The sequence below is a fragment of the Hippocampus zosterae genome, chromosome 13 (assembly GCF_025434085.1).
Source record: "Hippocampus zosterae strain Florida chromosome 13, ASM2543408v3, whole genome shotgun sequence".
Taxonomy (NCBI): Eukaryota; Metazoa; Chordata; class Actinopteri; order Syngnathiformes; family Syngnathidae; genus Hippocampus; species Hippocampus zosterae.
Genome location: NC_067463.1, coordinates 15,344,417 through 15,588,209, shown reverse-complemented (window position 1 = coordinate 15,588,209; position 243,793 = coordinate 15,344,417). Strand labels below are relative to the sequence as shown.

The following is a 243,793-nucleotide window of genomic DNA, read 5'->3' as shown; positions in this document are numbered from 1 at the left end:
GCAAGCCGTCACAGTTGGTGAGAGACAATGTGACCTGTGGGAGACAATTGCTTGGATTTATTTCTCCAACTCAGATTTAAAACACCATTCCTTTGATTTTTGGCAATTTTCTAGATGGTAAAAAGCTCCTGCTTTTATGGATTAAATGGACCTGTTAAACTTCTGTTCTGTGTCCAATATTACGACTAAATTTCTCATTTATTTGTTTTTTCAGAGAAAATCCCAATGAGACCGATAAGATAAGATAAGATATCTTTTTCGTCCCACAATGGGGAAATTAACACTTTCTCTTCCTTTGTGTGTACCACAGACAATGATTTTTTTCTGATTTTGTCTTTTGAAAATTGTTTTGCATTCATGCATCAATTTGCTCGACTTAGTGAATCTAAAGGCCCACATCCTAGCAGTGACACTGAGGATACTCAGTTGTGAGTGTCACAATATTCACCCGTGGCAATTGTCATGGGACACCAGGATGATGAGTTCACATGCATCTCAATTGTTCAAGTTGCTGTTTATTTTTGTGTTTGTTTCAGGAGCTTCCTTGTCATCGTTGTATTGTGATGCAATTTGTTGGATAGATTTACTGCAGTAGTTTGTTGTTATAATTCCCAATGGTTAATGAATCTCTGCAGCACAAAGATAAGATAAGATATCCTTTATTTGTCCCACACTGGGGAAATTTACAGCCTCCAGCAGAATGTGGGTAGAAAGAAGAAAGAAGAAAAAACAAACACCGTTCAACTAAGTGCAATATAAATACAAAATGGAAAAATCGCAGTGCTATTTACATTTGTCTTTCACATCATTTAATTATTATTATTATTATTATTGTCATTTTTATTCAGAAGCCTGACAGCAGTCGGTAGGAAAGACCAGACCTGTGTAAAATATACGCTTTATTCATAGAACACCGAGGTGTTCCGCAGGCCCAAAATAATGTTTACACCCAACATACACCACAAGCAATATAAAACATCTCACACAACAAATAACTTTTCAACGCTCGTCCACCACAGACTGAGAAAGGGCCAGTCATCATTCAGCAATTGAGATGTTGATATTTGGGGGGGTTTTGAGCTCCCTTAAACGCACACCTTTTTTTCACTCTGCGAGGGTATTTGTTTTAGGAAGACGATTTTTCGGGAATAAGAACTCTTTGGGTGTGGTCGATGAGGGAAACACCTAAAACACGGACGATAAAAGTGTCCTTGAGGGCTGGAGATGGTGACCCCCTGATTTACAATTTACCAGAGAAGCCTTTCGGTTCACTGAGTGATCCCCTTTTTGTTCCAGTGCCATCTCGGGAATATACAAATCGACTTGCTCTCACCTGGCACTTTCTGCCCCTTGGCTGATTGTCTGGTGAGGTGGTTGGCGCTGCACAAGTGCGCGAGTTATTTAACTCGGGTGCGCGTGAACAAGATCTGTTGTTGACGCCTCCTCCTCGTCTTCCTTCTCCCGTGAGGCTCAGACAGCAGGTAAACGCCCCCCTGACAAGAACAATTAAGAAATACTCGGCAGGAGCAGCTTTCTAATCTCCGATCTCTGATAATACTCTCCCCTGGCCGGGGTTTAGCTCTTCTGCCTGATTTCTTTTGAACGCTTTCCATCATTCGCACTTTCGCGGCCCCGTGCGAGCGTCCTGGATTTTTATTTATTCATTTTTACAGGATGGGTTAAGCATTCATTAGTTTTAGCCTAGTTTTCATCTGCACTTTGGACGATTGTGGCTCTTTAACGGACCCGCACGATGCATAATGATGATGATCTTTTGGGCACGGAATCGAGCGCTCGTGCACTCGTGATGGATTAGCCGCGACTCCCCACAGAGCACCTGCTTAATCTCCGAAGACTCCAGAATTTGTTAGTCGCTTTTGACTCGCTGGAATGGAGAGCGTGCTGAGGCCCAGGGTGTGCTACCTGATCAAAACCGAACGCGGTTATGGGTTCCACTTGCACGGCGAGAAGAATAAAGGTGGACAATTTATCCGAAAAGTGGAACCCGGTTCGTCGGCTGACCAAGCCGGACTGAAACCTGGGGACCGATTGGTGGAGGTGAATGGCGAGAATGTAGAAAACGACAACCATCACCAGGTGAGTTCCATCTCGGCGTACTGCGGCGCGGCCGCTTTGTTCCAACTCGCAGGTGGAGTTGGCTTTTGCGTGGTAAAGAGCGGCATCACCTCCGTGAGATGCAAACAATAAATCCGTACCTGTTGGACAACTTTTGTTTCGCCTGAGGAGGAGGAGGAGGGCACTTAAATGGGATAGTGCGAGCCTTGTGTAGCGTCAAGGGGATCACTTCGTGTCATGTTGAAAACATGTTATTTACAAAAACAGTTTGGAGACACAGAATATGTAGCCTAATGAATGGATGTAGTATAAAACATAAACCCCATCAACAGGTATTCGATTATTGAAATGGCGTTGTCGTTGTGTATGTTTATGCATAAACAGCTGCGATTGGATGACAACCAGTTCAGGGTGTCCCCTCTACACCCTGAACTGGTTGCCACTTCTGCTCCAGCCCGAAGTTAGTTGTGACAGGGTCCAGAACGCCCGTGACCCTTGTGAGGAGAACTAGATTAGAAAATGGGTGGATGGCATAACACAGCTTTTGAGACATTAGAATCTCGATGATGCGAATAAATCCTTCGTCCTTGATTTCGATTGGTCTTTACAAGAGCCATTCAGGAGATGGGGCGATCTATCTAATCTATTTAAACAATTTATTTACTGTACGCTACAGTCCACCCCTGCTATTCATATGATTGACGGCCATTAAAATGCACTATGGGGGGGAAAAAATCACAATTAAACCTTCAGAATTCTAAAAAACATTCAATACGTGAAAGTACAGAAATGTATTTGAAAAAATATTGGGAAAAATTGGAAGGACAAAAAAAACTGCATATGCTGAGAAACCTTAGATGACAAACAATGGCACCGGGTCCATGGAATCAACGGGATCGTGTTTTGTTGGAATGTCTTATTTTGTGGATATGATCAATGACAACACTGATCATCACAGATTTCTGCATGAACATGCAAAATATCTGAAAATATGAGCCAGCCTATCCCATCTGTGGAAAGTTTAATTTAGGAGTCTTCAACCCTGAAAATCAGATAATTAGCAAGGTCTGCAGAAGTCGACATTCCTGAACTTTTCAATCAGGTGTGTTACAGCAGGGAGAGATAGGAATAGATTTGAAGAATACTGGTCTCATTTATATCAAAACTCCTAATGGCATCCAAATCCACTTTTTAATTGCTTGAAAAAGAACATGATCCAGAAATCCTTCTATGCCTAATTTCATCTTCTCTCAATATTTTTAGTTATAGCATTGTTACGAAAAATTGGTAGATTGTTGACACAGATTTGAACATCATTTTAATTTGATCATGCTTTTTTTTTGGTCATTCCTAAAGTTCTCGAAAGACTAAAATTACATTCATCATCTGAGTTACGTTCATGTTCGAAAAGGAGTTGCGAGGTTTTTTTTTTTGCTTGCCTCCATCACATACTGTAGTTTTTACTCATTTGCTTATTCACTTGGTAGTTAAATAGTTTAGACCTGATCAATGTGCAAAGTACGTCTGTTGTGATGCCTTTCACTTTATTGCACAGTTGTCTGCACACAACTTGTGTAACAAATCCTTTTAAAACGTTTTGAGTTGTGCTTGTCAGAAACGGCATATAAAAGAACGACCCACATCTCCTGTGTACAGGTGGTGGAGCGAATCCGCGAGGTACCTCATCGCACCCGATTACTAGTAGTGGACAGAAACACAGACGACTACCTTCGCAGCTGCGGTGTGGCTTGCACAGAGGATTTGGCCATCGAGATGGGAACCCTCTCCCCGCGTCTCTCACCGCGAGACACACCGTCAACTTCGCCTTTACCCCGGGTGAATTCACCCAAGTCCCCTCAACCTGACCACACACTTCTTGCTGCAAACCCGCCAACTTTTTCGATCTCACAAGGCAAAGTTAAGCGGTCCTCTGTGACTGACATAGAGGTAAGCATTTTAAAAAATGGTCTCAATGGGAATAGAACAGTAAAAGTGCACAATGATATCTTTAGGGAGCAGGCATAGCGGTTAATTGGTAAGTGCCTCTCATTGGAGCGTTCTGCCGAGACTTTCTCTTTTCAACGTGAAGCATGTGAGGTTCATTTAAGACTCAAAATCACAGATGTCAAACTCAAGGAGGGGCCTGGTCCAACCAAGAAGCCACATCGTTTTATGTGCAATGTCCAGATTTTGACAGAGCAAATTAAAAAATAGACTGTTAAATCCTGTGCCTTCCAAGCTACAGTGTTAAGAACCAGTGTGTCGTTGATTACCCTTCTCTTGAACCGGACGTCTGCTCACTGAGACAGGAAATAATCTGGATTTAATCTCTGGTGCGTCGTCTGTATTCAGACTAAAAGTAGCGCCAGAACGTCTGGTAGCTTTTCTCTAAAGATGATAATGACCATCAACAAGGAGACAACACTTGAGTAGAGAGGGAAAACACATTCTTTGTTACGCAAAGCAACTTTTATTCGTGCCTTGTAACACTGTGTGCCTCAAAAGCTCTTGAGTGAGTGTAATATTTGTTTCCAATGCAGTGTTCTCTGAGGTGTGGTCATTTCAATTTCTTTGGACTGTTTTTACTGTCTGGCGGCATTCTCTTTTTGCATACTGAGTGTTAACACCATACACATTTTTTCCCCACACCTCATTACTGTATTGAACTCAAGCAAGTTTCCAACAAAAACAATCGGTCAAATCGTTTCTGAAGAGTTACTTATCTTCAACGTTTTTTGGGTCACCCCCCCCCCCCCCCCCCCGCAGAGAGCAACAAAGGTTAAAATGGAATAATGCCTTATCATTTATCACGTAACTGTTATATCTTGGTCAGATTAAGAATGATGTTTCAGGGGTAATTTTAGGGGCCAATGACAACTCCTGGATTATTTCTGTATTGAATTTAGTAGTCTTTAAATGCAGTTGTCCAGTATATTATACTGTATAAAGTATACTATATTTACTGCTCTCACATTGGTTATGATATCCGATGGTGGCTTTTTAACTTTGTGAAAAATTGACTATACGGATGACTACGGATAGGGTCTGTAGTTTTGTACTAGTACTCTGACTCGTGAAACTGCTCCGATAGTACGATACAGCTACTATTTCACCAGCCTGACATATACTTTTGCGTAGGAGCCATGTCAGTGCTGTTGAGGCACTTGAAGGTAAACACAAATGACAGCACTTTTTAGCTGACTGCAAATGACGCTTTGTAAAATGGATATTGTAATCAGTTCCGGTGATTGCCATGCGAGTTGCGGTGGCAAGCCATCGGGCAAATGAGTTTCTGAAGCCCACGCTGCTAGCCGCAATCCCACCAAGAAGTTGTAGAGGAAGAGGCCAGGCCAGGCATATCGGCCACAGAGTAGCAAGCACCAGCCGTGCGTGACCTCAGTCCCATTGTCAAGTGGAGATGCGCAAGTGTGCCATGGATTTCGCTACACCGGGGCTAGCGTGGGCTACAGCCCTGCTCAGAAATCTGGGTGGGCCCAGTTCAGTCGTTTAAGAATTGCATTTCATATACAATATATCCATAAATTATTTTCTCATATATTTGTATGTAACAGTTTGGAGGGGTTTAGAATTGCATTACATCTGCAGCATTTCAAATATGCAGAATATAAGTAGGTAAGAAACCCAAATTGCCGATACAGCTGAATGCGGTGCCGCACAGTTGAAGTTCCCGTAGGCGGCACGCACAGATCTTCTTGTGACGTCTTGATTTTAGTTGACTTCAGAACACTCTGTCAGAGCTCTATGTTTAGACTCCAAACAAAGTGGAGCTCGATCGTCAGTAGAATGGCTCAAATCAAACTGTCACTGTGTTTTGCAGAAGACAGGCTAAATAGTGGTGACCCTTTGGCTGGTGGTTACAATTCTCTTTCATAATCTTGGTTAAAATGACTGAGGTATAAACACATAGTAGACCACACACACCTATGACAATATTTATTACAGAATCATACAGTCAAGCAGCTTTTATTTGGAATCTATGTGCGTAAAACGTTTTCTGTGTCTGGTGGACTTTGAACCAAATTGTTGTAGTATTCGCGGACGACACACTGAATAAAAATAAAAATCTGTTACCGTATAGTATTTTCAACACTGCAGACAGGCCAATTCCCGTCCGGTAGGATTTCTCTTCTTTATGGTGTCGCTTAATGCTTGACATTTATCAAACACATCAACACAGACAAAATGTCATTGTTGCGTGAGGTTAGCAGACACCCAAATAAAGGCCCTTGTCGCCACAGTCTTGGCACTCATTGACCTGGCCAACACATCGTTATCCAAATCATGTGTTGAAACTAGAGCAAATCAATAAAGCGCATCTCTACTCAACATCCTCCAGCAGTACTTTACCTTTATTTTGCCATTTGACTTTTATTCGTTCCACTTTTTCAGTTGAAGATGAAAGTCAGAGTTTATCTTCTCCTAAATGATCTTTCTTTTCATGACTTTATGATCTTTTGCAAGTGTCGTGGTATCATCATGATAGTTATTTCGCTTTTAATGAGACCATAGAGTAGGATAACACAAGACGGTAAAACGGTATTACATACCATTCATGAGGCGTATGAGAAAAGATCCAGGAACCGGTGAGACTTAACTTTTTTACTTTAAACTTTTTTTTAACTTTTGTGGTTATTGTACAGCATGTATCTTAGCTGGGTTGACAAAAATAGCAATCAGCTATTTATGTGATTGACATCTGTAAATCATGTCACAATGGCATCCAGAAGTGTCACCAGACCGATTCAATATGTTATACTTTCCTTGGCCAGAGCATCAAAATTGTGTCTGTCAGTGTGTATGGATTATAATATAAACGACCAACTCAACCGGTACCTCCTCAGGGTTATGCAAAAAGTATTTAATGGTTACATACGAAAATGTGCGTGAGTACATGTGTTTAATGTTGATGGATCAGGAAGGCCTTGACAGTTGTCACAAAGCCTGCATGTTGGCTTATACCGACCATACTGTCGTGGTTCTCATAGCACCATAGCTAACGTTAGTGCATCTAATCTCAGGACCCCCCCCCCCCCCCGCCCCAAAAAAAATTCACGACCCATTATGAATAACTGCTCCATTAGATCAACATTACCTACATAGACAACAGATTATGCAAGATGAGCCACAGCATTCTGACCACCTACACATTACAGTGTAAACAAAATCCTGTAACACACCTGTGTCAAATATTTTTTAAATTTAAATTGATCGATAAGACCTTACTTTTGTGAAGGTTTTGTGTTGGATGTTATCTTTTGGCTGGTCAGTGCACAATAACAGTTTGGCCACACTATCTCATTCAATAAAATGAGAACGCTTTTGACCGCTCTATTTCCTGAAGTTCTGCATTTGGTTGACAACCAGTCCAGGGTGTGCCATCAGTAACCCTAATGAGGACAAGCGCGATAAAAAATGGATGGATTTACAGAAACCATGATTGAAATGAGCTTTTTCATTGACAACATTGGTGATATATCCCTCATTTGTTTTACCCAGCTACAGATGAAGGCCTCTCCAGAGCTGTCGACTGAGCTCCTTCCCCGCCTGTGTCATCTGATCAAGGGGGAAATGAGCTACGGCTTCAATCTGCACAGCAATAAGGCAAAGGGTGGACAATTTGTACGCTCGGTGGACCCACATTCACCCGCAGAGAGAGCTGATGTCCGCCCGGGAGATCGACTGGTGGAGGTGCACGCACGCACACACAGACGCATCCACAGGATCTTCTACAGCTCTGCTATTTCCTTTCCAAATTGACCTACATGTCAAGTATGGACTCAGGGAAATCAGACGCACCGCTTTCCTGATTAATCAAGTCTGTGCCCTGAGTTGCTAATTTGCTTTGCGGCTGGATTGAAGAAGATTAGCTGGAATTGTGTTTTAGACTAGAAGTGAGAGCGATAGTGGGTGAAAGGCTGGACATTTTACATTGGATAAGATTAAAAGGAATGGAGGAGAGCAAGACTGTTGTTTTTAAATGTATCTGGTAAACCGGCGGAAGTTACACACCTTTATTAGTGGCATGTGGAGGAAATTGTGTCCCGCAAATCAATCCGCCTCTGCTGAAAATGACAAATTTAAATCGGTTTATGTTCAGTAAGAAGAGACGACCCCCCCCCCCCCCCCGTCATGTTGTGTCATGGCTACTTCTCCTAATTTCTGCTCCTTCTCATTAGCATCACTTTATCCTACTTCCCGCTGTCCTCACGGTTTCCTTTTCCATGTCTTGTTTCTCAGGTAAACGGAATGAACATTGAGCATCTGAGACACTCTGAGGTGGTGGCGTTCATTAAAGCGGAAGAGCAAGAAGTGCGCCTCCTGGTCGTCGACCAGGAGACAGACGAGCTTTTCCACCGATTGGGGATCACACCATCAGCATGCCATGTATATTTTCAACTTTTGGTGACTAAAGTACTGACACTTTTTGTACGCTACTCAGGTAGACGTATAAATGCTTGTGTTTAAAAAAGGACTGGTAAAAGTAGATGTACTGATTCAGGGAAGAAACAAGCCTACTTTGGAAAAGCCAGGAATTCTTTTTGTACACTGAAGAACATAATAGCTCTTTCAATGAACTTGGAAAAAAAAATCATGGAAATCATTTTCATATAGTTAAATGGGTCTAACCTCATTTCCTTGGGGTCAGTGAACTTAACGTATTTACTTATATAGGTAAAATTCACATGTACAGACAATCAGAGTCTTCAATTAACTTTCTATGTAGGTTTGTGGAATGAGGAAGGAAAATACTCCAGAGTGCTCATATAGCACACAGGCACAGGGAAAACATGCAAGCTCCACACAGGAAGGCCACAGCCCAGATTTGAACCCACAACCATCATGCTGTGAGGCGGCTGTGCATCACTTATATATATAATAAACTTTATTTAATCATGTAATAACAGTCCATGAAAACACAACACAAGTGTGTTGCAACAGCGACAGCGGCCCTCCAGGACCTGAGTTTGACACCCCTGCTGTAGATAAATAAGATAAAAAAGATTATTTGTCCAATCCAATTCCCAGAGACACACCTGATGATCTCTTCTAATCGAAAATGTGTGGAATTACTGCATGAGGCATTTTGCCAGCATTTTTACATTCGGGCATTCCGTTATTTGCAGGTCTACAAGGATGAATCAGCTATGGAACCTGTGTCGTCTGCTCCTTCTCCCACCTCCACTGAAACGCCAATCATACATGTCACACTGACAGACGCTCCCATCACAAATATGTCCCCCAAACAGAGGACCAATGGGAGTTGTGCATCCCATTCCTCAACCAGCTCTACCACTCAATCAGAGCTCAGTAGCTCTGACATGAGTTTCCAGGTAAGAAAAATGTGGGCAGTTGCACATGAGCGTTGATGTACACAATAACGTGTGTGTGTGTGTGTGTGTGTGTGTGTGTGTGTGTGTGTGTGTGTGTGTGTGTGTGTGTGTGTGTGTGTGAGGTCCCCGATGAGGATGACAGAAGGGTTTTAGATCCTTTCATGGACAGCGGCCTGCGTTTGAGTCCTACAGCGGCTGAGGCAAAACAAAAGGTTCTTAGTAGACGCAACAAAAAGAGGGCGCCCCCTATGGACTGGAACAAGAAACAAGAGATCTTCAGCAACTTCTAATGTCACAGAAGAGGAAGCATGCAAAATACAAGCCGGATTTGTGACTAAAATGCTACTCATACAGCATAGTACTGTACTTGCTCGTGCACAAAGAAGGACAAAGTAATTCAAGCAAGTACCTGACACTAACATATTGTGACATTGAGTGATATTCTGGACCAAAAGATACTTTGAGGAATAGTTTCAGATTTTTTTTTTTCTGCCTGGCTCTAATTTTAAGATTCAATAAGATTCTTCTAGAGTTGCTTTTGGAAGGGTTACTACAGTCCACCCTCAGATATCAGATTGAGGCGAAGGGATAATGGTGGCCACACGATGAGTTGTTCTCTCTTTTAACGATTAGATTGACATAATTTAAACGCATGTTTTACAGCGTGGAATCGGATGTCTTGCATGAAAATGATTTTACTGCAGAAGTCAAAGTTCTTTTTATGCCAAGGCAGGTAATGTTAAATTCATTATATCACAGAGATTATATTGACACCATCAGGCACCCTAAATGGTAACCAATGATCTCACTCTCCATTCTTCCATGCCAAAACATCTCTCCATGACCTCATAGCCCATGTTGCAGCCATGTTGGCTATTTACCAACAATTGTCTTGTGTCAATTGTGTTTCTATGTCCACTGCACACGTTTGATCATTGTGAGCATTGGATTGAGGTGGCTGAAATACAGCTATAAGTCATCGCAGGATTCCACATCAAGTTCTTGGAATGTTCGAGACACCAAAAAGGTGTCGTATATTGTTCCAGCTTGCCGCTCATCAATGGATTTTCTTAATACACCATTAACAGAACGAACCAGTCGGAAATGTTCAGTTTTCATTCCCTATGTAAGGCCTTGGGGACTATTTTGTGACTTTCATCAGCAGAAACATCCTTTTCCCTCATTATACAGGGTGTCGCTTTACCATTTCAAAAAATGATTAACAATGCAATTGATTAGATATTTTATTCAGATTTGTTCTATTGTTTTCAGCGTTTATTAAAGGTTTTTTTTACCTCTTTTAATACACTTCTACATGAGCACCATAAGTTGCACAAAGCACATCAAGACGGTACTCGATTTGTTGCCATGTTCGCTGGAGCATAGCCTCATCAATTGTGGCAATTGCATCAGTCATCCTTCGCTTTAGGTCAGTAATATCCCTTATCTTTGTTCGATACACGATATCTTTAACATAGCCCCATAGAAAGAAGTCCAGGGGAGTGATATCTGGTGTATGTGGCGGCCAAGGAATTGGTCCATCCCTTCCAATCCACCGGTCTGGAAATGTTTGATCGAGGAACCCACGAACATGCAGACCCCAATGTGGTGGTGCACTATGTTGCTGAAAAATGATGGTTGGTTGAAGGTTGAACAAATCTGAATAAAACATCTAATCAATTGCATTTGTAATACATTTTTGAAATGGTAAAGAGACTTTATGGACAACCTGTCCATTAAAAACACACCTCAAATGTGGAACAACATCCTCAATATTAAATATATTCATAACATTCGTACAGAAAACTCAGAAAGTTGAGAAATATCATTTTAATGTTAAGAACCAAGACTTTATTTTTTACCTGCAGCCCAAAAACAGACAAGGCTCTGGGATCAACCATTTAGCGTGCACTAATTTATTTCAAAACTCCCACTTTGGTTCAGCTTTTCGATTTAAGCACATAAGTGATTTTAAACTCAGAAGCACAATTCCCATCTCCCATCAGGTGAGACAGCCGACTGAAGTCAACACAACAAAAACTATCAGTCTTTCTATCAAACATCATGCTCTTTATTATGGACTCAATGTTTAGAAAATAATTTTAAAAAACATCCTCTTGACATCTCACGCCCTTCCTCATTTCTTCCCATTTTTTGGCACTGGTTTGTAAAATGTTCGAAATAAGACACTAACATAATTTTGTACAGGAGTTAAAGTAATTTGATTGTGTTAATAAGAGCTGACTGGAGTTTGGATTGTCTTATATTTCAATATAAACATTTGAATCTCAGTGGTCACAGTTGTGGTCAAACAGACTGCTATGTGACTGCTAGTGGCAAGCGCCTGCAAAATGTCAATTTAAAAAAATCGCTTACCATGATGAAATTCACCACCCCTCACTCTCTGCGATTGTGTTTTTCGTTACTATTGCTTTTCGGGTGGTTTCCAAGCTTTTCATTCATAAATAAACTGCTGTAGTGTGTAACGCCCAGTTGTATTGAATCACCGTAAAATACATACCAAGCATTCACGGAGTGAAAACACAGGCAGGGCGCATGCTCACAGAATAGGCCGGCAAGCTACTCACCCCTACAATGAAAGTACACTTTCACGCATCATACGAACACCCTCAATTATTTAAATCATGCTTCAAAGGCAAACAACGTCTCATGCAGGATCTCTCCAATCAGCGCGCATACATTCACACTCAGACAAGCAATATGGCAAGGTTAGTCATTGTAAAAGTGCGGATTAGTCGCAGTTTCACAAAGTTGATTTTATTTGCCATTTAGTATTGGAATAGTTTTTTTTTTTTTTTTTTGCAAGTTAAAGACACTAAGTTCACAGTGCAGAATGACAGAACACTGACATTAGGATAAACACATATGGGTACGGTAAAAAAAAAAGTCTGTACAAAAAAGGTAAAACAATATAAGTGCAAAAACAACTCATCAGGAACTGAAAAGGAGCATTTGTGTTACTATGTAATTTCTTAACAAGACATCAGTAGCAGCAAAACCAAAATAAAAAAAAAATGGACCAGATGTAAAACATCATAGATATTTGCTTAAACTATCAATATGGCAGCAAATGGATCTCGATACAAACATAGAACTGAACAACACACGCACACACGCAGTTATACACACACACACAAAGTCACAGTTAACAGGTGCCAAGGACATTGCGGTGGGAGTCAAGTTTAAGCTCAGTACCATGTCAAAAACAAAGCACAATTTAATTGGCGGACACAAAACGGCGAAGGGTTTACAAACTCCACATGCACGCACATAGATTTCTATACACACAATTAACCCTCATCAACACAACCAAGGGTGTGATTCTTTTGCGATGATTTCCTCCACCTTTGGTGCGAAAACAGATGCATTAGCCCTAATCCTCCCTTCATGGAGGAGTGGCAATTGTGAAGCCAAAAAGAGACACAGTAGAGGCTATTCTCTCTCTTCAGATCAGGTAGAAAATGTTACCCCCCCCCCCCCCCAAAACATCTCAAATGGAAAGTTGTGTGAAGCAGCACTGTGGTCAAAATGAAGGTAAGAAAACATTGATGGCGGATCGTGAGGTTATTCTACAGCTATGTAGAATTTGGACACAACAGATGAAGTCACTCTTATTGAATCCTATTACCCCGCAAAGTATGATGTCACCCTGAAAGCGAACATAATTAAGACACCTGTCTGTCACTAACTGCATGCAAGTTGTAAAAAGTCCAAAGTATAGTGCCACCCGCAGTCAAATCCAAGTACTGCATATGCAGCATAATGTGCAAGTGATTTTGTGTCTAGAAATGTCAGTCGGTCTCATCTGTCTGTTGGTCTGTTGGCTACTCTTGCAATTAAGAATCCTGATTTAAAAAAGAAAAAAAAATCGCACTGTTCCTGCCCTCCCAGCCCGGTAACAGACGTTGCCCTGTGGCTTAGATTCCCTCCCTGCCTTGTTAATGAAGTCCCTCCCTCTCGTTCCCTGAACGTTCTCAATGCCGGTCCGGTCTCTGTCCCTGCCACACTCAATTTCGCCATGTTTCCATGCTTCCGACGCATCTTTCGGTCCCTCGCTCTGTCCCTACCTGTTAGTTTTTCTGTGTCGGGTCCCTGCCTATTTAATCTAGAGGTGTGTCCCCCTGTCCCTCCCGCCCACCCATCGTCTATGGACAAACACATAAGGGCATGGGGGCCGTCCTTCAGGGGGAGCGGCCATAAGCGTCCCTCTCCCTCCCCCCAGATCAGGGCAGTGCAATACACAGATGGATGAGTTTCCCATTCACCCTCCTCCTGGTGGCTCACCTGCACAGACAAGGCAGAGTACACAACAAAATAGTTTTTTTGGGGCGATGTCTTTTTTTTGCAGGGGGTGGGGGTCCAACATGAATAACAACGTGGATAGAGAGATGACTACATTTATGAATAAACTGTTGAATTGCAACCTCCGCTTTTCAGCGATTACCGAGCAGCGTGCCTTGAGAAAGAATCACGTACTTGAAAGGCGCTTATAAATAAAATTCATTATTATATTATTATTATTTGTAAATTTCCCCAGTGTGGGACAAATAAAGGATATCTTATCTTATTAATTGGTCTGAAATCTTTTTACTTTCTACACAGAAAACATCTTTGTTCATCTCTCCTTTGCCAGCGTTGTATGGTGACAGGCAGAACAATTCCACCAGATGGCATTGAATATGTACATATACTTTTTAACTTTTATCTTTATACGCTTTATCTTTATTATTTTTGCGTCATGATAGTTTAGCAACTAGCATGGCTCCTTTTTCTCGTTTCCTCGTTTTGTGATAACGCTACTGGTTAGAAGTCTGTTTTATTCGCTATCATGCCAACGATGATTAGCGACATGTGACGTGTGCTGTGTTGACACCGAACGCTGAGTGAACTTGTGGCAAGATGGCAATCACCAAGCTTGCCCCGATTTGAAGAGCAGAAAGCAGGGAGGTTGGGCAACTGTGTAAAGTGGACGCACGAGATTGTATTTGTATTTTTTGTAACAAAATACTGTTAATTTCAGTGTATTGATTTATGTAACGTATCCTGGCCAGTACTTGGTGGCCCGACACAGCGCCGTACTGGTGATAATGTTGGACGCTGAATTTCTTTTAAATATCCGAAACAATCGGCATTACGGACTTGGAATTCAGCAATTTCCAGAACAATATACGGACAATTTGTAACATTTGGCAGCTCCGCAGCAGACATTTCATATTTTGTGTAGACATCAAGAAGAGTCACCTCTTGGATGGGTGTAAAGGCTTTATACACCATAGCAGGCTGCCAGTCGCTCCTTCAGCAGAGGGGGAAACTGTTCAGAGAACTGTTGCCAGTTCTCCTCTCCAACCTGCTCCTTAAAACCATGCAGGATCTGTTTGGGGGATTGGAAACAAAGTGAGGAAACGATGATTCAAAAATAAAAAAATACTCTTCCCGCTAGCAAGGTCTTCTCGGGTGGCCGCAATGCTTTTACAACTGAAATTGTAATATTTGTTCCATAAAATTGGATTTGTTCATTCCCAACAGTCCATTTACTTCATTTTCCACTTTGTAGGGTTTCTCTTGGCTGGACCTCTTTCAGAATGTTTTGTGGATGTTAGATGTATTTATCAGATTTCAGTTTCTACATATGTGGTGCCATGTCAATCTAATCTAGCCTAGGGCCTTCCAGACTCAATAGTGCTCTGACTGGCTGGTCAAGTTGTTGCAGCCAACTTCAACCAACAAAACACAACTGTTGTCATTGTCACACATTAATACATTTAATAACTGCAATCTCTGGTGAGTACGATGTATACTAGTTAAATGTTATGGTTTGGTCAGACGGCTTGCAGACCGTTGTTTTTTTGGGGGGTAGGGTGGGGGGGGGGTTGATTATGCTTTATATAAATGATTCACTTTGAAAACTGTGGGTGTGGATTGCGTGTCTCTTAATTTGACATTTCTAACACCTCAGTGCTTTGACCGCATCCCGGACATTCTTCTCACTTGCGCGAAGATTGACCACCAAGGAGGTTCCACAGGATAGATCAAATTGAGGATTCACTGTTGTGTACTTTGCGGAAGTTTTTTTAGTTCCTCGACAGTGGCGTAAAATAGGGCGTGTGCCAGTTGTACAATACCACTCCCTCACCTTATAGAACATATCTCTCAGATCATCTTTGGGGTTCACCCAAGAGGCGACTGCATCGCAGAAGAAGATGAAGTCCTGAAAAATCAATAACATTGTAAAGTTTTCAAGGAAAAACACAATGGATCCCGTGGACAGAATGTCAAGTCTCACCTGCACCACACCGCCTGGGTTCACGCCAATCATCATGCAAATTCCACGGAACGCAGAGTCTTTCTCTTCATTATCTCGAATGTTGCGAAGTGATGTACACCTGTCGCACAAAAATCATTTTCAACCAAAAGTTGATCTAACAGGGCTAGAACAACATGGGTGTCTATTCAAAGACTCTCATGCTCATTCGGATGTGAACATGTGCTGGTGTGATGAGATCACATAGATGCAAGGTGGAAAGAACAGCCAACCGATCCTCGAGTATTTCCTGATCGTGAGAGACAGTTGACAAAATGTGGTCTTGCATGTGCTGGTAAGTGAACTTACAGGATTGTGAACAGAATGGAAACAAAGAAGAGGCACGGGGCCCCAAGTGATGTTGTGAGCCCACAAAAGACGCCGTTGCTGACATCACGTGTAACGCATGCCAAATGAAGCAAGGCTTCAAAAAATTTCAAGCAGATTCTCACCATGGTCGAATAAACTGCGGCAGCATGGGTGCAACTTCCTGGGGACAGACATAGCCCAGTCGTCCGATGGTGATTGCTGGAAGAAAGTCAAATGAAGACAGTGTCACATTTCGAGGCTAACGACATATTCAGGTGGGGATACGGGCTTGCCAAATATTCCTTCTGAAAGTTACACATTATCTCAAAGTTGATTTTATTTACGTACCGTATATCCTATAAAGTCTTTATGTTATGTAGTCAAAACACCTTATAGTAATCATGTTTAAACCTCCTGGCTTTGATGATAAGTGTAAAAGTGTACATTTATGCCTCTGGAGCATGTGTTGAACTGCTCAACTGTGATTATGCCACTATCACAGATTTAAGATGGATTTTTTTTTCTAATATGGATTTGCTTTTTTGTGAGTGCTTATTGGAATGACAAGAGAAGATCCTGAGCCTAAGACTGATGGCTTTCCTTTCCTTTTTTGGGAGATTTCATCAAGGCAAGTAAGGTTTAATATGTTATAGATGTGATGAAATATCATTCACCACATCTTTTTCAGTGGCTTCTGACATTTTGCTCAGGGATCAATAAAGTATTTTTGAATTGTAATCTGTAAAATATTTCTTCAAATGCCCATTGCTACTTTCAAGAGCCAAACCTAAGAATGATCTTTTTTTGGGGGTGGGGGGTTGCAATTGTTCGTTCAATACTAAATACCAGTGTTTTCCAGGAGGGTCTTGGGAGTGTTTGGTCGATTAATGATGTCAGCCAACTGGCTCAGAACCATCGGAATGTACGGCTGCATCTCTACACCCATCTGCATGCATATCTCTCCGATGGCCCAGGTGGCATTGTTGCAGACGGAGATAAATTCTGGGTTCAGGTTGGTTCCGAGAATTGGCATGAATTCAGCTGAAGAAACAGAGAAATACAAAATGAAAATGATTGGGCAAGACACACAGAAATGTGAATGAGGTGCTTCACGTTTGTCATCTACGAAGTGAATTACCAATGCATGGTTTGACATGAGGGAAGCAAGCCTTGGTCAAGTCCCCCAGTAGAGCAAATGAACTCTGTCTTACTTCAGGCATTGTATCCTGGGACAACACAGTGAGGAAGAAATGGAGAAATGTAAACACACGGGGAAAAAAATGCAAGTAGTGAACTTGCCCCAAAAATACATTTGATTTTTTTGCGACCTATTTTTTTTTATAGGGTCTGAAAGTTTTCTTGGGTGGTGGCCCTGCCAGATCCTGTACCACCCCAGATTTAAAACAATATTTAGAAGAATTAATGAATATGCTGTATACTGTATGTCGGACTACCCATGAATGAAATCGTGAAGCATGTAGTCTCAGGAGCCAAAAGGCATGCAAATAAGGGGGATCAAGGGAGTCGCTTAGAAAAACTAAAAAACAATAGCCACACTCTCCGTATGTAGACAATGTGATTTGAAAAAAATTACAGAACAAAATACAATGTTTCATATCGCCCTTTCATAAGAACTACAGCTGTAACAAAGCGCACAATTATTTTTTGGTCTACCCGTGGATGAAGTAGCGAATCATGTCATCTTAGTGGCCAAAATGCACACAAGTACATAGCGTCAATGGGCAATCAAGGCAGCCGCTTAAAAAATGACTACACTCAACTACCCAATATGTAGATATTGTAGTAGAAAATAATATTCAAACAAATCCATAGTTATATATTTAGACAGTAAAGCATGTAGACTTGGTGACCAAAATACGTAGTGCACAATGTGTTAATGCAGGGGTCCCCAACCTTTTTGTGTCAGGGGCCAGTTGAGATAAGAACATGCTGTTCGCGGACCGGCAACCACTTTTTTTTTTCATTGCTTTTAAATTGCCAGTTTTATAGCAATGATACTGACAACAAGGGTAATTATAAAGTAATGAAAACTTTTCTTAACTTTTTTCCCCATTCCTTTCAAACTGTTTTATTCAATCCTATAAAAAAAGGCATTGCACACCTGCATGCACTGGAAGAGCAGAGTCATAATGTTGCTCCGAGCCACAAGAGTGTCCACATGTCCACCCAATCCCTCAGCCAGGCCACTCAGAAGATCTAAAGCCACGATCATGAAGTCCTTGTCAGGCGCCTCATACTGATCTGGCTGCTGACTATACATCTAAGAAACGTGCACACCAAGGGGACAAAATCCACGACCGTTAGGAAACTCACAAAATAATAGACATTTTATTTCAAATGTCATGTATTTTTCTTTGTGTGGCTCACCATGGCTTGTGCCAGGGTCTTCTGAACAAGCGTGACACAACGCTGGTAGACGGGCTCACAATAGGGGAGGAAGCCACTCTGCAAAGCCGTGGCAACAGATGACAGACATTCAAGCAGGGGGAAGAGATCTTTATCTTCATCCTTCAGCTCATTCCACTTTGAGATTAAGGGAGGCATCAGCTTTTGGATGTACTCCTAAACACAAACAAACAAATAAACGTTTTAGTAGTTGATGTAGTTCATTATCATTTAGCTTCATCATCACTGGCACAAATTATTCATTCATTCATTCATCGTCCTAACCGCTTGATCCTCACTAGGGTCGCGGGGGGTGCTGGAGCCTATCCCAGCTGTCTCCGGGCAGTAGGCGGGGGACACCCTGAATCGGTTGCCAGCCAATCGCAGGGCACACAGAGACGAACAACCATTCGCACTCACACTCACACCTAGGGACAATTTAGAGTGTTCAATCAGCCTGCCACGCATGTTTTTGGAATGTGGGAGGAAACCGGAGCACCCGGAGAAAACCCACGCAGGCCCGGGGAGAACATGCAAACTCCACACAGGGAGGCCGGAGCTGGAATCGAACCCGGTACCTCTGCACTGTGAAGCCGACGTGCTAACCACTGGACTACCGGGCCGCCCTTGGCCCAAATTAATGAAGGCTAATACAAGAGGTGCATCGAATGTCACACAATGTTCCGTTTGGATTGATTCGACAGTTAGTGAAGTATTCATTAAACAATATAGAGAATATAATACAGTAGTGCATGATAAGTCTGTGGTCATTACTAAAAGGGTTTGTTCGTCAAAATCATCTTTCTTGAAATGAAGGTAGGAACAATCACTTTTTAAAACAATTGCTCATTGTCAAACCCTCGCTTGTGAAGCCAGTTGAGTTTGCTGCCACCATCTTGACCATCACCAAATTGAGAATTATTAGGCAGATAATAAAATGCAGCTCTTGCACTTACTGTGCAAATGGTCATAATGTGGCTGGTCAGTAAATGTGAGGGCTTGGTGTCTTACAGGCTGGTTCAGATGGTGTCCCACAGAGTCTGCCAGGGTTCCTATGGCGTCATAAAGGATGAGTAGGTTTTTGTGCTGGTACTTCCCAAAAGCAAACACCAGTGTGTCCAAGATGAAACTGAGGTAAGGCACTAGCTCTGTGCACGCCTCCTCCTCCAGGGTAGCAAACGCGCTTTAGAAAAGATGCGGAAGGGCCAAGGAATCAGGAGCAGCACATGAGGATGTGAAGAGGTCATCTAGGCCGGTCGTTTACCTGCAGGCCGCCTCTTGCACTCGCTTATTGCCATCCAGGATGCGTTTGAGGAGCTCAGTCATCAGAGGTTTGAGGTGAGCGTCGGGAGGCTGGCTAACAACCCAGTGTGCATATCGACTGAGGGTCCAGCACGCGATGGAACGAACCAGGGCCTTCTTGTCACACAGACACTGGATGAGATGGGGGATGAGTTCGGGCAAATAAGGTACCATACCCTGCATACATCCTGCAGAAAGAAAACATGATTATAGGTCTCAAATTAAACACTTCAATCGCTATGGCCCCAAACCTGAACTTTTTAAAAAACACAGAACAAGAAAATGCAGCGCAATTTTACTACACAAACACAAGAAGCGTTTCAACACGAACCATGATCTTCACCGCTTCAAGAGGTGAGGTTTAATCCAGAAACTAATCATAAAGGAAGAAATTAAATGGGATGAATAATTGAGGTCAGCACATCTACTTTACACAAAACAGGTTGAGGGTTGTGTTTGAGTGGGTTTCCTCCCACATTCCAAAAATGGATAACTGTGTGTCAATTTGTGTGACTGCCCAGTAATTGACAAGAAACCAGTCTATGGTGTACCAAAGTCAGCTGGGATAGCCTTCAGGTGACCCAAAATTCTAATGAGGAAAAGCTGTATAGAAAATTGATGGGTGGGTGAATAACTGAGTTGGTCACCAGCACTGTTTTAAGCACAACTAACTGGTCACTGATATTAGACATGAGGGTCTTGCTCGTTTCACTATAAGGTGTCCGTAGTCTGGTAAATCGAATTTCATTGTAGTACATTCTCAAGAAGCTAAACTGTTTCTTACAGTAGTAAGAAGAAACCCTCACTTTCTAGCATTCCAATTCCACACTGAGAGTGTGACATATGAAGAGCTACATCCCACAGAACACGCTCAAGCAGCTAGTCTAAAGCAGAGCTCACCTTCAGCAATGGCTCCAAGGACGAGGATGCCAGACTCTTTGATGACCCAGTCGGGATGGAAGAGCAGACCTTTTAGGAGAGGCAGGAGATGAGGAAGCAGCTCCTCTCGGAACACATTGGCCAGAACATCCAGGGCCGCAGCAGAACATTTCCCTTGAAAAGAAAATCGGACGGAAAGCATATAAAGTTTTGAGATAAACAAGTTATAAACCTATTGAAGATGCCAAAAAGTTTAAAAGCACTGGATGTAAAAAACAGGAAACGGTCTGTTTCATAATTTGATTTGAAACTATGTAATACTTTACTTACGGAGGTTCCAATCAGACAGCGTATCATCGTCATCGTCCTCATCATCATCAATGTCTTCCCCCTCCTCTCCCTCCCCTCCTTCATGCTGCAGAGTGACAGTGCGGGACTTGTGGAAACGAGGCTTGATGTCTTGTTCACTGTCTGGAATTGCCTCATCTTCCTCCACATCACCCTGGAGTGCAGGGAAAATGGCAGATGAACAAGGAGAGAAGTGATGGAGGGCAAAGACAAAACGAACAGGCAGCTGAAGGTAGCTGCATGCCGGGCTCGCAGTAATGGCCTTGCCTTTAGAAGAATAATATCGATTTCAGAGTATTTCATCCCATTCACTAAGATCGGGATGAGCCTGAAAAGAGAAAATAGACAGACAAACTTTATTTATGTATTTTTTTACATTTTGTTTTGCATGTCAGCCATATTTGACTGCTTTGTAATGACATTAATCCATTCCACTGAGCAGCTGGCATGTGCACACTTACTGAACCAAGTGGCCAGACAGGGCCTCTTTACAGATAGGCTGTTCAGCCAGAGTCAACCAGAATTCGCACGCCTCCAAAGCCACATTCTCATCTGGGTCTTGAGTACGCTGCAGCATGTACTGGTGAGAACAGCCAGAGAACGTTGGTGATGACGAGGAGAATTGCAAGGCTCGCTAATTCATTTATGGTGGTATTGACTCAAGTCCTCACCTGGATGATGCTGTGCATGTGCGGGATGAGGCGGTCAATGCGGACTTCCAGCAGCATGACAAGAGCCCTGCACACGTTCTTCCGGACTTCGCTGTCTTCATCACCTGCCAGCGCAAACAGACTCTGGACAAGAGAGAGGCAAGGAGAAAGAGGCCATGAATGTTTAGAAATGTAAGAAAAGAAATAGCAAGAAAGACAGAAAGAAAAAGGAAAAAGAAACAGAGACAAAAAATGGGGTGGAAAAAAAATTCAAAGAAAAAGACAAAATGAGACAAAGACAGAAAGAAGAAAAAGAAAGAAAAATCACAGCTGAGGTTTCATACAACTTCCAAAGGCTATGCACATTTTCATGTTGACATTTTATCACACAAGAACATAATAGAATGTTGAAATCTTCAAGCATAGAACAGAATTCACAGAGTAAAGGGGAGTGAAACAGCAGTACACCCACTGCAATTATTTAGTGAAAGCTCCTCTTTGAATCACAGTCCCATTTTGCTTTTTGCTGCAGATGCTGCAGTGAAATAAAGCACATTCACACAATCACACCCACCGAACAGCTGTGTGAACTGATGCAATCAGAGTAGCAGAAAACAAGAATAGATATTTCCATTCCTTCCCTCCCATAGCCCTCATTTGATTAATAAAAAGATTTATTTCAATATGCACAACAGTGGCCAATTATGAATGAACATTTCAGTAACTATGGTAACGGTATATGTCAAAGGTAGTAGCTAAATAATAAACACAATTGTTAGAAACAAGGTAGAAATGAGAAAATGTATAAATATGACCTCTTGGGTATTACAATCTCTCGCTGAATTACACTTTTGCGCCATACACAGTGGTGCCTACAGAAACAAGTTCAATTTGTTCCGTGATCGTGCTCGTAACTCAAAACACACGTTATCTTCAAATCATCTTACCCCGTTGAAATGAATGGAAATGCCAATCTGTCAGTTCCAGTCTCCCATTCCCAAAACAAAAAGGTTTGATATTTGTTAAGGAAATATAGTACTTCATAACACTGTACTTCATAAAAACAGAGTAATAATAACTGAATAGAATGTAAAGAAGCCATTTTTGTATAGGGATTTATTTCTGCAATCCAATTCATTGTGCAGCTCCTTCTAATATCCCGGCCTTGGCCACCTAGGGGCAGTAGAATACCGTACTGTGATGTAATACAGACACCAATGGTGGATAAAGAATATATGAATTCCACCTACAAAGCTTCAACAATTTGCCTTCTCCGTTCCCAAACGTTTATTGAAAGTTAAAAGAAAAGGTGATGTAACACAGGGCCAAACATGACCCCGTCACAGCATTTTTGGAACGTCTTGCAGCCATAAAATTCCATATTCATGCTTATTTGCTAAAAAAATAAAATAAAAATAGTAGTAGTTTTAACAAGATATAGCTTGTCTTTGTATTGCATTAAATTAAATATAGGTTGCACTTGAAAAATACTCCATATATTAAAAAATATATACAACACTAATAAAAACAAACAAAAAAAGCATTTCCAAAAATATACCGGTAACAATTAAAAAATAACAAACCTGCTCTAAAAGTAAAGAAAATCATCAGGATTTAAAAATCAAAAAGCCAAAACGAAATAACTAACTACAATGAAAAATCCAAAACGATCACAACCCTGGTTCACCAGAAGCTTAAGGAAAAGAAATCGGCCATATGATGGCCTGTGTCTCAGAAAACTCCGAAGTCGGCGATAACTCCAACCGCAAGGCAGCCACTGTCACAGGAGAGGAGCGGAAGTGATTTGTGCACCCACTGTCATTGTCGTTTCACCACCATACCATTTACCTTCTCACAGCCTTCAAACCATTCATGATAGTTTACCGTTAAGAAATTTTTGGCCGGTATCTTAGCCCAGCCTGCAGAAACTTTAAAGGATGGTCTTTGCTACAGTGAATCAGAAAGCTCTTGTCACAATTAACATGGGTATTTATAACATTGTGGTGCTGAATGACACCAAAGTGTAAATAGCACAGTAAAAAAAATAAAAAATCTTCAGCTCAAGGCCTAATTTTATTGCATTACACAGTGACTTACCCCACACAGGAGAAAGCCATGCTCAATTAGATCTTCCCCTTGATTACCAACCATTGCAGAATCAGGTACTCCACCCATCCATTATCTTCCATTTATACAGGGTCCAGTTACAGGGACATCAACCTAAAAAGAGAAGCCCGGACTTCCTTCACCCCACTCCCCAGCCACATCATCCAGCTCTTGAGGAGAGACCCCCAAGATGTTCCCAGGTCCCCTAAGAGACACAGTCTCTCCAGCCTCCTTCCAAAGGTCCCGTGCCCGAACGGCGTACAGAAGGTAAATAGATGCCTGGGCCACCTCATCTGTCTCCTTGCAATATGGAGGATTTGCAGCTCTACACTACAATGATGCCCTTGACATTTTCCAATGCTTTTTAATTCACTCCCCGTAATCTTTTCTTGTCCTCGCTTTGCTTTGGCTTATCAGTCTTTAAAAGGGCAGAGATTAAATTGATTCTAAAATAGACATTATTGTAGCATTTACATGATCGATTCAGATGGGGATGTTGGAAAAAAAGACAGCATAGAAAGTACTTACCTCAATAAATGTGTCGATATTATCCATCAGAGCCTGAGCTCGACTAATGATGAACTGGTTTACACATGCTATGGCGTGGGACCTGGGTGGAAGAAAAGCATGTGGATTTTGTTTAAAAAGTTCCAATTCAATCTTTTTCCAACACCTTACAGGCGTGGTAAATTACATATTGATAGATATACATGAATATTTGAAAAGATTATTTTACTCAAAAACATTAAACCGATGTTTACATGAATTATACAATGTAATTAGCAAATTGGTAATTGCACTTGTTTATGCTCTTAATTGAACAACCAAACCATTTAACAAATTGCTGTGGGAAAAGCAATGTTAAAAATGTTAAAACACCTTAAGCCCTGACACAGCAACATTCTATTTTCATGCATTTTCATAAATATCAAGCACCGGTGGAACCTTTGTTGAAATATAATCCCGACTGACCTGATCTTGGGGCTGCAGTGTTTGAAGAACTGCAGAAATTTGGGAATCATGATGTTGAGTGGTCTGTTCAGTGCATCACTGTCCAACAACTCAGAAGAGTCTTCGCAGATCTTTTGCAAGGCTCCAAAAGAACCCTGAAAGAACCCACACGACTGGAATTATTACTTACTGTAACAAAAGCTGTATTCTTTGTTTGAGTGTGATGCCATGCCTGTCTGACCTCACAGGTGTTGTAGTCCTCCGAATTCAGTAAATTGCAAAGCTGTGGTAACAGTTCTGGCCATGTTTGCAGCTCCCCTTTGGAGGCTATAGTTGTGATCAGGATACCTTAACGAAAATAATACACATGAATAAAACATGCATACAATATCAAACAGAAACACAAAAACAAGAAAAAGAAAAAGTGACATGATTACAACCACATTAACTGGAGTACACCATCCACCACAGACAAAACAGTCTGCCACACAGTGGCTACGGCATAAATATTAGACTAGCTTTAATCTGTCCAATCTCTCACAGCACCCACCAATTGTAGCTCTGATGAGTGGTGAAGGGTCTCCAATGTTGTTGAGACATTCTCGTTTGATGAAGTCAGCCACATTGGGAGGGAAGTTCTGGTAGTGAGCCTTAACGTTGTTCTTCAGTATCAGGCCACTGAGCGATCGAGTGGGCTCATCTAGAGAAATACGGCAACAAAGAGATTACATTACAATATAACGTACAACTGCAATACTATGAGTGGCAAGCAAGTTGAAATGATTTTTTTTGGAGTGAATATGAAAATACTCACCCTCCGACTTGAGGCTTGTGAGGACAAAAATTAGATAGTTGTTGAAATCTGGAAACTGGTTAAGTTGCTCCAGTTTCTGTGGGCTGTGTTAAGGAGTTTAACCAGCTAAACGCATGTTACAAAAGCTCACACACCCTCACATACCTAAAATGGTTGGATGACTCTTTAACAGTGGTGTTAAAATACAAACTAGCTGCTTCTTCTTTCCAAGCACACCGACAGGCATAGGTAAGGATACTTCTTGTACTGCTCTTTGCGTTGCTGTGTCTGGAGACTGGGAGTCCTTGAGAAGTTGAAGCACTTGTTGGAGACTTTGCTCATCTGGTTGCCACTCCATCCTGCAGCACAAAAAATACTGTCTTTGTAAAGCAGACACAATCTGTGTTTCCCTAACTAGCCTAATTGTCAGCTAAATCGGACAGTAAGTAGCACGCTTAGGCTTTTCTTGTTGTAAAACTGCAATTATAACGCCCATCCATCCAATGTACACACCCCTTAGTGTTGCGGGTGTGTTGGAGCCTAACGCACCTGAGAGACGGTAACGTATACACCCTGGACTGGAGGCCAGCCAATCGCAAAGTACATAAAGACATACAAAGAACCTTTCACATCTAACGGTAATTTAGAGTCTTCTGTTACCCTAACCAACTAACTTTAACGGGTCACATTAATATGATGATTCCACAGGATACCAACATTGCGAAAGTCCCATTGTGACGCAACGAGCATCGCCATGTTAGGTTACATTTATTAGCCGTTTTGATTTTATCTGTTGGTGTGATTAAACGGCCGTTATTTGGCAAATAACTGTTTTAAGGAGCCTACAGTTACAAAATTATGATCGGACTAATCGTATAACATGAGGCCCAGACTACACGGGCACAAATGTCTGGCTATGTAGCTAAGTGCCGTTTTAATCGTTCATACGTAAACTGCAGCATAGAATACGATCGCAGACAGTCTTGGGTTAACTACCACTGCAGCGCCTATACAATAGCTGGTGTTTGGGCTGAAATCGCTCCTGCAAAGACCGCACAACTGAAGCATATGAATATTCATAACAGAAGCGTCGCGAATCAAAACCTCCGGCAGCTAGTAAGTAGCACGGCTAGCTAGCATCTGCTTGAATGTGCCGCGAAAATGTTACCTGATCGCTCCGATGTATCAAACGTACGCTTCTGTGGGCAATCTTATGGCTACACTAAGGCAACTAACATTAACGTAATACAACCAGGCTCTGTTTAATCGAAGCGATCTTCAGATCTCCGTAGATTTTTGTGAGTGCAATGCCGCTAGGTGGTATGTGACAGAGATTGCATGCCTTGCAATCAAGCCGGTGATCACCATGAACTCACTCGGCTTCCGTACTGGGCGGCCCGTCATCTATAGTCTATGTGATTTGACAGGACTGTCAACCAACTGATTTTCTTACATTCCCTTACATCTCTAACAATGATACATTTTTGGGGTTTCACCACTCAACCGGCAAGCATAACTGTCATATTGATGAAAAACAAGTTTGACTCAACTGAGCACGAATGAAACTATAGTAATTCCTTATTTGATAATTCTGTAAGAGGCACAGTTCTGAATCAAGAATTCACAGAGGTAGGGATTTTCCAGAGCAAGGTACTGTACACTGCACGTCAAGCAAGAAGAAGAAGAAGAGGAAGACAGTTTCTTACTAATGACACACGACTTTATTGAACATACACACAAAATTAGTCTAGCCCACCTATGCACGAAAAATCATGTACTCACACAATTAATGACTTGGATGTAAAATAGCCCGCGGCCCGAGTGGGGAAAAGTAGCTCAAATCATGGATAGATTTTTGAAAATTCAAAAGGTAGAACACTGCAGATGCTGAGATGGGACAGTGTTTAGCACAAGGAGCTGATTTCACTCTTGGTGCAGCCCCACTTGCAACAGGCATTGGACAGTCCCACCACAACATCCCGTCCTTTTCTATCTTCACTTCGGAGAGCCTCCAAGACCTCTCCCAAGATTGGCGAGCGAGCCAAGCGGCTGAATCCAGCGGCGACAGATGCTACATCAAATGTCGGGTCCTTCCATACGTTGGATTGTGCAGGATCCTGCTCACTGGCCATTTGAGGGAAATGATTTGGATTCCATTGGTCAAAAGCCTCATTTCCAATAAGAGCTGATATGAAGAGAAATTACAATTTATTTTAGAATGAATAATTTTATAGACGACTTACTTCACTTTACAGGCAGTCTTACCTGCATCTCCAATGCTTCTCCTCCAGCGAGAGCCACCACAGGTAAAAATGACAGCACGTATAAATTCTCTACCGCACAGTTTCATTCCATAGAAAGAGGTATGGGCTTCACTCGGCCGTACCTTGCCTACCAGTGCCACCAAGAAACACAATGTCAGGAGTGCTGCCTTCCACATGTTCCTCAAAAATCTGCTGTCGTTGTCTCACTGTCCAGAAAAGGTCTCGACAAACCCAAATGAGGTACCTATTTGCTGACTGTTTCATTTTGGACATCTTATATAGGCCTCGGTTTCTCAGAGAAGCACCTTTGGTCTTTATCACATCCAAAGATAAGAGCTGAGACCTTTTGGGGAAACAATGCACATCCAGTAACAGAAAAGTTCTGGGAATATAGCAAATGATGCCACAGGTGACGTCAACAGAGTGCTCTGCAATCTAATCACCTGTGACCTTTTATTTGGCCTTTCTGCCCTCACTATAGTTTTTGTGCTTTGTGTGACACACAACAATATCTCATTCATGGCATCTTCTCAACAAGAAATTGAATAGAGATCACTTTCTCATCAGTTTAGGTTGCTCAACATCTCTGGTAACTCTTGTTTGGTCTGTCTGTTATGCACAGACATGAATGCTCATACACACATTCAACACTGTTGCATGGTCTAAAGAATTACAATCCTACCCTGAAACTTTAAAGTATAGTAAACAATATGATACAAACTGACTTTTAATTCATTATATACAAATATTTGGGAGTGCATTGCTGCCCATGAAGTGTGAAATTATGCAACATAGTAATGTTTTTATTCGCTGCCCATTTCCGAAAATTCGTCTACTAGCAAGCAGCTCTGAATTTTGTCAAATTGTAATCAATTTGCGTTTGGCAGTGTGTCCACTGCATGCGCCAAATGCATGCATCTGACAAGAGTAATTCCATGGCTAAGTCATATAGTGTTGATGAGTGAAATGCTTTCATTGTCTCTCGTGCTCTGAGCTGTTCATATTCACACTTTTAGAGCAAGTCGACAATATCTCTTAGCCTTGGGCCTGGTCACCATGGTAACAAAAGCCATTCTAATGTTGGCTTACCTCACAATGATGGCTGAGTGAGCAGTGGCTCATTTAAGAAAACCAAATAATTTCAACTGGGGTATTAAAAATGGATTCTAAGTGTGCTATTATTCTCGTCCTATGTTGATCTTGATGAACGCATGTTGGAGAACTTTTATTTGTGGAAACTGTTTTAAATTTTGGGCAAAATGAGCAAGAGGCTACACCACAGGATGCAAATCACTCGGATGGTTGGATGGGTGGATTGATGGATGATATCTAACGTCTGTGGTCATGAAGTCCTTTGTACGTCTCATACTGGACTGGCAACGAGTATCACAGGACCTGCGAGGTGTCTCGGTGGGACATCTAGGTTGATAACTTTGTGTGTCAGCGATTTGTATTTTACATTCAAAATGAGTCAGCACTTGCTTAGACTGCTGAACTCTCTGCCGTTTGTGTTCTAAGCAAACAGGTGGGTGTATGATGGGTGGGTGATGATGTAGTCAACACAAAGTTGCATTTTACCCTGGATCACCTCAATGGTGTAGGGACTGACAGGAGGATCGTTTGGATTTTAGCTCTGCATTCAGGACCATCATCCCTGACCTCCGTTCCTCCGAGCTCCTCCAGCTCAACATCTCTCTTGCCATCCTCAGGAGGATTTACAGCTTCCTAACAAGCAAGGACACAGCGAGTGAGGCTGGGGAAAACTATTTCATCCACATGCACCATCATTACCGGGGCTCCCAAAGTAAGTGTCCTTTCTCTGCTGCTCTTTTCTCTTTTCGCCAATGGCTGTGCCTCAACGTGCAGCTGTCAAATTCCTGAAGTTTTCAGACAGCAGCACAGCCATCGACGTCATCAACAATGGCAACGAGTCTGCATAGTAGCGCTTCAGTGTGGCCAACACCATCTGGAGGCGAACACGCTCAAGCCTGTAGAGGTGATCTTGGACTTTAGGAAACATTCTTTGCCACAGATGCCCCCATGCTGTCCAACTGCCCCGTGTCAACCATTGAGACTTTAAGTTCCTAGGAATGACAGTCTCTCAGTACCTGAAGTGGAAGGCCAACTCTATCCTCAAAAAGGACCAAACGAAGACATACTTCCTGTAGCTGTCGAGGAAGCATGGTCTGAAACAATTCAATAGATAGACTGACTAGATAGATAGTCATAAAAAATAATTGGATGGTTTTAGATTGGCCAAGTCAAACATTGAAAACAACATTACAAAACAAACCTGCAAAGGGTGAGTATTGCCAATGTATCAGGGATTTGATGCAGCTATTGCAAGCTAAGAATAAGGAGGTTTTATCAAGATTCCGTTTCAGTACTTTTGTTTACTTAGAAATCGAATTGTTTTGTTATAAAATAATGCTGAAATCTCGACGCCAACATGCGAGTCTTCACAGAAACTCCCAAGTAGTCATGAGACGCTTGGCCCCGGTGAGAGTGACAGGCAGTGGCGATTGTCCATTAAGAGACGAGTATTGTTCGTGACGTATAGACCACATCCCAAGTGGTCCAATCAGCATATAGTAGGGAGCGGGGCTTAGGTAAGAGGCTAGCAACAGTTGCCCCGGTGAAAGCAAGGCGCCATAGTCACGGTAGTCCTGGCGACAAGAACCAAGCAACGGGAGTCAACAACAACCCGAATGTAAGGGGAAAACTTAGCACTAAAAAGGATAATACCGGGGGAAAACAGAGGTGAACTCCTCAAAATGAGCTTGTATTATTATTTCGTGCTCCCTAAAGTTGCATGGCTGTTTTGTTTGTGTATTCGTTTGTGTTTGCTGAAAGTGCTCGAGCATGTCGGTGATGAAATTGGTTGTAGCTTTTTTACGTGCGCAGGCGGTTGTTATGGCGATGTCAGATCTCTGATCGGAACACAAGATGGCGGGTGCGTTTTAACGCTTGTGACTACCCTACTTTCACCCCGACTATTGTATTCACTTTTCGTGGAGTGTCACGTTTAACTTCGAACACAATTGGCTCCTAGTCGTCTTCGTGTCCTGGTCGAAGAATTACAGGCACGCTGGCGTTGTTTCTAGCCAACAGCTTCGGCAGCTCAAGCGCACATGAAGCTTACTATCTGACACGAGCTGCTAGCTGGGCAAGCTATTACTCTCGCTAACTCAACATACCTTCAAGCAAGCAGAGCTATGTTAAAATCCCACACATATTATCCACTTTTTGAATCACTTCCCCGCTCCAAACGTGCGTATTTGGGAGATGTGTCTTAGATACTCCTTCAAACCACTTAGGAAAAGTTTTTGTTGCGACACTTTCACTCCCGTGACTACGTGTTGGCTGATCATCTACGCGTCGTGTTTACCGTGTGGGTGCACACCGGAGTGCTTGATAAGTTGTGTTGGTGTAAAGTCCTGAATGGTTGGGTCCACTAATTGTGCATGTGAATCTAGTCTTAGCTACAGAGGTGACAATGTTACAATATATATTAATTTCAAAAACTGGATTTAGTAGTAAGTAAATGTTACAGTTTGCATCAATAGCCATTGCTAACATTATCACAATTGAAAATGAATTGTTGCCTGTTGGTTGCTTGATTTTTATACATTTGCGGTGGACTGTAGCTCTAAAAGTTCAATAATATTGCTCGGCGTTAGAGATAAAACCTTACTTCCTCTTCTGCCGCACGCACGGGCGCGCACACGCGCGCGCGCGCAGACTATGGGAATAACACAAGAGGGATATGACGTCAAAGACATGTTTATAGGCTATTCGCTATTGAGATCCGTGTCTCTCTCAATCAACAGAAGTAGCGCCTGAAAGCATTGGTTGCCATGGCAACTTCTGGATACTCGGAAGACCTCCAGCCTCAGCAGACCAACACGGTAACCATAGCAACGCCGGCTTCCACCACACCCTCTTCCACCAAGACAGGAGCACACTTCCTGACCGGACTACCACTCACCTCTGGGAGCATTGCATCAGCCAACCAATCAGTCAAAAGTGGACAGGATGCACTTTCTTCCCAAGCCCCACCTGCCCAGACTCAGAACCAGAAGGCAGCTGTTCTAGCAGCTCCCACACAGCACTACATAAGCCCTGAAATCCAGCACACAGTGGCCCAGAAGAATGGTCAGAGCACCTCACCCCAGTACATCATAGTGACGGTTACAGGTAAGCGACATGTGTCAAACTATCGAATACTTAACACACATATTCATTGTGTAGCTTGCACAATCATTATGAGTACTCTTTAGGGCTTAGTTGTTGACCAGGATGCAGTTTTAAAGAAATATATTGGTCTACACCAGCTCTTTCAAACAGAGCTATTTTTGGTGGCCGAGGCTATCCGTTTCATATGCACACATTTGAGAAAAAAACCCCGCTTTGCTTAAATTAACTTATTGTTCTTATAAATTAATGATACAATATTCATCTTTGGAAAAACACTGATCCTGTCAATGATTAAATCGCTCCATGTACAGCACTTTGTATGCAGCGATGGCTGTTTGAAAGTGCTGTATAAATACTGTTGACTTGACTTGACTTGATTCTCACAATAAAACTCAACAATCATTTAACAAGGTCAGAAACGGGGAAATGTCACTATATTTCTATAAATCTCGTTCAGTGTTCTCTTCCTCAACTTTCCGAGAACATCACAATGTCTCATCATCGGTTAGCTAATTTTAGATCAGACTTGCAGGCTACTCATGTGGTGCTCGGGGGGTGACCTGGAGACCATTGCTCTTTACAAAGTGCTTAGGACCAAAATTTGTGGCAAGTTATGTCGCAAAAACAATTCACTAGAATAATAATGAAAGATAACTCTTTTATTGTGGGTAAAATACAGCTCTCATCTCCTATGTAGATCCTGCTCTGTTTGTTCTAAAGATGATGTGACGTTATTTTAAACAGCGTTTAGTGTCACCAAGGTTTCAGCCAATTTTAATAATACCAGCAGTTACTTTTAAATTCCTAGCAAATCAGTCAGTGCTGTAAATAAAGATAATGCGATACGATAAATGCAAGCACAGAAATGCAGTAATCACCAAAAGCAAAAGGGTTAACTAATTATTTTCCTGCCATTATCTAACCATTTTAATTTGTGGTCATGGTGTTTCATCAGCTCTGTGTTTAGTCATAATTACCATCGTCTGCACACTCAGTAATATTGTGCGTGTGTGTGCGTGTGTGTGTGCGTGTGTGTGTGTGTGGAGGAGCAGACCACAATAATGTGATGCATGTGGTTGCTAGGTTACATTGTACTCAATGTGAGGGGTGGAATGCAGCTTCTTTTTGAGTTTGCTGTGGAGTTGGTGTGATCATAATGTAGATGTAGCTCATGAAATAGTGGCCGTTCCCAATTACTAACAAGGAAATGTGCAACCATGGCAACATAAGTTGGCTGTTAATGTTGCAAATAAGTGTTTTTCTGGCTATGAGTTGTGAATTAATGTAAACTATTCCCCTTTCAGTGAAAAATATGTTTTATATACAGTAATGGTAAATGTCATACAAAATATGTGGCATTTTGAAAATCTGCTCTTAACCAGAAGAGAATGAAAGAGGCGTTAGGAAAGTCTTTTTCTGGATGTTTATTTTCGGTCTGTGTCTTTGTGGATATTTTTGCCTGCTAGTGTCAAGTAACATAGTATACTCTCATCCACAAAGGCACACGTTAGGGCAGGTGGGGGGTTGGGGGTTGTGTGCGAAGGCCTATTCAATCATCTTGATAACCGCTAGAACTTATTCGAGCCAGTATCTATCATTTGTGGGAGAATGAATCATTTTCACCACAATGCTTCCATCAATCTGTTTGCATTTGTGATGGAAGGCTGGTTTACATTTGGCTGTAGTATAAACATACGTAGCCTGTCTTCAAAAGACTCAATGAAACAAGGGAGTGGTAAGGAGTACATTTTGGAATGTCTTATCTGACGGTAAGGTGAGTACGTGTGTTGTGAAAATTTTTGTCGTTGGACAATAATCAAGCGTGGACGTCAAGGTGGCCCCTTCCCAGTCCCTCCTAGCATTTCATAGTTCATGATCTGCCTACAGCTGTTCTTTCATTTCAGATGTATTGACAAGTTAGAAGCAGGAGAACGTCTATCACATCGATCAGCCACTCAATGAGAAGAGTAGTAGCAGAGAGAGAGGGAGAGGGAGAGTCCATTTGGGTGGTACAATCACTGCCCTCACAGGAAAGATATAAAGGTTTGTTCCACAAGTCACAAGATGCAGCTCAGCTCAGCGAGGCGTCTCGGCGGGACATCTAGATCGCAACATTGACAACTTTGTTTATCAGTGATTTGTATTTTACATTCAAAATGAGTCGGCGGTTGCTTTGTCAACTTGGAGAAGTACAAACGTCACGTTGCAGTAAGCCAAATTGAGAAATCCATTTGTCAAAAAGGAAGTGCCTAAGCCTTCCCTGCGCATGTTGTCCATCATCTTGTTGCCAACATCCCTCGTATGTCTCATTTTCCTCTCGCATTTGATATGCATGTTTACAAGATGGAGGGATTTCTCTCCATCTGGGGAGATTAGCTGTCCGAGGCTGTCGTCCCCTCCACAAGATTTAAAGCAGAGACGAGTGCATTTGTGCCACTTTCTCCCCCGCTGAACCAAAAACACACACATGGGATGTTCTACAGTGGCTTTCAGTACAATTTGCAAGACGCATGTCGTGAGTTGTACTCTATTTGATTTTGTTTTTAACATTGTATTTGTTTTTTAACTGCTTGTTGTAAGGTGTCCTTGAGTTCTTAGAAAGGTGCCCACAAATAAAATGTTTTATTATTATTATTATGATTTATTTTTTTTTGCTGCTGCTCAAGTCTCTTTCTCATTCTACTTGTTTGGTGCCCCAGAGGGTTCTGCTCACTCCAATGACAGTCTGTCAGAATCAAGCTCACCAGCCCCAGGTGTGCCTACTCAGGTGGTCCAGCCAGTGCAGACCACCACTCAGGTAAGACATCGTCCTCTACGAGAAGAGGTTAACGATCGCCACGCTAGTTTCAAGCTGACGTCGTGACTGTTTTCACCAGCAGAGGTCAGTGTTGCAGACGGTGCTGCAGGCCGGCAAGAGGATTCAGTCAGGACACATCAACAACCTGCAATCGGCACACATCAACCAAGAGGTAAAGACAAACATCGAACAAGAATTATTCCATCGCCATTATAATTATCTTATGTAGCGAACCATTGACAATAGAACCACCAAAGTTGAACATCTGTTCTTTAATGCTGGTTGCTATATTCAAAACAGTTTTCCTTAGGAATGCATCTAAATTATCTTCATTTCTTCCAGGCTTATTTGTCACAGTACTTTGGGGGTTGCACTGTATATTTATTTTGCTGGACCTTACTCAAAAAGGTGTTGCAGTGTTGCTAGTAACTAAAATGAAAGGAAAGTAACCATACTTGGTTTTAAGTCTCTTGCTAATGGAGATAGATAAACAAGAACTGAGTGATAAGCAGGAGATGGACAAGCAAACGTCCAACTGCTAGGCCCTAAGGTGTCTTGAAATGTTTTTGAACACCACTCCACCCCCAGTAGAGAAGGTCAGGATGTGTGTTAGTAACCGGCCTGTTACTGTTGTTTCGACAGTTTCCTGTTCATGCCATGTGAAAGCAATTGCAGAGCTTTGGGACGTTTGATAATACATAATCGAGGAGACAGATTGTAATAATTAAGTGCCGCCTCTATTTAAAAAAAAGAATTTGGCTTTCTAATAAAGTATAAAATGGAAATAAACATTTCCACTTTGTTATTAGCAGCGGGTCACCTCTCTGAGTGGTTGTTCACCTACATGCTACATACAAAACTATACATCATTGCTATCACATAATTACAATAACTACCGAATCAACCCCAGCCGGTTTACCTGCTGTAATAGGTATTGAAAAAAATCAATAAAATAACCTGATTGTTTCAAGGTGAGTGTATTCAACAAATATTTTTTGAAACCTTTTTGTCCATCCATATTGTGATTTGTTGCTCTACTTTATGAAGATATTTCACGTCACACTTCATGAATTTGTCTCATGCTGGAAATCCAGCAAGTCCCCAGAAACAGTGTAATGCAGGGGTGCCCAAACATTTTGGATCGAAGATCTACTTTTCGATCAACTAACCTCCCGGGATCTACTCTTACCGGCGCGCGCATGCGCACACACACACGCACGTTGTTGTTTTTTTCTCCTCGACAATCCTCGGATCTACTTGCGACCTGTCTTAGATCTACCGGTAGATCAGGATCGACCTAATGGGCACCCCTGGTGTAATGCATCATCAGCTGAGTAGCTTTTCTATTGACAATTCATTGTTCACTGCTTTTTCAGGTGCAGTGTGGGAAACATTGAATGCATTACAGTATATACATCATTACACATACAAACAGCACTCCACACTGACACACTCACAATATTGTGTAGGGCACTAGAGTGCAGGGGAGAGGCACTGATCCCAGTGTCCTAATTGATGCCGAGTTTTTGTTGTTGTGAAATTAGCAGGTCAGGTCAACATTAGCAGGTCAGGTCACTTCTCCCCTTCCCTTGTTTTCTTTCAAGGTGGAGCAGGTGTACTCCAGCCAGGTGCAGTACGTGGAAAGTGGAGGCGCCGACAATGCTTTGAACACATCAGCTATGTGAGAGACAAGGATGTTTCCATGTTTGCATGTTTCATCTTTCAGAGCCTTCCAGTAACAAATCTTTGCGTCTCCATCCAGCCGGCCGAGCAGCTACTCTTTCTCCGACTCACCCCTCTACTCTCAAACCCCTCCCGCCTCCTCCTCCTCCAACTTCTACGAGGCCACATCTAGCTCGGAGTCCGACATCAGCGGCTCCGTCACCTCGCAGCCTCTCTCCTCGTCTGTGGGAACAGCAGCTGCAACGAGCGGGGGCACCTCCGCGAGTGGGGCCGGTTATGTCATTCAGGGGGCTTATTTGTTAGGAGGGGGGGCGGGAACAACAGGAGGAGGAGGAGGTCAGAGCTACTCCAGCCCAAATTCGCGTGCCCCTCCGGCCACTGTAAGTACTCCAGCTTAATGTGATTTAGCTGTCAGATAATTCATCCTCTCCTCCCCACAATTCAGCACACAACACCCCACATTTCTTAGATTGCATTTTCAATACATTTGTCATGTTCTCCGAATGTGGTGTTGCGTGTGGAGCTCTGAGAAAAAAACGAAATGAATTAATTTGATTTGAAAATTATCCCATAATATGAAAAAATGTGATTGCTTTCTGGATGCGCTGGATGTCCGTGGCTATGGTGGAACGTGACCGTGGTAGCTGTGCTCTTCAGGTGCAGTGGCTATGTGACAACTACGAAGGTGCAGAGGGGGTGAGTTTGCCTCGCTGCACCCTGTATTACCACTACCTGCTACACTGCCAGGAGCAAAAGCTGGAACCCGTCAATGCCGCCTCCTTTGGCAAACTCATCAGGTCTGTCTTCATGGGCCTTCGCACTCGAAGGCTTGGGACCCGGTATGTGCACAATGCTGAAGGTTGTAATCGTCTTGCACACCACCCCGTCGTAAGCCTTGACACGCATGTTTCAGGGGGAACTCAAAGTACCACTACTATGGACTCAGGATCAAATCTGGCTCCCCTCTGCTTAGACTGATGGATGAACAGCAGCACATGGCAATGCGGCAGCAGCCATTTTCACAGAAAAGCAGGTATCCTTGTAGGCTATTATATAAAGAGGCACGCCAGTAACCGACTGACCCGTGTCACTGTTCTGACCTGGGTGTGTTCTCTCCAAAAGGATAAAGGCAGTTCAGAAAACAGAGGGGATCACCAATGGGACATCAGGGGGGGCATCACAGCAGCAGGCAGGAGTGGTTTGTGATATTTCGGCGCAGGTGCAGCACTATCAGCAGTTCCTGGGTGAGGAACTGCCACATAGAGTTGAATGTGTATGAGGGATGTCCCGATCACGCTTTGTCATCCAAATCCGATTTGGAGTCATTGGTTTGAAGTATTTGCCGATACCGAGTCCTGATTCGATACTTTTAGGCAACGTATTGAGGACAAAAAAAAAAGTGTGTATCAGCGATTATTAATTTATATAATATGATATTATTTTGGCTATTCCACCAAATCAGTGCCAATAGCATCAAAATAAACTCAGTGTTCTATTTTATTTATTTATTATTTTGTTGTTCAGAAAATGAATAAAACCGATCTGTTTCGGCCGATACTGCATCAGTTGAAAATACGCGATTGGCCCTGATTTCCAATCGCATGATTGATTAGGACATCCCTAATGTGTTCAATGGTGTTTTGCATATTATTGTATGTCCACCCGCACCCCGAAATAAAATTTTAAGTGAAAGAGAATATACTGTACAGTGGTGACGACAGTGTCTCCTCCATCTTGTGTAGAAGCATCACGTCCGTTGCCTGAGTTTGTTGACATGAATGTGCAAGCGCGCAACCTGCCTGATGGGATCCTGCCTGAACACCTCAAGGCCTTTCAGACACTCTACAGGGAACACTGTGAGGTAGGCAATTGACAAGCCAACATATCTTGTTTTTGTCTTTGTCACTTAATATCAAACATGATCTTTCAGGCTTTATTTGAAATGTATCTATTTTGATATTGCTGTACATCCGTAGAAACAGAAGAAGGAAGGCGAGTGTGAATGCCCTCATATATATATATATATATATATATATATATATATATATATATATATATATGAGGGCATTCACACTCTCCTTCATATACACACTGTGTGTGTATATATATATATATATATATATATATGTATATATATATATATATATATATATATATATACGCACACACACATACACTTGAATGCGCCAAATGACTCCTCTCGCCTTCCTCGTGTAGCGTTCCATTGTGAGCAGATGTGTTCAATAAAGATTTTTTTTTAAAGAGCGTGGTTACGGTTTTCGAACAGCCTTCTGGAGCAGATTATGGTCGAAAACCGAGTTATGACTGTATATAATTACTGACCTGTTTTTCTTTTCTTTTTTTAATCTTGAACTCAAAACATACATTAAAACATGTAATTGTAAACTAACAAACTTTCTCCAAAAACAAAGTAAAACTGGCGGATTTAATGAAAACTCCTAGATTCTTCTGTAGTTCCGAAATACAGGGCATGATGTTAAACTCTTCGCAACTCCTGCGCTTTCTTGGCTCAGGTTGCCATCTTGCTATATGTTGGCATAGGAACTGCAAGCATGTTAGCATTTCATCAGTGCTCATTTAAAGTAATACCTGAATACAAGATATGCTGTGAAATAAAATCCTCACGACTCACCTAGGTCGCTCTCTCCTACTACCTGTATATGTTAGCGTGACATGTTAGTAATTTGGCAATTCTCGTAGCCTATCTCAACATGTCTAACTTGTCCAAGGATCACAAGGCTCACATTCTACAGTTCACTTCAGTTTTCAGTTGAAATGTTTTCTTCACTTCAGTTTTTAACAAATGCAGATTTGACAGCGCGATCTGCTGACCTCTTCTATCCTTTTTTTTCCCATTCCTTGCCAACAGGCCGTTCTGGATGTGATGGTGAACCTCCAGTTCACTCTTGTGGAGACACTTTGGAAGTCCTTCTGGAGGTTCAGCCAAGGCAGTGACCCCGAAACACTCAACCTGTGAGTATCAAAAGCTAAACACCTTGACCCGCCACTACCCCCACTACCCCCACTACAACAATCGCAAACTTTTGCCCTTCCAGCCACCACGAGTCGGAGAAACGTCTGCCAAAATCGTGCCTTGTGCTGCTGTGTAAGTTTGAGCCCGTACTACACTGGACGAGAGCGTGTGACAACCTGCTCTATCAGACGCTGGTGGAAATCCTCATCCCCGATGTGCTCCGACCCATCCCCAGTAAGGATGCGGGGGATGAAAAAGGCGCACAAAGTAAGTCCGACCTGGTGAATTTTAACACCTTTGTTTGCGCTGCAGGTGCCTTAACTCAGGCCATCCGTAATTTTGCGAAGAGTCTGGAGAGCTGGCTGTCCGGCGCCATGATGAACATCCCAGAAGAGATGGTCCGCATTAAGGTTTGTGTGCAATTACATACTTTCCGCTGGTAGCCAAAGTACTTGCACTCTGTACTTAAATAGTCTCACTTTTATTAGCTTACATAATGCTCGCACTGAGCACAAGAAAATAAATGAGGTTGTCACATGTAATTATTAAAGAAACAACGTAAAATCCTGTGAATAATGCACCTGTGTATATATTTTGAAAAAACACCCACAAAAAGCTGTTTTCTTCTCTTGTGTTTAAGACGGTCCCCGTTTTGCTGGCATCTTGTACTATGAGAGTAAATAATGTGAGTGAAGAACAAATTTGAAACATACCAATAAAGTGTGAATGCTTTTAAATTTAGGTTAAAAACGATTCTCCCTTACTATGCCTATGATTTAAGTCTTTCAAAGCAGTTTTAAAATAATGTTTTTGAAAATGTTGTTCCTGCACTATATGCTGCTTTTATCATTTTACCATTAAAAAAAAAACAACTCTTTATATTGGTAAGCGTCTAAACCAGGCATGTCCAAAGTCCGGCCCGCGGGCCAAATCCGGCCCGCGGTCGAATTTCATCCGGCCCTCGGCCCCCGTCATAAAATCAGTGCCGTCTGTCCCGCAGGTCGGGCGCAATGGAACACGTGTTGCATTGACTGAGGTCTCGTAGACTGGTGAGTGATGTTTCATAGAGTACTGCTTCCCTCTAGTGGCTAAATGAGTAATAGCATTCACTAAATGAGTAATAGCATTTAGACACTAGAGGGCATCACTCACGAGTTAACAAGACATCACTCCGTGTTTATATTGACTGATGTCATATTTCAAATTCCTGTTTCAAATGAACCAAAAGAAATTCTTAAAATTGTTGAAATTAAAATAAAAATGGAAATGTGAAACAGACTGGCTTACTAAAATTTGTTGAACAATATTGTTGTTCAATGTTAAGAATGTCAGCCAAGGTCGGCCCCCCGACATTTTACCACATAAAATCTGGCCCCCTTGGCAAAAAGTTTGGACACCCCTGGTCTAAACAATGTGAAGATTTTCATTTCTTATTACCCCCTGCATAATAACCCCTCTCAATTTTTATTTTTGGCGGGGTGGCAAAAAATGAGTATTATTCATAGGATTTTATAGTAAGTTGCATTGCCCTGACTAATATGCTGTCAAAACAATGTGTTTCCATAATTTTGCCAGTACTGTGAATTTCACACAACCAACTCTTTGAATGATTCTCGAAGCTGACAAAAGTATTACATTAAATAAGGTCACGGTTGGTCAATATTTTGCTCTCTTATCATCATTGCTCTCGATTCATGTTGCTCCATGTCTTATTCCTCAATTAAGATCTCAACCGAAGTTGATTTTCTATTCTTTTTCAATTGTATGTGACGTCATCATCGAAGCAAGTTGAAAAAAGTCGGGAGTAAAATTGAGAGCAGTTGCTTACAGATGTCTGAAAATGTACCATTTTGTGTTGCGCATCCCGCGTCGCTCCCTTAGGTGGTGTGCGTGGGCTCTTTCTCCCAAACGCTGCGTCGCTATACCAGCTTGAACCACCTGGCACAGGCAGCCCGCGCCGTCCTCCAGAATTCTGCTCAGATCAACCAGATGCTCTCTGACCTCAACCGTGTGGATTTCACCAACGTTCAGGTCCGCTGGGCGGCAAGCCGCTCGGAAGAACACAAGCTAGGCGTCACGGAACCTAATGGGCCTGTCTCCCTCTACCTCGCCCCTCACAGGAACAAGCATCATGGGTGTGTCAGTGTGAGGACCGCATCGTCCAGCGGCTTGAGCAAGACTTTAAAATGACCCTGCAGCAGCAGAACTCCTTGGAGCAGTGGGCCTCCTGGCTGGATGGCGTGGTCTCTCAAGTGCTCAAACCTTACGAGGCCAACCCCGTTGCTCTGCCCAAGGCCGCCAAGGTCTTTCTGCTCAACTGGTCCTTCTACAGGTGAGAGGTTGCTGGCCGGACACTATTTGTCTTGCAGTGTGTTAAAAGTCTAAACACGTCGTGGCACCCACTAGTTCGATGGTCATTCGAGACCTGACCCTGCGCAGCGCAGCCAGCTTCGGATCCTTTCACCTCATCCGCTTGCTGTACGACGAGTACATGTACTACCTGATCGAGCACAGAGTGGCTCAGGCCAAAGGAGAGACTCCAGTTGCCGTCATGGGAGAAGTGAGTGTCTGAAAATGGGGAAATAACGTTCAACACTCACAAAAAGTTGGGGATATTCTGCTTTCAAGGTTTGCTCAAACTTGTCTGATTTGTAGCATTCCTCTTCTGTATTGTAGTTTGCCAGCACAGTCAAGAGCCGATCCACTCCGGACCTAGAAAAAGGTAACATCAGCACACTTGGTGCCGCTGGCCATAACGTCTTCTTTTGGCAGTCCTCTTGACGCCTCGCCATCTCTTCTCCATCAGATGATGAAGATGAGGACGAAGATGAGGAGAGCGAGGAGGAGAGCGCAGATCTGGTCTTGCAGTCCAGCTCTCTGAGCATGTTGGAAGACAAGGAGCTGTTGGAGCCGCCCGCCAAGCAGCCCAGGACCGATTTAAGCCTGCACACTCTGACAGAGACACACAACACACCGTCTTAGAGGAAAACACACACACGCACACACACACACATGCCCACACTTTGCTTTGACGCCATCAATTCATCCCATCCCTGACCCACTGTCGTGTGCACTGCTCTGAAAAGCTCAGATACTTTGGTGTTGAGTGTGTTTGTCCAGTGTGAGCATTTATAAGAAAACGGGAGTGCCAATTATGCCAATGATGTAGTCGTTGCTCTCTGTGTTGGCATTTTGTTTCTATTTTGTCATGTATTCATGGATGATCCCCGTGCCTTCCCGGAACAGTCAGTGTCCAGCCCTGCACAAACGCCACATATTTACCTGATAGACTACACACTCAAGACATTTCCACAAGTCTCCCTTGCCCTGCCTTAAGCGCTAACCAGATGATGTGGAAAAATTGTCCTTGTGATGTCTAAAATCACTTGCATTGCCTTTTAAGCAATGTCTATGCAGGGTTTTTTTGTTTTTGTTTTTCCGATCAAGATGATTGGATTGTGTGAGGTCACTAATGGCAACTGGTTATGGATGCCATATTTGATTTACTTTCTGTACGTCCTTTTCCATTAGGCCAACTGAAACTGATACGCTGTGCCTTTGAGAGATCGCTAGCCTAACGGAGCTTGTATTCTATATCTTGTGTATTGTTGCATTTATATGGGGGTTCCGTAGCCTTGTTTTCATCACCTTTGGTAGCTATTAAAAATTATGTGATGGGGCTCCCGACTTTGCCGTTTGTAGTCTCTCCTTTGCCTATCCTTCCCTATTCATGTTCTTCACCAGATCACATACCGAGTATTCACTTGTTCATGCAAACAAAGACAAACCGTCACCCATGATGAAAGGCAACTTGAATAAGATTAATGCATAAACACATGCCACCTTATACCCATGGTTACCAGTGTATTAACTTGACGAACCGGTTTAATCTGTACAGTGTTTTGTAGTGTTAAAAGTTTATTTTTCATCCTCTTGTGTCATATATTCAAATTGTATAGTGTTTGACCATAAAATGCCTTAGGATACATGTGGTATGCCTACAAAGTACAAAGCCAATTTTCATGTAATAATAGACCAGGCCTGGAGATGTGCAGAACTTTAAAACTAACCCTTTACAAAGAGCACATTGTACAAGCTAGCTCAATCAGGATTGGTTATTTTATCAGGATTTCATGATCAATTACTTTCAGAGATCGCTTTGTAAAACATTTGGCGCGTTTGTTGTGCAGGCAGAAAGCCACAGCAAAAAAAAGAAGTTAAAAATGAGAGTTGTTATTGTTCATGTACTGTAATGTGGATTCTACCTTTAAAGCTCATGCTGCTGTACCTTTCAACAAGAGGTCCTCTTGATAACCCTCTTTATGAACATTGTACAATCTGTGATCTTTGTAGCTTTATTGTCATTGACTACAAGGTTGTGATTGTGTTCTCAAATGTGTGCATATTTTGTTTACAGCAAGAGACTGCCAACCAGTGTGCTGTGAAACACTAGTGCACCAAAAGAGATTAGCAGACTTGATGCGGGAAGTTCCCTTATTTCACCAAATTTGTCTGAAATTTATTACAAATATCTCATCAATCTTTTATCTATGCCAGTGAGAGAAGCGGAGAACTTAAATACTCTTCCATTAGATGGTAGAAGGACTAAGTTATGGCTTTCTGCATGTATGATTTAGCTTGGTGTTTATCAGGCCCAGACTTCACATTGATTAAGTCAATTCGAGAGTAAATTGAGACAAGATCATTTTCAGTATTCTTGTTGTTCGGTGGCGTGCCATTTTTCCAATGTAAAATGGGTGCCTTGGCTTAATAAAGTTTGGAAACCCCTCATTTCTCCATTCCAAGACACATTTTGTTACTTGTGTGAACATTACAAAAACTGAGGGAAAAAACCCCACCAAATATTAATCGACGCATATCCACAACAAAAAATGTTTTAATAGTTCATTTTAACAAAATCATCATCGCTTGTGAGGAACATACATATTAATCAGTTAAACATGTATGGGACTTGAAAACACCCAACAGCCATTAAACCAGGCATGTCTAGCTGCGGGCCTGGAGGGCCATTTTCCTGCCTGTTTTCCAGCTCTTCCGACTGCAACACACCTGATTCAGATGATCAACTCATCAGCCAGCTCTGAAGCAGCATTAGAACGATACTGATGATTTGATTCAGGTGTGTTACTCCTTGGAAGCTGGAAAACTGGCAGGACAGCGGCCCTTGAGGACCGACTTTGGACATCCCTGCGTTAAACAATTTGTATTTTTTTTTTATAAACCTCACCCAAGGATAAGGAGTTACATAAGATTGCTTTGTTCCATGTTGTGAGGAAAAATGGCAGCCTCGTAAGTCTACAGAATGGGGCCAGGCTGGTTTCAGCCACAGAAAGGAACAAGTTATTCACAAGCAGCAATAATCAGTCCCATTGTAGACACAGATGCAATTTGACATACATCCAGTACTCTCTCCCGCAGACACAAACACTTCAGGTATTCTTTTATACTGTGTAAGAAAAGAACTCAACGCAAAAAGTTGTCAGAATCTTAATCCAGTCCAGCGCTTGCTTTTTGTTAAAAATTAAACATTGTAAATACAAATGTGTAATTGGAAAAAAATATGTACAGGTATGACAGCAAGTACAGTTTTTTTATGTGTACATGTTATCACAGTGCAGTTCAGCCCCAATGCCGTTCTCCTTTTGATTTGTACCCATTGCGTTGTAACATCACAGAACAATCCAAGTGCATCTGTCGCTATCAGCCAACACCTGAAGAGATGATCCTACATGGGAGGTGAGTAACCATTAAGTCAACAATTCCTAAGCCTTTTTAATCAAACTCAAAGCACTTTTCCACCCTCAAAATCAAGAGTTTGAAGCTGCTTTGAGAATCCGTGCAATGATTGGACAAGATGAATGTATCTAAATAAGTCTGTCTTAAACAAAACTGGCTTAAAAAGAAAAAAAAAAACAATGCTATACAAAATACAAAACAGATACAAGCCTCAGGCAAACGTAATACTGTAATGAAGTGTACTGTAAACCTGCAGGTCAAACTGACCTTTGTGTAGTCCTTCGTTGGTCATTCGATTGATGTAGCGCGAGCTGCTCTCAGGAATGAGCCACTTCATCAGCGTGTTCACACACGACTTCCTGTAAGAACTCCATACACGCCCGCTAACACGAAAGACAAGTTGCATACTGTACATTACTGCATGGATATGTTCTTGTTAGAGGTGCAAAATTAATTCGATCATCAATGATTACTGTTTTACTAACCCACAATTAAATTGATAAATGTTACAGGATTACACTGATCAAAACAAAAACAAAAAAAAACTTGCAAAAGAAGAATATATATAACCTGAGATGGTTAGGAGTGCCAATTAAATTATGGCAATACAGCATTTTTTTTCACAATAGACCAGGAAACAAGTTCAAAATGAACACAAAGCACGGACACGTTACAAGGATGACGTAACCTAGTCAAAAATGTCCATTAGCGTAGCTTACAGGGTATGTCATTATTTTTGACACTTAATCGGCTGAAACCTTTTTCGAGGAATCAGATGCCATTGATATTTGCTATTGTAATGTTCATACACGCTGCCTAAAAGAATTAAGGAAAAGTCGTGTGTTTAAAACTGTCCAAATCCTGAAAATTTCAGTCTTTTAACAGCAAATCTGCTCACATTTTGGTTTATTAATTCAACTCAACCTATTATTTAATACAAAACTTTGGATTAATTTACAAATGTTTTATTTTGTCATACCTAAATTTTAATTCAGCAGTTTTAGGAGAAATAGCACTCCGTTAAAGCAACAAAGGTCACCGGACTCAATGTAAATACTCAGCGGGCCTGACACGGCCCGCGGGCCATACTTTGCTAAACACCGACTTCAACCTAACCTAACACCACCGACTCTGCAAAATGATGTGAGGCAAACGCACAGTAGATCATGTATCGCATAGGGTGTTTGCTTACCTGGTCTGACCCTTGACCTCTGTCAGGTCACCGACGCCCACAGTGGAACACACACCCGTGTTCAGGTCCCAACTGACCTGCAGGTTTGAATGGTACGTGTTGGGCCTGGCGAGAGGAAAAGCGCACGCTTCAAGAAGGAATTCAAACTCTTTCCTGAAGAAGTCACAGAAGACGACAAGCACCTGCAATGCTCTGAGGGGGAGAAGGCCAATAACAGCAGACCGATGCTAATCATCACAGTGTTGGTCTCCGGACACACCTGACACACACATTGAAAAACCCTTTAGAAGGCACACGTTTCAATTCCAATCTACGCTGCAAATCATCACGTGTTTGCTTACCTCCAATATGACCACATCATAGTCGCTGAAAGAGCAAAACTGCGGCGCCCAGGCAGCGTCTTTCCTGATCACCTCATTAATTAGATACTCAAAGTCCAGCGTCAGCTGCTCGACACAAACGCTCTGGACAAAACGCACGCGTGCACACAAATTAGTCCCAAGCCTTTTGCGGTGACTGATTTGAAAACATGGTGAATTTTCACACACCTTTACTAACTTTGAAATGATTTTTGCAATGTTTATGAAACGTGACCAGATAACCCGGGAGTGACGTCACATGTGTTCAATCTCTGGACAACACAGCACAATGAATCATGACAACGCCTTCAGAATGCTTCTAACGTTGATCCAGAAAGGACACGGTCGTATAGTTTCAAACCAACACGAGCAAATAACCACTTCTGGCTCGTTAGAAAACCCACAGATTTGGGATTTTTATCTCCGCCCCATTACCTGCCCCATCTCAAACTGTATTCATGTTTGGTATATTCCTGGGTGTCGGGTCACTTCACACAACGGTTTTGTAAAAAGTTCCTTTTTATGGCAACCTATGCTAATGTGACTATCATGGGTTATTGTTCCTATACAGAATGACATTTTTGTGTGGTTAATTTTTTTCTGTCTTCTCTTTGTTGTCAAATGTATATTGCCCATTAGTATAGCCAAGATGTATGCACCCCCAGTCTGTCACTGACCTGTCCATCGTGTGGCTCGCTGATCAGCTGCAGGCTCCGCCCTTTAAGATCGGTGACCGTGAACGGCAGCTGTACTTTATCATCTTCGTAACCTTGACGCAAAAATAACAATGAGCAAATCTCAAAGGCAAAAAGTTGAAGGTGTCCAGCTTCACAAGACAACTAAAAACATTTTCTTGTAGACTCTAGTGTGCACTTACTATCAGCAAGTAACTTAAAAAGTCACTTGAAAAGTGCCAAACTAGATTTAAAAAAAATAATGTCTCTTAATCAAATGCACAGACAATTATTTATGGGATATGCTGGATTAGTTCCGGGACGACAAGCGAAACTGTGCTTCGCTTGAGCCACACACCTAGTCTGTCACAGCGCAAGCTTAGCTTATGGCTAGATGACGACATGCTAGCATCATGCATTGCGGCGCGAAGTGAAGTGCATGTTCCTTCCAGCAACATTTAAAGAGCCTTGCATGGGCTCTTCTGATGCAGATGTTGAAAAATATTCGCTGCTGTGACTGATTTATCGTTAATGGCAGTGTATGTAGGATTAGAACATAGTTTTGTCCATGCGAGATATAAGCAGAGCAGGTTTTCTCTTTGAATTTGCTTGCATACGAGTGTTCGTATTGTCTCAAATGAAGGTGGCCAAAACATGCCTAATTCAAAGTAAACCGCACAAATATACTAACCACGAAACGGTGCTGGAACTGCACAAACAGAAAATTATGTGGCCTTTTCAACAACTGTGCGGCTACTAGCGTGACATGACGACGACGACATTGTGACAATTGTAATTTCGTAATATTGCCATTACAGCTACATCCCTAGTCATTACACGTCTTCTCATTTTGCCAAAAATATAGCGAGTCTTTGTCCCTTTATTGCACTGAAAGTAAATCAAAACGGGATCTTGATGCCAAGGTTCGTACTCAAGCATCTACTCATGTGCTCCATTGTTCGATGATACATTTACAGTATGAGGTTATAAAAACCAGGCCCCGCTCGGGGGAAACCACAATGAACACACAATGTAGCCCACCATTAAAATAAGATTGAAAATTTAAGGGATACAAGAACTGCCCGTCCAAAAATCTGCCTTTGTAAGAATAATTCAATTTGACTTTGATTGAGACATTAATTCAACAATAATCTCATTACTTTGGGGTAGGTTTTCAGAAATGTCAAAGCGTACTGGACAAAATGAAAAGCCCTTTGAATGGCAATGAAAAATTAAACAGGCAGAACGTTCGACAAAACAACGCTGTTGCATTGGATCTAATTCAACTAATTTTGCGGGTGTGCGTATACTGTAAGTTGCTCAGTCACCTGTATCGCCTCCTGTATTCTGCTCCAGTAAGCCCGGACGGAAACAATAGTGCAGACATGAGTAGTTGACATATCCAGGCTCACTGGGGTCAACCTCCTGCGATGCAGATGGAGTAGGAGGGGATGAAGGCAATGATGAAGAGGACGCAGGAGACATTTGTTCTGATGACTGCATTAAACTCTGGCAGGACGTCAACATTTGTGGCGAACAAGTCCGTGTTTCTTTCTGCATCGCCTTTGGACAATCCTGCTCCTCCTGCTGAGCGTTAACCAACAACGGCTCCGAGGGTTTCTGTGATCCCTCTCTTTCACTTCCGCCGCCTCCACTTTGTGCCCGTCGGAAGAGGTCGGCTGCAAATTTTCTAGCTCGCATCGCTGCTTGCGATTGGCTCGAAGAAGGAGGTGTGGGGGTTAACCTGCTCTGTGTTGGCTCCTCATCAGGAGATCCCTCAGACAATGAGGAAGATGAAGTGGTGGGAGAGGACGGTGGGGATGCCTGACGTGACAAAGCCGCTCTCTTTGTGTAAAGAATTTGGGACGACGGACCAGCCTTGCCTGAAACAAACAAATAAAGCCGATTAATTAACTGCAATTGAAAATGTCCTTTAAAAGGGGCGTAGCACCTCAACAACATACTGAGCATAATTTTCAAATATTGGCTATCGTGACAGTCTAAGGTGAGTGATTTATGCTGAGGGCAGCCCAAATGCGAGCTGAGCATTTCTGGTGGCGCGTTTCCATATACAGTAAGTCAATGCAGTTTGCATGATCAGGCGCAGTTGCTTCCGGGCGGTGCATATGAAGCAAAAATTTGCCTTTTTCGCCCATTTTGCCAAGGTTGGCTAAAGTGAACTTGGAACGGCATTGCATCAATGAGAATGTACTTAATTTGTCACGTGCAAGCAGAGAAAAATCAAGACATACAGCCAAATAAAGTTTAAATAAACAAAAAATATAGGCTTGCACATCATTGTGAAATTAAACCAATGTGGGACAATATCATTGCGGTTTGTGCTAACTGTCAGCCACTCATGAAAGCTAGTTGCTGAATTTCGCAGTTTTCAGCTGCGTTGGAGTACGGCAGACTTGTGTAGCATAACAGACTGATTTGAGCAATCTTGTCTTTTGAAAGTCTTTTTACTGATAGTCCATTAATGGACATGGGAGGAACATGCCATAATGTGATGAACAGAGTTAGTTGAGATTTATCTGCAAATTTAAATTACCTTGGCAGAGAGAGATGCCACAGGCCACCAGAGAATAGCTCGTATTTAACAGGATGACCTGGTCCTTTTTCAGCTGGAAAGCAGGCTGAAAAGTGGGAAAGGGGTACACCACCTGATACTTGCTGTTGAGGACATAGCCGTGCTCCAGACACTGACCGCTTCCTGCAGAGACCCACATGACAATTACAGGAGACAAGCTAAGGAAGTGAGGTCAACAGAGGGTTGTGTTTTCGTGTGTGTGTGTGTGTGTGTGTGTGTGTGTGTGTGTGTGTGTTTGCTGTTTACCATTGCGTATAGATGTGGTGGAGGGAAGTGTGCCGCACTCGGCGCAAGGCTGAGGTGGAGGCATCGAAACAATTGTGATGCAGATGTCTCGGTAGTTCTCGGCGCTCATCAAGTTCATCAGGAGAGAGCTGAAAGGTTGCGGAACGCAGACAAACATTCAAACGGGGCTAATCACGTGATTTTCAACTGATCCAGTATAAGGTGAAAAGGATCCGTTTTATTCATTTTCTAAACATTAAGATCAAAAAGCTTACAAAATAATCCAAATGTGCAATTATCTTGCCAAACACAACATAATAGCTTAAGTGTTCGATCACACAATGTTATGTTTCTGTGTTTTTATTTTTCATAGCGGGTGTAGTTAGTGAACTGAACAGAGCTGTAGGCATTTATGCATGCATGCACACACACGCATATATATGTATACATTTATCTATATTCATATAGTATACACACACTGTATGTAACATGAGAATTGATGTACAGTAATCCCTTGTTTATCACGGTTAATGGGGACCAAAACCACCCGCGATAAACGAAAATACGCGAAGTAGCGTCCAATTAACATAAACAGGTAAAAAAAATGTTTTAAGTCCGCAAACGGTCCGCGAGAAGCTGCAAAACAACAGCGAGTCACATAGAGCAACATATACAGTACTGTACTCCATGTATGTTAAAAAAATAATAAATGTTTGAAAAAATCTGCGATGCACAACCCTCGATAAACGAACCGCAAAGTAGCGAGGGATCACTGTATCTCTCTCTCTCTCTCTCTATCCACTTTTTTAATGCATTGCCTAAGTATCACATCAGTACTTGCGTGATCTGGACATCTCTATGGCTACTGAATGACACAAATAAAATCTTACTTAAAACCAAAGATGACAATTTTAGAATGGTCATTTGGCCATTCGCACACAGTGAGGTAAAGGTCATTGTAGATTTCTTCGCCTGCAAATAGGCGCACATATTGGACCTAGAATGAAAACATATCCAATAGACAAAAAGATGTGAGATGATTCACTTAATTCTCCTGCGACAGAATCATGATGAATTGAATTGTACACAACCATGTACATTTCTTGAGGCTACAATTAGCTTTGTTTGAATTATCTTTCTCAGAGCAATGTTAGGTAGGACTCATTACCGGTTTGCCTGTTTATCAAAAGTCAAGCTGAAGCTGCCTGTCATCGGCAATGAACTCTTTCCGTTTTTAAAGGGACTTTGAAGCAGCGCATAATATGTGTGGCTACTTGCAGAATTGATTAAGCAACCCACCTCTTTGAAATGAATTGCCCCCAATTAACTTTTCCTCCTTCTCTGTGAGTATTTTCAAACGGAGGTGGGATGGAGAAAAATTTGACGAAAAAAACCCTGTTATAATTAGACGGATTCCTTTAGAGTTTTTAATTTAACCAAATATTTCAAAAAGAGGACATTTTAAAGCTGTAATTTTAATACTGTGACACCACGATATTTTAGCTCACATTTATCATACCGGCAGAATCTGTTATCGGCCCATGCCTCATCATGTATATACAGTTCTGTCTTTCATATTTGCATTGACATCTAGGCCCAACATAACATGAAATAAAAGACTAACATAAAGTTGAATAATGCTTTATTTTTACCTGTTTGAGTCGACTGTGGAGATTAAACTCCCACCAATAGAGATGGTAAGTATAGAAATAGAACTCATCATCCTCTCCCCAGTCCCTGGTGTAGGACAGAACGTAGCGGCCACACTTCGTGAAGCCAAGAAAGATATGCCTGGAACCAAACAGGCAATGATTGCATCATCGCAACACCGACTTGTGTGAATCAACACTAGTTTGCTTACGTTAAATGTTAGTTTCATTCCTAACACTTACCCTGCTCTCAGGTATTCCTCACTGACAATGTTCTTTAACGGGACACACACTCGAGGAGGGAGCTTCCTGAAAAGATGCTGAGAGAACTGCCCTGAAAGCTGCAGAATGGAACAATTATAACTAAAAGACTTGTCCGCTAGCTTCTTCATTGATTGGGAAAAGGGTGACACGATGCAAAGCAATACGTGACGGTTTATGAAAACCCTTGGTTGTTGTGGTATATTTACACACTATTGGGCTTTGAGCTGTCATCATAAGCAGCTAAAGCTCAAAAGATTTTTGTCGCTATATACTTGTTACATGAGTAATGACAAAGCCGCATCTAATGTATCCATCCATCCATCCATCATCTACCGCTTATCCGGGGCCGGGTCGCGGGGGCAACAGCTTTAGCAGGGAAGCCCAGACTTCCCTCTCCCTAGCTACTTCTTCCAGCTCTCCCCGGGGGATTCCGAGGCGTTCCCAAGCCAGCTGGGTGACGTAGTCTCTCCAGCGTGTCCTGGGTCTTCCTCGGGGTCTCCTCCCGGTGGGACATGCCCGGAACACCTCACCAGGGAGGCGCTCAGGAGGCATCCGAATCAGATGCCCAAGCCACCTCATCTGGCTCCTCTCGATGTGGAGGAGAAGCGGCTCGACTCTGAGCCCCTCCCGGATGACCGAGCTCCTCACCTTATCTCTAAGGGAGAGCCCGGACACCCTGCGGAGAAAACTCATTTCGGCCGCTTGTATCCGGGATCTCGTTCTTTCGGTCACGACCCATAGCTCGTGGCCATAGATGAGGGTTGGGACGTAGATCGACCGGTAAATTGAGAGCTTCGCCCTTTGGCTCAGCTCCTTCTTCACCACGACAGACCGATACAACGTCCGCATCACAGCAGACGCTGCACCGATCCGCCTGTCGATCTCTCGCTCCCTCCTGCCCTCACTCGTGAACAAGACCCCAAGATACTTAAACTCCTCCACTTGGGGTAATATCTCCTCCCCGACCCGGAGGGGGCAATCAACCCTTTTCCGACTGAGGACCATGGTTTCAGATTTGGAGGTGCTGATTTTCATCCCAACCGCTTCACACTCGGCTGCGAAACGCTCCAGTGAGAGTTGTAGAGCCCCGTTTGAAGGAGCCAACAGCACCACATCATCTGCAAAAAGCAGGGATGTAATACTGAGGCCCCCAAAACAGACTCCCTCAACGCTTCGGCTGCGCCTAGAAATTCTGTCCATAAAGGTTATGAACAGAATCGGCGACAAAGGGCAGCCTTGGCGGAGTCCTACCCCCACTGGAAACGGTTCCGACTTACTGCCGGCAATGCGAACCAAACTCTGACATCGGTGGTATAGTGACCGAACAGCCCGTATCAGGGGGTTCGGTACGCCATACCCACGAAGCACCCCCCACAGAACTCCCCGAGGGACACGGTCAAACGCCTTCTCCAAGTCCACAAAACACATGTAGACTGGTTGGGCGAATTCCCACATACCCTCAAGGACCCTGCTAAGGGTGTAGAGCTGGTCCACTGTTCCACGGCCGGGACGAAAACCACACTGCTCCTCCTCAATCTGAGGCTCGACTTCCTGACGGACCCTCCTCTCCAGCACCCCTGAATAGACCTTACCAGGGAGGCTGAGGAGTGTGATCCCTCTGTAGTTGGAACACACCCTCCGGTCCCCCTTTTTAAAAAGAGGGACTACCACCCCGGTCTGCCAATCCAGAGGCACTCTCCCTGTTGACCACGCAATGTTGTAGAGGCGTGTCAACCAGGACAGCCCCACAACATCCAGAGCCTTGAGGAACTCCGGGCGGATCTCATCCACCCCTGGGGCCTTGCCACCGAGGAGCTTTTTAACCACATCGGTGACTTCAACCACAGAGATAGGAGAGCCCACCTCAGAGTCCCCAGGCTCTGCTTCCTCAAAGGAAGGCGTGTTGGTGGAGTTGAGGAGGTCTTCGAAGTACTCTGCCCACCGCTTCACAACGTCCCGAGTCGAAGTCAGCAGCGCCCCATCCCCACTGTACACAGTGTTAGTGGTGCACTGCTTCCCCCTCCTGAGACGTCGGATGGTGGACCAGAATTTCCTCGAAGCCGTCCGGAAGTCGGCTTCCATGGCCTCACCGAACTCTTCCCACGCTCGGGTTTTTGCCTCGGCGACCACCGAAGCCGCGGTCCGCTTGGCCAGTCGATACCCGTCAGCTGCCTCTGGGGTCCCACAGCCCATAAAGGTTCGATAGGACTCCTTCTTCAGCTTGACGGCATCCCTTACTGCTGGTGTCCACCAGCGAGTACGAGGATTGCCGCCACGACAGGCACCAACCACCTTACGGCCACAACTCAGATTGGCCGCCTCAACAATAGAGGCACGGAACATGGTCCACTCGGACTCAATGTCCCCCGTCTCCCCCGGAACATGGGAAAAGCTCTGTCGGAGGTGGGAGTTGAAACTCCTTCTGACAGGGGATTCCGCCAGACGCTCCCAACAAACCCTCACTATACGTTTGGGTCTGCCAGGACGGACCGGCATCTTCCCCCACCATCGGAGCCTACTCACCACCAGGTGGTGATCAGTTGACAGCTCCGCCCCTCTCTTCACCCGAGTGTCCAGAACATGCGGCCGCAAATCCGATGATACAACTACAAAGTCGATCATCGAACTGCGGCCTAGGGTGTCCTGGTGCCAAGTGCACATATGGACACCCTTATGTTTGAACAAGGTGTTCGTTATGGACAATCCGTGGCGAGCACAGAAGTCCAATAACAAAACACCACTCGGGTTTTGATCGGGGGGGCCGTTCCTCCCAATCACGCCCCTCCAGGTATCACTGTCATTGCCCACGTGAGCATTGAAGTCCCCCAGCAGAACAATGGAGTCCCCAGCAGGAGTACTCTCCAGTACACCCTCCAAGGACTCCAAAAAGGGTCGGTATGCTGAGCTGCTGTTTGGTGCATATGCACAAACAACAGTCAGGACCCGTCCACCCACCCGAAGGCGGAGGGAGGCAACCCTCTCGTCTACCGGTGTGAACCCCAATGTACAGGCACTGAGCCGGGGGGCAATGAGTATGCCCACACCTGCTCTGCGCCTCTCACAATGAGCAACTCCAGAGTGGAAGAGAGTCCAACCCCTCTCGAGAGAACTGGTACCAGAACCCAGGCTGTGTGTGGAGGCAAGTCCGACTATATCCAGTCGGAAATTCTCTGCCTCACACACCAGCTCGGGCTCCTTCCCTGCCAGAGAGGTGACATTCCATGTCCCAAGAGCTAGCTTCTGCAGCCGAGGATCGGACCGCCAGGGTCCCCGCCTTTGGCTGCCGCCCAGCTCACATTGCACCCGACCCCTTTGGCCCCTCTCATGGGTGGTGAGCCCATGGGAAGGGGGACCCACGTTGCCTCTTCGGGCTGTGCCCGGCCGGGCCCCATGGGTGTAAGCCCGGCCACCAGGCGCCTGCCAACGAGCCCCACCTCCAGGGCATCTAATGTAATTTAATTCAAATGTTAAATTACAAACTTTTAAGTCAGTGACGTGCAGTGAGGTTCATGACTGGTGAGGCACTGACTCATTGCATATAATAATATGAACCCAAAAAGGAAGATGGACACTGCCACATGTTGGCAGCAGCAAGATACTTGGACTCCACCGTGCACTTGAGTAGCGTTTCTGGCAGATCAGAAAGACTAAATATGTCACACACATTAAATATATGATACATACTGCTGAACGTGAGCATTTGCAGTACATGTGTGTCTGGCGATATAAAAACAACCAGGTATGTTTTTTGTATGAGGGCGCACGCCAACTGCTTGCGTAAGCATTTAAAGTGTACGCAGTCTCTGCAGGCACTGAAAATGACCTGCCTGGGTCCCGTTAGCCCATGTAGAAAATATGAAACTTGAGATATTTCATTAATTTTAATGATTGAATCATTGACACTGAATTGAAAACGAAAATCGATCAAAACACGACCCAGAAATCTAAAACATAATATAAATTGATGTAATCATTGTTGTTTTCTTTGTTTTGTTTATTTACTCTTCCCATGTAGGGGAGTAGACTGAGAGGCTCTTGCTCCCGTGCTTGCCTGGACAGCACGTCATGTTAAGGTATATGCTATCTAGCAAAGGAGTCCCAAGTATTTGTAAACGTATTGACCAACAAAACCACAATCTAAGCGCGACAGCGAAGTGTAACCCACAAGCGATGGTAATACCATTGCAGCAGGTATGAAAAAGGTGCTGCAGCTTTCACGATTCCCTTCCGTTAATTCGCGTGTGTTAGCCAAAGAGCTAGGTCGCAGCTACAACTTGGCCTCGGACACTCATGAAAACAAGGAGGCTCACGTCATATTACTCCAAAACCATTGTTGCCATACACACAGGAAGGCGCATAGTAAATAACAAGCATACCTTCCCCCGCATGAGAAGTTTTACGACATGGTCTTTGTGTCTTCTTTGGGGTTTGCGTTTGATGTCCTTTTCGGATTTCGAGCTGGGCGCCATCTCTGACTCAACTGTTGTTCGTGTCGCGCTCCGGACGCCGCTGATTGGCCCGCTGATGCAGGAATAGACCGACAAGGCCAATTTTTCGCCAACCCGAGCATGAGTCGAATCTCATTTTTTAATTCGTAACATCCTCGATCGTCTGTTTAATTGCCACGTTGCATCCTTCCAACGGATCTCTCTATTATGCCCTGATAGAGTCGCGTATAACAAAGAAGCGAGAAAGAACTGTCCGACATGAGACGTTCGGTTATCAATGACGTCATTTACTGGAGTCGTCTATTAAATATGACGTTGGTGATCGCTGTGCGTCACAAATGAATCGCTGAACTGGGGAGTGTCACAAGGCAGTCACGTATACTTTTATGGCGTTTTGTCTTGTTTGTGCATTTTCGTCTCTTCTATCCCTTCACATTTCTAGTTTACAGTGACTACAAAGAGCTGGCAAATTAATCACTCTAAACTTTTATCCCAAACAAGGAAAGCACTTATCAGATATGCGGCCCAGAGGTCCATGAGCACTCTGGATGAACTGCAGTGATCCACAGCTGAGATGGGGAATATGTTCAAAGGACAATTGTAAGTGGCACACTGCACAAATCTGGCCTTTGTGGAAGAGTGGCAAAATCGAATTCATTTCTCAAAGACAACAATAAAAAGTAGTTTGCAAAGCCAACTACTTTGGGACACACACGAAGGTGTGCTGCTCCATCAGATGAGACCGAAATTGAACTTTTCGGACCAAATGCAAAAAGTCATGCTTGGAATAAAAATAACACTGCACATCACCTTGAAAACAGCATCTCCACTGGCAAACATGGGGTTCACAGCATCATCGTCTGGTGCTGCTTTTGCTCCTCAGGAAAGCAAGATCTTTAAAGCTGAAGGAAAAATTCATGGAAACAAATACAGGGCCATTTCTGAAGAAAACCCATTGGGGTCTGAAAAAGACCAGAGACTGGGATGGGAAAAAACGGGTCCCAATACTTTTTAATAATTAAGGGTTGTAATGTAATGATTAAAAATCCAAGGGTGTAAATACTTTGGAAAGGGCACTCACTGTACAAGAGTTCAACAAATGATTGACAGAATACTGGTTATCTTCAAACCTAATCATTTCCATAAACTGTGACCTTTCACCGTCTTTTGAGTCTTCTTGTCTGACCGGCCTGGGTGTAACAAATAGGTAAAAGAAAACAAACCAAAAAAAAGGGGTCCGTTAACACAACATTGATCACATTCACCTTAGAACTACTCATGTCGTCTGTAATGAGCATTAGAATAGTGTGTTCTCTATTGTGGGTGAACTTACACCAAACGTTTCAAAAAGAGCATTGGATTTTTTGGCACACCTATCATTAGCTACACCCACAACTATGTGGTTCTTGATGAAAACAAAAGTGGACACCCCGTAATCGAAATAGAGTTTAATACAGTATCGCAATTTTATTTACTCATTCCATCAAACCTGGAGATGTTGTAGATTTGAATCTTTTATTTTTAAGTATTTAAAAACAAGCTGTAAAAAAAATAACAAAATACAATGAGAGCCTATTGGAACGGAACCCCCCCAAATCATCCTTCAATTAAGTTGTAGAAGTAACCAGAGGGAAGACGCATCCACACATGAACGCACAATCAGCCAACATATGAGCTAATGCCATTTTACAGCAAAACTGCACACATTCTCCTGTTGAGTAGCATACAGACACGCACAATCCCCTTCGGAAAAAATACAGTGAAGGAAATGAGAAAAAATTGCAGCGTAGATTACAACTGCAATGTCAGCAAGCATCTTTTAAATGTGGTTTAAAAAGTACCAGAAGAGATTTGTTTTGAGTCAAAACAGAATTTCAAAAAACAAACAAATGCATGAACCTGAACATGATTAATGTAGAGCTTCTGCAGTGAAGATACTCTTAATTTATGGTCCATAATGTTGAGAACAAAGACTTATTACAAGGTGTAGGTGAAGTAAGGAACAAACAAATTCTTTTCAAGGTAGTTAATTAGTGCGTTGTTCCAATGCTTGAGCAAAACATTTTCCCTTATTACATGGGGCGGGGGCAACTCGGTCAGCTATCAAGTTTAAAAATAAGATTTTGAAATAAGAGTAGATGGTGCAATCATGGTCTTGAATGGTTGAAGCCAAAAACTGAAATCTATCAGCAGAAGTCCCAAGAGCCAACAAAACCCATCCAGCCACACAAAACGGCATTACTGCGCCTGGAAAGAGAAGTCAAACACATGCAATTTTGTGTGAGATGGAAGTACCAGAGGAGAGCTGTAACAAGCAGCATTTTAAGGAATCACTCAAATATTTTTCCAGTTTAAACTTTTCCCCCCATTATTGAAGCATTCCTAGGAGTGGCAGAGGTAGGGTACCTGCTGTCCCTGCTGTGGCGGAGCCGCTTGCCCCGGGGCCTGCCCTCCCTGCCCATAATAGGCAGCTTGCTGTCTGTAATACTCCGCCCAGGCCGCACTGTAATCTGGTTGGCCTCCAGGTGCTGCTCCCCCAGCTGGTGCTGCCGGAGTTCCTGGAGTAGACACTGGCCCTCCAGCAGGCTGGACTGAAAAATTAATAGCACATGGCACATTCTTACAAATTTCCACTGTCATTAAGATATCCTTTTTGTTCCAGACGCGAGTTGAAGAGACTCACTAACTCTAGGTACCAGAGATTCCTGATACACACGTACCCATGCCCATCTTCTTGTAGTACTCCTCCCAAGCCTTCGTGTAGTCTGGCTGACCCCCAGCAGTCTGTGCTGTTTGGTTCTGGTCTCCCGCTGCTCCAGGATCTGCTGGGGTTTGTGCTGGCATACTGCCCCCTGGCTGCTGACCGTAGTACTGTGCATAGTAGGCTGCCCATGCTGCATTCGGGTCTGCTGCTGCCTTATCTGATGGTAGGAGCAATTGAACAAATAATTTCTGCACGTGGTAAAGCATATTATCACACTTTTGTTTTTGTAACCAGACCAACTCCAGACCAGTTTCACATGAAGAAATATTTTGATGGACGGTCATGAAAACAAAAACTGATTTAAAATACAACTCAGCATTATGTGGAACTTAAATGTAATTAGTCTGAGCCTTTTGCGCCTTAATCTTCAATGAGCCTTAGCAATGCTGCGAGTCATCAAATCTGATGATCTCAGTGTATTCGTATTTGTTGATGTTAGTGACCATCAGTTATTGTTCCAGTCATTCATTAACTACCCCTTTTCCATTTTTTTTGGTCTTTAAGGCCCTTCCGTCTCATTATTTGACCCGAAATGCTACATTTACATTTAAATACATTTAATTTACATTACATTTTTACAAAATACACATTTTGTAATTTTTGCTATATTGTGAGCTTCTGAACCCCCACCTCTACTGATTACAAGGATTTGACACGTAGATGCATCAGCTTTTCAAACAAAAATTTCTTTCGGAATCTGATGGGCCAGACACTTACACATGGTACAGATCACTCAGCATTAGACTATTGGTTTGTTGTTGTTTGAATTGTTTTTGTTCCATGTATAGCACTTTGTGTACAGCAGTGGTTGTTTCAAAACGCTCTATAAATACAACTCTCTTGAGTACTCACTGGGGTCTTGTGGGCCTGGAGTCTGCCATTGCTGGTAGTTGTTCCCCCAACTCTGAGCACAGTACTGTGGACCACCTGGTGCACCACCACTGTAAAGACAGGGATGATAACGTCAATGATTTTTGTTCATTATATAGCCCAGGACTAAAAGTTAAGACAATTCCAACATTCAGGGGTTTACATACTGTGGTGCACCACCAGGCGGCCCAGCATTGTAAGGGTTGGGGTTATATGGGTTCATGGAACCACCGGGGCCTCCCGGACCTGGACCACCACCCACAGGACACAACGGGGCCTGAATAAACAAGACGCGTTTCCGTTATCAGTACATCCTTCAATGAGAGTCCATCCAGTCAGTGGAAAACTTTAATGTACCTCAATCTTTTCTTCTATAAGTTGCTTTGCATAGTCTATCTGTTGCGGGGAACCTCTGATTGAGAACATTTTGAAATTTGGGTCCCCATCTGGTAAGGGTTGACGTAACATCTCTACAAATGCACCAGTCTGTTGGTTAATGGCTTTGACATTTTCCCCTCCTCTGCCAATTACAAGTCCACATTTGTGAGCAGGAACAGAGAAGGTCATCTCTCCCCCTGGTGGTCCCCAGTTCCCCTGGCCTCGACCACGTCCCCGTCCTCCAGGAGGCATCCCTGCACCAGGGGGGCCCTGGGGAACAAAAACTCAGAAGTCAAACTATCAAGCAGATAGAAAGACAAATAGACAGGCATATGTACTGATGAACTGATATTTATGTCATAATATTGGTGCATTTTCATGCGTGTCAGCACAGACATACTATATCAGCACCAATAAAGGCATCATTACCAAAAAAAAAAAAAAAAGATTAAAAAAAAGTTACTTCAGCTGAGTGGATACTTACACCCTGACCCCCGTCATCTCTGGTACGGATACTCTGTAGCAGGTCTGTGATGATGGAGGCAGCATGTTGACACTGGTCAGGGGGACCCGTAATGTGAGCAATTTTTTCAGGAGTGGTGCCATCATCTGAAAGGTCAGTGTATGTTTAGCACATTTAGAAAGTGCTGGACGTGTAGTTAAAGAGCCAACGATTGGCCCCAATTGCTGATCATGTGATCTAGAAAACCTCACCTTCAAGTACAAAGCCTGGCAAAAACTGTCACGAAAATGTGCAATACGCAGTTCCAAAAGCACTCACCTGGTTTAAATTGTATTTTCACTCCAGCATCACTCTGGATTTTCTTAATCATCTCGCCACTCCTTCCAATTACGACTCCCACTGCATGGCGAGGGACAGCTATCTGTAAGATCCCAAAAATGAATCACATGGTTGTATTCAAGCACATTTCAAGATCAATTTTAGCCTTTTGTGCTTCAGCTACTATGCAGCAGTAAAATAATCAGACACATACACTGTAGACTTACTGAAAAAGAAATATGGCAGTGAGAGAAAGACTATGTACATATGAGGGCGGTGAGGAACAGGTGCTTTGCATATAACTGGCTAAAATTATTTGCAAGTAGCGATTACCGGTAGTTTCATTTTTCAAGAACTTTCTCTAAATTTCAAGCCACACTTACATCAATGCCACTACCTCCCATTCTTGAGCCATATTCATTCCTGTCCCCAAAACCAGTGTGATCCCGATCTCGTAGAATCTCATTGACCATCTCTTTAGCTTGCTGCAAAACGACACACAACCAAATGATTGAAATGCAAAACACTCAAAACTGAAAGCATTTTTCTATCATAACAGGACTTTCAAGCACCTGCACTTTGAATGGGTCTCCAATGATGCGCAGTGGTTTATCTACGTTCGGCGGCTGGGATCCATCTTGAATAAGGATCATTTTAACTCCAGCTCGTTCCTTCAAAATTACAAAAGAGTGTTACAAATAAGATCTATTCAGGGGTGCTGGAGAGGAGGGTCCATCAGGAAGTCGAGCCTCAGATTGAGGAGGAGCAGTGTGGTTTTCGTCCCGGCCGTGGAACTGTGGACCAGCTCTACACCCTTAGCAGGGTCCTCGAGGGTACGTGGGAACTTGCCCAACTAGTCTACATGTGTTTTGTGGACTTGGAGAAGGCATTTGACTGTGTCCCTCGCGGAGTTCTGTGGAGGGTGCTTCGGGAGTATGGTGTACCGAGCCCCCTGAAACGGGCTGTTCGGTCCCTATACTGCCGATGTCAGAGTTTGGTTTGCATTGCCGGCAATAAGTCGGAATCGTTTCCTGTGAGGGTTGGACTCTGCCAACGCTGCCCTTTGTCGCCGATTCTGTTCATAACCTTTATGGACAGAATTTCTAGGCACAGTCGAAACGTTGAGGGGGTCCGTTTTGGTGGCCTCAGTATTGCATCTCTGCTTTTTGCAGATGATGTGGTACTGTTGGCTCCTTCAAGCAGGGCTCTCCAACTCTCACTGGAGCGTTTCGCAGCCGAGTGTGAAGCGGTTGGGATGAAGATCAGCACCTCCAAATCTGAAACCATGGTCCTCAGTCGGAAAAGGGTGGACTGCCCTCTCTGGGTCGGGGAGGAGTTCAAGTATCTTGGGGTCTTGTTCACGAGTGAGGGCAGAAGGGAGCGAGAGATCGACAGACGGATCGGTGCAGCGTCTGCTGTGATGCAGCCATTGTATCGGTCTGTCGTGGTAAAGAAGGAGCTGAGCGAAAGGGCGAAGCTCTCAATTTACCCGTCGACCTACGTCCCAACCCTCATCTATGGTCACAAGCTATAGGTCGTGACCGAAAGAACGAGATCCCGGATACAAGCGGCCGAAATGAGTTTTCTCCGCAGGGTGTCCGGGCTCTCTCTGAGAGATAAGGTGAGAAGCTCAGTCATCCGGGAGGGGCTCAGAGTAGAGCCGCTTTTCCTCCACATCGATAGGAGCTAGATGAGGTGGCTCGGGCATCTGATTCGGATGCCTCCAGGACGCTTCCCTAGTGAGGTGTTCTGGGCATGTCCCGCTGGCAGGAGACCCCGCAGACGACCCAGGACATGCTGGAGAGACTATGTTACCCAGCTGGCCTGGGAACGCCTCGGGATCCGCCAGGAAGAGCTCTAAGAAGTGGCTGGGGAGAGGGAAGTCTGGTCTTCCCAACCTAAAGTTGCTGTCCCCGCGACCCGACCTCGGATAAGCGGTGGAAAATGGATGGATGGATGTTACAAATGTACAGCTGAATAAATGAGTGTCATGCATCCATCTGTTTTCTTCCGCTTATCAGGGTCAGATTAAGTGGGGGCTGCAGCAGCTTTATTAGCGAAATCAAGATTCCCTCTCCCCAGCCACTTCGCCAAGCCTTTCTGGGGGAATTCCAAAACGTTCCCAAGCCAGCTAAGAAACAGTCTCTCCCGCATGTCCTGCGGTCAGTAGTCCCCAACCACTTGAACACCTCTTGGTTTAGCATTACGGTAGGTTGTTCACAGTCTTTATATTTGTTGTATGATGCTTTACATTGCTACATTTCATTTCAAACTTTGGGGATTGACTTCCCCATGAAATAGCGTAAAAGGAACATTCGTGAGAAGAACAGTGTGGGAGGGAGAATAGGTGATGTACTTGAGTACCAATAATTGTTTTTACCTAAATGTTTCAGTTATGGAGGGTTCTAGAGAAGTAATTAGTTTTCTTTTTATTTACACACACATATACAGTGTGTGTGTGTGTGTATATATATATATATATATATATATATATATTACACATTTTCAGCATGACGTCTCTGATCCACTGGTGAAAGGACACTTTCACTTTGATCCTCTACAACTGCTTCAGACAACAAAGTGTATGCAGAAAAGTGGTGAAGATTGCACGACTGTCTGTGTCCTATGTGTTATTTTTGTTATTTCGACTTCAAAATGGTGCCGCGAGAGTGGCTGGCTTTCCAGCAGCTCCTACATTTTGTTGTTCTACTTCTTCCTTTCATAACTTTGCTGCTGTGAATTGGGAATTTCTCCATTGCGAGACGAATAAAAGTTTTCTTATCTTAAAAATATCAGATACCCATGATGTAGCTAATAAGAGACCCATGTGGATACTGAGCAAGCTCAGCGACATATATATATATATATATAAAGAAAAGTATGAAATTGATCAATTTGACACATCTTGGCTCGATGCCAGTGATATGTAAATAATGTTGGACCTTGGAGGCTCCATTTCATGTTCATAATCAAGTGAATTTTCACACTCGTCACACTTTTTGAAATGAGATTAGTGCTTTCTGATCCATTTTACAAACCTGTAGCTGCTTAATGGTCTCTCCTCCTTTGCCTATAATAAGGCCAGCCTTGCCTGCAGGGATGACCATCTCCTGCATGGAACCTGTCTGCCCATTGGGTGAATCATGTCCCCTTGATATGATTTCATCTATGAGCGCCTTTGCTCTCCTGAAAAAGGGTACACACGTAAAAAGTTAAGTACTTTTGGAAAGGTTTCATGCACAGACAAAATGACTCGTTTTCTCATTCTGCTATATCCACTTTTGAAAGTTTGAGCACGCATTACCCTTATCTGTTCATCATATTTATTTTATCTTTTGATATTTTCACAAGTTTTGGGACCATAGCAGCTGCCACCTTCACCAAATGCCTCGCCACCCCTGCTGTTGGCAATGAATTCATCAATACTAAATTCAAAAATGTATTTTATTACTGATAGTGTCGCTGTCGTGTATATCAACGTTTTAATCACCAGTTTAGAATTCATTCCCACTCAGACCACCAGCAAATGAAAATGGTAGCATCCTACCACACCACCAATTAAGGAAATACTCAAAGGCATTTTACCGCGCTCTTCTAGGTTGGCCACAGACAGGTAAGGTATAATGTACTTGTTGGTCTTCTATGCTTAATACTGTATGCTCAAATGGTCTGTCAATTGTGACAAACATGCAGTATGTGAAATGTAGTCAACAGTATTTTGGGGTACTGTATCGTGTTTTTAATGAGGCGCCGTGCCAGGAGTAACTTTATTAATCTAGTTTACATTGAGGCTTGCTCCCTGACTATAGGAAACAATATTTTGAATTATATAATATTATATAAGATCTTTATGAATATATTTGATAAATGACCGTGTGAAAAGCCTGTGGCAAAATGTACACTGTCATATGTTTCTAATTAAATCAGAATTATCATTTTTGATCATCATCCAGCCCTATAACACACTCCTTGGTTTCTCCTTCCCCTTTCTTTCCTTGGGACGTGGCAAAGATAACTAAACATTGTCAAACATGCTTGACAATACTTTAGCTGATACTCAGTGAACAGCACACGGGAAAATGCAGTACATAAGTAAAGAGACATAGTGCTCCATCTAGTGATCACATTAGTAACCGGTTTATTTAAACTTGTTCATCGGCACCAGAAATCTTAACCGTGGAAAGCCTCATGAAGAGATTGAACTATCAACCGGTAATTAACATTCTCTCTACTTCTTTCACCAAATCCGATCACTATTCTGATTAAACAGCACGAATGTGAACTGGCCATAGCTTAAACTGTAAAGGTTGTTTCGAATGGCTCGACAGTGGAAGGGAGCGAAAAAAAAAAGTTAAAATATGAAGTCGAGCTTACTTTATGGCATCAGGTGAACCTGTCAAAGAAACACTTCTTTCCGAAAGACCAGCACTGTCTGAAATAAATACAGAAATGTGGCAAGAAAAAAACTTTTTTTGTGAAAAGTTGTGAACATGCTCATTGTGATGCTCACCGTGTGCAATCTGGACCTTGCAGCCAGAATCCCGTTGTATTTTGTTTATGTGTTCACCCCCTCTGCCGATAACTAAAGGAAAATGGACAATTTGTGATTTAGATTTTAACATTCATAGGACAGCATAGCTCTAATTTCTTTTTTATGACTGCACTTACTGAGACCAACCATGCTATCAGGTACTCTGCACTCCTCTGTTACCGTCATTGTGGCGGGCCTGGCACTGTAAGCAGTGACATAGGAAATTATATTGGCTACATAACACATTACATAACTACCCTATGGAAGAAATAATAAAATTATAAAACAAATAAGCTCATACCTCTGTTGAGCCAGGGCAGCTAGTTGGGCTCCAATGGCTGCAAGAGAAGGAGAAAAGTTTGAGTGGCTGGAAAGTGAGCGGATCCAGCAGTTGAATCATTGTGCATTGCCAACGTACACAATGAAGAATCTCTTTCATTCTGTGATGCTACCTTCTTGGCATCTGGTTCATCTAAATAAAAGGAAATGGTAAGCCTATAACAATTATAGCAGTTTCAGACAACAACCCCCCCCCCCCGCCGTCAAAAAAAGAACAGTTTGAATTGACTGTCAACCTGCTTCTTCGAGTGATCGTTTCTGTGCAGCGAATGGAAAACCCTCAGCTCCTCCGTTGTTGCTCGCCATGTGACCGCTCTCACCACTGATTTTAGCTGCAATCTAGAAAGATGGAAAGACACACTTGAAAATTCAAGAGAGAACATGTGGTTTGTAGAGTATAAAAAAAATCTACAATTTGCATGAAGATAAGTGCAAGAATGTATACTACCTTCTCACAATTGGGGCTTTATGTTTGTTTGTTTTTTTAAAGAGAAAAGGAAAGTTTTAGAGCTGACTGGAATTTATTCCATTCAATTATATTGCTGTACCAAGTCATTTGGGAAATTGGAGGCGAGGGCATTAAATCGATCAGAACAAAAATGTTGAGGTTGTGTATCAGTTCATGTCCAATAGCAGAAAACAAAACATCTTTGAACAAACCTGATGAAGCCTATTTGCATTCCACAATACAATATTTAACAGAATAAATGTGAGGGCGGTCTGGTTGCTCAATGGTTAGCTGACGCTTGTTTGTCTGTTTGTGTGCCCTCCGATTGAATGGCACCCAGTCAAGGGCGTACACCTTGCCTCTCAATGCAAGTCAGCTGAGACAAACTCTAGCATACCTGTGACACTAATGAGGATAAGCAGATGACATAGCGGATGGATGTATGGATAGACTACTATCTTCTCAGACAACCAGAACGGCTCACTTGCAACTCATTCAATGTAATGAGAAAACATGACAACAAATTAAAATACTCACTGCCTCATTTTGGGAAATATTCGGCTGCACTTCTAGAACTACCTGTTTTCTGGATGTTAGAAATTACCGGGATCATTATTTGACCTCATCAAGACTTGGCTTTGGGAGTCTTTTTTTTCTTCCAATTTATTGTAGACACAAATGTGTGACTGAATTTCCTTTCATTTACATTTTGATTTCTTTTCAGTTGGTCCTTCACTTCTCTAGGTTTTGAGACTGTGAACCTGACAAACATCAAGTGCAATATAGTAAATATTGCAGTATGGTATTATTTGGAATTCTACTGTGCAAAAGAAGTTAATATACATTGTGACACTGCATTCGCATGCAGCAATCGCACAAGCGTGGCGTTTACCTTCGCTTCATTCAGTGGCTTTAACGGAATACATTATATATATATACATACACACACATACACACACACACAGTATATATAACCAGATGGAACGGAAAATCTATAAAATGACTAGGATTCTGCAGTTCACGACCAATCTACTAAAAATACGACAGTCAAAATTGTAATTTGGATTCAGTTTCGGTCACAATACAATCGGCGCCTTATAGCGGAGTTCACTTGCCGGTAGCATATCGCTACTACCTAGCTAGTCAACTGAAGCTAACAACGGGGTTAATCGAGCGATCGGCTACGACCGAAGCTAAATGGCTCGACAGTGGCATCCTGCAGCGTGCGATTATTACGCTTTACCTGTCTGGCTCTTTCCATTGCGTCCGCAAAAGCATCTTTTTTCGCTCCGGCGCCGACGCCGTTAGTCGGCAAAGAGCCGAAGTCGGACATGGTGATCACACTAAGGAGGAACGACACACGGGGGGCAGGCCGTGTGGCTTTGGCCGGGTCGGGCTGCGCTGAAGCGGGTAGGCCAAAGCTTGTGTTGAGCGACGCAAAAACGCCAATGTGAGGGAGATCGCTTACCACGCCGGCAAAGTTCCCTGCTTAAAATAACCAATCAATGTACGCTAGCCTCTGCCCTCCCCGGTCCGGCCTTTCTCAGCCTTTTTCCTCTCTTTGGAGATCTGATGTCAACGCGTCAAAACTGCGTCACCTCCTGGTCTGGAGTGGAACCAACAGACGCCTGCGCGAGACGCCGTCATCCATGGCAGAAAAAAAGACAAAATATTTAAGGCACAGCACCCAAACAAGTCACAAGTCGTACGATTACCGAAATATGATACCTTCACTTTTCATGAATTCTACATGTCACTAGACATTTCTGGCATAGCTTAACAAAGACTCACCTGAAACGGAAGAGGATTAGGGCCTGTGAAGAAAAAAAAGGTTGGCAAGATTCTCACTTTTATCTATGAATTCTCATTTGTCAGAATTCTGACTTCAGCAAGTAATGTTTATTCTAACAATGTCATAATTTAAAAAAATATATGACTTTTTAAATCTATTTGTGCTTTTCCACAATGGACTTTTTATGACATAATGTCGTTTTTCACAAGAATAACTTGGCCTATCAATCACATTTACTGGGTTGGACTTCTTAGTGCCCCGAGGCCCTTTTGATGTTAAGCGGATCGGAAGATGGATGGATGTATAAACTTCTGAGCGTGACCAAAATCTTGAGCATTTGATCGCATCGAGGCTGGACTGTTAAGTGAATTTAAATTTTAAAGGCACCACCTCATCCAAAACACTCTGCTGCTGCAATCCTCTCTCAGGCACAGATAAACCCTTTTTATCCCCAACTATCCAAGCGATTTGCAACCTCTCTGAGAAACTCTGATATTGACGTCTCCTGCGGCCATTCTGTCTCGTGTCCCGAAGGGTTCTTCACGCTTGAATCGATGATGCAAGAGCGGCTGCTCACGTCTGTGTAAAGAATCAGCCAATCTCTTAACTGGCTCCGCCTTATGTGATTTGATTGACAGACTAAGTCATTGAACTGAAAAAAAAACGGCCATTGTGGCAAATCACATTAAAACGTTTTATTTTGTAAAACTTTGGAAAATAAGTAACGTATTATTTTAAAAGTACGTTGTAATAATATTATTATAATTTGATTTATAGGAATAGTAAGAACATATTTCCTAATGAGGTTATCATATCTTAAATGTTAATAGCCATTTGTCTGTTATTTATCAAAATGGTATTTATTTCAAAATATCCATTCACCCATTATCTGAGCAGTTTATCTTCACAGTATGCGGGGCACACCCTGAACTAGTGCCAGCAAATCGTAGGGCACACATAGGCAAACAAAAATTCATACATTTTAAATAATGTCCACTTTTGTGTGTTTCTGTGACTCTTCCAGCCTTTGTATTTCTGTTGCAACGTGCTGATAACACCTTGTGACACTCAAAGCTCAGTGTCCACTTCCCTCTGAGCACATCCTGTTTGAAGCCTCACAATTGCAAGGTACTTTTGACCAATTATTTGGTGTTGTCTTGGTCTCCTTGTGCCAAAATGTAGACAGCATGATGCAGGGGACTGTTTAAATACCCATTCCAATTGAACCAAGAAATAATGTATATTGAGCCATTCTTGGATTAAACACCTGTTGGGAATTTGCCGATCCGCTCCTTGTCAGACCACACAAAGTTGTGCAAAAAAGTAATGAAAACATTGCAGTTGGACATTCAAGTTTAGAGGTCAAATGAAACCCACTTGTAAAATTGTGGTCAGTTGAGTGATTTGTAAAAGCCGACATTTCTATGTTGCATCGTAGACAATGCATGCTAGTGTACAAACCAAAAATGAAGTCCAAGGAATTGTCTGTAGACCTCAGAGATATGATCTATGTGTACCAGTATAATACATATACAGTATTGCAATATATGGGATAGATTGCATTTGGTTGTTTTTTGTTGAAAGCCTCGAGATGTTTTCATGGAAATCTTTATTGTAATTATGATTTCACCTATGTGTTAGCGCAGGTTAGTGATAGACTATGCAGATTTGCTCAGATTGCCACCGACGGTGGAACACAACTTCATGATAAAGCAAAGGACCCTTTATATATAACATCAACCCAACGGGCCAACACCCGATATACATCATGACATTTGATATCAGGTAATTCAAAAGACAAATATTTAAATTTGCATTTATTATAAATATAACAATTGAAACATAAATATAGGTACAGAAGGTATTCGTTGGAAAAATAAAAAAATCACGCTCCATCATCACACCAACAGAGTTTGAAAATCTTTGTATTTTAAAAATGAGAGGAGGTAATGTAAAGGCCATAATATAATTTACACTATAGTGTTTTTAAAAGCTGACTCAATGTCTTCTACTTGCAAATCAAGAGAGCCTGTGAGACATCGTCTCCAGATGTGACCAGTGCAAGTGTGAGGTTTTTACAGAGTTTTGGTTGTAATACCACAACTCAACATGATCTTACTCTACATTTACTCTTTGAATGTTCATTGTTGTGCAGATAACCATTGTTCAATGAACTGTTTTGTGCTCCGTCATTCTGCTTAAGACATTTCAGTCCACAAACTAAAACACTTAGGTGAACCTTCGGACAGTGGAACAATGCTCTTGAAAGTCGTCTATCTTCTCTACATTACCCCTGTCAGGAGAAAAAAAACAAAGGCTGAGAAAACCCTCTTGCGTTTGGAGACACACAACCCCTTTGAGGTGCACGTGCTGGTTCTCAGGTCAGTTCATGCAAGTCGTCACGTGTAAATATGAATGCAGATACTATGCCTAAGTGCATGCAGTGTAATGGAACTCACACATCTTCTATGTTCTTGTGAGGTCATCCAACGGCAGGGGAGTGAGTAATATCACTTTTAGTATTTGTCCATTAAGGCTTGCAGTCACGGGACTGTGAATCTATGCACCACCAAAGTCCACTTCTTCGTGCAGGTTTAACAGATCTGAACACATCTTGCAGAGCGAAGTCACATCAAACCAGCCGCACATTTTTAAACCTTCCCTTTCGCTCCCCGCCTACCCTCCACGTCCACTCCCAGAGCTATCCTCGTGTACTCGTATGCAACGTACGACACGCTGACAGCGGGGATGACTTTCAGCAAATTGGGGGAAATTCCTCGATACAGGCCGCCCACACCCTCTTGGGTTAAGATGGTGTGAATCAGGGTGGTCATTGATGGCTTAGTGGATCCTTTCATTGAGACTAAAGGAGAGAGAGAAATCTCAATGAACAACCTCACCTCCTACTCCAAAATATGTTTTGGGCTCCATTGGAGCAGCATGTATCTAACACAGTGGTTCTTAACCTGGGTTCGATCGAACGCTAGGGGTCCAGCGAATCGTCTCAGGGGGTTCGACAGAGCCTCTACCATGGAGGTTAAGACACACCCGATTCAAGTTGCCAATTAGTTATGACACGCCCGCTTGTCCATCACTGGCTGCAGATGATCACATTTACATGGCTTGTCCAATCAGTGCTGTGGGAAGTTTCGTTCTCTCAGTAGTCACTGCGTGACTGTCGTGATAGTAAATCATATGATTTAAAAACCCTATAGTTATGCCATTTAATTTTATTTACTTTTTTCTGTTTGTAATAAATGTGTTTTTTTAATGTCTTGAATCTGTATATATATATATTTATATATATATATATATATATTTTACTAATGAAGGGTTCGGTGAACATGCATATGAACTGGTTGGGTTCGGAACCTCTAGCAAGGTGAAGAACCACTGATCTAACATATGACTTAACGGTCAATGTTGAGCATTTGAAAATGATGCGAACTGTCATTTGCATCGACTATTTAAGAAACCCATAAAAATTACTTCATCTGCATATCATTTGGAACACGGTGTACATATATACTGAATTGTGGCTGAAATGCATTTAACAACAACATTCCAAGTATTCCATGGAAGATATGATATTTGCTGTACTGCGTTCGCCTAACCTTGAGCTTGCATTCGGGTGCGGATCAGTGCAAGAGGGTAGCTTGCCAACTGCCCACAGGTGCTGGAGATTGCACCACAGCCAACCAGGACCATGACCCCTGGGTCCGCAACTCCTCTGTTCCTACTTAGCCATGCGAACTTCAGTGTCTGGGGATTGGATACCAAGTTATAAGAAATAAACCACATGTACCGAGAGTGTCCCGTAGATAGATGCTACCATGATGTCCACCTGACCTCGTAGACTGCCAGGTCAATCCCGGCGTAAGGCACAATACTCATCATGTTAGGCACATAACCCTTGTAGAAGGCTGCAATGCCTTCTTTCTGCAGGATCTGCTTGGCACAGTCAGACATTCCTAAGAATTGGCCTGTTTTTCTAAGCGTGAGTCGGGTTTTCAGCACCTGCCGAGGAAAAAGAAAGCGATGGACACAAAGAAAGGGAACGCACAGAAAATTACTGTATGTACTGTCAATTACTGTCTTGAGGATGTCTGTTATGACTTGAACTCACCTCCAATGGGTAGATGGCTGTCTGAGCAGTCGCCCCTGCCAACGAGCCAGCGAGAAATCTCTCGTGAACCCTCAGATTTTTTGTATCTTTTCTGCCATACATTATATGCTTGATCTAGAAACAAGGTCGTTCACCAAAACAAACACAAGGAACACAATCGATTCAATTCATTTATACAAAGTATGGAGTGTAGCTCTCTGGCTAAAGATGAAATGAACAAGAGTCAATCATTTAAAACCACGACACTCAGGAGAGCATGGACCTCGGTAAAAATTTGAACAAAAGAACATACAGCTCTAAAACAAGGTTTGGGGGAAAAATGACACTGGAAATGCTTTACTAGTAAAACATATCATAGCATACGGTGCAGTGAGCATGACAAAATGATGGGAATTAAATCTGGGGAGATTACCCAAATGTCAGAAAAGAGAAAATTAATTTATTTGATGATTAGAGAATTTACTTAAAATGTTGGTGGATACATGCACCGTCTCACCACAATATTACATGGAGAGGAGTCATATACTTTTGATGTATTACTTTGAGCAAACTGACAAACTGAAGCGTACAAAATGGTTCTTGTACCTTTGTGCTAAAAATGTTGAGAGAAACCGAATACAAACAGGGAAAGGATGCAAGTGTTATTCACCTTTTCATAAGCTGTAAATTTGATTGCAGTCTCTGGGGCAATTTTAAGAACGTTGATTCCATTGCCTCTCCAAAAGGACTGCACTCCTCCCTCTTTCATCATGTACTGAAAACCACCCAGCACATTCCCACTAAACAGAGAGGAACCATGAACCTGCCAAAGCATGTAATGAAGATGTTTCCATGTGTGACACTTACTGACAATAAACAGTAAATAAGAGTGGCCCTTTAATACGCGACCGACTGACCTGCCGGAAGACTTTGAGACGATCTAAGGGAGCCGTCCCGCTCCGTGATATGGATCCAGCCAAGGCTCCCGCCATCAGTTGCCGCCACACATAGCCAGACTTTTTTTCCTCTTCTGAAAATTCATCTGGAACTGTCATCTGCTCACCTAAATCCAGCATCTGAGAAAGGCAGGGATTACATTTTGATTTTTTTTTTTGTTTCCAAAAAAATGCCAATAACATTTCCATTGTTATTTTCAGGGGCAAGGAATGTGCGTTGCCTTGGATGCTTTCAAATACATCAAGCCTAACTGATTTCTCAAAGTCATTGAGCTCTTTATATTATATTTCCAATGTGTGTAGCCTTGCCATTGAACGTTTCCAGTAACGCGCCACTTCCTCCATGTTTGTGATTGGGTTAAACAGGAAGTAGTCCCGCCACTCATTCCAGTCAATGGTCATGGTCCCATCCTTGTCTATACTGGTTGACGCACACATAACACATAAACAAGGTTTGAGTAAAGAGGAGATAAGTGGAAATGGAATCGAAAACATCACAGTGCTTTACCAGAACAGTGCCAACATGAAAATATACGGGTACAGTACTAAACCAACAGAGCAGGAAAAATAGTCAGTTTTAAGACACAAAAGTAAGTAAGACGTTCATCATATATGTAAATAAAATCCTTGAAAACCTTTGAAAGTTGGAAGACACCGTGAAATAGGCTGGTAAAAAAAAACAAACAAAAGCAATGCATTTACGTTACAGCTAAAAACAAGGTCAAACATAACGTTGTGCGGTCAAGAGTGTACTTATATGAAAGCAGTGGAGACCATGTTCATGATTTTGCAATCATGACACATCGGTTACAGACCTTTGCAAAATCCTGGTAGCAGCCCTGAGACTGATGTCTAAGCCAACAGCATGGAGAGATTGCTGGATCTCCGTTGCATCAATCTCACCTTGATGTCGCCACCCAGATATATAAAGTAACAGAAGTGGCATATGTGAATTTTAAAGCAAAGGAGCCTGTTATGATGATTAAAATGTGTTCAGCGGGCTGCCACAGACCGTCATTGTTCTTGTCCAGGCTGCGAAACATGACTTTGAGCTGCTGTTCATGGGTGCGAAGGTACTGAGTAAATTCTTCAAAGTCAAGCACTCCATCCTCATTGGCGTCGCCTGCTTTTACAATCTAAAAACACAGATAGGTGGGTCTGAAAATGGGTCAATAAAGTACTGTCACTGGGAGCGTTCGGTGGTACTTTCTGGAACCTTTTAAGTTGCACATCCCCAAGGTTATACAACAAAGGTCTTGGGCACCCATGTAACCCCACAAGGACCAGATGAGTAGCCCACTGGCCACTTCGGAAAACAGCTCAACCAAGAATGAGACATTGTGATTCATCTGTGATTGTGTGTGATTTGAAAAAAAACATGTCTCAACACTGGCAGAGTTTTTTTTTTGTTTTAGAAATAAAGTGTTTCCTAGTTCATGTGTGAAATTAATAACATGTTCAATATTTTCACATAAATTAATATCATGAATGATTAACAATAACATAATAAGAACATTACTGAAGTTAATTTGAGTGGAGTCATTATTTCAGAAGTGTGTATCAAACTGGTAGGCCTTCACAATAATCAGTAGCCAAGAAGCAGCTCTCAGTTTCAAAAAGGTTGGTGACCCCAGTTGCACCACGTCGAATCAGAAAAAAAAAATCTCCCAAAATGTGCCACAAGTAACAATAAAAGTTGTGGTTTTAGTTACAGGTAGTCTAAAATTTTTCATCAGATTGGCAGATGCGCCGAATGGTGACAAGCAGTGCGGTCTACCAAATTTACTCACAATCACACTAAACTAACTTGCCCCAGCACGAAAATTAAGTTGTGCCTGTTTTTACACTACTTTGTGCCCCAATTGTCAGGTGTGTCGGGCACGGCAGCTCCATGTACTGGAACCCCAAGTGAGGCGCAACGCGGTCCCAAACACACTATAGTAAACTTGTCCCAACACCAAAATGAAGACACATTTCATTTTTATACCACACGCACAAACGCCTGGCTACCTAAATAAGGCCAATTATTGTGAAGACCATTTTTGACTTGAATTCTCCTTTAAACACTCACTCATGGTGAAAAGAAAAATTCAAACACACGTTTTAAAATCCCGAGTTTATTGAAATGATTATTTTTGCGGTCAAGGGCAGTGGAGCGCTGGCAGCCACTGGTGGTTTGTCACCATGGTAGTTTGCCATTCTCATCTTACAAAGTCTTGCTCCACGCAACCAAAATAGACATCATGTTGCACACAAATGCACACACTGTGGAAGTGACAGCCAACTAACTAAATGACCCACATGCTTTGACCAAAACTAAGATGGAAGAAAACAGAGACAATGTGTACACAATATTAAGGTGAGCTGCTTATGTTGTTACGATTAAAAATCGTATGGAGTGAATTCAGGAAAAACAAAAATATATACCGGGTACTGTATATTTAAAAGGAATGTTTATTTTCACATGAGAGGGACTTTAAACATTTAAATACCTGAAGACTGAAATCATTTTAGGTGAGCGCAACTGCTGCAGAGCAAAAGAACAGCACACTCATTTATTAAGTTGGAAAACAAAATGATGAAAGCTCCATTAATTAAATCACTAGCTGGTTTTCCCCTTCATACTTCATTGCCACTGCATGATATGGTAGTGCAGGTGAGTGGAGGTCTTACCCTCTCCAGCGAAGCTCTGGATAGCCCTCGACCCGTTAGCCCTTTACGAAGTTCATGTATGTCAATGTATCCATCTTTGTTGATATCCAGCTGATCAAACAGCTTCTCCCAAAATTTCTCCCTCTCCTGGTCTGGGCCAGAGGACGTTCTGTCCTGGCAGTGGGCCCATAGGTGCCAAGTCCTTGCAGGGGCCATGGTGGTGCCCAGTCAGCTGGGGTAGAATGCATTGGATCAATTGAATCACTGAAGCCTGACTTCCAACAATACACACTATACATCTTTTAAGATTCAGTTATACAAACTCAGGACAAAAATTGTAAAATACATGCATAATTTTGGTACCGGTACAATGACTTGTCACCGGGCTGGCACAGTACCTACAAAGTTTCTGCTTTAAACCCCTGCACAGGCAGGAGAAGGTTATATTTTTGAAAGTCATGAGCAAGTCTCAAATCCGAACCAAGTTTCAAGCAAGTCCCAAGTTACAGTCTGGCAAGTCAAGTCCCCCTTAAATTTCAAGCAAGTCTTCACTTGGGTTAGGCAAGTCATACGTAGTCATAGTCAAGACATAATTTTGCAGTCACTACACAAGATAACCTGTTTTACTTTAAACTGTACACTATACTGGATTGATCATAACAGTATGATAGTCACAGGCCTACAGATGAAAATGCTAAATGGACTAAACAGATTGAGAATACTGGCATGCCTTTTAAATCTATGCATTTATGATCAAATGTAATTGATTCTCACTAAAAGTATCAATTTGCTTTTTTTCCCCGTACCTTTGAATAAGGTTTTTAAAATATTTAAATTGAGTTCACAGTATGGTCTTTTAGTAATTTTACAAATCAACTTTAGTTTCTTTACTTGTAAATGTTCTACGTGCTTTAAAAGTGTTCTGTTTATGTGTTTAAGGGTGTCAATGTATGTTCTTTTTTTTCTTTCCCTTTTTCTTAATGTTGATAGCCATTGTGTTTTTAAATGATTTTAGGTTGAATGTCTTTACCTGTGTGAAGCACACTGAGTTAGTTGCCTTGTTTATGAAATCCATCCATCCATTATCCGGACCAAATGTGCTGTATAAATAAAGGTGCCTTGCCTTGCCCTGACAAACCTGTAGCCACCCTGACATTTGTTTGTGAACCTGAAGTCCTGGGTTCAAATCTCAAAGGGGTGACTTACATAGTGCTGGGATTGCCTTGCAACCGGTTCAGGGTGTACCCCGCCTACTGCCCCAAGACAGCTGGGATAGGCTCCAGCACGCCTGTGACCCTTGTGAGGATAAGTGGATTAGCAAATGAAGATGTGATATGGAGCTAATATGGAATGTAACATGATTAATCATCACAGATAGAGAATGCCAGTTGAATATACAGTACACGTAGAGTATTTCCACTGACCTTGGTTGACTGCTTATTGGATTAAAATGTATTTTTGCTATTTAGACAACACAACTGACATTTCGAGTAAAATAAAACCAAGGAGCTTATAACTGCAATTCTACCATATAGGTCTTTAACGGGGATTTAACCAAATTAAAATAATATAATACAGGCTCTATGTGTGTACAGTACCCTCTTTTATTGAAGCAACTCACTCGTTCGCCGTTTACCTCCCGACTTCCATGACACGATACAGAGGATCAGGACTCCAAATTGAAAGCGATCGATCACGCAAAATTTCTGCGGACATGGTGGTCCGAAGGAGGTGTTTGTTGCCCAAGGACGCGTTGTTAGCCAAAACGAACCTCTTCAAGTGTCGCGTCAAATTGCTTGCGAGCGCCTCCTCCTCGGGACCAGGAAGCGAGACCAGCACCAGCTCGGGTGTCGCCCTCCGACGTTAAGAGAGTCCGAAAAAGCGGTCCTTGGTGTTCCTGAAAAGCCTGCAGTATTAAGTCGGCTTTTGTCATTACGATGAAATTGAGTCATTCACATATGTGATTCCTGACGGTTGAGTCTGCTTTCCTGATTTTGAAAGCCTCGTCCTGGAGGGGCGTGGCTATTATTCCTAACCTTTTTTTTTGCTTTTAACAAAACCCTTTTTGTCATTCCATGAAAAAGTAAAACATAACACAACTGATAATTATAATGTTATTCGATTCTTTAATTTGAAATGTTAATTTTCTCTCTCTCTCTATATATATATATATATATATATATAGAGAGAGAGAGAGAGAGAGAGAGAGAGAGAGAGAGAGAGAGAGAGAGAGAGAGAGAGAGAGAGAGAGAGAGAGAGAGAGAGTGTGTATGTGTGTGCGTGCGTGCGCACGCGCTTTTGAATAAATCAGTCAATCAGTCAAGCAATCTATCAAGCTTAGTTTATATAGATACCTATGCTGATGAATGTTATGTACAGTATCACTGTCTAATTCTCACCTATTGAAAAAAATAATTAAAACATATGGTCATTAACTCAGCCATGTTCCTACAGAGCTTGAAGGCACCACAATTAAACACAGGCTGTTAACCAGGTGTGTGTTTATACCCACTTATAAATAACGTTTAAAAAATATCCCAAACAGTTGTGAAAACTCTAAGTAATCAAGCAGGAGAGTGTATGGAACAAATGGACATGGGTTGGAAAGATAGGCATAATGGAGGAAGGAAGTGAGGAGAGTGGTTCGGAAGGGACTGCCATTTGTGAAGAAAGCTGCATGGAGAAGGGGCGAACATGCTGATTAAATGTAACCCTTTCATGCACCCTGTCAGCTGATAACATGATAAGCTGTCTGCTTTAGTAACCGCTGTCCCTAAAAGGGCTAAAGGGGGACAAGACTTGAGAAGGGTGGGACGTGTAGAAAAAGGAAATAAAAAAGCAATAGTACTTGGTGATGGGCGGTTAATGTTCAAAAAGGTTCTTAACTGTCGAAAAGAGTTTCTTGGTGAAGCTGTTGTGAAAGCGCTATATAAATCAGGATGGATTGTATTGTATTGTCAGAAAACAAATGTTGGACAGGTTAGTAAAGGGTCATTTATGGTGTTCCTTCTGAAGAAGATTTTGAGCAACTTCGTTAGTTTATGGAACATGAAAATGCGGAGGAAAGGGTAAAATGTGGAGAGTTTGTATTGAGTTTGAAGACAATGTATTGCCTTGGTCAGTTAATATTGGATATTTATGCTACATAGGCTACGGGGTATGCCGTCATCGCCCCAGATGTTATAGATGACAAAAATATGGTAATGTAAGATGCATATTGTAGGTTGTGGCAGACATGCGGGAGGTGTGGAGATGAGCATGAATCTGGGATATGCGAGAGTGATAAACCAAAATGCTCAAATTGTGGTTTACGGTGATATTCTTTTTAGCCACATGCAGGAACTGTCATATGCTCAGGGTCTTGTGAGCAGGCGCGTTGACAGAAAATGTGGACTCGTTGGGAAACGTAGAAATAATTTGTTTACATTGCTCTATGTTGTCTCAAGACAAAGACTGCAATTTTTCATCTTTCCTCAGATAAAGTTGTATGGTTTTATTCTGCATAACTGCACAACCAGTATCCACTCCTTTTGTTTGAATTTCCATATTTTCTGTAAATCTCATGGCCGCGTCATCGACTACAGTATATTAGTCATGTGTGACTTTTCGACGATCGATTGGTCAGCCTAGAATAACAGGAAACGTAATATTACAAGAAGGAGTTAGCATAACTAGCCGGAAGAGACAGTACGGATTGCACATTAAAAAGACAGGGCATTATATTAATCGTTAGCACAGGTCGTTGCTCATGCAATACGATGCTGTCATGTTGCCTGGGTCGTTGAAGTTGGAGGTTTCTCCTTCCTCCAGGATTACGATGTCGGAGCGACCTGCCAGTGACGCTTGAGCTTCTAGCAGCCGCTGCCGTTCTTAATTTGCTGTGTTTGGACACGTAGCTCGGGGTAAATTATCGGATCAACAAGCGAGATTAAAGTAACGTAGTTTACATTTTTTGGCCTATATTTTACTTTTCATCCGCATTTCACAACAACATAATTTCTTGCTGAGCAGTGCTGAAGTGCTTTATCCCATTGTTCCAAGTTACTTAATGATTACGCTTTAATATTAAAGGAAATGTAAGTTCGTAAAGCACACCTTTGTGGACAAATTGCTTCTTTAACGTCTACAATAATTGCCACATCTCTGAGGGGTCAAAGTGCCATCTTATATTGATCTGAAGAACACCATAAACATTGCTCCTCCATGTACTTTAGTAATGATTTCGATGCTTTGACATGCTTCTACCACGTTGCGTATTATCTTTGAGATCAAACAGTTGAATATTTCAAAGCTTGGCAGAGAATTCAACCCCTTAACATCTGCAATAGAGCAATACATACATTTACTGAAATGATCAAGAAAAATGTAAGATCTAATTTGTGATTAACCTAATGGATTGAAACATTCATAAATAGTACAGTATTGTGAAGAGGTGTGTTCTGCCCACCGAGTGTCAATTTATGACTGAAATGCCATATATAGCAATGCATTATCGTCACAGATGAATATTGATCACATACCAGCAATATTCCTGGTGTCTAAAAGGTTTAGCTCCAATGAGTACGCGCGCTGTACGGGATGAAAATTGGTGTGACATATTCGTGTGTCATATGGTGGCAGCAACCCAACATTGCTGGTTTTACAGGATTCTAAAACGTAGTCACAGTAGCAATTCAGGAATGGGAGTGACACCATTACCACCATCTTAATCTTTTTCATTTCATTAAACTGCACAGGATTATGATGCATGGTGCAGTGGCGTCATCGGACCCTTACCAGGGCGCAGGGGAAAGGGGCGAAATGGTGCACACCATATCCAAGGAGACGCTGGGGTCTCCAGACGCTTCTGAACTGGGAAGCCCAAGATCGACACTGAACTTTGATCTCCTCAACATGGTTGTCTCCTATAAGAGAATGGCGCTTTTTCTGGAACCAGTTACAGATGCTATGGAGCTGGTCCGCTTCCTGCTCGGGTGTGTGTTTGGAACACAGACTTTTCAGGAATGCTGGTTGACCTTCAGTTTGTTCTGATTTGGAAACGACTATTGCCATAACAAGTAGTAGTTTGTATGTTTGGGGATCAAGCTGTTGCCTTCATAAAATGTTTATTAACTGTGCAGTGATTGAGTTAACATTTTAACATTTAGAACTATCAGGCATAAAGATTGTTTTTAGGTTAGGGCAAAGGGAGAGTTACTGAAAGCAAGTTGACTTCATTCAGTGCACATTTAACATTCATTTGAAAAAAGGTGTTGGTGGTGTAGTGCAGTCTTAGAATAAGATTTCATCATCATTCAAATGTAGCTGTTTCACTCTACCTGTGAGCCAGTTAAAGATAAATCTATATAGCTCTTGTTTACAATGGCAGAGAGACATCTTGTGAAGAGTATGATTTCTATTTTTCAGGTGGAGGTTGCCCCTGTGCTCGCTGGTTGTTTGTATATTCCTCAATGTCTTCTTCTGCACTATTAATGAGGGTAAGTTAAGACCTCATCTGTCGGTAGTGACTGCTACTAATTGGCCTTTTCTTCCCCTCTGTCAGTGGGTTGGTTGTCAGTGTGTTTGATGGCAGTCACAGTACCTGCTGCCCTGGGCTACCTGCAGGACAGGTGCTGGGGCAGAGCCTCAGAAGCGGAACTCCAAAAGAGGCATTACCATACTGTACACCGCAGAGATTTGCAGATGGTGCACCTCAGTAAACAGGAGGCTATGCTGGAAGTCAAAGACCTGTAAGAAATGCTGCATTTTCTGTTTCACTGATTGATTATTTTTAATGTGACTGTAAAAAGCTAGAGACAACCTTTCATTCTGAAAGTCGGCGGGGTGGGACCCTGAACTGCTTGCCGGCCAATTGCAGGGCTCACATAGACAAACAACCATTCGCGCTCACAATCACACCCAGGGACAATTTCGAGTGTTCAATTAACCTTCCGTGTATGTTTTGGGAATGTGGGAGGGAACCGGAGTAAACATACGCAGGCACGGGGAGAACATGCAAACTCACACAAGTAGGCTGGAGCCAGAATCAAACCTTGAGTCGGACATGCTGACCATTAAACCACTGTGCTACCCGCCCCTTTAAATAAAAAATGTAAATATAAATGTATTAATTAATACAAACGTTACTTTTCATTCGCTTCAGCCGAACACAGAATTGTGACCTATACACTGACTGTGATAATTTGTGCCGAGTATTAGATTTTGTTTGACAGTAACGTTCAGCTGAGACCAGCAATTAACAGCTTGAAGCCACTTTTTAAGAATATTTACTCATTATATCTCCCAAACTGTCACTTGTTGTGGAGTGAGTTGAGTCACCTGCCACCATTCAAGTGTTTGCATCTTGAATTTGTGCTTGTAAGTGGAAGTTAAAAACAAAAACAAAAAACAAGCAATCAATGCCTCGTATCTTGGAAAACTTGTAAATTGTGATACTCATATGTCAGGACAAGTCACTCAAAAATCTGTTTTTTATCATATGGCCCTATTAAAATGTGCATAAGGAAACAGTTCATGACATGCTTATGTGGAAGAGGAATCTCAATTTCTCATCATGGACTCATCTTTTCTGTTTCCAGGTTGAAGCACCTGGATGACATGCTGTCTTCGGCCTGTCAATCAGCAGAAACACTTTACAAGGTCCTGTACTGGGACAATCACACCACATCATCAAGGTAAAGTGTACCAGTTAATTGAAGGTATATACTGTAATCTTAAAAGGAGGCGTGTTGTGAGTTAAATACTACTGGAAAATATGTGAAGCCCTTGTGAGTAGGGAGCTGGTTGAAAATACGGTTTTATCACTCAGCATTTACATGTGATCGTCTATCTCTAGGTTTTATGTAGGATTGTTTACAGTGGTGTGTCTTCTCTACCTCGCTCCTGTGGGCTGGGTAATTGCTGGTTTAAACAGCGCCGTCTTCCTTTGGAATAGAGACTTCCACAGAGGTGAGCTCCACCTAACAAACGGCTTGATGAGATCATGTATTTAATATATTACCAAACTGACATTGTTTATGTTGTTACTTTGCATCCAGCTTTGTTGGACCTGAAGAAGCTGTTCCATTTTGGCCAGGCCTCGAGTTCAGAGGCAACGTATGAACAACTGGAGCACAGCAATGCAGTGGACAGGACGCCCACACCAACCAGTCTGGAGGTAAGAGATCAGATGGAGACAACGCAGCCAAGTAGTTGTGATGTGGGGCGTAGTATAAGGCGTTGTTGGCACATCAGGGAGACTTTATGCACTTTTTTGTTTTTCTTCAATGTAAAACCATTAGTACCATAGTATTGTTTTGTCAATTTTATACAGTATTTAGCATATTGTTCTTTATTTAAATGCACTCCTAAAACAAATAAATAATTGACAAAACAAAGGATATTTCTTTGCAGGACATATCACCAGGCAGTATAGAGGAAGCAGAAGAAGCTGAGCCTGATGATGAATTTAAAGATGCAATTGAGGTATGACAATTATGCCGATGTATATTGTACATTTCCGGTACCTTTTTAAATACCAGTCTCAGAAAATGTGCACCGAATTTAAAGTCTTTGGTGGAATGACACATATGGCATGTATTCCTGTTCAAAATTAATATCAGGATCGGTTGATGAATGATTAAATAGTTTGAATTTGGATGATTTTCTTTTGGTACTGTATTGACTGGGGGGTATATTGTCGTTGTGTTAATACCTAGACATTTACGCTCACGCTATTAATATTAAAATGTAAAATGGTATCAGCCAAACGATGTGAACTTGTCACGCTCATGCTGCATGTAAAGCTCAAGCCACCCAACCACATTCCTCCTTTCAATTTTGAGGTTGATGGGACAACTAAAGCCAGCCAAAAACAAACGATTGACAGGGAGGGAGAGACACGCACACAAATGCAGGTTGCACGATGTGGCGATGTTGCAGTTTCCAGCCAATCACAATGCACGTGAAACATCCATTTCCAGATTTTAAGCGGGCCAGACACAATGGCAAGCTGCATACCGTCAAGCCATGGAAATACTGTATATAAAGCACATGTATATTGAGTTGTACAACAATACATATTGCGTACTCATATTTATGATTTTAAATGTAGCTGTGGATGCGAAAGTGCAGCTTGTGGTCAAAATGTACATGAGCAGGGTGCACCTCGCCGATCATTTCAAGGGAGTGAGGAAGCCACGTCTTTCGATAAACATCCCCATTTTTGTCTTTAATGTCATTCTTTTTTTTTTTTATTATTATTGCTGACTTATGAATGTTCATGACCATCAGTGAGTTTTAATTTTAAGCACTTTCCGCATCCTTTTCAGGCACTATCTGTTGCATTTTCAATTATTTTCCTCAAATTCAAATTACTCAATTTAAATTGTGAAAATAATTTAAACTGTCTGCTGGCCCTGGTCTTGTTTTCTTTGTTAAGCTATCGGCTCGTTTTAAGGGCACTCCTTTGTGAGAGGCCGTACCTTCTGGTACCTCGTAAAGTTAAAATAATCTGCTTATATACAAGTACCGGTATATATATATATATATTTTTTAAACACAACATTATCACAAAAACAGTATTACTCATTATGTTATTCCTATTTATCTCATGCCTTCCTCTGGAATCAGGAAAGTTCCATTTCCCTGCAGGTGAGTGTTGCCTCATGTGTACTGAGACCTTTCTGATCTCTTTGTCACAAAGTTGTGTGAACTGTCCAAGTTCTGTACTGTACCGTATTTACAATCCTGTGGCAGGGATCTCTAGTAGTAGCATGGGTGCTTGTCTGTAAACTTGTACTGTATTTTACTGCATCCCACAAAGGAAACCCCTTTGGTGTTAGTGGTAAGTGGTCATTTTCCGGTACCTTTCGTTCATGCAGCTAACAGTGACATTGTTTCTATTAAGGGGCTTGGTTTCACGCTGTCTCTGTGAGGGGGCTGTATTTGAGCTGAGCATCTTCTTTGTGATAGTGTATCTCCTTCACACTGTGAGCCTCTGCCTTGCATTCGGGATAGCAGGTCCTTGTGTGTAGCAGATTATTTTGCTGTGCATGCGCATGTATTTTGTTATTGTATGTACAGTATCGTGACCCATCACTGTCTTTGTTGTGTAGTCAATTATTTTATTTGCTCAAAACAATGAATGGACCATCTACTATAGAATCACTGGTAGACCTCCAATTTGTTGTTATTTCCACACAATTTCATGTAGTCATGGAAATTAAAATATTACATTCCAGTGTCAAACTCTTGCCATTCAAAGTTTGATTCAAAGTACTGCACATTGGTAACAATTTAAGTTTTTGAATGGTCATAGCAGTGTATGTGATATTTACTTCATCTGGCGTCACTGCACCCAGGCTGATCGTTCAAACTCAAGCTTTTTTGTGTCTTGTCTTTTGAAGCAGATTTTCCTAAAAAATACGGCTAGTATTCCAAATTACAAAAACATCCTTGTGGATGTTTGAAGTTGGAGGGACCATTGTATCGTAGAACTTTGTCATGCATTTATCACACTCATAGTTACATCATGTAACGGTGACCGTTGTGGGTCGACTCTTGTCTCCCCCTGCTCCCTTTGCAGGAGGATGATGATGGTCCACTTGGAGCCCCTGAGTTTGACACGCTCTCTGAAAATGGCCTCCTGAGTCGTAATGAACCCATACGCAGCAAAGTGTCCAAGCTGACCGAGAAACTGCGCAAACGCTACCCCACCACCGGTGCAGGTCAGAGTGTTGTGACAAAGTGACAAACGCGAGTTTTAAAGTAGCTGCAATAATAATGCTCAGAATAGGTGTCCGTTTTCCTCTCTCCAAAGGCAACTGTGCTAGCTGCAATGCTGTCTTCTCAGTCCTGAAGAAAAGGGTGAGACCTAAGGAGAAGTGATGTGCAAACTGTGCACGTTGTATTTCATTCAATACTCGTCTCAACACAGCCGCCTCTCTTCCTGTTGTAGAAGAACTGCAGCAACTGTGGCAACAGCTTTTGTTCGCGATGCTGCTCATTCAAAGTGCTCAGGTCTTGCATGGGGGCCACTGGTAAGGCAAGAAAAGACAAATTCAGTCAATCCTCGGGAGGTTGAAAATTTAACAGGAAGTCCAGAAAACAAAACAGTTCTTGGTTTTAAATGGCTTGAAGATGCAACTTTATTGTGATATTATTTCACACTGAGTGGCTTTTAGTTCATACAGCTTCAAGTGGAATATACAGTAAGTAGCTTTTTCAACACTCAGCGCGCACTCCTCGGGTTACTGTGCAAAATATTGATGCAAGAGTCTACCTCTGTCAGCTGTCTGCAGCATATATGGAGTGATCATGTGTATTGCATCAGTGGTAGAGTTTTTCAGCTAATCCTGTGTCATTTTCAGTGGACATCAGGTAGCAGTACAAGGCAAAATGGCAGCCCCCTGAGATGGACCAAAAAAACGGGCGGATTTTGCTGCTTAATTCATATTCCAAAAATGTAAAACTGTGATATTCAGAATACCGTGATTAGATTAATCAGGGCGCATAGAACATATTTTCACGAAAAGTTTTGACTCCCCTTTAGAGCCAACATACATAACAAAACCGTGATTTTTGGCGTAGCATTACACCTCCAGCGAGTGTTTGTGATTTCGCCGTTTTGCCCGGGCCCTTGATGGCAACTCTAACTACCGGTACAATGTGGCCTGGGATGAAAAGGTTTGAGTGGCGTCATGCATAACCGTCAAGCTTTTCGTAAGATTTTACTTATATTTGTTGCCAATGTTGACCATAAAGCCAAAAATGTATGTTTAGGGAGTTATTTTGATGTTTCACAGTATTTAATGTTTACAGGGAGCATATTATCATGTTGATCATCTCTCCTTTTTTTCCCCCAGCTCCGGAGGCCCAGAGAGAGACTGTGTTTGTTTGCGCTGCCTGTAATTCCTCACTCATCAAGTTACAGTGACCCGACATTTGGCCGTGTGGCCCGGTTGGATGTGTATCACTGTTTACTACTCGGCGCCTCACACCGAGAAGCAACTAAACTCTCAAGACATGCCACCTCAGGCACAGGCATCTTTGAAAATCCTTCTTGGCTTTTCTGTTATGCCCACCCTTATGTCACTGGATGTTAGGTTTACGGACCCTTGTTGGTCCCTTTGCTGATCAGAGGGAATGAAGGTCATTCATGGAAACACAGGATGACTGGTGCTTTCAGGCATTACTCACAAGATCAATGGTCTTAAATTTTGACTGACCATCAACATGATCAAATTTGAACTCTGGAGGATTTCCGTTAAAAAAAGCTAACAAAAAAAAATGTTATGAGTGACGTTCTTGGTAACACACTGGGTTAAAAGAGCGATATGGACCAGGATGCTTTCTCGGGCCGTTTGAGCTTCATGGGCTAACATTGTATTTTACTCCTAACTGGATCAAAATTTCGCCAACTGGAGTCACCAGATTGGACAGGGCATCTGGGTCAAATCATCATCATCTGCCCCGCACTCTGAAAAGCAGGACTTGAAAGTGGCTGCAGTGGCATTCTAACTCGAGACTGACCCTAGATGCAACGGTATTTTTTATTTTTACACAGGCACTGATGATTGTAATTGTTGGCTTTGCTTTTATTGTACCGGTAATCATACAAAGGTTTTAATGTAATCCCTTCTTCTAGAGCTAATATATTTAATTTAAAACGCCTGAAAATGCAAGTTATGATGGATTTTTGTCATGTATATATTGCTCCATCTTTTATGGGTGAAATATTCCGTTGTCGAAATAAACTGTCAAATCCCAAACTGTATGTTGATGATAATGCGCCTGGATAATGGCAGCATGGAAGCGTCCACCAAGCATGGAAGTGTCCACCAAACCCCAAAACACAAGGAATCCTCCCCACTGAATACATCAAAATGACTGTGGAACTCAGGAACGTGTATACATTTATTCCACTTCTTCGATATAAAATGAGTTTTATATAGGAAACAATGGTGAGGCAACTTGAATTGCAAACATGTAATATATTCTACTACTCTTAACCTCTGATGTACTTTTAACACATGAACAAACAGCAGTGAACATTATTCAAAAACAACTTGGCTCTACAGTATATGTTTGTGGTTAAGAATGAATACCAAAAAAAAGTTGCAACAGTTTACATAGATAAGGAGTCACACAATATGTAAAAATATACTTCATTTTCCAAACCGCTTTATCCTCACTCGTGCCGTGGGGGGTGCCGGAGTCTATATCCCAGCTATCTTCGGGCAGTAGGCGGGGGACACCCTGAACTGGTTGCCGGCCAATCGCAAGGCACACAGAAACAAACAACCATTTGTGCTCACAGTCACAGTTAGGGACAATTAGGGAGTGTTCAATCAGCCTGCCATGCATGATTTTGGAATGTGGGAGGAAACCAGAGGAACCGGAGAAAACACACGCAAGCATGGGAAGAATATGCAAACTCCACACCGTAAGGCCGAGCTGGAATTTAACTGGTAGCTTGCACTGCGAAGTCGACATGCTAACCACTCGACTACCGGGCTGCCCTAAAAGTATACATGGACAACAAAATTTCAAACCTTCGGCTGTCCATCTCCAATACCACTCCTCAGTCGGGTCATGCGCGTGCTGGAGCCTGCCCCAGCTAACTATGGGCGAGTGCCTGCTCACCCTGGACTGGACGCCAAACAACAATCAATCAGAACATTGAGGAGCAGCTAGCGGCGTAGAAACGGAAGAGGATGAGCAAATGATGCTGTTGAGGGTGTCCGGACACCCAAATGTCCTTCGTGTTCCAATTTACAAATTTTGCCAGTTTCAAATAAGAAATTGAAAGATTTTGCAGTGCCATTACAACATCATTGCAAAATTCAACATCTACGTAGTTCATATTTAAGGAACAGTGAAACTGTTGTGTGTGAATATTATGGAATCTTTACATTTTCCGGTTAGCGAGAGCCAAGTTAGGGCACTTTTTAATATTCATGTTAACGCGTGCTTAATAAACTAACTTAAATTTGAGTAAGTGTAAGAAAAAAAATCACTGTAGCAGAACATCTAAAATGACAAAGGTGTTCTGAAAGTGGCCAACATTTGGACACCTCAATGACTTACCGTACATTCATCAAAATTATTAATCACAGATTTAAAATACAATAAGAAAACTAATTTACTTGAACAGAAATGAAATGTTGTGATTGTTTGCACGAGCAAACTTGTCCATGACTTTTCTGTTGAAATCAACCAGTTCCTGGATAAATTGGTTTTCATTGGAAAGCATACAAAGAGCATTCCATCGCTCTTTTCCTAGCGTGTTTTTTGCAAATGTGTGTATCCTTTCCATTGCTGAATGGTTCCTGTCAGGCTCAGGGGACGCCATGGGAGTTGCGAGGAAGATGTTTAACAGAATGCATGTTTCGGACAAGATGTCTTGTAGGCCACTTTCACTAATAGTCTGAAGGAGAGAAAGCGCAGATTTGCCCGCGTACAGCTGATTGTGTTGGTAGAGAATATTGAGTTCACTTTGTAACTTTTCCTTGTTCTTAAGCGCCGAAGGCCACAGCTTGATAGCACAGCTGAGTTGGGCCACCGGGAATGAAGCAGCGAATTTGGGGAAAAGTGAGCAGTCCACGAGCTGCGCTGCAATGAGGTAGTCACTGTTGGAGAACCGTTCCTCCACTTGCGCAATCATGTTGTCACAAGCCTCCTTCATAACTTCAGCCGTGTTGGTTTTCCTGCGCTTGGGTTCGCCATCGCCAGCGTGGTCGGCGATCACGTGTGCCCTCTCTCTCACCTCCTTCACGTTGGCGATGAAGTTCTCCACAGCGCATCTCACAATCGAGCCATCAATCTCACGGTTCTGCAGGATGTTCTGTAGCACGTCCACTTCCGGCATGACTTCCGCGAAGAAATGCAGCAGCTGGAGAAACCTGGGGTCTCTCAAATGCATGGATAGGCCGTATGCCTCGCCGACAGTCACACTGTCCCATCCCGGCTGAGTGCGAATGCAATCCAAACACTCCAGTATGGCATCCTGGCTATCCCATACAGCGTTAATTGTTCTGCTTTGAAAGTTCCACCGTGGTCGCTGGATGTCGTTGTACGACACCTTCATCAGGGCAGCTGCTCTTGTGGGCGGCGTGAAGAAGGTTGCAAAGCCAGACAAATCAGCAAAAAACACCTTCAGCTCACGGATTCGAGATGCGCACGCCTGCTGCAGGGTAACATTTAACTGGTGGGAGTAGCAATGCACAAACACTGCGTTTGGGTACTTTAAACGCATCAGGGTTTGCACGCTGCCTTCGCCATCACTCAGCATGGCAGCTCCATCATAGGTTTGCACGATAAGTTTCTCAGCCAGATGCAAGGGCTCGAGAACTTGTTGGATGGCGTCGGAAAGGCCAAAGGCAGTTTTATCCGTGACTTCGATTAACTCAAGGAATCTCTCGATAAGAGTGTTGTTCACCACATATCTCAACACGATGGCCATTTGAGAATTGCACGAGACATGAGTAATTTCATGGACCTGCAGACCAACAAACTGAGTCTGTTGCAATTGTTTGTCCACTTCCTCCCTGTAGACCTCATACATGCAGTCCAGTAGCTCGTCCTGAATGGTGCTTAAAGACAAATGAAAGAAAGGCTGCGCGTTATAGTGTCTTTTGAGCCTGGTGTCTCCCTCACACATGGTCTCAAATATGCAGCTAAAGAGAGCCGCGTTTAGTGTTCCGTCGTGACCGTGCAAATCCACTTCACACTTGCCACAAAGTTTAACGCAGGTAACCAGTCTGTCCAGAACATAGCGATTCTCCCCGGTTAGTCTGTTGTGTTCCTCGGTGGCAAGCCGATCGGCGTCACCGATGGGCGTCTGCACTGCGGGCAGCCCAAGTAAACCCAACTTCATGGCACATCTCAGGTGTGACGAGGAGCTCTCGTGCTTGGCCGTTCTTTCGGACAGATGTTTAATGTCTTTGAAGCCGATCGATGCCCATACGGAGTCCAAACCACCAAAAAGAAGACAGGGGAAACAAAAGAGTGCGCTTTTGGTCGTGCTCGCGGTTAGCCATTTCTTTTTTTCGAACCAGTCTTTTTTGAAGGTGCGGGTCACCATATCTCCATGTTGAAGCAGTACAAAGTCTTCTGGTCTGTGCGGCCCTAAGCGTTTTATTTCCAACTGTTCTTCCAACTGCAATTTACTAAAATGCACGCACAGCAAAAAGTCGACGTGATTCATGATAAAACTTAAACGCTATTTGATCTCGATAGCTGATGTATCAATGTTTTCTTCCTCCTGTTTCTTCTGTGTAATCGTCTTCTTCTTTTACTTCAACTCGTTCTCGTTGACTTTTTTTCTGGCAGACTGCAAAACGTTTTGATCAGGTGCTGCCTCCTATTGGTCGTACGGTGTTATCGCTGTTCCTGTTTGCCCTCCACGATGTATTGTTAATGAATACTGTATTGCACGTTTTGCTTTCAAGAGGAAGTTAATTATTTCCGAGATTTCGAGGTTTCGGTTTTCCGAGTTCTTCGTCCAAGCAAGACAACTCCAGCTGACTATTGTGTGTCCTTGGCAACACAGGGCCACCCTGCACACCTGCCCCTGACAAGGAGATCATCTCGGAACGCAGTCAGACGACAAAAAGAAAAGAAAAAAAACGGAACCACAAGGAATGAAGAAATTCATACTCACCGATTTAGCAATTCAATCACTATGTGTTAAATTATTTAATATACTGTAGTATTTAACTTAAATAATATATACATGTCGGAGACTTTTCCACAATAGATAGGCTGTTTGACATTTTTAGTAGGATTTTTTTCTCCTTTTGTTGGTATTTATTTAGTAATTAGTTTTTAAAATTAGGATTTCATTGCTTCAATCTGCAAACACATTTTTGCCATATGGCCACTGTTTATTTAGTTATGCCTTTTAACGTCAAACAAGAAGCTTACAATACTGTCAGCTTCTTGTTTCTGACTAGACTGTCGGGGGCAAGTGCAATATAATGGAACAAATCTTAGATTGTATGTTGTAAATGTAGGTCACTGCTTCTTATAACACTGTGGCCATAGTACACAGGCCTGTTCAGTTCCCAGTCATGGGCTATTAATTCTGATCCTTCATCCTCCATAGCGCTCTTACCTGAGTATGGGTGAGTTGGAGCATATCCTAGCTGACCTTGACCGAGAAGCAGGATGCACCCTGAATTTGACAGCCAGTTTCAGGACACATAAAAAAACAAAACATTCGCATTCATGCCTATAAAGAGTGCATTATTATCATTATTATTATTATTATTATTATTATTATTATTATTGTTGTTGTTGTTGTTGTTGTTGCCTTAATACCCAACACATTGATTGACCATCTTAAAATATTAAAATATGCCACTTTACCATTGATAACAGAGCAAAATGTGAACATCTGTAGATGACTGACGTCACTGGGATTTAGTTAACATCCAGATAAATAAAAGCATATAGCGCTGCTGACTAGCCCCTCCCCCATCATTTAATCTGTCCCGTGTCAGTCGTCGGCACACGCGGGTCTCGAACAGCAACATGGCGACTGAGGTAAGACTGGCACGATGTGCTCCTTATCCTGCTTTTTAATGCTCAGCGTAGCCACTGCCAGCAACATTTGCGGATAAAATAACGTCTGCGTATGATCTCGTTGACTGGACACGGTTGGAACCAACAAGCCTACGCGGTGTTTGTGGAATCAGGACACGCGAGGGCATTCTCCTTTTAACTTGGCTAGTTTCGCCCAAATATCATTGTTTTCTACTCTTACCAACCTTGTCAAACAGGAAGGCTAACTCGCCTGTTCTGAATGCAAGCGGATATTGCACGTCGTTTTAATAAACGCAAACCTCGCCTAAATGTTAAGCGGGGTGCTTTTATGCATTGAGCGTCCACATAATCCGATGACAGCGTCCCAAGAGTGGACGCATCCAAACATAACAGTTTCAGCACCACGGACAGAGGCCACATTTTTTCTTTCGAGGTTAGATGCTATCGACCAATCTCACGGCACACGAGTGTAGTAGATGTACTTGCAATTTTATTGGCAGATATTACATTTTTGTTTCAATTCAGATTTTTTTTTTCAAATCAAGATTCGCAACAATATTCACTTATGTGCAGGAACACCTACAAATATGACAGAAAATCAAAAGTGATTACTCTTAATAATGCAAGGGCAAGAACACTAAAGCGAGTGTAAGAGTCCAGCCCCTGGAGAGCAGTCTGGTGGGCTTCTGAGACATCAGATGGGAGGAGGGCAGCCAGGTCGGCAAGCACAGGGGGCTTTACCAGGACGTTCAGGTGGGTGGCCAAGATGCCGGACCTTACATGGTGATGCAAGGCCCAGGTATGAGCGTCAGATGTCACTCCCAGGATTTGCGCTGTTAGAGAGATGGAGGACAGGCACGGCACCCAGTCGTGACGGTCACAGCGAGCACCACCAGAGCAGGGACAGGGAGGAGAGAAACCTTTAAGAGAAAAGTTACAATCACATTCTTAACTGATTTAATGTGCATGTAGCGTTTCTGCCAGATTTATTGGTGCAACCTTAAGGCACACACCGTGACAGAAAATCACATGGAAACTTGGCGGAGAAATCAATGTATTCAAGTTTGGCGCGCTTCACAAATGGAAACGTAACATGGCTGCCGGCGGTGTCGCTTCTTGCTGCGGCGAGTAAGTGGCATAGTTAATCCATTCATATGTATATCCGTGGGATAAGAGCACTAAAAACAGCTTTGGCTTTCCCATTTGTGTAGTCGGAAAATCGAACATTTCAATCAGAAAACGAAATATAAATAATTCAGCCTTATCTTCTGCCATATTGCGAAAGAGAGAGCATTCAATTGTTCTGCCTGTCACTATGTCGCTGGCATACATCGAGGAACAAATATAGAATATTAGTTGTGAATAAATCTTTTTCGGGCCTATTAAGTGAAATTGTGTCATTTCCCATGGCACACCTGATAATCTCCCATAATACACCATTTGGGAATCACTGATATAGAACATTAAGGCACAAACTACAATGAAAAAAATATTTTGTGAAACCCCACATTTTGCATGACCTCACTGGCTTCACAATATGCCATAACATGCCTTGAGCTTTTGTTCCTAGTAGAGAGAGAGACAGAGAGAGAGAAAGAGAGAGAGAGAGACTGGAAGTGCCAGCAAAGGATAATGTATCCAACGCTGGGCTTCTCTCCAGCACCTTGCGGAGCCCAAATGGATAATCATGCACTGTCTGCCTCTCCTATAACATCCTACACGTTAGAAGACCAAAACAACAGCTACTATTTGCATACAGTTCTCCTGAACTGGTGAAATAAGAGAGAAGTAGAGGCGTCCTTCCCATGGGAACTGTTTAAAAGATCACGTCGAAGAACACGACATCATAATGATCGCTCAAGAGCAAGTATCATATGGTACACACATACACATAGTGTAGAAATATATGTGTACAATCTGTTCTAGTGAGTGTGCACTGCAGTATGAAAGACATCATTGGTGTACGGTGGTGTATTATAAAATGGTTGTGATATCTAAATGTCACTTTTGTGTCAAACATCATAAATTAGTCTACTTCAATTACATGTGTGATTTCTTTTTATTTGAATCCATGGTGGTTGTATCTGAAAGCATGTTCTCCACGTACCTGCGTGTGGGTTTTCTCTGGGTACTCCAGTTTCCTCTCACATTCCAAAAGCATGCGTGGCAAGTTGATGGAACACTCTAAATTGTCCCGAGTTGTGATTGTGAGCACGAACGGCTGTTCGTCTATGAGTGCCCTGCGATTGGCTGGCAACCAGTTCAGCATGTCCCCCGGCGACTGGCCGAAGACAGCTCGGATAGGCTCCAGCACGCCCGCGATCCTTGTGAGGATAAGTGGATTAGAAAATGGATGGATGGTTAGTGAGTAAATGTACTTGCAACTCACTCGCCCGGTTATAACATTGTAGCAAAGGTTTTGCATCTTATAAGCTGAGTTGTTGATTCCCAGTATAAAACAGAATTAACCCTCACCACGGGCACATGTGATTTCTCTTCCTTAGTTCCACAATTTACAGGAGTTGAGGCACAGTGCATCCCTGGCCAACAAAGTCTTCATCCAGAGAGACTACAGTGAGGGAACCACCTGTAAGTTCCAGACCAAGTTCCCTTCTGAGCTTGAGAGCAGGGTGAGAGCATGTGATACCTTTGTGTGCACCTTACATGTTATGTTGTCCATTGACTTCTGCGCTGCACAATATTTTGCATTCAGCAAAATTCATTGATTCTATTCATTGATCTGTTCATGTGGGCAGATTGAACGAACTCTCTTTGAGGACACCGTGAAAACCCTCAATAACTACTACACAGAAGCAGAAAAGATCGGAGGCCAGTCTTACCTGGAAGGCTGTCTGGCCTGCGCCACAGCATATCTTATCTTCCTCTGCATGGAGACACGCTATGAAAAGGTGAAAAAAGGTTTATGAACATTTCATCTGTGGCCCCCCCCGAAAAAAAACAATTTTCTCCGCTGCAGGTGTTGAAGAAGATTGCCAAGTACATTCAGGAGCAGAATGAAAAGATCTATGCTCCCAGGGGTCTGCTCATTACTGATCCCATCGAGAGGGGAATGCGAGTTGTATCCTTACTCACTGTTTGTCCATGTACCTGTATTTAAGAACTGGAACGATTGCGACTTAATATAAGCGTACCCTTGTGACACGCTCTCAGTCCCTAACGGCCTTCCCCAGATAGAGATTTCCATCTATGAAGACAGGGGCTCCAGCGGCTGCAGCTCAGGGAGCAGCTCTGTGTCCAGCAGCACAGCTCGATGACTGGTTACATCTGGCAAAGCAATGTCCCTCTGATCACTCATCACCATCGAGAAGAACCTTTGGACATTTGAACCGTTCCTACCTGTTTCCATGGCTTCACTTTGCTAACACAAAGAGCCCACAAGATGTTACCTAAGAAAGACGTGTTTCTCCTCAGCTGCGTTTACATTATCGGTAGTTGTAATGCATTTCGAACATGCATAATGTGCACTTTAGTCATTCGTTGAAATGAATTACTGGTTATTTTTGATGTGATTGGACTTTGTTTTCTTTCTGTATTTTTTAATTTTAGTTATGTGTTATCTCACACGTGAGGGGCCTGAAGCAAGTAGATGTATTCAAACCACAAAACTTGTGAGAAATTAAACTGGAAGTAGACCGACATTCAAAATAACTAACCAGGCACAATCACACCGGCTTTTAAATATTTTATACGTGGCTTTGACATGAAAGTGTGAGTATACTGTACATATCACCCAACCTTTCCTAGATCTCGATGCTATAGATCAAAACCAAGTCCAGACAATATCAAGACACTGTATCACGTTGTCTCGTAGCAGATGAATGACATTCAACCATGTATATAATGTAGCAAGTCTTCCATTTTCAACATACAAAAATTCACAGGTGTTTAAAATAAAACCTGTTTCTCTGATTAAGATCAATTCTTCCCAAATGTTATTTATGCAAGGAACGTAGTAGCAAAGATGAGCATGCGAGACAAAGTAGTACCTACTCAAATAGTCTTCCTGTCATATGTTGAATTACACATACAGTTTGCAAAATAGTGACCTGACTAAACCTCCAAAGACAAATATTTGCCAAAAAGGGGCTCATTCGTGCGAATGTCTCAATTATGTCGATGACATTTTTGTTCAGACTCAAACGTTGGTGCAGCTTAATTGTTTGATACACATGGCAATGAAGTGATAATGACAGCTGTCAAATAAATACAATTTAATCACAAATACATTGACTTGCCTTTATTTTTCTCTGTCCAACATTTTTTGCAGATTTTATGAACAGCAAGTAAAAATGTATTGTCAATGAACTTTTTGTTGTTTTTTTTTACACAAATGCCACCACAGGAGTGAATACAGTGGATGGAGCATATAATTAACAGGGGAGTTAAAATAGAACCAAATTTACGTGACCTTTGGGGGACATGAGTCTTCCCTTCATGTAGCTCGTTAATAATAGTAAAACTGCGACACACCCAGTTCCCATTGATGCACAAAACATACACCAGGACATGACTCAAGAGAACATGCAAAGGTGGAAAAAGGATCTTGTATAATTGCCGCCTTCAAGTCTAAAGGCTTCTCAGGCCTATTAAGGAATGAACAGGAATAAAACCATCTGAAATTTGGAGGCCAGGCGGCCCGGTAGTCCAGTGGTTAGCACGTCGGCTTCACAGTGCAGAGGTACCGGGTTCGATTCCAGCTCCGGCCTCCCTGTGTGGAGTTTGCATGTTCTCCCCGGGCCTGCGTGGGTTTTCTCCGGGTGCTCCGGTTTCCTCCCACGTTCCAAAAACATGCATGGCAGGCTGATTGGACGCTCTAAATTGTCCCGAGGTGTGAGTGTGAGCGTGGATGGTTGTTCGTCTCTGTGTGCCCTGCGATTGGCTGGCAACCGATTCAGGGTGTCCCCCGCCTACTGCCCGAAGACAGCTGGGATAGGCTCCAGCACCCCCTGCGACCCTAGTGAGGATCAAGCGGCTCGGAAGATGAATGAATGAATGAATTTGGAGGCCTTCAACCGTGAGCTGGAAGTGGCGTGGATACTGAAAAAAGAAGCCAGTGCTGAGATGGAGGGCAGCAAGAACACATAGGAGGACAAAAACATCAAGAAAGACCGACACAGGGGCATGTGATCATGAAATGACTCACTTGTATTCTTTGGCGTTCGACTCAGCATGACTTAGATTTGTTTCTAACTTTATTACCGATTCGTCTTATTGTTTATTCTGTATGTTAAATCGCTCCATGTACAGCACTTTGTATGCAGCGATGGCTGTTTGAAAGTGCTCTATAAATACTGTTGACTTGACTTGACTTGTGAAGTAAGACTGTAATACTCTACTCATGATAAATGAACATTTTAAACATTTCGTAGTGCAATAACATAAAAAATAGAAGACTACTCATCGTAGAGAATAAAAACATGGCTTGGCAAGGCAAGGCGGATCGTATGAAAAACATCCTCAGATGCCTGTAAAAACATGAAAAAAAGAAAATTAAGAAAGAAATTACTTGAAATTGAATAACTTAACTGGAAAAAAAGGCCTACCTCTACAGCGGCCATTCTTCACAGTAAAGCCTTGACCACACTGGGGAAAAAAAGTAGATAGTACAATATTTACATTTGAAAGAAAGTGAATTGAAAAGGATAACGTCTACCTCTGTGTCATTGGCAAGCGTAGACAATTCTGCGTCCCTGGGATATGCTACTTGCACCGCAGATTTCATCTCGGCAGGCTGAAGGACACGTGTGATGAAGCTACCATCAGGCCAAGAGACCTCCAACACCGACACATCATCGTTTCCTAAAAATCATCACCACAATATCACACGCAACAATATTTTGCAATTATTATTAATACTGGAAAGTAGAATTTAAAAGCATTGAGCACTTTTGTGAGAACTGCCAAGCTATTCACTAACTCTTTGTTGGTGTGCACCAAGACCCTTTTTTGCATTTATTTATAACTGTAATTTTACAGGGTATTTTGTGTCTATTTAGTAAATTACAAGGGACATATGGCATTTAGGTGTATTTTGACACAGTGAGGCGAACACTCAAACTCCCAGTGCATTCAGAAGTTTTCGCCATGTCAAACCAAAGACACCATTTTTTTTTTTTAAGCACTGGGATAAATCGTGATTCAAAGGCTGGCTGAGCTTAAATATATTATTTCTCTTCACTTATTTGCAACTATTGCACTAAAAAGTCAAATGACAAGGTATTTGTGTATTGTTTTCAATTTAAAACACTTAAGATTTTTAAAGCTCGATCACTGCAATTGGCTGGCAACCGGTTCAGGGTGTTCCCCGCCTACCGCCCGAAGACGGCTGGGGTGGGCTCCAGCACGCCCCCGCGACCTTTGTGAGGATAAAGCGGATCGGAAAATGGATGGATGGATGAGCTCTATCAATGAGATTCACTTAACTTCATCTTATTAGCTGTTTTAACTATTCTCGGCTCCAGCACACCCACTACCGCAGTGAAGATACCATACAGAGAACGGATGGATGGATTTTATTTGTATTGCTATGTTGGAAATAGTATTAATTTCTTCTGTTATCGTTGTGTTATATTTTCAGATGTTTTATACTTTATGAATCCAATGGCTTATTTGTTCTGTTATTGGTGTCTTATAATTTAACCTTTTCAGGGGTGGCGGTTACTACAGTTGACAGCTTATCATGCTATCAGGTTACACGGTGCATGAAAGGGTTAACACTTCAGTAATACCATGAGAAAACATTGATTTCATTTCAACTCGTCTTAGTTAAGGTTCTTCAGACTCTTTTCTCCTAGCTTTAAAAGTCTGAATGCCTTCATGGCTCAACAAACAACATATTAATGGCCCATGTTGAATTGGCTTCATTTCAAGTCATTACAGCACTCTTACCTAAACCAAAATGAGCAACGGGTTCCATTTCACACAGGTACCCGGATCCTCCGTCAATGATGCGTGTATGAGCTCCACTCTTCTTGGTGAAGACTGTTACCTTAGCACCTCGTGCATACGAGCCAAACTGTGTACGAGGGATGACTCGAAGCCATTTATTTGTCGAGCCCTGAGAACCGCGGTGACAGGTTAGGATAAAAACGGACCGGGTGAGTCGATCATAAACAAACACCCGCACACCTGCGTGACTTTGAAGACAGAGATTGGTTGCGCTGAACTCTCTCCGTGTGCCAGCAGAAGGTCCAACTGACCGTCTCCATCGAGATCAGTCACGGTGCCGCCTGGTGAAAAAAGGCAACGAAATCTACAAAACAAGCTTACCGTGTGTGTGAGATGAACAGTTGCGACACCGAAAAACTATGGGGAAAATACAGAATGCGGCCTAGTAATTGTCACGTCCCGTGTTGGCCAGCAGGGGGCAGGCCCTGTTGTCATCCTACACACCTGTCACCCATTAGGGACTAATTACACTGGCTTTATTTGTGCGCTCTGGCAGTTGACTTACTGCCGGAGAATTCCACGCCGTGCCAAAATTTCTCTCGCCCTATTTCTACTTGCATTTGATTCGTTGCCTCTTAGCCTTGTGGCTGTTATTACGCGTCGTTGTTCCTCTTGCGAATGAAATTTATCTTCATTGTCTAATCTGACCCTCCTTGCTATCTTTTTCCGCAAGCGTTTTCTGTTGTCCTTTTATTTAATCCCTGGTCCCTATTTTGACCAGCGCTTTTTGTTATTCTCCCTGTCGGGTTATTTTGTGTTCATATTTAAGACTCCTTTTGTTCTTTGACAAACATCTTTCTGTGTCTGCTATTTCGGGGATCCTCTACCTTATTTTGTTGTGCACGGAGCGATCATTCTATCGCTTCGGGCACAACGTGACAGTAATATTTTTTTTTAGACCTGTTCCTCTGCCTTGAGGCTCTGCAGCATCTCCCACATGAAGTTCTTGGATTAAAGGGTCAGCATTCGCTCTTCTTGACACCCTACAAACACACACACACAGTCAAAAGTAGAGCCAGAATAATCCTGTTATGGCAATGACTCGTATTGTTACCTCTAAACCACATAAAATATTGATAACGTTGCTGATAATGTGACAATTTTTACTTTTTAACAGGATGTCTCTTTCCCCGGTTTTGCATTAGTTTCATGTTGTATTATAGCTGTGAGATGACAACCATGTGTATCCCATTATTGGTATACACACAGCAAAACCGTTCCATTTTGTGTAGTGCTTATTGCTCACATTTACATTAACTATCGACAATAATGAGCAGGGGTCACCAACGTTTTTGAAACATCATTTGTGACACTGCATGTCAAGAAAAGAAACGAAAATAATTGCACAGGTCAAAGTGGACTAGCACGGATACCCGTGGACAGCAAAGATATCGTAGCAACCAATGGCTCCACCACCCACCTTGTTAAGTATTATGAGAGAAATGTGTATTTTTTCAAATAAAACGACAAAAAAAAGTTTTGAACTCGAGTTCCCTATTCTTCAGTTTCATACTGCATAAATTATGTTTTTAATATGTCAAATAGGGCAGCATTGTGATATTATTGATAGCCATAACAATTTAAAATAAAGACTTACCTTATGTATTAAATTAGTAAATGTTGGATACCTCTTTTAAATTGAACATTTGGACTCACCCGAAGAGCCTGTTGGGGGCATTGCCTCTGTAGGCAATATTGTTGAAAAATACTTCAAGTGTCCCATCATTATCAAAGTCAGCTGCTATAACTGTGCGAATCGGAGAGGGGGAGGCAAATACTGCAGTTGCGATATTCTGCAAGGAGGATATTTGTCAAATTCAGTGCTTTTTTAAACTTCACGGTTCACTCCACTGTCCAATACTCCTTACTTACCCTGAAATTTGAGTTGCTGCCCTGCAGGTAGAGCCTGTGTGGGCCATTCCAGTTACCGTAGACAATGTCTGTCTTCCCATCACCATTGAAATCAGCCAATGCTACTCCTCTACCATGTTGGTTTCTGTCCTCCACACCTTGATGGGTCAACACAGAGTCAAGCTATAATTCACATTTTTGCAAAGAGAACATTGGACTTGAACCTTGGAGGTGCCATTCTTCCATCAATCAATATTTTTGCTCTCATTTGGGTTGTGGGTGAGCTGGTGTCTATCCCAGCTGATTTTTTTAAGACCCTGGATGGGTCAAGAGCCAATCGCAGGGCACATTTAGACAAACAGACATTCACACTCACATTCCCCACACGTACAATTTGGAATTTTCAATAAACTAACGTGCATGTTTTTGTAATGTGGGAGAATGATGGACTATCAGCAGAAAACCCAGCGAGAATGGGAGAACATGTCATTTTCCCACGGCTTAACCATATTAACCACTGAAGTGTAGTTATGAAAATGAAATGAAGTTGCACCCAAAGTCAACCTCGTTTTCAGTCGTGATCACCTGCTTGCCTGGCAATGTCAATGAAAGTCCCATCTCCATTGTTCTTGAACAGGAAGTTGGGTCCTCCTTCATTGTCACAGAAAACATCAGACTTTGAATCGCTGAGGATGGGTCCGACCACAACCCCGCGTCCACCTGCATCAAAATGACACTGTGAATCAAAAGTCCCTCGAAAGTTCAAAACATCACGCATTCATTTTCAGACCTGTGAGCTTATTGACTCCAGCTGTGACAGCGACATCAGACAGGGCGATAACGCCATTTGCTACATCACTGGCAGCCACGTCCATCTCTAAGAGTGCGTGCGGTCCGACGTTGCCGCTGGCGTAGTTTGCCACGTAGACTGAGTAGCGACCCGTTCCCTTAAGGAACACATGTAAGAAGCAGGCATGGTTTGAAAAGAAGATCAGGAGGAAACGTGCGAGGTGGAGTGCCACTAACCTTTCTGTCGACGCACGCCACAGAACGCCCAGCCATGCGGCTGGCAACACCACGGCGCACATTGAGCGCGTCACTGAGCAGATCCTCAAAGCGACCATTACGAAATTTGAAGAGCTTGTCAAAGTAAGTGGCGTGTCCTGCAATAATTGTCAATTATCATTTTATTTTCTGCATGCGAAATATATATCTATTCCTCCATCCATCCATTTTCCGATCTACTTATCCTCACAAGGGTCATGGGGGTGCTGAAGCCTATCCCAGCCGTCTTCGTGCAGTCGGCGGGGGACACCCTGAACCGGTTGCCAGCCAATCGCAGGGCACACACAGATGAACAACCATCCACGCTCATACTCACACCTAGGGACAATTCAGAGTGTTCAATCAGCCTGCCACGCATGTTCTTGGAATGTGGGAGGAAACCGGAACACCCGGAGAAAACCCACGCAGGCCCGGGGAGAACATGCAAACTCCACACAGGGAGGCCGGAGTTAGAATTGAACCCGGTACCTCTGCAGTGTGAGGTTGACCACTAACCACTGGATCACCGGGTTGCCATACTGTATATATATTCATGAAGAATAATATTTTACAGCTATTTTACATACAGTATAATATACACACATGTAACTATTTTCTTGTACCTCATTTAAGGGTCTGACCTTTGACCTGGCCCATCTGTCCGTTTTAAAAATATGGCCCTTAAGCACAAACGTTTGTCCACTGCTCTAAATTTTCCGTCGGTGTGAATGGTTGTGGATGTGCCATGCAATTGACTGGTCAGTTGTAATTGGCTCTAGCTCACTTACAACCCTTATGAGGATGAGGGACAATAGAAAATGGATTGATGAGCGATTAATAATTACATGTACCCGAGTAGGCATTATTTGTGTTGAGGAAGTAGATTTCCTCCCGTCCATCTCCATCCACATCACAGGCCGTGACCCCAATAGCGTTCCCAGCAACATCCCTCAGAGCATAATAAGGTGAGGTACTGTCATCGACAGCAATGTTTACCAGTTTATTCTGAGTATGGTCGTATTTCAACACCAGGTTCGGCCCATTGTATCTGAAGGTAGAATGAAAATTGTGAACAATCCAGATACAGACAAACTGCCATTATTCACATGGCAGCCTTTCAGCTTCAAACCCCTTTCACTCACCCAGCCACTACTACTTCGAGGTCGCCATCACCATCCACATCTGTAACTGCCATCCCATAGTTGAGCTGTGTTGGATTGTGCAGCCTGTCAGTCGGAAGGATGGTCTGTGTAACTTCCTGGAACATTGGTTTCTGAGAGAGGGATTGCTCCCACAGTACGATCAGAAGGACCAACAATCCCGTAGCCCGCATTTCTGTATTCTGGTGATGCAAAGAGAAAGTATGAATGATCATTGTCAGAATTGGGGATTTTACCCTATTTTGCCGGTTTGTCCACCGTCCGCGACCTTGGTACCCTTCTGTCATCGTCCCTTCGTCCTTTCTCAAAAATAACCATCCTTCATACCCGTTGACATCTTTACTTAAGGCTCACATCAACCTCTGAATGAAGGATCGCCCAAGAATGGTGGATTTTAAGGTATTTTCTTCTGAACAGAGGCACTCACTACAAAGTTTGAGAGAAACGCGTCATCCATAACATACAACACACATGACATGTCTTGCAACATTACACAATGCTAAAGTTTGAAAAATACAATACAATACAATACATGCTGATTTATATAGCGCTTTCACAACAACGGCAAATCTGTGCTGAACTCTCGCATTCAAACATTGACGTTTTCATCGCATGCACGCCTGCCCGCCTCTGCCATAGTGAGATCAAATTCGATCACAATTATCAAATTAGATAAGCGTATAAATGAAGAATCTTCATTTATTTCCAAAGGAGCCTCGTGCAGTCAATAAAATAAAAACAAAAAACGTAACAAACATTCTTACTGTCCCACCTGTCAGATCTACCCGTGAGTGGAGATAAAACAGATTCTGTTCAGATTTTCACCAGCGATGATGCATGAGCGAAGGATTACACAATTGTACTATGTGAGTTTATGAAAGAGTGGAACAGTTAGCCAATCAAATTGCAGGACATTGCTGCCGAGCATAAATAAGATAAATAATGCCAATTGTCAGGAATGAATAGTTTATTGTACACCGCGTTAATGAAATACAGTAAAATACAGCTTTTATTAAAACGTGCTTACAAGAACAAAAAAGGTTTGAGACAGTATCGTCTCCAAAACAACCCTGCGTTTCATAACGGCTTGCGGGAACACTACTTCCCACCATCCTTTGCGTTCTGAAGACTGGCTACGTCAGTCCTGCGACAAAATCTGACGCGAATAAAAACACTGGTAGGTTTTATGTGACACCTTTCAACCTCCTCCATTGATTGAATGTAAAGGACAGAACAGCATGTCATTGATGGAAATGTGACGTGTAGAACCGAAAGTTTATGGAATGAGATTTCACTCGTGTTCTCTTCATTGCAACCTCGATAGATGGATAATTAGCTTGCAGTGTTTAGCTAGTTGTACTTAGCCCACAGTGATTATGGTGGACATGGCCTGGGTTTTTTACAGGACTAATTAATCGGTATTGTATTTTAATTATGGTACTGTTACCAAATTGTGTCGCTGTGTTCTAGACAGACTGACAACACGACAATGGAAAAGGAGCAACCAAAGAACGACAATGCTTCAGACACACCTGCGACGTCTCAGTCCAAAAAGCCAAGCCAGGCTCTTTATGTGCCAAAGAAACGAGTAAACGCATCGAAAGAGAAACCTCACATCGAGGGAGAGGTAAAACCAAGACCGAGGCCTCGCTACACAGACAAGGCTCGCAAGAACGTCAAAAATAAGAGCAACAAGGCAGTTGGAGGAGTAGATGAGAAGGAGACTGTTGGAGTGCACGGAGCGGAGATGCAGACTGGTCATGGCCACACAAATTCTACTGTTGAGGTTGAGCTGCTGCAGGGGCCAGAGGAGACGACCAATGGACAACTTGAATCGGCTGATGTTAGCAATGCATCATTTCATGACGAAAAGGAACAAGAAGACAGTTGGGACACCTTATTTAACGATGATGGAGATTGTCTCAATCAGCGATTGCTTGAAGAGGTTGGTAGGGCTTTAACTAAAATGAAAACAATTAAAACAAATTGTTGTAAAGTTCCTATAAAATGTTGATGGAGGACGGTCAACTGTGGTGCAGTGAACCCCCCCCCTGTTCATGGGAAGGACATGTTCAAGACTCGGCTGTAATAAGTGAAAAGAGACCATCCATCCATCCATCCATCCATCCATCCATCAACTTTCTAATCAGATTCTCTTCACGAGGGTCGCGGGCGTGCTGGAGCCTATCCCAGCTGTCTTGGGGCATTAGTTGGAGTACAGTATACCCTGATCTGGTTGCCAGTCAGTCACAGGGCACACATAAACGAACACAACCATTCCCGCTCACACCTTGAAACAATTTTGAGTGTTCCATTAACCTGCCACACATTTATTGGAATGTGGGAGGAAACCGGAGAACCCGGAGAAACCCCACGCAGGCACGGGGAGAATATGCAAACTCCATACAGGAAGGCCCGAGCCAGAATTGAGCGCTGCACCTCTGCACTGTGAGGCTGAGGTGCTAACCAGTTGGCCACGTGCCGTCCTTGGGGCATGCGCTAGAAGGAAACAAATACACTATTGGCATTTTCAAATCTTTATAGATACCTTTTTTGGTTTATCAAGTTTGACAGGTGTTTTGCTTTCCCCTTGGCTCAGTAGCCAGTAAAATCACTGCAACCCCGAATGAGATGTGCAAGGATCTCAGGATTAGAAACTCACTATTTGTGTAACCGGGTAAATGGTCTCCTCTAGCAACATCTCATATTCTTGACAAATATTTAAATACGGTATTTTAGAAGCATATAGACCGAACGAACACTTATGTTTTTATTTGAATAGTTCAGGATTGCAAAGGAAATTGAAGTAGCTGTCATCATCACCTTTTAATTCCTCTTCCTTATCCTCTTTTCTCCAGCTGTCTTTGAGTGACGGTGGAAAGAAGACGTCAATCCAGGACGCCAGATTTGATTACTACAACATGCAGCAGTTTGATGATGACGACATGGACCAGAGTGAGGATGACCTCTCTCACATGATCGAGATCTATGATATTCCCCCCGAGTTTAAAACAGAGGATCTTCTCAAGTTATTTCAGGGATACCAGTATGTAAATTTCACATCATAGCCGCTGTTGTGAAAGCGCGATATAAATCAGCATGTATTGTATTGTATTGTATCATTTACACTCTCTGTCCTCACAACATTAGCTTTACCTGCATGATGTAATCCAGTGCAAGTGGTGGATCAAAAAGAGAAAGCACTGTCTGTGAGGTCTAAATTTAAGAAAATGGATCAATGTCAGAGCTTTTACGACTCTCACTGAGTAACCAACATCATAATCGAAACATTTCTCACTGCTGCTGCATCAGTTCTGTAAGCTTGTATCATGATAATAATGTAAATATGTGCAAAACTCTTGTGACAGTGTGATTAAAAACTGAGCATTACTTTAGTCATCGGTGTCGAGTAAATCTCAAATTAACAGCAAAAAAAATGCTGCAGAATGATGCTGTTTTTTCCTGACTCGCTAAATGCTGGCCAACAGTGCTTTGGATCAGACATTGACTTTGTGTATGAGTTTTCTTTTACAATACAATACAATACAATACATGCTGATTTTATATAGTGCTTTCACAACTTTTGTTGTTGTTGTTTTTTTTTTTGGTTTGTTTATGCTGACTTTTCCCCCCCACACACCTTACCATGACTTTTCAGACAGAGAGGCTTTGATATCAAGTGGATTGATGACGCACACGCTCTCGGTCTCTTTTCAAGCCCAACTATTGGTAAGTAAAGCACTAGTAACTCAGAAGTAACCGCATTGGTAAGTAAAGCACTAGTAACTCAGAAGTAACCGCTTGCGGAGGAGCCATATCACACTGCCCTACTGAGCGCATTGTTTAAAAAAAAAAGGTGATTATTTAAGCTTTATATTCACCAGTTTATTTGACTTTTTCATAGTTGTGTTGACCTTTTATTAAACATCAACTTTTGTATGTGAAAATAAAAGTCCTTAACTTTGACTAGCATGTTCTCTCCTTGCCTGCGTGGGTTTTGTCGAGGTACTCCGGTTTCCTCCCACATTCCAAAAACATGCTTGGCAGGTTGATTGGATGCTCTAAATTGTCCTGAGGTGTGAGACGGTTGCTTGCCCTGCGATCGGCTAGAAACCAGTTCAGGGTGCACCCTGCTTGCTGCCTGAAGACAGCTGGGATAAGCTCCAGCACGCACGCGACCCTCGTGAGGATAAAGCGCTTCAGATGATGAATGGATGGATGAACTTTGAATAGTAAAACAATTCATTCATTCATCTTCCGAGCCGCTTGATCCTCACTAGGGTCGCGGGGGGTGCTGGAGCCTATCCCAGCCGTCTTCGGGCAGTAGGCGGGGGACACCCTGAATCGGTTGCCAGCCAATCGCAGGGCATGAATAGTAAAACAAAGAAATCAATATCGATCAGTATGACATATTTTCTGTATAGCATGTTCGAGTAATGTTAAGGCCGCACTTATATTTTCTTCTGAGCATGGTTTTGAATTTGAAATGGTGTTGATTACAGTTAAACAACAGGAAACATGGATATGGACTGGTTGATCTCGGCTGAACAACCAAGTGAAATTTGATTATATCATTGATCAACTTTATGCAACTGGAGTGAACCTCTTAAAGTTCCTCACTGGTTCGGTCATTTTGTATTGGCTTTAAATACTTGCAAAGGCCGTCTCTTAATTTATATGTGACACACATTCATATATGAACTGTGAAATACTGCATCTTGTTGCCTTAAATATTGTTACGTTTTTGTTAATTTTTTGGGGGGGAGTGAAATGTAAGTTTTTAAAAAAAATTGCATTCATTTGTTATTTTATTTATTTAGCTCGTGAGGCATTAAGATCCAAACATCCACTGATGAAGGTGCGACCACTCTCCAAATCCACTTCAGAGACGAAGGCCACCGCTCGTAGCTTCTCTGGTAAATTGACAGTACTCTTTGAGTTGTATCAGATTTCTTCTGTCATGGAAGACACGTTTTGTTTTTTCCCCTCCCATCTTTAGAGTCCCCCCTGATTGCTAAGGAGAGACCTCAGACCAGTGCAGCCCTGGCTCGCAGGCTTGTGATCGGCGCCCTTGGTGTGAAAAGCAACGTAACAAAGGAGCAGCGGGAGGCAGAGAAGAGGAAGCTCCAGGAGGCCCGAGGTAGATAAAAAGCTCAGTTCATATTTGCAGGTCGGCATTTTCACACATTGGATGATTTTTCGGGCCAGGGAACGTAGTCCATGTTATTCACGGAAACCTACACTTATTCGCTGTTTTTGTTTTCACGGTTCCTCACCTGCCATAGTCAGGTTTTCATCAAGCAACAATTCTCACAAGCATATATTTTCTTTCTGATCTGTGGGAATATCATACATAAAACTGCAGAACGCAGAGTGTTTGTATGTCTACAATGAAAAAACAAAAACTCATCCATAACTGATTGCTTAAGAATCCACGAATTAGCAGTGGAACACGCTACTGCTGTAGGTAGCCCACCAGAGGGTGACAATTTTCTTAACGTCTGTCCAGGCAAAAAAAAAAAAAGAGAAAAAGACCAACTCAGTGTTTGCATCATGCATAAACATGCGTTTACCACAAGTGGGCGCTCTTCTGCCACTCAGCAAATCAAGTGCAGGGTTGCGTTGCAGGTTGGGGCAAAATGAAGTTGCTCTCTGTCCACTGTTGTGTGGCTCAAAGCAAGTCTATAATCAGGGCAGCAGCCTTTCCCTTTACAGCGGGAACTTTAAGTATATAGGCACAATAAACCACAAGTGGCTGTCCACTGAACTACCAGCCAGGAAAGCAAAAAAAAAGCTCCTTTGTCCTTAGTATGGTTGTCCTGCTGTGCTCTTTAGGAGCCAATCCAGAAGTCCATCAAGTCCTGAACATTTTGTCCCCAGCCTTGCTGCCACGTGTCCTTGTGTCCACAGTCATACAGCGTGTATGGTCTTGCTCAAATCTGCGTGCGGCACAAGCAGCCATACAGATTTGGCTTCCCATATCATGCCAGCGTGAAAGGTTTCTCGCTATGGATAAGTCTAATTGTCCCTGTGATTTTATCCCCCAGAACAAAAGCGCCTGGCAGCCAAACAGAGGGAAGATGCTTGGGAGGGAAAGTGATTGGGGAGACAGCTTCTCCGCATTGATTCGCTTGACTCCTTTCAGGCCACGCCTGGAGACTTGAAGTCCCAAGATTATCCAAGTGTGCAGTGTTACATCACTCAAGTTTGAAGACTCATCATGTTTTTTTCTTTTTTTATACATATATGCAGGGGCAGATGCTAGCCTGAGGTTACCTTACCTCAACATTTGCCTGTACTCTTGATTTTTCAAAGGCCCATTAATTCACCGAAAGCTATTGGAAACAATGTGTCTCAAGCATCCACTGATGATTTTCTGTAAAATGAAATCTTTTGCCACATGCACGTACAATTTAGATGATCGGACATAATGTTATAATCATATCTTGACAGGCCGGACTATTGTAGTACAATTGTAAAGAAACAATTTTAAAAAGTGAAAGTTTTAATGTTTTTTTAACTTAAGTTGCAATGAATGTATTTCAAAATATGTCAGATTTCTTGTGTGATAAGATGGTCGTCATCACTGTCAAATACAGTGGATGCGTGTCATTGTCCATTCGTGTAAATAATGTACTCTGTATTTTCTCTAAGCTCGTCTGCCCTGTGGTTTGAATGCTGCATAGTATATTTTTAGTTTAAAATGAGAGAGTAATGGTAGTCATGTCATGTATATAATCTCTTGTATGAGGAACCTCCCATTGACTCCTGTGAGTCACTTGAGGTGAACGTTTTCTGACAGACTTGTGGAAATATACTGAAGGGAAGAAGACCATGACTGATCTTTATTTCCTGAAAAATTGATCTGTGATTTAGTATCCGTTGAGCAAGGTTGAGTCTGGGCTGGTGTTTTGTTCATGAAAATTAACCAATCTGAAGTTTAAGGTGTTTCATGAGGAAGTTAAAAATAAAATTAAAGACCTTCACCTACAAGGATCGGCAACCCGAGGCCAAGGCCAAGGACTTGACTCCGAGGTCAAGGCCAAGGCCAAGCACTTGAGAAATTTTCCGAGGCCAAGGCTAAGGACCAAGGACTTGCCTCCAAGGCCAGGGACCAAGGACTGATTTTGAAGCTCTGGCCTAGCCGAGAACATGTATAAAACAATGCTATCATACCACTTGGCAGGTCTTCATGATTTGCAACACCCCTCCATCATAACCTCTTGCACTCCCTAACGCTTGAATGAATTGTTTTTATTCAAAGAGTAGAACAGTCAGGGTACCTGTCATTTATACTGAGAAAAACAAAAAAGCATATGATATACATTTATGAAATAATGTTTTAGTGCAGTAGTTTCTTAATGTGAAGTAAATCAACACTCAACAGGCATGACATTGCACGGAAGACAAGTTGAGAAATGACTTTGCATAGAAGTCAATCACTGAGTGCAGAAAAAGCGGTAATCTCTGCAGTGATTATTTTACAGTTTACCGGCAGTGAGTCCCAGGGACTCGCTGATCAGAAAAGTATGAGTCCCATTATGCATTGAGAGTGTCCCAAATTTCGAATTCTGAAATGGTCTACTTATTCAATTGCATATGATAATAACACAAACAACAACATATACATACAATTATAAACAAATGTTGCAAAAATTTAAATAATTCAGGAGCAGGCCTGAGGATTTCGGCTCTTTGAAGTGAACAATGAGTCGTTTTTAGACGAAAAAAAAAACGACCATGTAGAGTAAGGTGTTTTTAGCCCAAAAAAAAGGACCGTGTATAGTAAGGCGTTTTAGACGAAAAAAAACACCATGTAAAGGAAGCTGTTTTTCGACGAAAAAAAACGGCCATGTATAGTAAGGCGTTTTTCGACGAAAAAAACGACCATGAATAGAAAGGCGTTTTAACAAAAAAAACGACCATGAATAGTAAAGCGTTTTTCGACGAAAAAAAAAACATGTATAGTAAGGCGTTTTAACCCGAAAAAAACGACCATGTATACAAAGGCGTTTTTAGCCGGAAAAAAACGACCATGTTTAGTAAGGCGTTTTTTGCCGAAAAAAACGACCATAGTAGTAAGGCGGTTTAACCCAAAAAACCAACCATGTATAGTAAGGCGTTTTTCGACGAAAAAAACGACCATGTGTAGTAAGGCGTTTTTCGATGAAAAAAACGACCATGTATACAAAGGCGTTTTTAGACTAAAAAAACGACTATGTGTAGTAAGGTGTTTTGCGACGAAAAAAACGACCATGAATAGAAAGGTGTTTTGAGCCGAAAAAAAAGACCATGAAAAGTAAGGCGTTTTAACAAAAAAAAGCGCCTTGCGATACGTGGTCCTTTTTTTTTGGCTAAAAACGCCTTACTATACATGGTCGTTTTTTGGGGGGCTAAAAATGCCTTACTATATATACATGGTCGTTTTTTTCGGCCAAAAACGCTTTACTAGACATGGTCGTTTTTGTTTTCCGGCCAAAAACGCCTTACTATACATGGTCGTTTTTTGGGGGGCTAAAAATGCCTAATTATACATGGTCGGGTTTTTTTCGGCCAAAAATGCCTTACTATAAATGGTCGTTTTGGACGCTTAAAATTCCTTACTACACATGGTCGTTTTTTGGGGACTAAAAATTCCTTACTATACATGGTCATTTTTTTTTTGGCGAAAAATGCCTTACTAGAAATGGTCGTTTTTGACCCTAAAAATTCCTTACTATACATGGTCATTTTTTTGGGGCTAAAAACACCTTACTATACATGGTCTTTTTTTTTCGGCTAAAAACGCCTTACACATGGTCGTTTTTTTTCGGCTAAAAACGCCTTACTATACATGGTCGTTTTTTTCGGCTAAAAACATCTTAGTATACATGGTCATTTTTTGGGGCTAAAAACACCTTACTCATTGCGTCCGAGGACAACCACAGAAGCTTTTCAAATAACACATCAACTCTTAAGCTGCATTCAGCAAAATAGAAGGATGAGCTGCTTATGTGATGCTTGTTTTCAGTAAAAAAAACCCACCTTCAAATAAAATTATTTTAGCTTTGCTAACATCTGTGTTACAAAATACAATCAGTAGTTGGTCAATTAAAACGTTAGTGCTTTAACCTCTTGTTGAAACATGTTGAACATGTTGAACATGTTGAAATGCACCTTCAGATAACATTTACTTGTTTGATATATTCTGCTCTCGCAGAGGGAATGTCATGCTGAAGATGCCACATTGCTCAAGGAACTTTGTGCACTGGATGCTGTTTCACATAAACTCAACACTTGCACGTTCAATTTGGGTTTTCTCAGGACTCTGTTGTTCCCAAAGCGAAAGACAAAAACATTTTATGGAAGCTAAGTACAGTCTGCTGAATCGGCAAAAGAAGTAAATAGAAGATTTGATGCATGGCACCCTGCTACTTATTTCAGCTGATATAACTGTTTTGAAAGTCGTGGCCTGACTTGAGGAAAAATAAATTATAATGCCCACATTCAAGTTACATGAACTGTTTTGAGTCCAGCATGTCAATGATGATGGTTTTGTGGAAGGACTCATTTTTCTGGAATGAGATTTGTTCAGTTGGTTTAGGTAAACACACACACGCACACACACAAACACACACACACACACACAGACACACACACACACACACACTCACACACACATTCACACACGCGTGCAAAGGCTGCACAATACAGTCTAACTCTAATGATGCCAATGTTCAGTTATGATATGATAGTCTTGCCTATAAAAATTACACACCATACTGTATAAAGTCGGGTAAAACCTAATCTGAAATTGAAGATTCCTGTCATATCTGTCATTATTCTAATCTTAGTACCGGTAATTGTAAATTGTATGGAAATGTATTACTCATATGCCATTCATCAACATTTCTTGTCTCCGGTGGTTCATTCTCTTTTTACTTGCTCGGTGGATTTAAAGCAAATATATACCAATTCTGAAATTGTCCCAAAAATAAAGAGCTGTGTATCTCTGTAGCCCTCCCTGAGCTCACTCCTGCAGCTGAATCATCATCGTATGTGACCCAAAAGCTGATTCTTTGCAAACAGCCCTATAAAGCATCACTCAGGAAATGTCCAGCATGCCAGTTTAGTTCTTAGTATATTCTATACAATACTAACTTTGATCACATGATTTATTTACCTTATTTTCTCTCAAATTATTACTGTATATGTTTTATGTTCAATAACCAAACAAACCAAACATGAGACACGGACCAAAAGGAAACAAACAAAATAGTTTCTTTCAAATGAAAATCCTTGTGATGCGTTTGCAGTCATGCTAACCTCCACTCAGTTGCAGTGACCAGTGGCTTGTTAAAACCCGACATGGTCTGAGCTAACACTGAGACAATTAAGAATAACAGCCACTGATGTTTTCGGGAACAGATAACTCGTAGTGAGAGTGTTTACTGTGCGGAAAGCCTCAAGGTTACCATATGTTAAAAAAAATGTGTAAGATGTAAAGATGTAAATTTGCCAACGTGATTTTACAATGTCTTTTTAACTGCCAAAGGCAAGATGGTGCATGAGTAGACAACCGTCGGCAAGTGCTCTTCAAGAGCCTTGCTTTTTTTGTGGTTTTTGTGTTTTGTTTTGTCACATTGTGTTTGTTGTTACGTCGTGTGGACCTGCTGTGGATTGTTTTCAGCATTTTTTGGCCATGACATTGTTAAAAGGAGAAGAATCTGTTCTTGGTGGTTGCGCCTTCTCGGCAGCACGAGTGTACGAGCCAGAAAAAGCAAAAAAAAAAGATTTTGATTTTGATTGGGAGCTGGGCGCTTGTGTTTCACTTGTATTCTTTGGCGCTCGACTCAGCATGACTTAGATTTGTTCTTGATTTTACTGCTTGGTGCTTTCTACCGCCTTTATTACCGATTCGTCTTACTGTTTATTGTGAATGTTAAATCGCTCCATGTACAGCACTTTGTATGCAGCGATGGCTGTTTGAAAGTGCTCTATAAATACTGTTGACTTGACTTGACTTGTTTTTCGCACCTGAAATGGGCAGCATTTTTCACAGCCCCGCTTTGTTCAGCAGGAATGTTGGTGCTGTTGGACAGTCTGCGGCTGGAATGATGGATGGCTGGTGGAGCCGTCGATGAGAAAAAAGGAGCGTCAGCGCAGAGCACCGATGCACGTGTGGAACTGGGTGTCGCGACTCGGAATCGAAGCGGATTTACATGGGATATATTATGTGAGCCAATTTTTTTCTCAATGGACGCTACATCTTCTTGTTTGCTTTCAAACTTAGCTTGTAGCAGACATGTGCACATTTATTGTATTTTCAGCATGGCATCTTTGACTCGCTGATGAAAGGACACTTTGATTCGCTCCTCTTTTATCGATAACGGCTTCAAACAACAAAGTGTATGCGGAAAAGTGGTTAAGACTGCACGACTGTCTGTGTCTTATATGTTGTGTTGTATTATTTGTCATTTTATGTTAACTGTTCTCTTGATGGCGGCGCGGGCACCCGCAGCGGCTCCTCTCTCTCCTGGGGAAAGAAATTTCATCTGTGCTGTATGTTGCACATGTAGCACATTTAACAATAAAGTTGACATGAAAATGAACGTTGGTGGAGTTTGCCTTGTAACTTCGATACACCTTGAAGATCCAATTTAAAGGAAATATTTGACTGAGCAGATTCAGCTCGATCCTAACATTAATCTTTAATCTTTATTGTGCAAAATCTACAGGAAAAATAACCATTCCTTAAATAAGCATGTTTGTCATGGTGATGTTTATTCTTGCTCTACCATTTAAGTAATATTTAAGGCGTACTACTGTGGTGCCTCCAGGTCTCATCTGGTGTTACCACTGTTGAACAGGTGAAGAACAAACAGGTAAATGATCTCTCATAATAAAATTAACAATACAAAACACAGCCACGCATGGACAATGCCAACTCAAAAGTACAATAAAATCTGCATAAATTAGAGCCCTAACATTGTTCCAGAGAGGTAATATAAAACTGTACATGACAATACATGTGCAATACATTACAATATTTATTCAAATAAGGCAAAATAGCACCATGGAATGAAAAAAAAATGTTCTCATTCAAAACCCAAAAGCACACCGTTGCAACAGTAAAAACAAAAACAAAAACAAAAAAACGCATTTGCGATTGGAAAGTGAATGCCATCAGTTAATGTGGTGCCTTAATGTCCTTCTGTACTCTTGTGATAATTTCGACTTTGGAATTTAATCATTTCAAATATTTCGAAAAAGTGAAATAATCAACATTTTGGATGATGTGCGCTTTTCTTTTTTTTCTTCGACCTGGCAACATTTCTCCTTTAATCATCTTGACTTGAACTGCCTCTGGTAGACAGTCACCAGGTTCCAAAAATTCATGATTCCCTCCGCAACTTGCCCTCACCCTCTCATCTCTTCTTGTCGCTCAACCTCTCTGTCTTGTGTTGAGGTGTACTGAGGAATTGAATGGTTCTGTCCCTGTACCGGAGTGAGCATCCATTCACAGGAAGTTGTTGGTGATCTGACGCTCGTGGTCAAACAAGTCCTCGACATCAGCGCTGTAAGCATCACCTGATGAAACACACAAAGCGGATTACGCGGCGGGAAATGGAGCGAAAAATGCATGATTTCTTCAGGTGTCTCATCTCATTCCTGCCCATCCCCCCAATGTGTTATCCCTTCTCTTTTCATCCAATCATCTTTCAGTGTTCCCTCCTGTCATATAGGACTCAAGACAGTCCGGATGATATTCTCCCATCTCAAATCTTCAATTCTTGAATCCTATCTGAGCTCATCCCTTCCCATCCCGTATGTCTCATTTCACTTTACCATCCAATATAATCATCTAATCTCAATCCCGTCTCATCCTGACTCTAATTTCATCCTCAAAGTCATTTCATTTCATTCCCAATCTCATCTCATTTGATCCTTAATCTCATCCCTTCTTTTTTTATCATGCCTCATCCTCAAACTAGTATTTGCTCATCTCATCCCACTTTAATCCAGATGTTGCTTCATTTGATATTACCCTCCACTACATAGTCTTATCTGAATCTCATTTTTATTTCACTTTATCCTCAATCGTATTTCATTTCAGCATCATCAATCTGTTCTCATTTGATCCCCAATGTCATCCCATTCTGAATCTCATCTCTCATATCATGTCATCCTTAATATCATCCAATTCTCAATCTCATTTCATCCCATTTGATCTCCTACCTGCACTGTATCTCCCATTCCATTTTTTAAATCTCATTTCACCTCATCAGCCATCTCATCCCACACCCTTGCCCCCTCCAATCCAATCTGGTCCCACCCGAGGGCTCTCATCTCATGTCTTTAAACTCTACCTGCATGGCATCCGAACATGTAAACTCGCGCTCCATCGTATTTACACCGACAGCGGATCACATTGTTCTTGAAATCAGATTCAGCCATATCCAAAGAAGGGTTGACCTCCACCTGTAAAAGGAGGGACACGTGTTTGATCACACGGATGGATTTCACACATTTACATTCATACAAACATGGAACCCGAATAAATGTAATGCTTATTTTTCAAAGATCTACAGCCAAATTCCCATGAATATGCATCCAGGAATATTTGTAGACGTACGGCGGGCGTGCCCCTTAATCTCAACCGTTTGCCAATGGCTTGATTGCACTCTATTTAGTATAATTATATTCCTAGTCCAGCCCTATAAGGCTGACGCAGATTCCCCCCTCCTCCCTGCAGCAGTGGGGCCCTAAATTTACTTTTCTGTTGAGACTAAACCCAAAGATCTTTCTAATCATGTAACAAAACAAACAAGAACTTGTGACAGTTAGGAAACAGGCGACTTTCCGTGTGGGCGATTGAGGAGCCGCAGAATTATTCTTCTCTCTTTTTCTAAATAGCCCAAATTGGGGGTTGAAGAGATGAATGTCATCACTTTCCGGTGTTATCTCTGTGCAGGATACAAAAACAGCCGAGGGATGCGGATGACAAGTTTTGGTTAAGATTGAAGTTGCAGCCTGTCATTAGACTGTAGCCACGCTTGGTTGCCACGACTTGATTTCTTTTCCACTCCGTCTGTGCTTCCCACTGCTATATGAGCAAATGCACGCTGTAAATTAATATTCCCCATGCACACATCAAACAGATAATTTGACCACACACTGTCATATTATAAAAACGTGACTTTAAATGTACTGAAGTTGATGGATATATAACCCACATACATAAACTACTGCAACTATTCATAAGTATCATTCTTTTGATTTGGTTTACAGACAAAATTAGCCATCTAATGTTTTGAGCACACTTTTTTTATAGTTCTATAAAGTTTGTAAAAAGTCAAAAGGGATGATTTAAGATGTCGGTAGGGGTTGTCACTGCATGTGTCGACTGCAGAGACCGGTGGTTAATTACAATAAGGGGCAATCAAGTTGGGTCAACGTGACTCATTGCTACAAAAAAAAAAAAGGCGCTAAAAATGTCTGCTATTCTTGGTAAAGGCCACACCCAGCTGGTGGAAGAAACCTGACTAAGCATCTGCGATCGCCCTCCCTTCAGTTCTTACTCCTTATGAAATCGGTGGACAGTTGCCGAGTCACGTAGCCACAAATCTCAACTTTTACGTCCGCACTTGGTTTGATGTCCGGTCCTGGACTCGTTGCCTCATGTGTGCTTTGCGGAAGAGCGCATTGCACGTCTGACGAAAGCATCTCTGATCATGCAAACACTGAGAAACCATGAGCATCATCTATGTGGTGCCACTTAGCTTGCAGTCCAAAATAGAACAAATGACAGAGCGGGAGAACAGATGAGTAGGTCAGCACAGTCGATTGGATGTTTAGGGAACTGACAAGACCAACCGACTTCAACATGAAAAAAAATAAAATACTGTGAAGTGCTGAGAGGTTGTCTGCTGGCCAAGAAGCTCCACTCTCTCACTAATAGCAGGTCTGCTTTCTATATAAAGCCACATTAAATGCACTCGCCTTAAATGCACACACACCCTGAAACAACATGCACATGGCGTACCTGAATGGCTGAATGCTTAGCCAAGAGCCACTTTGCTACAATTATAGTTGGTTATCGCTTTTATCCCACACGGGCTTGCAGATTTTTAACTTTTGCCTTTTCCCTTTCTTCAGCACACTTACCGGTACATGCAATTTGGCATTCAGTTTGCGCGTATTTGCCAGATGGCTGAAAGCTAACCCATCTATTTTCTATACCGTTTATACTGTTCAAGTTTGCTTGGAAGCTGCCTTGTGTCCCAGATACGTTGATGACCATTCCAGGAAAGGACAAACGCATGTACTGTAGACAGACAATGAATTACTCACTCACAATGACACATCGAGTCTTTACATAACCGAAGACAGTGAGCTCCCAATGGGTAATGGGTTACACGTTCCAGATCCACCTGCACTATAGAAAATCTACCATATCAATAGTCCATTCATTTAAAAAAATACATTATTTTATTATTATGGTTTTATTTAGTTGCATCACAGTTCTAATTATTTTTTAAAATTTTGTTTTGACGTTTGTTTTAGTTTTGATATTAGCTTTAGTTTATTTTTGACACAAATGGAGAATTTGTGGAATGCAAGATTAAAAAAAATGTCACTAAGTGTTATAATAATATGTAGGCTACAATTCCCAAACACCTGTTTGTCCTTCTTTCTTCTGTTCGACCATATAGTAATACTTAAGTCAATAAATTCAAAATAAATCCTGCAAGCTCATTTCTGAAATGAATTCACAAAGATAAAAACAAAGGACATTTTCACTTAAATTATCGTTATCCATCCATCCAAACTTTTTCTGATCCGCTTCGTCCTCACAAGGTGCGCGGGGTGTGGTGCCTATCCCAACCGTCTTGGGGCAGCAGGCGAGGGACACCCTGAACTGGTTGTCAGCCACTCTCAGGGCTCACATAGACAAATAACCATTCACACTCACAATCACACCTAGGGACAATTTAGAGCAGGGGTGTAAAACTCATTTTTGTCGCGGGACATTTTGGAGTTACATCTTCCCTCGGAGGGCCGTTAAGACCGTGAAACTTAACTTAATCATCACATCGTAATATTACTTGGCCACAAAAAAAAAAATGATGGCTCACTAGAATTGAAATCAGTTCAATCATTGCTCAAGTGAGTATAAACAGGGTAACACAATTATTGCAAAATGTCACCTTTATTTATTACGTATGACAATTTGAGATTTTGGTCTAGATTTAAGCAACGATCATGGAAGTTGATACAGATAATTTGCTTTTGCGGGCCACGTAAAATGACGTGGTGGGCCAGATCTGGCCCCCGGGCCTTAACTTTGACATATGTGTGTGATTTAGTGTTACTTTAACCGGCCATGCATGTTTCTGGAATGTGGGAGGAAATCCGAGTACCCGGAGAAAACCCACATAAACACCGGAAGAACATGCAAACTCCACACAGGAAGGCCGCAGCTGGAATCGAACCCTGTGAGGCCAACGCGCTAACTGGTCGGCCAAAATTTTGGTTAGTTTTAGTTAATTTTATAAAAATAAACATTTGTTTCAGTTATTTATTTTAAAAGCACTCATTTTTATTTTATTTTGTGAAAGAACTTTTTTTTTTCAATATTATCTTGAGTTTCATTAGTTTTCATTGACTCATCATCACCTTGCTTTGCACGCCCCCTTTTAACACGTTTTAAATTTAGACACACTTTAAATTTCCATTTTAAACTAAACATTTAAACTAAAAATACATATTGTTGTGTCTGTGTACAAAGTACATGCATGTGTCTTTTAGAGGCAGGGTTTGGTCATCTTGCATGTGACATCAACGGGCATGAGTGTCTAGTTGTGAGCTGTGGCCAACAGCATCTCCTGCGTGAGTGTGCTCATTGTGTTTGGGTTTATTATTCTCCTGGCGTTCAATAAATAACAACGAAAGAAAATTAAATGGAATTTGAGAGCATGTAGTGAGACTTTCCTGGAATTTTTTTTTTCATTTCATAGAAATAGCATCCTCACCTGGAAGACATATTCACCAGGTCGCACGTCTGTGATGTCGATCCACTGGCAGTCAATGTCATGGCGGTAAGTATCCCAGCAGCCAATTGAGATGCCTTGTTGTCCCATGTTGTAGCAGGAATAGCGCTTCTGGAGACCTGAGAGCCAAAAGGGTTTAATGAAGATTTATAGTGTGGGGCGTGCCTCCGCAGGCAAAGTGGTTGGATAGTTTTGATGTGAAGAATTTTGAAAGGATGGACCAAGTGTATTTTTCTTTGAAATTTGAATTGGAAATTGATTGTCTGACCATCGGGGCAGTAGGTGTCCTCCAAGCAGAAACTGGCTTTGTGACCCTCAGCCACTCTGGTTCCATTGAGGGTCAGCAAATCGTAGTGTGTAAACACCTCGATGCTGTGGTAGTGCCTGAAAAATGGGAGAGGGCGATCGTTTCAGTCATGAAGAGAGCTACAATCACAGGGATCCTGACAGTAATTCACTTGAATTTTCTTTGATTGACTTTCTTGATTTATTCAGAAATCAGAATCAGATGATTTTGATTTATTCAGAATGGATGAATGGTCAGCATTTTTTTCTGCATGAAAAATGCACCGCTCCAGAACTGTAGTCAATGTTTTTTTCTCAAAGATTATGGACAAAAGTGAGGCATCTCTTTTGTCATCTGTTTTTGACATCTAATTGCCTCTTTGTGTTTCATCAGCTTTGATGGCCTGCTTCTCAATCGCCTGCGCCTGGGAAATTTCTATTCTGACCTTTCATTATAATCAGCGTAAAGGTACGCAATTCGCTTCTTTGTTATGCTTTTGTCTGAAGCAAAAACATCATTTCTAAACAGGAATTTCAAATTTTAAACAGAGTAAGGAGAAATCCTGTTGTGCAGTTACAAAGGCGTCTCACAGTGGGTTGTTTATCTGTTTGGTGTCACTCTGTCTCTCGTTATAGAACCATTCCCGCAAGAGGCACAGGCAAAAATGGGAAACCAAACCAATGTGCTGGCTGCTTGGGGAGGTAGTGATTGAGGCTAGAACAAACCCTCAGCTCTGCCTCTTTTGTTTTAGGACATGAAACCTCAGCAGCTGAGTAAAGAAATCAAGTTGCTCTGAGGTCAATGTTAGTGCTGATATCAACGATCAGGAAACGTGCGTCTTTAGACCTTTTTGGGGTACATTGCATTTTCACAGGGGCGGCATCCTCAAAGGTTCTGATTTCGTAGAGTCGATGCTTGACTTTTACAATTTGGGCGCATATCCATGCAGTCCGATGGCCTCTGAGTTATGCCAATGTTGTTCGGAAGGATGGAAATTGACTCCTATTTGAGATAATGAAAGTGAGCGTACCTGTGACACTGATGCCAAATCCAGTTCTCCCTGGAGGCTCGAGGTTGGAAATCAGCGCGGCCATTGTTCAAGATACGGGAGGAAAACCTCAGCAGTCGGCGATGTCCGTAAGGCCAGTTCATCCTGGCAGCAGACGAGGAGAGGCAGTTCTCCTCGTTGGCACAGCTGAGCAGGTGAAGAGGCCTGTCCTCCAGGTAAGATGACTCCTGGAGCAGCTGGGCATCCACGACCAGGTCAGGAGCACCTGTGAGGGTACACACAAAGAGGGGAGTTCCAAGTCTTTGCACAACAAGTATTCAAAAACAAACCAAAGCGTCAGTTTTTCGCTCACTCTCCACGCAGGTGACTCCAGCGGCTCTGCCCTCGCCACCTCTGGGACAGTAGACGTGTGCGTTCTTGCGACACTGCTGGATGGACAGCTCAGAGCCCACACAGTGACTTCCACTGAGAAGCACATCGCGTGCATCACTGGAGCCCGCCCAGTACCAAGTCTCCTGGACGCACATGGAAGGGGAACGTTTTTGCCCTGCTCAGTGCTTAAAACCGGATGAAAGGAGGCTCTCCCCCTTTTTGCTTTCAGACCTCAAAAGACCTCTTTTTCATTGAATCTATCAGTAAATAGGATCACACTCTTTTTTTATATTCGTCTTTTAAATGCCTCAGCACAACCACTATGCCTTTTCCATGCCCGGCCCTATTTTCATCTTGTTTTCCCTGAGAATTTCTGCCGATTTCTCTTTGCCTTACTTTCCATCTTTTATTTTCAGAGTGCCTGAAGTGGACCTTCGAGAAGCCTATAATTACCTCAGGCCTGGGTAATAACACAGCGCAGACACACAAACAGCAGCCCGGAGGGAAGGCAAATGAGGCAGTAAAAAGGATCAACGCCAATTCAAGGAGTGACGCGAAGGGCAGAAGACAAGAGGACGCGTATTGATCCCGCCAATTACCTGGTGAGCTCTGGAGGCGAAACCCAAGCCAAGCTGTCGGCACACCACCATGGCCTCGTTGATGCCCCAGTTCTCGCTGCAGACCGAGCCCCAGCGCTTCACTCCTCCGACTTCTATCAACACCTCCACGCGACCCTCGGATTTGTCTCTGCCTCCAGCAAGCCTCACCTGAAGGCAAAGAGTGTGTTTTGTATCATTGAACACCGCCACAGATTGGTGTGTGGACCTCATGGACGTGTGTGTGTGTGTGTGTGTGTGTGTCTCACTGTGGTCTGCGTGCCGGTGTTGGGGACGTTGCAACGGACCGCCACGTCCTGCTTGTGTTTGATGGTGTACAGGGGGACATCTTTGGATGGACATTCTGTTAGGGACGTCTCTCTGCCTGTGCACTGGACACTGTTCATGTGGATGGGACCGGAACCTAGAATGGCAAAATTACGGGAATGGTCAGCAGTGGAAATCTTTTCATGAAAAAAAATAAAAAAGCAGCAAGTTATGGAAATTTCCACTGGGAATGTGAATAATTTACTACAGTGCCTGATTTCTGCTTTCAACAAATGATTCAAAAAGTGCACTGTTATTTTCCAAAACACGATTAATCAATTTAGATTAAGGGTAGGCAAACTACGGCACGTGGGCCAAATCCGGCCCGTTGGTCTTTTTAATCCGGCCCCCCGAAGGTTGGTACACAATTAAGGTTTGATGTCAACGACTGCATTCATTTCATTTGGACTTGCAATGACATTTCAACGCCAGGTGGCACAGTTACTTGAAGTTGCGGAGCATAGGGAGGAAGGGGAAGACGATACAGAAGCCCGCAGTAGCGCCAAGTCAAGCAAATCCCGATCGATACGACGGAATAATGTACCCTTAAAGTCTGGAAAACGTGCCAAAAAATGTAAAATACTGCTTTTTAAATAAAGAAATCCAATTAATATTATGTCGAATTTAGTTCACCCTTTTGATCCGGCCCTCCATAATATTTTCTGGTTCTCATGTGGCCCTATGCCAAAAATAATTGCCCACCCCTGATTTAGATCATTCTGAAAATGACAACATTTAGTCAGAGCTGCAAACAGTTAAAATGTTTTTTTTTACATTAAAACAATTAATTGACTCGGTCGGAGCGGCAAAAGATAACAGCGCTCATGTATGCGACGGAGTGTCAATGTAAGATCCATCCAGAGCGGAATCAAGTCAAATACATCCTCGCTGTACAGATGCGTTTTGCGATTCACGCTCAGTCGTCTGAAATGCCTCATGCAACGGTCATGTGAAAGAGAGAGAAAATTGCCGTCCGAGTTACTGCACACTTCCAGCCAAAAATCTTTGAACTTGCTGAAGTCTGCGAAGGTATATGAGGCCAAAGTTTTATTAAGCGCTATATTTTGTTCCCCTCAAATAGCCACTGATGTCACCCAGCCTTGAGTCTCAAAGTGCACCACCCACGAGCCCTCCCAGAACTCCGGCGGGGCCCAGAGTACTCTCCTGTGTTTGTGCAAAATGGCGAAATAGGCCTGAACTTTGTCAAGAAACAGTTCAACCCACAACACTCACTGCAACAGCACCTACTTTAACAACCCTGAAAGGTTTCCATGAATTACTTCATTTGGGGCAAGTGGAGTGACGGAAACGCAGCCGCCCTTGAGGATCACGCTGCTGGATGTTGTCATTTGGGCAGAAAGATAATGGCGGGAAATTAACTTAATTGCAGCAGAAGTACGGCGCCCTCAAAAAAAATGGACGGCAACTTGTCAAAGTGACGTTTGGAAAACATTTGACATTGCTTTTGTGAGACAACTGCATGGGAGTGTTTCCAGGGCCGCGCATGTGCCATCAAACAACGGGCAACCATCAGCTTCTCAGATGCAAGCAGCAATGCAGCTGCAATACTTTTGTAGTCCTTTGTAGTTTTTTGGAATTGGGCATCGAGCCATTTCAGAAGCACACATTTAGCTGTTTAGTCTGACCCCCTCATGGGGAATTTAGTCAGATGTCATACAAGAAATAATGAATTGTAATTAGTCAAAAAACAACATGTTTTCTCTTGAAATTAATAAATGAAAATAATCTGCGCCGACTGTCACTCCCTAACCACAATCACTTGTAAGTCATGGGCAAATACGCCGTCAACAGCAGCTCGCTTATCAAAGGGCCATCTGCAAAAAACGTAAGCGAGGGTGTGTCGAGTTTTCTTGGTTTTAGAAAGAAAGTCTCACAGAACACGGACGAGCAGTGCGGCATCAAAGCAGGAATATTCTTGAATCTCGGCTTTGCTATGTTCACAGTCCCAAAACATGCTTGCTGGGTTTCGTCAAGCCTTTAATTTGCCCATTTAGGTATGAATGTGAGTGAGAATCGTGATCGTAGTCAACTAGGAACAGACCTCGGTTTGGTTGTAATATCGATGTAGAGAGTACAAGACCAAGTGCTATGTCCTTTTGTAAGAAGTCGCTTCCACACAAAAGTGTTCCGCGGCGTATATGTGCATTTATGCACGTTCGTCTCGTCTCACCCTCTCCCAGCTGAGCATTCGTCAGGGCCTCCTTGGCCGTTCCGAAGCCGAGCTCTCTGCAGACAACGTTTGCGTCGGTGATGTCCCACAGGTGGTCTGCCACGGTGCCCCACTTGCCCTCTTTCAGAACCTCAACGCGACCCTCCCCAAGGCGGGGCCCCGCCTTCAGGCGCACGTTGCTCTGGTAGGAAAAAGAGAATAAGTCAACATTTGCTCTTTTCAAGCGTGCTTTTTATTTTCGAATGTTGAGTTTTCCATTTCCGTGTTCATTCTTCAGCGCACTTATTTTTTTTTTGACAGTATGTTTGTTTGCACTTTCTCTCTAAAACCTCTTTGAGGTTTTACCCAAAGCTCAACTCAAAACAAAAAAAGATATTTTTACTTAACAGGGGAGTACTTGAGCTAGGATGTTATAATTTTCAAATGCAAACCGTAGATGACCGAGATTAGGAACTGCATCGCATCGAGAGGTTTAATACTTTGACACTTTGCCAATTGCCAATGCAATTAATCAAGTGATTCAAAAATATCAATAGAAAACTGTTGTACGGCATTGGCTCGCGAGAGATGTTTTTGCGGGTGTACCTTATATAGCCTATATAGTTCCATCAATCCTTGTAATTATGAGTTTTGAAGCCCGAACTGACCGACACGGTGTGTGTTGTATGTCTTCGGCCGTTGCGCACAAACTGCGGTCCAGGGACACAGCGGACGACAGCGTGCATGCCCCCTGCGCATGGAGCGCCGCTCCTGCGGAGGGAAACCTGGGCCTGGCACTGGGACAAGGAGACCTCCATTCCCTGACACTGCACCCTCTCCACCCAGTAGGCCTTCTTGGTGATTTGAGTCTTCAATCTGACAAGGGATTGTTTGATGTAAAATGCCGGCATGTGTGAATGCTCTGTTTCTTTAACAACTGAGTTTACCTGGATGATGGATCCGCTAGTTTGGAGTCCCACAGTTTCCTGAAAGACAACAAGTGCGAGTAAATGCATTGGAATAAAACTTTAGAAACGTACTCCAAAGTGAGCAACAACAACTACTACTGCTACTCAATTTGTTATTGTCTCCTAGAATAGTCTGCTAAGTATAGACAGAATAGAACACACACACACACACACACACACACACAAGGTCTGAGCTCCTCGCTCCATTTCACGCTCCTACTCTCAATCGCCCTTGTTTCATTCGATACAAACACACTTTCGGATTCATCTGCATTTGTGGATAAACTAAAATATTTTTTCCCTCTAAATGTTTCCTGTCAAGCATTTTTGGTTTGGTCATACATGGTACTTATGTCTAGCGGGACGTCTGGGACATCTGTGTGGGATATAAAAATGTGTGCCTTACTAAGAGGCTACCATCAATCTTGAAGTCAGGAAAAAAAAAGGTACTGTACATCATGAGCCACTACTTGTACACGAGCACACACTAACCATTTTTTCTTACATTCATCTATTTTTTAGCTGATATTTTGGAGGGCTAGGCCCAACGTGTGTGCACGCCGACACGCTCGGCCAGCTAAAACTGTCAAGTGTTAAAAAAGAGAAGACTGTCTGAAGATATATAAAGTTTCACGAGCCAGCGAGGGCCTGGAAAATGTCATTTTGTCACACACACTCACACCAAAGCCGACCACTTCCATCAACCAGTGTAACCACAAAGCAGGTGCAGCCTCACGGACACCCTTTGTGAATTCAGTGAGTCAGAACACCCAGGACTGTCACAAGTGTATACTTCAGAGGGCCAGTTGGTTCCCTGCGCCACCAGACCAGTGATCCAAATGTAAATATTGGGTAAACTAAAGTAGGAGATGCTCGTGACTGTTACTAAATCAGATGCAGACAAACTCTTTTGATGCTACACTCATATGGCTCTGACACCTTGAGACCTCTACGGTAAAGAAGCCACCGTGAAAAAGATGGGATGTTTCAGCAATGCCCTATCGCGCAATCGAGCATATGCAACCATGGGGGGGAAGTGGGGATTGCGTTTTTACTCTCATGACTTGAATGGTGATAATACACTCCTGTAGCCAGGTCCCCACCAAACGGGACACCGCTTAGCCCATGTACCATACATCTACAAGTCCTTTATGTTCATGCCATACTGTATTATTCCTTATGCTCACTACCATTGTTACCTGCTGCTTACGAACACTACTTTTTGTGGCGTCAGCCCATCCGGGCTCTTGAAGACCTTTCGTAACCTGACGATTAAGCAATAATTGGGACAGTAAGGGGGTGTTAGTTCACAGGGTTGGTTGGGAGGAGGAGATGAGAGTCACCGGTATAATTGCCTGCTGTGCTTGGCAGTGTCTGCTGTGCGGTCGATTCGAGCAGTAGCATGTTGGTTCACACGCACCAGACGTGGAAATAAGCACGTACATATCAACTTTCCCTCTGTCGCCGCCTCTTTAAAAAAGCCTTTAAAGCTCAAACCCAGCGTCATGACTGCATGCCTGGAAACAAGAGGCCGGTGATGTAAGACTCTCTCAGAACTTTTAATAGGATATGCCCGAATTCAAGAAAAAATCACTCTATTTTGGCTTCAAGTCGAGATCTATACCGTCTTTGTCAGGTAGGAGATGTGAAGGAAAGCAAAGGAACGACACCATCAGCAGTTTCGTGTCTCTTAGTTCGTATCTTGCAGAAGGCTGGCTGCAGTATTCCTTTATGCAACCCTGACCACACGATTCCAAAAGGAATATTGGAAAGAGCAGCTCGGTGTCAAAAGAGAAGAAATGACCTGTTATTATGTTGTGCTAGCATGACGATGCCAGAAAGGAACAATTGGCTGTGTCAAGCGCCGGCAGGTCTGACTGACCCCAATGCACGAGAGACGGAGAAAACTCACAAATGTATTCTTTATCGGGCCATTGCAACAGATTGTTATACTTTGCAATAAATCACAAAAAAGGGGAAGACAAGATGAGAGAGAGGAGTCAAAAGGATCATGGCTGTGATGAAAGGACGTGTGGAATTGACCGGCATCCCATTTATGTAAGCGTTGCGAGATTGGGGGCGGAGCAAATTAAGAAAAAAAAACAACAACAACAACAACGACGGGATTTGGCCAGCCAGGTTGATCATTTATTTTCTGGATAATAAAGTGGCTCTTAGATTGTAATTAAAGCTCTTAAATGGACATGGAATGAAAGTCTCACACGAGACAAAGTAATGATGTCCACTGACACACTCTTGTTTGAAAGTGCCATGAAAGGTTACAGTCATGAGTTCTTCTTTTCCTTTCGGCTTTTAGCGAATCAATCTCCTCCATCTAACCCCGTTTTGTGCATCCTCCTCTCTCAAGAGTGTCCAAAGTCAAATATACTTTGTAATACGTCTGCTATCCAGTGAGTCACAAGCCCTCAAACATTCAAACTGTCAAAGGGATCATTGTCACAGGGTCGGCGAAGCACATCAAAGTTTAAAGCCTCAAACAAATATTGATCTCAAATAACTTGACCAGAAGCCATCACAAGACTCATTTGTGTTCTTTGGTCCAAAACAAAGTTAGCTTTGCAAGAAGGTCTTACTCAAGCTATTTCCTCCCGGGCAACCCGACAGCCTGCAACAACACGCATGCTGGTGAATGCCGCGTTCGCCTCAAAGTATCTCGAGGGGTATTCGCAAGCTCGGTCCCCGGCCAGAACGAGACAACTAACAATCGAACAGAAAGCTTGTCTACTGTATTTACTTTTCACCGTGTGGATTCGAGAGGATGGAAGGCGGCAAGACAATGAACCATTGCAACCATTGCATTGGCAACGTGCAACCAGTGGTGTGACAGCAAGGCCAGCCACGACTCCTCTGCTGGTCGAAATACTATCAGAAGTACTGTGCTACGTTTATTTTACACCCAACATTCCGATGTTATGTTTCTCTGGTATGTCTGACGTATTTCATTTCAATCTTTTCTCCTTTTGTCACATTCAGATCAATATTGATCCTGAACTGATTCCAATGATGTGCGGTCACATTTGGCTTTTTTTTTGTCCGGTGATAGTGGTGCTATTAATATTCAGTTGATGTTGATCTGTATTACGAGAAGGCATGAGACCATTTCGAAAAGCGCAGAGAACACTTTGGGAAACATTGTCATGTTTATGATGGCTCAGCTGTTGAAGCCGTTCTTTGAGATCCATCCCTGTTTTTTTTTTTCCCCCTGCCGCTTACGATGGCGTTAATTAAAGCATGAGATGTTCATTGGTAGTTGTTGCAATTGGTGTTAGACGAGACTCCAGCGTGTGTCCGATTGGCAAGCTGTTGAACAGGGCAAGGACAAGGGGTAATTATTGGCGACAAATGGCACAGTGCAGACCAGCGGTCAGTCTAGTTGTGCTGCTCGCCAGGCTCGAAAAAGACCTCTGTGGGCAGCCACACAGAGGGTTGTTTGCATGCGCACGTTGGCACGTTTATTTGTGTGCATAGATGGATTTGGTTTGTGTAAAGTGTTATAAGATGCTTTTCTCTGGAGAGGTGAAGGCAACGCATTTGTATTTGTGTGTTGGGGTTTGCGTGAGGGAGGCTAAAAGGGCTCCGCTTAGAAAAGTTGCATTCACGGGGACTAAGTTCACTTATGGACCAGACGGTGTTTGCAAATAAGAGCTTTTTGAATTTTTTAGAGTTCGCTCATTAATTTTAAGAGCTATATTTTTCTTGGAGGCCATTACAAGATTTCTTTTTTACTTTCAAATAATAAACATCATTACACGCATCTTTATAATAGATTTGCATTGGTGCAGCACAGTTTAAAGCATACTCTCCTTCTGCTTACGTGGGTTTTCTCTGGGTAGCGTGGCGTCGTGCCATGTTTCACAAGCATGCACGTGAAAATGATAAATGGTCCATAATTATAAATCTGAGTGTATACAGTATCATTGTTTGCTCGTCTGTGCCCTTCAATATGACAGCTAGTTTAGTGTCTACCTGTCAGCTGAGATAAGCTGCAGCTCACTTGTGACCCTAATGACAAGCGCTACACAAAATGGATTGAATATAACATTCAATTTTGTTTGAATTTTCCTCGTTTTCAAATGACCTTTCTTTCCTGATTAAATTACTCATACTTGATTTTGAGAAATCACATGGCCTCGTGGTCGACATTTTGACTTAAATATAAGTCCAATATCGTACAGTGTCTGCATTACAGTTACAGCTCCTCTTGAGGGCAGGTCGCAGTTTTCGCGCTTAACAAGTTACGAGTTTCTTGATTAAATGAGTTCATAAACATATTGTAAGATACGCTTCATGAGAATGACTTTTTTTTTTTAATTCTGGGTCAGACATTAATAACATACTCCCTTGGACTCTTATCAAGGCACGCATTGAGGCCCAGTCAGTCAATGGGCCAGACAGTCTGGTGGACAGTTGGCTTTGGCTCATGCCGCAGTGAACGAGTCATGCCAAGTGTGGTCGTGCTAACGGTAGCAGTTGTGGTTATCATCCCGGAGAAGGATGGAACGGGCGATTCAGGCATGGGAGCAACAAGTCCGCAAAAGGAAGTGTCTACGACCACACTTTTCCATCCTTTTCATAGCCTGTGTCCGTGCACTTGCCTGCTTTCTCGCACACGCACACACACACACACACACACACACACACGCGCACACACACTGAGTCACTCACCTGTAGGCGTTTTGATCAAACGTCTCGGCAGAAGGGAATCCCAACATGCCGCAGACGACACGGCTGCTGCTGAGGTCCCAGCCTTGACTGCACACATGACGCCATTTCCCAGCGTGCTTCACTTCCAGCACTCCCTCAGTCACCAGACCACCGCGGCTGCCGGATAGCACGGGCCGTAGACGGGCTTCGGTCAGCTGAATGCTGTAAGCACTCTGGAAACATGAAAAGTATGAGTTAGGCTTGATTTTGTATGTATCATTATTATTTATCATGATTTTTTTTGTTTTTGTAATTCGAAAGGGCTTTTGTCTTGGAGATTATTACGCGTCCTATTAATAATTAAATACAAAAGATGACCATGTTATTTGAGGTCTGAATGATTTCACACTTGTCTAATTATCGAGGCTAATTGGCCACAGTTGCATGCGTTTATCAGAACACACATGAACTTGAAGTGGATTACTCTGGTGTGCTCTCGGAGTTGCTTGATTCTAAACTGTCTGGGATAGTTGTAATGGTTCTCATGGGTAGAATTATTAATGTGTCCTAAAAACAGAAGCGTACCTTCAACTTAGAGAGGCTAAGACTGCACCCTAAACGATCAATCATTTTTAAGAGAAGATGTGGATAGATGAGGTGGCTTGGGCATCTGATTCGGATGCCTCCTGAGCGCCTCCCCGGTGAGGTGTTCCGGTCATGTACCACCGGGAGGAGGCCCCGAGGAAGACCCAGGACACGCTGGAGAGACTATGTCACCCAGCTTGCCTGGGAACGACTCGGGATCCCCCGGGGAGAGCTGGAAGAAGTAGCTAGGGAGAGGGAAGTCTGGGCTTCCCTGCTAAAGCTGTTGCCCCCGCGACCCGGCCCCGGATAAGCGGTAGATGATGGATGGATGGATGGATGGATGTGGATATGCGGAAAGTACATTTTTACCTGGATGTACTGTGTGTCCGTCTCCAGTCCCACATCTGGATTAACAGGCTCTGGTTCGATATGGTTCCCACTGTATGGCTGATTCCTCTCGGCCTGGGGCGGGGAATTAGTCTGCCTATTTGACTGTCTCTCGGACTGGCGCCTCGATGCGGGTGGTTCTCTTCTTGGTGTCTCCTCCCGCCTTTGGGTGGTGCTGGCTGCCGGCTGCGATGATACCTGCTGCCCCTGTTGATGTGTTGGCCCTCTATACCTTCGTGGGATCTGTATCTCGTGGCCGTTCTCCTGCGGTGAGATCCTATTGCGACGTGAAGATGGCGGGTTACGGTGGAGGGCGATCTCATGGCCTCGACTCTGAGAAGATGAGACCGACGATGGAGCTGGCTGCTGCGGGGTTCTCGTTCTCGGTTGTCTCTGCTCTTGTCTGGATGAGGAAGCGCCCTCCCTTCCTGGGGCACCTTGGATTCTTTCTGGGCTACAAATGATGCCCAGGTCTTCAGCATGGGTGCAGTCATGGACTCCCCAACCGTTGGAGCCGCATTCTGCAATGGAGCTCTCATGGCCTCTGCAGTTCACATTGTCCAACCAGATCTGACCTGGACGACAGAGTGTGGGGAGAACGTTACTGACAAACTCTTCAGGAAATATATCTCGATACGGGGCGGGACATACCTCGTCCCTGACCAAACTTGCTACTGTGCGCCCAGGTAAGACTGCGCTGAAAGCCTAGCTGTTTGCACACCACATTAGCCAGGTTCAGATCCACCTGGTCGTCACACACTGTGCCCCACGCGCCATTGTAGAACACCTCCAGACGGCCTTCGTAGGCATTGCGTTGGCCTGTACCTGCAAGCCGGACCTTCACCTCTTGTGCAGGCAGCTCGGAGGGATAGAGAAGAAGAAGCAGGAAGGTCGTGGATAAGGAGCTGAGGAACAGCATCCTGAGGGAGGGAGTGGTGGTTATGAAAGAGAAGCGGTTTTACATGAGGTGACGACTTGGGGAATGTGAAGGAGCGACTTCACAATAAACAGACACCATAAAATTCCTTTAAATCATGCAAAGCCCTATCGACATTCCTTCCTTTGACACAACATATAATTAGAAATTACTCCTCTTTCCCTTATGTGGCACTCAAGAGAATTTATAGGTGGTTTTATTTGGAATGTTTATTGATTCTCAAAGTGATCTGAAGACAGTGATGAGGTTTAAAATGGTTCCAAAACATTTTTAACCAATTAGAGTAAGAGGGCTAACAGAGCTAAAAGTAGCCTCTCCATCCAGCCAAAGAAAATGTTGGCTTTCCACAAACCCCAAAAGTTTGGCTGCATGCATTCCACCCGCAGACACAAAAGCAAACAAACACCATCGTGAAAATGTTGTCAACATCAGGTATGTATCTTTAGGAGACATTTGATTAAGAAACATTTAGGACTCATCCTGAAAGCTTTTTCCTCTTAAAGAGGAAGAGGAATAGTGAGGGAAGTTCAGCTTCAAATATATTTGTGGATTACCTGCACTATCATTACATTTGCTTGCGGAAAAGCATAAATCAACACGTTTGTCTGTAGCTTGCCAAGAATTGAAACGAGCATTAAGCCTTTGCTGCTGCAACACGAAAAGTGAACTATAAAGAAAAAGGTATTCAAGAGCAAATACGATGAAAAGGAACCGATCTGAAACCAAAAACTCGATTCAAGAGAGATTGATGAATATGAACTCACCTATCTGTTGTTCTCAACTTGGAGTGACTGGGAGGAAAGGAGTGAGGGAGCAAAGGATGGAAAAAAAGCACCGACTTTTGCTCCTTCTGTCTCACTCTATTCTCCACATTTCCCTCCCTCTTGCTTTTTTTGTCACTCCCTCAGAGGGGACTTTTTTTTTATCGCTCCCTCCCATTTTCCTCATTATTCTCACAATTCCAACTGATTGCATTTGTAAAGTCTGACAGAGAAAACTAAAAATATAAAATACGCTATATATGGTATGCATATGTAGATAGATATATCGTTTCTTTCAGGTTATATGTCCCTTATAGTGCTTCATAAAGCTTATTCGATGTATTCTTTGTGCATGTTACTGCATTTGGCCGCAGGATGTAGGCTACAAGGGCCCTCCTTCCCTTTCGTGGTCTGAGTACACGTGAGCGCGTTAACTTACACAAGTCCGTGTTTTTCAACATTTCACATGCACTCTTATATGCGCTGCTGTCAAGTCCTCAGTCATATTTAGTCACTCAAGTGAACATTTCAATGCTACTAAACTCTCCCCGAGTATGCATTTATCCCACACAATCATAAAACATCTACAAGGTACACGCCAACAGTCACTGTCAACAGAGGCATGCGTACATCGGGGGTCTTGGCAAGTCATACAATGGCAGTGGTGGTGGAGGGAGTTGTTGTGATCAGGAGCTGGGTGAGATGTGCTCACCACAGCTGATCCCCTCCTTCCTCGTTGTGGCACCACTAACTAACAACAACAACTAAGCCCTACAAATATAATTCGTCAGCTGGTAAGCCCCGAGAGAACAATTTCACCCCGTCTTGTGTAAAATTGCGATTCTTCATGTCACACAATAAACTCTAAGACGGGTCAGGGTAGGCACCAGGTTGGTGACCCCTGCTCAAAGAAATGCAGTGCACTAGTGTTTCTAATTATTTGTATACAGGGCACGTTAGACACGTGTATGTGTAGTGCAGTTGCAGATCATCATCACTTCAACAAACACAATGACAAAACAGAATGTCTCTGGCAGTGTGAACGAAAACATCATACAGCATCATCTTTGTAATAGCAGAATAATATTAAATATCAGATGTACCAAATGAAATGTCATGTTTTTTTGCCAAATCCCCCGGTAAAATATGCAAATCAAATGCACAGTACAATATTTTGCAATTCGAATACATCTTTTGACAGTTCGCTATTCAATGAACCCGCAATCGTGATACCGATGAGGACCGAAAGAGGAAAATTAGGCTCAAGCGCGCCCTCTAGCGTAGTAAATAACTCGCACTGAAACTGTTTCAAATTGTATTTACCTGTAATGCGATGGCAGATTAATTAAAACAGCCAGATAAAATCCACTAGACGTGTACAATTTCACATACAGCTGAAACACATAATATCAACCAGAAAACAAAAAAACAATGCCTTGAAAACACGCAGACACGTCAGTTCGTATGTTTTTTTAAAACCATGATTTGTTAGCAATAACACATCGATAACATTTTAGGGTTAGGGTTAGGGTGTGAGGAACAAGTAATAGTTAGTCCCGATTACTAAAACTGATCATGATGCAGACAAAAGAAACTGATTTCACAACTGCACTCATCCTGTTTTCATTTTCCAAACTGTCCAATTAACAGCCAGGCACCAATCATTTAAGGGGTCGCTAAAAATAATGGTGCAGCATTTCACAAAAGTGAGTGCACACTTAACGTTTGACATGACATCCTTTCATTGGACAACATTGAAGAAATGACCCTTTGAGAAAATGAAGTCAGTGCACAGCTGGCATTATAGTGTAAATGTATTGTTCCCTTTAAAATAACTAAATACAGACATTAAAAGCTCATCTCATTGCAAAAGTGAGAACATGACAATGCCCAAATTTGAGCCCATGTAGTCATTTCCTCTCCCTGGTATGTGGCTCATTTGTGTTGCAAGGTCTTAGGTGTGAATGGGGAGCACTTGGGTTAACTTGCTGTATATACTTGCTGAATTTCAATCTTGCGCCTCTTGATAAAGAACTCATCAAACAACCCAAAAATTGTCGCTGAACATAGGCCGAGGCAGTAAGAGTCAAGACCACCACAGAGAGGCTAAACAGGACAGGTTTTACAAAGAATAGGCCTCACCATGAACAACCACAGGTGTTGAGTGCAAGGAGCAACGTTACTGGAGTCTAGGGCAGGATTGCGCAATTCCGGTCCTGGTGTGTTGGACCATAAGACATAAAAAACACACAGAACACCGGTCCTCAAGGACCAGAGTACCTCACCTCTGGTCTAGGGTAAATGGAAAGGCTTACGGGTTAAAACTGACACATTACACAGTTATCCTTGATTTCACGATGGGTGAATACTCTCACAAAGCTTAAGGCGGTCCAACAAATACGAGTGACTTTTTTATTGGCAGGGTAGTGTACATCTGCCCGTCTCCAGCAATCAGTTAAGTGGTTGCTAACACTGCAAATGGGAAATAAACCCATTACATATACAGTACTGTACTGTCATCCTCGACTCTCTTAAACGAGGCAAAGCAAACATGTTTTGTTCAGTACCCCGAGAGTGTGGAGATTGTCGGGTACAATTTACGTTGAGTCATGCATTTCTCTCTTTCGATGAACAGCGAGTTGGATTTACACATAATGTCCTTCTCGAGTGCCATGCGGGTGTCCTCCAGGTTGGACAGCGAGCTGCGGGCATCTCTCAGCTGCTGCTGCAGAGATGCCAGAGTGGCATCAATCTCCCTCACCTCCCCTTCCAAGCTGTACTCAGGCAGGAAACCGGATGTGAGAGAAAGCAAAATTGTCTGTGCATGTGTGTGAGTGAGTGTGTGTGTTTGTACCTGATTTGAGGTTCGTCCCTGCAGAGCTCCATGTTGGGTCTGTGATATCGGCGGTACAGCCTGGACTCAGCCACTCTCTGCGGGGCGTCTTTGTCATCGATGGCCTTCTGCAGAGCCACTATATTCCTCTCCTGAGCGCCAATCTGCTCCAGGGTCTGCACACGCCCCCCCCCCCCCCCCCCCCCACACACACACACACAAGAACAAGTGATGGGCCATGTGTTTGCCACCTGGGCCTTCAGTTGGAGAAGGATTCACTTGACTTAATCCATGCCTTCATATTATCACATCACAACTCTAGACGCGGCCCGGTAGTCCAGTGGTTAGCACGTCGGCTTCAGAGTGCAGAGGTACCGGGTTCGATTCTGGCTCCGGCCTCCCTGTGTGGAGTTTGCATGTTCTCCCCGGGCCTGCGTGGGTTTTCTCCGGGTGCTCCGGTTTCCTCCCACATTCCAAAAATATGCGTGGCAGGCTGATTGAACACTCTAAATTGTCCCTAGGTGTGAGTGTGAGCGTGGATGGTTGTTCGTCTCTGTGTGCCCTGCGATTGGCTGGCAACCGATTCAGGGTGTCCCCCGCCTACTACCCGGAGAGAGCTGGGATAGGCTCCAGCACCCCCCGCGACCCTAGTGAGGATCAAGCGGTTAGGAAGATGAATGAATGAACTCTAGACACTATACAAAACTGGAGTCGAAAAGTATGCAACTGTGGCACGCACATCTGGAGCGCCTCAGAATCAATATAAACCTAAGAACGTGACAAAAATAGAGCACATGGAAAGAAACGACATCACAATCACCAGAGATGCTGATTATGAAATGTATTTGAGTGTTCAGATTGTTAAACACGTGTTTTGCTCATTCAAATTGGCTGTAACAACTAATGGTCTAACCAACCGGAGGTGAAATGCTGACGTCACCGATAACCAGCGAGCAAGCCCCTCTGAGTTGTGTGATTTGTGAAAGAAGGAGTCCCATGACAATTTGTAGGTCAAAATACATCTCAAAATGCATGGAATAAACATTAGAATTGGAAGTGTAAATGGAGGTTAGTGCTTCTGATATAGTTTAGACCAGCAAAGAAGTCCTTAATGGCCCAGGCTGCCCACTACAGCCAAAACGTCTCAGTGTGTTCTTGTTTCTCAATGTGTGTTTTCATGTGTGTTGACCTGCTTGAACTGCATCTCGAGCTGAATCTTGGCATCCATCTGTTCCGCACAACGCTGGAGGAAGGCTTGGTCCACGTTGGAGCATTGGACTCTTAGGTCCTTCGTGGTGTCCAGGAGCACCTGCTGCACCAGCTCACTGATGCGCAACACATGTACACAAAAGTTAGCACACCCGTGATGTCAGTTTGTTGTGGTCCAAACCGTCTGATTAAAACAATGCTCCAGCCTGAGATCCTTCGAGGCCTTTTCCTCCCGGAAGGCCCTGTGAAGGTTGTCTTGTGTGAACTTAATCCACGAAGGGACATCAGACATCCTGTAAGACCAAAGGAGCATTTGCGGCTGTGTTCACTTCTGGTCAGTGGTTAACTCTATGCACTGTATTACTCACTGCTCCAGCATAGCGGCTGTAATAGGGTAGTGCTGTGTGTCTGTACTCTTGTCGGTGAATCTTCCACATTGGAGGTCCAAGGCATAGGCTTCATACTTATCTGACCAGTCAAACTCCAACGCCTGCTTGGTATCTCTGTTCAATCTGATAAGACAAGGACGAGAGAATCAAAGTCCATCCATCCATTCTCCGATCTGCTTTATCCTCACAAGGGTTGCGGGGGGGTGCTGGAGCCTATCTCAACTGTCTTCAGGCAGTAGGCGGGGCATACCCTGAAACGGTTGCCAGCCAATCAAAGGGCACACATAGACAAACGACCATTCGCCCTCACAGTCTAAGCTAGGGACAATTTCGAGTGTTCATGGCATGCATGTTTTTGGAATGTAGGAGGAAAGCGGAGTAAGCGGAAAATCCACGCAGACACTGGAGGAACAGAATGAAAGTTATTTCAGAATTTTTAAAAGAAGCTCAACAAAGATATTTGAAATATATGTTCATCAAGGGCGGCCCGGTAGTCCAGTGGTTAGCACGTCGGCTTCACAGTGCAGAGGTACCGGGTTCGATTCCGGCTCCGGCCTCCCTGTGTGGAGTTTGCATGTTCTCCCCGGGCCTGCGTGGGTTTTCTCCGGGTGCTCCGGTTTCCTCCCACATTCCAAAAATATGCGTGGCAGGCTGATTGAACACTCTAAATTGTCCCTAGGTGTGAGTGTGAGCGTGGATGGTTGTTCGTCTATGTGTGCCCTGCGATTGGCTGGCAACCGATTCAGGGTGTCCCCCGCCTACTGCCCGGAGACGGCTGGGATGGGCTCCAGCACCCCCCGCGACCCTAGTGAGGATCAAGCGGTACGGAAGATGAATGAATGAATGAATGTTCATCAAGTCTAGTGGGAACCACCAAATGCCCACGCCACTTTGTTTGGTACATTACATTTCATACAAAGTAGTGAATTTACACATCCACGTTGGATTGCTCTTGTCCACATTAAGGGACTGGTCACCAAACCATTGTCATGGCAGATTTTAAAAAAATATATTAAAAAAATGATGTGTGCTTTGCTGAGCATCACGACTGGAAAGCTATTTGATGTGGCGAACAGCGTTTGCCCAGCACTGCCCGCTAGCTACAGAGCGCTCATTGCTCAACTGCTGGGGATGGTAGTCAGTGATTTGATCGCATGGTTGGTCCAAGTGCGATATTCCTTTTTTTTTCCCAAACAGCCAATTATGATGGGGGGCTTAGCCCCACAGTATTGAATCATTTGCAAAATAAATGATCAAACATTTAAACTAGGCAGAAAATGTCTGATCATTCTTATAGTTTAGTATCAGACCAGGTGATTTCTTTAAGGTGTGTCCCTCTAGAACAGGCGTGTCCAAAGTCCGGCCCGCGGGCCAAATCCGGCCCGCGGTCGAATTTCATCCGGCCCTCGGCCCCTGTCATAAAATCAGTGCCGTCTGGCCCGCAGTTTGGGCGCAATGGAACACGTGTTGCATTGACTGAGGTCTCGTAGACTGATGAGTGATGTTTCATAGAGTACTGCTTCCCTCTAGTGGCTAAATGAGTAATAGCATTCACTAAATGAGTAATAGCATTTAGACACTAGAGGGCATCACTCACGAGTTAACAAGACATCACTCCGTGTTTATATTGACTGATATGTCATATTTCAAATGATCCTTGCAGTTGTGGATATGTGTATTGCTTGTTCATTTCCCTATTGTTCGAGTCAAAGGTTTTGTGACTATTGAAAAGTCACGGTGATACATTTTATGTTTCAAATCAATCAATTTGCACTCAGGAGACTTCTGTTTAAGAAAAAGTCAAGTGAATAAGCAGTTGCATGTGATATACCTGTTTCAAATGAACCAAAAGAAATTCTTAAGATTGTTGAAATTAAAATAAAAATGGAAATGTGAAACAGACTGGCTTACTAAAATTTGTTGAACAATATTGTTGTTCAATGTAAAGAATGTCAGCCAAGGTCGGCCCCCCGACATTTTACCACATAAAATCTGGCCCCCTTGGCAAAAAGTTTGGACACCCCTGCTCTAGAAGCTCGAGAGAGTACAAACTTTACAGCCTTTAGAAAGTTGGTGGTGATAAAACATTTTCCCTATTAGATTACTGTACAGTAATAGTGAACAGAACGTGATACTCACTTGATCTGAGTAGCAACTTGGTCTATGGTTCTCCTGAGAAGGGCTTGGACATTCCTAATCAAGTCGACTTCCTATTTGAACGCACAAACGTGACACATAAACCATTTGTGCTACCATGTCAGAATCAGGGTTGACAGATGTTACTCAAACTATATTCACATTAGGACTGATTCTTTAACCAATCAGATTTCAATTTGCCACAGAGTGTCAGCGAGCTAGTTCACAATATCAGCATTTGCCTGTCCTCTGATTGGTTGATCAGACCAAGCCAAGGTTGACAAGGAAAAGACATTTATAGCGAGCTGCACACATAGTTACGATTAATAATAAGCCTTTCTTGTGAGTATGATGCATCACATTTTCTCCATCGATCATGATTTGAGTCGCCAGTCGTCACGAGGGTCGCGGGTGTGCTGGAGCCTATCTCTGCTGAGAACTTGTAATCTCAACACAGTACGGCTGCAGGTCAAAATCGAATCCAAGAACTCTGCACGTCGGTGAGGCGGACGTGCTAAAACCAGTTGCCCACCGTGCCACCCCATCATTCAATCCATTTTCCAATCCGCTTATCCTTAACCACATTTATACATTTAAAAACACATTCAAACTTATTTAAAGACACGGTAAATGTATTTTAGCACATCCGCAAAATAATATGAGAATAAAATGCATCGAGTATGGCGTACATAGATTGAATTGCCTGTAAAAGGGTGACGCGTGACATCTGCGAGTCTGCGTGTGAGGGTCTCGGCGTGAGCTGTGGCTGACAGCAGTCCTTGTATGCGTGTGCTCATTGTGTTTGTGTGTTTTACTGTTCTCCTCACCTTCAATAGAATACACGGCAATAAAAGTAGTGCACATTTTTTTTCTCGGACACGTAAAGTATATGCCCTGGCTCAATATTTTGGGAAAGATTGTTCTGAGTGCATCGTGCTAACCTTGAGTAGTTCCTCTTCCACACAGTCCCGGACCAGGTCTGGTCCCAGTCGTCGGCTCCTGCATGTCAGGTTGTCGACGGCAATGGCGAACGGCGTCTCGGTGGCATCCAGCGCCCTCTCCAGCCTCATCTTGAGCGCCTGTAGCGCCGTCGTGTCGGACAGCAGCCGGCCGATGTGCTCCTGCAGCTCCGACTTCCAGCGGTGGATGTCCTGCAACCTCTCTCCCAGCAAGCGGGTCCCGTCCGTCTGAGTCCTCACAGTGGTGGCCTCGGTGTCCTTGCGCAAGACCCTGGACTCTTCCTGGACGGTCTGGGCCGTAAAGTGGTCGGCGCCGGCCTGCTGGAGGAGGCTGCGGTATCCGGAGAACCACTCGGCCGGGGTGTATTTAGCGGAGCGGAAGCCCGCGGTAGTTAAGACCGAGGGCGGCTCTAAAGGGGCCCCTTGCTCCTGCCGGAGCCCCTGAGCCACCGCTCCGCCATCATAGTGTGGCTTTGACACTAACACCTCCGCGCTCATTTTCTTACAACGACTAAAACAGTTCAAATAGAGTAAAAACAGCAGTGAGCAATTACAGAAGTGACACAAAGTAGTGCAGTGTATGGAGTGTTTGTTTGTGGTTGCCTGGATACAACACACAACTCTGGTAACTTGAGGAGAGTGTAACCAATTAACAAAATGCGTGTAGGATTTTTAAATTATTCAAGTGCGTCTAGTATGATGTCCCTATATTCCAAAGTTATGCCATTTTCTGACCTGCACATTATTTGCTTTGCCCGGGAGGAAGCCATAACTAGTGGTTCAGTCATGAAGTCAGCCACAATGAATCAAAAAATGTGTGGAGGGGAGAGAGGAAAGGAAATAAATACATAAAGTAATAAATAAATACATGAACGAATGAATGAACGAATCTCATTGGGATCTGACGACCTTTTCTGCCTTTTCCCACGACGCCGTGTAACAGAGCCCTTTTGGAAATTCGTTCTGCTATGTGTTGTATATTTGTAATCTGACCTCAGCCCATCATCCAAATTGAAGCCTTTGTAGCACGCCGATCGACGATTTGGACTCGTCAGGTATGCAATGTGGACCGTTCAATATGTAGATGTCTTTTTTTCTTTTTTTTGGATAAGGTTGTACAAAAGATACCGAACGTGGATAGTTATAGTGATTAGCCGCTAGATGCCGTCGTTGACCAACAAACAGTATTAAACATATGCTACTTGTTTTAAGAGGGAGCCCCAAACTTTCATTTTGAAAAGATATAGAACTCAGCCACCCCGCAGTGGCCGAAGCAAAACTGCACATTGGGGCATATGCCAATAATATTGATGATTGGTCAGAGTTCATGCAGCGGTGTGATATAAGAGAGAACTGCAGTTAATTCGTATTCCTACAAGCAATGATACAAAATTTTATCCGGCATACTAAAACTAATACAACCTATCCAGGAGCCAAGCATTTACTGTAAAGGTGATATTATTTTGGGGGGGGGTTTCAAAAATCAGTGACAGTGATGAGTAAAAATTATATTGGTAGTGCAAAAACAACATCCCCCCCCCCCCCCACACACACAGACACACATAAGATTTCCAGATATATACCTTCAAATGTGAAAAACGAATTTTGAATAAAATAAACAAGAAAACAACATGGCTGCGTTACTGCGGTTTTGCAAATACTAAAATTGGAATGATGGACGACAAGCTAATATCTAATAATGTAACTGAATAGTACAATTTAAAACAACATGACAAAAATATTGTTTTATTTGAATAATTAGACCTGAACACAGTATAAAAAAAATCCCACAGCTCAGTTTTGTTCACTGTACACCGTTCGTAACTTTGACATGTCGATTACAGTATTTGCAACTCTTTATAATTCCCTCAACCTTGACTAAGGCTCCCATCTGAAGAAAAAACAATCCCAAACCATGATGCTGCTACCAACATGCTTCCCTCCAGTTTTGGTGACTTTTGGAATTAAGGCCAGAAAGTTGAACTTTTGTTTCCCACAGGTGTTTGGGAGATTTTGTTATTGGCATCAAATGCAAGGTTGTCCAGACTGTTTTTTTCCCTTCCCTTTCCCTTTAAAAGAAAAAAAATCCACTTCATTTAGGCTTTTATAGTGAGTTATTCAGCCCCCAGCAAAATTTATTACTGGCCCATTCCAAGACACTTGCACACTTGGAATAGCCTGCAATAGTATTACGGCCCGTCGACGTGAACTACTAAATCATTCTGTGGAAGTTGATCTCAAGTCAAGTCTTTGCATTTGTCAATCTGTGGTTCTCAGAGACTCAATGGAAACCAGACGTATATACTTACAGCCTAAAATATTTTGCCACCTTTTAAAACTGCTGACCCCGTCATGCCCTGGCGGGTGCATCTTAAACTAGCACGGTCGTGTCGGTGGTACACCAGGAGCATGCGCTGATATTTTCCCTGATCTCAGCCATTCCCTGGCCTCTAGCTGACCACACAGCTGTGTCTTTCACATACTCCAAGTCTAACTGTTTCCATTCCTCACGCACCCAAAGGTTAACTGTCAGAACCCTGAGCAGAGGGATAAGTGTGTCCCAAATTAGGAAGGATGCAAAGGGGAGCTGGGCTTGTTGCCAGGGGGAAATTGCCACGGGCGGGCGCAGGCCAGCTGGTGCTGGTTTTTCTGCTTGTTGACATGTGAGCAATACACAAGACACATGTGCCCCAACGTTTTCTTAAACAAGCCAAGGCTAACTGACCCGCACGCCCAAATATGAAACAGAGTAGGGTGTCATACAGAGATAATTCTCTCAAGTCTTCAGGGCCTTCCTCCAACCTTCAGACTATGTTATGTCTATTCTTGGTTGCTTCCTGTCACTTGTCTTCGCACCTTGTTACATTTACTTGATGACTAGAAAACCATTCATTCATTCATCTTCCGTACCGCTTGATCCTCACGAGGGTGGCGGCGGGTGCTGGAGCCTATCCCAGCCGTCTCCGGGCAGTAGGCGGGGGACACCCTGAATCGGTTGCCAGCCAATCGCAGGGCACACAGAGACAAACAACCATCCACGCTCACGCCCACACCTAGGGACAATTTAGAGTGTTCAGTCAGCCTGCCACACATGTTTTTGGAATGTGGGAGGAAAACCCACGCAGGCCCAGGGAGAACATGCAAACTCCACACAGGGAGGCCGGAGCTGGAATTGAACCCGGTACCTCTGCACTGTGAAGCCGACGTGCTAACCACTAGACTACCGGGCCGCCGGGCCGAAAACCATATGACCATAAACTGTTTACAATCCTCTAATAAGTATTGGTAATTGTAATAATTACCAATACATAAACTCAATATCAAATGTGTTTAAAGTACTGTAACTATAGTGAGACCAACCAATTACCTGGGTCTTTTCACATTTTTATCCTCTTGATCCTTTTCAGTATCACAATATTTTCTCGAAAGTCAGATACAGTCTATGACACATTGTATGTCCAAGGGTATCCAAAGTCTGGTCCACAGGCCATTTGCTGCCTGCTGTCATTTTAAGCAGCCACCGGCACAAGTGCCGAATATAACTTTTGACCCAGCCGGCAGGACTACTTAAAAAAAAGAAAAAAATAGCAAAGGAGTGAAAGGGTGAAGTGTGGGTGTAAAATTTGGGGTGGGTTGGAAAACTCACATCAGCCACTGGTGAGACACCCCTGACTTGGTACTATCAGGAACTTTTTGGAGTACCGCAAAGGTCTTTATACAGCCCCATTGAATAGAGATCAGGAGAAAAGAAATGGTTTGCTTTTCGTTCTGCTGCACGTGAAGATCTGCTGCCAATGGGCAGATGCATCTGGGTGGGAAATGGGGTCACGGACCACCCAAAATCCTAAAATATACTCTTTGCTTATAAACTGTAACAGAAAGCTATGATGTCAAATTTTCTAAAAACTATTTTACATATAAAAAAGATTTTAGTGTTTAATAAATTAAAGTTTCAGAATGTCATTTCATATATTTGCATTGCCTGGAGGAAAAAGTTTGAGGACATTTAATTTACAAAAAGCATTGATCAAGCTCATAAGTAATGCCACAGCAAAGGTGTTTTGCAAATGTGGCTGAATGATAGTTGAATGTTTCAGGGCAAGACTCACCATTTTCTTTAGGATTTGCTTGTGCAGAGGTCATGCAGGCTTGTGTTGCTGGAGAAAAACAAAACAAAAACTGCGTGATTTCCTACTAAAAATCACACGCTAGCAGTTACTTTGCTTGTGGCTAACAAGTAAACAGTCGTTGCTGAACGACGATATGCCTTGTCACGAATTCAATTTTAATTGAGATTCATACACAAAAGGCCTTTCATGAGCCCCGAGGGTAGAAAATAGTTTCGGAAAATCTAATTGTTTAATTCACTGTTACACGCAAGGAATGAAGATGCCATAAAGTTTTATTGCGGCTCAGTCAATGTCCAACACATTTATTTTTGTGCATTTTGGTACTTGCTCAAATGATATGATGCATTTCATATTTACCAGACGCGTGTAAATCACCAAATCAGTTCAGCGCACGTGTTCGAAAAAACGGTCTGAAAACATGTACATCAATTTAAAGAAAGTTATTTTCTGTAAATACAGACACTTTGCAAAACACATATGCCATCAAGACTCACAGAGCTGCATATTCTACACTTCTGAAAGAAGATCGTTTTTTGTTTTTTTGTTTTTTTACAGGGAGCTTTTTACAAAGCAAACTTTCAATTCTAGAATGGCCATCTCTGCTATAATCAACCACATCCTTAGAGATCCTTCAATTGTACCCCATAAATTAAATTAGGAATAAATATAATACTATACTCAATATTTGCTTCAGTTTTTCATGTTTTCTGAAAAAAATAAACCCTAAAAAAATGGTTTGAGGCATTATTTTAGGAAGGCCAGTCAATACGTTAGTGCTTCATATCTCACATTTCAATGCTCAACGATTTACAAACTCTCATGTTGATACATATACAATACAACCGCATATATACATACACTATACAACCGCATTATATTCAAGTCCAAATTAATTGGATTGGTAGCTATGATGATAGCGACATTCAATGCTTCAGTGACTGGAGGTGCAGTATACATACATGAGCTAAGGATGTTGGATTTCCTTTAGCACAGTCCATGTGTTGTTTGATCAAGCAAGCTGGATTTTTTTTTTTTTTGGATAATTGGTTAAGTATTAAATATTCTTACAAGGACGTTCCTTTAAATAGGAATTTGCGGCAGTTCTAAAAATGAATGAACAGATGCCCATTCACAACGTGAGAAAAACCCGATAGCAATTAAAAATATTTCTTAATACCACATGGAAACATTTTTCGACCCTCTCTGTCCAGTCTCCCCATATCTGTCATATGCTGACTTTATCTCGGATATTCCATTTGATTTCCTTGGAACCAGATGACGAAACACCACCGTTGCCATCAAGAAGTCACGAGTTTTGCAGGTGACTAAGACATGACAGAGGGCCACTGTTTACAGTTTTGCTGCACAGCAACAATATAAGGTTGTAGATCCCACACAGGTGGTACTCAGCGTATCTGCGTGACGGACTTGAAAGGTGACCTCCATTCTCAAGCTTTCAGGCGGTAACACTTTGCATTCCCTCAGTCAGCGTCAATGTGACAAGGGTTGGTTCCTGCTCTCCGAGCTCTGACGTAAAGCGTTAAGAAGTCCTTGTAACGAGGAGCGCAGCCAAGCCACGCTTCACCAAAATGGACCGAGCCGGTCAAAAGGTACTCATCCCCTCCGTGGGGAACGCCACACTTTGTGGGAACGTTGACGCTCCCTGTCCAGCGTCGCACTCGAGCCCCGCCACCAACAAACAGCCCGTTCTTCTGGTGGAAGAGCCGATTCAGAGTCAGCTGCGCCTGGGAGTGTTCGCCGGTGATCGACGACTCGCCTTGAAAGACGCCGCTGCCCGCTAGACACAACAGAGACATTTTATTTACGGTGCATCAATGTTGGCTGGTGTGTGCAGTGTGGGGATGAACAATGAATCAAATTCTAATCTACATTGAAATGTCATAGAATGTAGTTTCCAAATCACAAAGGCTGCGGTGCTGAGGAAATAGAATACTTCATTTCAGTCGGTCTTTCAGCATTATTTTGTATTTTTTTTAAACAAGTGTATTTTCGTGGTTTATTATATAGCGTATCGATACATTCAGTGCTTAGAAAGTGCAGCCCACAAATTTCTCTCTCCCTCGCTCATTTTTTTAAATACCCTGCTATATTTTGGTTTAGGACTTGGTGACCACGCTCAACTTACTATCCCCTCATATCAAATCAATTTTTAACATTCAAACACATTGAAATGCCATTGATCCTTTCCAACCCAAAATCCACCAAAATGTTTGGTTACATTTTTGATAAAAACCGACAGCACTGCTTTGTATTCCAAAAAAAATAAAGAATATCAAGAAATCAAATGTTTTCATAAAACATTATACCATCGTGTATTGTCGTATTTGAGTGGTTTTAAGGATTGGCCGGTTAGTTCAGAGTGAGCATTTGCTCTTGGCACCGTTTTCATTTTGTATTTGTGTGCGTGTGTGTCCCTTTCATGAACAGATGCTAGTGGTACTTGGTGGGTCATTATCACATGCAAATGTTTTTTTGCTTAACAAAGCCGAATACTCAGACACTCACAAACAATGTAAAAAAAATATTGGTTGTCTCAATGATTTTTCATCTGGTGTGTGTGCATCTAGTGTTTGTATTTACCAAAGTCACTGACACAGACAGCCAAGAGGACTTCTTCATCCGAACACGGTTCACATGTGACTATGGTAGAAAAAAGGAAAGCGGTATTAGCATCTCATTGTTCCCAACTTCAACATAAGGTGCCTCACTGTGTGGTTGTGGTTCTTTGATTGGGTACTTAACGGATGGACATTTGGGAGAACAACATCATACGTCCTCCCATACTGCCAAGCTGCCTCACTTTTATGGGTGGCCTACCCAAAATGCTCTGATCTGAGGGGCATCTGATCTTGATTGACAGCTGAAGGACGATTGTCTGACTCTTGTGCTTGACTCTGAAATGACCTTTTGATTGGCCTGTTTGTTTTCACAAGTCTGGCTGAGACGAGATGGCGAGGGGGGATGGGGGGGGGAGTCATTCATGCTAGGTGAGGTGGCTGAAACGGGCAAAATGGCCTCTTGCACACAAAACCACCCAATTTTGTCCTGTCACCTTCGCTCACATCACCGACGAGACAGGCCGGCGCGGAGCAGATTAACATCGCATTAGAGATGATCACCGACAAATTGAGGACAACTACATAATAGCGGACTTTGTGCAAACTAACACGTTCTTGACTTGTGACAGCTGTTTTTGTGACTTGTGTCGACAATGAATTTCATGGTGCAAAGTCATCAAAGCGAATTGGGCACTCTGCAAAATCCCTTATTGTGTCCTGGAACACAAACATTCAACTAATAAGTTTGTGCATCAAAAAAAAAAAGTTTTTTTTTTTTTTTTAAATGTTCAGTAATAACATCATAGCCCAAAAGGGCCAACCTCAGTGAGCAAACACTAAATTTGACTCAGTCACGGACTGGTTTTGAAATTCAATGGAAGGAGGCCTTTCACACTTACTTAAAGTATTGCGTTTTACTAGCTGAGGTGTGCTTTCATAAGTTTCTATATTTTTTAAGTAATCGGCAAGGGTAAAACGACATTGTGCATTATTTGTTTCTTTTTTTAATTAGAGTTCTTTACATTGTTTCTACATATTGCATATTTTCACCGTTTGCGTGTGGGTCTGCATCACACATGATAAACTGCATATAACAAGGTGGAATTTTCTTACCAAAACCAGGGTGAAGGTGTGGGTACAAGTGCGCTCCGGGACCTCGGCCGGACACCAGTTCGTACTGGAAAGCCGTTATCCTCCGACTGATGTCTGCCTGGTGGACGGCCTCCACAAACAGAGCTCCGTCGGTGAGGTTGAAACAACGTATTTTTCTCTGCGGCTGGTCGCTCTCGGCCATCAGCAGCCTCAGATCGCCAGTGTGCTCCAAATACAGATGAGAACCCTTTTTTGAAGACACACAGCATGAGTGCATATACTTCCTAATGGACATGCTTTGGACAGTGGTACCTTGATTAAAGAGTGCCCCAGTTTACAAGGTTTTCAATTATGAGTCATCGCTAAGTCTATTTTTTCGGGTTATAATGAAGCAAAAATTTGCCTCATGAGTGAGCTTCAGACACCAAATAACCATATGGCGCCAGCTTGTCAACATTTGGCCACCATCAGTGGTTACGTGCACTGAAAAGTATTTATTGTGTTTTAAGCTTGTACTTTTTATTAAAATACCCGCAGTAATTTGTCAAATTTCTTTCATCTAACCATCGGACCTCAGAAAGTGAATGTTGAGAAAGAAGCGGCGGAAGACGGCGATTGAATTAACCACACTTTCCACCGATCTAATTGATGAGATCGGGTTGGACGATAGTTTGCATTTTATGCAAATGTTGTTTTTCGATGGAATGTCGTAATTCATCATTGATCAGAGCCGAGATTTAAAACATCTCAGACAACATCATCTCATTTACTAGTAAATAAATAAATCAGATACGTTGCCCCGTCTTGTGATTGGATCGGTGACCGACTCCCACAATGCTCCATGTAAAGCCTAAAATTAATGCTTCAAATCATATGCCAGGTGTATAGAGGAGTCAATTTGGATCATTTTCAGTTTAACAAGGTCTCTAAACAATTCATTGATTTTATAAAAAATAATTAGCAATTCAAATGATAATCAATGAGGTGTTCATAAATTGTTGCAACTCTTCTGCACAGTTTATTCTGCCGATTAAAAATATTACATACAATTTGTTAATGTTTTTTTTTTTTAATTGGCTGGAACAGATTAACTCCATCTCCATTCATTTCAGTGGGGAAAGTTGATTTGCAATGCAAGTGATCTAAATGGAAGAATGCCACGGAACATCTAAAAACTCGTAAGTCAATGTACCACTGTCTCTAAAGTAAAGACACTACCTGCGAGTGATGCTGAGGTTTGATGCACACATGGAGATCTGCCATGTCTGCCGATGAAGGCTCCGTATTTGGACGAAGGTTGACGATGATAGCACCGGTCGGGTATAGCCACTCCAGCGAGCCCTGGGAGCAGCGTAAATAGACCTGCTCCACATCTCTGCGATGCAACTCGTGGCTCAGACCGCTAAAAGAGAAAAGAAAAAAAAAACATTCCGTTCACGGGGCGTAAAGATAATGACAAAATTTCTCTCTTTTACTGATGTGGTCAGCGTGCACCAGTAACCTCAACAGCCAAATGACAGGGCGTTATTAAGTTGTTAGAAGTCAGATAAAGGTTACAGAACCACATGTGAAGTCCTGCCTTGCATTCTTTTATAACTTTAGGAGGGAGACAACTTGGACAAGCGATCAAAGGCTCCATATGGTTTTATTTACTTAAGATAGGAACTGGAGATTAGACATTCCTGTGCTGGGCCCCGTGGATTGCATTTCAACATTTTAGATTAGCTAATTAGGTTTTCACAGAACATGTCAAACTAAAACAAGCACCACAGTTAGGGGCAGCTGTGCAAGATTTGATCAGAAGCAGATCCTGGATCCTCAAAGACAGATTGATGTTATATATGAGTCAGATCTAAACAAGCACGCAGAGATAAAAATCTCTGAGGTCTACATAAAGCCCATATGGGCATTTTCTGTCTTTGGAGAGAGGCGGAAGAAGAAAAGTAACTCATTTGGGTCATTTTCTATGCATATTGCACGGGGTGATTCCCGGCCACAGAGAGATTCCGAGTCAGCGTGCCGTGTAAACTAATAATCTTCGTCGATACGTTTATAGCAGGACCATAAAGTGAGAGACAGAGCAATGAAGCCATCACTTTGTAGATGGTGGCTACTTAATTAACCCGCGCTTTGACTTTTGGCCACATTGTGTTTACTGGTGCGTTGTGGGTTTCTCTCATGTAAAACATGTGCCTCGGCTCAATAAAAGAAATGGAAAGACTGCCCACCAAAATCCACTTTAAAGAACAAAGAACGAATACAAAATCCCCTTTCGTGAGCCTTGAATCGAGCAGCCTGCTCGTTCCATTGAAAAGCAGAGCGATACGCACCTACGCCATACATGCCTTGAAAAAGCCAAAACAAGCAAATGTGTAAATACTGAGAAATAAATGAATAAAATGGCGAGATGAGCGAAAAGTTGAACTTGTGCTCGTCACTGCGCGCATCGTGTGCGTTTTGCTCGGCTCGACTCCATCCTTACCTTCCTCGCCAGCTGCACTGATCGCTGGAATACTGAGCTGCGGTCCACAAGGCCCGGTAGACAAGCGCCATCGTGACCCAGTGCAGTGCACTCCACGGCCGGATCATACTGGCCTCTCGGATCCACTCCACTGTACTCTGCCGCTCCGAACCGCAAGAACCGAGCTCCACGTACGGTAGAACGATGGCGTCAACTACATGGCGGATTGCAGGCTCAAAACATTCGTGTGTCTGCTGTGTGGCGGCGTGTGCGCGCCACCCGCTCGTTTAAATAAGTTTTCCTGCACGTGCACGGTGGGCGCGTGCCAGGACACGCGAGTACTCACGACAAGCCACGCCCACACCCTCCCGTGACAGCAGTGCGCGTGTAACTGTGCAAAATTGTGTGCGCGCGCGTGTGGAGTTAGAACGTCAGCAAAGTAAAAAACGACTCAGCACCAACCTGTTGACCGAAATACTCAAAACAAAAGGAAGGAGCTGTCGAATCGGATCAAGCCTATAACAGATACATTTTTTTTTCAGATATTATCATCTAATGTAGCTTTTTTTCAGTTCACAACTTTAGCGGAGATGACAAAACTTGTTTTGATGGCATGAATGTCCGAGACAATGCTAACTAGGTTTTCCGTCTTCATAGGAGCCCTAAAAAATCATTTTTAACTTTTGTAGATCTTAGAGTCCTGTACTTTTTAAACTTTCACTTAAGAAAAGGACTTGAATCGGTACTTCTACAATTGTACCCCCCCCCCCCCCCCCCACACACACACACACATGTATATGTACCAAGTGTGGCGAATTTTGCCACATCTGCTTTCAACCCAAATTAGACCAAAGTGTTTTACTTTCACCACTGAGATACCGGAAGGTGTTTTTGTTGGAATGTCTAGAATATTGTGATTCTCAACCCATGTGTGATCATCAGAAATCATTCTCAGGTGTGGTGTGGGAAAGTATCCAATTTCACGTAATTCGGCCGGCAAAATAAGTAATCTTGGTTGTTGGTGGTCCAGTGGTTAGCGTGTCGACCTCACAGTGCAGAGATACCAATTCAATTCCCGCTCCGTCCTCCCTGTGTGGAGTTTGCATGTTCTCCCCGGGCCTTCGTTGGTTTTCTGCGGGTATTCCGGTTACAAAAAACATGCATGCACTCACACCAAGGACACTCCAAATTCTCCCTAGGTGTGAGTGTGAGCGTGGATGATTGTTCGTCTCTGTGTGCCCTGCGATTGGCTGGCTACCGGTTCAGGGCGTCCCCCGCCTCAGACAGCTGGGATAGGCTCCAGCACCCCCCTCGTGAGCCTTGTGAGGATAAAGCGAATCGGAAAATGAATGAATGGTTCATCCAGCTTTGCCTGTGACAGGCAGAACAAACATAATAAATGGTTCTATTGTGGTAATGATTCGAGCCAAAAATATGAAAATTGTGTGGATGTCCCAATATTTATGAACCTTGCAGTATGTCCTGTCCCCACATAAATTTAGCAAGTTCCATGAGCCACCCCCTTACCCCCCACTATAGTTTTGTACAAGGCAGGATGAGAACAGAAATTCAGTGATATGACAATTATCTATGAGCACTCAAATTGTACAGAGTACAGAAATGACAGATCTCATCACGATGAGTGGGGGGTGGAGGTGGGGTGGGGGGAGACACAAGGAAAAGTCACACGTGTGCTCTACACTCCTCTTCGGTTTTCCCGTGAGAAAACAGACGGAACGGCAAGCATGTTGCCCCCTTGTCACATTCCCACTGAGTGCCACAGCAATGAAGTGTGTTTCGAGAAATACCTCAAGACCACCGCACTGCCCTCGACACACACACACTTCCACTATTTCAAGGGGACATTCCTCTCAGCAGTATGGCGGACGGCAACTTTTATTTTTCAGACAACTATGTTCAATAAGGCCACGGTTGTGTAATATCTTGCGTCTCTGAATCTGTGTTTTCCTTCTTATCACGCCCCCAAGATCTCAGTCAATCAAGATATGAGCCATGCATGGTTGACTTTATCTTTTTCCATTGACATCTTTTTTTTCATGCTGTGCCATCATCTGTGGAGGTTGAAAAAAAAGTTACACGCTTATTTTGACAAACAATAATTAAGAAAAAACCCCAACAAAAACCTTAGTCACCTTTCCAGAATGTATAACTATACTGTATCTCTCATCTCGAAGGACGTCGGGTCACAGTTCAAGTCCCACACAAGGCAAATGTAAAAATGGGAACTACTTTTTGGAGAGATATGAATCTGACCCTTTGTGTGGTATGCAGCACAAAATATATAGCAGCGTTGGATTGAATTTCCCCTTGAAGGATTCAAATTAAGTATAAAAAATGTAGGGGGGGAGGGTCAAATGATTCAGACTGATATTTTGATGACTGATGCTGCGATAGGAAAGGATGTATCATCCTACCACCACAGCAGAGGAAGCTACTGATGTGTGCTTTGACCTCATCGGCTCCTTCACTGCAGTATAGAAAGTATTTGACCCGCTCCCATGTTCCACCTGGCCCCCTTCAAGCAGTCCCATGACGGGGAAACACTCCGTCTGTCCACACACTGCTTCCTGATGGTGACATACACACATGCATTCCTCAAGTCTCTGATTTCAACTTTCATGGCTGCAACTTCCTCCACGCTCACGCGCAGCACACTCCCCTTTCCTTCAAGGAAAACACACACACACACACAACGGTAGTGCAACAGAGAGGTGCAGAAGCGTACTTAGTCATCTGATACAAAGTAGGAGTTATTAGTTTTCAACTCATTAACGCAATGGTAAGTAGTGCTGTTATTGTTGAGTCACAACTTCAATCATTGGGGTGGTACACCAGCTTGTAACAAAGGGAGCAGATTTCTTTGTTATCATTAGAGCGACCTTGGATGACACACATCAGTGGTGGTGGATTACTCCGAAACCCCTCGTGTTGTTAGTGCTATCAACGGCGCGCACTTTTGTGTTGTAATATTTCGCCAACATATTTTGCTCTATTACACACAATGCATTCTTGTGAATGTTTAAAAAAAAAGTTACAAAATGACAGCTTGCAGTTATTTAATACACAATCTTAACAAGGGAGATGGGCATCATTGCATGCCAAACTGGTGAGAAAAAACAACATTTCTGACATTTGAAAACAGTTGGAGCGTATTTTTTTTAATGTAGCAATGCCTTCAATGTTTTCCCACTGTGTTCTGTTCACTAATTTGAGACAAATGGCGTTTAATGCCTACTTTATGTCCTCTTTCCCTTTTGACTTTGTCACTTGGATGATCAACACGATCACTACAAAGCTAATCATTAATGAGCGAACCACTCGTGCGCATAACAAAGGATTGTGGCCTTTGTTATGCGATTGTCTTTGAACAGATCTGATGGAAGATCACAAGGTTTCTTTTCTTTTTGTAGTTACTGTCGGCCTACGGCGAAGATTTATGCTGGACCGTCACAAAGGCAGATGTCATCAGACCTGGTTGTACTTGTGTGCTTTGGCCCTGCAGGATAGCGTGGCGCGGGGAGGGGGGGGGGGGGGGGGGTGGGGGGGACAAGGAAACAAAGGAATGTGTTCAAAGGCCTTCAGTGTCTGACCTTTACAAGCGCTCTTCGCCCAAACACACCCGATTCTTATCAGTTGCCCCTGCTCGCTTCAGGTTTATTTGGCAAGCAGCCTCTGTGGTCACCATCCTTTATTCTGCGTGCATGTTTGTTCTCAAGACGGATGTCTGCAGAAAGATGAAGTGTAAACACAGAGCGAAGCTATGATTACTCTCCACTTGGCTCTTTTTTCATAGATTCTCCATTAGGGTTCATTGTAATCATCTACCAAGTACTTTATCATGAAAGAGGGTTAGAGGGGGCGGTCTGTATTTGGACTGAGCAAAGTCTAACTCAAACAACTGCCTTTGGTTTGCGACTCTTTCAAACGTGCAGTGTCAGTCTGGCAGACTTATGGATTGAAACGACGAGACCGCGTCTGCACTTCAAATTTTTAGGAAAGCTACAGACGCGGAGGCACGCCTCACGGGAAAATGTGCTAGTCCTCTGACGAGCCCTTAATATTTGCAGGTAGAATTTCATGCGCAGCACTTGGTGAACCAGGGTCGCATGGTCTGCCACGCTTATCCCATGTGGGCGGCATCAACGTGCTGTCGACTCCACATTAACATTTGAGGAGACAAGGCACAAAGATCCAAACAAATCAACACGGAGACATTCTCTTCCAGTTCTGGACGATGGGGTATGACATTGGTACCTCTACTTACGAATGTCTCTTCATAGGAAATTTTCAAGTTATGAAACCCTCAACAGGAAAATATTGCCTCTTGTTCCGAAAGAAATTCCAAGACACAAAAGGTAAAAAAAAAAACTTGCAACTCCAAGGTTCCTGAACGCAACGTCCAGTACTTATAGCTTTTCTTCCATTGGCTATCATCTAACCTCTTCCTGGCATCTCATTGGCTAAGAGGGACCTCCACCATATGTGTCTATGTGTGTAGATAGAAATGTAGATATGTGTCTCTGTAGCGTTCTCGTCATTCGCCCCTCGGGCCGTGAGGCGTTTCGATACTTTTACGAGAATGTGAATCACCCAGAAAAGGTGTTTACAAGTCGGGCGATCGCTCACTCTGCTGATGTTTGCCTTGGACATTTTCAAAGGATTATTAAAACGTGATAGAAGCTTTGGATCCGTTCTTTACAAAAACCACTTCTGAGAGAGAACATGAACTAAAGAAGGCAAAAAATGACGGGGACACAGTTAAAAGTTAAATGATCATCATTTTTTTTCTTTATTCTTTGATTTTTTTATATTAGGCACAACTCTCATTTATTGTGCAATAATCTCATTGAAACATGTATTTGTTACATATTTTGCTTTAGAAAACATTTATGTCTGAATTTTGTGGGGGGGGGGGGGCTTGGAACGGATTAGGGCATTTTCATGGAAAACACGTCTCTACTTACAAAATTGTTCGAGTTAAGAAATTTCTTCCAGAACCAATGAATTTTGTAAGTAGAGGTGCCACTGCACTCCGTACACTCTACTTTGTTGTTGCGATCCATTTTTTGGTAGCTATCGCTCTCCTCGCAAAAAAACGTCTTCTCACTGTAGCAAATGCCCCATGCTGATATGTAAACACGTGGGAGCCTCTTTCTCCTCCATTGTTGTTATTTATTAGCACATTTCCTTCTTGCCACACCCTTGCTTTTCCTCCCATCATCTTCTTGTGGAAAAAAAAGTCAACATTGGGGAAGCAATAAAAAGTTTAGGCTGAGAAAAATACAAACACACTAGTTTCAAATGAGCACCAAGTTCCATTCCTTTACTGACTTCTATCAGTTGAGTAATAAAGAAAAATGCATTCTTTGTGGCACAACGCTACAGAAGAGGGGGACACGGATGTTTGGAACGTTAATCACGTTTGTGATACTGGTACGAGCTAAAAACAAGTGAGTTCAGCCAATCACGTGGAGCCCCGACAAACGTTCTGTAGTAATCCATCCTGCAGATGTTGAAATGTATCATCCCAGAGCAAAGATGAGAACTGGCTCAGTGACAAAGATTCAAAGGAGGCAACATTTGCTCAGAACTATTAGTGGTAAACATTTTCAGATTTTTTTTCCAAGTCATTGTTTGACTATTTTGATGAAAGACCACAAAATGAATCAACTAATTGAAAACAACACGGAGAAGATAAACAATCATGCCGAAAATCTAATCACAAAAGCACGATGGTACATATGCGTAGAAAACACATCCAATCAAGTCCAGTATTCGGATTGGGATGAATTTGCTTCAATACAAAAAACATTTAAACGCTTTCATAAACATGGGACATTTGCCATTTCGAGATTACAGCCATTTTGTGCCTTCTGTTGTCATGGGCTCAAATGTATTTCAACAAGGTGACACCATTGTAGATATAACCCACATTTTGAACACACGCAGGGGGAAAATCCATTGTGGTGGCTGACAGCCTGAACGTCACCAAATTCTGAGTTACCCTCCCTGGAACTGCTTTGCCAGGCCTTCACAGACCCACAATCACATCTTGTTCTATTTACCTAACTGTCAATGCTTACTTCCCACGAAGGCTTGGCTAAACGTGACGACGATCTTCCCGAAAACTAAAAGCACTATCAGGTCCACACAGTTGTGCTGACCCATTGAACACAATGCTGCAGTGCGGCCCCTGCTGCCTCCTTCCAAGTTGCAGAGTGGCGCAGATTTACAGAAAGACAGGAACACTGAAGGAGATTTATGGCTAAAGGCCTGTTTGGCTGCAGGCAGCAAACGGTTCACGCTCTGTGAGATAAAATAAACGTGCTCCAAGGGTTTACGTGTCCGATCTGCGCTCTCTTGGAAGAGAATATTGTTTCATAAGAGTCTTGGAGAATGCTAAACAAGCACAGGCTGTGTCCATGTTTGTAGCAGATGTGTCCGTGCGGTTGCATCAGAGAGGGAGGCCACACCCATTGTAAGTTCAATGTTCTGACGGTACACGCACTCCCTCCCATTATTATTATTATTATTTTTTTTAGCATTAAAAAGTTCAGATCGGACCTTTTGATTCCTTTGAAACTAACAAATTACAGCTGCACTCACTCATGTCATCTTTGAAGAAAAACATGTCTAGTCCACTAAGCTAAATATGAAGGAGGGTCCCTGGTTTTTGCCATTAAGAGCACCACCATAGACGCAGCATACATTTTGTATGTGGATGAAATGTGCAGTAAGTTGGGAAGCAAGCGAGACTCATTAAATGCACAGACTGCAAATGCTGGCATGCCTCTGTCCAAAAGTCACACAAATTTGCTGTGCACATTTACTCAAAACGGGTTTCATCACTGCAAGTTTGTAGGAAGCAGATAGTGAAGAAAGACGTCATTATGCCCATAAACCATGAAAAACCGTAACGTTACACTTATTCAGCCTTATCATGATGTTGCACTGATGTTTCCAGTCTGCTCACACAAAGCTATTCCCAGTGTTCGTGCTTACATAAGCCTGCCATTTCCCTGGCTGACAGACTTTAGAATTTAAGAAGGGGCTGTGCGATATGGCCTTTAATTTCTCCTGATACCAAGAAACCTTTGAAAGTTTTTTTTCTTCCTCCAGCACGAGCTCCCTCCACCCTCCTTGCCTCCAGCCAGCACTAACTTCCATTAACTTTCATGGAATCAATAATGTTGAAAAAAACCCCACTCCCGGTTAGAAAATATTCCTTTTGTCAAAGCATGTACTGTCCATAGATAGAATCATGAATCGATTAAAATTCTAAATGACTGCCCGGCGACAGCTGGGATAGGCTACAGTATGCCCGCGACCCTCGCGGGGTGGGAATCAGCGCTTCCGATAATGGATGGATGGACAATTTAACATCTTCCAGTACAATAAGCCCTCAAACTGCACGGCTCAACTGGTCCATATGTCAGAGTACCGGTAGTCAAGGTTATTATAGTTGACAAAAAATAATGAAATACAACAATGTAAATGAAAAAAACATTTAAAAAAAACGAAATAGCATATAAACAAAAATGCTTTTCAAAAAAGGAAAACTAACTGAAAAAGCATTTTATGTTGACCAAACCAACAAAAACTAACAATAATTATCACAGGTGGGAGTAAGTCACATATGTGCAAGTCACGAGTCTCAAGTCGTAACCTTCAAGTCTCAAGCAAGTCCCAAGTCACTGTGCGAAAAAAATGATGCCAGTCAACTCGAATCGCCACCAAATTTCAAGCAAGTCAGGTCACTACTTCATTCAAGCAAGTCGTAAATCAAATCACCTCTTGCTCAATACATGTTGGAGTGCTACATTTGTTTTCACTGATCCTACATTTACATCTATAAAAATGACATGCAAAACAATGAACTAATAAAATGAATGTCTACAATTATTTCGAAGAATGCAGGTTATTTTTTTCATATTGACGTTTGTATGAGTAGCACACTGTGAACGTGGAGATAAATAGTTCTCAATTAAATGCGGAATTGACGTGAAGTATTTGACCATCGATTATTCAGCTAAACTGTGGAGCTAACCTGGTTAGCTTACGGTAGGTTCGCAGAGCTAGCTTAGATGCATCAGACAGATGACACGAAAATGCAGATTTAAAACTACTATAAAAACAAAATGACTTGCCAAGTAATGAAGTTCAAGTCTCAACTCAAGTCAAGGCATACCCACATTTTTGTCAAGCAAGTACAAAAAATAGCAACTTGAGTCCAACACGAGCAAAGTCATATGACTCAAAATCCTCAACTCTGATAAATAATTACAACAAAGGCATCCTTTGTTTTCATCTTTGACAGTGAATTGAAAGAAGAGACTTTGGTGTTGATTTATAATGTACATTGGGTTTGTGTGTATGCGTGTGTGTGTACATGAATAATTCTGACTAATAAATATGGATGAAGAGGTAAAATGGAAAACCGCCCGGCCCGATAATTGTTCAATAGTCACATACCAGTTAAAAAAAAGAAGACTCTAAATTGGCCGTACTTTGAATGTGAGCATGGATGTGCAGCCTTGTGTATTCCGCTTCTCAGGCTTATTTAGCTCAGATAGACATAAGCTTCTTTGAACTTTGAATAGGATTAGCCTTGAAAATAATGAATGGAAGAGTGTGCATGAGTTTTAAATCTACTCCTGTGATTTAATATGTCTAACAGTGATGTACCAGCCGCGGTCAGTCAGTTGAAATGGAAGAAGTCGATTCCTTCTTTCATCTGTAATGAGTTGAGGTTTTCCTCTAGAACGCCAGCCGTCATGTCCTAAACACATCCGAAACATTGTATATGAGCGGAAAAGCACAAGGAGAGCAAGAGAGAAAGACAAAATGCTTCTTCAAAACCTCATTAGACGCGGAACGGTATTTTTCAGCAACTGTCTCGGTGGCCTCCTGCAGAGTTCTCAATGAAGTTTTTGGATGTACAAAAAATGTACAACCACACGAATAATCTTCTGACTTCAACAAATCAAGTTTCACCTTGGCTTGTCAGCACAATTCAAAGATATGCTTTGAGCAACGTGGCATTTGGCTGACAAACATGGGATCAAGTCCAGGTGTTTTTAAGAGAAAATTACACCGACTCCATGTCTAATTCCCATAATTGACCAATTGGCATGGCTTGCTGATGGGGTCAGCGTAGATTTTGATGTCTGAATCTGGGTGATAAGGATACAATTTGTCACTTGGCAGCCTGTGTGTTTATTCATCCATTTATTTATTTATTTATTTTTTATTATTTATTATTTTGCATCTGTGCGCATTTTACAAGGCCACGCTAAAGAAACACAATAAAAAGTAATTTACCTGACATGGTTTCAAGATATGACCAAATAGATTTTGACAACAATTTGAAAATGAGCAGATCTGTCGATGTTGATACAAGCGCCATGTGTTCAAAGATCAGGCTGCTGTCTCTACCCATTTCCTGCAAGCCTCCCTTGTGCTAACGTCCTGTGCCGGGCACACGCCCTCGCTCATTATGTCGTTAACTCAGATTGCAGAGCTGGGGGTCAGAAACAGCAAACACACAAAAACACTTTCAGCTCACCAGCTTGACGCAAATGATAAAAGGGGGCGACGCATCTTTGTAGTGCAGGACTGGGATTTTTGGCTTTGGTCGTTCCTAAACAGAGCGCAACAAAAGACAGATCCATGGGAGCTCTCGATGCACAGACATTAACTCATCTGACAGTCGCTGACAGACATTAAATCTGGACTGAGTCTGAAAAGACGTTTAAAAACGTCTTTGGGAGTGAATGAGTTCATTCCTTAGTTAACGATAACCTCACCTTGGAGTCCTCATATGTGTAAAAACCCTTCTTTATCTTATTCTTGTCCACATCACAGAAAGCTTTGACCTTAGAAAAAAAAATGACATCCAGTTATGAATAGAGTACTGCTGGTGCCCACGAATACCAACACAACTCCCAATAGTACACAACTCCATCCATTAATCTGTTCTATTCTTGCCATATATATGTATATATGACAACATACTTTCTTCTGATTAGTGGCGTTAAGGCAGCGGTACAGCTTACGGCCCTGTTTCCCGGCATTCCATATGGTGAAGCTTTCCCATTGGCTAATGACTCTCTCCTGAAGGAATCCAACTCGCAGGTTCCAAATGGTTTCCCTGAAAAGGGAGCAGGTATAAATCTAAGTATCTACATCCGTGTCCCTTGAACCCGGCTCATCAACACGCTCACATATTTCCCATAACGCACACACAATCACGTTCATAAATTCCCGTCTTCGTGTGGTTTAGTCAATCATCTCGGTGCGCCTTTTCACACCTCACAAACGTGGGCTATAATTACTTGATGTGCGCAAGGTTGTGGAAGATGATGCTTTTACTTGTCAACGGAAGTAGCGAATGGGGAGGAGGTGTCAAGAAGTTGTGGGGGTTGGGTGGAAAGTAGGCAAGCTTGAAATAGGCTTCCCAAAATAAGATGGATAATAGACGTTGACAGAGAGGAGCGAGGATTGGTGAAGGACGAGGTACACGTGAGACATAGTAAGAAGCACATCAAGAAAAGAGAAAGGAAAGAGAAATCGGGAATTTCCTGAACATATTCTAGGCAAAAATGTTGTATTGCATGTGTGGGTTGAGCTGATAGAATCCGGGATGGCGATGGGCAGCTGTGAGTAGGTGGAAGATCAACAGTATGTCCTGCACGAGTAGTGGGGGAGGAGGTGCGGGTTGAAACTGACTCTTTCACGGAGTGTGTGGTGGCCTTCTCGTGGTAACGATACACCACAAGGCAGTGGTCAACTCTGATCACAAGTCCTCCTTGACGAAGACTCTGGTAAAAGAAGATCAAGTCCTCAGGGACTCCCTGGAGGCAGATGTGAATGAAGTGCATGATAACAACCAACGACCCGAATAAAAAGAGTCATGCTTCGTGTTGATGCAAAAAATTTTGACCTTTGTTTGTCTGTATTAGCGAGCGGGCTACTTTCTGTCATTAAGATTTTACAGTTTGTATTTTGGAATTAAAGAAATCAGGCAAACGATCAAAAGAGACAACACATGCATTTCAATTCCGACTCGCTGTGAGATTTAATGGGTTCTTTCCCTCCACAAATTTCCATGGAATTCCGTTTTTCAATAATCCTACCAAGTACCAAAAAACCCAACCGGGCAATGAAAACAGTACTCCTTACCTTGCTCTCCTCGCTGAACCATCCAACAGTTGAGAACCAGTCTCTTGAGCAGAACCAAGTCGGCATGATGACTGTCGGTCCATGGGATGTATATACCTAAGGTGTAAGAATATCTTAGCATAACACCAGCACATGTGTAGTATAGGCGGCTCGGAGAATGGAAGGTAGAAAAAAAATACTGTTGTGAACTCATTTCAGGAGCTGATTGACAGTCATTCACTGGACACATACTGAGACAGGCAAAAAAAAAATCACACTCTCACTGAGGGGGAAGTGAACCTACTATGCCTGCACTTAAGTTAGGCGAGTGAACCACAACACACTCGGTGACTAAAGATCATCTCATTAAAGATCATTCAGGAGGAAGGAATTGGGAACTTGTTTGGATCTTGGGCTACCTTTAGAGTTATGATCGCTAGTTCATATTCAAGTGGTGGCTAAATCCAAAATCGGCAAAAAACTGATTGCGGTCAAGTTTGCTTGATGGTGCACAGCCACCGACGACTAAACGGATAATGGTTTAAAATAAACTGTTGAAATCGGAGAGCAGCGCAACCCTCAACTCAGCACAGTCATGTCAACAACACAAAGAATACCACAGCATGAGGAGTGACCAGGCTGGTGCAACCAATCTTTTCGGCTCAAGCAGGTGATCTAGGGGTCACCTTTACAACACCAGTATTACATCCTTATTGTGTGTGTTTGTCAACTGTTTCCGGTGAAATTATAGAATATGTCTGCCTCAAAAAGTCACCTCAGTAAGTCACACGCAGGGGTTAATTTTCAACTTTGCTAGTAGTGTGGTCCCAAGCAAGATGTGAAACACAGATTAATGCCATTGTTTGGGCTTCTTCTTCTTTTTGGCTGCATCTCCTCAACACACCAGAAAGCGATTATGAGCTGTGTATTTACATCTTCACAGACCCCCACCTCAATGCTGTTCCAAGCCTTCCTTACGCGTGCCTCGTGTGTGTGTGTGTGTGAGGGTGATTTCAGGTTAATCTCCCGTTTTCCTCAGTTGCCTCGCTATATTTCAAATGATGTGTGAATGTGTGCACTTAACCTTTATGTGCTCACAATTGCGTGACTCAAAGGCTCACTGATGAAAAACATTGCGAAAACCTCAGAGTCAGCTTGACGAATCTGTTAAATATGAGCATGTGCGTGTTTATGTGCATCCCACGTACGTCCATGTGTCCCCTCTGTTGCAATATCTCAACACTTTGCAGGTGGAAGCGCAGGCCAACTGCATGAATCGGATGAATCAGAATGTGGGAAAGCATGAGAAAGAAGAAGCGACTAGTGAGGAGGGTTGGGAAGGTTATTGATAACCATAGCTAATGTCCAGCAGATGAACACTCAAGAGTCCTGCTCTGGATCAAGTTAAGCAAGCACCACCCTGAGTAAATCTGCTTTACGTCGAGCTAGCCTCTGCTTCTTGACCCGACAAGTGGAGGCAAAGACGCAGAATGTGGAGAAAGAGAAGTACACTGGAAAATGAGCTGTTTTAAAGCTAGAGGAGAGAGGAACAATCACATCCTCATGAACTGTAATGTCATATAAAGATACTTCTATGTCTGGTAAGGCACTATACTACAGACTGTGTGTGTGTGTGTGTATGAGAGAGAAAGAGAGCAAAAGAGACGTGTTGCTGTGGTGACAGTGTGTTTTGCTCGGACAGCAACAGCTGTTCTAATGCTACATTCCACCGCTTCATAAATTGAAATACCGTATCCTGAATTATTATTATACATGTAGCTGTACTTATGTTTCATCCATCCATCCATCTTCCGAACCGCTTGATCCTCACTAGGGTCGCGGGGGGTGCTGGAGCCTATCCCAGCCGTCTTCGGGCAGTAGGCGGGGGACACCCTGAATCAGTTGCCAGCCAATCGCAGACTTGTGTTTCAAATTTTCGGTTTTCTCGTAAATATTTGATAAGTACACACAACTATAGTACCCCGTACATGCCAATTTTCTGAAAGGGAATTTTTCAAACTGATTGTGAGAGAGAGAGAGAGAGTCAGGTTTCACTCAATTAATTGACAGTCTAGGCTTATTGTTCATGCCTCTAATCGTATTTACAGAGTCAGATAGTAGTTACCATCTTTCTTCCTGAGCTCAATCATCCGAAAACTGTATCCGTCTATTTTCTATTGAGGCGCATTGGCGGCAGGGAGCTGGAGTTAACGTCAGTTGACCTTGATCAGACGGCGGACGGCACCTTGATTGCCAGTCCGTCACAGGTCACGTATGGAGGCAGCCAACCATTCACGCCTCTGCTCGTTGAGCGAAATGTGATCGCAAGGATTGCACGAAAATCAAGCCTGTGAACCACAACACTACCAATGACTCATATTGTCCGGGAACCACTATTTTAATTTATGGATAATGTTGGACAATGTCCAGTCTTAGGAAGCTGTTTTCCCCTTGAAATACCTGACGTCTAATAAGTGTGAGGATTGGTTGTCCCCAACAGTTTTTTTCATCAATTGTCTCACTGCTTTTCCTCCTTACTTCAAGAGATAGCCACACCATCTGGATAAAAGTTTAATATTTTGGCAGTGTGGATGTGAACGTACTGTTGCAGCACTATAAGCATACCCAGATGTCCCCTGCAGATGGAAGACAATCCGTTTGCTTAATAAACTCACAGTGCCGTTTTGTTTGCAAAACTATCAGTTCCACTACCGAAACTTTCCACTATTGACAGATGGCGGCATGAGGCGCTTCCTCTGGTGGGATTGTGAGCGACAGAAAGGTCGCCGGCGATCCTGTAGTGTACGTCCAGTCCGCTGGCACATTTCCGTGGAAACGGCAAGGGGCAGGTACGTATCCTGTTTAAAACTGACCTGCTCTCAGCCTGCCACATGACCCCTTTGAAAGGCCCCTCCAAACAGAGCGCAGCGAGTTCGGAGTGTTTACTTGCGTGAGGAGTTGATCTTGAGTGATTGTGTTGATCCAGCGGGTGTAGCGTTGCGTGGATCCCTCTGGAAGCCTCCGAACTTTACAGCCTATCAACTATAATGGAAACACACATTCATGAGAGGGTCAACATAGTTTTCAAAGAAACATTGAAAACATTTGAAATGATTACTGGAAGAGAATTGGTACATTGAACGCGGTAAGCACAGCCAGCGGAGGACGGTGAAGTGCCTTGTGACTGAAAAAGGGCAACACATAACCTAAGGGAACATTGAACACAAATGTCTTTTTCAACGTTGAGAAATATTGTTTCTTGTGATAAAAAGATAAATTGAAAAAACACAATCTAAAGTCTGTCTACAACAGGTTTACTACTTAAGCGTTCAAAGTGTGGTGCTTCTTAGTTTGTTGTGAGCAAAGAATCTCAAAAAAAATATGTTTTATTAATTTCCTTTTAGCAAGGAAAAACTGCACTCAGGCTTGAATCCACAAAATCATCTCACTTTTTTTTTTAATTTTACACCAGTCTTAAAATGTGAATACCACGTTTAAATTTTTTTGTAATATACATACATTGACCTTTGCAGCAGTTGGAATCCAACGGAGACGCGGTTTGATAATCAGACCACTTTGGTAAAAGTCTTTTTTTTTTTCTTTTTACCACAATATTGACCCAAACTCTATGGTCAATAATGAGCACATAGGAAAGCCGAGGCTCTTGACAAAATTAAAAATGAAAGATGTTTTGCATTTTGACTCTGAGCTGTCAAGTGAAAAAAAAATGACAGGCGTAAAAGAAAGGGACAAGCTGTTTGTGCAGGGCGGCAGGCCTGCTGTCTCTGTGCTGCCTCCCTCACTACCCTCACACACATGACCTCAAACCCTCGACCTGCAGGAAGGCCACAACGCGTCAACACCGGATACTCACACTATTCTGCACCCCTACATCATGGCATGCCAACTCAGTCGCCCACATTTTGCTAATACAGTATTACTAAGACTTGGTCGCTCATGGTGTCATGGTACACATGCCGGACTTGTGTGGGGGCAGCGTGGGATCAGTTCCCATTCAGTGACGGTGTGAATTTTTTATGTTGGATTGGTCGGTTATCTCTATATGTGCCCTGCGACTGACTGCCGACCAGTTCAGCGGGTATAGTGCCTTCGCCCGTAATCAGCTGGGACAGACTCCGGCAACTGCCCGCAACCCTCTTCAAGATAAGTGGAGTTGAAAATGGATGGATGGATTACTAATACATACTATTTGGATTTGATTCACTTTCCGCACACAGGTCTCCAAAACACATGAATCCAGATAAAACTGACACCTTCTGCCCGAGGGAGCGGCGTGAGGGACAAACGACAGAAAGTGAAAAGACAGTTCAAAAGAAAAGGTGTGGTGAGGAAAAGGGAAGGAAGGCAATGACAAAACGCGTCTAGAAAAACTTACAGAGCTTGAGTGGAGGACAGACGCCTCGTACTGCAGCCGAACTCTTTGGGGCAACATGATGTCATCCTGCAACACACACGCTGTCAGTCATTCACAATACATGTCAAATGTGACTCGGGATGCAAACATAATAGAGTGTGATCTCTGTTGGAGCCTACGGAGGCTTTTCAAGAGAATGCTCGTAATAAATCATATTAAAGATTATGGGCTCAAAGAGAACAAATACTCAACATGAAGAATTCTGAGCAGGACCCCCTCCTCCCCCCACCCCATCTCCTCATCTGGAACTGATTTTCTTTTAATGTAAGTAATCAGGCATGTGGGAGGAAAAGATCACACTTGTAACAACATTTAACATGTGCTGGACAATGTCTAAAAGAAAGCCTTCTACTTCATCTACTTCTGGACTTTGCCGCAGGACCTGAACTGTGTCGAGCAGAGACCATTACAAGAGAGCTAATTGAGCAAGTAGGTTGTTTTACGAGAATGTAATCGGACTGTCAGGCATTGTTTTTCTGAGGGACACCCTCCACTGGAAGGAAGAAAAGTCTTTACATGCAGTTTAAAAGCAAGACTCCAACGGAATGATGAGGTCAACTTTATTTGATTAGTGACAGAAGGCTCCAGATGGCCTTTCCATTACAGATTTTTCAAGTCGGCCCTCAGAAGACAAATGACGCTTTAATAGAACTAACATAAGACTGCACACTCACTTACCGCATCCTGGAAGCACAAGTATTTTCCACAGCTCTGCGCCACGGCCTTATTTTTTGCATATCCCACTGAAAAAACAACATAAACAAACAAACAAAAAAACAACAACAGCAAAGATCTTTTAGATTCCCATTTGTGATCATTGACATTTAATGAGCACGTGAGACACATATTAGAATATTATCAATCAATTGTACTTTATTTATATAGCACTTTTCAGATATAAACATGCAACTCAAAGTGCCGTGCAATTAAAAATTTCAGAATTACAACATTAAAAGAGTACCTAACATACAGATTATATCCCCCACAGGCATGCCTATGTTCGCACACACAGACGCGTGCACACACACACACAGACAAACACATTCACACAAACATACAAAATTGGCACACATACTCTGATATTAAAAAAAGGCATGGCAAGGCACAGAGAAACCATTTGAGGAAAAAAAGCACCCAAGGGGAGCTAATCCACGCTGAGTGGCAGCCGCCACACTTCACAGCGTGGAGCCCCCCACCCCAAGAAGAAATACCGTCTCTTAAAAAAAACAGCATTTTTCAGCAAAAACAATTGCATCCAAGAAAAGGACTCAATGCTCATCACAACAGAACAGACCCCCTCTTGGTTGGTCCGAGTTGTGGCCACTGAACACCAGTGAGATGTCCCTTCCCTCCAACCTCTCCCTCCAAGTTTCCACCACTTTTCTGGAGTCATCCTAGGACAAAGACATGGATACATTCTGTAGATATCTAGATAAATAACTAGATGGCTACTGTAGCTAGAAATGAAGAAAATGTATGTGGAACTATAATACAGTGATTTTTTTTAATTAGAGAGAAGATGGGTGCATACTGAGACTACTACAACATATTCAAGAAGACAAAGCACATATGTGCAAATGTGAATAAAACAAACATACGGTGCTGGCGTCGTCAAAAACAGATAGTTCCATAGTGCCGGTGAAATCTTGGTCCAATATTGCTTGCAGACACTCATCTAGCCAACAGGAGGCATTATACACAGGCATGATGATACTCTGAGACACACAAAATATTCTCATTAATCCAGAAGTCAATGACCACAGAATGCATTGAAATGAGAAAATTATGGTCTGTTTTATATATTGTCACCATTGTTTGATAGAAAATGAACAAACAAACCAATGGTTCATTGGCTTCTTACATCAACACCATTAGAAAAAAATTGAAATTGTTGAGGATGCAGTTATGGAAAATGTTAAATTCTTAAATTTCGAAATGTCTGTGGTGCTTTGGAAATTTAAGGATTTTGACAATGTGATAAATACCCAAAATGTTGTTCATGAGTTGAATGTTTTGAAGCTGCAATTATTTGAATTTGTTAAAAAAAAAAAGGTAGAAGGAAAATGTAAATATATAAAATGTTGCTTAGTTTGGGAATTCTTTGAGGAAAAATTGGGAATTTTTGAAATGGTAGGCTGTAGCACCAGTGTATGTCTTGAATGAGCTGAAGAGTTTGAGGTAGACTATGTAAACACTAAAATAGAGGAGGTAAGGCCAGATTTGGCCCACCACATCATTTTATGTGGCAAAGGCAAATCATGTTGTGCAAATCAACTTCAGAGTTCTTGCTAAAATATCAAAACAGCAAATTATCTTCACATTTAATAACGTTGATATATTGCAAGCATTTTTTAACAATCTGCATTTAAAAATAAATTGATGATTGATTTTTTTTTCTTACTGGCTTCTGATTTCAGAACTGATTGTCCATCAATTTGTTGTGTATACACTATATAGCAATATGAGGTGATAATGCATTCAAATGTATGTTCATATGAGCTATTACAAACATACTGTACACTATCGATAAAATACAATAAATACTTGATAACTAATTACTTTTTTAAAGTAATATATCGAACACTGCTTGTACGTTATGGCTTTTCATGATTAACACACATAGGCTCTACTTCAATTACCCACCCCAAAAAACATTTTCGTTGTAAACAGGCAGCACCTGTTTGGACAGTCACAGTCACGTCAACCGTGTTGTCACTCACCACGTCAACGGCACCCTGGCGCTTCTCCTGCCCTTCGAGTGCTGTTTCTGCTGCACTTGGCACGATGCGGAGGCGCTTTGGCGGCTTCATATTCACCTCGGACACCTCGTCTGGCCATTCCATGCTTACCTCCACGCGTAAAATAGAAATTACGGGCTACTACGACGAACAGTTTACAAATGTGTCATTAAATTATATTTAAAAACTGTTTCACCCAAAGAAACACTTCGGTGTGTTTATTTCGAGGAGTAGCAATCTAAGGGGTATTTATATTTTTTATAAGAATGGCTCGTTCACACGTACGCTGCAAACCCGCTGTGCAGTGTTTTCCGCAAACAATCAAACTCATGCTCTGATTGGCTGATCGTCGAGAAAATAAGACATCGAATTCGCGATTACTCTTGTCAGTCTTAGAATGGAACGCCCACTTTATGTGCGTGGACCACAAAATTTGAGACTTGTTCATTTTGTGTACCACTTTTTCCAAGGAGGACGTACAAAATTATTCACATAGTTATAGAATACAGTTATACATATTGTTACCATAATGCCATAAATGTGAAAGTCCGTTTTAACTTACTGTTACCAAATCAGTAAGAAATAACAATGTTCTTGCTAAAAATGTTTTTGTTTTCTGAAAATGTTAAAATACGACTGAGGCAACAAGTGAATACAATAGTGACTAAAAGAAAAAAAATACAAGAAAATAAATTCTGTAAAAATAAAAAATCATATAGATTTAATGGATGCCAGCCTAAAGAAGTGTGTTTTTAACTACAGTACTTTTTAAAAAGGCTCCTGAAAGGACAGCTAATTAAAAAAAGTGCATTCCACAATCTGGGGGCAATGCATTGCAAGGATCAATCATTTAGCATTTCATTTCATGTGATGGACATTAGGTAAAGGCAGTCAGCAAGCAGGCTGCAGTCAACAGGCCATTGAAGGCTCTGTCAAGGGCCAAAAAAGAACTGATTTGGAATAGTTTGGTCTTTTATATTTCTCAGTATTATAGCACAATGCGAGAGTTGTATTAATCATTCGTCTGATTTCTGCACTCTGAAGTATAGCATTTTCTCACAGCTCTGGCATTAAACTTCCATCCATCCATTTTCTGTAAGCTGCAGCATATCCGAGATAAATTTGGGCAAGAGGTGGCATTCACCCATGACTGGTTGGCAGTCATTCCCAGTGCACATGTAGACGAACCATCTTCCACACTCACATTCAGTCTGATGGACAATTTGGAGTCTTTAATTAACCTAACGGCACACTGACAAAGTATGGTTTGGGGCTGGACTACCGTAAATAAACCCACACAAGCACAAGGAGAACATGCAGACTCCACACAGAAGGACCGGAGCTGAGATACAAACCCAAACCTTCGAACTGCAGACACGAGGCCACCATGCTGCCCCAAGAAAAACATATTCTTGGGGCAGCAAGAATGCGCCACAGAACACAGCAGCCTACATTCATTTTAGAAACATACTGTGTACCCTCATTGCGGCCCCGTATGTGTTCCATTAACATTTTACTCCACATGTGCACAGACATTCAATCCACCCCAATCAGGGCACCACTTAAGACAGGATATAGTTTTGAAGTGGACTTGACTAAAGAAGCCCATACATGTAGCGTATTGCATTAGTCTGTGCACAGACTAATTGTTTCCACATTGATCACACTGATCTTTAAGCCGAATGCGTCTCTAAACTTGATGGGTTATCTTATTGCGGGCCAGGAGCAACAGCTCCAGGGGACAAAAGACTGAAGCCAAATTTAGGAAAGATCCTGTCATGCTTCAATGCATGAGAAGTGTAATCATGAGAACTTTTGGCTCGGTTGGACTATAGCTTGGCCTTCAAAACATCGGGAGACTCCAGACAAAGCATTTGAATTTGGCCCTCAACAAGAGAAGCGAACCAGGTGTCTAATTTGAACTAATGGAGATGGACAGAAGCAGACACAAATGGAATAAGAACTACTACACTGATGTATTCAGCACAATATCAACTGTATTTTAGTCTCAAGAGTTCTGTTTTGGGTCCTGATTCAATTATGGTTGTGGTACTTTGACAGCTCACTGACGTGCGTAATGATTTCACAATATTTGGAATCAGCTCTTGCAAGTATTCTCACAACCATTCCTGGCTGTCTGTTCACTTCACTCTTTGCGTTAAACAAAACAATATGTTCAGAACATTTGCATGCAGTTCAACCAGGAATATCTGAAGGTTGAGGCTGCAGCTGTTGAGGTCTACATCTGATTTTTTTTTCTCGATAAGAACCAGATTTGAGAAAAAAGGAATGTGTACTTGTAACCCCAGCAGAGTATGTCCGATTTATACTGGAGTGAGTATTGTGCAACATCACATTCAGACAGGAGTTATTATATTATTAGCAAGTTGACATTGGTGAATGAATTACCCTAGCGTAAGTTCTATCAGAATATAAAAAAACAACTTTCTATACTAACTGTTGATGAAGTCTTAAAAAGAACCTTATGATGTGAAAAGGGGAGGCCATCAGGCTGCTTTTGATGTTTCCTGGCCTTATTCCTGTGCAGGGCTAAATAACATTGCAACCCAATTTACTGTGAATGTCATTTAAAACTAAGCGACTGGACTGAGCTGCCATTTTTTACTTTCAAGGTTAATGTACAATAAGATGCGTAAATTGATGCTAAAGTGTCCTGGAATCATAGTTTGTGTTACATTTATTATGCCCATTTCCTATGCTGCTTGTCCTCGTGGGGGTAGCAAGCGAGTTGCAGCTGTCCCAGTGGACATGCTAGCATGAGTCGGTAAATCTTGAACTGGTCACCAGCCATTCACAGGGCACTTGCAAACAACCAACCATTCACACTCACATTTATGTTTGTGGACTATTTTGTAGTCTTTGTTGAATCGAAAAAACTGCAAACTCTAGACAAGGAGAGAGCTGAATTTGAAACCCATGTACTGTACATATACGTATCCTTAAATTTAAGACAACTTCCAGTCTCACTTTGTTGTGTCATTTCCAGCCCAATTGAGTAGATAAAAATGGCTTGAACTAATACATGACTGCGAGTTATAATCGTAATAATATTATATTTTATTGCATGTTTACTCTGTGGCCATAATGGCAAAACATCTCTCAGTCAAAGGGTATCACTTCGACATTCTTCACCATAGACACCAATTCCATTAATAGCTCTGATGAAGTTTTCGTTCATCTTCACCTTAAGCAGCACAGGCTTGAAAATTGTAAACGCGGGCATCGCTGACATCTTGCGGTCACCTCGTGAATCGCAATTTCAGAGCGACGAGCTGCAACTTGCCGAAGTACAATGTAAGCAGTAGTTTGTCATACGACGAATACCCCACCACTCATACGTTTTGATGATTCTCCGAAGATAGGATTCATTTTTAAATGAAAATCATTTAACTTCGTTCACACTTAATTCTTAATCAGGCATTGTCTTCCGAATTGAAATTTTACATAAAATGTTGACCTAAGAAGAAGTAACATTAACAAATTATGAATTAAATGAATAAACCTTCGTTATACACAAACAAAACAAAGATCCTTTGAATAAGTCCCCTTTAAAATGGCTGTTCTGCCTTCCCGTCAAGTTTTCGTTCATTCGTTCTTATTTTGAAAAGCATGCTTTCAGAAAATGACGCTTGAAATTTGCTTCACTCTTAGAAGGCAGCAATTTCTAATGTACATGGCAAAAATAGGACACATTCTATTAATTTAGTGAGCAATTTCTCAATGGAGGTTTGTTATTGCAAGCATAGCATAATTGCTGCAACAATATTACCGTTATCTGCGCCACACTTCGGTTCATCTGGTATTAATGTTTAACACAACGCTCTGGCAATAAATATTCCCCTCATCAGGCTTCTCATTTGTCTTTAATTTGCAGTGCTCTCGGGGCTTCAGGTTCGGTTACATGTAGCAGCTGATGTGTCTGAGGACAGACACAAATACGTTTCACATGTCCATGTCATGTCCACGTTTGATCCGTTTCACATGTGAATATGCTGATATTGAACAGAATCTTGACTCTGATTCAGGCTCATGTTGTCGTCTAGACTAGTGTGTCAATAAGAAGGGCAAATGAAGTCTCAGAGGAATGGATTGTGGCTGTGCGTCTGTGCTTGGGGTCTCGGGCGAGGAGAGATGGGGAGCAGGGGTTGGGGGAGGTTAGAGGGAAGTTCCATAAGTTTGGTGGGAGGCTGGGTGTGCGAGGAGGGAAGGGCTGCCCCCCTGTGATGGAGAGGGAGTGGAAGTGACGGACTGTAGGAGAGCATGTGCGAGGGCAGCGGAGATGTCGAAGATGGACGCATTTGATTGAGGGTAAGGCGACGCTGGTCACAGTGGAAGGGGTTGGTGGAAGATGGCACGCTCAGACCTGTGGGTGGGGCCATTTGCTGGTTAGAAACCTAAAACTTGGATTGTGAATGCTTTCCTCATAAGTGATATCAAAGCTGTTACCTGAGAGGAATGGGTTGTTGCGCGCCTTGCTTGGCGGAGTAGGAGCTATCAGTGCATCCAAATTGACCAACGAAGCCCCCGTAGGTCCAAGGAAGGCCTCAGGGGTCTGACACACACGCGTCGTAGTGCTAACAGGGGGCGCGAGTCGTGACAGATCAAACATCTCTGGACTGTCCGAGTCTCGTCCGTTGAGCTGGGGTTTGACCCGAGCTTCATTCCTGAAGGGATCAGTGCTTGAAGTTGCTCCACAGAATATATCCGCAGACCCACGTAGCTCAAAATCTGCTGACGATAGTCATTGTGGAAGAGCAACAGAAGATAAAAATGGGACACGTGTGTCCATTCTAAAATAGAATGTCATGGGAAAGTTAATTCAGTAGTTCAATCCAAAAAGTGAATTTATACTCTTGGTATATCATCTGCTAAACACATTGAACATATTTATTTTTTATTTTTTTTACGGTTACAGTTAACAAAACCCCCAAATTCCCCAAGACTTCAATTCTCAATAAATTATATTACATAAACAATCAACATGGTTTTCAACATAGAAATGAGGTAGTAATTGTCTGAGTGAGACTCAAACTAACTCTGCCCACTTTTTTTTTTTGAAAGGTGATCCAAATGTTATTTTTATAATAATGTATAGACCTCCATGTTTATATTTTTAAATTATGGAGGAAGAACTGCAATCAGTACCGACTAAGACTTTTTGGTTATAACAGGAAACCAACATTCATGTTGACAATAACATGGAAAAACTAATAGCAAAGACCTCTATGCTGTGCTGGAAAAAGTGTGAAAAGTCAGACACACTCCCAAGGTTGTATTCTTGACCTAGTTATCTCTACAGCTGTTGACATCTTATCTGTTGACCTACACGACTACCGGTAAGTTATCCCAGATCATTTCGGTGTGAATTACAAACAATGTATTTCAAAACGTTCAGGCAGTCACTGTTTCTATTTTTTTTAAAGTAGCTAAATGAGTCATGGCTTTGTCACCAACTGTGAATGCAGAGACAGATGATGAACTTTTGAATAAGTTGGGAGAAGTGGGAGAAGTTCAAGTGCCTTGAATGGTGTGGCTCCTGTAAAAACTAAGATGACCTTGAGCCTACCTAAAACACTATCAAGGTGCATTTTGATAAAAAAAAGGCTTTCGAATCGAAATGTAGGAATCTAGGATGTAGCTTGCTTGCATCATAATATAAGAAATACATTCCATCAAGTTGAATATAAACACCAATCAGCAAAATCATAAAAATAATTCAATTCCCGTGTGTGAATTTGATAGACTGAAAGAAAAAAAAAACATAGCGAAAATGCTTCAGCACTGTCTTATCTCAATACCAACTGACTTTTCTCCTAACTATTGTAAAATTAGTGCTAAATTGCAGCAAATAATCAATTGGTCACCTCAGTTAGGGCAGTCTCCTTACCCCCCGAAAGGAGCTTCCGCTAAAAATAAATCAATAAAAAAAAATAAAAAAGGAAACACAGTGAAGGAGTAATTATGTATTTTAGTTAACATACATTTGTAAATGAATAATGATGAATTGATGACTCCCGTAAATGGAACAGCCCTCAAATGTTTCAGGTCCTACGTGGAAGAAAGGCGCTATTTTGTGACCAATGGAAATTTTTAACCTAATTGAAGGGCCATGACAAAATGTATGGGGTCCCTGAAGGATCAGTTCTTGGACAACTTTTGTTCAGCCTGTATGTGCTACCATTGCTTGGGTCAAGATCTGCATATCTTGCATGGTGACTATCATGGCTATGCAGCTGACAGACTTATGTCTATCACGGTGTCCCTAAATGACTACAGTTCAACAGAGGTCTAAAAGAAAGCGCCAACAATTATAAACCAATTACTTGCAACAGTCAGGAGGATAATCAACTCTAAAAATATTTGATTGTGAAAGCCCCACCAGGAACAATTGTATAATACCCAAATCCCACAGCACAAGATTTCACTCGTCACTTGTTTTACCTGTCGAGCTAGCTGGCTGAGGAGAACACAGTTGAGGAACTTCTTGCTGATGCCTCTCCTCTTCAGAAGCACTGACAGGATATGTCCCATCAATCCCTATATGAACCACATTTCATTGATGAAATAACACAACCGGTATCCTTGTATATTTGAACAAAATTAAAAGGTGGTTAAGCAAATAAACCAGTGATTCTGGATGATACCGTGTCCGGAGGTCCTATCCCACGTTGGATCAACTGCAGGGCTGCAGGTGGGTACCGCCTCCCAGAGCTCTCGGCGTGAGTCGGCATACGCAGCCCAAGGATTAGCGGCATCCGCGGATGGGTCTGGGGGGGCTATGACGGCTGTGCAGGTGGATGAATTAAGTTTTGTATGCATCACATACAGTAAGACTTACTGAGTAAGTGATGTTGGAAACAGCATCACTTTACCCTCTCACTTTGGTATCTCAACTCAACTCAACTCAACTAAACTGTTGAGCACTTTCAAACAGCCATTGCTGCATACAAAGTGCTGTACATGGAACAACTATCATATACAACAATAAAGCAACAAATCGGTAACTTTTTGTATGTGTGAAAACGGCCGCACACTCACCTACAGAATCCCAAGGATCAGAAGTAATGTTACAGGAAGGCCGTGCAGAGTCCCAGAGGTCACCAGGTGGAGGTGGCTTCTCAGAGGATGCGCCAAGGAAATCCACTAGGTCCAGCGTGGTCGACTATTGAAACAATAACCACATATTTCATATCGGTTTGTGCAAAACATTTATAGAGAAACAAATTTTCTCATCGGCTTTTCCTGGCTTTTGACTATAATTTCAAAAGTGTCTGCAAAAGTACAACCGTCCTCATCATCAAAAGAACAACATACTGTCATAACATTGTTATGCTTGGGGGGCTGTTTTTCTTTAGCTGGAAATGGGGCCTTGGGAAAAGTGGAAGAAATTATGAACAGTTCCAAAACCTTTGTTCTTCAAGAAAGGAAAATAAAGGCAGGAAAAAGCCTACTTGAACATTTGAACTTCATTTGTGGTTAGTATCAGACATTTTAAGTGGTGGAATGTAATTGGCTAATTCTAAACGTACTCGTACTTGTTGCAGCTCAGAAACAAAGAGAGCTGTCGTGTGGTTTTATTTTGAAAACGTACACTTTATTAATTCGTTTCACACTGAAGCAAATACAGACACGTCGATGATGGACTACGCATCTTCTCTACTGCCGTTCGACTCGAGAGCCATTTGAAGACCGCCTCCGAAAAAACGTAAATTAACGACTACTTCAAAGACACTCAGAAAAGCAAAAATAATGCACCAGAACAGAAAATAAAGCAAGAGAATCACAAAATGAATCTTTTGAAAATTCTTTTGCACTTCCCCGCTTGGAGAAAACATGTTTTTATTTCTTATTTCACATGAAAATTACATTCAAACAGGATTGGGTAGACTTTTTATACCCACCATTTGTTGAACAAGATTGTTTCAGGCTACTGTTAAATTATAGATGTGTGATTCTGTTGTCTGCGTTAATCACAAATGCAAATCAATATTTTTTTTTTGTCGACATAATTTTGACCGAGACTTATGAGGCCAGTCATTTCAATTCTGAGGAACTGAGTTTGAATCCTCAGTAGCAACTGGCTAACAGCCAAATGGAAAGGCCTGCATCTGCGGTAGGGAGGCAGCTGAGCACAGTAAGGTGATTTTGTTGTTGGAAGCCCCCAAAAATTGATTGTCAAAAGAGCAAATTAGGCTTTCCCTCGAGAAGCGCCTCTGCAGTGTGATGACGTTTGCAGCTGACGCATTCCTCACCCACCTCATTAACAGACTTAGAAAGTGCTGTGTTAAAACAAACAACCTCCACTGCACAGCATTTCTCCCCAACAGGATGTTTTAAGGCACATGGCAACAGTATCCAAGCTTCAAATCTCTATGTGAGTGTTCCCTAACGCATTGATTCAAATATACCGGACCTGTTTTTCATTCTCCGTATTTTTACTGCCACTTTCAAACAAAAGAATCAATTACTACAGCGCAAAGTGCAGTTAACATACAAATGGTATACTGTATTATGGCAATTTCAAGTCAATGATCATTTTCCACTCATACTATTAAAACATTATCTACAGTAATGTATTTACAGTATGCACTTGCATTTGAATGTTGGAAGGATGCACGTAAACCAATATCAACAGGCGACTCTGATTCGCTTGTCAACCGGCAATGGGAAGAGAGGCTTCTGTGCCACCAGATAAGGAGATCGTGTTGCGGGTAAATGTCAAGGTTAGACAAGACAAAGGCGTGATCATTCAGCAGCAACTCTTTCTCCTCTCTCACCTTTCGCTCTCATTATGCTGATCTATGTCGTTTTGACTCATATCACTGACACACTCTACCCCACAAGTCCACAGTGGGCACCGCACAAGCAAACAACTATGCCTACGCACACTCATAGAGCATACACCCACATGGAAAGCATTCACAAATGTTTTCATGCTCACCACCTGCGTTCCCGACCGGCTCGCTCTCCTGCTCTCATCCAGGACCTTCTGCAGGACAGACTCGTCTCCTTGGTGACAGTGCTGCTCCTGCAGGGGTGCCATCATTGACGTCATCAGTGAGCACTTGATCTTTGAGAAAGATGCTTGAACTTAACTGGGTAAACTGAAGGCATTTTATTTTTCATATATATGCTGATAGAAATTCACGATTGTTGCTATGAAATGGATTTGTTGGGTTTTGATTAGGGGAAAACATTTTTCTACCGAGATCCTGTTCGTAAAAGGAATAGAATGATACATCACAGTACAATAATCTTTTTACATTCAAAAATTGGTTGGGTGGCAAAAATAAAGTCCCTGCGGCCCATTCTTTTTGGTACAGCTGAACATACTAAAGAGTAATACAGGGACCGTATCAAAGAGTCCACATCATATTACTCCGTTTTTTTGACCTTGCACCGGTGCATCATAATTTCATGAATTCAATTACCGGTAGATACATTATGAAACACCTTCCACTATGATGCATTGCAGCTGTTCACCACAAATGACAAGTGGAGCAAAGACCTCGAGCGAGGCTGAGTGATATCTATGTCAAACAACAAACAAAATATGTTATGGCTTCTATTCATCCATTTTCTAATCCGCTTATCCTCACAAGGGTTGCGGGCATCCCAGAGCCTATCCCAGCTGTCTTTGTGCAGTAGGTGGGGTACAATCTCAAGTGGTTGCCAGCCAATTGCAGAGCAGACATTGATGAACAACAATTCACGCTCACACGCACACCTAGGGACAATTTTGAGTGTTCCATTAACCTGCCATGCATGTTTTTGGAACGTGGGAGGAAGCCGCAATACCCAGAGAAAATCCACGCAGGCACGAGGAGAACATACAAACTTCACACAGGAAGCCCGGAGCTGGAATCGAACCCTGCACCTCTGCACTGTGAGGTGGATGCGCTAACCTGTCAACTACCGTGCCACCTGTTATGGTTTCTTTCCAACTTAATCCAACAAAGTAAAATACTGGCTCTTTTACCTTCTGATTCTCCTCTCTGCTCATGGCTAAAGCCAGCTGCAGCTGGAGTTCCTCTTCCCCGCTGGTTTGAGGTCGAGCCTGTTCCAGTTCCGAGGCACCCCGAGGAGATGAAGAGGAGGCTGCTGAGGAGCAATGAGGATGCAATGGCGATATTTTTGGATGTGTGCATACCTACATGTATTTCAGTGAGGTTAATGCATTAAGTGCAATAGTGGAAGCGTCAGGACAGCAAAGGCAGTCTAATGCTAACTGAATGCAGTCAAGACCCCGATGCAATCGTAAAACTCAACGGAACACTCACAGTTAAAGGGGGATGGAGAACCTCTGGAGCGGGTTAACTCTTCCCCATAGAGTACAGCCATACTGGGCTGGCTGGTCCGCCTGCCTGGGTGATAGGATGGGGGTATTCCTCCGTACATGGCCCCTCCACCCACACCGGCTCCCCCTGCCATTCGCTCTTTGGTCTTCAGAGCTTGAGTTCTCTCCTGTCGAAGACGGTCTTCATCCCGTAGAAGGCACACCAGTTGGCGTGCTTTTTCTCGGACATTGGCCCCTTGGTCTCTGCCGTCACGGTCAACATATTGAAAATCACGAAGCGTCTGAACCAAGAGAAAAACATTCCTGTGGATTATTTGGGTAAAATGCTGGACAATGTTTCAAACTACAAAATGTGGATTTTTATTTGCATTATTGATCGATTTTAGGTCATCAACAACAACAAACTTAACCTTGTGAGAAATATATATATATTTTGTTTTTCTTGCTATGACATTGTTGAACAGTGTTGAATTCATTGAAGCATAATTGAAAGCTTTGAAAAAAAATGTTTGAATTCAGGTCAAAATTCAAATAGCTCCAGGCTAATCTTCTACTTTGTATTTGGGGTTCATATTTCTATATCCTCAACAGTCATCACTCATGAACCTCACCACATATCACTGCAAAATGTATACTTTTGCCTCAAAACATAAAGAAAACATTTAACACATTTGCTTCACTTGTCCAATGTATTGCTTTGCCATTACCTTTTTGCACATGTTGTATATTGTCAATCTAGCCGTGCCTGCGTGGGTTTACTCCGGGTTTCCTCCCACATTCCAAAAACATGCATGGCAGGTTAATGGAACATTCTAAATTATCCCTAGGTGTGAATCTGAGCGTAGATGGTTGTTTGTCTCCGTGTGCCCTGTGATTGGCTGGCAACCAGTTCAGGGTGTACCCTGCATACTGTCCGAAGACAGCTGAGATTGGCTCCAGCAGTCAACCCTTGTGAGGATGAGCGGATCAGAAAATAGATGGATGGATGGATATTGTCAACACTGCACTCACTTTACGTTTATATGACTTTTATCAGGAGATTCAACAGTGTAAAAGTGAGTGTTTATCGAATATCGTTTGGAGCCTAATATTCATGAACTGTTTCTGTAGCTGCTTTGATGAACCTGAATCGTGAAGGCGTTCTCTCGACACTGTTGAGCCACTCTCTCCGATCCCGTCTTCAGCAGATAGTCCAACAGAGTCAGGGACTGAAGTTAAAATACACACCGCTCAATATCGTTACACATTTGCTGCAGAAGCTAAACACATAATTAGTGGGGGAAATCTCACTTACTCCTTTTATAAACTGGATCCTATATGAGAACTAAATCAAAAGTTATGCTTTTACATAGATACCGATAAATTAACTTTGAGAGTTGTACAGTGTTTTGCTGTCCTCATGTAGCTCTATGTAGGTAACCAAAATATGAGGAGCACCTCTTAGTAAACCGTACAGCAGTTCGTTCTATATACACATGCGACTTAGCTGTCTTTCACCTTGTAGACATGCCTCCAGTTCTTGCCGCTGTCATTGATGCGCTTCCACACCATGCCCATGACTTCGGCAAAAGCCACCACATTGAAGGTCAGATCAGCGATTTCTGACATGAGAGACGATGATGGGCCCCATGGATCATTTGAGGTTGCTTCGCGAACCTACCACCGGCAGGGGAAGAACAATGACTTGCACTTTTTTTTCTTGATCCTCATCATCAATCACGGATATACGAAGACCACACAGTACCTTAATCTCCGCTTCAGAGTAGTTGTGCACTATGTTCTTCACCTGCCTACGCAGGGCTGAGGTTGTCATATTGACAGGTGATGGAGGAGTCAGAGTGATAGTAAGTGAAGAGCAGGCCTTCAACAGGTGAAGCTGAAAAGGAGAACACAGACTGAAGGAGTAAATAGGGCAATGAATGCTCCTCTACTGTCAGGAAATGCTAGATACAGCTGTTAAGAAGAAATGAAAGCCAAATGTCAAATACAAAAGCCAAGACATACATATACTGCATGGTGCCTGTCTGAATCTGTTTCCTGCCTTCTGCGCATACTGGAACTTTAATTTACAACAGTTTGCAATGTACTCATTGATTAGATTTCGTGTGGCTAATTATCATGGAAATAAAGCTTAAGTAAAAATGAAATGGTTGCAAACCAGGCTTATCACTCTAAGCACAAACGCGTAAATTCGTCCGTAAACAAAGAGGCATAACATGACCCAAAAAAGTGCCTGCAGTAGCTCGCATGAGGTGGGCTTGCAAAATTACCAGTGATTTTTGTCAAATGCATGGGAACAAAGCTGAAATGTATGTTATTTAACTGCGTTGCTATGTTTTCTTTGCTTTATATTCAGTCCTATATAGGTTTAAAATGCTAAGAACATCATTGGACAATTTATGCCCATAAAGCGATTCAAGCAATTATTGGTGGTAGTAAGAACGAGTGGCTCACATTTAGTGCACACTCTGGTGGAAGTAGGTCAGAAGCACTGGCAATCAGGTGTCTGATGAAGCTTCTTCAGAGCATAGCTTATTGAGGTCAGTGCACAACATAATTTTCGACTAAAATGGTTCGAGGTGGGCATAAGGGACCTGATCGTGGGGGGCTCCTGTGAAGAAGATGTGAGTCGATTTAACCTCCCAAACCTAAGTTGATCCCCTTTTGGAGGGCAGTCTGAGTGGTTTCGTTGTTTAATCATGAACCGAAACCACTGAAGGGCATGACAACCAAAGTGACTGTAAGGATCAACTTTCTGAAAAATCCTCTTTGGCATCACTAATAGTTCTTAATAGGAATTGTACTCAACACATTGTACACCATATGCACAACAAAGTAAATCAAAGTCTATCTGTCTTGTTTACACTGCATATATTTTACATGCATTTCAGAAGATTGGCCCAAGTAACCAACGACACTCGTCAACAGTGCTCACACAGTTAGCGATAAGGCGGAGCAGTGTTTGGGTTTTGCAGCAGTCGGAATACCAACTGGGTTAGATTAGATGCCTTGCTCAAGGACACCTTTAAAATGGGAAAAACATGGGCCTTTTTTTCTACAGGCCACATTGTGATCTACTCTGGAACTTGTTTACCACTGGGTTTTCGCAAAGAACTGAATGTTGTTGGGAACACAGCGCCACATAAAAACTTATTTGATTTCTTTAACAACCCCAAGAACTACAACAGAGGACAGCAGACTTCATCCATCCATCCAGACTTATCCTGTTCTTGCTGGGAGCTGAAGCCTACACCAGTTGACGTTAGGTGAAAGGTACACTACATTCTAGAATTGTCAGCAGGCAGTCCCAGGTCACATTAGACAGACAACTGTTCAGTCACATTCACTCAGTGGGAATTGAACTTACGCTGCCTGTGTAAAAGTCAGGCAAGTAAATCGCTACACCATCAGTGACACAAATATCCGTACGCTTGTAATAATGCTTCCATTTTCAGTGTTGTATTGAAACTGCATTGCATCATAGAGTGTGATGATCATGATGTTTATTATTTGCTTTCTCATAAGGTAAGCAAATTGTTATAGCTATCAGTATGATGCAGTGCGGTTTTACATCACTGCATTTGACAGGTCGCCAGCCAATTACAAAGGGGCACAAACCAATCACACTCACATTATTGACCTGCCTATCCACAGGGTCGAGGATGTCATATTGACAGCTGATAGGTGAGGCGCAGATAGTGCAGTGAGCGAAGAGGGGGCCGGGCGGGTGACTGAGCAGACATATTAAATAAAACGACAAAACAAACAATTGTCCTTTCACAACAAGTTTTCCCTCCTTTATGGTCGAAACAATAGTTTACGCATTTAACTGACACCCTGAAAATGCCCCAAGTTTGTGAAAGGCTGATCTTACTACATGAAACATAGCAGCAAAAACCAAAGTAAGTCAAAAAACAAACCCCCAAACCTCATTGGTAACTCATCCTATGACCTTTACGTGTGACCGTACAAACCTCCTTGCCACGGCCCAGTTCGTGTGATGCAGTGAGTCCAGGAACTGATGTGGTGTGGTCTGGTCACATGCCAACACGTCACTACTATGCACGGCAGTGGAGGCGCTTGTCGAAGGCAGAGCCTCTTGTACTGCCGTGTTTCAGGTAACGCGGGAGGGCGTCCATAGTGCTCTTCATCATGCGTGAGCATGTTCCTGACGCCCGCCCACCCACCACCCCCACACGTACGGTCACATCCCACTCGCCCCCCAATGCAACGTATACGTGGCTGGATTCCAAGATACAGAATTGCAATATAAATGAACACAGATCAAATAGAATCTCATTTCGTTTACCTTTCCCATCGCTCATCCCCTAGCCGCACTGCCTCTCCCCCTTGCAGGTCCAAGATGATGTCCTCCCTGCCGCGTGACCACAAGTGAACCACGCAGCGACGATATCACGCAGACTCAGTTTCAGCATCCAAACAGGACGATCGCACTCTCGCCCAGATATTGGTGCGAGGAAGCCGGACGGCCAGGCAGTGGTAAAATTCGCATATAGGACGTGCTGAAGCTTACTCCGTGCTTCTTGCCATCTCACTCACCCACACACACCAACAACACACACGCGTGGAGGAGTAAGGGGAGTGCGAAGGGGGCGTTTATTTTGTGCAGCGTCAGCGGTGCACCCACAGTGTGACTGTTGCGTGGATGAATGAGTCAGGCAGGATTCACCAGGATAGCAAAGTTTTATTCATGCACTTCTGTTACAGTCTCTCATTACATTCCCCTTTCGTGCTCCTACCTACGCTCATTCAGTCATTCGACTGTCGTGTCTTGCGTGTCGTTTTGGGTGAGGGTTGAATCTTGTTTGTTTGGATCTTGCTCGTCATCAATGACCTTATCCATTGAAGCACGGTGGCTGTCCATTTCATCATCCGGAGCAATCTCCTGCCCCCCCAAAAAAATGTATATTCAGGATGACTGAATACAGAACATATTGTAGAGATCTTAAGTGACTTAATGTACTGTCATAAGTGTTGTCCCTCACACACACACACGCACATGTACACACACCCAATTAACTTAATATTTTATTGACAAGTCTATACTCTTGGCCAGTGTACATGATTATGTCATTTTTTACAAATTACTGACAAACCTCAAGTGTTGAAAATGGCTTGGTCTCTTTGATGATGCTATGCTAATCATTGAACATGGTGGATTTTTTTAATATCCTGAAAAGTTGTGGTTTAAGAGGTACAATCATCATCACATAATGTTTCTACCTGTTTGGATGTGTCTGAGAGGTCCCAGATGTGTTCTGGATTCATTTCTTGCAAAAGCTTATTTAGGTCCTCCTCTGACTGATCAAGATATTGCAACTAAACACAAAGAAGAATCAAACACTGAGTGTAGACATATTTCACATTTCTTTCCGTTTTGTAAGCAGGGTTTGATATTAATGGTGGCCCAGGGCCAGCATGCTGCTATGTCGAGTCACTATCATCTGAGGCTGGCCTAAACAGTTGATTCCAAATTTCTAATCACCGAAAATTTTCAGCCACTGAAAATGGCCAAAGTGGATATTTTTTTATTTGCATCAAACGTCTTATTACCAAAACAGTCTGCCTGCAGCCAGGTCAACAAGCTATACTATGTGCATGAATTTTTATTTTTTTCCTGAACTCGATGTATAAAACCCACCCTCTGTTTTGAATTTTTTTTTTGTTGATAATATAAATATCATGTAACTTTAATATAATGCAATAAATTCAAAATGACACTTTATGATTCAGTGTCTGTTAGTAAATGGGTCTTCATGGTTTTAAGACTCCTGGCAATTGTCCTATATTCCTTGGAACGATTTAATCAACATCTCAATCGACCCACTTAGGTAATGTGGCAACACAACTCTTTTTATAGTGTAGGAGGAGGGTGTAGTGAGTAGTTGAAGTCAATCAGATATGCACTAATAAATTAGAAAATGAGTTGAAATATGGACTGATTATAGCCAAGTGTTGTTTTTTATACCATGTATGGCTCTGCAGGAGAGTTGGATCTTTCTGGAGTCTGAATTCCTCGCATGACCTCGTAGACAATCATCCGGCAGACTTCCAGTCTGGCTCTCTCTTCCAGCTTTGTCTGAGGACACACCAAAAAAAACTGTGTGTGTGTGTGTGTGTGTGTGTATATATATATAAATAAAAAACAGATTTTCCCCCCTCTAAGACACTAGTGGTTGGTCAAAGCGTAAAAAAACAAAGCAGTAGCACAGTCTCAGAGAGACAGAAACGGCGTCAATTTCTCTCTACATTAATGTAACTGGCCATCAAGGCTTTTTTACCTGGTCTAAATCAAAACAGGCATGCTCCCAAGCTGGAAAAGTGCCAGCTCATACGTTTGGGGAGATGAGAGGCGTCATTTTGACTTGAGAACAGAAATTTGAAGTACGAGTGCTATATGGTGGCAGTAACTTAAACACTACTCACTTCACAACTCGTTGCAGTTTGGCTGACAGCGAACAAATCTTTAAGCTGTCTTGTCAGTCCCAGATGAAGTGTATTGTCAAACAGTTAATTAAATATAAAGCAAAAATAATGACTTCACCCATGCGTCCATCCATTTTTCTAATCTGTTGATCCTCACAAGGGTCACGGGCATGCTTGAGCCTATCCCAGCCGGCTTCAGGCACAAAGCGGGGTACACCCTGAACCGATTACCAGCCAAACATATCGCACACAGAGACGAACAACCATCCGTGCTGACGCTCACACCTTGGGACAATTTAGAATGTTCAATCAGCCTGCCATGCATGTTTTTGGAATGTGGGAGGAAACGGGAGTACCCAGAGGAAACCCAAGCATGTATAGGCACCTCTGCACTGTGAGGCCGACATGCTCAGCGGTCCACCGCCCAAAATAATTACTGGCATATTTAAAACAATCACATACTGAAGCTTTTCCACAGGAAATTCAGTTTAACTTCTGTTAAACTATGCAACACACGATCTATGGGCTCACGAATAGCATGCATTGGTGCGATTGTATCACAGTGTAAGCAATTGCTAGTTGAACACAAACGGAGTAACACATGTAGATAGATAATAATAATCACAGGCAAATATTCTTTAGTCTCTGTAAAGAATGAGAAATAATACTGGGGGTTAGTGAAGAGTTGTTAACATGTCTTATGTATTCCCACGACTATAACACTGCCTGCAGTTGGCCAAAGCGCACACACAAGAAGGAGCCAAACAATGTCCATTGAAATGAAGCACAGACTATTTAATTCTGTAGATTCTAATTAATAATTTCATTACTGTATGCTTTTCTAAAGTACAACATGGAGTGTTATTTTCTTGATCTAGTAAAACATTACAGGCTTTTTTTTTTGTTGCTTTGTTTGGGAAGCTGGAACAAATTAAGGGCATTTACATTCATTTTAATGAGGAAAGATAATGTGAGATACAAATTATTTGAGTTACATTTGCAGTTATGGAACAATTAACCTTCTCAAGGCGTCACTGCTTATGCAAGGTACGTATAATGATGTCAAACGTTTTCCAGAAAGTGTATCATACCTCTATGAATTGCCTCTGTCTTGCTGTCCTGTCCAGTACCTGCGAAACCCCCTTCAATGTGACCTGAACCGAGGCTCCTTGGAGCAACAAAGGGTGGGTGTTGAACTGCCATTGCTCAGTTATAATGCCTGGCCTTGCCGACTTAAATATAAACTCCACTTGCTGGGTCTCTCCTGGATGGATGACCCCTGAATGGAGGAGGAAAATGATGTCAAGTATTTTGAGTCTTATTATACAGCCCTATCAAAGATACCCCATACTGTCAGACAAATAACGTTTCTAGCTATCAACGTTGTGTGATGTTAGTGGCAGTAGTTTTTGTTGGCGTGTGTACCTGAGGAGCTGTTGAAGTAGAAGTGTGGGCAGCTGGATCGCGACTGAAGGTTTGCGAATTTCTGCGGCAGGGGAAGCTGCTGCCAGCTGAATAGGAGGGCTGTGCTGCCCTCATTTGATATCTCCAGTTGAGACGAGACTCGTTCTCCAACATGAGCATCAAAAATTATTGTCGTGCTGATTCCTACCTTTCCCTGGTCAACTCAAACAGTATTTGAAAACAGCGGGAGATATTTGACCAATATTTCACATTCCTGAAACGAAGCCATTGCGTACCTGCTGACTAGAAGAGTTCCCAGTCCAGCTAGCAAGTTGACCAGCGAACCTCATGGCGGGAATGAGGAGAGTATTTGACTGACTGTCGTTATGTGCCAGTGGGTCACTGGGGAAGAAAATGAAACAGAAAATACATACGATTAGGTTTTATTTAGTTTCTGAAGATAGTGGACATGATTATTTCCCCTCATTTTTAGCATTGGCTGAGAAAGAGAGATACAAATTACAGGACTAATCATAGTGGGACATTTATCTATGATTCCCATATTCAACATGTTGTAAAATTACATGTCACATTGACAAATGAACCAAATCTTAACACTTTCAAAATTAGCATCAAATTCATTTGGGTGTTACATTGATTTGTTGTTTTGTGATAAGGGAAAATATATCTGTTACAGAATCTATAATCAGGACAACGCTCATGTTGTGCGACTACCATTGTCAATTTTAACATCACTCTTCAGAGATGTGTGCCCTGCGGCTTTGGCTTTCTTTAGGTCACCAAAAAAAAAGAAAGAAGCCATAGAATTACTTCATAGACCAATCGAAATGTTCTTTCTTCAAAGCAAGCATATCAACAATTAAATATATGTCAGTACCAATGGACAAATTCAACTTCTTCCATTCAAGTATGATCTTATTCATCAAGATTGTTTTACAGTTACAACGGCATAAACACACATATTACTCACACATTCTCATCTTCCATCTCCGAACATTGCTTGTTCATACTCTCGTCCTCTTCCAACAAAAGACTGCGGCACTCTTTCACAGCAGGTTTGCTCGAGCCAATCACCTCTAGTTTGCTGAGGTCCTAAAATTAAAGTATTACACTACATTTGTCAGTCACACACGCTCCTTGTATAAAATATGTGCATCCTATATTCATTTCCCTCCAAGTAATGCACACGAGACACTCAGTTTTTTGAAACCCTTTGAACTCACATGTAGCTTCCTCATTATGCATTGTAGTTCTGTGCACTGTAGAATAATCGTTTATATTAATAATGGTCTATCTGTATGCCTCTGAACAGAGAGTGAATTTATTGTTCAATGCATGGGCAATCTTTTGTTCTCATTTCAGCTGATTTAGAATTGCCTCCATTGTGAGCCTGGGGTCACATTAGAGATTCTGTAAATTTTCATCTTTCACCACACATCAAGTTTTGGTCTCTCCATGTTCTGGTAATGTGTCTTTTTTTCACAAACATAAGTAGCACACAGCGCAATAGAACACCTTGCTCTAATTTTCCGCTTATGTCAACAGCACAAATAATTGAAAAGAGTGGAATATGAATAAATTGGTCCGTAATAAGCACCTGGCACTTTTGAGTAATTGGGAACTGGTTGCTCGTGCTGATATAATAATTACAATGCAGAACATTAATGTTTTGATGAATCTCAGCTGTGAACTGCCTAATGTGGCTAATCAACATATAATATTTGTGACATTTTGGACATTCCCTACTTTCTCAACCAAGCTAATTAAGACATACTATAGATATGGGACACTGCGACATAACACATAAAACAGGAAGTGGAAATATGAAGACCATCTCCTGTCGTTGGATTCCCCCTTTGTAGCCAATATAGGCTTTGTATAAGATGTATTTCGGCAATTTAATTGCACTTTCCAGAAAGGTATGTGAGCTCAACATCTCTGAATTTGTACGCAGATCCTGATCACTCGCGATCTCTGGTCTAGTTGAGACAATTGTTGACTTGCAGGACTGATATTTTTCCAACATAAAATCTACAGTATTTCGTATCCAAATATTGCATTGGTATTTAAAATGATTGAGCATTTTTTGAAACATCACGTACATTAAATGTACACAGTTTAATCAACGCAAGGATATGCATTTTGCCAGACACATTCTCGACCCTCAGAGGAAAAATAATAAACCATCATGAAATATGTATGGTTTAACAGTCACAACCACTATGTGCTACTGTGTGGTCTACTAACCCAGGTGATTAAAAACTGTCGTTGAGGAGATTGGTCTTTATTCATTATTTTTTATCCTTGATGCAAAGCAAACATTTTCCTGGAAAAAAAATGGCAACGACGTTGAGGACAAACTTCTCACATTGCACACAAATATAATTCAAGTCTCGACGGACATTCCACGGGTGCACAGTCATGCTTGAGGAGAAAGGGTCTTCCTCAAACTGCTTGCACAATGTTGCTCGCATAGAATTACCCAACACATTTTGTTATGCCTAAGAATGAAGCTTCAGTGTGGGTGCTCACTGCTTACGATCCCAAACTTATTACAAAGTAAAAGGCTCCAGCATGCCCACGACCCTCGTGAGGATAAGCAGATTGGATAACGGATGGATGGATGATACTTTGTCAAGTACGGCTCAATAATTTTGTCCCCAGTGTAAAAGTTGTCTCATCAATGTCTTCACTATGTCCACTTCAAAGTTGTAATGGACATTGTGCATCACATGTTTAGTATGTAGGTTTTGGACAGTTTAAGGCTGTCTGCAAAAAAAATAATACAAATGTATTTTGTAGGATTATGTATGTACATGTATTACTGTTACATCGAAGTTTGTTCCTTGACCTGAAAATAAAACAGGACACTGATCAAAAGATTGAGTATAAATAGCAAGCAGGGACAAAGTGTACACAGAGAGTGGGAAGTCTTGGATGAGTCGTACAATGTTTTTGCTGAAATGAATTTTGCACAAACAAAATCAGTGAGCATATCTGAAATGAAGCTCCCTGGGAAAAAAAAATAGATATATTTTTTTAAATTGCTGATTTATTATAGCAGTAAAATTTGAATGACATGAATTTAAAACAATCACTGATCGGATTTGAATGCAAATGTATTCTGTGCTTAAGTTTCTCATGCCATATGCAAACACTGAAATGTTTTGATAACTTTGGTAGCATCGCTTTGAACGTAAACATTTCAAGTTGGTATTAAGTATAAAGTAAATCATCACAGAAACCTATTGGAATGGTACAGTGTGTTAGGAAGAACCAGACAAGACAAACAGTAAACACATTCAGACATAAATGGCTTGAATTAATTTGTGTTACCTGCTTGTTGATTTCCAAGCCCTGCAGGACTTCTTGAAGTGCACGTTTCTGCATGTCCTTATTTGGGTCCAAAATCTGAGAAGCTGGACACAGCTTCTCAGCACAAGCGATTCCTATGCAATGCCAAGAAGTATATAAAAAATAGGACTTTATCTGGGTGTATTCATGCTCAGCCTCTCCAGTATGTATAGCATTGTAAGGGAGCGGGTCCAAGGCCTACACTACAGAGCTTAACAAATGTATAACTATATATCCAAACGTAAGTTTGAACTGCAGTGGCCCAAAATTACTAGTAACTACCAGAATCATTATTATGTTACTATAATGGCTAATCCGCCAGTATGTAGCAGCTCAATCACATAAATGAGTGATTTGGATAACGGATGGATGGAAGGATGCTATTAATATTGCAATGGTCGGTTTGTTCCATCAGGGGTCGCCAGACTCGAGAATGGTAAAAACAAAAAAAGAAAAAGAAAAAGCGCAATTCAATTGAATGAGTCTGCATTAAAATAATTCATGTTGCTCGACGGTCATAGTACGAGGTAAGCAGTGAAGCACCACTGTTGATGTTAATTTTTTTGCCCAACTACAGAACATAATCTGATCACAGTTCAAGGTGTGTGTGCGAGAGAGAGACAGACAGAGAGAGAGAGAGAGAGTTTACCAGATTCCTGGAGTATGCTATGTGGTTGTCCAATAATTGTGACAGGTTTCCGTTTGCCTTGTTCTGTCTGTGTCAGAGTGGCTCTGATACCGCTTAATTCATTTCCATACCGTTGGGGGAAACTCCAAAATTCACTTCCTACACGTTGCCCCTATATCGCATTGAAGCAAAAGCACATGAGGCAGAAAATCCTATCAGAACAATGAACATAAGTCTGGATGTTATAATAATAGAGAGGTAAGTGACATCCAAGATGACAAGCACTGAATTAGAATCATACATATCCTGACTGGATGAGCGGCAAGACTCGACGTAGAAGTTCTCGCTGCTCCTGTAGCTCTTTGAAAGGGTAATCTCGGTTCATCAGTAAATTTTCCACTGGCCTTTTGAGGCGTCCTGGACACAGGTGAAATTCGCAAAATGCAGAAAAAGACAAAAGTGTTTGTCGAATGCTATGATGACAATAGATTTTCCATTTAGTTTTTAGGTGTTCATTTGTGTATTCTTGAATAATAGGTTGTTGTTATAATGCATCTTTAATATTGATGAGTTAAGCAAGTAGAATAACTTTTCTGTGACTGTATATTGTTAAGTTTTTAAAATACTAACAGGATTTGACATCAAACTGCATCTGTGCCATCAGCTCACCAGATAAGTTGTTCTGCTGTCGTTTGCGCTGCTTGATGTATTCATCCCAATTCTGCAGGGCATTTGCTTGCAGGTTTCTTTGGTTGAAAGGAACATCTCGCTGGTCATGAGGATGCGTCCCTCGGACATGGGATGCAGGTTCTCTTCTGGAAGTAGGTATTTGTCCGACTAACTGGAAGAAGTTTAGATACCAAGATTTTTTCAAATATATTTTTGAATGTTTAGTGTGAAGAAGTGCTGTTAGATTTATTAATTTCCAAATTCAAGTTTGAAAAACACTTTTAAGAGTTCACCTCTGTCTCTCCTCTCATCTCCAGGTACTTTCTAAAACCATCCAAGCTACCCAGGATGCTGTGAGGAAGAAGCATCCCTCTGTCATCAAACTGAAAGCGTTCAGATCCTGAAGACGTGCCTTTAGCAGAATGGACGCAATTTCTTCATAAATACAACATACATGCTGAGAACTGTGTCATTACAAACACAACATACCCAAATGAACCAGTGGTTGCGATCCAAGGCGACGGGTTGCTGGATGAGTATTTTTGCTCACATCCGCTGAATGAGTTCTGAGCGCATGAGCCATGAGTCTGGTCTGAGTTATTTTTAACTGGGCCTTATGTGAATCTGCAACGGAAATCATAGACAGTGAGTGGTAAGTTAGATAAATGCAATTTGTTTATGAAACATGTGTTTCATACACGCACACAATTGACAATCAGATCCTCACAAACCACAATTTGTCCCTTTCAATGTGAGCGAGACGATCAACAGGAACATTTACAAAGAGATCCAATTGTGAATGTGGTAGCAGGGCATCTTTGGCCTGATGCTGGGCAGTGCCTGTTTTCCTCCAAACATGACCTCTGGCATTCATAAATAGTTCCATCTTTGTCCGAATATACCACAACATTTTGCCTCTCATGTTCTGGGCAGCTTTCAGATGCCTTAGGGCAAACTCTGAGGAAGTTGCCCTGTGCCTTTTACTAAGGAGTGGCTTCCATCCACCATACAGACCTGATTGGAGAATTGCTGCAAAGATGTCCTACAAGAAGATTCTGTCTTTCCCACATGGTAACATTGGAGCTCTGACAGTGACCATTCGTCTCCCTGAATAATGCCCTTTAAATGCCGAAAGCTCAGTCTACTCTGACTAAGAGCTACTGTGACTGCTGTGAGTTGCTTAACGAGCTTTTCACACAATAAGCAAAGATAAAAGGCCAATAAAGCAATGGAGAAGAGATAAAAGGCCAAGAAAGCAATGGAGAAACACTTGTTACTAGTGAAAGATATCCAACTAGTGCATCTTTAGCGATTGGCATTATTAGTATCTAAATTGATATACTGTAAATCCACATCCAACATGGTGGACACACTGACCTAACACAGTAAGGGTCCAGAATACTCAATGAAACATACACGAATACAGTACTGTATCTATACATCGAGAATACTAAGACTCTTAGGCTTAGCAGTTACCTAGTCTGACAACGACATTATTCTTTACTGCCACGCTGTTCGTTTCACTGACGTCTTTCTGCATTGAAACGCTCTCTTTTTACGGAGATTACTTTGTGGACGTTCTTGCCATACCTTTCCACAAGCAGCAAGCAACAGATGATTTCAGAAAAATAAGTTGTAACGAAACTAACTCAACCACACGCTCATCTTAAATCTTTTTACGAACATAATATGCCACGAGCCAAGCCACCATTTCGATGAAAATGTAAATTAAAAGTAAAAGTTAACAGATGACGAGAGATGAGCTCTCAAGTAACGTGTCATTCACGACACAAAATGCCACCAGACATCACTCGTAAAAACACAATTCACTAACACAGACTTACATGCCTCTTTTATCTTCAGCTTTCACCCCAAAACCTTCAAGAAATGATCTTCGAGGTGCGTGCGTCCTGTTGTCATCAAATATACCTGGCAACTGCGCACACGTGTTTACCGTAATGCTTAGCGGTGCAGGACAGGGACATTTGACACGTCATCAAGAGTGAGCGTAACGAAAGGAATGATTGTAAGCTGAACGTTTTTTAAATAAACGACTTTATATTTCTTGTTGTTGTTGTTTGTTTATTGAACATAAAAAATATACAGTAATAATTTGACAGAAAATAAGGTAGATAAAATAGTAAAAAGAAAGAAATCAATCTTCATTCAACACAGTTATTACAACATAGAACATAGAATTTGAAATGTTGTTTAAAGACACAGTCCCAAATTACATTGGCAGGCATGACTGACTCAGAAGACACACTCAACAGAGCATGGCAGTCCATCGAGGCTGAAATCTGAAAATGAAAACATTACAAAATGATGAGAGACTATTGGTTATAAATTAAAATAATTTCAAGGAACAAGAGACAACAGAGAAGGCCTTGGTGCTCTGACCACTTACCACCGTTTTTTTTTACTCTACATAAGAGCAGACACCTAAAATGGAAGTGGCTCTTCATCATTTACAAAACAACCCTATAATCCGTTACAAAAGCCAACATATTGCGAATTTCTCCATTGTGAGACAAATGAAGGTTTTCTTATCCTATCTTATCCTGTATAGAAAATGTGTAAATATGTGAGGCATGTGTAAATTGAGGGGTTCGTTGCTTTTGGTGGATAGCTCATACACATGTTGGGAGACGAGCCAATATTTACTGCACATAAATTGATCAGATGAAATGTTTCGTGCACGTTTGTAGTGAATTGTGAGATACGCATTGGAGCAACGGAGTGCTGTTGATAATTATTTCATGAGAATGAAATGTTGCTATTATGTTACTGCTGCAAATAACAATAACAATTGAATACAGTTCTTATGAAATACAGTGATCCCTCGCTACTTCGCGGTTCGTTTATCGCAGGTTCGGTGCATCGCAGATTTTTTTTCAAACATATTAATTTTTTTTACATATACATGGAGTACAGTACTGTATATGTTGCTCTATGTGACTCTGTTGTTTTGCAGCTTCTCGCGGAACGTTTGCAGACTTTAAATTTAAAATTACCTGTTTATGTTAATTGGACGCTACTTCGCGGATTTTCGTTTATCGCGGGCAGTTTTGGTCCCCATTTACCGCGATAAACGAGGGATTACTGTATACACGTAGACCCTACTAATGAGTCACTTTACTGATATCGATCATGCTTTCTAGAACGTTCTTTACATTAATCAAAAGGTCTTGATGTCCACGATGAACAACGCACTCCGGCGTTCATCATGACGCAGATGGATCACGTGGTTGACGCGAGTGTATATCTACGCAGAACAGAGGGGTCACACAGCCAAACACTCATCGCACTCTCTCACGTCACGAATAGAAATTGTACAATACGATGGAAGTTGGAAGTATGTCCACGGATGAAAAGAAGTCGTCCATCTCAAAGCAATTTCGCTGCTGCTCCTCCTCGGATGGTCCGCAGCTCCTTGGTAGCAGAGATTCGCAGAGTTCCGGGTGCTCCAAAGTCCTCGTGGCGTACAAAAACGCATCGCAAAACCTTAACTTGTCGGGGATCAAAGTAGGTTTGGGGATACTTAAAGTGGCCACGTCTCAGTGGAGGCAGGACAAGAAGACGCACGCAGGCGCAGCCCCGAAGCAGCCGACGAACTTTGAGAACAGGTGCAAGAGTTCCCCGCTGGATCAGCTGGCAGCCCTGCTTCTCCATTGCCAAACGCGGCGACGACAAATAGGTCAGGAACCCTCACAGGAGCGCTCGTTCTCCACCAAGCCTCAGCATTGTAAGCGCATTGTGGTTCTTGGCGCGCCGCGGGTCGGCAAGACCTCCATCCTGCGACGGTACTTGCGAGATGGATTCGTGGAGGAGTACCAGCCCACTTCCGAGGATTTCGTCCGAAAACTGTTCCGCATACGCGGGGAAACTTACCAAATAGACATATTAGATGCATCCGGAGAGAGGGACTTCCCAGCCAAGCGGCGATTATCTATTCTGACTGGTGCGTATTGTTGTATTGCGTGTCGTATATGGGACACTTTTTCCCAAACGATATTTGGACAATAAGGCACTCATGACATTCGAACAATCCCAGGCACAAAATGTAATCAATAGTGAATATCGTCTCAATGTAATCACAAATTGACGGTGAAATTTAGGCCTGTTTGAGCTGACACTGTACTTGCAGGAGTCTATTCTGTTCAATGGCGACAGGTGTAGATTCACAAGTATTGTTTTATCTAATCTGAAATATCATTTAAATGTCCTGCCTGTCACTGTAGTTGCTAGCATAGAAAGATAAACACAATATTTTTTCAATGAATATAAACTAACTTTCTGACAAATTAAGTGTAACATTTAATTTCCCACAGCACCATGATAATCTCACACGGTGCGTTCGTGTCAAGCTGTCATGACAGGCCACATATACACGGGCTGTTAAGGTTGTACTCAGAGAAGTGGTAACAGTGAGACCACATTCAGTAAATAAATAATTGCTTGTGTAACGTATGCCAAAAATCAACTGGAATTGATTGGTGGTGGAACATGGTGTTACCTTCGTGGTTTGGAACACAAAGAGAACAAGATGCAAAACAAACTGCTCGGCATTTGTAACCATACAAAGATTTAATGATATTTGAAATGAAACATCAACATCTTAATTCTTTTCTTTTTAGGAAATAACAACATGAGTGTGGCTAGAGTTTAAACTTCTTGTCCTTTACATCATAGGTTGCAAGCTTAATAATAATATTAAATCATTGCCCTACCATTTGGTTATTATCACAGTGATATTGGATAACTAGTTTTAAACCGAAGTCCAGGAAATATTGTGGCCAGCTTTAGCCGGGCCACGTAAACTGACATGAGGCCCTTGAGTTTGACACCTGTGATGCAAAATGTAATTTACCCATTGAAAGCAATAATTAAATGGATGTTGTTGTTTCTGCAGGGGACATTTTCTTGCTCGTCTTCAGCGTGGATGACAGGACCTCACTGGAAGAGGTGTGTGCTCTCAGACAGGAGATCCTGGCAGCCAAATCCAAACTGACTAAATGGTCACACGATTTGACACAGCAGAAGCTCGCCTTGGTGGTCTGCGCAAATAAAGTCGATCTTCAGGAATGTGAGAGGGAGGTCTCCCGAGCCGAGGTGCTCCACGCTCTCGGTGATAACTGTGCCTACTTTGAAACTTCAGCAAAGGACAGCACCAATCTGGAGAAAGTATTCGAGGCTTTGGCAAAGCGTGGTGGGCTCCCGGCTGAAACTGGACCGTCACAACACCGCAAATTGTCCCTCCATTCATATCAGGCCATACGCACAGGTCCCCTTCCAGTCCAGTTGCTGGGACATAATGATGCTTGCGGACTGCTGTACCCTGAGGCCCGTAGGCCGAGCTTCAGCGCTGAGCTACGACAAGTCACTGGACCACAATGTGCACGCAAGGCAGGCAAAAGTAAAGAAAAATGTCAGATACAGTGAAAGACCAATGAACATAAAACACTCTAAAAAATACAGTGGACTATGTCGTTGTTGGATCTGAAAAACTTAATTCCTGAATAGACAGTTTGAGGAAATAAGTTGACAATGAAGACAATATTCATCAGAAAGTGTTTGTTCTTTGTTGCACGTTACATGGAATTTGAATAAATCTTATGTATTTCTAAAGTTTTAAAGACTATTGACTTCCTCTCTTTCTGGGATTATTATGTGTGTGTATGAGGGGTTTTGAGGTGCCCAAGTCCGCTTATCGAGACCCCTATCCAGCCTGATTTAGATCATTTGTATCAAGTCCTGGAGGAGGCAGATTGGATCGGAGCCTTTTGTGTCAATGTGTCTGTAGAAGCTCAGACACAGAAAAACACACATTTGAACAGGTGATCGGTCCTATGTAAACAATGAGTCACACTGTGTGCTCCCATCGTAGTGTCTGAAATGCAAAAGGTACACAGTTGGCTATATGCAGCACCAAACACTGAAACATCCATCCATCCATCCATCCATCCATCCATCCATCCATCCATCCATCCATCCATCCATCCATCCATCCATTTATGCAATTAAAATGATCTGTATACAGAGAGAGGGCAAAAGCAGGTGGACAAAGGGAGATGGAAAACATACAAGGACCGGAGTTTGTTGTTTGTGCACTATGGCATGCAATGGGTCACAATCTGTTCCTTTTATTGTTCATATTGGTTTCCTTGGTAGAAAAGAATCCATCCATGCATCCATTCATTTTCTGATGTGCTTTATCATCACAAGGGTGGTGAGGCGTGCTGGAGTCTGTCCTAGCTGTCTTCGGCCACTAGGCAGGGGACACCCTGGACCAGTTGCCAGCCAGTCACAGAGCACACAGAGAGAAACAACCATCCACGCTCAAATTCGCACGTGGGGACAATTTGGGGTGTTCAATCAGCCTGCCATGCGTGTTTTGGGAATGTGGGAGGAAACCGGAGGACCTGGAGAAAACCCACGCAGGCCCGGGGAGAACATGCAAACTTCAAACAGGAAGGCCGGAGCTGGAATCGAACCCGGTCCTTCTGCACTGTGAGGTCGATGTGCCAACCACTGGACCAATCTGATTTTTTAAAAAAAAATAGTTGTCCCTCGCCAACATGATTTCTTTCAAGGCTAATCTGTCTCTCCTTTACTTAAATATTAATAGTTGCTTTTACCTGCCGACTTACAAAGTATGGATTCTTTCATCATTCACCTCGTTCTTGCTTTCTGGCATTTCAGGTGTTTTGATGTTGTTGAGATGATCAGCTACTGAATTATGCACACTTAAAGGTTGATGATATCATTCCTAAAAATATCGTAAATAGATTTTCTTCATTAAAACTCAGTCTCCAAATACAGTCCTTCTTGACCACATTGGATGGATGAATTTGTACAAGCAGGAAATGATTCAAATAAAGCAGGGGTGTCACACTTATTTTTGTCGTGCGCCACATTGAGGCTAGGCTTTCCCTCAGAGGGCCGTTATGACGTGAACCCATACAAATGTATGATCGCCTGATCACTTTTACATAACAAATATATGGATAGCTGGTTTTAAAATCAGAGGCCACTACATTGTTTGTTCAACTACGTTGCAGATTATTTTCAAGGGAGGATTGATGAAAACAAATCTTGCAGTATCTCATATGCCAGTGTTGTGAAGTGAGAACAATTTGCGAGAAACATGAATTCAACGGACATGTGTTGGACCATAAGATGCTGCTGTGGGCCTGATCTGGTCCCCGGGCGTTGAGTTTGACACCTGTGAAATAAAGAGTGTTCAAATTGCTACTGTTTGCAATCATAGCACAGTAGTTATACACATAAATATCTTTGCACCAACTTTTCATATCAACCGATGTTCAACGTCAAGATTGTTGATAACATTAACCTTCCTTTCGTCGTTGCAGCAAGTATCAGATTGGATCCCTCCTCTGTATGACATCAGGCATCTGGTGGAAATGTTGGCATATCTGATCATTGTACGGCCGGTTGTGTTTGTCAACAGTCCATTCAGTTCCTAGTTCACAGCAGCTGGCAGATATCATTTAACAAAGCTATATAGACAGCTCGTCACGCAAGTGCATGAAAGGGCAGCTAAATCAGAAGCAGGGAACAAGCACATATGTAAATAAACAAGCCTGCCATCTGCCAGTGTCCAACCCACTCATGTTATCACATTAATTATTGCTTGTGGTCAATGTATGTTTGATCTCCTCTGTGCTTGTACCAGACATATTATTTTCCAGTTGCTTTTGTTTATTGAACAATTGTGGCTTTTTTGTTTGTTGTTGTTGTCACCTGGGTCAAATTAAAAGTGCTGCTGATGCTGCAGAGTACGTGTAGGTACTGAGCAATTCAGTGTTGACCCCACTGCGCTCCTTGTAAACATAGTAACACAAATAAATAACTAGGCTTACTTTGGGTTTGCAACTCTAAACTGCATAGTATATTCTACAGCATCGAGAGGGTTCCTCCCAGACGCCCGTGACCCTGGTGAGGAGAAGCAGATTAGAAAATGGATGGATGGTTTTGCAAGTCTTGGGCACCCCCTGGTGTTCGAAGTTTCATTTGATTACAATACGGTAAACGGCTTAATCAAAACCAAAGGTAACAAACGCGTTTTTTTCGAACACGTTTACTGGATGGAGAGGCACTAAAACTGGGAAAAATACCTTAATCTATATCTGAATCCCTGACAAGACGTGTCCGTGCCACAAGAGTTTTGTACATTCCATTCTGTAGACTTGGGGCCCCTGTCTCCTCATCTGAAATCAACGGTCTTAAACTTGGGCCTTAAACTGGACAGTGATTTCAAACTCGATCGGCAAATTGGTGCCGTTGTTAAATGCAGCTTCTTTCACCTTAGACAGCTGGCCAAAATAAAACCTCTCCCCTCACATGAACACTTTGAGACAGTAATTCATGCCTTAGTCACATCCCGGCTCGATTACTGCAATGCCCTTTACTTTGGAGTCAGCCAGTCCTCCATTAAGCGCCTTCAGCTGGTCCAGAATGCCGCTGCTCGCCTCTTGACTGGTACTCGTAAGAGGGAGCACATAACTCCTACTCTGGCATCTCTTCACTGGCTCCCCATTCATTTTAGAGTTATTTTCAAGATCCTCCTCTTTGTTTTCAAATCTCTGAATAATCTCGCGCCACCTTACCTCTCCGAGCTCATCCGCCCCTACACACCTGCCCGGCGCCTCAGGTCTGTGGACCAGTCTTTGCTAGACGTACCAAGAACTAAACTGAGGCTCAGAGGGGATCGAGCCTTTTCTGTTGCTGGTCCATCTCTCTGGAATGACCTCCCACTGAACATTCGGCAAGCCTCCTCGCTGCCCATCTTCAAAGCCCTCCTCAAAACTCACTTGTATTCTTTGGCATTCGACTCAGCATGACTTGGATTTGTTCTTGGTTTTACTGTTTGGTGCTTTCTACCGCCTTTATTACCGATTTGTCTTACTGTTTATTGTGCATGTTAAATCGTTCCATGTACAGCACTTTGTATGCAGCGATGGCTGTTTGAAACTGCTCTATAAATACTGTTGACTTGACTTGACTTGACTTGACTAGTGGGGTTCAATTCCGGCTCTTGCCTTCCTGTGTGGAGTTTGCATGTTCTCCCCGTGCCTACGTGGGTTTTCTCCAGGTGCTCCGGTTTCCTCCCACATTCCAAAAACATGCACGACAGGTTAATGGAACACTCGAAATTGTCCTTAGGTGTGATTATGGGTGTGAATGGTTGTTTGTCTCTGTGTGCCCTGCGATTTGCTGCCAACCGGTTCAGGGTGTACCTAGGGTGTACCTAGTGCGCGAAGACAGCACGCCCCGCGACCCTTGTGAGGATAAACAGATCAGAACATGGATGGAAAGTTAGTAGTTAGTTATAGTTAGCTTCGTGGACTGGGATATCAGGCCGGCACAGCCGAAAAAACACCTGGACACAAGAAGAATTCTCCCGATGTTCCAGAGGGGACACTCAGGGCCTGTCTGTCGATGTTGTAATGTCTTGCTTTTGAAGGAAGGGGAAGTCACCAAAGGAAGGATGTGATGTCTTCTCCCTCCCCTTTCAACAAACTGGCTGAGCAAAAGCATGAATAAAATTAACAAATGTTCATCAGTGGAAGAGCAGGAATGCTGCTCATGTATTTCCTTTTATTCTTTCAAAATATAGCAATTGTGTTGAATCCTCTTAAGATATACAGAGCGTGCTGGACTCCCAATGTGGGGATTTTGTCTCAAATTCAATTCAAGGACAATACAAGGAAATAGGAAGCGCCCTGTGCAGATTCCCGGGCTTCCAGAAGTTTCCCAGTCATACAAACGGTAAAGCAGAATTGAGAAGCGAAATAAATTCTCAATTCAAAGCTGAAGACAGACATTTGGCAACTCGCTAACTGGAAATTTGACATTCGGTAATGGCTGAAGGTAAGACAAAAGTTTGCTCCTAAGTACCGGATTGATTGCGTGATAACTGAGAAAAGTTGCTTTGCAATAAGTAATAAATCATTTGCTTTTGTATTTCCACTTGATTATTGGACCTTGCAGCAATACCATTGCGAGAAAAGAAGCAGAAAACTCTCCCTCCATCCGACGGGTGTGGTCTGAATAACTTTGATGGTAAGCTTGTGTCTATATTCTTATTCCCCTTCATTATGATTATTGAGAGTCCCAAGATGATCAATTTATGGCTTTGTGTTGTGTTTAATGTTAAATAGTTAAATACTAACAATCGCTTTCTTGGCTAACTACTAACAATGTACTAATAATCACTGTGGCTTAGGAAATAGAATATCATAACTTCAGTCTGTCTAGATGTCGAACATCTTTTCTGACGTTTAAAACGTGTGTATTTGATGAAAACTACATCCAGCAACCACAACATTATGGTCGTGTGTACGATCTAAATCAATAGCTGTGTCAAATAATCTGCTTGACAGCGATCATAATGCTATATTGACTCACAGTCTGAGTGGAATTAAAGTAACAATTTATTATTGTAATTGTTGGCTGTGGTGTAACTGTTCTGTATCACACTGAGCTGTGTATAGTTTTTTTTTTACTCTCACATAGCAAAATTATGGACACGTGTTCCTGTAGTTTTACAGCGGTCATAATACACATTTTTATCTGGAGAGTATAAAATAATGTGTGTAAACGTTTGCAATCATTTTAACACTTTGTGTCATACTTTTAGGACCCAATTCTTTAGTTGCAGTTCAGAAAGAAAAAAAAAATCACATTCAGACCTCAAAGAGAAATCAACATGTAAACCTATATGGCCAGACTTAATTACTGACTCCAGATCTTTTTTTTCTTCAGCTGTGGATCTGTCTGGAGGCCTGAGAATAGTCCTAGTGGGGAAGACGGGATCAGGGAAGAGCGCAACAGGAAACACCATACTTGGCAGAGCTGCCTTCAGAGAGGATCCGAGCCCGGTGTCGGTGACCAAACACTGTGAGACACAGAGCGGCGAAGTGGATGGCACCACGGTGCAGGTCATCGACACACCAGGCCTCTTCGACACTGCCATCACCGAAGAAGAATTAAAATCAAGAATAGAGGAATGTGTCAAGATGTCAGTGCCCGGCCCTCACGCCTTCTTACTCGTGATCAGGCTTGGGGTGAGGTTCACCGAGGAGGAGCGAAACGCTGTCAAATGGATCCAGGATAACTTTGGTGACGATGCCTCCATGTACACCATCATGCTATTCACATGCAAGGACCAGGCCAAAGCTGACAATGCCCTCAAAGAGTGCAAAGAGCTGCGTAGACTCTCCATCACGTTCGGGCGCAGGTATCACGCCTTCAACAACAACGACGCAGATGATCGAGTCCAGGTCAAAGAGCTCGTTACGATGATCAAGGAAATGATCCAAGACAACGGCGGGAAACACTACACAAATGAAATGTATGAGAAAGCCCAGAGCAAGCTAAGAGAGGAAGAGGAACGGAAGAAACAAGAGGAGGAAGAGAAGAAGGAGGAGGAGAGAAAAATGTGGGACGCGGAGAGGGAGAGGCAAGAGAAGCAGAAGGAGAAGAAGAAAAAGTCGAAAAAAAAGAACATCTGCGTGGCCTCAGCGGCTGCGGTGGTGCTGGTGTTGGCTGGCATGGTTATCGCGGTGGGGGCCGACACCACTGTGGCGCTGGCGCTTGGAGCACCCACTCTCCTCCTGGGAGTGTTATGTGGCTTAATTGCTCTTTGGTTTTGGAAAGGAATTCGATGCAAAGCTAAATCTGATTTTCCAGTATAGAAGGACGTCAGTGCCAAGGACGTGAGGCACTCTATTCAGCACGCAGTATTTGTTTTGACTATAAATCCGTGAATTATGTCATTTTGGCATCGTCTGTTTACAGAATTAAACCATTTTCACCGAACTATGCAGCGACCCCTGGATATACAGTATAACTCTCATTTAAACTGTGAACGGTATGATACTTGCTGCCTCTTTAATTTGTATTTTCTCCCCCTTTAAAATGTATTTTAAAAAGCACATTCTACTTGAATAGAACATTTTAAGTCACGGTGTGAATCTTAATAAATGAAGCAAATTACAGCATTGTCATTTACGTAAGTGTCATAACTGAGCTAAATAATCATTTTAAGCAGTCATGTGCTGGCTGTATAGTTAGAAACATGACAAGCTCTTCCCTTAAGGAAATGAAAGACAATGGATAATGTCTGTATGCTGCCATTTGTATTTAAGAGAGGAAACATCCGGGAGTAACCTCACATTACAGCTAACTCAAGCACAAAACATGGGGAAATGAGTGAGAAAAGTGCATTCCTGGGAGAGGGACTACTGCGATCTTGGGTTGTAGATGACTTCACTGCGTTCACACTAATACAGGGGTGTCCAAACTTTTTGCCAAGGGGGCCAGATTTTATGTGGTAAAATGTCGGAGGGCCGACCTCGGCTGACATTCTTTACATTGAACAACAATATTGTCCAACAAATTTTAGTAAGCCAGTCTGTTTCACATTTCCATTTTTATTTTAATTTCAACAATCTTAAGAATTTCTTTTGGTTCATTTGAAACAGGTATATCACATGCAACTGCTTATTCACTTGACTTTTTCTTAAACAGAAGTCTCCTGAGTGCAAATTTATTAATTTGAAACATAAAATGTATCACCATGACTTTTCAATAGTCACAAAACCTTTGACTCGAACAACAGGGAAATGAACAAGCAATACACATATCCACAACTGCAAGGATCATTTGAAATATGACATATCAGTCAATATAAACACGGAGTGATGTCTTGTTAACTCGTGAGTGATGTCTCGTAGAGTGCTACTGCCCTCTAGTGTCTAAATGCTATTACTCATTTAGTGAATGCTATTACTCATTTAGCCACTAGAGGGAAGCAGTACTCTATAAAACATCACTCACCAGTCTACGAGACCTCAGTCAATGCAACACGTGTTCCATTGCGCCCAACCTGCGGGCCAGACGGCACTGATTTTATGACAGGGGCCGAGGGCCGGATGAAATTCGACCGCGGGCCGGATTTGGCCCCCGGGCCGGACTTTGGACATACCTGCACTAATAGGACACAATATGAGAGGTAAACCTGTCTAACTCATGAAAGCCAACAGAAGCCCGAACAGAATTTCTGCCCCTATAAAGATGATATTGTTGATGTTATTGACACTGTCAGGAAGGTACGATTTGAAAGGCATGCACATTTTAGTTTTTGCACTGTACCTTCCTGAGAGGTTCTTCCATTTTGACACTCATTTCTTGGAGATGAACATCCACAATTCTTCTTCTTCACATTATTTATTTAGGATAAAATACCATCGTCATGGCTCTACTTCGTTTTTAAAATGCTCTTAAAGAAAACTCGGGAGAGAAAGTCGTTATTACCCAACATTTAAACTCAAAGGAATGACATCATGAGCAGTCATCATTGGCATTTTCTTCTGGAACATGCGCCTCTAACAATGTCCCCTTGTGTTGTCATTTGCGGCATAACTATCAGCGTGTGAGTATTAAGTATGCAGCACGACACACTGCAGCCCTCCTACGCTCGTCGACACGAGCGATGCACAAACAAGCTGGCCAGTCATAAGAGAAGAGTGAAAGACTGTGAAGACACTGACATTTCACACCATCAAAATCGGTAAGAGTCCTGGTTCTTGCATTTACGACATTCATAAGCTAAAAAAATTTGATATATTATTTTGTTAAGTTTTATCGAGTAGCCTAAGCTCTACAGAGTCATACTCAATCAAAACAAAAAGTTGTGAATTTGGATTGGATGAGCTCTTGTTTTCATTTGACATAACGCTTGCTGATCCTAACCCACTGGATTCAGAGGAGAGATCGGCAATCGCAAACAACACTGTAACTTCCATTAGAGGAAAACAAGCAGTGAAAATTCTAAGAGGAAAATAAAAGTAAAGAATTCATAGGACTCAAAAGCATGGCGGAGCCTCTGAATGTCTTGGCTAGAAAAACATAGAGACATGATCAAGCTCATCGTCCTGATGTCATCCCAATCCTGTTTTTACCAATTACAAGGTATATTATTAAACGGGATGTATTGTATTGTATTTTTAAGTGGTGTTATCGATTGCAATGATATATTTTATAATGTAATGTAAATGCGATCTTGAGAATTGAGTCAATATAATATCGTCAGTTCTCACATGCTAATTCTGAAATGGCATTTTGAAATTGGCAAGTTTTAAATGTGGAAAACATGTCATCTCTGCAGATTACTGCGTTGAAGAATTGAACTCATTGGGGAGGCTTATGACAATCACACATCGATCGAGGATTTCTTCATACCAAGGCTTCTGGGGGAGTTTTGTATAAACGTTCTTTCAAAGTGAGACCTTTGGCTTTTTTCAAGCAAACATGGCGTCGACGACTCTTCAGCTGCTGGGCTTGGTTTTAGCGGTGCTAGGCTGGGTGTGTGGGTTATTGGTGTGCGCCGCCCCTCTGTGGCGCGTGTCCGCCTTTGTGGGTGGGGAGCTGGTGATCGCCCAGGTGATGTGGGAAGGACTGTGGATGAACTGCCTGTCTCAGACCACAGGTCAGATCCAGTGTAAGACGTACGACTCCACACTGGCGCTGCCCACGTCCACTCAAGCCGCCCGCAGCCTCATTGTCCTCTCTTTGCTCCTCTGTATTCTGGCCCTCCTACTTGGGGTGATGGGGGCCAAGTGCACCCACTGCCTGGGTGACACCAACCAAGCCTCCAAGGCTCGGCTGAGCAGGCTGGCAGGGGCGCTCTTCATTGTGGCTGGTTTGGCCTTTTTGATACCCATCTCTTGGACTGCCTTTGCAGTAATCAGGGACTTTTACGATCTGAACGTTGCGGCACCTCTAAAGAGAGAGCTGGGACCGGCGCTCTATCTGGGCTGGGTGGCCAGTGTTCTACTACTGCTGGGGGGCGCTCTCCTGCACATTGGTTCATCTCCAAAAGGAGGAGGAATATTGCCTATTGGAAGAGCGGCAAAAGACAACCCACATTCAGGGGTAGCGGGAGAAGCAAAGCCACAAGAAAAAGCTTTTGTGTAAGATGTGTTGCATTTTGTTGGACCGATCAACTGATTGCATTGTTTTAGTCATGGGTTTAAGTGAAATACAACATTTGTTTAACGTAAACAGCTAATAAATCAAATTGGGAAAAAGAAAACGAGATTTATTCATGGATGTTTTTATTTGAGTGACTGGCTGGGGCTGTTAAATGCTGTGATGTTTACTAATGTCTGTAGCATAGATTTGTCAAATTTCACTCGGCCTCTGTATATGTGCGTGTGTGTGTGTGTAAGTGGGTGGTAAGCACACAGAGAGTTGTTGTATACTGTCAGTGTAAGTGTGCCTTTCGGTATGTATATGCGTATGCATGTCTGAGAGTGAGCGAGACAATACTGGTTTTCTTTATTTGTAATTAAAAAAAAATATTCTGGCAGAGTAGTTGAGTTGTCAAGATTATTTCAAATGATATTTTACACTCATTTTCTATTTGTATTTTTTTTAATTTTTCTTTAATTCTTTTTTGTCTGTTTATTACCATTATGAACATCATTAAAGTGTTATTTACAACTATACTTTTACAAACCTGTATTTGTTTCACAGAAACATTATTTCAGGGTTGCTATTAAGTTTAATAACATATTTATGGTTGACATAAATAATCTAACACAAAATAATGTTATACTAAAGGAACTGTTGCATTGTTTTTCAATTCAACAAAGCAAATGTTTTTCTTTTCATTACAACACACTAGTGTTGAGCTATCGGTGTGACCGGTATACATAAAAGTACACAGATATGTATTTTGCAATTTCAGTGTGTTTTTTCATTTGGTATTTATATATCGAGGATTCCACAAATAAACGCAAAGTTGTGTGAGTTCTTCGTGGTTCTCAATCGTCATGAAGTTTTCACTGAAAACATGCAGTTACACAGTCATAAGATAAGATAAGATATCCTTTATTCGTCCCACACTGGGGAAATTTACAGCCTCCAGCAGCAAGAATGTAGGTTGAAAGAAGAAAGAAGAAAAAACCCCAACAAACACCGTTCAATTAAGTGCAATATAAACACTAAATGGATAAATCGCAGTGCTATTTACAATTGTCTTTCACATCATTTAATTATTATTATTAGTAGTATTGTTGTTATTTTTATTCAGCAGCCTGACAGCAGTCGGTATACATACTTATACTCATACTTACATGCTCGTGTCTATTATTCTTTCATGTTTTTATATCTGAGGAACGGTGTTGTCACATAAACATGTTATATCTGCTGCCTGATTGCAGCATGGAGAGATGGGAAAACATGCAGGATAACCCCCCCCGGGCCCAAGGACCGGAGTTTGACACCTGTGGCTTATTCTTGAATGATGTACAAGTACAACCTTTAACTTTACACAGGCCATTTTTACACTAACCCATAAAGTCATTCTATTTAAGGATGCCTGACATGTGAGTATTGGCGGAACATCTCTAACAATGCAGAGCACGAGATCTTTAGCTGAGCGGCACATAGCACCACACATGTTGCTGGATTTTGAGGAGTCCGCTTAAAGAGAAATTTCTAACAAATGGAGACGCACGGCAGCGATGTGGACGCGTCGCTTTAAAAAAGACCCACAAGCCTGTGGAGTGAGGGGAAAGCGGTTGTGCGTGTGTGTGTGTGTGTGTGTGTGTGTGTGTGTGTGTGTGTGTGTGTGTGTGTGTGTGTCTGTGTGTGTGTGTGTCTGTGTGTGTGTGTTCAGAGTGGTCGTTGGCACGAGAGTACGGACGAGCTGGGGCGGGTAGGCAGCTTCGGCGTCCACGTCGTCAATTGGCTGCTCCTCCTCTCTGGTTTTCAGCTGCTTCCTGAATCGCTACACGTTGTGCTAACTTACCGTGCACACACACACATGCGCTTCGTCTCCATAAATATGTGACGGGAGTGCGCGCGATACATCTGGAGCCAAAGTGCACGCCTTTTGCTGGAATGTTTGAAGATTAACGAGGTCCTGAAACAAATACTACCACTGCCACTGGTAGCGTAGATCCCTTACGGGCGGACCGACCGGGAAACAACGAACGCGGCCACAGTTGTTGCTGCACCGTGCGAGGGCACCGGACGCAGGCATGACCGAGACACGGAAGACGCGGTGGTATTTCGGCGGCTTGGCGTCGTGTGGAGCCGCCTGCTGCACGCATCCTTTGGATCTCCTCAAGGTGATGGGGTGGTGAGGCTAGATGAGACCCTCTCCCCGGTGTGGCGTCGAGGGGTGCAGGCCTAAACACAGACTGCAGTCGTTTTCAACAACACTTATGATTTACAATATTTGCTCTCGAATCAATATATAGTTGGCTCATTTAGTGCTCAGTGTGAAAAGGTCGCTGTGCTACTGTCACCGTGCACGTGGCAAGATATAGGCCAAACGTTCAGGTGTAGTGGAGGTGGGTGTGATCATGATGATATTAATATTAATTGTGACGTCAGGCTGTCATTCTCAAAATGGCACAGGAAAAAGCCTGGATTAGCGAAAGATACAATGCATTGTTTTCTCATGGTAAGTGATAAATAATTTGGGTCCCAATGTCAATGTGGGACCTGTGGTATGGCAAATGTGTGCTTACCAGCATAAAGCAGTCTGCGTCTGAATATGTACTACACGGTGAGTTTGCGTTTGATTAAGATGTATTGATTGAGATTATTATTTTAAACGGTGAAATGATAAAAAAATATCGTAAAATCAATACTTCTGTCAGTCCATCTAAACTGACAATTGTTATTTATGTAATTTGTGACAGCCTGTTGATAAAAGCCTTGTCTCTGTCAGACTGTATGGGGATTTGAGTAATTGTGTTTTTAACTGGGCCAAATTTTGCGCATATGTGTGCATTTTGGTCTTTTCATCATTCAACTTCTAAGGTGTTTTAGGGAATGCCAAAATAAGGCTGAAACTGGACTTTGTCAGATATACTCATGAACGTGTGACTCAGTTATCGAAATAATAATTGATGTCATGTGCAAGTATTCTCCAGTGTCCATCAAATAGTAAAATAGTGCATTCAAGAAAGGATAGCAGTTTTATTATTCTTGCCAAAATGATTGCTCCAGGCTACCAATTAATATACGTCTGTGCTGCTTTTATATATTGCTTCTGATCAAACTACTGCATAGGTTTATACCTGACAGCTCGCATCGGCTTTTATAACACGGTAATGGCAGCATCACATGACCTTGATAACTCCAACTGGCCTCTGGTGAATCATGTGGTGTGTAATGAATAACTGGAGGTCCGCACTCACAAAATGTTTTTGTTTTTGGGTCACTTATTGTCCACTGTGAATTGACCCAATCTTATGGAGGCGGTTACATTGCACGTTATGAGTGAGCTAGACAGAAGAACAAGAGTTAAGCAAAATTTGCTTTGTCATTACTTTTTTTCATCTCTGGCCTTCTTATTGTGCCATTCCTCCAAAGTACTGGGAGGCTTCTTTTCACTTTGCCAACTTCTGAAAACCAATCAGAGGCCAGTGGGCTTGTAGCCACGAGGAGGAGGAGGAGGGGGGGGGGGCATTTAAAGAGATAAGCGCTACAATGTTAAAACGTTTTTTGGGGAAAAATAAGTGCTCGTCGCTTTTTACTCCAGTGTCTCTGCTCTGCAAGTCCTCCCGTTACTACATTTGTGACAATGAAATGCAGTTAAGGGACTGTGTTTCACGTGGTATATATTTGGGTTGACGGTTTGAGTTATAGCCCATGGTAGTTACGTGTCTGGGCTGTTCAAAGTAAATATACACTTCAAGGGAGAAACCTGATCAAGCTGATTATCTCGAACGGAATACACACCACATGCAGTATTCTGCCATGCGTGAATAACTGTGACATACAATACATGCACATGGCATACATCCTCTGTGTCAGAAACTAGGCCTTTTTTGAGTGTTTCCGTCAATTTTACCCATGATTTGTCATCTCTCCATAAATTCAAAACCTGCACCTTCCAGTGATTTAGTGGGTTGTCATTTCCATCTGACTATTGAAATTAAATATGTGTGTAGGAGTCGAGCTTACCAAATAATTGTTAAGTGGGTGGGTGAGGTGAATACAATTTTAGTAGATCACAGATAAAAACAAGCCTTAAAGACTGAGAGACCCTCAAACAGAAATCCCTATTGGAGTAAAGGACAAAGGCCACATTGTGAAATTGCGGACCCCCCTCTGGACGTCCTGTTGAGAAAACTGTTACGTTACTGTGACAACACACTCTTTTATTAGGAAAGCTAGTTTGTTCATGATCTGATGGTGTCAAATGGATTGCGGTCGTTGAAAGCTCTCTGTCTTTGAAAATTAAACTGACATTTTGGGGGGAGGGTGGAGAAAACCTTTTCATAAACTTGTTATAAAGTTCACAAGGCAGGAGTGCTGAAAAAAAAAGATGTTAGGTAACGTTGTGGAACTTGCAGTGTTGGGATTTTGCAAAAGTCACTGCTCAGCTTCCTCTTAAACAACATAAACTGCCATACTTACACTAGTTTTAAAATCACCGCATTGGCTCCTGATGTGTTTTAGGGTTGATTTGGAAGTACCTGTTTTAGATTTTAAATTCTTTCACGGACTTGGCCATCTTATTTGTCCGACCTGCTTTTATCATATCAACCATTGCGGATCTTGAGGTAATGTGGTACTGGCCTTTTAATTATTTCTGAGGTGAGACATTTGGCCCCAGCTATGGAATATCCTCTAGGTCATCAGGGAATGTGTGCTTTTGTGCGTGTACGTGTGCGTGAGCATATAGGCATGCTTGTGAGGATATCTCTGTGTATGCTGGGCGGGGGGCGTTCGCATTTTATGTTGTAATTTCAAAATCTTAATTGCACAGCACTTTAAGTTGCATTTTGACGTATAAAAAGTGCTATATGTAAATAAAGTTCAATTGATTGAATGAAACTTCAACAATGACATTTTTAAACTAGAAAATGATTACTAGATGGGAAACAAAATCATGATTAATGGATCCAATTGTTTACATGAATTTTAGATTACAGTGACACTGTGACGTGTGTTTTACATACTGATATGTTCATATCAAAAAAAAATTTAAAATCACACACAAATTTCTTGATCAGGATTATTACATTATTATGCCCTTTGATTCAGCAAAATGCACCTTCCAAAAGAATAAGACACAAGGTTTACGATAGCACGTTGTCAATTGGGAAAAGTGTCATTTAGGTAAAGTGTCATCAAACAACCGAAGGTGCATTTTTCAGGCAGGGAAGTCAAGACACGGTGGTGTCACGCCTCACATAACTGAAAGTGCTACGGTTCCAGTTTCATGCCAATCATGCTATATGTGTTGTTCGCAGGTGCACCTCCAAACACAGCAGGAGGTCAAGAAGAGGATGTTTGGCATGGCCGTTCATGTGGTGAAGAACAATGGGGTGCTTGCTCTTTACAATGGCCTTTCTGCTTCCCTTTGCAGACAGGTAAAGGACGTGCATGCTATTGGCAAGTGTTTCCTGGGTGTCATGTTGAATTAAATGGATCTAATTAATGACCAGCCATTTACTAGCTACTTCATTATCCCCTCTTGCCTAAGCTGAAGTGGTGCAGTGCAGCCACTCGACCATGAATTCTGTTAACCTATATAACCACGTACCTACTCAGGATAATGCATCGGCAATCTATTCTAATGGCAACTTTTCTTTTCCAAATATAGATTTGAGTTACCTTTTACGTTGATGTAAGGTACGACAATATTGAAGCTCTTGCTAAGCTATAACTATCCTCGTTCCACTTTTACAGCTGATTTATTCATACCTTTGCCAAATTTTAAGTTATAAGTAATTTTGTAGAGGTTGAAATGCTACTTGCTTCCCAAAAATCAAGTGGCAAAAAGCTTGCAAAAAAATATTTCATAATGGATGAAAATCAAATGCTTAAAATTTATAGTGGCCCAGTGGGGCAGTAGTTAGCGCGTTAGCCTCACAGTGCAGAAGGACTGGGTTCAATTCCAGCTCCGGCCTCCCTGTGTGGAGTTTGCATGTTCTCCCCGGGCATGTGTGGGTTTTCTCCGGGTACTCCGGTTTCCTCCCACATTCCAAAAACATGCATGGCAGGCTGATTGAACACTCTGACTTGTCCCTAGGTGTGAGTGTGAGTGCGAATGGTTGTTCGTTTCTGTGTGCCCTGCGATTGGCTGGCATCCGGTTCAGGGTGTCCCCCGCCTACTGCCCGAAGACAGCTGGGATAGGCTCCAGCACCCCGCGCGACCCTTGTGAGGATAAATGGATGGATGTCTGATAATTTCGGCAACATAATAATTTTGAAAATGCAAATAAGAAAAAAAAGAAAATGGCCAAAAAAACCCAAACCAATCCCAGCGTTATTTCTTATAGTCTGCGCTTTGTATGCAGCGATGGCTGTTTGAAAGTGCTCTATAAATACTGTTGACTTGACTTGACTTGACTTTTGATACTTTTGCTAGTGTCATTGCTAGTCAGAAGAAATGTATTCACTTTAGTTTCACCACCTTTTTATATGATGCATATCTTATTTGAAAATGGTCCAAATAGCTCAAAAGTCTGGTTTTGTTTATCTTCTCCTCCTCAGATGTCGTATTCGCTAACCAGATTTGCCATCTATGAGACTGTAAGGGACGTGATTGGAAACAAAAGCCAGGGCCCCATGCCGTTCTACCAAAAAGTATTGTTGGGAGCTTTTGGAGGTCCGTGCACGCGCACCCGCACAGAGCCATGCAACAAATAAACTAACAATATTATTACTTTAATAGGTTTTACGGGGGGCTTTGTTGGAACGCCAGCAGACATGGTCAATGTCAGGTAACATGCCAGGAATGCACTTAGCTTTAAAGTCATCTTTAGTCATTTATTTATATGCATTTTTGTTTCCAGGATGCAAAATGACATGAAACTACCAGCAGAACTACGGCGAAAGTATGTGATGCAGAATATCACCAACATATGAAATCACCTAACATGAAACCTCTTTGCAAAATGTCCACTCAAACCCGTTTTCTCTTGCCAGCTACAAACATGCCATTGACGGGCTCTTCAGAGTCTTCCGAGAAGGTAACGCCAGCAAGCTGTACTGTGACTACAATGTCATTTCTGACTTCTGAGCTGTCCCACAGAGGGTTTGAGGAAACTGTTCTCAGGAGCCACCATGGCATCCAGCAGAGGCGCCCTGGTCACCGTTGGACAGGCAAGTATACGCACTTATCGGTAAACGTATGCATCTCTTTGGTATGTTGGATTTTTACATACGGTGCATGTTTTCTTGGTTTTGTTAAATAAATTCATACGCCAAACAAAACGTGAATACATGTTTTGTCCGTCAAATTGAAAGCTATTACAAATCCGTATTCATTCGTAACGCATTAGCTAAATTGAATTGGACTTACTTAAAGGCCCGTTAATGCATTATTGCTAAATCAATATTTGTAATGAATTGAGAAGTGGGTGAAATGCTTCCATTGAAATATTAATGAGTTATGAGCAAGAGCTTCACTGCGGTACTTGCACACGTTTGTGTGCCTTATAGAGTACGTTCTTATGAAACAGTGAAGGCTTTTTTTCTTTCATGATATTCGAAGCTTAACAATTAAGCCAACCAAGGTCCTACGAGATGCAAGATTTATATGTAACTTATAACTGAATGAAATGAGTCAAACATTTGCATATTTGCCAACTGTTGCGGAATCAAATATTATCAACAACCCAAAAAATCCAAATGTGTTGTTTGCCAGTTGGCATGTTATGACCAGGCCAAGCAGCTGGTGTTGGGAACGGGGATGCTGGGAGATAACGTGTTCACACACTTCCTCTCCAGCTTCATTGCTGTAAGTGTCAGGTTATTCAAATGGTTGCACCGCCATTGACTAAATGAGCATCTTGTTTGAAATTAACCCCCGTTTTCATGTGAACTGTACGCAGGGAGGTTGTGCAACGTTCCTTTGTCAGCCTCTTGACGTTCTAAAGACTCGACTCATGAATTCAAAAGGGGAGTACACTGTGAGTGCCACTTCACTCCTTATTGCCATCTCTTAATCTTGAATGGATGTAACCGGGGGCGATGTACTTTCAGGGTGTACGACATTGCTTACAAGAAACTGCCAAGTTGGGCCCCCTGGCATTTTATAAGGTAGGGACAATTTCTTTTAAAACTAACAGGACTCCAATGTATTGTTAGTTGACTTTTTCTTCTCCAAGCTTCACAATACTTATAAAGTGATCTGCTTCCATACGTTGCGTGCCAGGGCCTTGTTCCTGCAGGGATCCGCTTGATTCCTCATACAGTGCTCACATTCATCTTCCTGGAGCAACTGAAAAAGAATTTTGGGATTCGCATCGTCTCCTGATGGCAAAATGCGACTGGTCGGTATCGAACCACTCCGCTGTGAGCATTAGAAGAAAGGAATAGGGGAAGCCACGAATGGCTTGTTCATGTTGCTTCCTCTTGCTCTACCTCGACCTCGTCATGGCATGAAGCTGAGTGTTTGCACATTCTGAGGGATAAAAATTGTAGAACAAGCTAATTCTGAAAAATGACAATTCAAAGGGCAGGTGTCTGGATTGTTGGAAGAGCCTGCTATCCTAAAACAAATATGTCCTGTATGATTTCATCTTTTATCATGTGGTTTTAATTTGATTATTTCAAGCCTCAGTTGCTAACATTTTAATGAAAATGACGTTATTGCGACTTAAATTCCTAATGCCGTCGTTTAGATTTAGATATATTGATCCTTCGTGTGCTGTAAATTCTTCTTTTGGGGCGGGGGCAGGTCAAGAAAAACATGCCAATAATGGACTGCTGTTGAAAATAGTTTATGCCAGGAAAACAAACAAGTGCCATACTTGGCCAACATAGAATTGGCACGTAAATAGCATATGCATCGTAAACAAATACAGCCCAAGTTAATATGTCAAGTCTGATATATGATCGCATGTGATTCATTCCCATTGGTACTGACCAAATGTCCTACGGTCCTTTATTTTACATAACACTATTGTTGGTATTGTACTTAAATTTTTTAGAACTGGAAATCAAGTAGAAGTCTATTGACCTTTGTGGCCTCGTTCAACTAATCTGCTAATAATTCAGTCCAATTGTTGAGGAGTGGACCAGATTGTTTCATTAACAAAATCTTATATGGTACACTTGGTACATAATATTCTCATAATGATACATTTGGTACACCCCCCCCCCCCCCCTCCCAACACCACGCGTACACAAACAAACCTTTTTCTTTTAAGTTTTAAAAATTACTTTCAAATTGAAATATTAAATAACCTTTTAAAACAAAACTTGTACAGCAGGAGTACTGTGGTGTTTATCGCTGAGATGAGTGCGTTTTAATTTAATCACTGAGCAGCCAACAATTGTTGAGCTTGGTACTTTGTTGGAACCCTGAACCAACATTAAGTGAATTGCTCTCCACCTAACTGTGTTTTACAATTTTAAGTATTACTGGTTTAAAGAGAGCTGTAGATAGATGTGCCATCAGTGATGAAACTTCGTCGAGATTTGCCCATTTGTTTACCGAGATGAGAATCCTTGTCATGCTGCCTTACTCTGTGTGTCCTCCGGGGGGCAGTATGGCAGCGCGCACAAAGCCATCGTCAGCCTTCGGCCTTCATCCCAGGATGCGTTTTTTTTTTTTGTAGAACCACCAGCTTAACTTGTGCTGTATGTCCTCGAAAATGTGACCTCAAGATAAGCCTTACTTACTCAACTGGATGAACACGCACACCTGTTGCTATGCGTGTGTCGTTTATGCATTTTAATTTCAAATAAATGACTAACTTTTTAAAATTAAACTACACTAATGAAAATATATGTGAGTCCGTTTGGTTTTTGAGTGTGTGAATTACAAATTATGATTCTAGTATGGATAAATGCTAAGACTATAGCTATGTCTATGTGTGTGATGAAGCCTCGCTGCACCAGTCGAACCTCGCTACAAATTAGCGAGTGGAGGGTAGCCTTATCACAGTGTTACAACATACCTCGAGGGACATAACGAATCTGTACGTTGTAACGGTAGTTCATTGTAACCATTCCAATAAAAGGGCCACCAACTAAAATGTATGTAATACAGTATGAAACTTCATAAATGTAAAAACATGATCATGTAATGCAGTATAAACATGTCAATTACGTGTAAAAAGTATGAAGAAAAAAAAGATTTTATAAGACATGAAACAAACAACTAGCGTTCCAACGTCATCTCTGAAAACATTCAGTCAGCAAATGTTACGCACTACGTGTATCTGACATCTACCAGTGCTACCGATGAGGCCAACTGTCATGAATTTAGGGTGCGCTGCGCCCTCAGGCCCTTTACGATTGTCTTTCAATCTTTGGCCTCGAACTCTGCCATAATTTTGTTGCCATTACGGATGATTGTCGAAATTGTCAATTCGTAGTCTCGGCTGAGCGTCGTCGGTGAGACTCCCTTAAAAGCGAGCGACATTATCAGTTCTTCATACGCAGTGAGATTTGTTTCCATTTACCAGACATGTTTCAGATCATGTGTGCCGTGCCTCCGGAAGTACACCAATATACGAGTTGATCAGTTGTGTTGCAAAGCAACAGAGGGAAATCCCGTGCTGTACATTTTGTTCATAAGCAAGGTCGTGGTGGCAATTAGCTTCCCACGGTTCGTTGTGACAAAAGCATTTTCACTATTTTGTGGGAAAAATCTCATCGTTATAATGAAGTTTACATTGTAAAGATGTTTGTTGTAAATAAAATCCAGCAAATGAATTACGTGAAATCGGGACATTGAAACGTGAACGTTATCGAGGTGAAAACGTAAACGGGGTACGTCGAAATGAGGTTTGACTGCACAATATGAATTTTATAACCCCCTGCAAAATTGAGAATGCATACAGTAAAATACATGAGCACAAGTGAAATTAAGACCCTTTATCACATTGTACTGTATAGACATTTAGCGATACAACTTGTGGAAAACAGTACTTTTCCAGCAGCCTGCGCACCTTCGTCATTTGCCAGCAAAATGGGCATGCGTCAGTGATGGACTAACAGATCTTATGTCAATACTGACTGAATTCCTGCCTCTGGTACTTTAATTCCAATATATGTAATGTCTAATATTACAACTGGCGGCCCGGTAGTCCAGTGGTTAGCACGTCGGCTTCACAGTGCAGAGGTACCGGGTTCGATTCCACCTCTGGCCTCCCTGTGTGGAGTTTGCATGTTCTCCCCGACACTGCGTGGGTTTTCTCCGGGTGCTCCGGTTTCCTCCCACATTCCAAAAACATGCGTGGCAGGCTGATTGAACACTCTAAATTGTCCCTAGGTGTGAGTGTGAGTGCGAATGGTATTTTGTTTCTGTGTGCCCTGCGATTGGCTGGCAACCGATTCAGGGTTGCCCGAAGACAGCTGGGATAGGCTCCAGCACCCCCCGCGACCCTAGTGAGGATCAAGCGGCTCGGAAGATGAATGAATGAATGAATGAATAATATTACAACTTGATATATAGCATCGTTTTTTCTGCTCACCAAGAATCATGACTGCCCACTTGCCCCTAAACTGGTCAAGGCAAAGGATAGAGAAACATGCCTTACCCATTGTAGTCTTTTGTTTAAAAATGGGTTCCCCAGATAGTAATAAGTATTTTCCAAAGCAAGTCATTTTCATTCGCTGTTAGCGTCTCTTTATACCAAAGAATGTCTCAACGCATGAAATACCTGTCAAATTACAACACGGATAACGGTTCAATTTTTGAACAAATCGGGGGGAACTTATTATATTTGAATACAAATGAAAATCAGCTTTTGAAGTGCAATTTTAGGGGTGCATATAATACACATCACAATTGTTATAATACAGGTACAAGTTATGTATTATACTCAAGAAATTATGGTTCCTCAAAGAAGGAAGGAAGAAAATAAGATTTAGTTTTATCCTTGTCAGCCAATGACACCTATGCCACTCATACACTTGCAAGGACATTATGTGGGAGCAACAATTGCGATGCTCAAAAGAAGTGCTTAAAAACAAAATATGAATGGCTTGGAAAAAAACGATTTCACCTCGTAATCAAGACTCAATTATACAGTTACTGTAAATCCAGAAGTTTTGGTTTTGCCTTTATGGTACTTCATATACCACACTGGACTATAAAATTCAAGATGTGATCAAGAGGTGTAGAATTTCAAAGATGTTGTATACAGCCTACTAGAGAGTACCTTATAGACATTTTGTGCAGGTTACATCTACGTATTTTCAAGGCATAAATCGTATTCAGACAAATTACCTTGGTTTCATTTTTGAAAGATGATTTGGAAGGCTTTTTTTTAGGTACTGTATTTTATATTTTTAACTTGAGATATGGGGTTGCCACAGGTCACAGAATTTCATCGCAATAGCCTTGCTTTTCCAATAATGGTGACAGTGATGGATTTTGGCATGTGGAACGCACAGCATTTCTGAGGGGGTGGCAACAAAAACAAAGCGCCACCTGTAATTGTTTACTCCTTCCTATTGGTCATTGTAGAAGAACCATCATCATCTTTGAGTATGTCACACAACACAGACCACAACGTGCCAAGACAACTCAAAATCGCTTACCATGGTATTTTTAATGCAAAATTAGAACGATTATTATTGCTAGACATGAATCTACTAATTTACTATTCGATAGAAAAATTATACGGGTGCACCGCGGTAGTGTTTACTACCATTTGAATTGGCGAACAGGTGCTTCTTGATGACATTACATTTCTCTAAAGTGACAAGACTGTGCTCGATACCATGTTACATTCAGACAATTGCTACAAAACCCGTAATACTGCATTTCCACAGTGTAGGTAGCCATACTTTACAAGCAACTTAACACTTTTTTGATGGAAAAAAAAGTCATGTTGTCCTTTGCGAGGATGGATTGCCTGATTTCAATCCAGAAGCATGCTTTTCACTGACTGAACACAAAAGTGAAGACACTTCTATTGACTCGCAAGGTCACCCATGAGCCAGAAGAGAAAGAGTGGGAGAAAATGAATGAATAAATGAATCAATGGAACACAGCAAGTCCCAAACACAATAAGCAAGTGAAGGTTTGGACTGCAACCATTCCTAAAATGTATCTTTATCGTTTCGCTAGGCAAGTATGTTGCATTGGGACTCGGCCTTGGTTTGGAATTTGTTCTTGTCAGGGTCTTTGAAGTCAAGATGGCGCCCGAGTAGGCAGCCGTCAGCAAGTGCTCTCATGAGCCTTGCTTTTTTTGTTGTTTATGTGTTTGTTTTGTCACTTTGCGTTTGTTGTTACGTTGTGTGGACCTGATGTGGACTTTTTTCAGCAATTTTTGGCCACGACATTCATCAAGGAGGAGACTCTGTGCTTGGTGGTTGCGCCTTCTCGGCAGCACGGGTATCGAAGCACTGCTTTTGACTGGGAGGAATGTCGGCGCCATTTCACTGTCGTTGCTGTCAACCAGTCAAGTCAAGTCAACAGTATTTATCGAGCACTTTCAAAGAGCCATCGCTGCATACAAAGTGCTGTAGATGGAGCAATTTAACATGCACAATAAACAGTAAGACAAATCGGTAATAAAGGCGGTAGAAAGCACCAAACAGTAAAACCAAGAACAAAACTAAGTCATGCTGAGTCGAATGCCAAAGAATACAAGAGAGTTTTGAGGAGGCTTTTGAAGATGGGCAGCGAGGAGGCTTGCCGAATGTTCAGTGGGAGGTCATTCCAGAGAGAGGGACCAGCAACAGAAAAGGCTCCATCCCCTCTGAGCCTCAGTTTAGTCCTTGGTACTTCTAATAATGTCTGGTCCACAGACCTGAAGCACCGGGCAGGTGTGTAGGGGCGGATGAGCTCAGACTGGACAGTCTTGCTGGACAGTCCCGGGGCGCTTGTGTCTTGCGCCTGTAGTGGGCAGCATTTTTCACAGCCCCGCTTTGTTCAGCGGAGAGATCGGTGCTGTTGAACGGTCTGCGGCTGGATGGATGCAAGTCTTGACTAGCCGACGATGAGAAGAAAGGCGCGTCAGCAAAGAGCGCCGATGCGGATTTGGAACTGGGAGTCGCGGCTTGGAATTTGAAGTGGATTATGTGGGAGAGGAGAAGTGAACAAATCTCTTTTCGTCAATGGACGCTACAGCTTCGTGTTTGCTTTTAAAACTTAGCTTGTAGTAGACGTGTGCACATTTTCAGCATGACGTCTCTCATCCACTGGTGAAAGGACACTTTGATCCCCTCCTCTTTCACCTATAACTGCTTCAGACAACAAAGTGTATGCAGAAAATTGGTGAAGATTGCACGACTGTCTGTGTCCTATGTGTTGTGTTGTGTTATTTTTGTTATTTTGACTTCAAAATGGCGCCGCGAGAGTGGCTGCCTTTCCAGCAGCTCCTATATTTTGTTGTTCTACTTCTTCCTTTCATAATTTCTCCATTGCGAGACTAATAAAGGTTTTCTTATTCTTATTCTTATTCCTGTGCGGGTGTGGTGATCTGCTTGTTTAATAATAATAAAAAAAATAATATAATATAATAATAATAATAATAATAATATCCATCCATCCATCCATCAACTCACTTTCTGATCCTCTTATCCTCGCAATGGTTGCGGGCCTGTTGGAGTCTATCTCAGCCGTCTTCGGACAGTAGGTGAGGTACACCCGGAACTGGTTCCTATGGCACACATTGACAACCAACCATCTGGCTCACTCTCACACCCAGGGACAATTTAGAGTGTTCCATCAAATTGCCACACATGTTTTTAGAATGTGGGAGGAAACCGGAGTACCCGGAGAAAACCCACGCACGCACGGGGAGAACATGCAATCTCCATACCGGAAGGTAGGAGCCGGAATTGAACTGTGCACCTCTGCACAGTCTTCAAAATCAAGTATATTATAAAACAACAAGTCAAGACAGGCAGCAAACTTCACTAACAACCATATGGGAGAGCAGTTGCAAGAAATCATCAAGGTACGATAACAGTTACAAAAGTCAGTGCAGCAACACTGGAACTGCACAAAAGGCTATGTCTGCTTTGTTGTCTTAACAATGTGAGAGTGAGCATGCACAAGCTGTCGACGTCAAACATCGCTCAATAAAGCAAAACTCCACCAAGGTTGAGCTGTTCTCAGAAATGGAAAAAAGAAGCCAGCAGAGTGCCGTGGTTATATTTGTTTGTCCGTGTGTTTGTTTGTGAGCAGGTTTCATCTTAATTAATAGTGGATGATGAACAGTTGGCCATTATTATTCTGAGGAGTGGGCTTGTAAAACAATGACAATAAATTCCTGTTCAGTTTACTGTGGCGGCCCGGTGGGCGTTTAGACCTCACAGTGCAGAGGTCGTGGGTTTGATCTCGGCTCCGGCCTTCCTGTTTGGAGTTTGCGTGTTCTTCCGTGCCTGTGTGGGTTTTCTCCGGGTACTCTGGTTTCCTCCCACATTCCAAAAGCATGCATGGCAGGCTGATTGAACACTCCAAATTGTCCCTTGGTGTGTGTGTGTGTGTGTGAGCGCGGATAGTTGTTCGTCTTTGTGTGCCCTACGATTGGCTGGCAACCAGTTCGGGATGTCTCCCGCCTACTGCCCGAAGACGGCTGGGGTAGGCTCCAGCACCCCTGCAACCCTTGTGAGAATAAAGTGGATCAGAAAATCGATGGATGGATGGATGGATGGATTTACTGTTCTGCTATGTTAAGAATACCACACAATTGCTGTGACTTACAGTGTTTCCCATGTACAGCCTCCTCCAAAAATAATGGAACCGCAAGGCCAATTCTTTCGTTTTTGCTGTGCACTGAAGACATTCATTAAAAGGTGAATATCAGACAACAATTCTGAATTCCAGCTTTAAATTTCATGATATATACCTCTCGATGTGTTAAGCAACTCAGGACACAGCACCTTTTATTTGAAGCCACCCACTTTGATCCTTTCTTTCTTCTTTGCAAAATCCATCTCTTCCACAATTCCACATACAGCATTTGCATGACTCACATCGTGAAACCAACCATGTGAAAGATGTATTCTTAACTCTCTGGGTTGAACTGGCTGCACTAAATCTTACTTAAGCCTTTCATGCACAAATAATGATAACCTGTAAAGTGATTACCTGATAAGCTGTCCACTGTAGTAACCGCTGTCGCTGAAAGGGTTAAATTAAAGCATTTGACTAATTTGGACTGGCTGAACTAACTGGAATTTATTGGTAATTTAAACCCCGAAAGAAACAAAAGAGAAAAAAAACCGCAGTACCAAAAAACAACGGATTATAACCGCGTCGTAGTTTCATTCCCAAAGTTCTTCCGAAAGAAAATGTTAACCAGAAATTGCTGTACACATCCTGGCCATTTTCACAGACACCGTACTAAAGCTTTTATTTTGAAGGATCTAACCAGGAATCACCTTGAATGTCTTGTCGTCTGTGACAGGTATCGTATTCGAGTGCAACGCGCCAAGAGACTCTTCATTTGCATGTGCAGTAGCTGGTCCGTGCACAGGGAAGTTATCTCTTGACACTGAGAAAGGGCGTGGAAAATTATATTTATTAACGACACAGCTCAATCAGTTCAGCTTCTTTCTTTCTTTCTTTCTTTCTTTCTTTCTTTCTTTCTTTCTTTCTTTCTTTCTTTCTTTCTTTCTTTCTTTCTTTCTTTCTTTCTTTCTTTCTTTCTTTCTTTCTTTCTTTCTTTCTTTCTTTCTTTCTTTCTTTCTTTCTTTCTTTCTTTCTTTCTTTCTTTCTCTTTCCTTTTCCCTTTCTGTCTTTTGCTGCTCTCAGTACCGCAGTGATGCGTCCTGCTTGCGCGCCTTGGACTGCGCCTGTATTGTGATGGAACTCCGGAGGTGTGTGTGTGTCACCAGGGAGCAAGAGGACATCTGCAAGCCTAGGTAAAAAGATAAAAATTAAAAAAATAAAATAAAATAAAAAACAACCAAAAAAGTCTTCTTCATGCAATTTCATGCAAATATTGTGTTTTATTTTGATGCAATCAATTCGAGACTAGCAAACAAAAACTTGGTCTTTATTGTAAGCCCATAGCCTACAATGGTGAAGCTTTACTGCCTCACTGGTGTTATTTTTTGTTATAACAGTTTGAGGTATGCCTTGTACAACAGTGAAATGAAGATCCCTTTGGTCATTGTCCATCATCCTGTGATCATTATCTATAGTATTTTATTGTGTAATTCCTTCCCCTCATTTTGCTTTACTTTTCCTCATGCAGCAATTGGGGAATTGCTTTTCGGGAAGAGTGGTTGTCAAATTATTTTAGTTGTGGGGACTACATTAAACATTAACAGTGGGTAAATTCTCACAACATGAAAAAAAAATTCTCTAATAACCTTGTCCAAAGAGGGTTTGTTACTACCCACATCACAATAACCGGCCTTTCTGCCAGTCAGCAGGATTATGCAAAAACTGCTGCTTTCCACTCAAATTTCTTTGGCAGACACGGTAACAGACATAAAAAGTGGGAACACATTGAGTTATTTGAGTCTTTAAAATAGGCACAACGTATGCTAATGGTTTAATGTTTATTACTGTCTTTGTCGCCATTATTGCTGTTGTGAAAAGCCACGTTTTTTTCGGGAACTTTATTGCTCAATAAGGAGACAGTGGTGGCAAAAGACGAGAGTGATTGCTGCTCTGAACTCTGAGCCGATTAATATGTGTATATATAATCATCTTAGTTGGAGTATCTGGTAAGAGCTGTGGAACATATTAGTCTCAGTTCTACCACAGATTTATGATGATGATGATGATGATGATGATGATTAATTATATGAATACTCAAATTTTTCTGTAAAATAAAATCTCAAAGTACTAAAGAGGGCTGTGGTTTTGTTTCCAATGCATTGTCCAGTATGAGGCATGGTGTTAATCTGCAGGCCAGAAGGAGTTTTGGTGTTTTTAATGATTCACGGAGTCAAAAACAGGCATTTTGCGTCGTTGTGGGTGTGAACACAAATGACTTGATTTGCCACCAATCGTAGCGGCTCCTGTCATTCCCTTTAAATGCAGTGCGCGAGAGGCGCAATATTCCTTGACATGGCAGAAGGGAGAAACTGATTTGCTCATGTCTGTTGGCAGGTCAAAACACGCAAAGTATAATCTTCTACACTGTGGTCATGTCGGAGCTGTTGCAGCATTGTACTCTACAGTATCCATGTCATGACAGGCTGATGTATGGATTTATTTTTTGCTGCTTTTCCATTACCTCTTGAATACAATTCCTGTGGCCAGCAGTAATTTGTCCGATGTGAATATGATTCTTTGTTGTTTTAACCATGTACCATTCATATTGATACATTGCTGATATCGAAGTGAAGTCAGAAGAATGAAGCCGAGCCAGTACTTTGGAATATATAGAATATATGGATAGACGCATAAGTCCATCTGCAGTGCTCGGCTCGGCATTCAGCATTTACACAAGTATAGGGCCTCCGAGTTTGTTTTGTGCGCAAATTCACTCTTGATTATTCATGCTAACGCCACAGGCTCCACATACATTATGACATTAACTCCTGCCGTTGAACAGTCAGTAATCACTCCTCCCGCTGTCGTTTTTATCTTCCTTGACATGCTATGCGATATGATATAACCTGCGAATGAAAGCTGCAACCACATCTGCTCTCAACAGATCTCAATAAGCAGTCCAGTGATTACTGCCCGAGCAGATGCGGGTCACTTCTGGTATACTTTAATGGACAAGCATTACAGAAACTAGTCCACGACTGTACATCTTCAATCAGTCATTTTGTTTTGAAATAACCCCCCACACCCGCCCACATAATCACACATCAGGCTGAAAAATAGTTCTTGCTGAGTGAACGCTGTTTTTTTGTTTGTTTTTGGGCGGATTCAAAGTCTTGCTGCACGTGTTTGGAATACGAAACCGACTTACGTGAAAGCGTGTCCTGAATATTTCATATCTCTTTTCTTTGTATGATCTTCCATTTGATCTGCCTCTGTTCTTTATTCATTAGCGGGTGCCGGTTCCAGTTGACTGATCATGCATGGGGTGTCTTGTCATGCCTCGCTTCTGCAAAGTCCGTATATCATGACCAAGAACACAATGTGAATGCAGGTTCATGCCTGTTCCTTGGTTGATGTTTACGCTTAGCCATAATGAACTTGATGAAGTAACAGCCGTCAATGAGAGTGCCGTGGTACATTTGCCTGATTTCGGTGCAAGCAGCATGCATCCAGTTCCCACTCCGTGATGGTTTGAATGTGAGTCTGAAAGGTAGTCTCTCTCTTTATGTGCCACCTGACTGACTAAGAACCAGTTTGTGGCATGGTTCATGAAAGGTGCAGAGATTGAATGAATGAATGGATGGATGAATAAACTGGTTGCAAATGCAGTCCTGTAGGTTCGATTCCTTCCTTTTCCTCATTATTTTCCTTTAGAAAAAAAAAAAGACTTTTGGGGGAAAATGAAAAGTGACACCTGAGAGCAAAGCCCAGTAAAGAGGCGTGCCGTGCTTTGTGTGTGTGTGTTCTATGCATGCATGGTGAGAGGTCTGTGCTACAAACACAATTGTTTATTTAATCAACACAGACTGAAACTGGGCGCTGACGCATGCTGCGTCGCTCTCGCACGCACGTGTATGCATCTATGCACAGACACGAGCACCCACACACACACACCCACACATGAGTGTCCATTCATGGTAAAATCACATTAATAAATGTCCAACGCTGATGTCGCCAACGTGGCTAAATAAAGCTGTAAATGACCACAGGAGGAAGGAAGTCATGTTTGCCGGTAGCCATGCAGCAAAGAGCAAGAGAAAACCAGTTTCTTGCTAGCAGAATGTTAATTCATCACACGTTCTCATTTACAATGGACTTGGCAGGAGGTAACGTCCCGATAATGCCATGAAAGTTGTGACAGGACTGTTGCACTTAAGACAATTCCAAATGTAAATGCAGTGGAAGCCCGGAGCATCTCTTATTTATTTGGCATTTTGAACCATATTTTACCTTCTGTTCATCAGTCATCTGAGCTCTAATGATACACTTGAGTTGACACATGACTGTTGCGGTTTTGGCCTTGCTGTGCCGCAGGTAATTGAACGGGGAAATTAATTATTAAAGGTTTCCACGTACCCTCCCTGAAATGTACTCACGTACCACAATGAGTACGCATACCCCTGGTTGGCAAACGCTGCTTTCATATACTGCAGCACTCTCCCATAAAGACACATATTCTTTTATAATGTACAGGTAGTCAAGGCCGTGCATGCTAATGTCTTATGATGTTTGTGCATGCGTGACACGTTTGTTTGTTTGCCTCTAATCCAAACCAATCTAATCTTCGTGCTGCTCGCCAACATCTTTGCCTGCCAATGAAAAGGAAAAACTGGAATAACTCTGTCACATTCATGACGTACCTGCGTCATCCTTCACTTCACTTCACTTCTCTTGCATCCAAATCTCTCATCTCTGCTGCTCACTCTATAATGGTGATAATGCTCACTGCCTGATGAGGAATGGCATTATTCACCATGTTGCCTAGCTCTCAATGAACCGTCTCTCGCTCTCTCTCTCTCATCCACTCGATCTCTCAGCTCTTGCCATTTTTCGAACGGCTGCTTCTCAAATCACCTCATTCTTGAACTCTCAACATGCTCTCATGCACTTGAAGCATACATTTAACAATTCTGTATAGCTCCGGTGGGGCATAAGATCTGAAATCATCTTTCCATATTGAAATTAATGGAAAGGCCAAGTTTTTGTGTCATTTGTTTTTTAAACTTGAAAAAATACCACTATATTTTACTTTATAAATGAAGATAGTGATAACATAATTAACCAGAATTTAAATAATTTACAATCATGTTGAATGTATTCATCTTGGTTTACGCAGGACCACCAGTGTGGTAAAAGAGTACAGTGGCCAATGTCACAGTTACAGTATATACTCCAAGGCAATGACATTGAAGGAGGGGGGGGGGGGGGGGAAGAAAAACCTTGAAATGTGTCATTTGAGTTTCAAGTATTTCTTTTGTGACACCAGCCCGAGAACCTTTGTGACCTAGCCCGTCTCATTTTATGTTTCTGCAATTGGGCTGCCATTCAACTGAGCAAACAACCAGTCATGAAAAAATAACCACCATGGTCGTAAAGATGCAATTTTATCAAAATTGTGACATAAATAAGCACAATAAGTTTCTTTCTGGCTGAATATTTCTTGTGGTGAACTTATTTGTTTAATGTTTGTTTTTCGCTATGTCTAATCTTTCTTATTTTACATCCAGACCTGCACTCAGACAATGAATCTGAAAACGTGAGCAAAAAAAAAAAAGGTCGTTTCTAGTGTCATTGTGCAACATCCACGTTTTGAGTTTTTGTCCAGCATCTTACGGGCGTTTCACCTGGATACCATAATTGTCTTATTAAATAACACATGTACTGTCATGTAAGAAGAAATAACACCCCCCCCCCCACACACACACACCCCACACACACACAGACACCGAACAGATACACAGTATAATAACAAGTATCCCTCATGTTTGCAGTTGTCACATGTGTGACTGCGTTCAGCAATGCATGACAGACAGGACACGCACTCTTATGACATTTCTCTCTCTCTCTCTTTCTCTGTGTATCTATCAAGATAAATAGATAGATATGCAATTTGCACTGTATTTGAAAAGATGTTGCACGCTGCAGGTTGAAAGAGAAACAATACCCCGAATGAATATGATGATTTTCTTAAATTACTTTTGAGAAAAGGAAACATCTAATGTAACATTATTGTTTGCCGTTTGGAAAGATGATATTTGGGTAATGTTTCATTTCGGTTTTAAAATTGTGATCGAAAAGCCATGGTCATTTGTCACCATAGCAACATGACTAGATAACATTTTTGTTACCTTAATTCCTAACCTCCTGACGGCGCCATCTTCTAGTTTATGCTTTTGCGTTCCTTTACGTCTGGGAAATGTAAATTGTAAAAATCTGTCATTGTCATTTGCCTGTATAAACAGCTGCACGGTGTTTCGAAGTAGAGCAAGATAATACCACAGCAATGGTTGCCTTGAGGATCTTTTCAAGTTAAGGTGACAACTACTGTATATGTTGTGACGCTAACATATCGATGTGTGACTCAATGTCAGGTTTAGGCAAACAAAGCTGAAGACAAACACACTGGGACAGAATGGAATTTGAAAGGTTTTCGCCAAAAATGTCCACACATAAATTGTTTTTTGCAGAAACGTTTCAGATTCAGTTTTGTTCTCCAACTTCATATGTGGAGATGCTCAACAGAAGCCTCAAATATCATGCCAAGTTTCAAGTCTAAAGAGACATAGCTGTAGTAAAGCACTTAAGTGGTGTGGGACGTCCCCATGGTCTCATCCTGGACTTAAATTCATTGAGATTCAGGTATGAGGCAAGTGTTTGGTGTTTTGTACCGTCTATTCCCATTTTGATCACTGGCGAGTTGGGGCCTATCCCAGCTAACTTGATGCAAGCGACGGGGGAGGTCCAACTTGGAGTGCTTGTCAGCCAATCACAGGATGCAAAAGATAAATAATCTTTCACACTGACATTCATGACTATTGTACAATTTACAGCAGGGGGGGGGGGGGCAAATCTGGTCCTCGAGGGCCCCTATGTAGCCTGTTTTAGTTGTTTCCTTCCTCCAGCGCACACAATTCAAATGATCAGGATGGTTATCCGTCTGATCATTTCAATGAAGTGTATCGGAGGAGGGAGATGTATAAAATCGGCTGGATTTTGAGGACCGGACTTGGACACCCCTGATTTCGAGGCAAAAAAAATGCATCTGGATCCAGAATATTTTTTTTAATTTTGTGCAACGACTTGACAAAATAAAAATGAGTAAATTCGGGACACACATTTTTTTTTCAGTGTACCCAGAGTCCATGGACGCACAAGATGAACAAGTCCACACAGGATAGCTGGAGCCATGAAGAAATTTACGTGAAGAATACTGTATGTCATTCAAGGAGATCTAGGATGTGTTGTTTCGTGTAAAACCTTAATATTAGCGTTCTTAATATTAGCGGGGTTTTTTTTTAGCCGTGTCTCCTGGTAGCCGGCCTGGGTAGCACTGAAAGATTAGTTGCACTAAGAGGAACAAAGACATGAGTCAAGTGGGTCTTGAAAAGTAGAAAGTAGTGAACGAGATGCAGCAGCATATCCAAATATGAACCTTGGCCAGTAGCATACCAGCGTGAATAAAAAAGAAACCTTTTGAAACTCTTGGCTGTGTGTTTAAAGTAAGGAAACTCACACCGGCATAGAATGACTTTCAAATAAAGTTCTCAAGTGATTGCTTGAGTTAGTAAAGGACAAAGTACACAAACATTTGAGGGTCAACATCAGGTGTCTTAGGCAAGGCAAGGACGCTTTGTTGAAGTAGCATATTTCATACAGAAGGCACAAGTAACTTAATGCGCTTCACATAATAACTCTTCAAACCATTTTCAAACATCCATCCATCCATTTTCTGATTTGCTGTATCCTCACCAGGGTCGCGGGGCATGCTGGAGCCTATCCCAGCTGTCTTCGAGCAGTAGGCGGGGGACACCCTGAGACAGTTGCCAGCCAATCGCAGGGCACACGGAGACAAACAACCATCCGTGGGACAATTTTGAGCGTTCAATCAGCCTGCCATGCATGTTTTTGGAATGTGGGAGGAAACCGGAGTACCCGGAGAAAAGCCACGATGGCACGGGGAAAACATGCAAATTCCACACAGAAAGGCCAGAGCTGGAATCAAACCCGGTACCTCTGCACTGTGAGGTCGACGTTTTGGGGCAACTAAAGCCATTACTGTTGAGAACTAATATTTGTTATTATTTATTATATCATGATTTCCCATTTCTGCTTTCTCACAACACCCTCCCGTCATATGCGCAGGCCCGACGGTGACATCGGGCCTGGAGTGCCTCATGTGTTGGGCTCCCTCCTCTGTGTTCTTGGTCGCCGCTTTCCCGCATTCTCCCAGCTTCAGTGGGATGTCCCAGGTGGCTTTCCTCTTGGCCTTGCTCATGCTCTGCAACTGCTCAAAGGTACGTCCTCCATCTCGACTCTGATCCCCACAATAACACTCAAGCCAGCGCCAGGACATGAGCTCCTGCCACAGGTGTCTTCGACCACATCCCCGAAGCGTGTCAAGGAGCAGTGGAGCAACTACAAGAATCAGTGTTTAGACTTTTTGAACTCTCTACCCCCGACAACAGGTGAGCCCTCCTCTCTCACTGCTTTGAGAAGTATGCAGACAAATGCAAGAGCTGCTCTTGTGAATCAACATGCTATTGCCCCAGCAGGGGCGGTGTGTAACAGGACCTTTGACCAGTATGCCTGCTGGCCTGATGGACTCCCTGGAACCACAGTGAATGTATCTTGCCCTTGGTTCTTACCGTGGCATTATAAAGGTCAGCCTATACGCTTGTGTTCCTGCATGTCATCGAAAGAAATGTGCGACTGTGTGCCGTGTTTGTGCTCAAAGGTGAAGCTGGACAAGAACGAAGAAAGCGAAAAGAACCAAAACAATTGCTGTTGATTTGCATCAACATGAACCACATACTTAGAACTTGGTTTAAAAAAGCAATTTAAAGCACACAATGGAATCAAGAAAGTCACAAGAGAATAAATAAACTGTCTGGACTTAGGACAGTCTTTCGAATATACTTCCAGTCAGTCTTTTGTGTCAAAGCTGGCCACTTTTGATATGGAATGATGTTTTATCCTCACACAAACAACCCGCGCACCGCACCACCCGAGACTTTTCATTTCACTTGATACTTTTGCATAATTCATTTGGGTTGATAATAATATTCATCCAACCATTGTTCTTCATTTATCTGGAGTCAGGTTGTGGGCCAGCAGCTTTAGCAGAGAGGACCAGACTTCTCCCCCCTCAGCCACTTTGTCTGGCTCTCATGGGAGGATTCCAAGGCATTGACAGGCCTGCAAGGAGCCCTATTTTCTGGTTGTGGGGGTGTCCTGGTTGACACGCCTCTGCAACAGGGACACTGCCTCTGGATTGGCAGTGGTGGTTCTCCTTTTAAAGAGGGGGGCACCGGAGGGTGTGTTCCAACTATAGGGGGATCGCACTTATCAGCCTCCCTGGTAAAGTCTATTCAGGGTGCTGGAGGGGAGGGCCCATCAGGAATTTGAATCTCAGATTCAGGAGGAGCAGTGTGGTTTTCATCCTGGCCGTGGAACAGCGCAGCAGCTCTCCACCCCTGGCAGGGCACTCGAGGGTGCGTGGGAGTTCGCTCAACCAGTCTACATGTGATTTTGTGGACTTGGAGAAGGTGTTTAACTGGGAGTATGATGTATCAGATGCCCAAGTGCGGGCAGTTTGTATGACCGGTGTCAGAGATTGGTCTGCACTGTCTGCAGTAAGTCGGATTCTTTTCTTGTGAGGCTGCCCTTTATCGCCGATTATGTTCATAACCTTTATGGACAGAATTTCTAGACTTTGGTGTTCTCAGAATTACCGGTACATTTCTGCTTTTTGCAGATGATGTGATACTGTTGGCTTCTTCAAGCCACAGATTTCAACCCTCACTGGAGAGGTTTGCAGCCAAGGGTGAGGCAGTTGGGACGAAAATCAGCACCTCCAAATCTGAGACCATGGTCTTCAGTCAGAAAAGGGTGGAGTGACGTCTTCTAGCCAGTGATGAGATCCTGCCCAAATGCAGGATTTGAAGTACTGTATGTTGGGGTCGTGTTGACGAAAGAGGGGAGGATGAAGCAGGAGATTGACAGGCGCACCGATGCAGTGTTTGCGATGATGCAGACTCTGTATTGGTGCGGCGTGGTGAAGAGGGAGTTGAGCCGGAAGGTAAAGCTTTCGATTTACTGGTCAAGCAACATTCCTACTCTCACCTACGTCGACAAGCGTTGGATCATGACCGAAAGAATAAGATCCTGGATAAAAGCGGCCAAAAGTTTCCTCCGCAGGGTGTCTGGGCTCTCCCTTAGAGATGAGGTGAGTAGCTTGGTCATCTGGGAGGGGCTCAGAGTTGAGCTGCCACTCCTCTGGATTGAGAGGAGCTAGATGAGGTGGCTCGGCCATCTTGTCAGGATGCCATCTTGACACCTCCCTGATGAGGTGTTCCCTGCATGTCACACTGGGAGAGGGCCCTGAGAATGAACAAGAACACGCTGGAGAGACTATGTTTCTCAACAAGCTTGAGAATGCTTCGGGATTCCCCAGGAGGAGCTGGATGATGTTAGGTGAGAAGGAAGTGTGGGCCTCCATGCTTACGCTCCTGCCCCTGCGACCTGACCTCGAGTAAGAGAATGGATGGACTGTTACATGCAAATTTATGTTTCTGCTTTACCACACCAAGGTTTGCCCGTCTTGAGCTGAATGGTTTGATTTGTCGATAATTGTATGTCCTCCTTTGTATGTGCCTATTTGAACAGTCCAGCAGGGTTTGGTCTACAGATCCTGTGGCAAAGATGGTCGATGGGCCCAGAAAAATACCAGTGAATGTGAGGATGACCCTGGCCAGGTGCGTGTGTGTGTGCGTGTATGTTTGTGTGTGCATCAATGTTACAAATGATTCATGCCAGTGTGTGACTTATTGATCTCTTTTCATGTTTAAGGCAGCTATAAACTGTACACTGAGAAAAATGGTGTGGTGAATTTACTCAATTTGATTTTGCCAAGTGGCTGCACAAAATGGAATCATCTAGACATTGATACATTTATAAGATGCATCTTAAAAATGTCTCTGTATACAGATGATTTTATTTTGTGCAATGACTTGATGAAATAAAAGTGAAGATTCAACATCCCATTTTTTGCAGTGTAAATGCGCAGCTAATGTGAGGACTGGTTTGACATCATGTTAAGTCATTGTGTCTAATGTTTCTCATCTGTTCATGTAGCTCTTTTCCATCTCGCATGTCTATGTATGCCATGTAAAAGCTTTGCCTGATGGTAAAACACCACCTCTGCTACATTTGCAGCAGCTGTATGGGCACATCCTCAGTCAGTTTCGAATTATGTATACGGTGGGATACTCGCTGTCTCTCGGAGCTCTGCTACTGGCCTTGGGAATCCTCATCAGCTTCAGGTAACTCATCCAGTGGAATAAAAAACGTTAGAAGGAAGTTATAGTCAGAGAATGAAAAGGGCGGAATAATGTAAACAATAAAAAAAAACAAAAAAATGGTGTGTTGAATGTACCGGTAATCAGTTTTATTTTGTCAAGTGGCTGCACACAACAAAATCATCTGGCTTTAGATTACTTTTTTATGTTGATGTATCATCTACTTAAATAATATATCTGGATCCAAATGATTTTACTGTGTGGAACCAGTAGACGAAATAAAATTGAATAAATTCAACACATCATTTTTTGGGTGGTGAAGGTTCTAAGTAAGTCTTCCAAAAAGTTTGGAAACAACGAAACTACATGACAGAATGAAAACCAAGGATGGTAGACATGTCAGTGAAAAAAACCCTTGAAATAAATAGCTTTTATTGATGAATCTGACCATCTAATAGTTAATTCCTGTTTTGCTTTGTTTTTTTTACCTGCCAAGTTTGGTTGCTTGGTCAATCAAGATTGAAGGTCAATGTTTTTTTTTTTATTCTATTTTTTTTTGTGCAACGGGGGAATTTCGTGTACGCCATGTGTGGTTATTGTTGTGATTAATATTTTAGGGAAAATGCAGTCGGCCAGAATAAGATTTGAAAGGGAACAGGTATAAACAGACAAAACATACTTAAGTAGAATGAAACTGTATAACACTACAAAAACATTACATGGGAATCGGGTTATATCTGTATTTTTATGAGGACTGTAAAAGTGGTGCTGCACCCCATAAGTAAGGGTTGCAATAGGAACAGAAGGACAGGAGCTCAGCAGTCTGTGTGTCAGACCCCATCACCCAGTGTCAACTCTTCACCAGGAAGCTGCACTGCATGCGGAACAACATCCACATGAACTTGTTTGGCTCCTTCATCCTGAGAGCTGTGTCCATTCTGGTTAAAGATGCCCTGCTGACCCTTACACTGAACCCCAGGAGCAGTGGTGAAACAAAGGTTCAAACTTGGATCAACATACCGGTTAGAGAACACGCATCGCAACAGCCTGCACAAGAATTTGGTGTCATGTTCTCTCAATTCAGATAATTTAATTAAATGACAAGGAAATTACATTCACTTTCGGTCTCTGTGCTCACGAATATCGAAGATCACAACATACCTGAATTTACAACAATAAGCATTAATAAAAAATAATTTTTAAAAACTCTTAACAATAAACTGCTGCCTGAACAATGACCGTCTTCATTGAATCTTGCAACGGAAAAGACAATGACTTTCAAACGGGCAAAAAAAGATCCGCTTTGAGCAGTGGTATAAACATGTTTTGCCACGTGTGAGGACACACACATTTATATTACGGTACATACATTATTAGTTTTATACCAACAGCAACCCTAGTTTAGACCAAAAAAGTCATCGAACTGGGGTTTCCATAGCAACAATAGAACCACAGTTTTTGTCCGTTGCAATTTTATGTTAATATGAATTTATAATGTATTTTTGCTCTGATTTCATGACTTCAATGAGCAGTATAACAATGATGGACACACACCACCGCATCAACTCCCGGCCCCCCACTCACATATACACGGCGGCGCACACACATGCTCTTGAGACCACAGTCACATGACCATGAACGTGAGACAAATAGTCCCAATAAATGAGTCCGACCAAAATGAAAGTGCCGTTAGCCTATGCAGGTCTTATCTCATTTGTCCCCCCCACTGCTGTGCAGGCTGTGATGTGGTGTCGGGGCGCTATGGTGATGATGCATTACACCGTGATGGCCAACAACTATTGGCTGCTGGTGGAGGGCATCTATCTGCACAGTCTGCTCGTCATCACTGTGTTCAGTGAGAAGAAGTACTTTTACATTTACATGGCCATCGGTTGGGGTAAATAGGAGTTTCTGGCATTGTCAAATAATAAAGACTTTCACTTCGGCTGGGTTGCACCAACAAGGTTTCATTGGATCTAAAACGAGCTCTCATCAGAGAGCAGTAAAACCAAGTTTAAAATGAGTTCATCTGGTTTTAAAATTAAACAGAGCTCTGTTGCACCATTTAAAATGAATCTCAGTTTCGTAAAATTCACTTGAACTGAGTTCCACTTGATTGAAACGGATGATTGTTGATATTGAAATTAAGATAAATCATTAATTGTGCAATTAAATCCAGAGGCTGCACTGTTGTTTAGTGTAACATGAAAGCCTTTATCTCTCACGCACGCGCGCACACACACGGACCTTCGCCACTCAGTGACATTAGGACTTCCTTAAATTGTTGCTAGCTAGCACATTTGTTAGCCTAACATGACTTGTTAACTTGTCAGCTATGTCAAAATGGTTCGGCGGAGAAGCAAAAACTTTTCCTTGTTTGTCAACAACTTGCTGACTGAATTAATGAAGCAAATAGAAGACAAGAAAACAGACAACATCATGGTGAAAAAGAAAGATATTGTGTGGCCGCAACTGCTTGACAGTTCCAGCCGATTGACCAGAGTGAAAGAGAAAAGATCAATTAAAGCTTGCTGGAAAAACAAAAAACAACCTAACTAAAAACCACGATTCAATCTACAGGGTAGTTTTAAAGTGAAACCTTGTTGGTGCAATTCGGCCTTCGAGTCATCATCATGTGAACTGGACTAACACTTGTTTATATAGTTGCAAATGACAAGTTGGAGCAGTAAGGACAAAGCTCTTCATGTTGTCACATGGGGCAAAAATGATGACATCTCCCTTATTATGCCAATACGTCAACCTAAAAGAATGTTTTTCTCCATCGGGAGTGACCCTCGGCCCTTGCATTTCTCCTACATTCTCAGGCGCCCCACTTGTGTTTGTTTCACCCTGGATCACAATGAAGTACCTCTATGAGAATGAAGAGTGAGTGATCGTTTTCACTGTGACTCTATCTATGATCTTTAAGGAGATACATTCATTTCTTATATGCACGGCTCCTCTTATCGAGACACCCGGTACAGTGAGTGTGTGCGCGTGTGTGTAGGTGCTGGGAGAGAAATATTAACATGGGATACTGGTGGATCATCCGCTCCCCAATATTGGTTGCTTACCTGGTAAGTCCATTCTCTCTGTCTCTCTCTGAGTGGGAATTGTTCTTTGTGTGGTTCAAGTAGATGTGGCAGTACAGCTTCATATCCACTACTACGAATCAGGTTGCAAATGCTAACTTTGATTCAGGATTGTGTAGTATAGTCTCCAAACATTGATAATATGGGTTCTCATTCATTTCTGAGTCGAGGAACAGGTGTAAAAGGCACGTGATTACTGCTGTGTAGCAATATTTAAAAGATAAGAGATTTCAAAAGTTTTGCAAATCAAGCCACCCTGTAATGTTTTTATAACAATTAGGTATGCATATACTGTCATTATAAGCGCGATATAAATCAGCATGTATTGTATTGTATTGTATTGTATTGTATTGCATTTTGTGAACAGAAGAAAAACAATACACTTTACATTAAGAAATATAACAAAATAAGTCTATACACAGCATCATAAACACAACCACACACACACACACACACACACACACACACACACACACCGGAGATCTTGTCCAGAGCACCCTCTGATGACACGGCACATCAATTGATAGAATACGTTATTAACTTTCCACTTGTCTCAAGCGTCTGTTGGTGTTTGCGTCAGTCTCAGTATGCACACAAATAATGTTGAGTCGATGTGTTGTTTCTTTTAGCACATTTGAGCGAAATGTGGTGTTGTCACGCATGTAAGGGTTCACTTGAGATTTCACTGATGTTAAGCATTTGAGTGAATGTGTTTTTGCCCTTATTTAAAATTTTCTCAATAGAAATTGTTTGTGTGTGTGTGTGGGGGGGGGGGGGGGGGTTCATCTGTTTACTCGCTTTCTTGCATGTGTGTGGGGCTGGGCAAAGTCTGGCAGGAAGCACTGGGAGTATGTGTTATAAAATCAAAGTAACCCAGTTACATTTACTGTCTCCTCACATTACAGATAAATTTTTTCATATTTATACGAATCATCAAAATCTTGATGTCTAAGCTCAGAGCTCATCAGATGAGATACACAGACTACAAGATCAGGTGAGAACTTTTTTGTTTTTGTTTCATGCATTCAAAAATTCCCACAAACTTCGATCTCAGTCTCTGCCCCTGGATAGCCGCTCGCTACCAATCCAGACCAGGGGTGTCAAACCCGTTTTTGTCGCGGGCGACAACATAGTTTCCTTTGGACGGCTGTTATGACTGATCTCCCCCCCCACACACACAATAGTGTTCCTTCTTGTGGCCAACAGTGGAATTACACCCAAAATGCGGCTCACAATAAAATAGCTCCAAATGTACTCAGACAAATCTGCGAAATAGTGGGATTGCGAACCCGGAACCCACAATGCAGTGGGGTTTACTGTTCTGCTTGTAGTCCATTAGGATTAGTCATCCTCCAATGTCTATGTTTGTATGTTGGTCCAGATTAGCAAAATCCACTCTGACTCTTATCCCTCTGCTGGGGATTCACGCCATTCTCTTCACCTTTGTCATCGACGAGTCCGTCCCAAAAGGTTCCATTTTACGGCTGATGCGGCTCTTCTGTGACCTCCTGTTCAACTCCTTCCAGGTACGAAGTACAAAGTAGTACACATGCTTCGTGGCCCGCTTCTTGTGCCGCCAAGTAAATGTGTCGCTCCAATATATAAGATTACATTTGAACAAGGATATTCTATGGTTTTGCCAATCAAGATGGTACCTGAAGGTCTCCTGAAAGTGCCTCCTTATGTTAAACGTATTCAGAAAAATATTGTATTTAACTTATTTGTAGAACAATCCAAAGGCAAAAACATGTTTTCCGACTCTCTCCATCTCTACGTTCCTCTGCAGGGGCTGCTCGTTGCCATCTTGTACTGCTTTGTCAACAAAGAGGTGAGGGGAATGATTAGATTTTGAGGGCCTGAGGTGCAGCTGAATAACAAGGGTGTCATTATCACAGTCTTTGTTTTTTTTCCATCTCTGAAAGCTTTGTCCAACTTCCGCTTTCTCTACTGAATGGGACGAGCATATTGGCATTCTATTGATTACTAAACTTTAAGCTGTACCCTTTGGCTCATGAGACATCCATCCACATGACAGTCTTTATGAATCTCTCTCATCTTATTGATATGACTCTCCGCCGGCGGCTATCCACAATCCCATTATCTCCCAGGTGCAGTCAGAAATGCTGAAAAAGTGGAAGCGGTGGAAGCTGGGTAAGGACATTGACGAAGAGTACCGACACACCCATAGCCAGACGCCACATCTTAAAAGCGGGAGCATCGCAACAGGAAACCTGCCTGATCTCCTTGACAACAACACCAGAGACCCCAGTGGGGGCTCAATGGGTACAGTGCAACACAAAAAAGTTGAAAGAGGCTCATCCAGCTCTACCGCACCTGATGAAAACCACCAGTTGGTCATGTCCGACAGCGACGAGATGGGGAAAGTCAACAAAAATGCCTTTCACCTCTCCTTCCGGTCCCAGCGAAGCCTCTCCAGCACCACCTCGGAGGATGTGTGTCTGGAGCAGAGGGCACAGTGCCACTCTTATCCGACAGAAGGAGCAGAAACGGATGTCTGAATCTTTCGTGAATTGTCCACTGTGAAGTAAGACTGTTGCTTTTAACCAATGAACAAGTTTAAAGGAACATTTAATGGTTTTCGGAGCTTTGAGATTAAAAAAAAAAAAATCGAGACTGAAGACATGCGGATCGCACTGATGACGGTTGAATCCAACTCAAGTCATGTATTGTAAAGTGTGAATGTGTTCGTGCCTCTGTGATTTTAATGTTGATGCTTCTGTTGTGTGTGTCTTTAGTGCAATGGATGCACATTTGTGGTACTCTACATCACCCTCTCAGTATCAATGCCTTAAAAAAAGGGAAGAATTATGTATGAATTTCAACCCGTTTCATTCGATGGAAATCAATTTTCCAATGTTGTATCTATATTTTGGTGAATGTATAATGATGAAACATCTGTGTAATGTTTAAACTATTATGAAGGGGTCTACCGGCTACCACGTGAATTTTATGCGCTGATGTAATTTTCTCTCAATTAAATATGCTGGCATTTTAAGAGCTGAAAAGCAATGCAACACAAATTGCGCTCTTGTGTTGCAATGCATGACGCTGCCTTTGATCACCGTCATCATGCTATTCTGTTATCATTCTCATTTTCTGTTTCAATATGGAAAGGATGCATGTACACACATAATTGCATGCAGAGTGTATCCTCAAAAGTCTTTGCAGAATGACTTTCCATTAGAAGGGGAAGGCGACACATTTTCTGCTGCTGCATTCGCAGCTCTTTTGAAACCATAGCATACTTGATCTTTGTGTACATGTGTGTACATATGTATGTCTGTGTGTGTGTGTATATAGATATTTTTCTTTCCGCTAAAGGAGAATGTGCCACTAGAAGCCAATTTGTCTTTTATTATTATTAAAATATATAAGAAATTAAAATGTGCATTTATCTTTTATTTTTTATTTTTATTTATTGTCTTGGCAAAGATAATTTTTTTGCACTGGAGTATGACAAAAAATGCAATTAAATATATCGTATGTGAAATAAGATATGAAGATAAATAACTCAAATCGAACCTAATTTTTAAAGATGAGATGAGGCTGAAAACGAATGTGAAAACAGTTGGCGGAGATGACTTGGAAGCCAATTTTTGTGTTGAGTTGTGTTTCTGTGCATTCAATTAAACGTGTTTTGGTCCATAACAAGTGTATTTCTGTTCTAAATAGCAAGTTCCTATAATTGTTTTTGTGTATTCACCCCACTTTAATGAATGCGACCTGGCCTCTAAGATTCATCATATTACACCGGGGAACACACAAAAAAAAATTATATATATATATATATATATCTGTTGAGTTTTTATGCAAATTAAAACTAAAATAGAAACGCTGATTTCTAAATTGCAGCGTTTGTTTTTTCTAACACATCAAGTTTTTCTCTACAGCTTACCCTCCTGATAAACAACATTTCACTGATTAGCTGTAGTAAGACCATAATAAGACGGGCTGATTGTGATTGAACTCATCAACTGCTGTGTGGCAACAGTGTTTGCACAGTCACAATTGAGACAGTGCAGTGCAGTGTGCAGCCCCCACTAGTTCATTATTATCGCCATCTGAAAACAGAATGGTAGAATAGTATGAATTAAGAGGATAGGTGATAGGTGATGTCTTTTCGTTTGACCTTTTTCACCATGGGCACTCTGATCGTTTTGAGTTGTATTTCATTTCATGCTTTTAGGTTTCAAAGCTTGTAACGATTCAAGCTTAGTTGTTTTTTTACATGCATACATACATATTTCTTTCCTGTTTTTTTTTTCAAAGAAAATTGGCATCCTACACCTCAAAAACGATGTGATTAAATAAAAAGTTTTAACTGACATCGGTTTTGGATTCTGCCCCCCCCCCCAAAATTAATTCAAAACCGATGTCAGACCTAACTCGACAAAAGTTGCGTTCCCCAGGGTTCCCAAGGCGTATCGATGATGTATCAAACACAGTACTGTCCACCCGGTTCCATTCAGATTGCTCCTTTTTCATTTGAAAGCAGTGCTACCTAAAACCGTGTTTTTTTTTAACAGCTCAAGAAAGGAAGTCAGATCCAATTACAAATGGTGACTTGAATACATACATATCCATGCTCGGTGTGAACATGTGTATAGCAAACCACTTGGAATATACTTATCAATACCAGCAGAACTGACATACATACCCAGATCAAAATGCGGTTGAGCAAACACCATTTGGGGAATTCGCTTCTCTTTCCGATATGTGTTGCAAAGACGATTCATATTTTGTGGCAGCCAATAAGAGCTGAGCTCAGCAAATTGATCCATTTGCCGTTGGGGGGTTTATCTTTGTATTTTCGTATGTCCAGTGACTCATGTATAAAAACACAACTGATTTACATTGCTTTCAGCATTGATCATAAATTGCCCACTGTATGTGGTCTAAATTCAACACAAGCTAGAGAGCTTGCGTTGAATATCAATATACGAATAATCCCGCTGACAGGCATTCATGATTAGGGTGAACAAAGGATATTCACTTCATACTGGAGGGCAGTGAAATTGAGAGAAGGCATTGTCGATCAAAATGATGAGGCTTCATCTTCAACAAAATGCTTCTTATCTATTATTCATGAAAACATATTCAAGATTCATGAATAATTATATGGTGGTTCCATCCCTTTTTCCAAACAACGTGTCTCTCATCTTAAACAGGTGAAATTTTAATTTGATCCGAATGCCCATTTCCATCTATATACGTTGTGTGCACTGGTGGACGCCCTTTGAGTAAAAGTCAAAAAGGAACCATGAACATTTGCTGCACCAAGTCAGGATGAGTTATTTTGGGAGAAAGAACAATGACATAACACTGAAGCTACCATGGGAAGACATCCATCACAGTGGTGGCTTTACGCTTTTACAAAGAAAGGAAAAAACACTTGCCATTTGTTTGTATTAAGTGTGGGGGTGGGGGTGAGAGAAAGAGAGAGAGAGAGAGAGAGAGAGAGAGAGAGAGAGTAAGAGGTGGTTGTGGGTGTGTCTAAGAGGAAAGGAAAGTCAAACTAAATGTTTTTTCCAGGAGGAACCTTTCATTTGATCACATTTCGAACCGGTCTCTCTGTTTTTTTATGTCAAGATGTCTACTTTTAAGCTCTTATCCCACTGAGGGGTGAACATTTGTTGTGTATCGTGTAATACATTGTCATGTATACCCCCACCCCCAATCCTCTATAGTTAATATATCTTGTTAGCACACAAGCAGCTCATCTGAATCAAGTTTAAATGAGTTTCCCGTCATCAGTGGTTAGGAATTTACATTAGAAACACACATTCCACCACCTAAACTGGATCTGTATCAAAACAAGAACCATACAGCTAGCT

At 42.4% G+C, this 243,793-nt stretch overlaps 23 protein-coding genes and 3 long non-coding RNA genes across 68 annotated transcripts; 12 read left to right on the top strand and 14 right to left on the bottom strand.

Moving 5' to 3' along the window:
- Positions 1-1,320: 1,320 nt before the first annotated feature.
- Positions 1,321-11,626, top strand: LOC127613769 (Na(+)/H(+) exchange regulatory cofactor NHE-RF2). The gene is made up of 6 exons (XM_052085007.1): positions 1,321-2,097; positions 3,733-4,023; positions 7,594-7,785; positions 8,335-8,481; positions 9,222-9,428; positions 9,551-11,626. The coding sequence occupies exons 1-6, from the start codon at positions 1,891-1,893 to the stop codon at positions 9,716-9,718; spliced, it is 1,212 nt and encodes a 403-aa protein (XP_051940967.1). The 5' UTR covers positions 1,321-1,890; the 3' UTR covers positions 9,719-11,626.
- A 532-nt stretch (positions 11,627-12,158) lies between these two features.
- LOC127613695 (transportin-2) lies at positions 12,159-26,879 on the bottom strand. 4 transcript variants are annotated; one of them, XM_052084845.1, is made up of 23 exons: positions 26,663-26,879; positions 25,754-25,853; positions 25,516-25,591; positions 25,252-25,401; positions 24,943-25,049; positions 24,723-24,856; positions 24,279-24,360; positions 21,666-21,788; positions 21,456-21,574; positions 21,262-21,322; positions 20,977-21,148; positions 20,668-20,820; positions 19,730-19,955; positions 19,477-19,648; positions 18,448-18,642; positions 18,182-18,340; positions 17,198-17,285; positions 16,906-17,100; positions 16,203-16,278; positions 15,733-15,832; positions 15,583-15,657; positions 14,691-14,820; positions 12,159-13,733 (listed from the first exon to the last, which is right to left on the bottom strand). In XM_052084845.1, the coding sequence occupies exons 2-22, from the start codon at positions 25,850-25,852 to the stop codon at positions 14,713-14,715; spliced, it is 2,670 nt and encodes an 889-aa protein (XP_051940805.1). In that variant the 5' UTR covers position 25,853; positions 26,663-26,879; the 3' UTR covers positions 12,159-13,733; positions 14,691-14,712. The 4 variants fall into 4 exon arrangements, 3 of the variants coding, with proteins under 3 accessions (XP_051940805.1, XP_051940804.1, XP_051940806.1); XM_052084844.1 differs by lacking the exon at positions 26,663-26,879 and adding an exon at positions 26,044-26,587; XR_007966287.1 differs by lacking the exons at positions 12,159-13,733; positions 14,691-14,820; positions 15,583-15,657; ... (11 more) ...; positions 21,456-21,574; positions 26,663-26,879 and adding exons at positions 23,742-23,864; positions 26,044-26,597.
- Positions 25,637-28,996, top strand: LOC127613854 (uncharacterized). The gene is made up of 2 exons (XR_007966339.1): positions 25,637-25,743; positions 27,433-28,996. It is a non-coding gene; the product is annotated as an uncharacterized LOC127613854 (long non-coding RNA).
- Positions 27,193-27,934, bottom strand: rln3b (relaxin 3b). The gene is made up of 2 exons (XM_052085089.1): positions 27,760-27,934; positions 27,193-27,679 (listed from the first exon to the last, which is right to left on the bottom strand). Exons 1-2 carry the CDS (start codon positions 27,932-27,934, stop codon positions 27,399-27,401), a joined length of 456 nt encoding a protein of 151 aa, XP_051941049.1. The 3' UTR covers positions 27,193-27,398.
- Positions 28,997-29,086: 90 nt separating the features above from the next.
- On the top strand, positions 29,087-43,646 carry rfx1b (regulatory factor X, 1b (influences HLA class II expression)). Of its 8 annotated transcripts, none has more exons than XM_052084873.1 (18): positions 29,087-29,181; positions 34,061-34,470; positions 34,655-34,752; positions 34,832-34,924; positions 36,357-36,433; positions 36,515-36,815; positions 37,093-37,274; positions 37,349-37,468; positions 37,558-37,679; positions 38,178-38,296; positions 39,326-39,429; positions 39,513-39,664; positions 39,743-39,840; positions 41,312-41,461; positions 41,551-41,762; positions 41,837-41,990; positions 42,107-42,152; positions 42,237-43,646. In XM_052084873.1, exons 2-18 carry the CDS (start codon positions 34,428-34,430, stop codon positions 42,410-42,412), a joined length of 2,247 nt encoding a protein of 748 aa, XP_051940833.1. In that variant the 5' UTR covers positions 29,087-29,181; positions 34,061-34,427; the 3' UTR covers positions 42,413-43,646. The 8 variants fall into 8 exon arrangements, with proteins under 8 accessions (XP_051940833.1, XP_051940828.1, XP_051940827.1 ...); XM_052084870.1 differs by lacking the exons at positions 29,087-29,181; positions 34,061-34,470 and adding exons at positions 31,821-31,955; positions 33,860-33,998; XM_052084868.1 differs by lacking the exons at positions 29,087-29,181; positions 34,061-34,470 and adding an exon at positions 31,616-31,955 and having other exon boundaries at positions 34,835-34,924.
- On the bottom strand, positions 29,178-31,592 carry LOC127613851 (uncharacterized). The gene is made up of 3 exons (XR_007966335.1): positions 30,956-31,592; positions 29,867-29,944; positions 29,178-29,746 (listed from the first exon to the last, which is right to left on the bottom strand). It is a non-coding gene; the product is annotated as an uncharacterized LOC127613851 (long non-coding RNA).
- A 663-nt stretch (positions 43,647-44,309) lies between the features above and the next one.
- On the bottom strand, positions 44,310-56,887 carry dcaf15 (DDB1 and CUL4 associated factor 15). The gene is made up of 13 exons (XM_052084948.1): positions 56,520-56,887; positions 52,123-52,220; positions 51,883-52,021; positions 51,121-51,227; positions 50,252-50,379; positions 49,967-50,128; positions 48,741-49,295; positions 47,416-47,507; positions 46,721-46,843; positions 46,562-46,638; positions 46,380-46,484; positions 45,455-45,570; positions 44,310-45,176 (listed from the first exon to the last, which is right to left on the bottom strand). The coding sequence occupies exons 1-13, from the start codon at positions 56,610-56,612 to the stop codon at positions 45,121-45,123; spliced, it is 1,851 nt and encodes a 616-aa protein (XP_051940908.1). The 5' UTR covers positions 56,613-56,887; the 3' UTR covers positions 44,310-45,120.
- A 1,200-nt stretch (positions 56,888-58,087) lies between these two features.
- Positions 58,088-69,041, bottom strand: khsrp (KH-type splicing regulatory protein). Of its 4 annotated transcripts, none has more exons than XM_052084927.1 (19): positions 68,494-69,040; positions 67,946-68,330; positions 66,491-66,593; positions 66,334-66,387; positions 66,217-66,253; positions 66,053-66,117; positions 65,895-65,966; positions 65,759-65,816; positions 64,423-64,570; positions 61,957-62,055; positions 61,768-61,869; positions 61,385-61,487; positions 61,088-61,212; positions 60,583-60,873; positions 60,393-60,502; positions 60,208-60,296; positions 59,312-59,512; positions 58,998-59,182; positions 58,088-58,838 (listed from the first exon to the last, which is right to left on the bottom strand). In XM_052084927.1, the coding sequence occupies exons 2-19, from the start codon at positions 68,033-68,035 to the stop codon at positions 58,830-58,832; spliced, it is 1,941 nt and encodes a 646-aa protein (XP_051940887.1). In that variant the 5' UTR covers positions 68,036-68,330; positions 68,494-69,040; the 3' UTR covers positions 58,088-58,829. The 4 variants fall into 4 exon arrangements, with proteins under 4 accessions (XP_051940887.1, XP_051940889.1, XP_051940888.1 ...); XM_052084929.1 differs by having other exon boundaries at positions 68,171-68,330; XM_052084928.1 differs by lacking the exon at positions 66,334-66,387 and having other exon boundaries at positions 68,494-69,041.
- Positions 69,042-70,300: 1,259 nt separating this feature from the next.
- slc25a23a (solute carrier family 25 member 23a) lies at positions 70,301-78,231 on the bottom strand. Of its 4 annotated transcripts, none has more exons than XM_052084985.1 (12): positions 77,829-78,227; positions 77,414-77,547; positions 76,229-76,439; positions 74,568-74,691; positions 74,371-74,458; positions 73,865-73,976; positions 73,517-73,675; positions 73,270-73,422; positions 72,621-72,734; positions 72,344-72,511; positions 72,109-72,256; positions 70,301-71,357 (listed from the first exon to the last, which is right to left on the bottom strand). In XM_052084985.1, exons 3-12 carry the CDS (start codon positions 76,421-76,423, stop codon positions 71,146-71,148), a joined length of 1,473 nt encoding a protein of 490 aa, XP_051940945.1. In that variant the 5' UTR covers positions 76,424-76,439; positions 77,414-77,547; positions 77,829-78,227; the 3' UTR covers positions 70,301-71,145. The 4 variants fall into 4 exon arrangements, with proteins under 4 accessions (XP_051940945.1, XP_051940944.1, XP_051940946.1 ...); XM_052084984.1 differs by having other exon boundaries at positions 77,414-77,503; XM_052084986.1 differs by lacking the exon at positions 77,414-77,547 and having other exon boundaries at positions 77,829-78,228.
- A 1,597-nt stretch (positions 78,232-79,828) lies between these two features.
- Positions 79,829-87,957, top strand: zfyve27 (zinc finger, FYVE domain containing 27). 6 transcript variants are annotated; one of them, XM_052084999.1, is made up of 14 exons: positions 79,829-80,109; positions 80,944-81,180; positions 81,614-81,684; positions 81,750-81,936; positions 82,786-82,881; positions 83,043-83,155; positions 83,245-83,363; positions 83,600-83,671; positions 84,818-84,838; positions 85,011-85,031; positions 85,773-85,914; positions 86,007-86,053; positions 86,145-86,226; positions 87,052-87,957. In XM_052084999.1, exons 2-14 carry the CDS (start codon positions 80,948-80,950, stop codon positions 87,120-87,122), a joined length of 1,275 nt encoding a protein of 424 aa, XP_051940959.1. In that variant the 5' UTR covers positions 79,829-80,109; positions 80,944-80,947; the 3' UTR covers positions 87,123-87,957. The 6 variants fall into 6 exon arrangements, with proteins under 6 accessions (XP_051940959.1, XP_051940957.1, XP_051940961.1 ...); XM_052084997.1 differs by having other exon boundaries at positions 85,983-86,053; XM_052085001.1 differs by lacking the exon at positions 85,011-85,031.
- Positions 87,958-88,084: 127 nt separating this feature from the next.
- Positions 88,085-91,495, bottom strand: LOC127613718 (uncharacterized). Its single transcript, XM_052084924.1, has one exon. The coding sequence runs from the start codon at positions 91,392-91,394 to the stop codon at positions 89,331-89,333; it is 2,064 nt and encodes a 687-aa protein (XP_051940884.1). The 5' UTR covers positions 91,395-91,495; the 3' UTR covers positions 88,085-89,330.
- Positions 91,496-92,597: 1,102 nt separating this feature from the next.
- On the top strand, positions 92,598-96,977 carry golga7ba (golgin A7 family, member Ba). 2 transcript variants are annotated; one of them, XM_052085087.1, is made up of 5 exons: positions 92,598-92,734; positions 95,239-95,364; positions 95,491-95,643; positions 95,712-95,813; positions 95,926-96,977. In XM_052085087.1, the coding sequence occupies exons 1-5, from the start codon at positions 92,723-92,725 to the stop codon at positions 96,007-96,009; spliced, it is 477 nt and encodes a 158-aa protein (XP_051941047.1). In that variant the 5' UTR covers positions 92,598-92,722; the 3' UTR covers positions 96,010-96,977. The 2 variants fall into 2 exon arrangements, with proteins under 2 accessions (XP_051941047.1, XP_051941048.1); XM_052085088.1 differs by lacking the exon at positions 92,598-92,734 and adding an exon at positions 92,755-94,611.
- A 1,139-nt stretch (positions 96,978-98,116) lies between these two features.
- crtac1a (cartilage acidic protein 1a) lies at positions 98,117-104,864 on the bottom strand. 2 transcript variants are annotated; one of them, XM_052084967.1, is made up of 14 exons: positions 104,828-104,864; positions 103,741-103,940; positions 103,450-103,646; positions 102,581-102,717; positions 102,345-102,501; positions 102,140-102,274; positions 101,576-101,712; positions 101,360-101,496; positions 100,604-100,686; positions 99,884-99,984; positions 99,644-99,812; positions 98,409-98,554; positions 98,299-98,338; positions 98,117-98,220 (listed from the first exon to the last, which is right to left on the bottom strand). In XM_052084967.1, exons 1-14 carry the CDS (start codon positions 104,837-104,839, stop codon positions 98,213-98,215), a joined length of 1,659 nt encoding a protein of 552 aa, XP_051940927.1. In that variant the 5' UTR covers positions 104,840-104,864; the 3' UTR covers positions 98,117-98,212. The 2 variants fall into 2 exon arrangements, with proteins under 2 accessions (XP_051940927.1, XP_051940929.1); XM_052084969.1 differs by lacking the exon at positions 104,828-104,864 and adding an exon at positions 104,531-104,638.
- r3hcc1l (R3H domain and coiled-coil containing 1-like) lies at positions 104,813-110,590 on the top strand. 2 transcript variants are annotated; one of them, XM_052085041.1, is made up of 7 exons: positions 104,813-104,935; positions 105,229-105,703; positions 106,617-106,804; positions 107,417-107,487; positions 108,579-108,674; positions 108,758-108,898; positions 109,806-110,590. In XM_052085041.1, exons 2-7 carry the CDS (start codon positions 105,248-105,250, stop codon positions 109,856-109,858), a joined length of 1,005 nt encoding a protein of 334 aa, XP_051941001.1. In that variant the 5' UTR covers positions 104,813-104,935; positions 105,229-105,247; the 3' UTR covers positions 109,859-110,590. The 2 variants fall into 2 exon arrangements, with proteins under 2 accessions (XP_051941001.1, XP_051941002.1); XM_052085042.1 differs by having other exon boundaries at positions 104,840-104,935; positions 105,233-105,703.
- A 4,914-nt stretch (positions 110,591-115,504) lies between these two features.
- LOC127613700 (lysyl oxidase homolog 4-like) lies at positions 115,505-133,987 on the bottom strand. The gene is made up of 15 exons (XM_052084855.1): positions 133,858-133,987; positions 132,808-133,076; positions 132,139-132,731; positions 131,206-131,417; positions 126,499-126,537; positions 126,220-126,427; positions 125,573-125,753; positions 123,324-123,478; positions 123,058-123,225; positions 122,439-122,601; positions 122,108-122,351; positions 121,060-121,175; positions 120,774-120,910; positions 117,108-117,219; positions 115,505-116,328 (listed from the first exon to the last, which is right to left on the bottom strand). The coding sequence occupies exons 2-15, from the start codon at positions 133,073-133,075 to the stop codon at positions 116,258-116,260; spliced, it is 2,667 nt and encodes an 888-aa protein (XP_051940815.1). The 5' UTR covers position 133,076; positions 133,858-133,987; the 3' UTR covers positions 115,505-116,257.
- On the top strand, positions 117,727-122,027 carry LOC127613852 (uncharacterized). 2 transcript variants are annotated; one of them, XR_007966337.1, is made up of 5 exons: positions 117,727-120,273; positions 120,550-120,630; positions 120,759-120,839; positions 121,471-121,545; positions 121,713-122,027. It is a non-coding gene; the product is annotated as an uncharacterized LOC127613852 (long non-coding RNA). The 2 variants fall into 2 exon arrangements; XR_007966336.1 differs by lacking the exon at positions 120,550-120,630.
- Positions 133,988-135,863: 1,876 nt separating the features above from the next.
- On the bottom strand, positions 135,864-142,492 carry tekt4 (tektin 4). The gene is given in 7 exon segments (XM_052084983.1): positions 135,864-136,628; positions 136,709-136,863; positions 137,877-138,189; positions 138,265-138,408; positions 140,425-140,495; positions 141,363-141,891; positions 142,116-142,492. Coding segments are annotated over 7 exon segments (1,479 nt in total). The 5' UTR covers positions 142,169-142,492; the 3' UTR covers positions 135,864-136,414.
- A 3,962-nt stretch (positions 142,493-146,454) lies between these two features.
- Positions 146,455-151,930, bottom strand: metrnlb (meteorin like, glial cell differentiation regulator b). Its single transcript, XM_052085057.1, has 5 exons — positions 151,664-151,930; positions 150,400-150,583; positions 149,203-149,428; positions 148,112-148,171; positions 146,455-147,308 (listed from the first exon to the last, which is right to left on the bottom strand). Exons 1-5 carry the CDS (start codon positions 151,768-151,770, stop codon positions 146,992-146,994), a joined length of 894 nt encoding a protein of 297 aa, XP_051941017.1. The 5' UTR covers positions 151,771-151,930; the 3' UTR covers positions 146,455-146,991.
- A 5,028-nt stretch (positions 151,931-156,958) lies between these two features.
- Positions 156,959-170,337, bottom strand: b3gntl1 (UDP-GlcNAc:betaGal beta-1,3-N-acetylglucosaminyltransferase-like 1). 7 transcript variants are annotated; one of them, XM_052085014.1, is made up of 13 exons: positions 169,979-170,337; positions 168,857-168,973; positions 168,553-168,652; positions 167,937-168,001; positions 167,220-167,285; positions 165,770-165,865; positions 162,845-162,940; positions 162,392-162,516; positions 161,678-161,813; positions 161,470-161,538; positions 161,229-161,303; positions 160,349-160,442; positions 156,959-159,357 (listed from the first exon to the last, which is right to left on the bottom strand). In XM_052085014.1, the coding sequence occupies exons 1-12, from the start codon at positions 170,099-170,101 to the stop codon at positions 160,362-160,364; spliced, it is 1,149 nt and encodes a 382-aa protein (XP_051940974.1). In that variant the 5' UTR covers positions 170,102-170,337; the 3' UTR covers positions 156,959-159,357; positions 160,349-160,361. The 7 variants fall into 7 exon arrangements, with proteins under 7 accessions (XP_051940974.1, XP_051940973.1, XP_051940975.1 ...); XM_052085013.1 differs by having other exon boundaries at positions 156,959-160,442; XM_052085015.1 differs by having other exon boundaries at positions 156,959-160,442; positions 162,392-162,483.
- A 3,524-nt stretch (positions 170,338-173,861) lies between these two features.
- Positions 173,862-184,901, bottom strand: epn3b (epsin 3b). 8 transcript variants are annotated; one of them, XM_052084940.1, is made up of 12 exons: positions 184,624-184,901; positions 182,059-182,190; positions 181,812-181,970; positions 181,439-181,522; positions 180,298-180,595; positions 179,997-180,118; positions 178,959-179,087; positions 177,056-177,179; positions 176,662-176,802; positions 176,459-176,554; positions 174,464-174,748; positions 173,862-174,380 (listed from the first exon to the last, which is right to left on the bottom strand). In XM_052084940.1, exons 1-12 carry the CDS (start codon positions 184,630-184,632, stop codon positions 174,094-174,096), a joined length of 1,866 nt encoding a protein of 621 aa, XP_051940900.1. In that variant the 5' UTR covers positions 184,633-184,901; the 3' UTR covers positions 173,862-174,093. The 8 variants fall into 8 exon arrangements, with proteins under 8 accessions (XP_051940900.1, XP_051940901.1, XP_051940903.1 ...); XM_052084941.1 differs by having other exon boundaries at positions 174,464-174,745; XM_052084943.1 differs by having other exon boundaries at positions 178,959-179,045.
- A 98-nt stretch (positions 184,902-184,999) lies between these two features.
- Positions 185,000-194,809, bottom strand: mycbpap (mycbp associated protein). The gene is made up of 14 exons (XM_052084963.1): positions 194,682-194,809; positions 193,327-193,461; positions 193,131-193,249; positions 192,838-193,009; positions 192,470-192,585; positions 192,190-192,340; positions 191,523-191,635; positions 189,157-189,278; positions 188,462-188,567; positions 188,187-188,379; positions 187,853-188,040; positions 186,304-186,414; positions 185,559-185,654; positions 185,000-185,220 (listed from the first exon to the last, which is right to left on the bottom strand). Exons 2-14 carry the CDS (start codon positions 193,418-193,420, stop codon positions 185,089-185,091), a joined length of 1,713 nt encoding a protein of 570 aa, XP_051940923.1. The 5' UTR covers positions 193,421-193,461; positions 194,682-194,809; the 3' UTR covers positions 185,000-185,088.
- Positions 194,810-196,064: 1,255 nt separating this feature from the next.
- rasd2b (RASD family member 2b) lies at positions 196,065-198,465 on the top strand. Its single transcript, XM_052085020.1, has 2 exons — positions 196,065-196,798; positions 197,750-198,465. Exons 1-2 carry the CDS (start codon positions 196,180-196,182, stop codon positions 198,277-198,279), a joined length of 1,149 nt encoding a protein of 382 aa, XP_051940980.1. The 5' UTR covers positions 196,065-196,179; the 3' UTR covers positions 198,280-198,465.
- Positions 198,466-202,356: 3,891 nt separating this feature from the next.
- LOC127613791 (GTPase IMAP family member 4-like) lies at positions 202,357-204,860 on the top strand. Its single transcript, XM_052085040.1, has 3 exons — positions 202,357-202,731; positions 202,852-202,923; positions 203,626-204,860. Exons 1-3 carry the CDS (start codon positions 202,722-202,724, stop codon positions 204,555-204,557), a joined length of 1,014 nt encoding a protein of 337 aa, XP_051941000.1. The 5' UTR covers positions 202,357-202,721; the 3' UTR covers positions 204,558-204,860.
- A 1,219-nt stretch (positions 204,861-206,079) lies between these two features.
- LOC127613815 (claudin-4) lies at positions 206,080-208,677 on the top strand. The gene is made up of 2 exons (XM_052085071.1): positions 206,080-206,434; positions 207,032-208,677. Exon 2 carries the CDS (start codon positions 207,175-207,177, stop codon positions 207,838-207,840), a length of 666 nt encoding a protein of 221 aa, XP_051941031.1. The 5' UTR covers positions 206,080-206,434; positions 207,032-207,174; the 3' UTR covers positions 207,841-208,677.
- A 928-nt stretch (positions 208,678-209,605) lies between these two features.
- Positions 209,606-217,636, top strand: slc25a10b (solute carrier family 25 member 10b). Its single transcript, XM_052085106.1, has 11 exons — positions 209,606-210,002; positions 213,147-213,266; positions 214,393-214,507; positions 214,574-214,622; positions 214,695-214,736; positions 214,828-214,871; positions 214,934-215,004; positions 215,549-215,641; positions 215,736-215,813; positions 215,887-215,943; positions 216,059-217,636. The coding sequence occupies exons 1-11, from the start codon at positions 209,913-209,915 to the stop codon at positions 216,158-216,160; spliced, it is 861 nt and encodes a 286-aa protein (XP_051941066.1). The 5' UTR covers positions 209,606-209,912; the 3' UTR covers positions 216,161-217,636.
- Positions 217,637-224,217: 6,581 nt separating this feature from the next.
- gcgrb (glucagon receptor b) lies at positions 224,218-241,343 on the top strand. 5 transcript variants are annotated; one of them, XM_052084971.1, is made up of 15 exons: positions 224,219-224,682; positions 230,678-230,761; positions 231,692-231,843; positions 231,918-232,014; positions 232,099-232,209; positions 234,215-234,303; positions 234,764-234,870; positions 235,712-235,868; positions 236,584-236,743; positions 237,672-237,732; positions 237,854-237,923; positions 238,844-238,932; positions 239,320-239,464; positions 239,725-239,766; positions 240,047-241,343. In XM_052084971.1, the coding sequence occupies exons 3-15, from the start codon at positions 231,724-231,726 to the stop codon at positions 240,455-240,457; spliced, it is 1,659 nt and encodes a 552-aa protein (XP_051940931.1). In that variant the 5' UTR covers positions 224,219-224,682; positions 230,678-230,761; positions 231,692-231,723; the 3' UTR covers positions 240,458-241,343. The 5 variants fall into 5 exon arrangements, with proteins under 5 accessions (XP_051940933.1, XP_051940934.1, XP_051940931.1 ...); XM_052084973.1 differs by lacking the exon at positions 230,678-230,761 and having other exon boundaries at positions 224,218-224,682; positions 234,767-234,870; XM_052084974.1 differs by lacking the exon at positions 230,678-230,761 and having other exon boundaries at positions 224,218-224,682; positions 236,584-236,701.
- Positions 241,344-243,793: the final 2,450 nt, after the last annotated feature.

Bases quoted from the DNA above. Each gene is read 5' to 3' on its own strand.
- LOC127613815 (XM_052085071.1), top strand. From the start codon at position 207,175: ATGGCGTCGACGACTCTTCAGCTGCTGGGCTTGGTTTTAGCGGTGCTA.
- mycbpap (XM_052084963.1), bottom strand. From the start codon at position 193,420: ATGGCTCATGCGCTCAGAACTCATTCAGCGGATGTGAGCAAAAATACT. The intron at 189,279-191,522 runs GTAACACAAATT...CTTTAATTTTAG, and splicing joins GCTTGGAAATCAACAAGCAG to GACCTCAGCAAACTAGAGGT. The intron at 188,380-188,461 runs GTACGCAATGGC...TGAGTTGACCAG, and splicing joins GGAACTCTTCTAGTCAGCAG to GGAAAGGTAGGAATCAGCAC.
- golga7ba (XM_052085087.1), top strand. The intron at 95,644-95,711 runs GTGAAAAAAGGT...TCTCCGCTGCAG, and splicing joins TGGAGACACGCTATGAAAAG to GTGTTGAAGAAGATTGCCAA. The intron at 95,814-95,925 runs GTATCCTTACTC...GGCCTTCCCCAG, and splicing joins TCGAGAGGGGAATGCGAGTT to ATAGAGATTTCCATCTATGA.
- metrnlb (XM_052085057.1), bottom strand. From the start codon at position 151,770: ATGATCCGGCCGTGGAGTGCACTGCACTGGGTCACGATGGCGCTTGTC. The intron at 149,429-150,399 runs GTAGTGTCTTTA...TCTTCAAAAAAG, and splicing joins AACCTCAGCATCACTCGCAG to GGTTCTCATCTGTATTTGGA. The intron at 147,309-148,111 runs GTAAATACAAAC...TGTTGTGTCTAG, and splicing joins TGTCTGTGTCAGTGACTTTG to CGGGCAGCGGCGTCTTTCAA.
- slc25a23a (XM_052084986.1), bottom strand. From the start codon at position 76,423: ATGGCCCCTGCAAGGACTTGGCACCTATGGGCCCACTGCCAGGACAGA. The intron at 74,692-76,228 runs GTAAGACCTCCA...CTGTGTTTTTAG, and splicing joins CCAGAGCTTCGCTGGAGAGG to ATTGTAAAAGCAGGCGACGC. The intron at 73,676-73,864 runs GCAAGGCTACAC...TGCCTTTCTCAG, and splicing joins GTTACTGGAAACGTTCAATG to ATGCTGGATTTAGGTGAGCA.
- crtac1a (XM_052084967.1), bottom strand. The intron at 102,718-103,449 runs GTACATGTAATT...CAATTATTGCAG, and splicing joins CACAAATAATGCCTACTCGG to GACACGCCACTTACTTTGAC. The intron at 98,555-99,643 runs GTAAGAGTGCTG...GATGATTTTTAG, and splicing joins CGTTGCTCATTTTGGTTTAG to GAAACGATGATGTGTCGGTG.
- LOC127613718 (XM_052084924.1), bottom strand. From the start codon at position 91,394: ATGAATCACGTCGACTTTTTGCTGTGCGTGCATTTTAGTAAATTGCAG.
- gcgrb (XM_052084971.1), top strand. From the start codon at position 231,724: ATGTGTTGGGCTCCCTCCTCTGTGTTCTTGGTCGCCGCTTTCCCGCAT. The intron at 238,933-239,319 runs GTGAGAACTTTT...ATGTTGGTCCAG, and splicing joins TACACAGACTACAAGATCAG to ATTAGCAAAATCCACTCTGA. The intron at 239,767-240,046 runs GTGAGGGGAATG...ATTATCTCCCAG, and splicing joins ACTGCTTTGTCAACAAAGAG to GTGCAGTCAGAAATGCTGAA.
- LOC127613700 (XM_052084855.1), bottom strand. From the start codon at position 133,075: ATGCTGTTCCTCAGCTCCTTATCCACGACCTTCCTGCTTCTTCTTCTC. The intron at 122,602-123,057 runs GTAATTGGCGGG...ATGTGCGTCCAG, and splicing joins TCGCCTCCAGAGCTCACCAG to GAGACTTGGTACTGGGCGGG. The intron at 121,176-122,107 runs GTACGCTCACTT...CCCATTTTTCAG, and splicing joins ATTTGGCATCAGTGTCACAG to GCACTACCACAGCATCGAGG.
- slc25a10b (XM_052085106.1), top strand. From the start codon at position 209,913: ATGACCGAGACACGGAAGACGCGGTGGTATTTCGGCGGCTTGGCGTCG. The intron at 215,642-215,735 runs GTAAGTGTCAGG...AACTGTACGCAG, and splicing joins TCCTCTCCAGCTTCATTGCT to GGAGGTTGTGCAACGTTCCT. The intron at 215,814-215,886 runs GTGAGTGCCACT...ATGTACTTTCAG, and splicing joins ATTCAAAAGGGGAGTACACT to GGTGTACGACATTGCTTACA.
- LOC127613791 (XM_052085040.1), top strand. The intron at 202,924-203,625 runs GTAAGCTTGTGT...TTTTTTCTTCAG, and splicing joins TGGTCTGAATAACTTTGATG to CTGTGGATCTGTCTGGAGGC.
- LOC127613695 (XM_052084844.1), bottom strand. From the start codon at position 26,108: ATGTCTTTATGTACTTTGCGATTGGCTGGCCTCCAGTCCAGGGTGTAT. The intron at 20,821-20,976 runs GTAAGTAAAGTA...TTTCTTTTCAAG, and splicing joins GCTGTCTGATTGGAACCTCC to GGAAATGTTCTGCTGCGGCC. The intron at 18,341-18,447 runs GTGAGCCACACA...CACGTTTCTTAG, and splicing joins AGACCCTGGCACAAGCCATG to ATGTATAGTCAGCAGCCAGA.
- zfyve27 (XM_052084997.1), top strand. From the start codon at position 80,948: ATGATGCATGGTGCAGTGGCGTCATCGGACCCTTACCAGGGCGCAGGG. The intron at 81,181-81,613 runs GTGTGTGTTTGG...TCTATTTTTCAG, and splicing joins CTGGTCCGCTTCCTGCTCGG to GTGGAGGTTGCCCCTGTGCT. The intron at 83,672-84,817 runs GTATGACAATTA...CTCTGGAATCAG, and splicing joins AATTTAAAGATGCAATTGAG to GAAAGTTCCATTTCCCTGCA.
- rasd2b (XM_052085020.1), top strand. From the start codon at position 196,180: ATGGAAGTTGGAAGTATGTCCACGGATGAAAAGAAGTCGTCCATCTCA. The intron at 196,799-197,749 runs GTGCGTATTGTT...TTGTTTCTGCAG, and splicing joins GCGATTATCTATTCTGACTG to GGGACATTTTCTTGCTCGTC.
- dcaf15 (XM_052084948.1), bottom strand. From the start codon at position 56,612: ATGGCGCCCAGCTCGAAATCCGAAAAGGACATCAAACGCAAACCCCAA. The intron at 50,129-50,251 runs GTAAACAGCAAA...GGGTCTCTGCAG, and splicing joins CACCACATCTATACGCAATG to GAAGCGGTCAGTGTCTGGAG. The intron at 47,508-48,740 runs GTGACTGAGCAA...TTTTGCGTCAAG, and splicing joins GAATACAGGAGGCGATACAG to GTTACGAAGATGATAAAGTA.
- b3gntl1 (XM_052085013.1), bottom strand. From the start codon at position 170,101: ATGGAATGGCCAGACGAGGTGTCCGAGGTGAATATGAAGCCGCCAAAG. The intron at 165,866-167,219 runs GTAAGTTTTTCT...TTTCCATTATAG, and splicing joins CTGTCCTCCACTCAAGCTCT to TTGATAGGCTGTAAAGTTCG. The intron at 162,941-165,769 runs GTAAACACTCCG...CTTACACCTTAG, and splicing joins AAGATCAACTCCTCACGCAA to GTATATACATCCCATGGACC.
- LOC127613769 (XM_052085007.1), top strand. From the start codon at position 1,891: ATGGAGAGCGTGCTGAGGCCCAGGGTGTGCTACCTGATCAAAACCGAA. The intron at 2,098-3,732 runs GTGAGTTCCATC...TCCTGTGTACAG, and splicing joins AAAACGACAACCATCACCAG to GTGGTGGAGCGAATCCGCGA. The intron at 9,429-9,550 runs GTAAGAAAAATG...TGTGTGTGTGAG, and splicing joins GCTCTGACATGAGTTTCCAG to GTCCCCGATGAGGATGACAG.
- rln3b (XM_052085089.1), bottom strand. From the start codon at position 27,934: ATGTGGAAGGCAGCACTCCTGACATTGTGTTTCTTGGTGGCACTGGTA. The intron at 27,680-27,759 runs GTAAGACTGCCT...TCTTCATATCAG, and splicing joins GAGAAGCATTGGAGATGCAG to CTCTTATTGGAAATGAGGCT.
- r3hcc1l (XM_052085041.1), top strand. From the start codon at position 105,248: ATGGAAAAGGAGCAACCAAAGAACGACAATGCTTCAGACACACCTGCG. The intron at 105,704-106,616 runs GTTGGTAGGGCT...TCTTTTCTCCAG, and splicing joins ATCAGCGATTGCTTGAAGAG to CTGTCTTTGAGTGACGGTGG. The intron at 108,675-108,757 runs GTAAATTGACAG...TCCCATCTTTAG, and splicing joins CACCGCTCGTAGCTTCTCTG to AGTCCCCCCTGATTGCTAAG.
- rfx1b (XM_052084867.1), top strand. From the start codon at position 31,616: ATGGCAACTTCTGGATACTCGGAAGACCTCCAGCCTCAGCAGACCAAC. The intron at 37,469-37,557 runs GTATCCTTGTAG...TCTCTCCAAAAG, and splicing joins CCATTTTCACAGAAAAGCAG to GATAAAGGCAGTTCAGAAAA. The intron at 37,680-38,177 runs GTGAGGAACTGC...CATCTTGTGTAG, and splicing joins GCACTATCAGCAGTTCCTGG to AAGCATCACGTCCGTTGCCT.
- epn3b (XM_052084940.1), bottom strand. The intron at 180,596-181,438 runs GTTCATCAAAGC...CTCTTGGTTCAG, and splicing joins AGAACGCCTTCACGATTCAG to ACGCTTCGTGATTTTCAATA. The intron at 174,381-174,463 runs GTAACAGCTTTG...CCCCACCCACAG, and splicing joins CAACAACCCATTCCTCTCAG to GTCTGAGCGTGCCATCTTCC.
- khsrp (XM_052084927.1), bottom strand. From the start codon at position 68,035: ATGTCCGACTTCGGCTCTTTGCCGACTAACGGCGTCGGCGCCGGAGCG. The intron at 66,254-66,333 runs GTACGTTGGCAA...CTTCTCTTGCAG, and splicing joins TGAAAGAGATTCTTCATTGT to CCATTGGAGCCCAACTAGCT. The intron at 64,571-65,758 runs GTAAGCTCGACT...ACCCTTTTTCAG, and splicing joins GGTTCACCTGATGCCATAAA to GAGAGCAAAGGCGCTCATAG.